The sequence below is a fragment of the Boleophthalmus pectinirostris genome, unplaced genomic scaffold (assembly GCF_026225935.1).
Source record: "Boleophthalmus pectinirostris isolate CB_2022bp ecotype Guang Dong unplaced genomic scaffold, ASM2622593v1 HiC_scaffold_3, whole genome shotgun sequence".
NCBI lineage: Eukaryota > Metazoa > Chordata > Actinopteri > Gobiiformes > Gobiidae > Boleophthalmus > Boleophthalmus pectinirostris.
The window spans coordinates 37,610,639-37,897,949 of record NW_026571299.1 but is presented as its reverse complement, the minus strand read 5'-3'; the positions used below and the strand labels follow the sequence as shown (position 1 = coordinate 37,897,949).

Genomic DNA, 287,311 nt, shown 5'->3' with positions numbered 1-287,311 from the left:
TGATGCCAGAAGTCAGATCTTAAGCTGAGTGAAGCCTCCCATCCAGAATCTCATTGCTGTCAGCCAGCGTTTCCTGACTGTTGGTGGTTTTCCATGGCACCAGCAGGAGCTTTTATCATCTGGTAATTAAATTTCCTCTACACTGAAGCCTATCAACACTGTGTGATATGCCCCACTGTGGACCTGATTGTGTACAGCATGTGTGAATGAGGTTGTAGAAAACTACATAAAAATACTGAACAAAATACTACTAAATTAAGGTAATGCTAATACGCTACAGAAAAAAAAACAGCAATGGATTTTTGGGAAGGGAAATTAAATTGCAACAACAGTCAAGGGTGCATGTCCTTTTACTGTGTGTATGACGGGCCTTTTACCCAAACTGATTCATCATCTGTCATCCCTGCTGCTTCTACAGCTGTCAACAGACCTTCACAGTGTAATTTAGTTTGAGAGTTATTGAGGGGTAATGGGTTTGGATTCATCATCCCTACCATGTCACTGGAGAAATAGCCATGTTAATTAAATCTTAATTAAATGCATATGACAACCAACAACAGGAGCATCATAAATAGAACAGATGAGACTAAAGGTAAGCAAAATATAGAAAATGATGTAAAACTGAAATTGTTCATCTGAACATAGGCAAAATATTGAGTATTTTTCTATAACTGAAAAAAAGCTGCAAAGAGCACAGATTAATAATAATAATACTACAATTACTACTATGGAACTCTATGAAGACCCAGACATTGAGCACCACACAAATACAGTCCTGTCATATATTAAATTTTGTACAGACAATGTAACAACTAAAAAACACATTAAAGTGTTCCCCAATCAGAAACCCTGGTTCACCAGCAGGGTGCGTGAACTGTATAGAGCTCGGGATGCAGCACTACAGTCAGGAAATGGGGAGGAGTATCGAAGGGCGAGGGCCAACCTGCGCAGGGGCATTACAGTTGCTAAAAGACAACATGCAAGGCAAATTGAGGATAACTTCAGTGATAATAACCCCCGTGCAATGTGGAGAGGTGTGAGGAATATGACAAATTACAAGCAGGGCAATCCCACCTCAGCTCCCATCAATCCATCTCTTCCTGATCAGCTGAATTCCTTTTTTGCCCGCTTTGAGGACAGCCCTAACACCATAGGAGAATTCCATCCATCTGCTGTGACCTGCCCTCTGGACAGTGAACACCCACTCACTTTCCAAAATTACCAAGTTAAAAAAGAGCTGCTTCACATCAACTGCAACAAAACTGCAGGACCCGATGGAGTGACAGGTAGGGTACTGAAAGCATGTGCTGATCAGCTTGCCCCAGTATTCACAAACATATTTAACATGTCACTAAAGAAGGCCACTGTTCCCAGCTCTTTTAAATCAGCCACCATTATACCAGTGCCCAAAACCTCAGCTGTCACCTGCATGAATGATTACCGGCCAATTGCTCTCACTCCGGTAATCATGAAATGCTTTGAGAGGCTAGTCTTATTTCACATCAAATCATGCATTTCCCCAAATTTGGACAGGCATCAATATGCATATAGAACCAATAGATCCACTGACGATGCCATCTGCGCTGCACTGCACGCTGCTCTGACGCTGCTCTGACGCACCTGGAAACTCCCAACAGTTATGTCAGGATGCTATTTGTGGATTACAGCTCTGCATTCAACTCTATCAGCCCAACCAAACTGTTTAATAAACTGCTCACTCTTGGCCTCTCACCCCTCTTGTGTCTCTGGATAAAGAACTTCCTGACCAACAGACGCCAGCACGTCAGAATTGACCAGCATTTGTCCTCCACCATCACTGTGAGTACAGGTCTGCCTCAGGGCTGCGTCCTGAGCCCAGCTCTCTACTCCCTCTTCACATATGACTGCGTAGCACACCATAATTCCAACACTGTCATCAAATTTGCTGATGACACAAACATTGTGGGGCTCATAACAAACAGCTGCTTACAGGGAGGAGGTCCTGACACTGATCTCCTGGTGTAAAGACAATGACCTGCACTTAAATACAAAGAAAACTAAAGAAATGATAATTGATTTCAGGAAAAACAAATGCATTCCCCATCACATTGGCCTCTACATCAACGGAGAAGAGGTAGAGAGGGTCTCCAACTTTAAGTTCCTGGGTGTGGAGATCAGTGAGGATCTAACCTGGAGGTTAAACACCATCAGCGCTATAAAGCGTGCCCAGCGGAGACTGTTTTTTCTACGAACACTCCGCCAGAACGGGCTCTCCCAGAAGCTCCTAACCAACATTTACCGGTGCACCATCGAAAGCGTTCTAACGTACTGCTGTACATCATGGTATGGAGCCTGCACAGCTGCTGAAAAGAAGGACCTGCAGCGAGTGGTGAGAACAGCTGAAAAGGTGGTGGGCTCCTCACTCCCGAACCTGGACACCATCTACTCTTCACGTCTCCACACACGGGCCTCCAACATTTTGCAGGACCCCACACACCCCGGGAACTGCCTCTTCCACACTCTCCCCTCAGGAAGACTTCAAACTCCCCTCACACGCACAAACAGGCTGCGCAACAGCTTCTATCCACAAGCAGTGGACGTGCTAAAAGGGCACAGGCACAGATAAAAGACCTGAAGGGACTCGGTGCAATAATCTATTTATTTTATTTAATAAATGTTGTTGTTTTTTTTGTTTTTTTTATTGGTATGGATGTGAGGATGTGTGTATATTTGTAAAACTTTTTACTGCTACAGATCTGCTCTGCTGAAGTTTCGTTGTATTTCATACAATGACAATAAATAAATCTATCTATCTATCTATTATATTAACTATAACTTCTTGTTAGGGCTAGGAAAATGTTTTTTTTTTCTTTGTTTGTTTTTTTGTTTTTTGGAGAGGGGGTGTCCTTGAATGATTCTTGGTTTTTGAATATATAAACAGTATTTTTTGGTACCTATTTCAGTATTTAATAGTATAGAATGACAAAACAGAATCACAATGTTCATAGATTGCATTAAACCCTAGTACTTCAAATAAAAGCTATACCTTCATCATTCATTTGGTGACTGCACCAAGAAACAATCAATTGTGCTGTCTCTAATAACAAGGGTATAAAATATCATATAACTGTTATCAACATAATCCAAAAAACGGCAGAAATTGCCCGATCCATAATAATAATGCAAACATTATCTGTATTTCCTAATATACTTGTTAATTTGTTATGTCTGTTTGTTTTTGTTAATAAACAAATGGTTTACCTGTTTGACTACAGTTTTTCTCAAATACTCAAAACAACTGTTACAACTTTTATATTTACTTTAAGTGTATATTTTCTAAACATAGTCAATAATTGGAAAAAAAATCTCATCTTACCCTTGTCTGTCTCCATCCACTAGGATACGGACCAAGATGCCAGTAACAGCCACGAGGATGGGGTAATGGTCCACGCTTTCAAGACCTGCAGCAGAAACACTTATTAATATTGATGCTGGGGGGCATTTGTGGATCATATTGCATCAGCCAAATCACAGACTCCAATTTAGGCAAAAGGTTAGTCTGAAACTGCACAACCCCAAAAAGTTTCTATTCTATCGATAAAAAACACACATGGACAAGAACACAATGCATCATTTGTGAAAGCTCCTGCCCTTCAACATTTATCAACAACAAGCCATTTCAGAATACATTTCCTTGCTCTGTTATTGTAACTGAAATGTGCAATAACAGTCGCACTATGAAGCATAAATATTGCTAGAAGAAAAGTATAAAAAATGTGGAGAATTGTGAAAGGAAAAGTTTTTGAATGTCTACCTGGCAGTCTCAGATTGACAACACGATCAAATAGGTTCTTCTCAGCTGTTACTCTATTCAGTACTTGGTTTAACAACTAACAAGCAGAAAGAGAAAAATAATTAGAAAGAATTAATACACAGCATGGACATTTCAAACAGGGGTACAAATGACTAAGGAACATACCTGTGCCAATCGTCGAAGGAGGAGCTCCGCAGATGGACGCGACCAGTCCAAAAAGATTTCTGGTACAAGTGTAACTGTCATCTCCAGCACACGCAGTAAACTTACAGACAGGTCAAAGCATGTGGCACACACCTGCAGTAACAATATTGCAAGTTACACTACTATCACATTCGTGGTATGAACTAAGTATGTGACTCGAAATAATAAAACTAATGGACAGACATGCCCTTGGGTACCTTTAGTTGACGAGTATCCACAAAATTTCTCTCTGGGCGCTCTGCAGCCTGCTGAATCTAGGAGAGAAAACAAGGCAGAGAAAAATATCTTAAACTTTTTTTTTCTGCACAGTAGACTTTCCAAATCCAATGACAACAAGTAATTAATTGGGCTAAAGTTGTTACGGTTTCTCTATATCTTACAACAGGTGTAACTTGTAGATTGTTTTGTTAAAACCAGGGATTGTAAAATATTACACAAATAGTATAATACAATAATACATAGAACAGTAAAAGATGTTTGTCTGAATATTGCCATTGGGATAATCCCTGAAAAAGTGAGATATTATTTTTTGTCAATACTGCAAAGGTCTAGGACTCATCAGTGTAGTTGATAAAATGTGTTCCCTAGTGTCTGTATTTAGGATATTCATTTTTCAGGTTCAAGAATGTGATGATATCATACTCCCAGATGGTGGCAAGAGACAGTATTTCTTATTAATTAGATTGTACTTTACCATAAAATATCCAAAAAGTATATGCACAAACGTTGAACCTGATCGTGTCTATTAATGACTAGACTCACTGTATTACAACAAAAATCTAAATCTAAATCTAAAAAAAATTTTATCTGCCTCCCATCTGTATTAAATAAGATTGACCTATAGAATGATGTGATGCCATCTGAAATTCAGCAATACAGTTTCTCACAGTTTCTCAAAGATTAGGTCACATGAAAAGAAAACAGCAGATTATATTGTTGTAAAGTAAGCCTTGGTGTGGGTTTATCAGACAAATTGATAAGACAGTCAATGACTTCTGGTTCAACACTTCAGTAAGTGGATGAATTAGTTTCCAATCTATCCTGTATGTGCATCATGGGTCTCAGCATATCTAATCAGTGTGATATTGGATTATGCACCTTATTTAACCGGCAGATAGCTTCTACATCAGGCATGCATAATGAAAAAAACATCTTTATATTCCACAATGACACTGAGAGATCAGTTGATAAGAAAACTTCACTCAAAATATTAAAACTGGAGTACCTGATTTTCACACTGAAAAATTACTTTAGTATTTAAATCTAACTAGTCCCTAACTCTCACAAACCTCTTGGCACATTAACAAGCATGTGCTGAGCATGCGCAGCAGTTGAGAACACAGCGAGCACGCCAAGCTCTGAGAACTTGGTAGAATTGAGGCTCTTAATCAATAAAAAGTGCCTTAAAAGTTCTTTGAATAAAAAGTAAAAGACCTTTACTCAGCATCATGCCGACCAAAAAGACAAAAATCCACTCTAAACCAGACGAAGAAGAGGGAGAAGTCGGGACGCAACAAGACGAGCGCATGACGCAGCGACAGGTGTGCAAAACAGTTCCAATGAACTGGCGCATTTAATACGCACTATAATAAGAGAAGACATAAGGGTGGTGGTATCTCAACTTAATACCATCAAGGACATTTCTGGTTTCCCGGATCTGACCACAGAGATGGCAAAGAAAAGGGCCAGCTTTCAGGAGATCAGGGCCAAACTACGAGACACCGGAGTGAGGCATGGGATTCTGCATCCAGCCAGGCTGATAATAACATTCAAAGGTAAGACTAAAAAATTCACAGAGCGCAGTGTGGCTGACACGTATGTCAAAACGGTAATCGAGCCAGGGTTAAAGAACATTGGATTGAATGTAAGTATCATTGTCAGTGGCTATATGTTATGAAAGCTCAATGTAAGATTAAAAGTAAAATCATGATGGCAAGAATATTTCATGATAGTTATGTTGGATAAAAAAGGGGTTTGAAATTGCTCATTTAAATGTGTGCAGTTTAAGGAATAAAGTTAATGAAGTTATGAATTTAATAGAAGATTATAATTTTAGGTATTAGCATTATCAGAAACACATTTAGATTCAACAATAAATAGCTCTGCTTTAGGTATAGATGGATATAATATTTACAGATTAGATAGAAATCTACAAGGAGGAAGGTTAGCTTGCTATGTCCAAAGCCATATTCCAGTCAAAGTCAGAAATGATCTTAATACCCCAGGAGTGGAAGTGATGTGGTTACAGCTACAGCTCCCTCATTTAAAGCCTGTCCTTCTTGGGTGTTGTTACAGATCACCAAATGTTGCAGTCGTGTATCTTGACCAAATATGTAACATGTTGGATAAGGCATGTGATAGTGAAAATGAAATTTATTTTTTAGGGGATTTAAATATTGATTTTATGCCTGAAAGTTGTGCCTTAAAAAGGTAAATTATCTTCATTTGCCAATACTTGTAATCTATCACAACTGGTCAGTAAATACACTGGAGTAAATGTAAAAGTGGATGGGATGCACTCAGGAAGTCTAATTGATTTATTTTTTTCAAATGTGCCAGAGTTATGCACTGAGGCTATTTCTGTTCCAGTTGGTTGCAGTGACCACAATTTAACTGCAGTTATAAGAAAACAAAGGTACCCAAACCTGGTCAAAAATTTATTTGCAAAAGAACATTTTAAAAATTTTTAAAGAGGATGATTTTGTTACAGATGTAAGAAGAATAGATTGGTCAGATGTAACACAAGCTCATGATCCATGCAGAGCAGTGGACATTTTTAACACCTTGATGACCAGGGTCATGGATAAACATGCTCCTATGAGGAAGCAAGCTGTGAGAAATGTTTCTGCCCCATGGTTAGATCAAAAACTCAAGGAATACATGAAACAAAGAGATAAAGCCAAAATGGAAGCATATGATACTAATAATGTGGAACTGTGGAAAAATTACCGTAAATTAAGGAATTATGTGACCAAATTGAACAAAAGTAAAAAACTTTTATATTAACAAACGAAGATTAGAGATGCAAAAGGTGATAATTTAAAAGTTTGGGGAACATTAAATGAAATTTTGGGAAGAAAGAAAAAATCAACAACCACATTTGTAGAATCAAATGGGGTTTATTTAACTAAACCAAGAGAGATTGCAAATTATTTGAAACAATCTTTTAAAAATAAAATTAAGAAATTGAGAAATGCCATGCAGCCAGGACACAAAAGGAAACCAAATTTTTGTAAATTCAAATTTAATACTGTAACACAAAATAGTGTGAAAGAATTATTACAGGCAAGTAAGGATAAACCAGCTGGAATGGATAATATTGAAGCTAAATTAATAAAGCTGGTGGCAGACATAATTTCTTACCGGTTTCTCATATAATTAATTTAAGTTTAACTAAAGGTATTTTTCCTACAAAATGGAAGACAGCAAAAGTAATTCCTTTGATAAAAAATGATAAAGAACCATTATCAGATAAAAACAGTAGACCAATTATTTTATTGCCCGTATTGAGTAAAATCATGGATAAAGTGGCATCTGATCAAATTCAAAAGTATTTTTTAGTTAACGGGTTAAATACCATTCATCAACATGCAAAATGGGTCACTCCATGACAACAGCGCTCACTCAAATCACAGATTACTGGCTACAGGAAATTGATAAGAAAAATCTTATAGGCACTGTATTCTTAGACTTGAGTGTGGCATTTGATGTTTTAGATCACAGTATTTTATTAAATGTGTTATATAACAATTTGTATGTAATGAATTTGAGGAGACCCCAGGAAGAATAGCTACTGATGTTTCAGTAGCTAATGGGGATCTTAATAAACTAAACTAAACTAAACTAAACTAAACAAGCATAGGCCACTAGCACAGCTTTTCCAGACAAATAGGTGAAGCAGCTTCTACAACACAGTTTCTGGGAAGGTGGGCTGAATTTACTAATGGTATGAGCAAAAGTTGGTTACTTCAGCATCAGCTCCAAGGGGGAAAGCTTTGTCAAAAATTGTCTTCAAACAATACACACAAGTAAGTATATGTTTTGAGCATACCTCTTGGATCATGCCTATGAACTCTGAGAAGGCCCAGTTGAGCTGGTTCAGGACACTGTTAAGGAAGGAGGCAGCCATGTCCTTATCCAGGCTCAGCAGTTCTGCCATGTGTCTCTGCAGCAATAGCGATGGGCACGGCTCTAATTAGGGAGACCGGAGAAAAGCATTCTAAGATATTTTTCACAAATGCATTCAACAGTATAACATACAATATAACATAAATACTTCAGATCATCCACACATCAATCAGAATGTTTGTTGAACTTGTGTTGAACTTGTATCATTGATGAAATTGCTTGTCATTATACTTTGAGTACATTGAACCAGACATGTTCTTTTGTAGAAAAGGGATGTCAAGCAGTTGCAGAGTCAAAGTGTACATCTTAATTTCTAAAAGAATATGCTTTTATAAAATATATAAAATTTTTACAATTATGAAGTACTTATTTTTTGTTTGTTAGCAACTATACTGCTCCTGGTTTGGTGGTGATCCTCATTGCTGGACTTTGTAGGTGTGCATTATATGCACCAAGCACTGAAACATGAGTCACTCAGATGAAAGATTTGGAGAAGGAAAAGCACCACGGAGGAGAAATACTGCTGCAGATAACAGGGAAAAGGAAAGAAATTGTCTACACTGGGAAAATATAATGTGCACAAACATGACAAATGAGAGTAAAAAGGGAAATGAGACCGGTAGAGACTATGTGCTGCTATATAATACTTTGGGCTCCTCTGGGGGAAGTGATAGGAACACAGAGGAGCTAAGAATTCATTAAGTCTAATAATCTTGCTCCCTCTTGTCCTCCTCCCTTCTCCTCTCTGCCCTATGTCTCCTCTGGGTTCCCAGAAGGATAACGCCACTTCATCTGCCAGGGAGTATTGAAGCTACTACTGAGGGTTCATTATCCCAAAAAATGCAATCACCGAGGTCAAGCCAAAGTCAGCAAGAGTGAAAATTATACCAATTAACAGCATAGGCAAATTTGTGAAACAGCCCTAAATGCTGACCTAAGAGGCCATATTGATGGCACAGCATGCTGTTCATAAATCATTATTATGGCTTAATTTAAAAATAAGCATACACAGAAGCAGATAAGGACAGTGCCAGATTCAACATCAAAACATGCTCTAAATGTGTAAATAATGCATGAGCACTGGGAATGCACTCTATTCCCATCTAGAGTATATTGCTGACAATGTTTTTTTTAATCCTAAAAACTACTTAGTAGTTAGTACTTAGTAAGTTTAATAAGTTTCATAGCCTTGTCACTAAAAATAGAGGAACTATGAGGGATAAATGAAACTTACTTTGAAAACTAGCAACTGATAGATCCCCTGAAATGCATGCAAGTAAAAAGTCACACAAATTAAGTTGTTTCATGCAGGAGAGAATAAATGAAAGGGGGATCACAGCTCAATAAGCAAAATCTAAAGATGCACACAAAAGAATAATACAGCTTAGGGCATGGCATCCAAAATTGCAGACAGATAAAAGCAAGGCTGCTCATCTGTGCCATCGCCCCCTCCTACCACCATCACTTACACACCACATTCACAGACAAGCTGGGTGAAGCATACTGCCTAAGGACACTTACATAATTTTAAGAGACAATATATTTAAACTTAATATGAAGACCATCTAAAGATCAGTATCAGTGTTTTAGTTTGATTGGGTGCAATAAAAAGTATGTTTTTTTCAGATGCTGTGTTAAATAAGATTATAGAGTAGAAATAGTTTTCTTCTTTTTATAATATTACTGTAACAGTGGCTGTACTATCTCACAGTCTCACAATACACTGCTGCCCAAACACATAGTGCTGAGAAACAATAATGAGAATGGTCCGAAGCACACACAGTGAGTAAACATATGCACAAAAAGCACAGGGTTTGAAAAGTATGGGAGCACCTACTCTGCAGACTGGGAAGATTGGCATCTTCAGGTTTGGTTTTGAGGAGATGAGGCAGTCGAGTGTACCTGTAGCCAAAACCACAACCCTGAAAAACAACATGCTCAGTAAATAATACAGCAATATTTTACTCAGCATCTGACCCCGTTTCAAAGGATTTAGTCAGTCATTTAATTTAATTGTTTCATGTATTTATTCTATTTTATAATCTTTTTAGTAAAGTGCTAAAAGAAGACCTTACCCTCCAGAGTCTGACCAGTATCCAGTTAGTCTGAGCCCATGGCCTTTGTTCATAGGGAGCCAACAGGTTCCTCATCATGGCAACTCGTCTACAATGTTCAAAAATGGTTAAGGGTCACAGCAGTTCATACATAACCCAACTCCTTCAGCAAACATGATATTTTTACATGAAAAAAAGTATTTTTAAACAAGTTTTACTGAGAGAATATTAAAATCAGATCCAAAATTAGATCAAATATGTGGCAACAAAGATAATTTCTATTTTTGTTTTCTTTGACTGGTCTACACAGAAAAACATGTAACTTAAGCTGTGACAACATATTGCACTCACTGTTCCTCTGGAATCCTCTCGACAGCCCTGAGGGATTGTGGGTAACAGACATAGCTGGCCAGGGCTTGCATCAGAGAATCTTTAATGTCTACAAGGAGAATATTGGAAGATATTTTTAAATGGGTACAGATTAGCACTTGATGAAGGTGCTAATAAGTGCCTCCTATTCCTCACGTCTTCATCAGTTTATTAACACAACAAAGGCACATCACACCAGAGACAAAGAAATCCTTGTACAGTACGGCAACATAAGAAAAGCACATTTTTAATAAAAGTGGCTTCATTAATATTGAAACAAGTAAAACATCACATTAAAAGCACAGTCTAAAACAAATAGCTATACAAGTAACTCCAAACAACACATGTATTATATATTGGTTTATATCTCTTAACGTAAGTACTGTATTTGTGAATTTAGATCAAAGTTTACCATCAAAAGCAACCAAAGTGAAAGAAAAAGGCACCAGATGACATTAATTAAGAAAAGAAAATCTCTGATGTTACAATTAGACCACCTACAGTCTACTGAGAATTGGAAGACAAACATGAAAGTGAGTCTTACCTGTTCCAACTATACGTGGATCTGCAAAGTGCTTAGCAAGGATAGCAGCAAGTTGAGTCAGGGTTTCCTCGTAGCCTGGGGGAAATAAAAGTAGAATTAGGTGACAATGACAGAGGTTTTGCTTAAATGTGCAGAAAAGATACTTGGCAAGCCAATTAAAACCTGACAGTGGCATGTTAGCTTGGGATGGTCACAAATGGTTTCAATTAGATAAAATGGTTAATAATAATGTCTTATTATGTCATTATTGTATTATTTTTAATGCATTATTGACACATTAAAAATAAACAGGAAACCATTTCAGACTTCTGAGTTAAAAATAGTTTTATATAAATGGTATAACCGAATAGCTACACTATACTACATTTTATCTTTAACTACCTGGTAGTTCATCCATGCTGTTGGCTGGGCTGAAGTAGTTCTTCAGAGCACTGTATGCATTCATAGCTACATTGAGGTAGAACTCTGGTGCAAAAGCAAACAAAGACCCAGTGTTGTCGGCGTGTTCAATGGTCCGGATGCATACACACAGTAGCCAGTATATGTCCAACATCTTCTCCTGAGGAATTCCAAACATGACAGGGATAAATAATATATAATATGTGGTCACTTACAGTTCAGACAATGAATGTATGCACATATTTGGATCACCTTTGAGTAGACGGTGGCATTAATCCAGGCTAGTCTTCTGCTTAGGTGGTTCAACTTTTCTGCAAAAACCTTCTGGCTTTTCTGGAGCTCCTCCAAAATATCTGGTCTCTAAGAGTCAGACAATGGACAATTTTATATAAAACATTTGCTGTCCTAAATGTATCTTGTTAATTTGTGAGGTTTGTATAATAATTTTAATTTACGGTTTTAAATCTTTTTTTTGTTCATGCCAGGTGCTAGTGAGACAATGGTCCTTTCACATTTGTATATTTATTTACACCAGATTGTTATCCTACTATTAAGTTTACTAGTGACACCCCAAGGTGCTACAGTAATGAGACAACATCACAGTACGGCTGACAGTGTTGCTGACTGGTGCATGGCCAATTACCATCAACACAGCACCAAGAAAACAAATGATTATATTCAGCTCTTGCAAACCCTAAAGTAAACTTTGTCACAAAATGTTATGTCATTCTGCTAGTACAAAGTGGTGATAAAAACAGCATCTCCGTTAATACCTTGGGTGAGACTAGCCATGAAAAATTATGTTTTTTCAGCAAAAGAAAACAGTACAAGATAAACTCATTATTCAAAAGTATTGTCTTGTCCTTTTATGCATACAACTGTTGAGAAAGCAATTGCCTGCATTTACCATTTAGCAAGCAATAAAAAGTAGAAAATCCGGCACAGCTAAGACCAGTAATGAGGAGGATGATAATTAAAAATAACAAATGACTCCAAATGATTTTAAACAAGAGCCATCTCTATTACCAACTTACTCTCACGGGACACCGTGCTATTTTCTCATCTGTGTCCTTCAGGGCTACAGCATACTCGTGAACATCATCTGAGACCACCACCATCTGAAAAGGGAAGAAAAAGGTGTTAACCTTCTGTAGTACACGCTAGCCGTGGCATTCCAAATAGGAAGTTCGCATGCAGGCACTTCCGGCTCCTTCTGACCCTGGGTCCCTTTGACTTACATTGGAATATTGTCATCCCTCTCTCTGTAACTGCTGCAGAGAGCCTCATCATTTTAGTTTTAAAATGTTTGTATTAACTCACTCTACATGATCCTTGTTTTTTTTCCCACACTATTTTATCAGTTCAAAAAATTCCTATTCATAACAGAGTCTGGCTCCAAATTCACTCCTGTAACTGTTAGCATCACAAGCTTCATTTTAGTGCCACTTTTTTATGTGTGTGAAATATGTACAAGTAGTGACCCAGTTAATAATGGGGTTGTCCCACAGCTTTCCTTTATTATATTGTTTTGGACTCTTTGGACAGTTGTTTGTTTATAACAAACATAAAAGGACTTTGTTAATGCTCAATCTATGATGTTCAGTTCCAATATAGTAACATACTAACACAATCATGCAAATTCTGGTGATATAATTTTTTTCCTTGTGTCCTAAATTCTCACTATTTTGGCTTGATTTTTTACCAATAAGCCTCAAAAAAGATTCTGGTCTTTAAGTTATTTTTAGAGTTAAATGATTGGGTTCCTGTATCAAGACTTCCACCTGCAGAGAGACATGAGACAGACAGAGATAGTACGTCTATTGTTGAACTTGTGAAGTTCGGGTACCCTACTTATTCATTCAAAATATTAGACACTGCACAACTCTCCTATAAAAATAATAATAAGTAAAGTAGTAGTAGTAGTAGTAGTAGTAGTAGTAGTAGTAGTAGTAGTAGTAGTAGTAGTAGTAGTAGTAGTAGTAGTAGTAGTAGTAGTAGTAGTAGTAGTAGTAGTAGTAGTAGTAGTAGTAGTAGTAGTAGTAGTAGTAGTAGTAGTAGTAGTAGTAGTAGTAGTAGTAGTAGTAGTAGTAGTAGTAGTAGTAGTAGTAGTAGTAGTAGTAGTAGTAGTAGTAGTAGTAGTAGTAGTAGTAGTAGTAGTAGTAGTAGTAGTAGTAGTAGTAGTAGTAGTAGTAGTAGTAGTAGTAGTAGTAGTAGTAGTAGTAGTAGTAGTAGTAGTAGTAGTAGTAGTAGTAGTAGTAGTAGTAGTAGTAGTAGTAGTAGTAGTAGTAGTAGTAGTAGTAGTAGTAGTAGTAGTAGTAGTAGTATTTGTAGTAGTAGTAGTAGTAGTAGTAGTAGTAGTAGTAGTAGTAGTAGTAGTAGAATTACAACAATAATAAATACATATATTTACCATAATATATAAATACCCACTACAGTGGTGCTGTCGTGCGAGGACACAATACATACAGACATACTACAAAAGGCAATACAGTCAGCAAACTAACAGCTACAAAGGCTGTTAAACTAAGGACACTAGTGGTCATATCTTTGAATTTTTAAAAAATGGGACAAAATAATATCTGATAGGTCAAAGGGCTTTGTCGACTTAAAGGCCAATCTTTGTTTTAACACTGCAGGGGTTTATATCAAAATGAGAAAGATAAAGCAGTTGTGGTGTGAGAACTAAATTGGTACAAAAACATAGAATAGCACTCTAGATCAAATGTACCACTTAAACTACTACTACTTTGTATAAAAGAAAGAAGAGATCCTATTTTGTACTTGTAATTAAAGTGTCAACCATACATACATGCTGACCTTATATAATAATTACACTAAGCAGTTAAAATTTACTTGATAAGACTGTAAGATGAGTGAAGAAGAATGCTTTCAAAGCTGAAAATGAAAACAGTAGAACTATATTTGCACTATAAAGGCTTATAAAACAGTATAGGTAGCATTTGACAGATCAGATTTTATTATTTATAGTGGCTTTAGCTGACAGAGCCCTCTGTGAAGGTCAGAATATACCTCATGCATACAAATGGAGCAATTTGTGGATTGAGACTCGTAGGGAGTTTCCTAGATTGAGTACGCATGGTATCTAAACCAATATCTTTTTAAACAGCCCTTATGTATAAAGCCAAGCCCACCTTGCCAAGTTGCTGATGAACACTGAGGTTGTACATCATCACAATTCCATCAACAATTTCCAGCAGGGACTTGTCTGCGATTGGCTGCTCGGGTTCTTCCATCGGTCGCCCCAGCAACAGGCCATCGTTACCATGGCTTCCCTCGACTAGAAAGTTAAAAGGAGCAGAAAAAAAGTTCACATAATGCAAGCCCAGGTGTATTTTGTTTAGTCTGTAAATTGTAAGGCATCATAAATGTAAACCCTGGCACTGCATAACCTAAAGCCATAAAAAAGGTAATGAATCTAAATAATACAATTGTTCAGATTCACATCTGATGCATTAATGGAAAAAATATATAAATTGTTACCACAAGGATCAAAACACAAAAAGTAAAATAGGCAAAAGATTGTTTAAAAAAAGTTAGATAACTCATTTTTCCCCCAATTAGGTCATATTCAGATGATTCCTTTTTAGTAAGATAATACTTACTATCCTCTTCAGTTCTCTGTTCCACAGCAAGAGTTCGAACCTTAACTTTTTCAGGTTGTGTAAAAGGTCGTCTTGGGGTCATGAGACTAACAGCAGCTGTGCTGAGAAACCTGTTTGCTCGTCCCAGTGTTGGAGAACTTAGCCAGCTAGGACGTGCCAGAGCTCCACCCATTGCTGCAGCACCAAAGGGTCTCTGATGTGAGGTGAAAAATAAGCTTCATGTTAATTGATATGCTATTTAATTGTGCAGTTGTGTAATTTTATAGAATTAAGAACTGAGCCTGAACCTGAGCAGCTCCATTTTCCTCATCCTCATCAAGATCATCCATGGAAGTGGCCTGAATCTCTGCAGGGTCGATGATGACATTAGCTTTACTGGCCAAGTCGTCTGATGAAACAGCAAAGAAAATATATGATTTACACTATAAAAGCTTGTGCGTTTTACCTGTTGTATTATGCAATGTTAGGCACTGGTATGAAAAGATTGCATCATTTCTTAAATAATAAAATGTTACAATATGAATTTAAAACAGTGTTGTAATGCTCCAAATCATTCTACATTGCCAAGACAACAGAGACTGTGTAAGGTAATCAAATATTTACATCAGCTATGCATATGAAGAAAGAATAAAAACTTCATTGCAACATTTGCAACAACTAATTTGGTTATTTGTGATAATAATGTGGGATAATACAAGTGATGGGAAAAGTGGTCCAAAGCATTTGCGGATAAAGAAATCTGAGCTGGGCACTGTTGTTCTACTGTTACCATGTGCCACGGCAAAGGTCCCTGTAACAGCCTCTGTTTCGATACTTAAAAGAGCAGAAGATATTATGCTTTTATGTCCTGAGTGAATAGGAAACACTATAAATACCCAGAATGTCTGTTTCCCTGCAAACACAAACACCTGTGTAATGAACACCTCAGGAGTGTTTGCCACTTACAAATCAGAATGCATTAAGTTTCCTCCTCTTGCTTCTGACTTCATCCCTATATGCAGATGGAAAAGCTCTGCCCAGCATTCAATCAAATTGATAAGCTAATCAATAAATGAGGTCACACCCAGTTAACAACGGATGACACAGGATCATGCAAGTAGGTAGAGTAATGAACGGCCTGAGGATTTATGGGGCTACGTGAGAGGTTGTGTTAATCAAGTTGTGAATGTATGCATAGGCAGGATGAGGCACATAAAGACTAGCTAGCATAGCCAGTGTTGGGAAGGTTACTTTTAAAATGTATTCCCCTACAGATTACAGATTACATACCCCAAAATGTAGTTTGTAACATAATCCATTAAATTACTTAAAGTGAGTAACGTAATCTGAATATTTTGGATTACTTGATTTGCTGTAGAGAAGCAAAGACTCAGAAATCTTCACATAAGATGTTTTGTCTGATAAAAGAAAATGAAAAGGCCGAGTCTTTACTTAACCAAATTAAAAATATTATTGATAGAAGAAGAGGAGGAGACACAGTCCACAGAGCATGATTTAGTCCTGTTAAATCCTGTTTTAGACTTGGTTTAGACCTGGTTTAGCCGTGGTTTATTTCTGGTTTAATCCTGGTTCAGTCCTGGTTCAGTCCTGGTTCAGTCCTGGTTCAGTCCTGGTTCAGTCCTGGTTCAGTCTTGGTTTAGTCCTGGTTTAGTCCTGGTTTAGTTCTGGTTTAGTCCTGGTTTAGACCTAGTTTAGTCCTGGTTTAGTCTTGTTAAATCCTGTTTTAGACATGGTTTAGAACTTGCTTAGTCCTGGTTTAGTCCTTGTTTAGACCTGGTTTAGACCTAGTTTTAGTCCTGCTTTAGTCCTGGTTTAGTCCTTGTTTAGTCCCGGTTTAGTCCCGGTTTAGACCTAGTTTAGACCTGGGTTTAGACCTGGGTTTAGACCTGGGTTTAGACCTGGTTTAGTGTCCGGCAATGAGTGGAATTACTGAGGAAAAAAAAAAAAAAAAAAAAGGGATATAGTCCCAAATGTGAAAACAGGAAAATACTGCTGTGTAATCCATTTATTTCAACAAAGTAACTGTAATCCAATTACCACTCACTGAAACAGTAACTGTAACTGAATACAGTTACTCATAATTTGTACTCTGATTACGTAACTCTGGTACATGTAATCTGTTACTCCCCAACACTGAGCATAGCACACAGCTAACATGCACCTGAAACAACATGTTCAGAAAAGGTTTAAAGATCCAGTTCAAGATGTAAAATAATATAATAAAGAATGGTTGCAACTGTGCTCCTAGATGCAGAAAACAGAAGGGCTACAGAAACCGAATTTTTGGCATTGTAGAAGACTATATCATGAAAAGGTGAACAGTTGCAAATTTGCAATATAAAGCTAGAAGTATAGCAGAATTCACATAAAGCTTAAAGATGATCAATATTCATATTCATGTTGTATGTCATAAGATTAGGCCTGGCACGATAACAAATTTTGAAGCAGGATATACTGTTACAGAGATATACTGTGATAAACGATAATACTGAAACTACTTTATGCCACGTTGATCAATAATTCGCTCAAATGTAACTGTATTACAACAAAAATGCCCAAAATCTCCACACTTTCACAAAGAAACTGTACACACGATAAATATTCTTCCACAGAATATATAGTTCTAACTTTCATATATAATAAGTTGATATTGTATTTATCGTGACAGGCCTAAGTAAGGATATATATTTTTAATGAAAACTGATCAGTATTCATTTCGCAGAAAATATTCACTGATCCAATTAGTTAAATAAAAGTATCTGTATGAAATTCGAAATGTCCCTTGAGCCCTTGTACTGCAGCAGAGTGACTTTGAAAGGTTATGTTACACACCGGTCACTAACCACCCACAGACCTTTTCTAAATAAAACTCTGGACCTGTTTTAGCACTAAAGATCCAAACAAATTACCCATTGTGTCACGTAATTGATGGCAGCAGAGCTGTTCAGTTTTCCCTGGCACTGAATGAAGAACATATTGCCTGCACAGTGAATTTGTAAAGGCATTATCAGTCTACATTACACACCTGTCTGATGCATCTGCTGACAACGACGAGCAAACATATTGCTTTAGTTGTTGAATTTCACAACAGCACGACTCATGAAAACAAAGCAGCCCATCAATGACCATGTTTAGACTAAATACTGGCATACCACCTGTTCTTCAAAATAGAATGATGTAGAGTGCAAATAAAATTGACCTGCAGTGCATACAGGAGTTTATGAATTTTAAGTACAATTATACATTAAAGACATAATATACCATTTATAATCAAATTATAGGGAAAAAATCTATTAAAATTCTGTGTGATTAACTACAACTGACTCAGCACTTCAGTGCCCAATGTTAAGTGCATATTCTAAATGCCTGTAAAAGTGAAGCAATACCTCCCTCTAGTGGATTCAAGGAGCAGCAAACACAGCAAATCACATGTAAATAAATGTACTGGGTCTGGGTTATCTTGAAAAACTCATTATGAATATCAATGTATCTCATTATTTCACTTTTTTCTTTAATGAAAAGAAAAAGGTGTACTATATAACTTGTATTTATTTACTTACAGATATTATTATTATTATTATTTCACTTGAAAAACATACAATCTGACTATGAGCAGCGAAACTCTCTACATGTCTGACCTGTGACGAATTTCAGTAAACCTGGTACTTATTTGTTTAAACAAATAAAGTATACATTTTTTTGGGAAAATGTTGAATTAACAAACCTTTAAGAGTCTTCTTCAAGTGGGAGAGGAGTCCCCCAAGTCTCTGCAAGTCAAAGTAGTCTACCTTCCCATTGTAGAAGAGCTGAGGAGGGACATAGGCCTCTGGAAACAAACGGCAAAGATGTGAGAGAACAACAGAGGTAAAATATGTTGTGTATCTTTTTTAAAACCATAAAAAAAATATCAAGCAGTTAAACGCAGTCCTATTCAGTAGAGACTCACCTTCACTGTTAATGGTGCCTGGAGTTTTTCTTTTGCCGTCATCCCAGCAGGCTCGTACAGCTGTAATAAGCCGATGGAGGAAACAAACCATGTACTCAGGCGGACACAGAGCAGTAGGATGCTGCAAGGAGCACAACAATTTCAAACAGAAGACACATGGTTTGGCCCCGAAAAATAAGCAATCAACCTTTGTCTATACAATAAGTACGTGTTTGGTGTTTTGTAATTTTACCCCTCTGTTGCTGGCATTTTCCTGAAGGAATTTCCTGAACTTGTTTAGAAAAATGTATCGTGATGCTTCCCCCTGAGCAAAATAAAAGTAATAAAATGCAGGCGTTATTGAAACAGCATATATTTTACTGCATGTGCAGTCCAGACCTGACACTAGTAAAAATTTCAATTCTATTCATCCAACTTTTCACTTCTGTATGGAGTTTGAAAGCTTGAGGGCAAATGTTTATTGTAAATCTTTGTTGTTTTAGCACCAATTAAATTCAAGAGGCATTTCAGTTACAAACAGGAATTTAATAAACTATACATACCAAATTTATACTCTGGGTTAGCCATAGTTTTAACATCTCACCGTTAATATTCCATAGTTTATTAAATAATATAAATGATAAAATCAAATCTAAATGACTTAACTGAACAACCGATGGCATGTCTCTCTATCACCAGAACTTACTGTAGTTTTATCTTTGTTATTTAAAAGCAGCTTCAATATCTGCACTTGTAACTCCTCAACCACTATAAAAGGGAAATATTGACGTTAGATTAGATAGAGGTTAGAAGTGTAAAGACCGTATATAATTAAAATGTAGATAATAACTTACCTTCAATCCTCTTTTTGAGCCTCTGGCAGCCTCTCTCATATGCCCGACGTCTTAGGCGCTCATCTGCACTTTCATCTTTGGGTTCTCGCTCATCTTTTCCCTGCATGTAAATACCCATGCGTATGATGGAAATATCCTACTAAACTATAACTGAACAGGAACAGGCTGTTGACAGTGTTACCTCTTTGTCAAAGTGAGTTGGCCACCAGGTTGTTGGTATAAGCTCTTCTAGACCAGCTTCCTTCACTCTCAGAGGAGTCTTGATGTAGAAAAACACCACTGAACGCATCACATCAAATGTAAATATCTGTCAAGGCCACAACTGTCTTCAGGCCAAAGCTTTAATTCATCAATTTTTTTTTTTAACTACTACTCCAAAGGATATAATACATTGCTCAGCAGATATTTTCTTGATTTTTCATGGCGCAGTATGGCAGTAGTCAGACGCAAGTAATGAATCTGAAACAAAACAAGGCAAGCAGTCTTTATTGTTAGTACAGCTGATTAATTTCAATTGTGAATATGAGTAAGTGAAGGCGCAACATGTGGCGTCTTACCTGGAAACCAAGATCAGGTATTATGGGGGAAAAACGATAGGCCCGCAGTAATGACATCATCAGCTGCTTCAAACACTCATTGACTTCATAATCCTTTTAATTCAACCCATAAATGTTAATGCTTTTATATGCATCTCTAAACAGCTGACTATAACATTCAAATTAGTGTTACCTCCATAAGTAGCCAAAAGAGGTCAAGCAGCTGTTGAATGAGTGGATGCTCATCAACTGAACCTCCACCCTCCAGGATACCCAACAGAAAGTTCATCAACACATCTTCCACCAAATAAACTTTACACTACCAAGGCAAACAAAATTGTTAATAAATGTACACACATTTAGAAGTGTGAGAGTCAATGATGTGCTTTTTACCATTAATGGAGCAAAGTGGTTGAATATGTGAGCCAGGGTTATCAGGACTGTAGGATCTCCATTAAGTCTCCACACTGAAATTTCTTTCTCTACCAATCGCTCTTCCTACACACAAATGTTCTTTTTTTTAATTCAATTACCAGTGACATTAAAATTGCAATGATGGCTTGTTAACACTCAATAAGCAAATACAACAGGCAGAGCATAATGAAAATGCAGTTATGATTCATAAGGGGAGTACCTAAGAGGAGCGAGTCATTTAAAAGTACAATTCAACAGAAAATATAATTTGCATTTAAACAGGTTGTTACCTGTAAATCCAGAGCTGTAGACAGAACATTTTTGACATAGCCCAGAAGTTTTTGTGCTTTCAACAGATCTACTGTAGGTGGATTTTGAAGTGGCATGTATCCATCCACAGGGTATGTGAATCAAAAATTGGTTAAGGTAGAACATACAAAAAAAACATCTCATCAATAATTTCAAAAGACAGATTTCAAATTAATTAATAATATCAATAGTACTACAATAACATTAAGCCAGGTAATTGCCAAAATAAAATGGAGTAAGACTACATTAGATTATATAGTATAAAGGATATCGGAGTGGTCTGCTACCAAAGTTGAAAGCCACTGACTCTTTAAAGGAGAGACTAATGGCAGGAAAATATGCTATTCCTGGGCCCATTTTAATATCAGTAAAAGCAGTTCCCAAAGATTGTCCATTCCTGAATAAAAAAACAGTTTAGTGATTGATACTTAGTAAGAAAAATTGCATCAATTCTTACAAGCAAAACGTAATGGTTCCTTCATCCAAATCTATTAAACAGCTGACGATGTCTCCAGCCGCCCATGACTGTGAAAAGAATAATTATAATAATTAAGTTAATATAATAGTTAAGAACAGATAATGAATTCAACACGTACTTTTGCGAGTACTCCACACTCTATCGCACACTATCATTTTTTTTTACCTTTCCATAGTTTGTCGTTGTAACATTCCATTTGCGCACTCTGTTTCCATCATATGCATAAGAGTCAGGAGTATCACCCACTCCCTCCTACAAGAAAACAATTTAAAAAAAGATGTGACCTTTTATAAAATGTCTACATTGCTAAATATAATCCTGTATTTACCTCCTGGTTAAAGCGACAATTGAGTGTACACCACCCAATTTGCATGAGACCCTGGGAGGAGATTAGCACTTCATATGCCCATTTCCCTATAAAGTACCAGAAGAAATCAACTAAATGATATATTAATAACTAGTGCAATTTAACTAACTGAGGCAAGTAAAGTTATGAGCTTTACATATGAGCCCTATAAACATTTACTTACCTTTGTAAACACATGTTGTGGCTCGAATGGAGCTGAAGTTGCTATGGCCAATGACCTATGAATTTAAAAACATAATTTAAATGGAAACAAATTATTTAAATGTTATACTTAATAACTACAATACTTACACCTAGAAGGTCGTCATCAACAAACAACAGGCCCTCAAACCCACTGGTGTGATCTAGGACAACAGGCTGGGGACCCAAGCGCCCTTCAACAGTCTGATCTGATGTAAGAATGGAAGCACACTCATATAACATGGAAATATAATAAGATAACATAAATGTCTAAAAGCAACCATACATTTATCTTCCAATTCAGTGTATCTCATATGTACCTTTATTGTCATCTGTTGGTTCTCCCTCACAGAGCAATTTTTCTAGATGGGGGCCAAGATCCTGAAATCCAAGGGGTTTCCTGAGCATTGACAGAGAAAGACACACTGCATTTTAGTTACTTTTGACTTTAAAAAGTGTGACTTAAAAGATACAGAATCAAACTGGCATGGTTATGGACACAAATAACACAGTAGAAGTGATGACACCTAATTTTGTAATTTTATCAACTTGCCAAGACCATTAATTTTTCACCCTCATAGAATTTAGGATTAGGACGCTATTAATGTTTATGGGAAAGGGGAAATTCATACAGCAGGTCTACCCTTAGGATATTGGTGAAAGAGCTAGATGTGTGTTTGTATGCAGGGGACTATGTATAGACTCCAGAGGGTAACATGAATCTGCCTGGCTTAAGTAAATAGGCCAGTGACTTGAGGTCAGAGAAACACTAGTCTGGGTCATCATGACGTAAACACACACAAAATGAATAATGCATATAAACACTTCTATATTCTGCAAGTTATTCTCCAGGCTGCAATCTAAATTGAGTGCCTATCACATTAGACATTACAAAAAAAAACTGAAAGACTTCCAAATTGGTAATCAATGTTTGCACTGATGTGAAATGTATTTTATAAATGTTGCTATAAAAAGTGTAATACATTATTTAAATAATTATCAAAAATACTACATAAAACCGATACCTGAGAGAAGCCACAGTCGGCCCCATAGTGGAAGGAAATACATGATGAAGATAATCACTCAGGAGCTTCTCACTTACAATGCCTGAAAAACAAAATTATATTTTATTACATTTCAAATAACAAAAGATGGTGGGCATCACAATCAATCATAAGACTGGCATATTAAAATGTGATGGTTTACAATACTCCTTGTGCTTGTTTTTTATATATATTTTAATGGACAGTTATTTAAAGCCACAGTATGTAACTTTTTAGCCAAAAAATAATAATAAAAATAGCTTGAACTCAAAGCATTTATTTTTTTTTTCATTTTGATTGTTTTTGTTGAGGTCAAACAGCTCCACTCCATCCTGAATCTCCACAAACCTGACTCTTATTTGGCCTGGAAGAGGCCCTCCTCCTGCTAGTTTCCATAGAAATCTTCTTTTTACAATAATCACAGAATGGAATAAAAGTCATATGCAGTATCTCAATAGAGAATATTCCAAAGTATGGTGTTAACTTTCTATTTCTATGGAATCATGCAGGTGACATGCCACCGCCAGAAAGTTGCATACTGTACCTTTAAGAATGTATAAAGAATGAGAACTTATTAAAAGACAACCTGTGGCTTTTGGTTTGTCTGTGTCTGAAGCTAATCTATAGTTACGACGTGTCAGCGTAGTTCCACCTCCTCTAGATGTCATGGTGCTTGTATAGATGTTCCTCGCCCATATACACTGCCAAAAGAAAGAAACATTAATTATGACTTATGATAGTGATGAATTGCTTTTTATTATTATAGCTCAAGTTTTAGGGCACTCATCCACCATCTGAAGGGCGCTCAAGGGATTTGATGGCACAGATCGGCAGTCTCTACCCTAGGGCAGCTGTGGCATCTTAAGTGTTTACAGAGTTGCAGTAGAGCTTGTAAAGCCCAATACAAATGTAAAACATTATCACCATTATTATTATCAGTATTATTATTATTAGTAGTAGTAGTAGTCATTTTAGTATTAGCTGTAGTAATAGTAGTAGCCTAGTAAAAAGATTAACATAAATAATGTTTCCTTTTAAATTAATGGTGTAAGTCTGGTGTACTAAAAGGTAGTACCGAGGGATTTTAAATAGCAAGTGTCTCTGCTAGCCAGCATCTTACATCGAGCAATCAACATTATAAGAGTAAGATTAAAAACATTCCTTACTGGCATTGTGTGACTGAATAATGCAAAAAGAAGTTTAACAGCCAACGTTAACATAATTTGCGAAGGTAAAGCATGTAAAAGTCATTGCCGCTAAATGCTAATACCTCAGTGACAGGACGGGGGAACAGAAACAGCAACCCGACAGAATAAATGGATAAGGCAAATATACACTTACCAGCTTGTACGAGTTTAACGACAGGTACTTTTTAAACACTGATCTCTGTTGGTTTTTATTACTAAAGCTGAATATTAAAAGATGAGCTACAAATACTGCTATCGTGGGTGATGCAAAGACTATTTTCTACCACAACACTCTATTTCGTCAACGCCTCTTTGCTACGGAGCGCTGCTTGGTTCAAAACAGTGTCCCGGAATCTGCAATTGGAAAAAGAGTACAGACTCCTCACTGTGCAATATATTGCACAGTGAGAAGTATACAGCTCATGTGAGTACATTTAATGCATTGCAAATCTCAGTTGTTGTTGTTTTTGTTTTTTTTGTTGTTTTGTTTTTTGTTTGTTTGTTTGTTTGTCTGTTTGTTTGTAGCTAAAATGTACTACAGTGAATGTGGAATTTAGACATCAAGAGCAAAAGATTTATCAGATAAGTTGAATTTGCATTATAGACATTTTTTTCATACACATACATACATATTTCATTTTTTACACATCCATTTTGCCATGCATCGCATTATGAACATATAACTATAATAAAATCTTAATAAAACTATAATAAAATCTTACTTTTGATCCACGATTATGAACTTAACATCATGTATCAGGTAGCTACAGAAACACGTTACCTAACAAACTAGACACATGTATATGCTTGTTTTTAATTACATTTTAGCCTAGTCTAACTCATTGGTTCAATGTTGCAATGTATTTGTCTAAGAAGGCCTGATTATTAAAAAAAAGATAATTAAAAAATAAATAAATAAAAAGTTTAATAAAAGGTAGGTATCGAAGTCAATATAAATTAAAACAATGATTGTATAAGTGAAAGCAAGCACACACATGTGTCTTGCCCATTGACTGAATAAAGGGGCATTGCTAAAAATACCCCTCCATATGATTTGCTAAGAAAATCTCCGTTCACCGATTGGTTGATGGAAGATCCGCCTCTGAGATGTTCCATTAATAGGAAAATACGATTTTAACCAGTTTTGTATAACACACTGATATATTTAAACTTTGTCTCATACAATCAAAGCACAATTTATGATGTAGAAATATGCAAATTATATGTTGATAATGAAAGCAAAATTAACAAAATAAAGTTAAACTGCCACTATTATCGTTTCCTCCTCTCTACAGATGGTTCAGTCCAATTTGTAGTCACCCAGTGAACAACCTTCTAAACAAGCCTACTCTTTGGTCAACTCTTTTTAATTTACGTTATTTAATACTGTCATTTCTTTTGATTACTGAAGTTGTTGGTCAATTCAGCAGTACATTTGTTTTTATCTCTGAACGTCTGAATATGCTACGCTTGAGAGGAGCAGTCTGCCAGTCTTGGAGAGGGTAGGTGCTGTTTCACATGAGCATACACGAGACTTGTTCACCTTAGGCTATTACTTGTGAAACAATTTAAGGTATTAGCTACGATGTACACGATCGTGTTCATTAGGTTAATCAATACAAAAGTGAGTATATACTATTTGTTTATTTATTTTGCTCACCGAAGTCAAAGTGCTCAATACAGGAATTAATTTATTTTGTGTTAAATTCGAGTTAGCTTCCTTCTCGCACACAGATGCTAAGACGCCTTTACTTTGCTCGTCTTCATGTTACTTCATAGTTTATTTTCCAGATAGAATATAAAATAGTCTGATTTCGTGAGAGCCTTAACAGCAGGGCACCACATGTGAAACTGCACCTGTAATAACATGGGTTGCTCAAGCATGGAGCATAGCGGCTCTTTGTGCACTCTCAGTTGGACTGATGTTAACTTAAGAGCTATCATGGTTACTTGCATGCTTCCTGCAGGTCAGCTGAGCTTCAGGTTTAGTTTGGTCAACCAGAATTTCCAGAGAAAAAAAAAACATGACGTTGTTACGTTATGGTAAGGGTTGCTGTGCTTTGTGGTTATTTAGCAGCAGTAACCATACAAAATGAAATAATACCAGTATATGTTGTGGTTAGGTCTTTGATCTTATTGCAATGCTTTATAGCGGTGTAATATGGTGGTTCCCAACCTTTTTTTGTCTAGACCCCATCAAGCGTTGTCTCACACTGTTGAGTACCCCCAATTAGCTGTACCTGTGTTTCTTTAGTAATTATAAATCCGTTTACTAATACAATGGCAATTATAACTATTATAATTTCATATTTTAATATATTGTATGCCAAACGTATCCAACAGAAATATTAGTAGTGAAGTATTGAAAATGTACGATATACTTTTTTTTTACATTCAAATACCATTCAGTGACATCTTTCTTTTAAATCTGAGATTAATTTGCTCATTTCAGGGACAGTGCATAATCATTTCTGTATATATGACAGAAAATAAAGAAATTAAATAAAAAATGATAAAATGTAACTGTATTCAAACAGTAAATATTTACAATATTTACAATACAAGACACAGACACATCAGTCAACCAACAGACCAACAGAGACACACATCATAGAGCAATTACACCTGCACAACACACAGACACACACACAGGTACAGGACCTGAAGCCTGGCAAGTGCCCCAGGGGTCCACGTACCTCTGGTCTGGAAACATTGGTGTAATATCAGACAAAGTTACATATTAGCTCAGTCAGTGTGTCATTCTGCCGGCTTTGCAAACAAATATTATGAAATGTCAAAGTTGACAGAGTACACCTGTCTATTTATTAAAAGACAGACTAGTTCAAACCAGTTTTTCTGCCTTTTTAATGCATTATGTATCTTTTGCAGGTTTAAAACCTTCTCTTGTTCTGCTGTAGAGGTAAAGAATGAGCCCATTTTAGGATTTAATAATGGAAGCCAAGAAAGAAAAGATCTCTTGCAGGTCAGGTGAAACATAAAAAAAAAATATATATTCTTCTTCTACAATTCACAGACAAGTGTTTTTCTTAGGCTTTAGAAAATTTGAAAGGTAAGACAGAGGAGATCCCGTGTGTTGTTGGAGATGAACATGTCTGGACCAAAGACATCAGATATCAGCTATCAGTGAGTAGAAACATTTAGAGTGGCAATTGTTTACCTTGGTAAAAAGTAAAATAACATAAAATTAATGGTTCTGTCTCACTGTGTATGCATCTTCTTAGCCTTTTAATCACTCACACAAAGTTGCCAAGTTTTGTTATGCTGACAAGGTGAGTTGCTATACTAAGCTTTTTATCTATACCATTTCCTTATTATCTCTCAAGTGTCATTTGAATTTATTAACACTTTTAAATGCAGGAGCTGATAAATAAAGCTATTCTGGCATCTGTGGCTGCAAGGAGAGAATGGGATTTAAAGCCCGTCCAGGACAGAGCACAGATTCTCTTCAAGGCAGCAGATGTCATCAGTGGGCCCAAGAGAGCAGAGGTCCTTGCTAAGACGATGATTGGACAGGTATAAAATATCATGTAAATAGTGTTGTGTAGCGTGTTACAATAGATTTGTAAATAGTGTTGTGTTTTTTAGTTTGTTTATATTGTGCAGAGTTTATTTTCTGATGTGTTTGTTACAGGGTAAGACGATCATTCAAGCTGAAATTGATGCTGCAGCTGAACTGATAGACTTTTTTAGATTCAATGCCAAACATGCCATTGAGTTAGAATCACAGCAGCCTATTGATGCTCCAGGAAGCACAAATACAATGATCTACCGTGGACTTGAGGTAAGTGTCTGGAAATCTTATTTAACCCATAATAATTGTAAAGGAGTGCTCAATATATAACCTATCTTTATTTTTTAAGGGCTTTGTGGCTGCTGTTGCCCCATTTAACTTTACTGCTATTGGTGGGAATCTCGCAGGCACGCCAGCTCTGATGGTAAGTATCAAAGCATCAAAATATAGCCCAAAAATTGGTAGCTACAATATACAAATATGTATAATTTGCTTTTTTAATTTTCTTGAATGACATGCATGTCTCCCTAAACTTTGGTTCTGTCAAAATAGGACTTAAATGCATTTTTCTAATGAAAGATACTATGTAAAAGCTTTCTTGCATGAAAACCAGCTGTCTCACACTAAAATATTTGCTACTGAGGTATCTATCTAACTTTTCTGATGCGGGGGTCAAATACCAGCTTGTCTCCATGGAAATGTCATTGCTCTAACTGGAAATTCCACAATTTGATACTAGATGCCAATCTCAAGCATAAAATAAAATATCAGTTTTAGTCTGTTAATGGTGAAAGATGAAGATAAACAGATATTTTTTGAGTTGTAGTAAGTATTTGCATTGACAGATGGCACTCAGTTATATAATATATATATATTTGGGTTGTTCACATTGTCATAAAAATCTGATCCAGATAACGTGTAAAAAAAAAAAAAAAGTCATGAGCCAATTTGTCTTGTCTTGGTGGCCTAATTAACTATGTATTTAAACTGTGCTTTTAATGCAGGGTAATGTAGTATTGTGGAAGCCCAGTGACACTGCCATGTCTGCAAGCTATGCTGTCTACAAAATCCTGAGGGAATGCGGCATGCCCCCAAACATCATCCAGTTCTTACCCGCTGATGGACCTGTATTCGGAGACTCCATTACTGCATCAGAACACCTCGCAGGCATCAATTTCACAGGCAGCGTACCGTAAGAACACATTTTCAGAAATATCACAGTTTCACTCCATTTGAGAGGCACATGGTGGGGTGGGAGTGGCTTAGTGATTAGAGCCATTCATGCTATTGTTGTGTCTCTGGGCAAGGCACTGAATGTGACATGTGAATTTGTATAGTATTAGTATAGTAGTGGTAGGTCCCTGAACAGCCAATTGCGCAAACTGGCTGCCTTCCTTTAAGCAGTCTACCTCAGGGTAAGCTAATTTTGTAGCCACAGCTGACATCAGCGATTAGGTAATGGCAATGCTTTGAGAAATAATTTCTAATTATAATAAGGACCTGTGTTTTTGCAGGACATTCAAACGTCTTTGGAAACAGGTTGGTGAGAATTTGGACAGATACAAGAACTTTCCTCGGATAGCAGGAGGTTTGTTTTCTGATACTTGCATTGAACTACCTTTATCATTTTCAGTAAAATAAATGTCTTATAGGTGACATAACAAATTAACAGTTTAAGTAAATGAGTGAATGTTTTATTGTCAGAGTGATAAACAGTAATGTTGTATTTCTACATTTTTAGAGTGTGGCGGAAAGAACTTTCACTTTGTCCATAAGTCTGCAGATGTTCAAAGTGTAGTGATGGGGACAATCCGCTCGGCTTTTGAATACGGAGGCCAGAAGTGCTCTGCTTGCTCGCGGATGTATGTTCCTGATACACTGTGGCCACAGATCAAACAGGAGCTTCTCTCTGTGCACAAACAAATCAAAGTAGGAGATGTAAGTTGAGGTTGTCAAAACAACTGTTATACATGTACTAAAACTAGTAATGAAACTCGATACTCTTTTGATTGATACTGAAAATAAATACAAAACAAATGTATCGTTTAAACATCCATTATTAACATTATTTTATTTTTTCAGCCTGTTGAAGACCTCAGTACATTTTTCTCTGCTGTTATTGATGACAAGGTATTAATTTAGTTCTAAATAATGTTTTTTTTAAATATGTTATTTACAAAAAGAGGGAAAATAAGTACTTTTTATCTCACCAGTCATTTGGTCGCATAAAGAAATGGCTTGACTATGCAAAATCCTCCCCAAATCTAAAAATTGTTGCTGGTGGAAACTGTGATGACCAAAAGGGCTATTTTGTGGAACCAACAATCATTGAGACCAAGGACCCACAAGATGATATCATGAAAGAGGTACAAACATTTGATTGCTTAAAATGCATTTGCTTAACTTCTCTGGAGTCTTGGGACATGGTAATTTAGTCTACTTGTGTGCCTGAAATCCTAGATCAGGGGTGTCAAACTCATTTTGGTCCGAGGGCCGTATCCAACCTACTTTGATCCCAAAGGGGCCGGATCAGAAAACTCATGACATATATATCCCAAAAACAGCAATAATTTCAAATATTTGTGCAGAGATCATCTATTACAGAAATCTTTTTTAATTGATGAACTCTTTCTTTTACAAAATATTAAAATATTATGAAAAAAATGCTATTTCAACACAATGTTTTAACATGAACTTGTATGTAAATAGGAATAAGTCAATTTTTCTTGGAAAATCCTGCACTCGGCTCCACTTTTCTCATTTTGGACATTTTTCTGATGACGGTGTCACGGTCAACAGTCAAAACGATCGTCCTTTAAGAGCGTTTGGAAAGAGACAAGTCTTCATTTGTGCTGCTCCGGTGGGAGGGGCCACGTACAGAGACGCTGGAGAGGCTGCTGTGATAAACACCACAGAAAATTACCAATATTTTAATAGAAAATATAATTAAAATATTTTTGTAGAAAATCAGCCGAGGGCCAGATTAAAGGCCCCCGGGCCTTATGTTTGACACCTGTGTCCTAGATGAATGCTTTGTCTTTGGCATTGCTGTCATTAAATGTGGCTAACTGACTGCTAATTTTTTGATCCAACTTTTAGGAAATCTTTGGACCAGTTCTAACAGTTTATGTATATCCAGAGGACACATATAAGACAGTGCTGAATCTAATAGACAGCACATCTCCATATGCCCTCACTGGGGCAGTGTTTGCACAAGACAAGTAAGACGTCACAAGAACTTTTGCATGTTGAAGATTAAGACATGCAGACATACTCACATAAATGTTTTGTTTTTTTTGTTTTTTTACAGGAATGTTATCGACGAGGCTGCAAAAGTACTGAGAAATGCTGCGGGGAACTACTATGTCAATGACAAATCCACAGGTTCCATTGTTGCCCAGCAACCATTTGGGGGCGCCAGAGCTTCAGGTTAGAGAAAATCTACCACTCTAACCCAATCATACAGAAGTCACACTTGGTTACATAAAATTTCTAATGATTTTTTTTTTTTTTTTCTTAAAAAAGGAACAAATGACAAACCAGGAGGACCACACTATGTACTAAGATGGACATCACCACAAGTTGTAAAGGAGACACACGTCCCACTAACAGATTGGAAGTACCTCTACATGGGTTAAAGAACAGCACATCCATAATACATCCAAGCCAACATCTTATCATGGCTTATCCTCTGTCCTGATTGACTGACTAATACACATTTTTAAAAGGATATCATAATATATAGCTTATTGCTGACTTTCTGTAGATTCAGGTAATTTACTCTGAACAGATTTGCACTGATCATGGATTGATTGTAGTTCCAGACAAATGTGATTCAAGCAGTCATTTGTGCTTGTGCATACAGTATGAATGGTTTACAGAGTCTTCCTTGAAAGATAAAATATAAACATAACGAATGTAATGGCTAACTTTTTATCTGGCTACTAGCCCTATCTTTTTAATACTTGCTGTACCATAGAGGTAAGGTCACACGTATCATGTTGTTAACTGTACTGTAAAGGTGTATTTTAATTATTTAAGTGTAGGTCAATAGGTTTTTCTTTTTAAATCTCACCTTTAATCTCAACATATGAATATGAGGATTGAATCCCAGGCCATGGATCCCTGTTCACTATTTTTTTACAAAACCATAAGGCAAGAATAAATGAATGGTTGTATTTGAAGGGTACATTTTAAATTGTTTCAATACAGAATGTATTTGGGTTTATGTTTGTGCGTGTATGGATTGGTAGCCTAATCCAAAAAATTCAAGAAGAACATGTTTTGAGAAATTAGGCTATTGTGTACGATTCTTAAATCTAATAAGAGTTCTAGTTTTCTACTCTTAACTCTGTTTTAGCTGAATATAGGCTTTATGTCATTGCCTAACAATATGACACACCTTGTGCCTGTATTAATAAATCATACATGCATATTATTTTTGTCAGTGGCGGCTGGTCTATAGAGGGTGCAAGTGCGCCGCACTCCCTAACTTGACCTAGTAAAAAAAATAAAATTTAAAAATTATATAAAGTCGTTATTTTGTATTAAGTTATATGTTTAATATTTAGTTTGAAATTGAACGTGTATTCGTTCTCCCGCGTAGCCCCAGCTCTCTACTAGCAGCATGTTACTGCTACAGGCTAATGAATGGATAACAACAAAGCTGTTAGTCCGGTTCCTTGTATAATTTGTGGGAATTTTTGGGGGATTTGCTAAACTATATATTTCTGGAAAGGTTATAGTATATGGAGTCAGAAAATCAATGTTTGCATTTGCCCAGATGTCTACATGGTGGCCATATTGAATTTTTTTTAAATGGTCACGAAACAACTCTTATTGAAATACCTCTGAATAAGTTGAAATGTTGATTTTGACTGCTAAACCCACATTTTCAGGGTCAGGGAATCAAATGGTGCTAGTTACAAAGCTATAAGACCTACCCATATTAACCCTTAGATGCATAAGTGGGTCAAAAATGACCCGGTTTGGTTGTTTTCTTGCAATTTCATTGTAATATTTGCATGTAATACTCCATGTTCCTCCAAAAACATGTTTTTTTTTTATTATCCTGTTGAAATACATCAACAATATGGGTAAAACAAACTATAAACATCACATGCAGTTGGTCAGATAACTCAAAGAGTTTAAAAGTAGCTAACATAAATTTTGGATGTTGAATGTCAACATACGCATTTAGACACAATATGATTATGCAACTTTTTTATTAGACATTTTCTATACATCATCATCATCACTTTCATACAACCATAAACTGTATATATGAGTGAACAGATCTAACGCTGTAGCCGCCATGTGCTAAACAGGAAGTTCTCCAGGAGACTCTTCTGGCTCCTTCTGACTCTGGCTCCAATGGACTTACATTAGGATCTTGTGGCTCCTCTCTCTGTAACTGCTGCTGTGAGCCTCGACATTTTGGTCTTAAAATGTTCGTATTAACTTTACATGATCCAGAATTTTTTATTTAAATTTTTTGTTATTTTGTCCGTCAAAAAATTGAGCCAGACTCTATTCATAATATACAGTCTGGCTCCAGATTTGCTGCTGTAACCATGAGCATCATGAGCCTCATTTGAGCGACGCTGAACTCTGTGGGTCAAATTCGCTTAGTCCACTTCTTTTATACAGTCTATGCAAAAGCACGGCTTGGGAATCATCATCATTCTGGCACTGGCAGCTGCACTGACATATGTCGGTACAGGCTAAATCTGAAGTTTCTGGTGTGCAGTTCTGCAGTTGCCTTTGTACTTGGGAGTGGTGAACTGTTAATCTGGATCCTGAGCCTTCACTAGGACCAACTGCTGCTATCATGACATCATTTATTTAAAGAAAACTAAATGAAGCAAATCGCACATGCACTTATTTCATATATTTGTTTAATAAACATTAGCTACTGTTCAACAAGATGGATAGATCCACGGCCAGCCGGGCTCCGAGCTCCATGGGCTCCAAGCTCTGCCGGCTCCGAGCTCTGGTTCTTGAGTCGTCCAAATAGGGTTGTCCTGCTTGTTTTTCGGTCTCACTTATATTTGCTATCACAGGATATTCACAAAGGCCCTGAAGATGTTGTGATATGATCCGCCCATATATATACACCCATAGCGTTCAGCACTGCTCAAATGAGGCTCGTGATGTTCACAGTTAAAGGAGTGAATATGGGGCCAGGCTTTATATTATTCCATTCCATTTTCTTCTGCTTATCCAGGGCCGGGTCGCGGGGGCAGCAGTCTGACAAGGGCCTCCCAGACTTCCCTCTCCACACACACTTCCTCCAACTCCTCCTTGGGGATCCCGAGGTGTTCCCAGTCCAGCTGAGAGACATAGTCCCTCCAGCGTGTCCTGGGTCTTCCCCGGGGCCTCCTCCCGGTGGGACATGCCCAGAACACCTCTCCAGGGAGGCGTCCAGGAGGCATCCGGAACAGATGCCCGAGCCACCTCAGCTGGCTCCTCTCAACGTGGAGGAGCAGTGGCTCTACTCCGAGCTCCTCCCGTGTGACTGAGCTCTTCACCCTATCTCTAAGGGAGCGCCCAGCCACTCTGCGGAGGAAACTAATTTCGAGCACTTGTATCCACAATCTCGTCCTTTTGGTCATTACCCAGAGCTCATGACCATAGGTGAAAGCAGACTGACCGGTAAATCGAGAGCTTTGCCTTTTGGCTCAGCTCGCTCTTCACCACAACGGTCCGATACAGCGACCGCATCACTACCGACGCTGCACCAATCCGCCTGTCAATCTCACGCTCCATTCTCCCCTCACTCGTGAACAAGACCCCGAGATACTTGAACTCCTGCACTTGAGGCAGGGACTCTCCACCTGCCCGGAGACGACAAGACGCCTTTTTCTGGTTGAGAACCATGGCCTCAGATTTGGAGGAGCTGATCCTCATCCCAGCCGCTTCACACTCGGGTGAAACCACCCCTGTGCTGCAGGTCCTGATTTGATGAAGCCAACAGGACGACATCATCACAACATCATCTACAAACATCAGAGATGATCCTGGTGTCCCCAAACCGGACCCCCTCAAGAACCGGTGACAGGGGCAGCCCTGGGGAGTCCAACTTGCACTGGGAACAGGTCTGACTTACTGCCAGCAATGCGAACACAGCTCCTGCTCCAGTCATACAGGGACCGGACAGCCCTTAGCAAATGGCCCCAGACCCCATACTCCCAGAGTGCCCCCCACAGGACACCACGAGGGACACGGTCGAATGCCTTCTCCAGATCCACAAAGCACATGTGGACTGGTTGGGCAAACTCCCATGAGCCCTCGAGCACCCGATGGAGAGTGTAGAGCTGGTCCAATGTTCTACGACCGGGACGAAAACCATGGTCAGATTATCCTCTCCAGTCCCTGGCATAGACCTTACCAAGGAGGCTGAGGAGTGTGATTCCCCTGTAGTTGAGGGATATACAGATACAGAATAGAGGGACCACCACCTCGGTCTGCCAATCCAGAGGAACTGTCCCCGACCGCCACGCGATGTCGAAGAGATGTGTCAACCAAGACCCACAACATCCAGAGACTTACGATCCTCAGGACGGATCTGATCCACCCACAGGCTTTATATTATGAATAGGATTTTTTTGATGGACAAAATAGCAAGCTCACTGCAGCAGGTACAGAGAGAGGAGCCACAAGATCCTAATGTAAGTCTGTTGGAGCCAGAGTCAGAAGGAGCCGGAAGAGCCTCCTGGAGAACTTCCTATTTGGCACGTGGCGGCTACAGCGTTAGATCTGTTCACTCATATATACGGTCTATGGTTGTATGAAAGTGATGATGATGTATAGAAAATGTCTAATAAAAAAGGCTGAGTAATCATATTGTGTCTAAATGCGTATGTTGACATCCAACATCCAAAATTTATGTTAGCTACTTTTAAACTCTTTGAGTTATCTGACCAACTGCATGTGATGTTTATAGTTTGTTTTACCCATATTGTTGATGTATTTCAACAGGATAATAAAAAATAAGGAACATGGAGTATTACATGCGAATATTACAATGAAATTGCAAGGAAACAACGAAACTGGGTCATTTTTGACCCACTTATGCATCTAAGGGTTAATATGGGTAGGTCTTATAGCTTTGTAACTAGCACCATTTGAGTCCCCTGACCCTGAAAATGTAGGTTTAGCAGTCAAAATCAACATTTCAACTTATTCAGAGGCTGATATATTTCAAAGAGTTTTTTGGTGGCCTTTTTTTTTTTATTCAATATGGCCACCATATAGACATGTGGGCAAATGCAAACATTGATTTTCTGACTCCATATACTATAACCTTTCCAGAAATATACAGTTTAGCTAATCCCCAAAAAATTCCCACTAAGGTTAAAAAATGAATATAAGGAACCGGACTATGTGTGCTATAGGAGTTATCGCGAGTTCAACTTCAACTCAAAGTGCGTCCGAGGAACAGTTTTTAGGGCGTAATATGTCTTCTCTTCAGCGGGAGCCTTCTGCCAAGCAAGAAGGAAGCATTAAGCTGAAATGAGTGCATCTGCTGCGTGAAATCCTGCGGCTCTTGTGTTGATTCACACACTGGCTAATGAAGGCTAGCTACTTTCGCCTAAACCTCCACACAGGAAAGCGGGAGGAGAGTCCTAAAGACACCGGAGGCACTCACTGGCTGCTCTATCCTCCGCCCGCTTGTTTCTGGGCGTAAAAGTTTCAGGTCTTAAATCTACCTGGTGCCCTAGTGCAAATATGGAGTGGCTGTGACTTTAGATTTAAGTGGGAAGAGAGATTAAGTCTAGTTTTACAACCAGCTCGTGCATTCAGATCCTGGACATTGTGTCGGACCTGACTGGACTGGGACTTTGACCAGTTTGATCGCTTAATATTGGAGACAGAACCAACAGGACAGTGGACAGAGGATAAGCTCTGCATCATTCCCATGGAGAAGGTAAGAGGCTTGTTTTCGTTAGTTATGGGTGAATCTGCGGGTGGAGCCTCACAGGTAAATAGTGTTAATAGTTAAATAGTGATAAATGAGCTCGGAGCCGACGGAGCTGCTCCGGTTGTTCTGCCTTGTAGTGATGAGCAAATGAAGTTTGATCACGCATTGAAGCCTTTCATCCATTTGGTTCACTCTAGCGCAAAGCTTCTTGAAGCTTCATTTCACAGGACATCTACTGGACACAAAAATATCAGTTGACATGAATTTGAATTGTGTGACATTTTGCAGAAAGCCTGTGACTAATACTGTCAGCAAAATAAAGAAGTATAGAAAACATGTATATTGTAGTGATGGCAGTGTACTGTGTATCTATATACTGGCAGTATGGAAAATGATTATTTGAAAATGATGAAAATGGAAATCGCAGCAAAATCGATCTATTAAAATAACAGCAAAATCCGAACCACTTCCTGAATCAGTCACGTGGTACAGCCGGGCAGCGAGGCTTCGGACGTCATCATTTTTAGCTCCTCCCCTAAATGGAGCAAGCCTCGATAGGCGCATCGAGGAAACGCCCCCTCCCTACTCGACACACGCTTCGAAGCCTCGATACGGAACGTCACATCACTACTGCCGTGTGCTGTAGGAGTGGAGCTGATGCCGTGTGTTTGAGTTGTGACCGTAGCCTCTTACTGCACTTTTGCTGATGTTGTTGGAGCTGGTTGTGAGCGGTGGATCAGATTGTGCGTTGTGCTCTGATGGATATAGTTCAGGCAGTAGTGGCCAAAATCTCTGTCTGTTTCTGCCATTCGTTATAATACTATATAGCCTATATATAATATTATATTTATAATATATATTATAACCCCCCAAAACACAAATATACCACCAGCCGCCACTGATTTTTGCTAATAAATAACCCTACATTATTCATGTAGTGTGTGTGAATATCTCATATTTATTTTAATTTTTTTATTATTATTGTTTAGGCCTACTTGTTGTCACTTTCTCTGTCTGGAATACATGGAGGAAGTTAGTTTTTAAGGCTTTTTGTGGGTACTTAAAAGTTTTGGGGAGAGTATTTATTTGTTGTTTTAACATTAAAGAGGATCATGCTTGTACTATTATTTTATTGATGAATGAAGATGAATTAATGGCCTACCCACCTTCATCCATGCAGTCTCCTGGGACTGTCGTGCGGTAGACAGCCCGGCCGTGACTAATTTGCTATTGAATGCGGCACACGTCTATTGTGTGGCTACTCAAAGTGTGCTGTGGGAAAGTTTGGGCAACAAGGCTGAAGAGATTAAAGCCTTTGAAGAGAGAAGCAGCAGCTGGGACCATGTAAAAGGCGGGAAACCTCTGATCGTCATCATGCAGACAAACCATAGTAAGAGAATTGTAGCTTAGAAATGTTGCGTCCATCGAGACTCTACACCTGCGCACTTTACGTTGGATTAAAGCCCCGTGTGCGTCCATCAGTCCAAACACTCATTTATTGATTTCTAGCCTACATAAACTGTAGCCTAACCACATTGGGTCTACAATCTATCAGCCCTTTACTTACCACAGTTTACAGGCTCGCGCATGTGGCAAGTTTGACAGTATTATGGGTCAGTTTGTTGTTAGGCTAAAACACGGCAGCATCCGTATCACACGCTGTATATACTTTATACAATATAAACTAAAGAAAAGGGGGAAAAAGTCTGTAACACTTAATCTGCCTTTTTGCTGTTATGTGTTTACTGTGTCTCTCACTGTTTCTGTAACTGTATTTTTTATTGTTTTCTGTGTCACCTGCCTTTGAACCACAACCTTTTAGTCATATTTACACCGTTACAGATGTTCAGATATACACTGTCCTTATTAAATCAATAAATTGCTCAGCCATATGTGATAGGCCTTATTGGGGCCTAGGCAGCCAAAAAGCAGCAAAGTAAAGTAATCTAAATACAAATTTCAGATATCTTTTGGCTTTTTTACATTTACAAGTATATTTTATTTGGATACTTTTTACTTAACTTCATTTGCAGGCCTATGGTTTTGTTTTGGGCCTTTGTTTGGGCTAATCTGACCACTAGTTTTCATAGTTAATTATTAGTTATTAGTTATTTCTGTTGCAGGTCACTGTTTCCCGCCACAACTAGGCACAAAGCATTCCTGAGGCTGTTGTCTTGAACCAGACTTTGACTGTTGGTGCTTGGGGGCATGGCCCTAACCACAAAGACAGGGGCAGGTGTGTGCCTTCAGAAGTCTCCTTGTGACTCCAACATCCTCTCAGAGAACCTGGGAAAAGGCTGACCTCTTTTCAGAGACCAGAGAGCCCTCAGTCCTTCATGTGAGTGCCCAGTGTTAAGCATTAAAGTGTCATGTGATGAGTCTTACATAGTGGAAGCACTGCTCAGATCAGACAGGGTAACTGGTGAAAGTTTTTCACTTATTCATTATAATTTAATGAGGAGCATATGTACATTTACAGTAAAACACTGCTGTCATATAAAATTAGGTTATATACAATATTTTGCTAGCCTAATTATAATTTTTGTGAACATACTACTTAAATTTGGCTGTCCATATTTGTAATGATGTCTACCTACCTGTGTGACTTAGGTGCACAGCGGATGTGAGAGTAGTGCTTGGTCCCCCGGTAGAGGTCCAGATGGCCTATTGAGCACAGAGTATAATGAGGGCCTGCAGGATCAGTGGCGGCTGCAGTCGGGTGGGGCACTGGCCTGAATGGAGGCTTAAGTGTGGGAAAGAGGAGCAGTTCGGGGCTCTCACACATTCCTCAGTGCACAGAGGTCCTGTGGCTGCACACAGACAGTAGGCGCATCTGGGCTCAAAGCCATGGAGACTTGTTGTGCGACGTGTGCACGTGGGAGCAGTGTGGCAGTGTGTGTGGCAGCGGGCCCCAGCATGAGGCCCTGCTTTATCAATAGAAAAGAAAGTCCACACTGGAATGCGTTTAAGGGCCAAGCAGTGCATTTTCATCTGAATTTTGTGTCATGACTCACTTCTGAGAAATGCGTCCTGAGGAACAGAAGAAAAGACATTTCTCTCTGCCATCTGGCACTTGTGCATATTTAGGTGTTATTAATGCTCATTAGGACAGTACAATGCCACATTCATTATAAAAACCTAGATTTAAAAAATACATATATATAATAAAATATATTTCAGTAGGTAGGAAACTATGTTAAATTTAATCACAAAGAAAGTGAGATTTACTAAGCAGATAGCAAACACAAATCAGTGATATTACACATCTGAATATGGCAGAATTCTACCATATTCAGATGTGTAATACCACTGTAATACCACCTATTTAAAGCCTATATAATGTGCAGATTTAAAATACTGATTATCTTACTTACAATATTTCATAATTGTTGCAATTATTAGTGCAGGTAATAATAACATTGGTGGGGGGGACAAGATTCATAGAGATGACAGGAGTAAGCAGTATATGAGAATACACACACAGAGCCTGGGCAGAGAGCGGGAAGAGATTGAAGGAGGCCACACGCGTGCCCTGATGGCGGTGCCTGTGATCTGGCCCACAGGTTGAAAGGTTCTCTGTGGGTGGGAGGTGTTGCGGGGGGGGCAGTCTGTGAGCTATTGACTAAAGGGTGTGTGTGAGTTGGATCCCAGCCTCCTTTCCCACACTCTGCCTCCCATTTATTACATATTCCCCTAAATGACCGAGCAAAGCAGGGCTAAGGGGGGCTAAGGGGGGCACAGGGGTGCAGGCGTTGCACAATAGAAGTGTGCCTTCCCACAGGACACTGGATAATTGTGTTTAATTGACAGTTGCTTTTGGAATGTGTCTTCAATCCCGCGTCCCATTTTTCCCTGGACTTTCTGGCGCTGTCAGAGTTTAAGAAAATGTTCTGAATAGATGCAAATTCCAGTAGGCTATAATTTTCCAGAAATCATTTCAAAGAATTTCCATGTATTATTATTACTGGGTCTATCATACACTACTCACTGAATAATTTCATTTGTTGTAAAAGTATTACTGATATACATTATTTTGTTATTGCATCTTAATGATTAATGAAATAGGTTAGTCACAGTTCACAGGTGCGAGTCCAGCATGTGCCTGTGTCTTATCTTTATGTCTTTAGTAGCGCTTATCAGTCGCTGTCTGCCCCTGCACATCTGCAGCCAACTGATCAGATGAGACGGCGGGAAGGTTCCCAGGTAATAAAAGTGTAACGACCTGCTTGTGTTGGTCTGTACCTTCACATATCTGCCGCAGAACTCCCTCCACTCAGGCCATGGGGCCAGTTAACCATGAGATAATTGATGCCTCTCTCCTATTGTTGTGTCGGCCTCGCCCACTGGCCTCAGAGTGTGGGAAAGCTAATCCTGCCTGGGACTCATGGCTTTGTAATGCTAATGTCCGCCTATAAATAGGGCAGAGGGATCCTCAGCCAGATCACAACTCACTCTGCTCTCCAAGAGAAACATCTCAGCTCTGCTAAAATGGCACCAACCTGCACCAGAGACTCAGCTATTTCAATGCTCTCAGCCAAAGACAAACACAAAGTAAGTCAGTTACAATCATTCCAGACTCTCTTCTGATTGTCATACTTTATCTCATTGTGCATTCAATCAACAAGTTTCTAATTGAATGTCTTTTTTTCTATAGCTGAGGAAACCAGTTGTGGAGAAGATGCGTAGGGACCGTATCAACAGCTGCATTGAGCAGCTCAAAGTCCTGCTAGAGAAGGAGTTCCACAAACAAGATCCTAATGCTAAGCTGGAGAAGGCCGACGTCCTGGAGATGACTGTAGTGTTCCTGAAGCAGCAGCTACAGAGCCCAGCCTCTCAAATTGCCCACATGGAGGGCTATTCTCAGTGTTGGAAGGAGACCATGCACTTCCTGTCCTCATCCTCCATCAAGGACATGTCCCTGTCTCACCTGCAGCGCCTCCGCTCTCCTCAGCCTGTGTCCCAGGATATGTGCGCCACTCTTCCTGTCTGCTCTCAGCTCCACAGCCAGTCCAGTCCAGTCAAGCAGCCGCCTGCTCCTGTCAAGTCCATGTGGAGGCCCTGGTAGAGGCCCCAATGCAGATTCTCAAACACAACAGATGGGTGTCTCCATCATTCTTACTGTAGGAGAAGAATTTCCGATGATATGGATCTTTTAAAAAAAGACTTTCTTCATATTGAAGAATATTACAGAGATGCTGTTTTAGCAGTACAATTTAGTTTGTGTTGTTGAAGCACTGTTTTAATTGGTCATTAATTCTTACAGTGAGGATTATCTATAAAGATATTAGTTGCTATGCCAACATGTATTTTCTTGAAGCTCTTCTATCATAGCCCTTGTAATCATGTTGTATTGAATGCCTTCTGTGAAGGCTTCTTGTTGTGTTAAATTGTTGACACTGTTTGAAAGACACTTTTCTATGGAAAGACATCACCTCTTACATGTGTACTCTCTAAAGAGAAACCATACAATATGCTCTTTTGAAAAATACATTTGAAAAAACATTATTCTGTCTTTGTCTTTATCTTTATTGTTTCATTTGGATAGAAAGTTGAAATTCACTATTTAAGGTTAAGGTGTACATTATTGTCTCTCCTAACGAAATGTGTCATCTGCATTTCATTGCCTTTGGAGCAACCTGTACAGAGACCTATCTCCAGATGTTTAAGACGACATAGATGCAGGATTTATGTAGAACTGCATGAGTTTTAGTTGCCAGAGGGCTAATACTGACAGTTTGCATTAGCTAATACCCTCAATACAAAGCAATTATATTGCAGTACATTGATTAAAATTCCCTCCATGAAACTAGATGTGTGTAACTTAAAAATGTATCAGTTTGGTTTAGATCTACCCACTTTGAGAGTTTAGACATGTTTTAATGAAAAAATCATTGTCTGGTGAGTCACTGAAAGCATTGTGCATATCACAGGTAGGACCTTAGTTTGCTTGCTCCAAGTGAAGTCCCAAGTCTTTGTCATTTGACATCTGTAACCCAAATTACAGATTACAGTTTTTGCAGTTGATATGAATATATATGTAGACCTGTTACCAAATAGAGAAGAGGGGACATATGCCATTATCATTCAGTCAGGTTATTCTTTATTTTGTTAAGTCACAGGTACATATTGTGTATAAAGAATAGTGATCGAGAGACTGTTCTGCCGGCTGTGGGGGGGAAAAAGCTAAATGTTTTGTCCTGACCACTGTCTAGTGTTATTTATATTAGATATATGTATGTTTACTCAGTGATATGTGTTTAGCCATCTGTTCTCACCTGGGACACACCTGCCCCTTGGCCCAACTTACACCTGCTTCCATCAGACGCAGGGCAGAGATTTCCCACGCTTCACACAGGTCCAGTTACAAGTGCAGGTCTGTGTTGTCAACACACATCAACTACTGATCTTCAGAGAGAAATCCACACCATGGCTAAACCTACACTTTAAACAGGCTATAAACATGTAAACTCTATTTCATTGTATCTACAAATTATTCTAACTGGCATAGCTCATTATATTTTATTTTGTTATAGATAATAGATTGTAGTTATATAATAGTAAATTATAGTAATTTGAGATAAATACCACTCTATCAATTGCTACAGCTGCTTGTGTAAAGGAAAGTTGAGTTTCCCTCCTAAACTTGATGGAGATTTGTCAGAGAAGAAGGGGGTATCAGCAGGGTCAGGAGGGTTCTTGCCATAGTTGTTGGGAGGAGGGTTTTCCACGGCACACTTCTTTTGTCCTGGGATGAAGGGGGAGAAAGGCTCAGTAGTGTGGGAAAGCTGTGCAGAGGCAGGCTCCACACAGGGGAGGTGCGCCCTGCGGCCCTGCACCAGCTCAGCTCACCAGCTGTTTGATGAAACCCGAGTTGACAGAGCACTGCTCAAAAGTAGCCTAAGGCTTAACACACAAAGCATGAGACATAGCATAGACACACTCACACAGAAGTGGCTCTTTGAGGCCCTGCAGCACGAGGACCAGCAAGCTCTGTGATCAAACCTCATTAGCCCCAAAAGATGAGGACACGTGTAGGTGTCTAATCTTTGTTGTAATGTAAATTTGTTATCACTAATATGAAATTGCTCACAAGTTTTCTTCATTACTTAAAATGATTTCTCCTTTGTTCATGTCTATAACCTAAAGAACTCACAAATTTTTGTATGAAAATTGAAAATATTTATTTATATAAATAATGTATCAATCTTCATCTTATTAGAAAATAAACATTTGTCAAATACATATATATTTATAGTTATCCTTTGCAAAAGGTAACAGTAACACCATCCTCCACATAGAGGATTAACAATACAACATGTATTACATCTGTTTGATACACAAAATTTACCAACTCCATAGGAGTCAAACACCTGGTACAGGTCACAGGCTTTGGCCTTTACAAATAGACTTAAAGCAAAGCTTTTACAAATAAGAAACTGAACAACAGAACTGTTTGTTTATGAATAAAAATTTGTATGATGGAGACACCCATCTGTTGTGTTTGAGAATCTGCATTTGGGGCCTCTACCAGGGCCTCCACATGGACTTGACAGGAGCAGGCGGCTGCTTGACTGGACTGGACTGGCTGTGGAGCTGAGAGCAGACAGGAAGAGTGGCGCACATATCCTGGGACACAGGCTGAGGAGAGCGGAGGCGCTGCAGGTGAGACAGGGACATGTCCTTGATGGAGGATGAGGACAGGAAGTGCATGGTCTCCTTCCAACACTGAGAATAGCCCTCCATGTGGGCAATTTGAGAGGCTGGGCTCTGTAGCTGCTGCTTCAGGAACACCACAGTCATCTCCAGGACGTCGGCCTTCTCCAGCTTAGCATTAGGATCTTGTTTGTGGAACTCCTTCTCTAGCAGGACTTTGAGCTGCTCAATGCAGCTGTTGATACGGTCCCTACGCATCTTCTCCACAACTGGTTTCCTCAGCTATAGAAAAAAAGACATTCAATTAGAAACTTGTTGATTGAATGCACAATGAGATAAAGTATGACAATCAGAAGAGAGTCTGGAATGATTGTAACTGACTTACTTTGTGTTTGTCTTTGGCTGAGAGCATTGAAATAGCTGAGTCTCTGGTGCAGGTTGGTGCCATTTTAGCAGAGCTGAGATGTTTCTCTTGGAGAGCAGAGTGAGTTGTGATCTGGCTGAGGATCCCTCTGCCCTATTTATAGGCGGACATTAGCATTACAAAGCCATGAGTCCCAGGCAGGATTAGCTTTCCCACACTCTGAGGCCAGTGGGCTAGGCCGACACAACAATAGGAGAGAGGCATCAATTATCTCATGGTTAACTGGCCCCATGGCCTGAGTGGAGGGAGTTCTGCGGCAGATATGTGAAGGTACAGACCAACACAAGCAGGTCAATACACTTTTATTACCTGGGAACCTTCCCGCCGTCTCATCTGATCAGTTGGCTGCAGATGTGCAGGGGCAGACAGCGACTGATAAGCGCTACTAAAAACAAAGATAAGACACATGCTGCATTCACACACACGGACACAATTGCAAAAAAAAATGTTTTTTTTTTAATTGTCTGTCATTTTAATCTCTCATATGTGCAGACTGCAATATCACCAGCAAAAACAAGTACTTCTTTTAACAACTTGTGGAAAGTTGACCCTGTGTCATTTTAGTCTCATCAACAGAGCTGATCTTTTTCTCTGGGGAGAAGGCACACTTCCACTTAACCATAAACCCTCTGTTACTGCAGACAACCCAGCAGCACCCCCACTTATATTATATCCCATTAAAATTAGAAATCCAGAAAATAGGTCAAATAATGTAGCTGCATATGACGGTTGTGATATATATATATATATATATATATATATATATATATATATATATATATATATATATATATATATATATATATATATATATATATATATATATATACATATATATATATATTAGAGTGGTGTGGTTTGTAGCACTTTGGGAACTTTGTTTTTGTTTATAAATGTATTTTATGTGCTCTATACATGCACTACAGTGTGCTCTATACATAAAGTTGATTTTAATTAAAATTTTATTCAAAATTGTATTTAGTTTTATTTTATTTTTGAAATTATTATTATTATTATTATTATTTATACATGTTGTTGTTATTGTTGTTGTTATTACTTACGTCTTTGGACCAAACCGACAAAGCACATTCCAAGGGGATTTGTGATTTTTTTTGTTCACTGGCGGTAATTTTGATTTATCTGCCCTGAATTTATTTTTTTTTTTTTTTTTTTTAAACAGGATACTTGGAAATTTATTTTCTTTTTCAGAAAATCTTGCCACGTATTCTGCTTCATTGGTTCATTTTGAAAAGTAAGGAACAACATGTTGTCAGTGCTTGGCTGTATTGTGTAGGCTGTCATGGATATTAAACCTGTAACACATCCAGTGGGTTCACTTTCAGCACGTGGCACTCTCACCAGGTCACTTTATTGTAAAAACACAACTTGTTGACCTTAAATGCTTAGTTTTTTGCATGCATTAGGACATGATGTCGATTCCTTCATTAACATTTGCCGTAAGGATTTTACGCACATCTAGTTAGACTCCCGCTGAGTGGCGCGTGGTGTCCACGCTGGTCTGTTGCTTGTGCCCGTGATGCTGGAAGGCTTTTTTTTTTTTTTTTTTTTTTTTTTTTTAATAAGAAGGTGCAAACTTGGCCAACTTGGCACCTCTGCACACACTCCGCACCCCTGCTTCCCCTCTTCTCACTTTGGTTAAAGATCAAAAACACCACAAGACGGGAGGGAATACATTAGATAGAAAGTTTTAGAAAGCCTTCCTTTTCCACAACACATTTATCTGTAATCTTGTAATGTCAGTGGGTTTGTAAATGTAGTTTTATGTCAATCTGATCGTTGGATTATCCTATTCACGAATGCGTATCGACTGCAACACATGCGTACTGTCGCATGTCGATGAATGAAAACAATTTTCATTTTCATCCATTTGCTTTGCTTTATTCTGTGTGATCAAAGACCACGCGACAGCCGCGCGACACACTTCTAGTGTGGGCTCATGTCACACTTGGAGAAGATAGAGGAAGTGGAGGTGATTCCTCAAACCAGACGGGGAGTGGATGTGTTTGTAGTCGGGACTTTATGACAGGTCTGGACTGTGGGAAAGTCTAAGGTGTGAGGAGTCCACGAACAAGGCGCCAAAATGCAGATCCTCTGGGTCTTATAAAAAGCGCCTTTGCGTCTGCACGGCACACTACATGCTCATCTGCGCTCAGGAGGACGAAAGACTCGAGATCAACAATGGCTCCTATTACCCAGAGAAGATCCAAGGATACAACTTTGGACATACCAAACAAGGTAAATAAACTAGGACGCAGATTAGATCCAAAATGCCTAAACTAAACGAATAGACTGGTCCATTTATTTATGAGCAATAATTTAACGTTTGTTTTGTTTTTGGTGTTTTAGCTAAGAAAGTTGGTTGTGGAGAAAGTCAGAAGAGAGCGGATTAATAACAGCATCGAGCAGCTCAAAGCTCTGTTGAATCTAGACGAATACGAGCCCACGGGTGGGGCCCAGTCCAAACTGGAGAAGGCAGACGTCCTTGAGATGGCTGTTTGCTTCCTGCGTCAGAGAGCCATTGCGTCTGTGGTGCCCAGTTATTCACAGGGTTTCTCTCAGTGCCTCCAGGAAACACTCCGGCATTTGTACCTACACGCGCCCCTGCAGCACGAGGAGAGAGAAGAAATCAAGCGCTTCTATGTGGTCCAGAGAGCTGCGCTCCACAGGCACATTGCAGATGAGCACAGCACCAGTAAACAGTCCCTTTGGAGACCGTGGTAAAACTGACATACTGTGTTATATTTCAGTATATAAGGACATTAGATGCTTTTCTCCCTTTGTGTTGATAAGCTGTGTTTCTATGTGCGCAAATGCTGTCAGCTTGTAGTGGCTGAGCAGCATTTGCACTTTCCTGTGTTCCTAAATCCTGTCTACAGTGTAGCCAACAGAACACAGTGCAAGGCCTCACTGCTGTTATTTTTGCCTTTTATAAAGGTGTTCAGGCCTCATTTACGTGCATTGTATTTGTTGTCATTCCTTTATAATATCGCTTGCTCCCATAGTTTTAGTTTTGTAACTTGTTGTCAAATAAATATTAAACATTCCCAAATCTTAATGTCTTTCTTGCATGTACAGCACAGCCCTAGATTATCTTATATTTTGTATTTGTCCCAAGCCAAACAAGGTCTTGAACTTTGCCGTAACTCTTTCTAACGTGTGTAATAGGACCATGGACAGCGCCTAAAGGCGCGGAGAACTGAATTGACCGTTACATTATTACTTTTTAACTAGACTAAGACTAGAGAGGTCAAACTCTTTCTTTAGGTCAAAATTATATCATAGCAGAAAATGAGATCAAATCGTAAGTTTTGAAATGCATTATTTTATATAGCTCTCAGTGATGACACATTCCAAACGAGCACACGCGTAGATTCACACACTTTGCCTTCTCAGAAGACATAGACCTTAACTTTCCACACCAAATATGTAAAATGCTGTAAATATCACACAGTGAAAAGCAAAAACTTCTTAGAAGTAAAGCCTAACTTGATAACTTAAACAGCTCAATAACATGGAATGATTTTTTAAAGAAAATACAATTTCCAAACAAAATAAAACAATCCAGTCATTAGTCTGCAAAAACAGCCAATATGGCTTGTCTTTCAGTTCTTTGACAGGTCCTTCATTTCCATAGGAAATATACAGAGGCTTCAAATTAGTAAACTGCTATTTTATATAATTTCAATAAAAATATTTTCAATAGAAAAATTAACGGTTACACATGAATGTCTAAAAACATGGGTACTGAAAAATTTAAAAGCAATGTTTGAATATCAAACATTTTAACATAGTCAATGCTTATTTAAGTAAATGTTTCTTCTGACAGAAAGAAGTCCTTTTTTCAAATAACCAAACACTTCTGATCAATTCAGTTCTACCAAGGCCTCCAGGGAGCACTGTTTTCTTGCCTCTTGTTGATGGTGCTGCTTTGTAGACAGAAGAGCGCCTCCTTGTGGTTGTGCAGCTCAGTGCAGTGGCTCTGCTGAGAGCTCTTCATGAGGCTCTGGGACAGGAAGTGTGTCTTGTTCTGCTGCTGCAGACGTGTGAGCACAGTGACGGTCATCTCCAGGACGTCTGCTTTCTCCAGCTTGGAGTCCGGCTGCTGTTGGAAGAACTCTGCACACAGGAGAGACTTGAGCTGCTCAATGCTGCTGTTGATCCTCTCTCTGCGCAGCTTCTCCACCACAGGCTTTCTCAGCTGCAACAACAAGACACACATGAGTTCATTTGTTCTACAGAAATGACTGACTCAAACTGTACAGGCTTCATAAAAGGCTGAGTAGAAGAATGAAACTGTGTTTACCTTGTGAGAGAGGCTGAGGTGGTCCTGAGAGAGGCCTGTTGCTGCAGTGATTGTAGGAGCCATGTGTGGATGTGAGCTGTAGAGCTCTGTGGAGAGAGTCTGCTGTGTGCTCCTTCAGCTTCATATTTATAGAGCCACATCTCCATATGAATGTGTGAGTCTAGGACTGGGACTAGTTTCTCACACTCTCAGCCAATCACAGAGCTCTTCTGGCAGCAGCCCTCTGAATTGCTCTGGGGAGGGGGGTGTCCCAGAGGAGCAGGTGGAAGACTTGGGCCTGATGGAGTGTGCTGTTAGTGAATGTGGGAAGAGTGTGACCTAATCAATAACAGGGCACTGACCGTCCCTCCACACTTAGGCAATGACATTGATCTTTCTTAAATACATTTGCTCTGGTCAATTCAATTATGACTAACTGCACTGAGATTTCATTACCATTAGAATTATAAAAACTTTACCTAGTATTTGGTAAATGTTTCTATCTTTCTGACTTTTAATATAGCATGTATTTTGTTTTTAAAGAATTCCCCCCCAGATCTCATCTTCCAAGACTCAAGCTTTTATTGTCATTATCATAGTGCTTTTTACTTTGAAAGTCATTTTGCTAAGTCCTCTAAACTTTCATTTGTTTGTGTGTGTTTTGTGTGGTTTTGGGTGTGTTTCATGTGCAGCAAGCACGGGGCAGTTCTGGATGTGTTGCCAGCTGCAGCAGATGTGGCTCTTGTCTGGACTGTGAGTAGACGTGCTGCCTGACTTTCCCACACGGCTCAGTGAATGTGCCCTCCACAAAGGCTGCTCAGAATGGGGCTTTAGTGACAGATGCCGCCCGGGTGCTGTAACTGAGAGGGACCATGACATCACGTGCCATCTGGAGGGAAAGCATCTGATTAGCTGGCTTTATATATTCACTTTGTACAGGTCTTTTTTGTGTATAGAGCACCAGGCTGCATGCATACTGTAGTGCAGTTAAAGCAATATTGTTTTAATAATAGGTAATTAGGTAATAAAAATCTGTGCAGGAGTACATAAAAATAACAATGTGAGCAGTTTTGTTATGCAACTCATAGAACTATGTAACTCAAACTAAACTAAAATAAACTGTATTTTGTATTCCACAAAATATGGAATTGCCCACCAGCCTCAACCACTTTTTTTTTGTTTGTTTGTTTTGTTTTGGTTTGGTTTTTTTTTTGTTTGTTTGTTTGTTTGTTTGTTTTTTAAATTGCACAGTTGTTAATTCTGTCCCTCAGTAAAATTTTTTGAGAACAGAAAAAAAAGAGCATTGCTAATCCAAAAAATTGTATAAACATTTTGGTCTAGACTTTCACAATTTTTGGAACTTGCTTGAATTAGTTTGCTGTGACCTTATCCCAAAGAAATAATGACATTTTAGGATAATGCATTGTATATTTCAGTGGCTAGTTCTTCTAATTTGGCCTCCGTAAAGCCATTTTCCCTCTTGACATGTGTACATGTGTGTTTGTACATGCACATGGACTCATTATCTTTATCCTTACACTGTTTTCAGTTTGTCTTCTATCTGTTTTTAAACATGTGGCATGGATCTCACTGAGTCTGAAACAAGCTTGGTCATTTACACTTATAACAGATAATTTATCTACCTTTATGCTTCTGTTAAACTCCCTATTAGTTTGCTTCCCACTTGAATTAATTTATGGCATTTATGTGAAGTGTGCCATGTCACCCAAGGGAGCAGGCGGCTGGTGAAGGGTGCTGATCACGCTGCACTGTGACTGTGTTCTCCCCTGCTTTCCCACACTTGGCCTTTTGACCACTCAACAATAGACACGTGCCCTGTCAAATGCAAATGTGTCCCGTAAAACCAACTCCTCCTGCTGCTGTCACATAGAATGACTTATTAGAATGCTGTTTACCAACAAACTAACATTACAGAATTAAGAGGTGAAGACAGTGTTGATGGTTGTTCAACTGTTTAAATGTTCTGTTTATTATGTAAGTACAACAAAGTTTATTGACTAAAACTGTCATTGACCATAAAATAAGGAGTTGACCAATTAGGAAGCACAAATAGGACATGAAGGTATAACTCGAATCTGCACATTAAGACTGATCATTTTGAAATCCACACCATAAACGCAACACTTGCTGCAACAACACACATATCACTACTAAATCGTGAACTATTCATAATGAATAAAGGAATATTTTTGATACAAGTAATATGACACTGGATCTTTAGTATAAGCAGTGATCCCCCCACCTTCTTCTGCTCTGGGGCAGATGCCAGCACTTTTGTCCTCTGTGAGGGAGTGTTTTCTGGTTTCCCACACTTGGGCCTTTCATGACAGGAACAATAGAAGTGTGTCTTATTGCACATGGCATCAGTAACAGTGTGTGAGCTTGTCATTTATGAGGAAACAGCAGCAGTAAAACTACTGACCAATCTCTGAACACTTAGTGTCAAAGTTTGATTCATGTTTCAGTGCTGTATGTCCCTGTCATTATCTGTGGTGTTTTGTGGTGTGCCAGTGCATGACAGGTCATAATCATTAAGTTACTAGGGTGCTACGTGTCAGCTCCAGATTTCATTACAATATGTAACTATAAACCAACCAAGACATTGTTAATGAAACATTAAAGATAAAGCTTACAGATATTTAGATCCAGTTCAATTTTCATTTATTTGCCTCCACAGGAGGCAGCAGTGACACTCAGAAAAAGCAGAAGGAATATATATTGGATTATTATGTTTTAAAGACCTTTCAGAACAGGTCTGAAGACGGATAACACACCTTGTGTGATTTAAGTGACAATTTTCAATTAGAAAACAATTGTATGTATTCATTATGAACAATTCAACAAAACACTGATTATTGACAAAATAATCAATAAGTTCACAATGTGAGAAAAGAAACATGTCTGGTCAGGTTGACCATTTCACAACATTTCATTGTACTACTAGAAAATGCAGTGTTTGAATGTCAAACATTTGCTTATTATTCAGCACTCATACTGATACTCATACATATCTCTTCTAAAGAAGAAAAAAGCCCTCCTTTGAAATGATCAAAAACATTTGATCAATACAGTTCTACCATGGCCTCCAGGGAGCACTGTTATCTGGCCTCTTGTCTTTGCTGCTCTGTAGACAGAAGAGCGCCTCCTTGTGGTTGTGCAGCTCAGTGCAGTGGCTCTGCTGAGAGTTCTTCATGAGGCTGTGGGACAGGAAGTGTGTCTTGTTCTGCTGCTGCAGACGTGTGAGCACAGTGACGGTCATCTCCAGGACGTCTGCTTTCTCCAGCTTGGAGTCCGGCTGCTGTTGGAAGGAACTCTGCACACAGGAGAGACTTGAGCTGCTCAATGCTGCTGTTGATCCTCTCTCTGCGCAGCTTCTCCACCACAGGTTTTCTCAGCTGCAACAACAAGACACACATGAGTTTATTTATTCTACAGAAATGACTGACTCAAACTGTACAGGCCTCATAAAAGGCTGAGTAGAAGAATGAAACTGTGTTTACCTTGTGAGAGAGGCTGAGGTGGTCCTGAGAGAGGCCTGTTGCTGCAGTGATTGTAGGAGCCATGTGTGGATGTGAGCTGTAGAGCTCTGTGGAGAGAGTCTGCTGTGTGCTCCTTCAGCTTCATATTTATAGAGCCACATCTCCATATGAATGTGTGAGTCTAGGACTGGGACTAGTTTCTCACACTCTCAGCCAATCACAGAGCTTATAAAAACAATGAGCCATGTGGACATGAAAGCACTCAATTCTATAGCTTAAGGGACAATGATTACATCTCAGGGGAACAGGTGGACAGCAGGGCAGTAGTGGAGGGAAAGTATTTCACTAACTCCCAATGACATTAACCTCAAAATGCTGGTGATAAATTTAAAGAAACAAAAAGAAACAATTTGGTATAATAATTTGGCATATAGAGTTCAAACACCCATACTCCCTCTTTGGTCCCAGTAATGACTACAAAACAAAAATCAATCATTTGTGGTAAAAGACTAATGTTATGTTGTTTTAGGTTGCATCCTGAATGGTGCCCACGCCTATAGAAGTGATAGCAGATGTTTGGACGGCCTGCAGCTGGATCCTGGTGAGTAGAGCGCTCACACTAGGTTCCCAGAGTTTTGGGATCAGTGTTGTACTAAAAAGGATGAATAGACCTTTTGTGTTGAGGCCATTAGCTCCTCAAACAGCTCTGAAGCTCAGATAAACACCATGCAGAGGGAAGGAACACCATTGGTTGTGCTTTCCCTCCACTTTGTCTCTGACATCAGGTTTGTCCTTGGTTAAATCTGGTACCTATTCTGTAGATACATATAGAATGGCATGTGAAGTCACTTTGCTTATCCACAGCCCTTGTATCCTTTCTCTTGCTTACTTGACCATGCAATATAAACCACAAAATATAGTGTGGGCACAGAATTAAAAAGAATCTAATCCCAGTAACACATTAATACCATTAAATTAAATGAGAACACCTGAATGTTGTCACACACAACTCTGAATTGAAAGGCTAACTGCTATTTGATATTTTAGTCAAAATAATTTAATAATTTTAAAGTATAATTTACAACCTAAACAGCAACATTCTTGCACAGAATAAATGAGATGGCGAAAATAGGTTTTGTTGTGAATTGTTTATTGGAACAATATCATTTGGTCCGTGGTACATACTCTGCACCATAAAAACATAATAAAGCACAAATCAACTTAAACAATATGCTTAGATAAACAAAATCAGAATTCCCTTTCAATTAAAGGGTTCACAAACTTAAAAAAATAACTGATACAGTCTGAAAATATAAACTAAATTATAATGAGCTCAATGAAAGTTTGTGAAGGAAACTTGCTCTGAGGAGAGTGGCCCGCACTTCATTCGCTTCAAGAGTCAAGTTCTCTCCTTTTAAGAACCATGGTACTCATGACTAATAAATTCTAAGGAAGGCCACGCGTGTTTGAGTCAATGCTACTGCATTACAACTGCTCATATAAGTGCGTATAATGCACTCTACATCATAATACATCAATGAAAGACTGCAGTGCATCATCTTCATAAAAATAATGTGCAATCAGTGTTCTCTGTTTTAGCTTTTAGAAAGCAGCTTTAAGGCATTTCCAAAGGAATGGTCAGTCCTGGGTGTTTTTTAAAAGCAGAGTGGAGCCACGTCATCCTCCATGTCAGGGAAGAGGCGCAGGACATCCCGGGAGTATTTGGAGTAACCATTATGAGAGAGAAGGGCTCTCCTGAGAGACATGAAGGACAGAGTCTTGTCCAGCAGCTCGGAGAGTGGAATCCCATTGTGTAAGTGCTCCAGCAGCAGAGCCTTCAGCTTCTCCACACCCACAGTGCACTTCCTCTCCAGCATGTGTAGCTTACACCTGAGGAGCACAGCCCAGTCAGTGCACTGACACAAACACTAAACATTGTCACGTATGATCACAAATACACTTGAGTTTGGTTTGGGCAAATGGTGCCTACCTGAAGAGCTGCTCCTTCACGCTGTCCTGGATGGCGAGGTCCAAATACTGAGACATGTTCAGTTGCAGGAGGTAATCCTTCTTGAGGAGTTTGCTTCAGTTAGGGGAGGTTCAGCTGATGCTTTACCAGTGCATTTCCACCCTGTATTTATGCTCCTCATCTTCTTCCCTCACTGCAGCTCAGCCAATCAGAACCCTCTGAGCACGCCACAATAGACTGAATTTAATGGCTGTCACCCAGAACAGGTGGGATGTTGTTCATAATGCCATATGTCAATGAGATTTACCAAAATATATCCTGGGAATAGTTCTAAAGATGCATGAGGACCACTGACCATGTCGGTTCTCATGGAATACATTAGGAACCTGGCATGAGAAAAAATATACACATACCTAATGTTTTGTTTTTTTAAGGATAATTATATCATCTCATTCATGCTATGTAATATATTAAAATAATAAATTATTCAATTATAATCATTACTAAATTTAAGTATTGAATTGTGTATTAACTGTTATAAGCCAGTTACTCATACACATGAAAAACATATAATGGTGATAAATAAAACAACAATATAATACAATAACAATACAAAAAACAACACAGACCTATAAAGGAAATTATTAGAGAAATGCAAGAATCATATGATGAAATTGACTGAATTAATTCCTGTTTATTTTTCATTCTATCTTATTCTATTCTATTCAAGTCCAGTCAAAAGTAGGTTATTCCAATATATAAAATATTGTATACATTTTTTGAGATATCTTACTTAAAAGAGTCCCCTCCATAACAGTACATAGTAGCCTGTGTAGTGTTTACTGTGAGCAGGCGTTGACGATTAAACTCCATTAGCCAAGGCAGTAAAGTGCCAGAGCAGAGTCCTGGGAACGAGCCCAGGCTTTGTGGCAGCAGACACACTTCTATTGTGTGGAGTGTGGGAAGCCCTGTGCCTCTAACACTCCCAGCAGCACAGGCCTGGAGGGGGCGTGTGACCTGGAGACGCTCCGACCTGTGCACAAGGGGAAAGAGAGAGGGAGGGGGACACTACAGACAGATGGAGGCAAGAGAGTGGATAACTACCAACTTAGATGCAAAAGGATAAAGCCAATGTGAACACACATATTTACTACTGATGAAAGTGGCAAAAAGTCACATACATACAAAAAATTATATCAGATCAAGAATTCACCGGCTAGGCTGTTTACTTAGAGATATATAATATAGTTTACTGTATATTTTCCAACTGTTATTTACATAAAGTGTTCTTCATAAAATAGCAAACACATTATAGTTCTTGCCTTTGTATTGTGTACACGAGTATAAATACATACTGTGTGATTTAAGTATATTTGGTTAATCTGTGATGTTGTTTTTGCAGAACTAAGGGGTTTGCATAAATATACCAGATAAGCCTCTATTAGTGGCTGCTTGAGAAAATACCTAATCCACTGTTTACTTTAGTGTTTACAAAACGAGAGCCACAACAGATAAAAGCAATCTCATAGCCCCACATTATGCAAATGCAGTGTTTACAGTCACAAGCAACTGAAGGAGTACAAACGAGTGTGATACAACATTTAAGTAAATGTTTGTAAAATGTTTGTAACAGGTGTAATTGCATAGAATGCATGTCAATATGCATATACTAGTAGTATGGTTTAGAATGACTGTATAGCGCACTGTCTTGATTTTCAGTAGGTCATAGTTGATGTAATTTAGGGTCACCATGTTCCCAGATACTCTGCTCCTGTCTCGAGTGCTCCACCTGCTCCTAAAGACCCCTTCCACATACACACTCCCATTGTGTGGCATGTGGCAGCTCAACACACTCTATTATGTGACCATGTGCTCTGATTGGCTGAGAGTGTGAGAAACTAGTCCCAGTCCTAGACTCACACATTCATATGGAGATGTGGCTCTATAAATATGAAGCTGAAGGAGCACACAGCAGACTCTCTCCACAGAGCTCTACAGCTCACATCCACACATGGCTCCTACAATCACTGCAGCAGCAGGCCTCTCTCAGGACCACCTCAGCCTCTCTCACAAGGTAAACACAGTTTCATTCTTCTACTCAGCCTTTTATGAGGCCTGTACAGTTTGAGTCAGTCATTTCTGTAGAACAAATGAACTCATGTGTGTCTTGTTGTTGCAGCTGAGAAAGCCTGTGGTGGAGAAGCTGCGCAGAGAGAGGATCAACAGCAGCATTGAGCAGCTCAAGTCTCTCCTGTGTGCAGAGTTCCTCCAACAGCAGCCGGACTCCAAGCTGGAGAAAGCAGACGTCCTGGAGATGACCATCACTGTGCTCACACGTCTGCAGCAGCAGCACAAGAGACACTTCTTGTCCCAGAGCCTCATGAAGAACTCTCAGCAGAGCCACTGCACTGAGCTGCACAACCACAGGGAGGCGCTCTTCTGTCTACAGAGCAGCACCAGCAAAGACAAGAGCAGCAGTGTCTGGAGGCCCTGGTAGAATCCACATTACCTCAGACAAAGGTCACAGTGATGCGCTGCTATTGTGTATGAACAGAAACATGAGTGGATGCTAAAAAGGCTTCATGCCTTACCGCAGACACCTGTTTGTATCCATGTACAAAAGAATCTCCTTGTCAAGTCTCTTCATAATCAGTTAACTCAATGGAGTTGGCATTCCATTTGATTGACCCTCTCATCAAGTGGTTTATGAATCTGTTATAAGATTTATCCCATTATTGTAACTGAATATCTATGTTATGCTATTGAACTTTTTGAAAATATTTCTTTAGCAAAAGATTTAAAACAGTGTTTGTTTGTTTTTATGAAACATTATTGGTATGTTGTGGGGACCCACAGGAGAGTTTTTATGTGTGATTCCTTTTGCTTTTATTTGAATGTCTGATCTTATCAAAGATCCCTGTTTATTGTCACCTCTGTGACTGTAACTGTATAAGCACTAAGTGCTATGGATGTTCCTCTGTGAGGTTCCAACTAATCATGAAATGGTCTGTTTAAAGATCAGTAATTTCATCTAAATCTATTATGAGATTTGTAATTATGACTGTGCATTACCTTAATGCAGATATTAGTTTATTTTAAACTGTTACATTTGCCATGTAATGTTTCCTCCTTAACTCTTTGAGTCCCATGTAATTTAGACACATGTCTAAACTGTGTTGTGATGTATCATCACATATTGTATGACCTCAGGTTGATCTCTGGATCCTGAATAGTAATCATAATAAATGATTTGGCTTCTCAGTTTCTATGTGCAGTGTCTTTATCATGATTTTACCAGTATAGATAGTTGTCTCTAGAGGTTTATATTTAGCAGCTTTTTATCATATTTGGAAATATCAGACATTTAAGTCATAACAAGACAGCGGTTCTTTCAGGATCATAATTACACAGTGAATCTTTGGAATATGTTCAGTTCTCTTTAAATTATCTTTCCACTAATAAGGACATTTTGATTCAAGTACATTTAAACATATGAACCCAAATATAATTTACTTTATAATAGGGTATCAGACAACTGTGTGCACCTGACCTCACGTTCTTTCTTTTGAATTGAACAGTATCCATGTGGTGTGTGGTGTGTGTGGCTCTATCAGGGGTCTGTGCTTCCTGTTCTTTATGATGCTGCTCACAGGCTGTAACTAATGTGATGTGTAAAGGTCCACACACCCCTCATAAGCAGCCCCCGAGCAGAGTGTGGGAAACAGCACAAAGCACACTCACACAGGCTCACAGGGACAATATCAGATCACCCTCATTAATTACATATGTAGGAGGGAGGGTCCCGTCCCAGTCATCTCCTAATATGCACACTCTAGGTTTCTCTACAAAATGTACAATTTATTGTATTTTTGTTTGTTTGTTTGTTTGTTTTTGTTTGTTTGTTTGTTTGTTTTTTTGTAAATTTTAGTTTTTCTTATGTATAATTAAAAAAAAATGTTTTAAGTACACTTTAATTGAATTGCTTTGAGAATTAAATCTATTCTATATTACTATTTGACCACCAAACACACATATCTAATTTCTGATTGCACTTTCACTTTCACTTAAGGGGGACATTTGAATTACATTTTCACTTCTGGACAAGCTCAGGCCAAATCCTGAGAAAAGCAAAGAGATGAATGAGTGAAACTGAGGTGCCCACAGGCTTCTGCAGTGTGTGCATATGTGCACATGTGTGTGTGTGTTTGTTAGGGAGGGGGTTTACCATTAAACAAGGCACGTGGCTATTGTGAAGTGTGTGCTCTGTCAATAAGCCGAGTGTGGGAAAGCAGTGGAGCACTCAGTCACATTGGTGTGTGATTAGCACCTACCACCCACCGCTCGTTCCCTGGGGACAACGGCACACTTCTGGAGAGGCCTGAAAGGTCTGATGTCACCACCAAGTATGCTCCACTGCTTTAGAAGGAAAACTGAGCTATATGGAATGTGAAATCATCTGAATAAATATTATACATCAGTTAGTGAATGTTTAGTCCTACTTTACTGGGCAACTGAGATAAAATATCAAATGCACAAAAAAATTACATAACAATCTAATTTCTTCAGCATTTTTTATAGTTACATTTATTAACATACAATATAGCACTGCAAATATGTGATGTTTTTATACTTCATAAACCCTTACATTAAGATTAACCAAAAGCTTCTTATTTGTGCTTTTAAAGCGTGCTTTGAGGTTAATCTTGATCACTTGATCCTGTGGTGGTACAGCAGCAGTTCTGATTTTTAGGGTCACCACTTTCCCAGAGCTGCACTCAGTCTCAGTGTCTATCTCTCCATCAGAGGCCAGTCTCCACCTGTTCCCCCTGACATCTCACTATTGTCCCCAGAGGCAACAAGAGCATTCACCACGCTCCACATACCTTTTTGTCCCTGTCTGTGCTCTGATTGGCTGAGAGTGTGAGAAACTAGTCCCAGTCCTAGACCCACACATTCATATGGAGATGTGGCTCTATAAATATGAAGCTGAAGGAGCACACAGCAGACTCTCTCCACAGAGCTCTACAGCTCACATCCACACATGGCTCCTACAATCACTGCAGCAACAGGCCTCTCTCAGGACCACCTCAGCCTCTCTCACAAGGTAAACACAGTTTCATTCTTCTACTCAGCCTTTTATGAGGCCTGTACAGTTTGAGTCAGTCATTTCTGTAGAACAAATAAACTCATGTGTGTCTTGTTGTTGCAGATGAGAAAACCTGTGGTGGAGAAGCTGCGCAGAGAGAGGATCAACAGCAGCATTGAGCAGCTCAAGTCTCTCCTGTGTGCAGAGTTCCTCCAACAGCAGCCGGACTCCAAGCTGGAGAAAGCAGACGTCCTGGAGATGACCGTCACTGTGCTCACACGTCTGCAGCAGCAGAACAAGACACACTTCCTGTCCCAGAGCCTCATGAAGAGCTCTCAGCAGAGCCACTGCACTGAGCTGCACAACCACAGGGAGGCGCTCTTCTGTCTACAAAGCAGCACCAGCAAAGACATGAGGCCAGATAACAGTGCTCCCTTGGAGGCCATGGTAGAATTTGCTATTGATTTGAAACCACTGCCACAGAAGTCCAATTCAAGTGACCACATTGGTCAAAAACTGGACTCCAATTCCAAAGAATTTCAAACACCAGGTTCTGGTGAAATTGGACTTTCTCTATCTGAGAAGTAAGATGTTGAATGCATGTTGATTCTGAATAAGAAGAGTACATTTTGTGTGCACAGATGTTGTGTATTATTTAATGCTGTAAGCTCATTGTATCTGATCATTTTTGATCATTTTCTTTCTTTTTTTTTTTTTACCTCTGTGAGGATAATGTGTCTAATAGGCATGTTTACGATCAGTTCAATGGTCATGTATATTATATATGATGCTTTTGGACCCGTGTCACCATGTGACCACATTCATTGATTTGTTTAAAATAATATTTTTAAATTACATTGTCTTTTGTAAAGACAGTTATTCCTTCACTCATTTTGAGAACAATGTCTTGGGCTCAGGTCCTGAGTTTCTTGTGATGTGCCATCACAATGTTTGCTCCAGTGGGAGCTTTATTCAAATGACTTGTGTCATTTCAATAAAAAAAACAATTAACAAAACACTTTTTTGTCTGTATGAGCTTAACATGTCAGGAAATTCAAAAGTTTAAATTTCATATTTTATATTAATAATGCATTAGAGTTATGTAGCACTTTTCCAGACACTCAAAATCAATTTACAATATCTGTTATTATGCGCTCAGTCCATACCCCATGATGATAAGCTACTGTAGCCGTAGCTGCCTCAGGCAGAATGATTCTTGTGTCCTATAAATGGCTGTTGCAAGCTGTAACTATGTAAAAGTTGAAGTGTGCTAGGCAATACAAGATAAAAAAGATGCAAAGAACTTTTGACATCTGTGTATTTATAAGTCAATACACCCCAAATCCTGTAATTTTAACAGACAACTTCAAATAAAATGTCTCTAATATCCAGCTTAATAAATGCTTTATCAATTTAGTTGGTTGCACACTCGGATTAGAAACTGAAACATTATTAGTATGATTGGCCAAGAATCAAGTAATGAATTACTTTTTAAAAATTATTATTCTTGTATAAAATTCTAATTTGAATACTTCCTAGATATGAACCAAAATGTTACAATTACATGTCTCAAATGAGATGCTATTGTCTAAAAAGTACCCTAGCATTACAGAATCTTTACATTCACCATTCATATGACATGAAGATCTCATGGGAGCATCCTCTTTGCCTTTCTCTCATGTGATACATGAGGAGAACATTCAATCTCTATATATGAGGGCTTTCTGTGGGCTAGGGGCACAAAGTGTGCCATTAACTAATACCACTTGTATTTGATTTGCATTAATGATGAGTCAGGGGATTTGGCAAGCACCAAAATTCAGTGGCCACAAACTAAGTCATCAAATCCAATACAGTAAGTTCAAAAATGTACATTACTCTCACATTGCACTTTGTTTTGCCTTTACTTTTGTATATAGATTAGAAAAAAGACTTGTGTCTTGACTTGTATCTTATCTGTAATCACTGGCAGTAAAGACATGTATACTTGTGTGTCCAGATGGTTAGTGACTGGGCCTGTGGTTCTTTTGTGAGCTCCATTCAGAGTAAGTGTGGGAAAGAGAGAGATGAGTGCTCCTCAGCCCAGCACACATCTGCCTCACTGACATTGGATACATGTACAATAACTATTAAAAATACATTTTTTAAATTCCAAACAATTTATTGAATCTATAATACTTACTGAAACTGGAATGTACTTTATAATATAATATAGTATATAAACAAATTTAATCCAATTAAAAACAACTTAAATATTGAAATCATCATCATGTTCTCACATCCATAATAGAAGCAAGGACCATGAGTAATGAGGAATTTAAAAACTCATCATGTAGATCCAATGAAAGTTAAGTTAAGTTATTAAGATTGCACAGTATCATCCAGACATGATGAAGCTTCAAATGTACCATAAGTGTGTGGGCAGAAGTGTGGAGATAGAGCAGCGTGTGTACACTCATTGATCACTGATCGTGCTCAGGAGCAGAGTTTCAATGGGTCACCACTTTCCCAGATCCACACAGAGCTCCGTGTGCTCCTCCTCGTCCCTTGGGACAAAGACATTGTCCTCCTCTTTAATGACCACTGAGCATGTGGCCCAGGCTAACTATTGCTTTCTCTGCTGTCTGTGCTCTGATTGGCTGAGAGTGTGAGAAACTAGTCCCAGTCCTAGACTCACACATTCATATGGAGATGTGGCTCTATAAATATGAAGCTGAAGGAGCACACAGCAGACTCTCTCCACAGAGCTCTACAGCTCACATCCACACATGGCTCCTACAATCACTGCAGCAACAGGCCTCTCTCAGGACCACCTCAGCCTCTCTCACAAGGTAAACACAGTTTCATTCTTCTACTCAGCCTTTTATGAGGCCTGTACAGTTTGAGTCAGTCATTTCTGTAGAACAAATTAACTCATTTTGTGTCTTGTTGTTGCAGCTGAGAAAGCCTGTGGTGGAGAAGCTGCGCAGAGAGAGGATCAACAGCAGCATTGAGCAGCTCAAGTCTCTCCTGTGTGCAGAGTTCTTCCAACAGCAGCCGGACTCCAAGCTGGAGAAAGCAGACGTCCTGGAGATGACCGTCACTGTGCTCACACGTCTGCAGCAGCAGAACAAGACACACTTCCTGTCCCAGAGCCTCATGAAGAACTCTCAGCAGAGCCACTGCACTGAGCTTCACAACCACAGGGAGGCGCTCTTCTGTCTACAAAGCAGCACCAGCAAAGACAAGAGACCAGAGAACAGTGCTCCCTGGAGGCCATGGTAGAATCTCCAGACAGCGTGCTATTCTGTTTTCTGCATTTTATCCATCCATTTTCTTCCATTTTCTTCTGCAGTTTAACAGAAGATATTATTTTCAGTCCTCTTGGACTAACTTTTGAGGTGTCTTTAAGAATGTTTTCTAATAGAAAAATGTTTAGTGTTTGGACTGTTGTGTTTCTAATGGAAATAAGTAGTCTACAGACTGACTGAGCAGACCATGTTGGTCATTGTTATTGAACACCCCTTTTTGGCCCTTTTAATGGCTACTTTTGTATTTCATGTTTTTTGTAAAAATGTGTTATAGTGTTATTTTCATCTCCTGTCCTTCTCATTCAGAGAAGCTCTATTCCAGATCATGTTGATCTGACTTGGGCTCATCCTTTTTGTGGATATTTCATTATTTTCATCTCCTGAGGAACTGGAGAATCTATGGAACAGTGTGTTCTGTGACATTTACCTGAAACTTTATTGATCCTGTTTGTGGATTATTCTTTCTCATGTTGAGTTACACTGTCCTCATGTGATGGACATGGATCAGTTTGATGATCCGTTGTTATTCGTATTCATATATGATTCTATTACTATGTGTATGATCATAATGTCATGATCATATTATTATTTACATGAGCCTGTTTGTGTTGAACTGCTCAGTGTGATGTCTTTTGTAAAGACTAATGTTCCTCCACTCGTTCTGTGTGCTACTCTGTGTCTTGGACTCACGTCTGAGATTTTTATTGTTTCCTGTATCTCATGTTGAGGCTTTATTCATAGCGGAATAAATAAATATTTAAGATTAACACACTGTAAGAGTGCATAATTTTTCACATACAAGGAAAAGATGAAGCAACTTTGGATCTAGGTTCCCTCTCCTCTGGATTTATTCATATTATGTGACACTCACTCAGACTGATGTGGTTGTTGAGTCTAAGTGTAAGGACAGAAAAAAACTCACTCATTGAGCCTAACAGGACTATACACAGCAATATCAGTACAAGACCAGAAAATTTAAAGTTGAAATTAAGTATCCACAGTTTAAATGTTAAAAATAAATAATTAAAATAAATTTGTTGTAAATTCCCTAGTATAACTGATAGTTCAGTAACTTTATTTGTTCAGGGGTCCTTAGGAGCACCATGGTAATGGTGTTACTGCTGTACTGTTTGCTGTATCTTCAGATCATTACCTTTAACAAATCTAGGTCTGCATGAGGGACAGAGGTGGGGTTGTAAATATTGATCTAATTGTTTTTTCAATTGTTATTTAATGTTTTGACGCTAATTAACTTGATTAACTTGATTTAATTACTTATTCTGTGTGATTGTTGATGTAACTCTTTTAACAGTTATTCATAGACTGATTTATATGTGTGTGTAATTTCAGGAGGTAATACAATTTAAATGTTCTTATAGATAACCAGTTGAAAGGATAGATTACCAGACAGAAAGATACAAGAAAGAGCATTAAAGCTCCTCAAATCCATTCAAGTGTCCTTATTCACATTCTGATCAGTGTAGTGCTTGGATGAAATGTCCCAGCATACATTGCATATAGTCTACATACCTAGTTATCTCCAATAAAACTACTTTACAGAAATGTATATTATTTGTTCATTTGGTCAGGACAGTGGATGTTAATGAAGAGAAGATGCCAGACTGTAACAGTGAGCTAATTTCCTCTCATAAACACTCTCTCATTCATACACCGTTGTACACCAACTCTGGAGGTAGGGTGGGTGAAGTTTCTTGCCTAAGGACACAAAAACAGTACACACTAAATCCACTGCTGCTCCACTACAGCTCCTGGTATTTGTAGCAGTCACCCATTCCAGTACAAACCAAGTCCATTATTGCTGGTATGGTTATTAACAGTACACCCAGTAGCCTATATTATGTTTTTTATGACCTAAACTAATTAAATGTTAACAAATTATAAGCACACAGCAAGAAGCAGCCTCAACACCCACATGTCTGTATCCAGCCTTCTGAATGGCAAGAAACCAAACATGGAAATTAGAGGAATTTTGAACAGACATCAACAATAGATACGTTTATTTTGTTGTAGAACTTTATTAAGTAATGGAAGATGCTCTTGACTGCTCCTCTTGCTGGTCAGCAGAACTTTGAACAGTACTTTAGGACGAAGCCAACTGTACCATTCAAAAACATCAGTGATAAGGATGTCATGATATAACCATTACTATGAAAAAAAAAAAAATCACAATTTTACAAGTATTCATAATTACTTACACAAAACAATAGTGCAATCCTTAATTCTCTTTTATTCACATTCTAGTGAAGATGTATGTAGTTTAAAAACACAGTGGAGCCCTTCCTGTGTTTCCCATTTGAGAGAAGAACTCAGTCTAAATATGCAGGGATTGTGTGTTAAACAAAACACAATTCCAAGTATGTTTGTGATGAAGCAACATTATAACATAGATAAGATAATAGCATAATGTGGGCCCTTTAACGTAGACTTAAAGACTCACTATGTATGTAACTTTTTGAGGAATGGGCCACTACCTGCTTGTGTAAATAGTTAGAACCTCATTTGTGAAAGATTCAGACATCCTCAGATTTCCATGCTGGCATGTGTCCAGATGGTTAGTGACTGAGGCCTGTGGTTCTTTTGTGAGCTCCATTAACAGAGTAAGTGTGGGAAAGAGAGAGATGAGTGCTCCTCAGCCCAGCACACATCTGCCTCACTGACACTGGATACATGCAGAAAAATTCTGTAATTATAATAATGGAAACATAATGCTGTATTTAAAACACAGTATTTAAGTCCATTTTCAATAGAAAAAGGCTTGCAACTTCAAAGTAACATTCTCAAAAACTATGCCTTTAATTGTGAGAGTGTAACATCTGATTCATCTAGGAGTTTATTTTTTCTTTTATTATTCCATTTTTTAAAAAAAAAAGTTCTTTGTTATTTTATCATATTGTGATCAGTCTGCTACTGTACACAAATAATTTTCTTTGTAGATCAGTAAAGTTTGTCTAAGTCTAAGAGTCGTCCAAGGTAGAAAAGGTTTCAGAAGTAGTCATATGAATTCTGTTTTTGAACTTTTGGATATGAGCCAAAACATGTTGACTTCAAAAACACTGTCTAGATGACGACCTGTGAAACTTTGGATTTTTCTTATTCCTATTTATGTGTAAACAACCTTTGCAGGCCAACTTGCAGCACCTTGAGCCACCCTAGTAGGCCCAGACTCACATCAAGGAAACAAATATATTTAAGTAAATCTGTACATAGTGCTGCTACTATATTCAGGCATTTCTTGTGTGTTATAATGAGGAGTAGTAAAGATCTGTACAGTAGCCCACGTGCAGGCAGAAGTGTGGAGATAGAGCAGCGTGTGTACACTCATTGATCACTGATCGTGCTCAGGAGCAGAGTTTCAATGGGTCACCACTTTCCCAGATCCACACAGAGCTCCGTGTGCTCCTCCTCGTCCCTTGGGACAAAGACATTGTCCTCCTCTTTAATGACCACTGAGCATATGGCCCTGGCTAACTATTGCTTTCTCTGCTGTCTGTGCTCTGATTGGCTGAGAGTGTGAGAAACTAGTCCCAGTCCTAGACTCACACATTCATATGGAGATGTGGCTCTATAAATATGAAGCTGAAGGAGCACACAGCAGACTCTCTCCACAGAGCTCTACAGCTCACATCCACACATGGCTCCTACAATCACTGCAGCAACAGGCCTCTCTCAGGACCACCTCAGCCTCTCTCACAAGGTAAACACAGTTTCATTCTTCTACTCAGCCTTTTATGAGGCCTGTACAGTTTGAGTCAGTCATTTCTGAGGAACAAATGAACTCATTTTGTGTCTTGTTGTTGCAGCTGAGAAAGCCTGTGGTGGAGAAGCTGCGCAGAGAGAGGATCAACAGCAGCATTGAGCAGCTCAAGTCTCTCCTGTGTGCAGAGTTCCTCCAACAGCAGCCAGACTCCAAGCTGGAGAAAGCAGACGTCCTGGAGATGACCGTCACTGTGCTCACACGTCTGCAGCAGCAGAACAAAACACACTTCCTGTCCCAGAGCCTCATGAAGAACTCTCAGCAGAGCCACTGCACTGAGCTTCACAACCACAGGGAGGCGCTCTTCTGTCTACAAAGCAGCACCAGCAAAGACAAGAGACCAGAGAACAGTGCTCCCTGGAGGCCATGGTAGAATCTCCAGACAGCGTGCTATTCTGTTTTCTGCATTTTATCCATCCATTTTCTTCCATTTTCTTCTGCAGTTTAACAGAAGATATTATTTTCAGTCCTCTTGGACTTACTTTTGAGGTGTCTTTAAGAATGTTTTCTAATAGAAAAATGTTTAGTGTTTGGACTGTTGTGTTTCTAATGGAAATAAGTAGTCTACAGACTGACTGAGCAGACCATGTTGGTCATTGTTATTGAACACCCCTTTTTGGCCCTTTTAATGGCTACTTTTGTATTTCATGTTTTTTGTAAAAATGTGTTATAGTGTTATTTTCATCTCCTGTCCTTCTCATTCAGAGAAGCTCTATTCCAGATCATGTTGATCTGACTTGGGCTCATCCTTTTTGTGGATATTTCATTATTTTCATCTCCTGAGGAACTGGAGAATCTATGGAACAGTGTGTTCTGTGACATTTACCTGAAACTTTATTGATCCTGTTTGTGGATTATTCTTTCTCATGTTGAGTTACACTGTCCTCATGTGATGGACATGGATCAGTTTGATGATCCGTTGTTATTCGTATTCATATATGATTCTATTACTATGTGTATGATCATAATGTCATGATCATATTATTATTTACATGAGCCTGTTTGTGTTGAACTGCTCAGTGTGATGTCTTTTGTAAAGACTAATGTTCCTCCACTCGTTCTGTGTGCTACTCTGTGTCTTGGACTCACGTCTGAGATTTTTATTGTTTCCCGTATCTCATGTTGAGGCTTTTCCTGTTTTAGTTATTTAATAAAAAAAAAAATAATAATAAAAAAAAGAAAAACATTACAACCAATACAACCTGGATTTTATAATAGACCACAAGGGGGAAGTGTTGGACAGATAAAAAATTAGTAGTGAAGTATTATACATATCTGCAATGGAAAGTGATTTGTAGTGTCTTATTTGTTGTGTTTTTATTCTAAAAGAAAAAAAAGATTGCATTTTAATTCAAAATCATTTCATATAGACAGGACAGTGGGAATGCTTTAGGATACTTATATTCATAATGCTTTAAAGTAACTTCAGAAAGTTTGCATTTGCAGTAGAGAGGACCTTATTCTAATGTGTTTAATACAGTAAAATCAGCTTTTGGAGATATATGTACATATGCAATGACTAAGCTGTTGTTTCTCAGCTATATAAGTCACTGTTTAATTACCTTTTACAGTCTAGTTGTAAACCTTTTAATCCCCTTAATACCAGAATGGTAATTCTCATTCTTGGAATGAAACCATCACAGAATATAGTTAATACATTTATTCATGCTGTAAATCATTTGAATAAAATAGCTTCTATGTAAAACAATGTACTATAATACAGAGTACCATGTATATACACACAGTGAAAAATAAACTACAATATATACAGTACACTCAACAATGGTTATTTATGTACATATTAGTGAGGTGATGTGTTTACATAAGATTTGGGGAAAGCTGCCTAGGTGCAACATTCACTTTTTGGTCAGCCATAACAAATCATAGAATGTAGTCTACAAAGTAGTCTTAAATAGGACTGAGGTATCTGTGGTAAAAACTAAAATCATTTGTGTGTGTTTTTTTTTTTTGTTTGTTTGTTTGTTTGTTTTGTTGTTTTGTTTTTTCTATTTACAGAGCAGCAAAGTGAGGAGTCACATGACCATCAGCAACAGTGATGTTGTCTTCATGTCAGCAAGATTCAGCCTGGTGGAACAGACAATGTGTAAGTAATAGTTTTACTTTCTGGTTGCAGGATTTACATCTTACTTCTAAATATACAGTTCACAATACCTCATCTCCTGATAAAGGCAACAGGCAGCTCTCTGTTGGGAACTAAAAGTCCAGAGTGGATCACATCCAGGGGCTCATTATCAGTTGCCACAATCTCGAAGTCTCGTACCAGCTATAGAAAGAAAGCAGTGGGTATGTGAGTCCACTCAACCACATCAAGTGACCACACTTTAGAATATATATATATAGCTTTGAGTTATGCAAGGCTAATAGTAGCTATTTTTATTCCAAGTTAAATTCAATTTGCTTAATCTGAAAGTAATTTTGTTTGTACTTGTACAAGACTTTCAAATTGACACATGACATTAACCTTGTTTCAGTTATGATGAACTAGAAGAGCATTTTTACAGGCTAATATTTGTAATTCTTATTCATGTGTTTTGTACTGTTTTGTGGGTTTTGTTTTGTAACCAAATAAGGAAAGACTAATAAAGCTAGGTGTGAGCAAGGTGTGTTTTCTTCCAAACACATATTTGTGAATATTGACAGTTCATCAAGTATATGTTGTATTTTGCACATTCGTAAAAATATCTAGTTTGATTAAAGGCACTGCCATTCTAACCAATGTGGTCTGCTATTTCTTACCCAACACATTGCTAGCTGCAGCTGTAGTTCGGCTAGTCTTCGTCCAATACACATCCTCTTTCCAATGCCAAAGGGCACATAGGCAAAAGGGTTGATGGTGCTAGTCTCCCGCAGCCATCGCTCAGGCTTGAACTGTTTGGTATCATCAAAGTACGCTTCATTGGAGCCCAGTGCATGACTGTTAATCATTAAAACTGTCTGTGAATGGACAAAGGGATAATTAAAAAGTAGCACAAATGGTAAATTAAAATGTACACTTTAAATCGTATTACAAGTTGAAAGTCCACTGTTGTTAGTGATTTATTTTGTAATGCATGCAATAGTTTTGTAATTCCCATCCCTTAGTCAAATGAATAATTATAAGTATGTATAAAACTAAGCCACAAGCCACTTACTCCTTTGGGAATGGCATAATCTCCCAACACAGTGTCTTTGTCCAGAGTCCTGCTTGTGAATGGGACTGATGGCGACAACCTGTAAGAATTCACAAAAGCACATGGATATATGGCCTCTGTAGAGCAATAGTGTAGCATGCCACATACATGTATAAGTAGTTAAGCAGAAGGGGAGCTAAACATGTTTTTCACAAGGCCATATGAGGTGATATAATCTCCAGTCACAGGTCATATACATTCCCTTGGTGATATGGTTAAAGTATTAGCTTTAAATAACATGTCAGGCAACTTGTGACTGCACAAGATCAAAAAGCAAATGAGGACAAGAACGTGAACGTGACCAGGTGGGGCCATTTTAAGCCATAAGTGGTCATGCTACTTTTACTCTGAAAGAGCACATTTTTGGAGATAGTCATATGTCGATGAGATAGTGGATAAACCACAGTCTGAGATTGATGTAAAACTGCTGACCATTTACAGTAATCAGATTTTACTGTACTCTGTGTGGATATTTTTATAGATACATATAGTCACTTACATTTTACTAGGATGTAGCTTAATTGTTCTTTTATGCATTCTGAGACCTGCACCTTTATCATGTAATTACTATCAGTAAACAGAAACACTTTGCTCTCAGTGATTGTGAGAAAATATATGCCTTTAGTTTAATCTGATCAAATAAACCAATGTGAAAATGTCACCAAACATGAAACATGAATGATCAAAAGGGGTCCTATTTTTTTGGAGTTCCTCAAGCTGCAGATGTTTGAGAGTAATGCCTTTTATGTGTCTTTTCAGGAACAGTCTTTAATTCAGACCCATGAGAGCAAAATTATTAGAACAGATTAGAAATATGGCTGCCTCTAACCTTTTGTTTGCCTTTTTTTTTTTCGGGGGTTGAAAATGATTCACTTCTTAGCAGGCCTTGGCTTGCCTAATTCGTTTGACTAAGCTATTGCCCCCTGTGACTGGATAATAAAATGTTTTCCCCTGTGTGACATCACCCTTTCAGCTTCCTGATTTCTGGAATGTGGAAGTGTGAGTGCTCTACTGTACCTCATGGACTCCTTGAGACAGGCCTTGAGGTAGGGCATGCTTTTGATGTGCTCTCCACATGGGTCTTGGTCTGGGGGCACCACAGCTCGGATCTCCTCCAGCAGCTTTCTCTGGGCGCCAGGGTTACGTGACAGGTTGAAAATAGCCCACAGCATACTGTTGGCGGTCTGAGAAACGTAAACACGACGAGTTCAAGAACGGTGCCGTGGAAGCCAACGGGGAAGCCAAGGAGGAAATGAAGCAGAGAGAGATGTCACTTAGTAAAGCAGTTACTCAGAGTGCATTCCACTGAGGGGTCCTAAAAGGAGCTCAGTTACACTTGCACCACATTCATTTTCAAGGGACTGTAACAACAGCACCTGTTTATATACATACACCTTTTTGACCTAAAAGGAAATAGACTTAAGTTTTGGTGCACTGGCTGATAACTACATGAGAAATACTTGATTCATAATGAACAAACCATTAGAATGTTTCCAGTTAAGTAACTAGTTTACTTAATTAAGATTAGGAGTTAGTGTTAATTAATTAAGTAAGTCTGAATCATTTTAATAAAACAAGTCTTTCTTCATGCCTTATTATGGCTAAGTAAGGTGAATAAGGTTAATTATTAAGTGTGAAAATGTGTTATATGCAGTAGTTTATGAATGCTACTAACCGTCTCTACTCCTCCGATCTGGAGCTCAGTGATGGCAGCATACAGCTCCTTTTTGGAAAGACAGCTGTGATGTAAGATGTCACCAATTAAGTCATCAGGTGCTCGGTTTGTGTTCCTCTTCATTTTCTTGTCGATGTAGACTTTGGCTGAGGAGAAAAGCAATAAAGTCAAGACACAGTTTAAGGTCGGTTATGGAAGGCATCAAGTATTTAATACATATCACAATGTTCTGATTAACATAAAAGTGTTATCCTTAATGAGGAATCCACAGCAAATCATTAGCAAGTGTATAAGGCAGGTGTTTTTACTACAGATGCCCTTCCTGATTCTACCGGTCCAATATTCTGTGAGAGCAACCTTGAAAAAGCCTACTTTATCATTTTCAACCAGTAGGAGGAGCTTTGGTCAATTTTAAATGATTTTACCTCTATGTGCCAAGATTTGTTTTCTATGTAAAATGTTGTATACATTCCATAGCTTAATGTAGGCCTATGTGTGTTTGAGGAAACTGTGAAGAAGCATATGGTTTCTTATGGCTCCAGATAGTCCAAATATTTGGCACACATCTCCCACATCTGTTTTACTACAGAACTTTATGTTCACCCGACTGATGACTAACAAGGATGAACAACTTCTACCTCTTACTGGAAATAAGTGGAAAAAACTGTATCCATGCTTACCGGTGCTGAAAATGCGGTCCCAAGCTGCTGTGTGATCCTGCCATGTTTTAGTGTTGAGACTCCTGTGAAGCTCCACTGGTGTCACCATCATCATGCCAAAAGTGCTCATCATCTACAGAGAAGAAACAATATAAGAAACAAGATTCAATCACTAGACCCCTTTTGTTCCTTGCACCCATTACCCCTGTCACCCCTTATCTCTTCTCTGTGTGTTATTGGTTTGCCCCAGTAAATCCAAGTAAATACAATCAGAAAGCTTGATGGGTAGCTCAGTTCACCTGACCTCGGCCCTGCGTGAACCTGCTGAACTAGCCTCTGTAGTCAGTGCAAAGGAAAGTGTTTGCACTCACTGTCTTCACTGCTGTGATGAAGTTCATAGCTTCCTCGTTGACTTTCTCTTGCAAAAGACCAAACCTCTTGTCATACAGAACCAGGCAAATCGCTACAAACAAAACAAACTGAGTTAGTACAATTAACAAAAAAATGTATTCGAGAGCAGGATTTATTAAATAAACATGATATGATAAGTAAATGAATCAGAGTGCTTAAAGCACTGCTAAAAAAAACATGTAGCATATTTAAGACATAAGTCCAACCTGTTGAGGTTGGACCAGTTAGTAACCTCTTCTTAACTTATAATTAGGCTACAAAATAAAATATGACTTACTTTCAAATGACCATTTATTCAGCTCGAAGTACAAATCCTCAATTTTTCCATTCTTGTTAATATTTTTAATTCTTCCAACAAAATCCACCAACACCTTTAACAAGAACAAAACAGATCGTTAGCCAACATTTTAGCTTAACCGAAACGAAGAGACTAAAATTGCAATAGTTATCTTAGCTTGAAAATGTAGCCCACCTGGTTGATTTTGTTGTCAAGTTTCACCACCTCTGTGGGCTTCATGAGCTTGTGCTGGAACGCGCTCCTCACTCTTTGCCAGTCTTTCCCCTCTCTGTCAAACGGGTTGTTATTACAATTCAGTCCAAACTCTTCCTAATTTTACGTGCTCTTCAAATGTTGCTCGCACTTACAGAATGAGGAGTCCGTATGCCTCGTTTCTTAGGTCTCTGTAAGCTTTCCACGGCTTGATCTCCAGTCTCTGAGGGTAATTGCCCTCCTTCCGATAGAGCGCCTCCAGCAAACAAGGCGCACCAATGTGCACTGACTCAAAGGAGCCCAGTTTCAATCGGAAAATCTTACCAAATTTCTTGTGGTAATCAACCTTAAAAGGAAAAAAAAAGAAGAAGAAAAAAAAAAGAATAAAGAAATAAGGAACATTAAACAGTGTTACGATGCTGGTAATTAAAGAAAAAGCACATGTGTATTTTCTCTAAAATAAATATGCATCCAGAGTAGTCAAACCGTACCAGAGCCTCGTGTTGCCTAGTGAGCCCTCCTTTACGCAGAAGTTCTACCAGACTGCCAACTAGGGGCCAATTGGTAGGACCAGGAATGGCATCCAGGCTGTGCGCAGCATGCGCTCTGGAGGCTGCATGAGGGCAGAGCGGCGCTGTCTCCACAGCATCCTTCTCCTCCAGCACACACACTGAGGACGTGGGCTTAAAATGCTGCAGTCCCACTGACTTCTTTTTCAGCAGCTCCACTATCTGGGGAACCTTCTGTATTTGCGCTCGCATCGTTGATAGGTTTGTGATGTTCTTTGTTGTGTTAGCGGTTGTCGTTTCTTGGAAGTGTCACACCTTGCCACAATATATATAGCCAGAGAGAGCCAATCAGGGCTCTGTGCGCCATGGTGTGGCCGTCGAGCCCACCATTCATTTATGGATCCACGTTGAAAGGATCGTATGACCCCAGATAGACCGAGAGGAAGTGGCCAGCATTATAAATAAACACACAAGCCACCGCTGAGGTGACGCGGTTCGCTTGAACCGTGTTTCAGCGCGACCCGCAACGAAAAAAAGCGAAACTTTGGCAATGCAAATACTACTGCCACCGTGGGCAAATATTTGAGTGAGTGCAGTGTAGTCAGTGGACGATCTGTTTGTGTGTTTTGCGCTGTGTCCTTTGAGTTGGATGACTCAAATCTCTCACATCATTTTAAACTGTTTTGTTAAGACAGTGATGTAGTAAGGAGAGCATCTTCTCATACTCAAGTCATACATTCACATTCTTTAAAAACTGCAAAAAAATCTATCAGGAATTAAATTATTTCATTATTTTAAAAATCTACGTTTTCGTCCTTAGTATCGGCATTTCCAAATGTGCCATTGTAAAACTGTCAAAGAATGATAAATGCTCAATTAATATTGTTGATGAATACATCTGTGACAGAGGACTTCAAACCCCTGCTACATGCCATACTGAAGACACGGCTGGCAAAGTCAACTGGCACAGTGCATTGTATGAAAACATGTTTCCTCTCAATGCTCTATATGCGCAAAGAAAACCATGCCTCCTCTTTCTTTTTGATTTCCTGCAGAAAACTGACAAAATGCACAATGTAAGCTATTTGTCATCATAGAAGGGTCAAGAAATGTTATTTTATTAAAATACATTATTAAAGTACAATCTGCAGTATATCAAATTTTGTTTTGTGTGTTTTAAAGTGGTCCTTTGGGGACGTTGCAGAGACAGATATGTGATTAGGTGCACTGAGAGAAGCTGACCTGCAAAGACCGCAGGATGGGCCACACAAACCTCATGACTGCTGCCTGCTGTCCAGATTGACTGACAGGTCAGTGAGTTCGGCTCTGAGCGCAGCTATTCTGTACATCAGCCAGGCACATGCGAAGAAACACAGTCATGCATGCACCCTGAGTTCAAGCCCACATTCATGTGTGCTCACAGACCACCGTGCTGGAAAAATAATGTGGAGGCCTGAGAAGAGGAGATTAGTTCGCTTTAGACTTACACTCACAGTGGGGATGTAAGCAGCACATACAGTCACATCAGTAAGTGGTCACATAACGGCACTGACCTAGAATGTGTGGTGCCCCTTCCCCAAAGCCCACCCTTACACCAAAAATGAAAATATTTACAGCATAGACAGAGTGAAGTAATGCACTGAGAGCACTGCCACTGCATTGCACTGGGTTCACTGAGCAAAGCCTGGTCCATAGGAGATTCTCACCATGTCCTAACCTTACTGTACATGACAGTCCGCCTGTCAGCTGCAACACGATTGACTGCACATTCTGTGTGCCTTCATTAAGCATTAACATTCTTGACCACAAGCCAGTTTTGATATCATTCAGCATAAAGTTTGACACACAGATGAACAATAGTGTATAGATTATTGAAACTGGTCCAAAAGTGGGTTGTGATTAAAATGATGGGGAAGGTCCCTGTGAAGCTACAGCTTGTTAGAAGAAGACCTCTATGAACCTAATGACCTCCTGTTTTACACACTCTCTGCACAGAGGCTGTATGGATATGGATTCTCCTAGTTTCTAGACTTAAGAGCAAAAGTTGCTGGGGCCATGAGTGAGGTTCTCATGTCATCTGGTAACTCCAATGTTGTGTGAGGGGTCATAACTTGCCACAACTGCTCCTTTACAAGCACCCAGGTGTGAGCTGATGTGTGTCACAAGTTTTAAAGCTGTTAGTGTCTGAAGTAGGAGCAACCGGTGCAAATCACTGTTTACACGTCCGGGTCATGGGGGTCACTCAGAGTACAGTTAACAAAGGACAGGAGAACTCAGGGATAGGTGCACTGCAAAGTAAAAACACATTTAAAGGACCCCACTGTGAATGTTATAAGCAGTTTTTTTTGTCTGTTCGTTTTTTTTTTTACTCTCTGCACCACTCATAGATGACTATTATAGAGACTTCTTTTATTGGTCTAGGTTTGCTCAGAATAGAATGAGGTATTTATATTTGAATAGTCTTGAAGTATTATTAAAGTAGCAACCAATTTGGAGCACTGCATTGCAAGCAGCACAATAAAATACTTTCATTGTAAACTTTCATTGTATAGAACAGTGGATGCAATTGTTGGATAGATGAGGACAGGAACTAGGTCATGCACACAACTTGAGGAGCCCTCATTTCTTTTTTCCGTTCTATGTGTTTGCTCTGACGTCTTTGGAAGAACCATGTGACCACACAGTTTGGGAGCAGGTCTGATACGTGATTACTGCTCAAGAAGACCCTACAATATGTGTTTAGCCTGCTTTTTCTCTGGCCTACTGATGACATGGAGCCAATAGGTTAATAGGGATGAGCGTCTGCTCATTTTAAGAGTGCAACAAGGGCAGTAGTATTGGATGAGGTCAACGGTTACAAGGGAAATTCTGTAAACTGGACATTATTGGACATTCTTAGAGATTGTCAGCTTCACTTAGCAGGCTCAATCAGCATTTCTCTAGTGTGAACATGTCTTACTGTGTTGTTGTTCCACCAACACAGAATCTTCCCAAAAATGTATGATATATTTTTAATGCGTCGATTATATAAAACTTATTGCCAAGTCCCTGCCACAGTATTTATGGCGATTTACTTAAAGGAAAGTGAGAAACATTTATGTTGACTACGCTGTATTGGAGTGTTGCCATTTTAAGCCATTGGAGTATGTTTCAAGTGTATGGGTTCTTTTATCTTGTCATTTTATGTTTATGTTCTTTTATATAAAGATGATTTATGATCATAAAGAAATATTGTATTGTGATATATAAATTCTGTTGTATCACCAGTCCTAGGTTGATGGTTATGTCACGGTGGCTGCTATGGCCCCAGTCAACTTGTTGTTGGCACAAAGCGGTACACTTTAACCCCTCCAGCGACCTGAGCTTAAGAAGTAAATTTGTTAGATTTGACCCGCAGATACACTGTATGCATATGGCCCCATCAACCCAGCGGCCCACTGCTGTTATCTTATCATTATAAACAGAGCTCCAATGGATGTCATCATGCAGTGGTGTACTGTCTGCATGATGAGGGAGAGTGGGTATTTTACCACACTCCAGTCTTCTGAATCATTCAGTAAAATAAGTTCAAGATATTCTAGATATTCTTACGTTATATTTGAAACAACTTGTTGCAAAAGTCATTTGAATTATGTGGAACAAGACCTAATTTTGTTCCAAGCTTGAATAAACACAATTTTGTCAGGGATGGCATCTAGGTTGAAATCACTGACATGACATGCCATTCATCTCCCATCTAACCAAGGACAAAAGTCTTCATTACTAGACTTTACCTAACATCAGGCTACTCTGATTCCCCAGAAGGATTTCTAAACTGGCCTATGACTGTATCATAGCCCATTACAACCCAATCCCATTTAGTCTCTGGACCCCAAAATAATAATAATAAAAAATAATTGGTCACTCACCTTCTAATTGAAGGTTTCTTCTTTCATTTTATCCCGTGCCTAGTTATGGATGCAGCAGTCTAAGCAGGGAAGCCCAGACTTCCCTTTCCATGCACACAGATTATCTGAGAGATAGTCTCTTCAGCATGTCCTGGGTTTTTTCCAGAGCCTCCCCCCAGTGGGACATGCCCGCAACACTTCCCCAAGGAGGCATCCACAAAGCATCTGGAACAGATGCCCAAGGCACCTCAGCTGGCTCCTCTTGATATGGAGGATCAGCAGCTCAACTCCAAGTTCCTCTGAGCTTCTCACCTTAACCCTGTAGGCACCAACACCCTGCAGAGAAAACTCATTTTGACCATGTTCATCCACAATTCTTTCTGTCATTATCCAAAGCTCATAGGTGAGATTGGGAATGTGAGTCTTCCTTTTACTTTAGATTCACCACAAAAGTCCAATACAAGAAGCAAATCACTTCAAAGGCTGCACACTTCATACCACCTCATTACATGTTGAAGGTCCTGGCTTGATAAATACAGGGACTGGACAACCTTTAGCAAAGGGTTTGGATCGCATGCTCCTAGAGCATCCCCCAAAGGCCACCACCAGGGACACAGTCGAACACCTTCTCCAGAAGCACAAAGCACATATGTACCGATTGGGCAAACTCAAGCCAAGAGCCAGCCAGGACATGGTGCCTTGCAACCAAGGAGCTTGTCAACCACCTGTCAACCAACTTAACCCAGATGGTAAATGAGTAAATAATAAGTGGTTCTTCTAATTACAAAGCAAATGTAAGGGAATACAAGTAAAGGTCAGTGTTACATCTGATAATAAATTTAGAAGCAGATAGACATTAAATGACAACAAAAGGAGTTTCAACAAGTACAAAACTAAACCAGAATAAATTACAAATGCTGAGCCAATTAGGCAGTCACAAAAGGGTATTCCGTTAGTGACCTCTGGGTCAGTTACAACCAGGTTTAATTTTAACAAGGAGAGACATCAACTGAAGGTGAATCGGTCACTGTGATCCAGCCATGCTGGCAGGTGGAGATTAGTAGAACGGCAGAGCGATGCACCAACCACCGGATGGGAAACCAAAGCCAACTCCAGGTAAGCATGGAAATGGTCCACCAGTCAGTAGACAGGATAATTGCCAGCATTTTTGCATACATGAAAAGAAGGCACATGGATAAGTAGACACCAGAGGAGTGCAGGGCATGGCAAGCCCAGGCCAAGTGCTTTAAAACTCTCCCCCTTAAGATACAACTCCATTTTATATCACACTAATCAATTATTTAAACACTATTAATAAACACTAACGAAATGAATGTGCCAAAGAATTACCTATAGTCTGGACAGGACATGAGCAAACACTTTCTCTAATCCCTTTTTATGGCAAATTTTCTAAATGGAAATCCTGTACCATTAGGGCCCATTGCATCAAGGTTATGACTTACATGACAAAAGATTAGGGAGTCAGTAAATAAAGTCACAGGCTGAGAACAGGACCTAAGATACACCTCAAAATGCTGGACAGAAAGCAACAAGAACAATATTTTCTTCTCTATGGTGGAATACCAGAGCTGATCCTGGCTGTGTCAGGAAGTGGCACAGCTCATGGCAAGTGGTAGGAGAAGGATATGCAGTTACAGCAATGACTTTTGCCTTTATGGGACACACCACTGAACCAGCATTTTTGGTTCTGCTGATTTTGGGTTATTGGAACGATACAATTTTAACACACTTATGGGGCAAATGCATGTCTTGTGTTTATGATCTTGGGTACTAATAATGTTGTCTTGTCAGTAAGTCTTTTTTTAATCACATAAGGGCTGGAAAGCGCATGGCCTTGGATTAGGAGGAGGATGAACATTTTGTCACCAACACAAAAGTCACATTTTACAGCTTTTCTGTAAAAGCAACGCTTAATTTTTGTTGGAGCAGGTCAACATTTTGTTGAAGTGCCCTCACTAATCCCAGTGCTCACAATTACTCCAAGCCCATCAATCTTCAGAAATCAAAAACTTTGCACAAGCTGCGGTACGCTTGGCCTGCTGATTTTTGTCAGCTGCCTCAGGAATCCCACCAGCCAACTAGGCTATAAGACTCCTTCTTCAGCTTGATGGCATCCCATACTTCTGACATCCAGCATGAGTTTGAGGGGTTGCCACTGCAACAGGCATCAGAGACCTGACAACCACACCTACTAGCAGCTGCATCTACAATGGAGGTTGAGAACATGATCCACTTGGAGTCAATACCATCCTCATCTCCTGGGATCTGGAGGTGGTGAGCCTATCATCTGTTTGGGTCTGGCTTCGAGGTTGGGTACTGGCTGGGCCATATCAAGCAACGTCACGGTCTTTGGGGTACTCTAACGCTACAATAAGGTTGTAGTACAAAGGGGAGCCAAAATTACCTCTTTAACTTAACAGGATTAACACACTAGAAGAACATATGAGGTTTACACCTCAAATATGAAAAGAATTTGCAGAATTGAAGTATGTGCATTATTTATGTTTTTGTTCAAATAGCCCTGCATTGTTGTCTGTTGACTAGTGACTCATGTTTTTGTGCTATGCTTTCTTGTTGTTGTGAAATAAAGGCCTACAAGTGAGGTGGTACTGGTATAATGTTTTGTCTGGCAAAAGGCCTACTTACATAAATATCTCCATAAATATGGCTTTGATAGACTTTTATTGGCTTGTTACATGTGATGACTGGATTTACACCTTCAGTTTTATGTATTGCACCATGGGGCTCTCAAACAGGGGTGTGCCTATAAGGGGAGAGGATGTGTCATGGCATTTCAATTATAATATTAAAAGCAGAACTAAGTAACTTTTTAATGTTATTAAACATCCTTTTATGTCCCTGTGATTGTTAAATATGTATTTTCGGGGTGTTTTTGTAACATCTATCATCTCCACCGTCTGTGCGGAAAATCTGCCATGCAACATGGCCAACACGTGACCTTGGCTTGTTTGAAAAAAAAAAAAAAAAAAAAGGTATATGTTACACTTGTTTTGAGTCAGTTTCTTGACAACGTATTCTCATAAGGGATTTCTATTGCTGAAAATTAGTTCTACTTATAGTGTGGGTATCACTATGACATGCATCAGACCTTTCAATTTGTGAACTTACTTATGTTTTCCTTGGTAAGCCTAATGGACACTTTTTTATACTAAAAAGAAAAAATCTAATTTACCAAATGTCTCTGCTTGTACTGAAGAAATGTATTAAAGTTATTATTGTAAGTTATTATTTAGAATTTATTATTATCATTTACATTTTTTACTCTTTGTCATTATAATATGATGTGACGTGTGAGCTACTGTGTCCAAATTTCCTTTGAGGATCAATAAAGTCTAAAATTGCGCGTGTTAGTTCTGGCCTATTTTTACATTCAAACAAAGCAGAAACTATTCAAATTCTGAAGAATACCATGAGAACATCCAGGCTACAGGTGATCTATTGTTTCATAATATGTTTTTCACTTTAGTGATAGACAGTTTAACTACTGTTAGAACAACATCCAGAGCACTCTTGAGGGAAAAGTTCATTTTTCCGGACATGTGGCATGTGTTACCTTACTACTCATTCATAAAGAGAAAGAGGGTAAATAGTGGAGCCTCAAACAAGGCTTTTAACGTGCCGACGAAAAAATGGCAACACACCCCAGTACACACAAGGTGAAAAACATTCCTGACCGTACAGTAACGGTATCAGGTTCCTTTTTGGAAAGAGGTACATTGCTCACAGTGACGTAGTAAACCTTAGGGAGATGGATTTGGGATAAAAACACCCAAACATGCATGTGGAGACAGTGCTGTCCCTCCATTCAACAGCCAGGGAAATTTATGGGAGACCAGGGCAAGAACTTAAAGTACTTTCCGACTTCCTCTGAAGTTCCATAATGTTTTGATCACCACTGGCCGTCTACCTCTGCTCACTCACTCTCGGCAGATGGTGTTTTCAATCAGAATACTTCACATAAGCGTCCCAAAAGGCTTTGTGGAGGCCTGCAGGGAGTGATAACACCAGCAACTAGAAGCACACTGACATCACTGTTAAAACCATAATTCCTCATATGTTGACTTGTAGTGAAAAGGAAGTTTAAATTGAAGAAACGCAATTAGATCATGCTACACCAATAATGTAAAGTAAATACAGTATATAGGAAAATAATAAGTAAAATAGTAAATTTACTTATTTAGTAATAGATTTCTAATTTTTAAATATTATTATTATTATGTAAGTAAGGGGTATTATGCTAAATCAACTTTTTTGAGCTTTCTATCATGTTATCACATATCCTCATCAAAAACATGCCTGAAGCGGATTTCTGAAATATTTGTGCATGTTTTTTGTAAACTTGCAGTCCCTAACAGACACTATTTGAATTCTCCTGAAGATTAAGCGTATGATACCATGTCTCTTGTCCTAAAATGAACACCGTACTCTTGTCTAAGACGCAGCCCATGTAGCCAGGAAGCTTTCTGCAGCGCCCCCCATGCTCCCAACACACGGGCCCTTCCTACTCAGCCCTCCCCTTGCAGAACACCCAGCATCAGAGCGTCAAAAACGAAACTGAAAGGACGTCAACTTTTTAATACATTGTTTTTGGCGAACAGGCTATAGCATTTTCAAACCAACAAAGGTAACTGGGTTATCTAAATATTATGTTTTAGCAATTAACCCCACTGAAGTTTAATTCACTAATTCAAATAATTTATCCATAACAGTTATCATAATTGCTATACATGTATTTGTACACATATACTGCCCCGTGCTCAGACTGCACGCGAAGCAGCTCCAGTCCGGTGGCCGCAAGTCTTCTGTAGCGAGGGAAGGTATGACTAGAACTCAGACCGCACGCTGCGCAGTGCGGAGGGGGCGTCGTGCTCCGGAATAAATCTGTTGAGAGTTTATTTTCGCCTGGTGCAAATAAATAAATGCTTTTACACGTTAATGCATACAAAAATAAAAAGCAAAAATATGCTTGTTTGTAATTATTTTGTAATAATGTATTATTATTTTTTTGGTTCCACTTTTTTTTGAAGATTTATGCTAATGAGTGGGCGGGTCCGCTTGTGATTGACAGACCTTTGGGCTCTCCTTCCTCCTGTTTATGTGCAGGCAGATGTTTCTACTTGGGACACTACTGCTACAACCACTGCTACTACTACTACTACTACTACTACTACTACTACAAACACTACTAAAACCACTGCTACTACTACAACCACTACTACAACCACTACTACTACTGCTACTACTTCAACTACTGCTACAACCACTACCACTACTGCTACTACTTCAACTACTGCTACAACCACTACTACTACTACTACTACTACTACTACTACTGCTACTACTTCAACTACTGCTACAACCACTGCTACTACTACTACTACTACTACTACTACAAACACTACTAAAACCACTGCTACTACTACAACCACTACTACAACCACTGCCACTACTGCTACTAGTTCAACCACTACTACAACCACTACTACAACCACTACTACTACTACTACTACTACTACTACTACTACTACTACTACTACTACTACTACTACTACAACCACTAATACTACTGCTACTACTTCAACTACTGCTACAACCACTACTACTACTGCTTCTACTTCAACCACTACTACTACTGCTATTACTTCAACCACTACTACAACCACTACCACTATTGCTACTACTTCAACCACTACTACAACCACTACTACAACCACTACTACTACTACTACTACTACTACTACTACTACTACTACTACTACTACTACTACTACTACAACCACTACCACTACTACTACTACCACTGCTACTACTATTATTGCTACTTCAACCACTACTACTACTACTACTACTGCTACTACTACTACAAATACTACTACTACTTCAAGTAGTAGTTGTAGTAGTAATAGTTGTAGTAGTAGCATTTCTAGTAGTAATTGCAGTGGTAGTAGTAGTAGTAGTCGTCGTCGTCGTAGTAGTAGTGGTTGAAGTAGCAATAGTAGCAGTAGTAGTAATAGTGGTTGAAGTAGTAGTAGTGTTTGTAGCAGTAGTAGTAGTAGTAGTAGTAGTGGTTGAAGTAGTAGCAGTAGTAGTAAAGGTTGTAGTAGTGGTTGAAGTAGAAGCAATAGTAGTAGTGGTGGTTGTAGTATTTGTTGAAGTAGAAGCAGTAGTAGTAGTGGTTGTAGTAGTGGTTGAAGTAGTAGCTGTAGTTGTAGTGGTTGTAGCAGTAGTTGAAGTAGTAGCAGTAGTAGTAGTGGTTGTAGTAGTAGCAGTAGTAGTAGTGGTTGTAGTAGTAGCAGTAGTAGCAGTGGTTGTAGCAGTAGTTGAAGTAGTAGTAGTAGTAGTGGTTGTAGTAGTGGTTGTAGTAGTCGTGGTTGTAGTAGTGGTTGTAGTAGTAGCAGTAGTAGTAGTGGTTGTAGTAGTAGCAGTAGTAGCAGTGGTTGTAGCAGTAGTTGAAGTAGTAGTAGTAGTAGTGGTTGTAGTAGTGGTTGTAGTAGTAGCAGTAGTAGTAGTGGTTGTAGTAGTAGCAGCAGTAGTAGCAGTGGTTGTAGCAGTAGTTGAAGTAGTAGTAGTAGTAGTGGTTGTAGTAGTCGTGGTTGTAGTAGTGGTTGTAGTAGTAGCAGTAGTAGTAAATAGAATAGAAATAGAAACATCTGCCTGCACATAAACAGGAGGAAGGAGAGCCCAAAGGTCTGTCAATTACAGGCGGACTCACCCGCTCATTTGCATAAACTGACAAAGAAAAGTGGAAAAGAATAAATGTTGAAACACACAAATGTAAAAATAAAAGTGGAAATAAATAATTGTAGCTTCTTTTTTTTTTAAGTGGGGGGGAGAGTAGCCAGAGTATTTGTATTTGAAGTCTTTTTGTTTTTCATCATGCAAATAAACGGACTTTTGAGCTCCAAGTGTAACTGGTCACCTTTTACACATCTAAACAGAGTTTTACTCTTCACATCTTCTCCCTCTCTCCTTTTTTTTTTTTTTTTTTTTTTTTTTTGGTGTGTTACGACATCTGTCCTGTGTCGATGCCAGGGTGCAGCTTGTACTTGTGTGTTATTGTGCCAAAGTTAGAATAGAACCTCAGGGTCATCCTGCCTGATCAAAGTGGTTGAAATACCAGTGCACTTGCCGGGAATGGATTATCCAACTTGTTTTGTACAGCCATGGTAGTATCCTTTGTACAAGCTGTGTTTCGCAGCTCTTTGTGGGAACATTTATGGTTTAAGGTAAGGAGGACACGGCAACGACTTGTTTGAGATATTTCCCTGGATCACAGCCAGCATTAGGGTTCAGAGGGGTCCTTCTGTACCCTGTGTTAAACTCATGCAATCTCTGTACACATGTGTGTGGGAGAGATGAAAGGGGTGGCACTGGTATGTAAATGTGTGAGCAAGTTAAAAAACATGCACTGGACGACCTTGCCTGTGCCATCAGTGGGGAGAGTGGTGCCCCCTCCCTCACACACACTCACACAGTGCCCATAGTGGCCTCAGAGTTGTGTTACGTTGATCAAACATTGATAGCACACACTCACACTATACCTCCCAGATTGAAGTTATGAGGGTTGAGACATCTCTTATCATATTTCTGTCTGTATGTTTTATGGTCATAGTGCATACAGTATATAACACACATAAAGCTGTCAGCCCGCCACAATATTCAGTCATTTTTGCATATAGTCCTTATTGGAAAGGTATGTTGTTTTGACATAAGACTACGCAGATCGTGGGATGTGAACTGGAATGTGGCAGGAGCAGCAGCACAGTAGAGAAAGGAACAAAAACCTAACAGATGCGTACTCCCTCTTTAATTTTACTGCACAAATTGTCTTTTAAGCACAGAGCTGGATTGTTACCTATGTTTGTGAGGCACTTTGAATTACATCCTAGTATGAAATGTTCTGTTTAAAAAAAGAAGTGAAAATGATACCTGATATTTTCATGAAAGGAACAATAAAATCTGCTCCATTATATATTGTTGATTATGTTGTAAAAGCAGCTCTTAAGGTCAAAATAAGACTGAGCCGTTGAACTGTGCTGTTCTCATCTAATTATAAAGCATTTTTAATCCTCAGTGAGTTTGTGTGCTGTTATGGCAAAACCTTACTTCTGAAAGCTGGGATACACATGTATAAACTCATCACTGTGAATAATTAGGATGCTTGAAATGTGTCAGGAAAGTAAGTAAACAAAGGAACAACATGAGCAGTTTCCATTTATTCTGTTGTATTTCTTTCCCTGATGTCTCCCGGAAAAATAAATAATGAAATTGAACGCATCATAGGTCTATTCCCTGGTTCCAGTTTAGAATTTTAAATACTTGTGAATTTCCACCTGGGAAGTTTTGAAATTTTGCTATTATTTAATTTTAATATTTTATCATTTAGCTTTTATTTTCATGAAAACTCAATGTGTCTGCCTGAAGGGGTTGGAAGAAGGCAGTTTTGATGTTTGAAAATAGACGGACATTTGAGAGTTTTGACTTTTACACATAATAATTTGCCCACTAAAAGAGAACAGAGAATAGAAAGATTATGAATCAGATAATGCAGAATATAGTCTTTTAAATCCAGTACCTGTTTGAACGTGTGTGTTTGTTTATGTGTGTGTGCGCATGTCTTCCCAAGGGTCTGTGAGGCCACCAAGTTACTGACCTCTGCCGGGATGTTATTACACAGGGGATGAGGCCAGCCATCTGATCGTTAACCCCTCAGCACAGTGCGTAATTACCCCCTCCACCCGCCCCTTTCTCACTGTGCCTTCACCTCGTTCCAACGGTTGTTTTCGCCCAGTTTATTTTTCAGATCAGAGCATCGATTTCTCCATGAACTGGCTCCTCAAGGTCTCCCACTGGAGGACTCTGATCCCTTTTTGCTGTAAACTTGTTATTCTCTTCTGCCAAAGGGATGAAAAAAGAAAAGTGTTTGTCAAAGGTATCCCGGTGCTTCTGTGTATAATCACTGAAGACTTTAACTGCTGGGAGAATCAGTGGCACTGTAAAACTCCCTTGTAAAAGTTGTGAGGTGTAGTAAGTCTTAATAATGCAACATTGACATTTACTGGGTGATAAATATTATTTCACGGGAGCGGAAGTCATATTGTGCAGAGGAGCACTGTAAAACGTCTCTGTGGGGCTGCTCTTAACTGGCCTCATTTGTGTTCACTTAGTACTAAACCTAACTGTGGCTGTGTTATAGCAAAAATAATCTCAAAACACTTAACTATTCACATGTTTGAACTTGTAAGCCAGGTATTTAGTTCACTTCTTAGATTATATTTAAAACAATATCCCCCTAATAAACTAAAAGTAACAGAATGGCCTACTTTTCATGTTCCAACTAGTGGTCAATGCTACTTAAAAAAAAAAAAAAAAAAAAATCCCTTATGCACAGTAGTCAGCAGTAGTAATAGTTACATTAGCTAAACTTTTACCCTACTGGTCCTAACTCAGTGAACGTTGTAAACACATTGTCTAGAATAGTACAAAGTGCATGTTTGAGAATCGCTGAACAATAGCAAGTGAGTCACCATATTTCTTTTTCTCATCGTCCTTATCGATAGAATTAATAAAGTAGACTTCCATATACATTGACTGGTGCAGATAGGTACGGGAGTAGGTACTGACCAATCTAGAATCCAATCTATAGAATAAACCCATATTTTAAGGGTGATATGTAGGCTGGATTCTTCAGGGGAAAAAAAAAAATTTAACACACAGCATGTTATGGACATGTTTTATCAGGGCTTGTTCTGTCAACGTGACCTGATCAATAACTTTTACACATGCTGGCAGCGGAGTGGCGATTAAATTGGTCAGGATTGTGAAAAGGCCTGTCTTGTGAAATTTCACCTGTTGCTCCTTTGGTTGAACACAAATATTTGCTTATTTACTCATTGTGTAAAGAACTGTAGTAATCTTTGATGTGTTGGAAAGATGCTTGTTTTTTAACCTTTTGTAAAGGTTTGACTGAACTTTTAGCCCTTATATTAAAAACACTGGGGGATTATATTTGAGTGATAGGTCATGTCCCTCCAGTGGTAATACATAAAGTGTGCTTTCATGTTTTTAAATTCCAAACACCATCACCACATTCATGCAGAGTGTAGTTCAATTTGATATTAAGTATTTAGCACAGGGATCAGAGCTGATATTTTCTAAAAAATAAAAATAAAAATAAAAAATAAAACATATTTCAACATATTTAGAATTTATATCAGCCAGCATATTTAGGCTCCTATAGTAGTAAATTAACTTTGCTGATTCATTTTCATCATGTAATTATATATTTTTTGTTTTGTTTTGTTTTTTCAAGGGTTTATTCACAAAGCCATTCTGTAACAATGTTACACAAGAGATCTTCATCATTTTTCATCATCAAGTTTTTCTCCTTAGAACCCCACCCTCAACTTGTAAACATAAGCCACCAGACTAGCCTGTCCCTCTGCCAAATGTAAACTAGTAGTCATGGAAATCTGTGTTTGAAAATCATTTCCTATAACAGCCTTCTGAACTTCTAGTAGATTTGTTTTAAACTTTTAAATGTTAGGGCAAAATTGTATGTATGTACCAACAATTACACAAAAAGAAAATCATCTTCAGTTATCTCTTGTTTAAAGGTGCATTGTGTAACTTTTCGGGTGGAGGGCCTGTCAGATGTTTTTCTCCATGGAGATGTTATTGCTTTGTCTGGAATATTTCACTGTATGGTATTAATCTTTTCTATCATCATGGACCAAAGCAGGCCAAGTTACAGGTCTGTGGAGTGCCAATCCGACTATCAATCAGAATACCTGTTTTTCTGAATATTTTAAGCAATGAAACCACCTGTAATTGAATAAATGTATGGTAGATCCATTTAATGTCACACTGTGGAACATTCCAAGCAGGGCAATTACATTTCCATAGAAACAAGACGATGATGGACCCACTACCAAAAAGTTACACAGTGTACCTTTACTGTTTGTCCTTACCTCATTGTGCCTTTTCTACAGATATGTATAGTCTAAAAACATATTAACCCCCCCATAGTTCATGATACCAGCAGCTGACTCTTGGCATGTTGTTGGGCTTTTTGTCACAAGCATTGAACCCACAGCCTCTGATGGACACATAAAGCACACAAACATTCTGCCAAGTGTTATAACATGGGCTTTCTCAATCCCACTCTTTACTCTGGAGCGCTGCCAAGTGTCATTCACCTGAGAAGTGAGTAGAGATGAACTCAAAACAAGAGTGCTGCTGCCGCCGCTTATGTGGTACAGGAATGTTCGGGAGGGGGACCACACCGAGACAGTAGAGCAAAAATACTTGAATACTAGAGTCAATTGTAACTTTGTAAGCCAGATGATTTACCAAGATACTTGCCTGAGATACACAATACACACTTTTTCAATACTGAACAAAGGTGAGATTCTGGTCATTATTGAATTTCCCAGTGTTCAAACCGGCTTGACTGACAAGTGTAATAGCCAGTTTTTAAGTTAAACCCTGGTCCGCCTGTATCAAAACAAATACGGCTGCCTATGAGGAAAAAATATATTAAGGGACAAATGTGTATTTCCTTCGGAATCAATGAACAAAGCACTAAACTAAACCCAGCACAAAACTGACTGATATACTTCTGTATTAAAAGAGAGAGAGCGATAGCAACCAGGCTACAGCTGTGTGGTCGATTAATACAAAACTTATTAGCAGTTCATAATAAACCATAAATTAAAGTATCACTTGAGATAAAATTTAAATAAATATACAAACTTGATGAAATTCAAGTACATCACTACGTAATTTTTAGGAGTTACTCAGGTCACAGAATAATTTAATAAAGCAAAAGGCTGCAGGTGTATAAAATGTAAGAAAATGTATTCAAAGTTTTTCCATCCATAACATTTTCATACTTAAGGTATTGTATGTGTAAAATTAACAAATTAATGTTAAAAGTTGAAAGAGACATCTTTAATTTTCTTTCTTAATTCTGTTGACATAATAGTTAATAGAATCTACAGAGGGGATTTGTCTTATTTCAAATATTTACTTTTCAAGTTAAAACTTCAATAAATTAAGTTTACAATTAGATGTCAACAAATACTTGCACAATCTGTCAAAATCCTGTTTAGTACAAGGCTGGAAAGTTTGGTTTATCTAGGTTCTACTTTGAAGGTGATATTAAGAAAAATTATAAAAATGGATCATTTTGTTGTTCCACTTGAAACCTTATGCTGTCTGATACTTCTTCAAAACGCTGTTGTATTTTGTTTTCCACTTTCATAGCTCAGATATATCATAACCAATTAACGCCCACTCCAGTGATATGTTATTGCTCTTGTTGTTGATCTCGTGGACCTCCTCATGGCCTGCACCACATGTGTCATTCAGGAGGTATGTGGATGTGAGTGTTTTCCTCCAAAGATGTGAGGCTCAGAGAGGGAAGTCACTTGTTTTTGCCAGATGTAAAGACCAGAGCAGACCACGGTTTGTGCAAGTGAAAACAGCCCCACCACCACAAGAGGCCTCCCATGACAAATGAAGTGGAATGAGAGCTATGTTGCTTTTACTGCAGTGTGGGTCATTCCAAATCATTGCATGCAGCGAACAAAAGCAAAAACATGTTCAGTTATATATAATATATAATAAATAAACTACAGAATGAAGAATGACAAAACCTTATATGAAGGTATATATATATATATATATATATATATATATATATATATATATATATATATATATATATATATATATATATATATATATATATATATATATATATATATATATATATATATAAAAGTGGTAATTTGCCAGTTTAAATATGCCAACGTTATTGAACCATGAAAATGCCTGTTAACTTTGAGCCCTCAAACGTTGTGAAATGGCGCTCTCTGCTGCTATTGTTGTTGTATAGCTGCATGGTTAACAAAATGTTTTTTCAATACATTTTATTATGTGTTGGGAAATGATTTATTCTTTATTCCTCTACTATGGCAACAATGCAATGTAAAACATTGTAATACAAATGTAATAATGATTTTTGCCTTAATGGAGCTGTCTTTTTCAGTTATCCCTCTACCACCTATAAGTTTAAAAATATGTTTGCATGATTTGTTGTAATAATGTATGGAATTGCATATGCACAGTTTCAGTTATCAATAAACAACAGTTTGTCTTTTATTCAAATGTAACTTTTAACTTTTGTAATTACTAACATTCTCATTATAACACTACAGAAGAAATGACCACAAGGAGTACAGATCAAAAGCGAAGCTCTACATGTTTTTCCATTCTTAGCACTGATACTCTGGCCAAGAAAGGCAACAATAACGGGGCCTCCGCTCTTCTCTTTGTGGTAACCAGGTCAAAGCCCACCATCTTATACAGAGCCACAGCTGCTGCCTGAGTAGAGCTGGTCTCCAGCACTACTTTAGAGAAGCCTCTCTCTTTACAAAAGTCCACAACAGTCTGTGTAAGTCTCCGACCCAAGCCCATGCGCCTGCATTTAGGAGCGATGATCATCCTGAAGAGTTCACCAAACCTCTCTCCACCGTCCTCTCTCTCCACCACAGCCACAGTGCCCAGGATCTGAGCATGACCCTCCATCTCAGCTTCAGCCACCCAGAAGCAGTCTCCAGGCCTGCTCATGAAGCACCCAGGAATGTCCCGCATGTCTGTTCGGAGTCTGTTCCTCACATAGCCTGCATAGATCTCATAGCAGCAATAGTAAACAACACTTATCCATAGTCCTGGTAAGAGAACAGCCCCTAACCATGATCCAAGGCAGTATCCAGCAGCACAGAGGGAGGTGGTGATGGTGATGTAGAGACGGCTGCTCATGGCATTATAGAAACATGGGCCAATGTGCTCCTTAATCCCAACGCTAAACAGCTCACATACAGGGGCTTCATCTGATGGATGGTACGCACGAATCACAAGCTTCATGACTATAAAAGCTGTAAGGAAATACCATATCAATTAAACCTAATGCACTATTACCCAGAATTTACATCGTGAGGACTGATAAATAACTGATGATAATATTGAGGAGAAAGATCTTACTCACAATATACCCAGTTGAAAGCCCAACAGCTGACAGCAGTGCTTGAAAAATAATGACCACAGTAAAGCTAATTTTCCACCTAAGTCAGAAGCATTTTACTAGGCTACATAACAGTTAACAGATAAGTTATGTTGGGGCGAAGTACCATAAAGTTAAGATAAAGCCCAGCATGGACATAGACTATATTACATAATTTTGAAGTGCGCAACTGACACTAACCCATATCTTTACAGATTAGTTGAACATTATTGAAAAAGATTTAGTTTACTCCATACTTGCTGTATATTGCTATATTGTTAGTGACATTATTTTGATCATCACTTTTTGTAAAACCTAATTCATTCAGTATAAAGCTTTTTCAATGTCACATAAAAAAAAAGGTATAGGCCTAATGCTTTAAACTGGCACCTATTGCCAATGTTAATGAAAAACAATACAAAAATATTGTAAATGTTTCCTGTTTTATATTAATAAAGAAAACACAAATAAAAACATCAGTGGTCCTGTTTTTATGGCATTTTTCTTATAACTATATATACATAAAACAACCTAATCAAAATATATCAACAATCATCAGTTCAGATTTTGATCTGAGAGCTCCCCCAAGTGTTCATTTTTTTGAAATACAACATTGACGCCTGATTATGTGCATATAATAATCACATCAACACATTATCACAGTATTAGAATAATGCTTATTCTTCTATTAGAACTTCAGAACTGTTTGGTCATCATGTCTAACTTTGTGATCAGAATTGTAATTAAAGTTTATACTATACATTTCTCCATCCTTATGACTGTAATTTGAGAGAGAAGTGTGATCCAGAATGCTGCCTCTGTTTTTTTATGTACAAGGACTACTTTAAAGCCCATTTTTTCATACAGAGCCACAGCTGCTGCCTGAGTAGAGCTGGTCTCCAGCACTACTTTAGAGAAGCCTCCCTCTTTACAAAAGTCCACAACAGTCTGTGTAAGTCTCCGGCCCAAGCCCATGCGCCTGCATGTAGGAGCGATGATCATCCTGAAGAGTTCACCAAACCTCTCTCCACCGTCCTCTCTCTCCACCACAGCCACAGTGCCCAGGATCTGAGCATGACCCTCCATCTCAGCTTCAGCCACCCAGAAGCAGTCTCCAGGCCTGCTCATGAAGCACCCAGGAATGTCCCGCATGTCTGTTCGGAGTCTGTTCCTCACATAGCCTGCATAGATCTCATAGCAGCAATAGTAAACAACACTTATCCATAGTCCTGGTAAGAGAACAGCCCCTAACCATGATCCAAGGCAGTATCCAGCAGCACAGAGGGAGGTGGTGATGGTGATGTAGAGACGGCTGCTCATGGCATTATAGAAACATGGGCCAATGTGCTCCTTAATCCCAACGCTAAACAGCTCACATACACTGTCTCTGTCTGAGGGATGAAACCGGCGAATGATCAAATGCATGACGACAAGGAACTAGAAAGAGGTAAAGACAGGTGCATAAAACAAGACTAAACTGCATCATCAGCACATGCAATAATTCAGTGTAGCCGTCGCTAGGCTATTGACACTATAAAAAGATAAATAAATAGCCTACAAATTATAGAGGTATTTAGTTAGTTTATTTTCTTTTAATCAGGCAACTTTTAAATGAAATGTATACATCCATCATAATTGAAGACAAGATGAACGTTACAAAAGTACAGGCTATTTTGGTCTAGTATCGGCTTATGGCTCATAGTATCGTAACAGTGAGTAGAGGAAGGGAACTTTGGCCAGTTGGTCCATACAGCCAAAACCAAACTGTGCAGGACTATCGAAGCCTATTAGCTTTAAACGCTAGCTTAGGGTATGCTATAACATGTAGGTCTGCTTTTATTATACCTTATGTTTATGTTTACCGCAGCAAAACTGAGCACCAGGCGCTCGGCTCTTGGCGCTAACTGCACTCACAGTGCAAAGATAAAAGCGCTAATCTGAGATGAATTCAGCGGCGATACTATCGCTTTGATAACTTTATAAATAGCAAAGAAAAACTATAGGCGATATAACGCGTAGACTTGCAGCGGGGATATGGTATGGCAGCACTCAAATGTCACATTACAGGCAGATTCAGAAACAAAGCAAAGGATATTGACACGTAGAAAACTAGAAGAACTCACAAGTACAAAGAATATAGGCCTACTTCCTACTTCCCCGTTCCCTGTTTTCTCTTGGCAGAGTGGCGCACTGAAGGAGCGCGCTCCACGAGGACTGGAGGCGGAGCTTTGGGGTTAAACTGGGAACACGGTCGCAGACTGTAAAAGCTACTTGAGTTATGATCACACTACTCTAATAGCACAGGCTACTGGATATTCTGTCTTCTGATATTGTGTCTGACCACCACATGCTATTTAAATGTGTTCTTGTCCAGCGTACCCCTATGATTACTACACTGTCGTGTGTGTATGTGTTACACTCACACTAGGCACATTTTTTAACTTGATCACCTGGATGCAGGTGTGTATATAAACCCCTAAACCCCTAAACCCCTGACAGATTGCTCCATCAGAAGCAGAAGTCAATGTTATGAAATGTTATCAATCTGGGTGTTACGGTTAAGCAGAGGAGGGACCCAAAAATGGACAACAGACCAGGTAAAAATAAAAGGTGAATTTATTTTACAAAATGGAGGCAGGGCTGGTGCAGGGCTGGAGGCAGGGACTGGAGGCAGGGCTTGGAGCAGGACTGGAGACGGCAGGGAACACTGGTGAGCAGAGAACGCGGGTAAGTGAAAACGTCGAAGCGAAAAGGTAGAATTACAAAAACTCGGAATGAGGAGCCAGGAGGTTCACCGTGTGTAGGTAGCTAACAATCTGGCAGAGTCTCACAGGTGAGCAGGTCTGAAGTAGATGGCTCTTGATTGCTTGCAGGTGCGACGAATCAGGACCAGGAGACTCCGCCCACTCACACACACACACAGGGAGGGGAGCACCAGCCATGACAGTACCCCCCCCCTAACGGACGTCTCCAGACGTCTTACCAGGCTTGTCTGGGAAAGCCCTGTAGAAGTCCCGGAGGAGGGACTTATCCAGGATGTTGCTGCGGGGAATCCAGGAGCGCTCCTCTGGACCGTATCCCTCCCAGTCAACCAGGTATTGAAAACCCCTCCCACGACGCCGAACATCCAGAATCCGACTCACTGTGAAGGCCGGGTAACCATCAATGACCCGGGTGGGAGGAGGGGGATCGGCCGGAGGGCTGAGAGGGCAGGACGACACCGGCTTGAGGAGAGACACGTGAAACGATGGATGGATCTTCAGAGAGGAAGGCAACTTGAGACGCACAACAGCAGGATTTATCACCCTTTCAATGACATACGGACCAATAAACTTGGGTGCCAGTTTCTTAGACTCTACTTGTAGAGGGAGGTCACGGGTAGACAGCCAAACCTTTTGTCCAGGCTGGTAGGGAGGGGATTGCTTGCGATGTCTATCTGCAAATCTCTGATTGCGAGTAGCTGTGCGCTGCAGTGCAACTCGAGCAGCTCTCCAGACATGTTGACAGCGTCTCAAGTGAGCCTGGACTGATGGAACCGCCACATCCTCCTCTTGATCTGGGAACAGAGGTGGTTGAAAACCCAAGGAAACCATGAATGGGGTCATACCTGTGGCAGAGGATACTAGAGAATTGTGAGCGTATTCGATCCACGGCAAATATGTGCTCCATGTGGCTGGGTTACGGGCAGTGATGCAGCGCAGGGCAGTTTCAAGGTCTTGATTGGCCCGCTCAGTCTGACCATTAGACTGAGGGTGGTACCCTGACGAGAGACTGGAGGAAGTTCCCAGGGCTTGACAAAATGCCCTCCATACCTGAGACGTAAATTGTGGTCCTCTGTCGGAAACAATATCAGTAGGGATGCCGTGGAGCCTGTACACATGAAGGACCAAAAGATTAGCGGTTTCAGTGGAAGATGGCAATTTGGGGAGGGGCACAAAATGTACAGCTTTAGAGAAACGGTCCACTATAGTGAGAATAACTGAATTACCATCAGAGTTTGGGAGTCCAGTGACAAAGTCAATAGCAATGTGGGACCAAGGCCTGCGGGGAATAGGTAAGGGGTTGAGGAGACCAGAGGGAGCTTGATGATTTGATTTGTTACGGGCACAAGTAGTACAGGCAGCGATAAAAGACTGCGTGTCCTTCCTCATAGATGGCCACCAGAATCTTTGCTTCAGAAAGGCTAAGGTCCGGTGGAAACCAGGGTGACAAGTAAGTTTGGAACTATGCCCCCACTGGAGGACCTGAGCTCGCACAGACTCTGGCACAAAAAGTGAGTTAGGGGGGCAGTTACCTGGGGTAGGTTGGGTTTGTAGAGCCTCCTGGACCACTCTTTCGATCTCCCAATGAATAGACGCGACCAGGTAAGTAGATTGAGCAATCTCAGGAGAGTCATCTGGATCAACAATCTTGCATGTCTCAGGCAGGATGGGGACAGGCTGGGACTCAGGGACGTCAGGAGAGTACTGACGAGACAAGGCATCCGGTTTTATATTCCGAGAGCCAGGGCGGTAGGTTAGGATGAAGTTGAACCTTCCCAGAAACAGAGCCCACCTCGCCTGTCGAGAGTTGAGTCTCTTGGCAGAACGGAGATATGCAAGATTTTTGTGGTCAGTCCAAACAATGAAGGGATGTTCCGCACCCTCCAACCAGTGCCTCCACTCCTGCAAGGCCAAAACCACAGCCAAAAGCTCTCTATTTCCAATGTCATAGTTCACCTCAGCAGGGGACAGACGGCGTGAGAAGAAAGCACAAGGATGAATCTTTATCTCTAGGGGAACGCTGGGAAAGGACAGCTCCCACCCCAGAGTCAGAGGCATCAACCTCCACGATAAATTGCTTGGAGGGGTCAGGATGAGACAGGACAGGAGCAGAGGTGAACAGAGACTTAAGATTAGCAAATGCATCTTGCGCCTCACTGGACCACTTAAAGGGGGTGAGGGTAGAGGTGAGACGGGTCAGCGGGGCTGCCTTTCTGCTGTAGTCCTTAATGAATCGCCTGTAAAAATTGGCAAACTCCAGAAAATGCTGCAGTTGTTTCCTGGTTTCAGGTTGGGGCCACTCTGCCACGGCTTTCACCTTTTCTGGATCAGCCTTTATCTGCCCCTGTTGGATAACAAAGCCCAGGAAGTTAACTGTTGCTGCATGAAAATCACACTTCTCCGCTTTCACAAAAAGCTTATTCTCTAGGAGGCGTTGCAGCACGAGCCTGACATGCTGCACATGTTCCTTGAGATCCCTGGAAAAAATGAGAATATCATCCAAATAAACGAAAACAAACTTATTCAACATATCCCGAAGAACATCATTAACGAGGGCTTGGAAAACTGCTGGAGCGTTAATAAGACCAAAAGGCATCACAAGGTATTCAAAATGTCCAAGAGGGGTATTAAATGCGGTCTTCCATTCATCACCCTGTCGGATGCGTACAAGGTGATAGGCATTTCTTAAGTCCAGTTTCGTAAAAATAGTGGCTTGATGAAGGGGTTCGAAGGCTGAATAAATGAGTGGAAGTGGGTATTTATTTTTAATAGTAATGTCATTTAACCCTCTATAGTCTATACAGGGCCTCAAAGTCTTGTCCTTCTTGCCCACAAAGAAAAACCCAGCACCTACTGGTGACGAAGAGGGACGCATCAACCCTGCAGCTAAAGAGTCTTTAATATAAACCTCCATAGCCTCCCTCTCAGGACCGGAAAGTTTATATAAGCGACTGGATGGTAAAGGGGCACCAGGAAGGAGATCAATAGCACAATCATAGGGACGGTGTGGAGGTAGGGAAAGTGCTCTCTGTTTATTGAACACCTCACCCAGATTGTGATATTCAGGGGGCACAGCAGACAGATCAGGAGGACTGGGGGGAGGAGAAGAGACTAGTCTGCTGGGGGTGATGGCTGATTGGAGACAGTTATAATGGCAGAAAGTGCTCCAGCCGGCAATGTTGTTCTTAGCCCAGTCAATATGAGGATTGTGTAGTTTTAGCCAGGGGAGTCCCAAAACTATAGGGGCGTGAGGTGAAGAAATAACCAAAAACTGAATAACTTCCCTGTGGTTACCAGACAAAACCAGTGTTAAATTAACAGTCTTGTGAGTGATCCTTGCCAGCCTCTCACCGTTCAAAGCATTAACATCCCTGGGGGGTTCTATGGGATCCAAAGGAATATTAGCTTGAGATACAAAGTTAGAGTCAATGAAATTGCAGTCTGCTCCTGAGTCAACGAGTGCAAGGAGGGGGATAGACTCGTTTGACCAGCACAGAGTAGATTGGAGCTGCAGTCTATGTGGAGAGGCAACCGGGAGAGTAGTAGTTTGGCTCACCAGAACCTCTCCATTTACTGGTGCCATCTCTTTTGGTCGCTGAGGGCAGGAACTGATGTAGTGACCAGCCCCTCCGCAGTAAATACACAGTCCAGACTGCTGACAGCGCTGGCGTTCTGCAGATGTTAACTGAGCCCGGCCCAGCTGCATAGGCTCCTCTCCCGTAGAGAACTCAGGGGAACTGGAATGCACAGGGAAACTGTTAGATGGGGCATCTGAGACAGAGGAAGTAACCCGAGATAGTGAGGGTACGAGGTGAGGATTGTCGTGATTTCTCCTTTTGTCTCTCTCTAAGTCTATTGTCAAGACGGGTGGCAAGGGAAATGAGTTCTTCGAGAGTGTTAGTCTCATCACGTGCAGCCAGTTCATCCTTTACTCGATCACTCAACCCCCTCATAAAAACACCTTGTAATGCCGTATCGTCCCAACCACTCTCAACTGCTAGAATGCGAAAATCTATGGCGTATTGGGCAACAGATGATGAGCCTTGATTGAGTGAGAGGAGGCGTCTTGCTGTCTCCTTGCCTTTAAGTGGGTGGTCAAATATTTTCCTGAAATAGTGAAATTAACGTATGACTGGCATAAGGTGGAGTCTGATTCCCAAACAGCAGTGGCCCATTGTGCAGCTCTACCAGTGAGTAGACTTATTAGAAATGAGATACGAGACTTATCTGTATGGTAGGTGTGGGGTTGCTGATCGAACACTAGGGAGCACTGGAGGAGGAATTGACCACAGGACCCAAGATCACCGGAGTAGCGCTCTGGAGTTGGAATATGTGGCTCACGAGCGGAAGAGACGGGAGGCTGGACTGGAGAAGGTGGTTGAGGTTGACCAACAGGTGGTGATGGTAGCACAGGTGAGAACTGAGCAGCGAGCTGATTAAGTTGCATGGAAAGTTGAGTTACATTCACGGACAATTCACAGAGTCTTTCAGTCACTTGATTAAGGATCCGTTCATGTTGGCCCACTCTGACCCCCTGTGTGGCCAGAGCCTGAAGAACAGGGTCTTGGTCCTGGTCCGATGGGTCCATTTGGCCAGATTGTTCTGTTACGGTTAAGCAGAGGAGGGACCCAAAAATGGACAACAGACCAGGTAAAAATAAAAGGTGAATTTATTTTACAAAATGGAGGCAGGGCTTGTGCAGGGCTGGAGGCAGGACTGGAGCAGGGCAGGAGCAGGGCTGGAGCAGGGCTGGAGCAGGGCTTGGAGCAGGGCTTGGAGCAGGACTGGAGACGGCAGGGAACACTGGTGAGCAGAGAACGCGGGTAAGTGAAAACGTCGAAGCGAAAAGGTAGAATTACAAAAACTCGGAATGAGGAGCCAGGAGGTTCACCGTGTGTAGGTAGCTAACAATCTGGCAGAGTCTCACAGGTGAGCAGGTCTGAAGTAGATGGCTCTTGATTGCTTGCAGGTGCGACGAATCAGGACCAGGAGACTCCGCCCACACACACACACTCACACACACACAGGGAGGGGAGCACCAGCCATGACACTGGGAAGTGAACAAGGAATTGTCCAGCTCTGAGACTATTTATTCTATTAAGGTATTCTCACATTTGTCAGGCTTTTAAACTCCAAACACCATATGTTCAAAATTGCAACTTGCATGCGTAGGGGAGTAGCACTACAGCATTTGTAGTACAAACGTCTGGGCCCTGAGTACAAATCATCTTGGTGGGCCTGTACTACATGTTCTATGTATGTGGAGATTTCTAGTAAATGATGGCAAACAAAGACTTCAGGACCATGAGGTCATATACATCTCTGTCCAGTAAATCCAGCCCTAGTGTTTACTTTAATGTTGCTAAACTAATAGAAATGATCATATTATCCATGTACGATAGCCAGTGCTGGGAAGCGAGTATTTGTACTCATAGATCCATAGCCCTTTGGAAGAGGGGGCGTTGCTGACAGAAGCACTCTAACTGGTCAGTGAGCTGTGATAAAGCGGATGTGCTGCACTGTGGTGGCAGTGCAGAGATGAAGGCCCTGTGTGCAGTGCTGTGTTTGGGTTTGCTCTCAGTCTGCAGAGCCGCACCTCTCACCTGTGACCAGCTGCTCATGGTCACTCAACACCATGACCTGAATGTAAGAACCTCTCAATACATACTTATTTCATATTTCTCAGATGATTTATTTATGCTATGTACTGATTTTTATTTGTGCATTTATTTTTTGCAGTTCGCTGGGAAATGGTATGTGCATGCAGTGTCCACAGATTCTTGTGCAATTTCAAGTTTTTTAAACACTTTCATGAAGCCAAGTGTGGTGCTGGATGCTGTTTATAAGGAAGCCCCCAACAGCTATGAAGTGACTACAACACTTAAAACGTACATACTTAAATGTCGTTTTTAAATGCAGTGTGATATTAGGTAACTGAAAGTTGACAATCCTTTCTCATGGTTTTTCTTTCCAGACTGTCATATTGTATGAATGAAACTGAATCCGTTTCATTTGACAAGACCTCAGTGACCACTCAGAATGGCAATAAATGTAAGTTTGTGTACATTTGTTGTATGAAATGTTAAATTTTGCACTATAAATGCAATATTGTGTCTGTGTGTTTATAGCAGATGAGACATATCACTTACTGCACAGTAGCTGCTCTGACTGCACTGTTTGGAAGATGGATGGACTAGTAAAAGTCCTTCTCCTATACAGTAAGAAAGCATGTATATTACTATGTGCTGTATCATATTTTACCTAAAGATTACACCATTCTGATTGTAAAAAAATCTCAATACATTAAAAAGTACTCTTTATAATAGGTCGGAAGACTACTATTGATGCTGCTGACCTCAAGGAGTTTGAGACACAAGCTGCATGTCTGAATCTACCACAACCTCTGCAATTTAACAATGATTATGGTAAAATATTCTGTGTTTACTTTTTAAAGAAATCTTGTCAACACATTATTTCACATGTCATTTATCCACAGATGTGTCAAATTGCAAGGACATTGAAGAGAGCCCCACAGATGAAGAAACCACAATTTTAGCTCAAAGACTGGAAAAGTTTTTGTCTGAGCTGGTTGAATGTCTTGTGCAGTACATTAGATCTTGGGTGATGTCAAGGTATTAATATTTTTTCAGTGTGTGTATCATTTTAAAATTAAGATGTCTTTAAATTTAACTATACGCATATCCTATAACATTGGTTAAATATTTTTTTAATCTACTGAATACTGTCAGATTGAATGAATCTAGTCTCCATTCATTCATTTATGGTTAGTTTTTATTACTGAAGAAAAAGATGACAACAAAAACAGCCCGCGTAATAGCTGTAATTAGTAAATAATTTAACATTTGGATTTTTATGTCTATTTAATAGTGTAACTGTCATAGTCATAGTAACATTCTTGTTTATAACAGTCCTTTCTGCATTTTTTTTTTTTAACATGCTTTGTAGTCTTGTAATTATTTACATTTTTGTCTTTGTCAGTTTTAGCTGAGCGGGCAGCAAGATTGGTCTCAATGGACTGGATCAGAGGCAAATAGATGGAGAAGTTTCACCATTGTCATTTGACCTGTCACGAGACGTTCCACAATAAAGGATTATCTTACCTTGTATTTTGTTTTCCACTTAAGTCTAATATTTCTTAAAAATTAAGGGGCTAATAAATCATGTAAAATCACTTATATCACAATCATTTTACATGTTGTAGCCTTGAATGCAGAACCGTGCAAGATTACTCAAAAATACATGAATCAAAAACAAACAAAAAAACATATTCCCTGGCATAAGCATTTCTTATAAGATATCATCCATTCTATATTTCAAACCACCTGCTTTTTACTGTGGCTCCAAACTAAACTTACAATTCAAGGATGAATCCTTTGAGAAAAAAGTCACAGTAATGACAAAAGGTTGAAAGATATTATTGCTGAATCGGTTTATTTTTCAATACATTTCGTTTTGGATTTAATCAAGGTAGCTCTAATAATTCCATTGGTAAAACATTGGTTAAAACAATTTAGTTATTAGGGGTGGGATCAAACACAATTTCCACAAGACAAGAAAAGAGACTGGGTCCACGAAAATGAGACAAGATTTTTAAATGGTTTATTTAAATACTCAATACTAAATCAATACATCTTTTCTACATTCATAACAGCAAAAAAGTCCAAGCACACAAAACTATAACTATTCTGCAGCATCAATCAAGAGCAATAGCGAATTTCCTTACATAGCACAAAACAAGACGTCAAAGATGTCAAAAGGCCTACACATGGCATCCAACTTATCTTCAGAAGGGAGCAAATAGTCTTTTAGTCAATAGTCAATCTTGAAAGATTATTTTATATTGTTATCTGTACTCTGGCTATTCTGAATGCCTGTGATCTGAATTCCCTCTTTACATGAAATACACTTGATCCAAAGATTCTTGCATGCTTTCCGTATTTTGGGTATTTTCAATGCATAGACTATTGGGTTTGCTGCAGAGTTAACATGTGTCAGCACAATGCCCACATAAACAGCTTCAATCGGCATAGCTATTGGAGCAAAGTACTCAATGGTGTTCATTATATGCAGTGGTAACCAAGACACAGAAAACAGAACCAGAACTAAGAGGAGAGAAGAAGCAAGCCTTTTCTCTTTATGCATGTATTTCTGAGACTGCTTTAGAACATCTCCCGGTTTTAAACTCAGTTTGCTTCTAATGGTGTAAAAAATGGCACAGTACAAGATGGCCATCAGTGACAGAGGAATGATATTGCAAAGGAAGAAATTGAAGTATACTAGGAAGGACATTGGGATGACAGCAATGAACTGGCAGAGAATTGTGGAGTTGTTTGACGCTGCCAAAGTTTTCTCGTCGTACCATCCGAACATGGGAGCGAAGCTGAGAGGGACCGCAACAAGCCAGCATCCAGCAACCACCAACCAAAAGTGTCTCTGAGTCACAGTCGTCTTGTACCTAAAGAAATAATATATGTTGAAAGTATGAACCAAATTTTGTAAATGGGGTAGGTGTATTTTTAGGTTAAGCATTTCAATTCATGTCCAAATTATAGTATTGGGGGGGTAGTAGACATTGTAATAATGTTTTCAGAATGGGAATGAAAGAATATGTGTTAGATTTGATTGATAGATTTTTTCAGATGACCTCTGGACACATTTATTTGTTTCTTTATAACGTTAAGAAAATATATATTTTGGGTGGACATTCTAGCCAAGATGAACATCAGACCATAACAAAAGGCCCAAGAGAATACAACAAAAAATAACATTATAAAATTGAAGTTGGTTTGAAGGCAAATCAATTGCACATTCTTTTCATTATTGTAGTAAAAAAACATAAATACCATAGTACCATTAAAAGGAATATTGGCTTACGAATCCCATTGTCATCAAATTCCATAAACTGAAAAAACTAAAAACTATATTCTCAAAACATGTAAGAGTAACAATGTGGTCACCAGCAAAATAATTCTATTTCTTATGTGCTCCACCACCTACGGGCTTCGCTGTTGGTTAACTCTCTCTGGTGCCAAACTAGCCACTGGGAAAGATCAAAGCAAGATTCATCGCAAGAGAAGATTGAAGATGGATTCTGTCTGAGATTCGTCACCTCCCGGTGTTGGGCACTTCGGAAGCCACTCGTGTAGCACTACGCTCCACAGCAAAGACAAGCATGACCGATGTTTCGTCTGTCTGGGATGGCTCCATCAGACCCAACTCAGACCCAACTTTACTTAACTGGACCAACTGGCCCAGTGAGGGGAGACTACACTCCGCGCGAGGGGAACGCCAATTTCCCATGCTCTTCACATGCTCCCAAATATGTTAATAAAGGCCGTCCGGCCTGTTACTTCTCCCAAAAGAGCAAAACCTCTTCCCATTACACATAAGTACTTTGCCCAGCACTAGCACTTTTTACAGGAATATATGATTTAATGTGTTGTTTTGGTTTGATAAACTTTTTGTTGTTTTTTTTTTTCATTACTAACTTTGGTTTGGTTGTCATTTACTTAAATTAAGGTTAGAACACCCTATATTTTAGTCCCAGTTTATGGTGTTATTGAGTTGTTTGTCAAAACTGTATTCTAAAAATACTATTAAATAAACACTTTTTAATATGATCGTTTTTAAATGCCTTTTGTCCTGTGTTTTTGCCATACTTTCCTGTATTTATATATAGACTGTTAGTTGGGAATCCTTAGCCTCAGATTCAGGTGCATTAGATGCATTAGTGCACTTGTTTCTTTTAAGAAGTGCAACAGGGACAGGATTGTACATATCACATTTTGGATCTAAGGCGGTGTTCACACCTACATGTAAATCACTCATTTCAGACCTAATCCTGGAATAGATCAGGTTTAAACTAGGATTACAACCAAACCAGGTCTACCATCTGGACTACACTGTGGTCAAGACCCAACAGTGCAAGAGTGAATGCACCCTAGGTGCTACCTAGGGTGCATTCACTCTTGGTAGCAGAGAAGGGGTCATAACAAAGAAAGGCATATCTGTGATGATCTGGTAAACACAGAACATACTTTTGTCAGTTCAATACTTTTTCCACAAACATATTTAAAAAAAGTTAAAATCTTTGCTTTTAAAGAATACTTTAGCAAAAGATATTACCTGATGGGGATGTAAACCCTGAGGTATCTGTCCACTGCTATAGCTGTGAGGCAGAGCACAGAGCCCAGTGTGAGGAGCACAGTCACACAGCTGATAAACTGACACAGGCTGAAGGAGGTGGTGAAGTTCCCGTCGATCACCACAGCCAAAGGGACGGCTACAGCCCCCACCAGAGCATCCGCCACACACAGGGACAGCAGCAGGCAGTAGGTGGGCTCCTGCTGCAGGCTCCCGCTGGACCAAAGAGCCAAGATCACCAGCAGGTTCCCCACACAACAGATCAGACCAATCAAAGTCTCCATCACAGTGTACACCATCTTACCTGACTCCATTCTCTCTCACTGAGACTGGCATCAACTGAAGCTCAACAGAACAGAAAACCACTTCCTAATAAAATGCAACCCCTTTCAGCAGTGTGGGTTTCCTGTGTTCATACTGTTGTGTTTTTGTTCAACTACAGTCCATCACAAATACTTAGAACATCATGAAAAAGTTGAATATTTTTTGTCAGTCATTTCTGGAAGTCAAACTCATATATTATATGGACTTATGATACTGAAATATTTCAAGAGTTTATTTCTTGATGATTGTGGCTTACAGATAGATTTCAACTAAAATAATAAAAAAAAACTAAATCTGAAAATTAGAATATTACATAGAATACATAAGAAAAATTATATTTTAAACAGAAATGTCAGGCTTCTGAAAGTATGTTCAATTCTATGAATTCATTACTTGGTGGAGCCTCCTTTGGCATAAATTTTTGCATTAATGCATGATGACATCGAGGTACTTCGAGATACTTCCAAGTAAAAAAGTGCTGTCTTTGAGCTGCAATGTTAACTCACAAGGCCTGTGTTCAGAAGATCAGTCAAAGGCAGACCTCTATAAGAGCTGTGGTATATCTAAAGGTTTAACTATAACTTATAACTCACTTTCCTTTCACCATAAGAAGTGAAAGCACTTCCTTTATCATTTGTGATTGAGGGTTAATTTGAGAATTTTTACATTTTCTTCATTTTGAAATCTGATTTTCCTTTGTGCAGAGCTTGTTACCACTAATTAAAGGAGTTCAGACAGAAGAGGCCAGAACTACAGAGCCTCAGCTTCACTAAGAGACCAGCCATTTGTTTGTACTCCAAACAAGAAACAGATTCAGTTTGAATTGGGGGTCATTTTAGTCAGGAGTTTTAAAAATATGTGTATGTAAATAAATATTGTGTTACATCAGTTAATCTTAAAAATTATATGAACATATGTTCAGAGTTGATAAGCTGTGGCAATTGTAGCCTTAAAATGATCAGAATAAGACATATGGGTTTTGATAGGTTCACCTTTACCTATACTCAATATTCAATAACAAGAGAGAAGACAAGAGATTAATATCTTTTACACGCGTGGAGGGAGTACCGAGAGAAGGACTTTAGTTACATGTAACTCGCCGTTCACCCAATACTCTCCTAAAGCCTCCTCTCGTTTCTCCACGCCTTTTATTCAGTATTAGGACCCCTAGTTACAATGGGAACTACTCATCTCAGAACGGGAGGGGGAACATGCAAAACATTAAACATTAAAGGAGTAGTTCCTTTTTTGCTTACAGGAAACACAAATATAACACTTCAGTACAGTGAGTTAAGGTCAGTCTGCCCTTCCTCATTTCATCCTCCTTAGTTTATCCTCCTTAAGCAATGGTCGCCCAAGATGTTTCCTGTTATTGAATAGATAGGACTTCGTGACCTTCTGCAAACTCATGAAATCTGCAATACTCAGAAACAGAATTGTTTAAGTACACATATTGATACATTGATTATAATAAGATTAAGTAACCAAAAGTGAATATTACATTACCATTACATACACAGTGAGATTAATATAAATGTTGAATCCATCAGGTTTAAACAACAACATGCTCACTTGTAACTGAATAGGGGGCAAAAGTGCTCAGCTCTAAAGAGATTGATGAACTGTGGCCTAATAAACAAAGTACAACTCCACGTTTGTTTTTCGTCAATTTACGGTATTATGACATGGTTAATAGTTCAAGTGTCAATCAGTCAAATCAAAATACGTTGCGGGATTAATTGGCAAAAATCCTTTAAATAAGAATTTGATATTACATACCGAGGCTCTGAAGTATTGTTCAATTGTCTAACCACACATATAGAGCAAGCACTGCAAGAATCAATAGACTTAACAGAGGAGAGCGCTCTCTTAGGTTGATATGTGTCTTGACTATGGGGATTTGCTGATAAAATGATGGCAAACAAATGGCACAAGACTATAGGGTAAAAGTCATCTCTGTCCAGGAAATCCAGCCCTAGTGTTTACTTTAATATTACTAAGAACAGACAAACAAATAGGTATCAGTAAGTGAGACCTATTCATTATTTAGAAGTGGGAGGAGACTGCAAGACCCTCGACGGACCACAACTTCATCCTTGGGACTGAAGTCTCTGGTCTGATGATTTAAGTTATGTAATTATTTGTAGAAGGTAAGTAGGATTTTAAATTCATTTGTTTGTTTGACTGCTGATCAATGGAGAGATGACAGATATTTCAAGACTCAGGTTTGCCACAACAACAACATGATATACAGATGCCAAATAGGCTAGAATGACTAGCCTATTTGGCATCTGCTCCCCTCCCCCTGTTGAGTCAGGGGCTCAACATAATGGTTTAATTTACTCATTATATATATTACAGGCCCATTATTTATTTATTTATTTGTTTATTTATTTGCAGGCAAACTTTAGTAACTTGTTTCAGCCTTAAGTTCAGACAAACGCACAACTGAAGTTACATTACAGCTGCTCACAACACAAGAATATGGTCAGAATATAAGAACCTCTTCACATATTATTATTTTGTCTGACTCAGATGTGATTTTCTTCTTTCTGGAAGATGGTATTTACATGCACTGTCCTTTGATTCATGTGTATACACAAATTTTCTCCTAACTTTAAAACCAAGTGTTGCGCTGGACATTACTTACAAGGAAACTCCGGAAAGTAATGAATTTAATCATGCATTTTAAATCGTAGGTGCTTCAATACTTCTAAATGAAATATTAGATAACTGAATGTTTAATGAATATATCCTTCTTCATAATGTTTTAATTTCAGATTTTCATCTTGTATGAATGACACTGAATCCTTTACCTTTGACCAAACCTCGCTGATTAACAGTTATCAAAGTAATATAGTGTACAAGGTATGCTTAAAATGTTCTGTTTTCCACTTTAAACATGATGGTGTGTGAATATGTTTTTAACAGGTAAGTCATATCACCAACTTAATCCTGCAGCTGCTCGGATTGCATGGTTTTGAAGACTGAATCAACTGTATCCCTTTCCCTATACAGTAAGGACAACTTAATATAAAGCATGGATTAAGGCTACAGGCAAAATATATTATGTAATTTAATAAACTTGCATCTACAGATCCATAATGGGAATTGTAAAGTCAACTGCATTTTCCTCACATGAAGACATAAACATCTAACCCTTTAAAATAGCACCTCACTACACCAGATTTTCAAATCACTTAAAATAACGGGATTTAACAGAAGGATTTATTGATATCTAATTGTAAGGCTGATTTATTAAAGTTTAAACTGAAGAATAAATGATGCAATTTTTTTTATTTAGTTGCCATTTTAAGTAAGATCTTGTTTACTCAAACAGTAAGTAATATATCCAGAATTCACTCAAAACTAACTTAAATTGCAACAGAATGAAGCAAGAAATCTGTGACGACTTCTCAGATTTATATGTGCCACAGATGTGCAATTTTTGCACATTTACACATAAAAGACTTGATTTATATATACAAATATTTGGCTGCACATTAGAAAACACAGAAGTTTAAAATTTATACCTCTAAATTTATGATTTCTTACTATTCACTTCACTTCCTCAAAAAAGAATACCACAACTCTTTATAATAAGTTGGAAAACTACCATTGATGCTGCTGACCTCAAGGAGTTTGAGATACAAGCTGCATGTCTGAATCTACCAAAACCTTAGAGGTTTAATACTGATTATGGTAAAGTATTCTGGTTTTACTTTTTACAGCTTACATCTTTACAACAACATTATTTGCTATATTGTTCATCCACACATTTTGTAAATTGCAAGGACTTCAAAGAAAAAGACCCAATATCAATGCTAAGCTTTGACTTTCTTAAGATTAAGCTGCTTGATGCCTTGGAATTGGTAAAATATGTTTTTCTGTAGAATATAGTCAAATTGGGTGTAACAAATAATTGTGATAAAAGCAGTATGCTCTAAAATAAAATAAAATATTCTTGACTGTATTAACATATGTACCTTGATATACTAACAGTATATTTCTGTCTTCTTAATTACATTTTAAACTTTGGACAGGAGGCAACATGGTGGTAAAATTATGTGAATCATTGTTATTTCACTAGCATAATTTGGACAGAATATTGGAAAATGTGAAAAAATCTGATTTTGGTGTATGAACACCACAAGCCCCTAAAGTACCTTATTCGCACAAGATAATTTGCTTTATAACTTGTGATTACCAGGTTTTTAATTGTTACCAGGTTTTAATTAAAACTTGCGTTGCAGTCACGTAACTATAAATTGCCCAAGTTCTTTGCCTCTTGGGTAACTAATTTAAGTCCCTAAGATAAGACTCCCTTTCCTGATCAACAGCAAACCAGTCTTCGTTAGCTGAACATTTTCCAAGAGACTCTGTGTATGTGTCTCTCACTTTAAACAGTTATTTGCAGGTGTCTGACTTACCCAGACAGTCCAATCTCTCTCTTCCAGATCGGCACTTGTGTGAATAAGTCAAAGGTAACTTCTTAGGATAACTTTTGAACTCACCACACCTTCCAATTCACCTAGTTCTGAGACACTAGTCTCAGTGAGATGAGCACATTAAAGTCACGTCCCTAAATCTGGGCTCATTGATTATTGTACTAGGGAGAGACAGGGCAGTGTACACAAAATCTCTTTTAAAGATTTATTGCATACAAAGAAAAAAATCTATAGTTTACAGAGTTTATAGTTTACAGAGTTAGTAAGCAATCACTGCATGTTGTAAGGTCTATACCCGCAACCTGCATTACTGCGAAGTTAAGGCAAAATGTACTCCATCTATATCTATATACTATACTTTAAAATCACATCCATGCCAGGTTAGGGTCAGTAATATAAAAAATAATAATCTAATTAGTTTTAAGATCAATCATTGTCTGCACAGTGACTTGGTCCCATTCACTACCACTAATTCAACACTGCCAACACGGTGTTCCTGTCACATTTAGTCACGTGGCTGCAGGAGCTCTATATCCTGTTGTAGGTTGCAGACGTGGTGATCAGGAGACATACTGTCTCTTCTTCTTTCCACCGGACAAACCATATTAACCCTCTCCAGGCAGGCGTTGCAGATTTGCAACAGCAAAATGCCAATTACCTACTTACTCCACATCCATATTTTATGAGCTTTTTTAAACTCAGGAGCCTTTTCTCCCATCCATGCTGATAAACGTGGGTGATGCAGACTGTGCAAGAACACTGAAAAAATGGTCCGAGAGGGGTTGCTGAAATTGCAAAAAAAAAAAAAATTACAACAATAACATGACTTTTTTATGATTCTCTGTAAAGCATAATTAAATCTTACAAAGGTCGCCTGATTGTGGTCGATGTGAGACCTGCATGTTTTAATCAGGTTGAGGAAACATGATTTTATTATAATCTGTGGTGAGGCTCCTCCCTCTGGAATTCTCCTCCCCAAAACTTTTGGAGGGAAAATTCAAATGTAACAGGACACAGGACAGAGACAGGAGCAGAGGACACACAGTGTGGAGCAGGAGGATTATGAGAGCTGATCTGGAGGTGAGACTTTTCAAAGATTTTATATGTTTCTCAGGCCTAGAATGTCGTCATTGTTAAAACATGTTTGTGGTGTTTTATTTGAAATTAGACTTAATGTAAGGACTGTTTCCATGAAACAAATTGTATTTGACTGTCCATCTACAACAGTGTGACACTTGTACTCAGATTTGAATGTGTTTGTTCCAGAGTCGTCTACAAACAAAGAGTGATATTTAGGGCACAGCTGTAGCTGTGGGGAAGTTCATGAATGTGATAGTTGATGTTTCAGAAAAAAGGAAGATGTTTGAGAACCAACAAACCACAGACCACAGATGAACAAAGTAAGTAAACCAACTAAAATTTTTTTAAACAAATTTTTCAAAATGTACTTCTATTGAAACTGTTTTCGTGCTTCTACAGGGTGATGTGGCACTAGGAGGATTTTATACCAGATGCCCTACATATTACTGCATTTAGAGGAAGAAAAGCAGCACATGGTGAGTTTTGTTTCTGCAGAAACAGTTCTAATGTTCTTGTGATTCTGTTCTGGTCCATTATTGTAGTAATAATTACTTTAAATGTATTTAAACATGTACAACAGAGTAGATCATCAGAATGTGATCATCATGTGTTACTCCTGTGTCCACAGGCAGAGACCAGAGCTTCTTCACTGGAATAAATCTTCACACTGTCCAGCTCCAAACTGTGTGTCTCTGTACTTATGCTCTGTGTGTTTGATTCAATACAGACAATACAGAACTGTGGAAAACTAAAGACTGTTTTTGTATTATTGTACAGAATTAGATCAATTAAATTAAATTATACATACTTATACATTTCACGAGATTAATATGCATGTTCATCAACATGAAAAAGTGATGTTCATGTTCTGAGAAAAATATGCATAGAGGGGATCAAAATAAGTTTCAAAGCCTAAACATAATTTTATTGCATGCAACCGCTTTCCATAACTTTTTTACGCAAATCCAGCGACCTTTTTTTTTCAGTGAATGGCTACACGCAAACGACCTGCCAGAAGTGCAAAATACTTTTTTTTTTTTTTTTTTTACAAAGGATAAAAAAGTCAGGATTGTATATTACTACCCAATATTATAATTTTCCCCAAATATCAGATTTTTCCTGATACAAAAAATTAATTTGAGCCTGAGAGGGTTAAGGCAATCACACATCGTGTCTGTTCTTTCCAGGTTAGGTAAATAGTGAAACTACAACATCCAAATCAGAATACTGTGCATGAGTTGAATGTACATGTCCTGTTAAAACCACATGTTAGAGCTAATTTGGGCTTGTGGTGTTACTGCCTGTAAACATCAAGCTGCTTCACAAGCAATATACAAACATGAAGTCATTTCCAACTTTTGCAAAGACATAAGGTTTGCAATTTTGAGTTTACACATGAAACATAGTACATTATTGATATATAAGCACTATGAAATACAAAAACATGTTGTATGATTGAAATGGAAAGTACAGTACCAAATATGAAAATTATTTAGAAATCAAAAACTGACAGCAAATATTCCACCAATTTGCAGCCATTGTGAACAAAGCAAAGGATCTGTTGAGGTTCTGGAGCCTAGTAACAAGGGAAACTGAGATTATGAATGTAATAAGATTATTATAAAACATATTAATAGATAATATAGGACACAAGTCATTTATTGAGCTCAAAGAGCCATTTGTTGGCCATGGCTTTACGCATATGATATGATCCACAAATGAACCTAAGGCAGCTTGTTCAACCTTCAGTTTCACCACTCACCACAAGATGGCGGACAGAACCAATGCAATGGCCCAAAAAGGGTTTTTACTGATAACAATGGCCTAACACTAAACGTGCACTATGCGACGTTTCTAGTGAAGGGGATACTCCAGCTGCGCTTCTCCATGGAGATGGTATCGATCCTGCATTAAATTAAATTACAGGTGTCCTTATTGATCAAAATGACATTGTCATTTACTGGAGGCTTGTATCTTCACAGATCTGACCTGTAAATTTGTCAATGGTAGGAGTTACCTGGGAGTTACCTGCTTGTCACTATGGAGATAAATATGCTTAATATACTATGGAACATTCCAGGCAAAGCAGTAACACCTCCATGGAGACAAGTAGGTGGCGGGCCGCCATATTTTTTGTTCAAATAGGAGCATTTGGAGCCATATTGTTTCTGTGTGCCCTCTTGTGGTGATTTGTGAGACTAAAGGCTGAGTAAGCTCCCTTGGGTTCATTTGTGAAACATATCATAACATTTTTGTGATTTTTGTGATAAAAAAAGATTTCTTTTCAAAGACCACCTAGTTTTCCAACTCCCTTTGCATCTATAAATGTAGCCTGCACTCTTAGAGTAAAAAAAGATGTGTTCCCTGCACATAAAGGGCACATAGGATACAAGTCTGCCATACCTCGTGAAAGCTCAGAACCAGAATTTGCTCACTGAGCTGCAGAGGCTGTACTTGCACTGATTAATGATTGACTGTAGATGCTGGGGTTAGGTAGTTAGGTAGTAGGTTTAGTCATCTTTGTTTAAACCAACTGGATTTCAGCATTGAAAATGACAACCCAAATGAGAAATTCATGAAAGACTCAGGGCCAGGTATGCAGGGGTGCACTGCAACCTCGTTTACATTTTTTTGCACTCTCATTTGAGGCAGGTAAAATAATGACACTAATGGAAAAGTAGCTTATTGTCTTTCTAATTGGATAATCATCTTGAGAAACAAAATACCAAATATGTTAAATGTTATAGCCCATAGTTTCTCAAAGACTGGGCCGCGACCCTCAGGTGGGTCACTCACAAGAGATATTTTTTGGGTCGCCTTGTCACGATCTGCATGTAGGTCTACAATATACATATACATATTCATACTTCCCCCCTCCGGCCCGCACCAAAAACAAGCCTATATTTGATTTGAACATGCCAGCAGGTCATGTTTATGGAATTTAAAATTCAAATCTTACGGTTCTTTAAAATGTCCTCTTTCACTTCGGAGGACTTGACTCAAAAAAAAAAAAAAAAAAAAAAAAAAGGCAATGAGGAAAATGGTATTGTCACATTGTTAACGCATCAGTAGTAAAAATGCATGTGTAATGTAGCTTATCAAAGTTTTGTAGGTCTACTGTTTGCAAGTTCAAAGCGTTTTTCTGCTGTTGTGCTGCCTATACAGCAACTTGATAGGCACATGAGCCTGCACCATCGACCGCATGGCCTACACATGTGCGCATCCGGCGCTAGGACCCAGGTGCCCAGATGCGCCAGACACCGGTTGATGAGACGCTCCACTCTGGCATCGCGCACAATTGACGGGCGAAGATCGCGCGTCCTGCCACGAGACTGTAGCCTTGCAAACTTACCACAAGGCTGACGGTAGACTGGACTGGCAGTGGGACCACTGCAGACACTGCAGAGGCCACGTTAGGTGCCTACATTGAACGTGACAAAAAAAAGGACCATCCGCGCCTTGTCTCACCATGAGCAGCCAGAGGTTCACTGTCTCCAAGAGCGACGGGGAGCAGCTCGCCTCCGACAGCCAGGGGGAGGTGAACCAGCTGTTTGAAGGAGATGACCCGCCCGGTACTAGCGCCACAGACGGGGGAGAGCCAGCTGCAGCGGGGGCCGAGGTGGTCGTGGTTCTCAAAGGTACAATCATATCACTCTCTCTCACCGGTAAATGCGCTGTTTGTTAGCAATGGGCTATAAGCTAGCACTGAGAACACTGTTAATAGACAGATGTGTGTGACTGGAATTCTGAATAGGCGCAAAGGGCATGGTCTGGCCACATCTGTCGTGGAACAAAATGCACTCATTTCGTCTGTACAGGTGGTTGAAACGTAAGACAAATATTCGTGTAGTACTCTCCTGTGTTTTCAATGGAGCCTGAGCTTTCCTTAGGATTAAGCATGCTGCTGCGACTGCTACTACTCATTTATTTTTTATTCTGCATTAGCCTACATACGAGTTTGCTTCTTAAAGGCATCACACACAGATGCTGGCTACTATGACCGTATGAACTGTACGAACAGTTATTCAGTTCTTATTACTATACAAGAAGGCTACCATTGCATAATATTGTTTCGTTGTATTGTTGCTATTTGTTCAGTATCTATAAGTGAAATAAGGCAGTAAGCCTTAAAGCCCACATGCACACGTTTCCACAATACATTGATCTCCTGTTAATGTCTGTGACTCATACTTGCTCCTTTTCAGATAGTCTATTTCCGGCTTTTTCACTAATCAAGTTTGAGACAGTCATTGAAAAAAAAATATAAACCAGAACAAATGGTGCCTGATATAGGGCCAGGCAAGGATTGTGGGTGGGCCTTTACCTGTACCAGTGATCATTTAAAAAGTGCCGTCAAGTGCAAAAGATGCCAGTTTATCCTCTGACTGTTCTAAAGAGCCCTTCCACTCCAGTGCTTTCTATCAGGTGCTTTTAATTGCTTTGCCGTTTCAATTGAAAGAGCCTAATTATTACGGCTTTATAAGGAAAAAGCCTAATAGTTTCTCTCACGCTTCTGTGTTCAATTGTTAATGCTCTTATGTGCCTGGATTCATTATTCGGTTTGTTTTCTTTGCCAGCTAGGCATATACTTTTCAAGTTTATCCGTCATTCGGCTGTGATGTCTTTGAATTAGCAGTATCTGCACCATGCATGGCAAACCATTCTTCCTCTAAGGGTGTTCACCCTTTGCACATATGCACTTCAAAATAAGGATGAAATTGAGACTGAACACATACACACAGGACTACAACCAGGTCTTCATCAGAACTAAACTGAGCTAAGACCAGGACCAAATCAGAACAAGTGGGAATGCACCCAAAGAAGCACTTCTCCTGATGTATTTTCTGCCTTCTTGTTGAACTGCAGTGTTGTGGACACTCGTCACTACATCTAGTGTAATGGTTGTCATGGTGATGTTGAGCAGGTACCAATCTTCTGACAGCATGGTGTGCTCCTCTTCAGGTTTGTGTGTTCTGGGTGGAAAATTCAGAGTGAGTGAACAGTCTATTTGGTCTTAGTCAGTTGTCAACCATACATAGAGATAAATGAAATGATGCTTGTGTTGCACAACAAGAGGCCTACAGGTATTTGCCCTTTAGCATTGTTAATTTGTCAATATTAATCTATGAGAGCATCTGAATGCCACTTTTGATTAACTGCCTTATTTCTGTTCAATAACCATCATTCCTCATGTCACATTGTGATTGTATCTGTGCAGGTTTGACCTTTTTAATCCATATTCTCCAGTCAGTGTTGTCTAACTCTTATTGGTCTATTTGGTAGCTTGCAGCATTGCATGTTTACAGTGTGGTGCCTGTAGGTTGGGGCGATGATGCTGCTGTTATTGATCCAGGACTGTTCTGTGATGGAGCTGCAGCACAAGGAAACCCTGTCTGACAGCCAAGTGTCCTCTGGCCTTGACCTCTTTGTACAAATCTGCCCCATATCAGCTGAACTCAGTTCCATCATCCTCCAAAGGAAAATGCAACTTTTTTGAACAGGTGATATTGTGGAGAGAAGAAACCTGTCAGAAAAGATTTGCTATGCAGGCACTAAAATCAGCTTTGTGAGCCTTTACTTTAGGTCTTTGTGGGTGTGTGGGTGGGTGGGTGTTTTGGTGGAGGGGGGTTTGAGTGAATGACTTCACACACTGCCCACAAGACCCATATTTTAAACAAAAGCATAAAAATACTAATGTTTTATGCTTTATGAAAATTTATTCTATGTTATTATTTTCACCTTTCATTCTTGTCACTCCTCCCTTGCTGTAATACCATTAGTCGCTGCATTTTTCTTTCAGAAGAGCTATTGATTTGTGATTGCCCAAGTCATTAAATGCCATTGCTTCTCTGCCATCATTCAACCTGCTGTTCCCCTTTCTGTCAAAGGGGAATCATCAATACAGTTTAAATCGATACAACTCACACAGCATTCAGCATTACCTTGCACAAAGCACGCTGTTCTGTATGTTCAATTTCTGTGCGGTTTCAACAAGCGCCTCAATCAGATAAATGGACATGTGTGTGCAGACTGCAGTGGTGCAATGCAGTGGAGAGGACTCAAGAGGGCAGTCATTGCTTTTCAACTTGAAACCATATTTCCAAACCGCATTCCTAGTTTGTATGGCTGCAAGATATAATGCAGTCAAAAGAAAATCAAGATTTGCAAATCACAAATAGATACATCATTTAATTTGCAAACAACAAATATTCTTATTTTGTATTCTGTTTCACCTGCAAACTCTTTAGTTAAAACACCACCAAAAAGCAAACCAGTTATGAGAGTGTCCTCCCAATACAAACAGAAAATCTTCAAAGTTTTGAATTTTATCTAACCGCACTTATGCAGCACTGAAATCAGCTGTCCTGATCCTAACCCATGGTCTGCATCACCTGTCCTGTACTGCTGCTTCATCTGTTTGAAGATACTTCACATAATCAACAGGCTTATTATCTGCAAATATGCCCTCCTAAATCAGTCCCTTTAATACACTAATACTTTTATGTTTAAAGCCTCTGCCTTATTTGTTGGTGAATATATCAGCACATGCGGGAAGTGAGAAAGAAATATCTCCAAAGCGCAGACATGTTCTCGTCAACAGGGGGCACTTGAGATCTTTAACCTGGGCATGTCAGAATCTACTACATCACTTTTTGATTCTCTGCCATGAGGGGGATCCGGGACTTACGCAACAGTCTGCAAACTGTGTTTGCATTTGCATTTTCAGAATATTTCCAGTGAGCATACAATTTGAGAGGCTGGGGGTATGGATTGTGTAAGGAGAAAAGTGGAGATAAAAGTGTGCTGGAGAAGGCAGAGTTCCCTCAGCCCAGTAATGCCTTTGTGGTTATATAACAGTCTGCAAATGCATAGAACTGGAATTGTGCAAGGGGGAGGAGTGCAAATATATAGAGTATGTAATACAGTATGAAGGGTGGTCAGGATGAAAATTTATACAAAGTGACAAAATCTTTCTCACACGCAGGCAGGCTGCAGGGCAGACCTCTTTAACTCAAACAGCAAAGAGGAGCATAGAAAACCAAAGCAGTGACAGCAGTTGGCATCAAACTCTATCAGAAACAAACTGAAACAAAAATCAACCTCTTCTTCAAATGCACAATATCGTCTGTGGGATCATGGTACCAGTGCAGTTTTTCCGTAGAAGTGAACATATTATGGATTATTCTGGCCTTTTTTGGCCTTTAAACATGTTTTTGGTCAAGTTGTCATTCATGCTTACATAATAATATTATGACAAAGATGAATTTGTAAAAAGGATAAAAGAAAAAAATAAGCGACTAGCATGAGTAAAGTGAAATGCAACTCCAGGAAGGGCAATATTTTTGATGAGGAAAAGTTATAACATGGCTACAAGTTTAAAAAGCATTGTATGAACTTGAATACAAACCTAACCTAAAATACAATTATGTATTTTTGTTCTTTGTTCATCTTGTGTTGCTTTTTATTTATTTGCTTTGTTAGAGTATCTTCATTTTTACACATGTCACTCATAACAATGTTTGTTGTTGCAGTAGAACAATGCTTGCCAGTGCATTTCTGAGATAACAAGAGCACTGGTGGACCCAAATATATGATTAGGTCACTATGATAATCTGCAAGACATGGTGTGCTAGAATGCATAACCCCCGCCTTAATGCAAGTTCATACATAGCAGTGAAGAGTGGAGCGTGTTATTTTAGTGTGGTTTGGAGCAGTCTATCCACTGAGGCGACAGAAGCAGAGAGCAGCGGGCCAAACACACAGGTCATGTATCCCCATGGGGCTGGGCTGGTATTCAGGAACTACAGCAGGCCTCCTGTCCCCTGGGACCGCCTCTCCTGTTTTCATCCTCACTAGGTACAACCCAATTTAGACCAGGCCTCTGACAGCCATACTTTATCATTTGAAAAGGTGAGATGTACCAAGTAATTAAGTTTGAGTTGTGGTACGAGCCTATGAGGTACACTATTTCACATTTGGATTACATTTGTTCAAGAGACTGACTACTGCAGAGTAAACCAGACTTGTTCCTCAGCAGAATGGAGATTATTTGTGCTGGACCATAGTGGTTCAGTGAGTGCACAGTGCACAGGTTGTATGTGCTCGCTGCAGCTGAGTGCTCAACACACTCCATCAAAATTACCATACGCCACAGCTCTGCTGGAATGGCAACAGGGTCACCACAGACACTATCAGGTCTCTGTTTAAATGTTTCAGATCAAAAAATGTCTTTTACTGCATCAAACTGAGACAAGTATTCTTAAGTATATTGTCGCCAGCTTCTGGCTCTTGGGCCTATTAGTATCACAAAGCGATGCAATGCTAAGAGTAGCCAGGAAGTGAACTGACGTGAGGTGACTCGCCTGTAGTGACCAGGGACCCTCGCCATGGCGTAGGCATGTGCCAGAGCTTTCTGAAAATATATAGTTTAATATATAGAAAAAAGCAGAGCATTGTTGTCATATCAGAAAGTTTTTCTCCTAACCAACCCACCTGGTATAGCAGTGGCAAAAACTCACGTTTAACTCTAATACTTAACTTACTCTAACTCTAATGTCTTAACTCTAACTTTTGGCTATTTCCAGTTTCCAAAAACCAATAAAGCGACGCATCAGCATCCACACACAAGAAAAAAATCCATCAGAGTATAGGAACAACGCCAACGCCGTCCGCTCCACCAGTGGAAAGCCATATTGTATTCAACTTTGCAAAGCATTTCCTGTAAACATCGTACTTTTATGAACTCCTCCTAGGCCATTCACATGAATGGGTTCAAATTTGGTACATATTATCTTGAAGGGTGGGGCATCAGAAGTTACCAAAAATTTTGACACATATCTTACAGTCTGCACAGCGAAGCTGCAAAAATTGCAGAAAAAATTTATGATATTTTGCAACTATACAAATGGCTCTGATTTCAGTGAAAATGTAATCAGTTGTTAAACTGCCTGCCCTAAAGCTATTTAATGTGAAAGAATTGAATTTGGTGCATTAGCACTGCCTACAGATTGACATTAAATTTAATATGGGGAGTTAGTTAAGTTTTTCACATATTTCTAAAATTGTGCACAAAAGTAAATTTTGGCATCTTTATCCCAAAAGTCAATGACACCCATGCCTCTCTTATGTTGTTCTAAAGGTAAAATCTTTATGTGGTTCTAAAGGTAAAATCTTTTTTTAAAGATAATATTTCATTTTATTTTATTTTATTAATGGCGCATCAGCAACCCCACACAAAAAAAAAATTGCATTATGGCCTGGCCACACTGCACACATTTACATGCATAACCATGCAAAGCCACAGTCGCACGTCAACGGAAGGACAGCATCACCAGGACGTATGCGTGCAGCACGGGCTCTGTGTTTCTCAATGGGAAAGCCAATCAAACTTGACTGGGCATGTTTAGCCACTTGTAACAGGTGTACAGTGAAACTAACCAATTGAACATGCTTGTAATTTACTCTACACTGTAGATCAGCCCGTAGAGTCTGCAAGCTGATCACGGCAAACGTGAGGATTTCAAAAGTAAATTTCAGTTGCTCCAGGAACACACTTTGCTGATGGTAAAAACACAAATATGGTCTCTGCACAGCGAAGCCACTCAAATTGCACAAAATTTATGGCATTTTGCATCCATACAAATGGCTCCTATTTGCACTTATGAACTTGGAATTGAGTGAAATTTTGTAGGGTGGGTAGCGTTTGCGGGGCGCAGCGTTTGCGGGGCGCAGCGTTTGCGGGGCGCAGCGTTTGCGGGGCGCAGCGTTTGCGGGGCGCAGCGTTTGCGGGGCGCAGCGTTTGCGGGGCGCAGCGTTTGCGGGGCGCAGCGTTTGCGGGGCGCAGCGTTTGTTGGACACAGATTGCCACTTGCGACTATATTTATTATTTTCATTATTCATTTATAACTATTACAGTTGTAAAAAAAAAAAAAAAAGATCAGTTTAAATTTTTTTTTTTTGTCAGAATAGTATTTGTGCACAGGCTAGCTCTCAATATTAAATAATAAATGATAATGCATTGCATTGTTCATTCACCCCATACTCTGTCTGATAAGATTCTTCTTTGTCCACAGTTGGCTGCCAATCTGCCCCATCGGCACCTTCAACCACCAGCAACACTCAAGCACACACCACATAGGCAAGATGGGCGAAGCATCTTGCCTATGAAAGTGGCATTGTGTAATGCAGTCACTGTTTGATGAAATACTGAAGAAAAAAAAAACACTTTGCAATTTAGTCCATTGTTTTGATCTTTTCTTCTACTTCTACCTTATCTACAAAAAAATCACTTGAGCAAGTTTCAAGTATTGTTATGGGTGAATCTTCCACTGAAATGTCTATCAGAGCTGAACACCCAGTTTACAAGTGCTGATGATTTGGTAAAATGAAGCTTGTAATTATAAGAAGTCTGCTTTTGAGGAGAGGCATTGTTGTGCTTTTGCAGAATGTTCAAAACATATCTTTTATCTATCTGCTTCTGGAGTGAGTCAGAAAACAGATACCAGATGCTGAGCTGTCAAATGCTATACCACTTCATTTTTAAAGTATGCTGAAAGTAAGATTATGTGCTATAAAGAATATTATGGTTTTAGAATATAATCATGTTCTGTGGTCAGTGTAGACTTACTCAAAAATGTAACCTAATATTGCAAAACAAATTTTAAGTGGCTGAAGTTGTTCTATATTTATTGGTTGGAAACATACAGAAAAGTGTAACTGGATCAATTCATAATATGGAGCGTTTTTTGCCAAATGTGTTCCCAAGTTGTGAAGTTCACATAACACTGAATTACATTGCATTTCCCTCAATGGCATTTGCACTTCCGTGTGTGTGACCTCCTGCTCAGTGGCTATAGGGGCTTCTGTGCGAGCCATGGTGATCCTGTGCTCTCCTTTAACTCATTTGTTTTCCCTGCACGTGCTGGTGTGGGCCAGGTAAGCTGCACATATTACAGCTCTGCTCCAAGCTCCATCTATCTCCATCGTATGTCAGCCTGATTTGTTGGTAATGCCTGCTCTCCATCATCTCTAAGTGTGATTTTCACACACAGCACCTTTTCGGATCCTCTCCATTTTTAACACATCTTTTTTTCTGTTTTTGTCCTACGTTTCTGCAGCCCCGGGCGTCTTGCATGTCTAGTACATTTAATAGATGGCCAAATTCAGCTGTGTGTGAATGGCTGTTTGGTTGGCTGGCATTGCTAATGGTGTGTGCAGGAGCAGATTTTGCATTCTGTTTGTGCTGTCAAAGAGGCGTGCTTTGGTTGAAAGTGTGAGGATCTGGAATGCCTATGTAAATAACAAGTGAAAGAGGTATGGAATACTGACAGACTGGATCCTATCTATTAGCTGCTAAGATAAACATATTGTTTCTGTCTTGTAATTGCATTCAGTAAAAAGGAGTCCCTCCTGTAATGTCACATACTTTCTTCATCAAATGATCAACCTGGCTGTTAATCCCCAATTGTATAAATATATATAATTGCATACTTATGCATATTTTACATGCATCATTTTTGTGGTATTCTTTTAACAAACTCTGCTTTAGTTGGACAAGCATGAATTGTATTTGAAGACCTCAGCTGGTTTATTTGCCTCAGTATTGTTATCATTTGATGAAAACATAGACCATTTATAACTCTCTACTTCTCCAAATGTGAACACCATGAATCCTGGTCTCCAGTATGAGTTTAGACTAACTATATATTTTAAATTTGATAACTGTCCTTTGCTCTTGTGCTGTGTATTATTCTTTACCATAGGCTCATTTGTGAACACCTACAAGCAAAAAAAGTGCAATCCTACTTTTTGTTTTAGCTGCTGTACTATATAATCCTGTATTTAGGTCATGATTAACATCCACATATTGAAGACATGTGAAGACATAATCCACAGTTTCCACCGCTACGCATCTCAGTTGCGGGCTAAAGCTGGAAAGATGGTGCATGGTGTTGCTTCTTTTCATGTCCAGACTCTTTCATGTCTTCATCCTCTAATATGTTGGTGCCATTGCTGTTGCCCCCCTGTATTTTGGACTGGGCTCTCCCCTCTCCCCTCTCTGTCTTCTCTCCGTGTGCTTAAACAGCCTCTCTCCCCTTGGTTTTGGTGCATTGCAGAGGCTCCACTACCACATCGGAGGCATCAGAGGCACAACAGCCTTGGCAATCAAGGTCTCCCTCGCCTGCGCTCTTTTACGTGCCTCTATAGTATTTCCTCTGTACTGTTACTTTATTTAAATTACTTGTTATTATATTAATTCATCAAATTCTATGATTCCAACAAAGTGGGAAACCAGGGGTCAAAGTTCCAAATCAAAAAGAGCTGTATGATTTCCTGGACTTAATGTTGTTTCATTAGGCATGTGGACTATTCTGTTCACATGTGATATGCAAAAAAAAAAGTGTACTTACTGTGTGTCTAGTTGTGCCTGATTTTTTTGCAAGGGCAAAGGTGACTGCATTAAACTTTGGACCTGAGCCTGGATTATGTTTATGTTACGTAATCCCACTATGTTTTACAATACAAATGCATGCCAAAGAAATGTAGTTACACTAAATTTGCACTGGCCAATGGCCATGTTAACCATATGAATATCAGTTAATTAAAAAGATTAGCTGTATTTTTTTAGCTGAATCTAGAGGAAAGATATAATATTAACATTTCTCGCAGTCCTGAAGAGATGTTATAGAAATCTCAGGAAAAATGTTTATAAGCAATTAATAGCAATGTTTTAGTTATAAAACTTCATTCACATTCTCTGCTTCAGCCCCAAGTTGCTGGTTGCGTCAAGATTGCCTGGTATATGACATATTCAGACTGAAATCCTTTGTTCAGTCTCAGAGTTTGGTCACATTCTAGTTATTCACTCACTGGTCAGTCAGCATTTAAAACAAACTTAAGTGACCGTTCACACTCATCGCTAAGGTAGTTCAATGGCCTTAACAAAGATGCCCCTTAGGATGGTATCCAAGTGTCAAGTCAGTATAAGCAGTGTATCTTGTCAGTGTGCCATAGAAATAAAAAAGTGGGATGTGCTCCTCACAGACTTAAACACATCCAAAACTTAAAACCACTTTATGATAAATTGTTCATCTTTGTAAGAAAAAAACACATTCATAGATCTTTGAAGTACAAATGTTTTTTTATGCCATCTATCACGCCTAAATAGAGTAGAGAAGCACTGCAGGTGGCCACTGACAGAGTTTCAGCATCAATTCACCACATGGCTCTGTCCTATACTGGAGCTGACAGCCCTGATTAAACATATATTTGATGAGGGATTTTTCACCAGCATTATAAAGCCCAGCTGGGTACACCAACAGATCGGCGTTGTGGTAATGGTGTCTCATCTTTCAACAGCTTTGTCCTGTATTATTCAAGACCATTGTATAACATATTCACATGCTTGGCTCAGGGCTTCCTTGCTCAGTCAAAGCTGCATGAGGGACACTGGGTAATTGGGGATTCTAAAGTGCCAGCAGCAGTTAGAAGGTGCCTCATGACCTGTTCCCATGTCAGTTCCAGGACTGTGTGCAAAGCATTAGGGCTTCTCATGCTTCTGTTATGTTTTTAATATATAAAACTCTATTTGGATTTGAAGTTTCTTATCAAGGCTGCTATGTTAATATATATATTTGTTATAGTCAACCTATGACCAAAACAGTTTAAGTGTTATTGCTTCTCATGGTCCAACCAAACTTCTGATCTCCTGAAAAGACTTGCCAGTTTATTCAAGGGCTTGATCATCCTTTTGGCATTATTGGAACAAAAACTATTAGCAATTCTGATTAGATTTGCAATATATGTTTAAAAAGTAGGATGAAGGAGCAGGAAGATTGAAATATGAACTCATAAACTATTGCAAGAATCCCAGGCTTGTAGAAGTCTAAACTATAGTTAGATATTTTGTTCTATGCAGGAAAACCTCTATTATCACTGCCTTTACGATTTGATAATTGCACCAACTCAAACTGCGATTTCTATTTGGATATATTGTTCAACCTTAATTTATTCTAAAAAGTATTACATCCTTTTAACAAATGTTCCATCTTTAATAAGGGAGCTGTTTCTTCTTTCTTCTGTTAAGCTTGTTCACAGCGCACCAGCCCCCTCTCCAGCTCAGAGGGATACAGGATTGGTGGAGATGAAGCCAGTGTGAAGCTACCCTCCTTATAATCCAAGCTATTTGAGGAGAACACACCCACTAGAAAAGCCCAAAGCCCAGCCAGTGATTTAGAATTCTATGTATATGTTACGTAACTCCTTTGTCTTTCATGCTTGAACTCCACCCAGGCGCAGGCATAGTTTATTAATGAAAGGGAATTCATGATTGGGATGTGGCAGTCTCTCTCTCTCTCTCTCTTTTTCTCTCTCTTTCTCCCATTGAACGAAGCTGGTGTATATAGTGTGAAGTCCTCCTCACGTGTGCCTGTGTGTGATGTGCGAGTAGGAGGAGATAGTGGGCTTCCCTCTGCATTTGACGTGAGGTGCATGACAACATGGCCACCCACCACTATGAAAGGTCATGGTCTGTATCCCCTGAAGAACACATAAATGCCGGTCACAGTTTGCACGATTATTCACGTATGCTGCGTGACATATATGACATGTTACACGCAGAGCCTGATCGACAGCTAAGGGCGCACAAGTATGTATGCAGGGGGTGAACTTGGACACCTTACAACTGGAAGAAAGGTTTTAGTCATCATTGCTGTAGTTGACAATTATGTGAAATGTGAAATACATTTGAAATACTGCTGCAGTGTAATGTTTATATATCGGTACAGTATAAAATTATTATGCTTGTTCCTATAATATCGAATGCTGTTTTTGCGATTACATTTAATTAGTATTACTACTATTATTGATTGTCTCCAGGATTATTATTCATCAGCAACTTGTAATAGACTTATAATACCTCTGTTTTGTTGTATTTTATTTTTTGTTGGTACTTGGCTGACTTTCATCAACAGAGATGTAGTATTTATTATGAAGCGCCAATCTTCACCAAATTACATAAGGCTGCCAGAAAGTGGCTATTACATTTTGAAATGCAAATAAATGAGCCGTGGAAACCCCAACAAACTAATGGCTAGTGTCATTAGTGAAAACCATTACTTAAGGTAACTTGTTCAGTTACTGCTAGTGATTCAAATTTAATTAAACTACATTTATTTTTGTAAAGCCCCAAAATCACAAGAGCTGTTGCCTCTTAGGGCTTAACAAGATCAATGATTTAACCAACAAAACCCTTTTTTAAGGGTTAAAAAATGTGGGCAATATTGACAAAAATGTATGAGCATTTTTTCTTAATAATCCCAATGATGACATTCAGACATTAAAGCAATCCATCCAGCACAAAAATTGAATGGAATGTAAAATTCAACACAAAATTGCCTAAACATCACCTTATAGCCAGGATACTCTTGTGTGGAAGGTTATATTTCAAGTTTCTGTTCATTTTATTTTTCTTTATATTTAAGAGCATATATGTACTACATGATGCCATGAAACAATTGCATTTCTTATTCCATTACCAACACTTGAACAACAACACTTTAACCCCACTAACCACTTGCTACACTTCTCTCCATGATAAAGCAGATCTTTTACACTAGACCATATTCTCTTGTATTACTCAAATGTCAAGTCAAGCTTTGTACTACAGTCAACTGTATCAACTTGACTAAAACCTTACCAAGCATGGCCAGTGTAAACAGACCTTTATGTCAGAGCGATGTTAGGTGCTTGTCAGTGCCTGTCAGTGTTATCTACCCGGTTGAAACTCAGATATGGTGAGTTGTCTTTTCCAGCATTGGATTTAATTGAAATTGATTTTCTTTCCAATATTGCTGTGGTAATGTAAGCAATGTTGTGTATAACTATCTGTAAATCTTCCTTTACATGCTAATATCCTCTGAAGCCTTACCACTAAAAACTCACTGCTAGGTGAACACAGTTTTTTTCACCATTTATCCACATTCATAGACTGCATTCTTATTATCATTTTGTCAAAAACATTTGTGATTAGAGGTGTCAAAATATTCATACCCAAATACTTACTGAAAAGTAGATACAAGTTAAAGTAGATATTTAACTATCGATATGAAAAAAATATCACAAGTAAAGTTAAAATTGCACTTCCACACAGTAAGAGAATTGCATTCAAAAGAATTCAAATAGCATTATATAAAAAAATTGAAGTTTAAATGAAGTTTAAATGTCTTAATTTGTAGTATCCACAATCTGTCTCTTCACACTTTGCATTACATATTGTGCCCAACTACTCTGCCTTTTTCGTGTTTATTCTCCCTTTATGTAGGTGGATAAGAGTGGGAAATTGTCTCTGTAGTGCCAATGTGACGAGGCACTGGAGTGAAGCGTGTGGAGGCTTGTCCTTCATTATTAGGCTCTGTACATGGGCTCATGTCCAAGCTGCTTGTATATACACCTCTAATTAAATTAAAAGAGACCAATTAGCCTCATACTCCTTTCAACCAAGCATGATTCAATGATTAGTACATTTTACAGACTCCTCTATCTCTTGCACCTCTGAAAACAGGTCGAAACTCTACATCTCAAAGTTGTGTGCTGCCACTGAAGTTGTGTGTTCTCCCTGATGGATCAGTGAGCTTCATACAGAAGCACTCTTTATTGTTAAAGATGTCATCAACTCTAAACTCCATCAGAGCACCAAACTATAGATTTGTCCATTCAATCCGAGTAGCCTCGATAGTGCTCCAGCATTTTATATTCTTGTTCTTTTGAGAGCCTGTGGGGAGAGGAAAAGTCTATATATGAGATGCGCATTTCCATCTCTCTGTTTTAGGGCCAGGGAATACAGCAGCATCAACGTCACTGTGGGCTATTATTAGAAGTAGCTAGGATGCCATGAAGTAAATGGTTATAAAAGCTTAGTTTCCACCATCAATAAAGGACATTTTACTAATATATTAGCAGTCATTTAATGTGTTATGTTATAATCATTTGTATATTTAGAATCACCTTGGTTAAAGCAGTTATAATCTTTCAGTCAGCCTGCAGTCTACACAATGGATTGCATTACAGATGACATTTGTATGCCTTTAATGTTAAATTACAATATTGATTTGAACTATTTAATAAAAAAAACTAATCCTCTGCCTTCCATGTTAGAAACCTGCGGAGCTGAGCTCACCGTAAACATCATCACATGGTTAAAAGTAAAAAGAGGATTTTGCATAATATAGGTTAACTTTAAAAATCATTCAGGTCAAGTCAGTCAAGACATTGGCACTATACTGACTATATTTTAAAGGATGCTGCTGTCTCACCTCAGACCTCCTCCTTATATGTGACATAACAGCCATTTATTATCCCTTGACAAAGTTAATTATTGGCAGACTAATTAGCCATACTAAATACCGTGCTGTTAAAATCCTCACAGCAGTTGATTTGTATGCATACCAAACTGACTTGGACACCAGTACTTACAACTCAAAATAATTTCGTTCACTTTTCCCATGTGCCGCCATAAGAGGCTTATGTGTTCACCAAACATTGATTGTATATTCCCCTCTGACATGTGCATGCTGTGATGGTCATGCTTGTAATCCTGTTGGCTAAATATGCTTAGCTGTGAAAGCAGATTAAGACGTGGTTTGTGTTTTCTTGGCCAGATATTCCCATTGGCCTGCTGGTGTGAGAGCTTCAAAACATCTGTCCAGATATGATGACCTGACGCTGTACTTACATTGTGATATTCCTCTCCTCCAAAATTTGTAATCATGACTGTAGCCAATCTTTGCTGAATCCATTATTAACCTTTTAAAATCCATAGCAAAGCCACACATTTATCTTTAAAGAGTAAAGAGTACAAATTACATAACCCTTTTGTAATAACTCATACCGTCAGTTCAAGACAAATTTGAAGCACTGATGCAATCTAGGAATGACACAGTATTTGATTTCCACCATGTCACCCAGACCTAATGTATGCATAATAATAGCATGTATAATAATGTAATGTTTATTTGCCATACAGCTTGGTGTTTATTTAAGTAAGCATTTCATTAAAGGCCCTATATTATGCAAAACTGACTCTTGTGGGCTTTAAGACATGTTATAATGTTGTTTGAGTAAACCTTTGTTGGTTGTCTGTCTATATCTCCAAAGCTCAAAATGCTCTGATCCACCTTGTGATGTCATGTAGTGGTAGTATTCCAAGGCCAAAATTATCCACATTATTCTAGTGAAGGCGTATGAAGTTTAAAAACACAATGAAGCATTTCCTATATTACCTCATGACACCCCAAGGTGGAACAGACTGTTTTTCGGTTTGAGAGAAGAACTCACCCTAAATATGCAGTGTTTGTGTGAATGAAACCCAACTCCAGGTATGTTTCTGATAACAGAACAGACTACAGGCCCTTTAAGCCATTGTGTTATTTTCACACCTTTCAGATTTATTCTTAGATTGTGTTGAACAAGCAGTATTGGGAGTAATGCATTATAAAAGTAATGTATTACAGTAATGCATTGATTATTGCTGTAACGCAGTAATGTAAGGCATTACAGGGGAAACAATTGTAATATTTTACTCAGTACAAATGTGAGTAACACGCGTTACAATGCTTTTTTAACCTGGATTGAAGTAGTGGGTTTTTCTTCATAGAAATTCGCTAAAATCACCGTGAAATCAGCAGCGGTGAAACGCTGGAGACGCGGCCGAATAGACCTTCAGTTAACCGCGGTCAAAAGGACCGACCCAGAACTCCACACTGTTTAGACCTGGTTTAGACCTGGGTCACTTCTGGTTTAGACCTGGTTTACAGTCGTCCCTTGCTCTAACGCAATTCACTTTTCGCGGTCTCGCTGTTTCGTTGATTTTTTTTTGTGCAATTTTGCATGCCTTTTGTTTTTAGTGTATGAACACGTATTGCGTTCCTCCCGCTGTGTCCTGATCGGCTAAGGGACTCCTGTCTCCTGTACAGTACAGAATGTGTTCAGCTGCCAAATTTAAATAAATGTTCAATCTGTAGCAGTGTGATTCTGAAGTGCTGTATGTCTGCAAGTTTTCTCTCCAACAAAATCCACAACGTCGACGAAACGTTCTGCACTGACAAAGGCTCCTGCGCTCACACCCAAAAGACAGAGGACGATGCAAACCATTACACAAAAAGTTGGACTTCTGGACACGCTGAAGGAAGGTAGAAGTTATGCGCTGTAGCAGAGTTTTGCACCGGGTCTTGTACCCGCAAATAGTTGCTGAAATCAGGGCCGCGAGCCCCCGCAGCAGGGCGTCCATAAAGAGCGATCGGGCGACAGCCGCTTTTACCTCCGTGAGGTGCGGAGCAAAGCCGGTCCTTTCTCCTGCGGTCACCTTCGAGCCCGTCCTGACAGTGAGTCCTGTTTTAGTCCTAGTTCAGTTCTGGTTTAGTCCTCCTCTTCAGTTCTGGAATCAAACTGAGGTTAGTCCTGTTATAGTCCTGGTTTAGTCCTGGTTCAGCTCTTGTTTAGTACTGGTTTAGACCTTGTTTAGTCCTGGTTCAGTCCATATATGGCTCAGAAGTTCAGCTTTTTCGCAGTTATTTTGGTGAGAGTAACTTAAAGTAATGCAATAGTAATGTAATGTCTTACATTTTAAATGCGGTAATATTGTAATGTAACAAATTACTTTGAAATGACAGTAATAAGTAATAAATAACACATTACAGTTTTAAAGTAACTTGCCCAACAGTGTGAACAAGTACACATTTTTACTTAAAGGTGCACTGTGTAAGTTTTTCTAGGGGTGCTTCATGACTTTTCTCTATGGTTGCATGCCCATAGTATGACATTAAACATATCTAACTCCATAAGAGAGAGGATAAGTAAGTGATGCCCTCAGGCCAAGTAGTAATAGGTCAGATCTGTGGAGATGCAACCATCCCCACATCCCCATTCATGTATTTGAAAAATACATTTCAACTAAAAACACATGAAATTTACAAAATGTAATATAGGTAGTACTTTTATTGCCTGTCTGTGGAGCAATTCAGATGAGGCAATTACGTTACCATGGAGATGTGCAAGTGACTGACCTACTAGAAAATGTACATAGTGCACCTTTAAAATGTGACCATCCAGTACTAACTATAGCTTTGATGTATCCCTTAAATGTCCTTCGCATGGTCTGAAAGAGAACATTGTTTCTTTTCATGAATAAGGTATAAGGTGCCTCCTCTATTGTGTTGATTCACACATCACAGCTCTGCAGCAGTGGGATAATAAGGTGATGTACCACTGGTCTGTGAATAGCCTTTACACCAGTGTAAGTCCACGTAAATCCTAATACAGAGAAAGACATAAAACCCCTTAATTATTACAGCAGTGGAGCCCTTCAAGATGCCGTATGTAAATACTCTTTATATTGCTGTACATATGTGCATGCGAGTCAGACGTGCCCAGACTTGTAATTATGAAGTTAGTGTTTAGCCTGTCGCTGTAAACAATAATCAAGTAGAAGGAAATTGCCAAGTCCCTACTGCTTGGATTATTATCATTTACAGGAGGAGCTACATGCTAAAAAACGGCCTAGAAAATTGTTTATTCACAGTAATGAATAATGCATAGCAACAATAGAGCTGCTCAATATTACGAAAACAAGCGTATGGTAACTGGAAAATTGCTTGTAGACTGCACAGCTACAAGTCACAGGCAAAATTGGCCTGTGATAAGACATTTAGCATCATGCCTAAAAACTTAAAATCCTTTATAAAGCAACAAAGCTAAATCTGTTTTTTTTTTTTTTTTTTTTTTTAAATAGGAGAATAGAAGCAGTGGACTGAAAGAGGCCAAAACCCCAGCACTGGGCATCATAGCCGGGTGTGTAACAAACAAGCAGCCAAGTGGAAGATGCCAGCCTGGTGAAGGCACCACACAATCAAGTGCAGTGGATTGTTTAGAGAATATAGAATTCTTCCACCTCTGGCAAACAAGATGTTAAATGTTGTGATAGTAATTTAGTATGAATATGAATTTTTTTTTAAGTCATGTAATACACCATAGCATCAAGTTCTCCATTATGAGGGATGACTTATGACATTAATATAAATAATTAATGTATACGCATATAATATAATATGCCAACTTCAGTAATATTCATTCATCACCTCGTGTTATTCTTGTTAGGGGGTCAGGCCTATTGAAGTAACTATACAACACAGACAGGGCCGAGTTACTCACAGGGCTAACACTCTCACTATGTGTAACTCAAGGGTTTTGCTGTCAAAGTATGCTCCTACATTAACATTGTATGAAGAAATCAATCTGAATATCTGTTAAATTAATGCAAAAAATGTAGTCTTATTCTGATTGGACCAAAATGTTAAATGCCATTGAACTTCTGTTGCACCCCAGGATAAAGGCAGATCCCGTCAATACATATCTGATTATCCCCAAATCTTTGTGGCAAATTTAGAGGTAGTCAAATGCTAATGGTTCATTTTGATCTGATCACATCAAGCTCACTACATGCCCAGATTCGGAGGCTTCTGTAAAATCCCTCAGCCCTCCTCTTTCACTACAGATGAACTATATCAGCGCTCACTCACAAGGACAGAGCAAACAATTCATTTACTGTGCCCTGTTTACACTTGCAAAGCTAAGATACAAGCCGGAGGAAGGAACATGAGAAAAAAGGAAGCATAGAGAAAACAAGACTGGCAGACGCACCGCTCTCTATATTGGACAGAAGTGCTGTTGCCATAGTAACCGGCAGCCCTCAAACGGTATTTGGAGCACTGAGCGGAATTACTGCCGAGGATTTGATGTTCGGTACACATCTGGGGTCAGCTAATATGGCGCTGCAGCCAGTCACTATGAGCCCGTCCCGTCGGTGCATGGCGAAAATCCCATGTACTCTAAATGGGATGCAGGGCTGGCCCCAGGTTAGACCAACCACACGCACACAGCGGCGACACAAGGCTGCAGCTCTGAATACACCTTTTATTGGCTCTTCTCCGCTGGATGTGGAGTTCAAGGGCACAAGCTTTCAGTAGAAACAAAGCGCATACAGTTGTTTAGTGTTTGCCCTGATCAAAGTCCACAGAGGCCAATTCACCCACTTAACAACATACAGACTGCATTGATTTACACCAGAAAAAGAGACCGCTCTAAAAAGGCCTTTAGTGTGCTCTGGGATTATCTGTGACTCAAAGAACATGGAAATGATGGGGTTGTTTTCCTCCAAGCGTTCAGGTTCATTACAGTCTTAGTGATACAACAGCCTTTTGTTTCAAACCTGTATGCTGTACCAAATACATTCATGTAAAAGAAACGTACCTTAAACAACAAGGTTAAGGGATATTTGTCCTCTGCATTTGACCCTTCCTTCAATGCAGTTGGAGAGTAGTGAGCACTGCAGTGTAGTGCTCAGGGACCTATCTCTGTGATCTTGTTGCTACCTTAACTGGAGGATTTGACCTGTTGTGCATGATTTGGGTTGAAGGGGGAAACTGAAGTGCTTGGAGGAAACCCACCCACTTTTAATACGTCAAGAACAGCAATAGTCATACTTGATGGAGGCAAGCTACAGACACGCTTTCTTGGAGGGGTCTTTCCCATGAGCACAATGGCAATATGCGATGCGGAGAGGGATTGAACTGCCAACCTACTAGTACTTTACCATGTCAATAAAAACTATAAACAGCTGATCACAAGACTTTAGACGTTTTTTTGGAAAAAATGGAAAATATTAGCCTTATTAGAACTACTGCAATGTAGTAATGTAATCAATACTAAAAACTAGTACAGCAAGATACTCATTGGAACTAAAAACTCAAAACAGAAAATAAAGCATATGGGACAAAATTGGACCTTTCCTGAACAGTACTGCACCGCTATGTATTTGACCTCTGCAGTTTGGTTGTGCCTTGTGGATGATACACAGTTGCCTATTGTGCAGTTTTGTTATTTAATTGTATTTATTTATTTATTTATTTTACACCTCTGGTGGCAGACAAGATCAATACACTGACAAAATAAAAATTTAAAAGGCTGGAAAATGTGTGAACTGCATTTATTGTCACTGCTCATTCTGACTTACAATCTGCAACCAAAGCACAAACCAAATAATGAATGATAAATAACTAATCAAGTTTAGATATATCTACAATAATACATTTTTTCTAACTTTTGTTTCTTTTTGTCACTCTTAGAAAATCTGTTCATTTGCCTATTTTTTCTGTGTCTTCTTCCTCTTCATGGGCTTAAACCTTTGACTTCTTTCATTCTTTCCCCTTGAGTTGATAAATGTGTTAAAAGGGTTCAGTGTCACAGGCACATTGTCATTTAAATATTTGAATGTTGGCTTTAGCTCCAGTGGGATGGAGAGCACTTTGAATACATTTTTAGCCTCCAGTTTTTCCCACAACCCTTTTCACACTTGTGTTCATAGTCATATACTCTTTACTGTATACAGTAGATATAGAGATAGAAAGGAGATAATAGGGTGATTTATTGTGTAAGGTTAATTGTTATTGTGTCTGTTTCACCTGTTGTCATTGGGCCACTCTCCACTAACAACAGCAATGAATTTTACATAATGGAGCTTTAAAGATTGGTTAGACTGTCAGTCCGTCATTGAATGTTGAAATTGTATATATTTTTAAAGAGTGACTATCAAAATCTTGGTTGGAGAATAATATCATATAGAGTTCTTTCTTTTTGGAAAACTGTATCTTCCAGTTGCAGGGTTCACCACAAATTAAACTACCAGTCACTATTTTTATTCCCTATCAGAAACAATCAAGCAATTTTCACATTAAATAACAATAACAATTTATTATTCTGTTGATCTTAAAAGAAGTAAATTTATTTTGGCCGTCGAGTGTCTCCAGTGCTCTGTTATACAATGGCTCTCTCTTGTCTGTGAATATTTGATAGAGCATATCCCAGCGGCTCAGTGCATACAGTGGGGATAAAAGCCCTACATTTCTACACTTAGATCCGGGTGGTTTTGTAGAGCAACACCCTCTCTGGTCTCACATGGATGCCCCAGACTTCCCTGCAATGCTCAAATATTGTTGTGCATAGAAATAAACAAGTGCTTGCAGTCATTTGTCACTGTCAGTACAGAACACGGGCTGGCATTTAATGAAAACTCATAATTGTGTTAATAAATGAGATTATTATCTATTCCCTCTGTAGCCCAGTCCTTGTCCCGTGTATTATTCATCATGGAGGACTCTTGCCCTGGCTTCCTGGGGCTATTTTTATTCAGCATACCGTCACTTTAACTGAGAGCCCATGTCCCCTGCTGTGCTCCTGGATCATGGATTACTCATGGCCCCCTCCCCACTGTTCTGCACCTCCACAGCGAGACCCCTGTGTTTTAAACCCACTTCTCCTTCTCTAACACTCCACTTAGCCCTTTCACTCCTGTCCTCTTTCTCCTGTCTTTCAATCATTCATACAAGTCTGCTGGGAGTGCACCCTACACAACTTCAAACTGCCCTCGCCTGCTGAGTGAACACGCCTAACCTAAGTCTGCATCCCATGTCCATATGGTCCAGCAGAATAAAGGTTTCATTTCAGTTTTTTTAGTACAATTCTTTAAAATGAACAAAAGTACAAATATGACTAGTTTCTATATAGTCTCTTATTTATTTAATATTTGTCACATTTAATACATTGTGCAATATTTTATTTACATTCATTTGCAGTCATCGTCTTTCACATACATTGTAATAACAACATTCTCAATTCTTTTTCATAACTTAAAGGTGCTCTATGCAACTTTTTGGTTGGGGGTCCATCATCTGCTTGTCTCGATGGATACGTCATTGCTTTGCCTGGAAGGTTCCACAGTATAACATATAACAGCTCTACCTTACATTTATTCAATTACAGGCATTTATATATCTTAAAAATACATACAAAAACAGGCATTCTGATTGTGAGTGGGGTTGTCTCTCCACAGATCTGACCTGTAACTTGGTCTGGTTTGGTCTCTATGAAGATGGAAAGGTTTAATGACATGCTGTGAAATATCCCAGAAGTAATAACATCTCCATGGAGAAAAGTATGTGATGTACCCTGTAACAGAAAAGTTACACAATGCACCTTTAATACAATTTGAGAAAAAAACTTAGTTTTGCAGTGGTCACACTACACTCAAAGGGAGTAGGAAACAACAGTTTCTATCATTAAATATGCAAATGTATAGGCCAAAACACATTGATTGTGCATACTGTGTATCTTGGGATCAGGTTCAATGCAATGCGATGGAAAGATGGCATATATTGCTGATTGATTATTGGTGTTCTATAAAGCAGGGGGGTTGGATACAGGTGTAAATATCCACAAATGAACTCTTTCTGACATTGCCACCTTGAAATCTCAGGTTTATTATGTTTGGATTGATTGTCCTCGACCTCTAGGTTAACAATGTGCCAAAAATCATTCTTAACATTTTATGAGCCAGATTGCAATGGGAAGTCAAAAGTTTTCTCTTTGTAAATTTTGCGATCCCTCACCCGGATGTTCTGCCTCAGGGCCTTCTCATCCATCAAAGTGACAGTACAAAGTGGTAAAGGCAGGAGAGGTGTTGGCATGCTTCTCAAGATGTTGAAGTTAATTCCTGATCTGATTCATTGGCCTGACTTTTACCCCACACGCCACCATCGAAAGACTCTTCAGGGCTGTGCTATTGACCAATCTCAAACCGCAACAAATCCCTCAAAAATGTTGGTCTCTTGCAGACATTCTTGTAAGTCTGTAGACCTGAGCCCAAGTGTGCTGTAATGTCCCTCAACCAAAAATCAGGCTTTGGCTGGGGATAAACACAGATGAGTGGCCTCAGGGTGTTCAAAAATTATACATTTTCCAACATATGTGGGCTTTAAAAATAGTCTTAAAAACACTGTGTGTGTCAACTAGTTCCTTAATAATGACTGCTCTCTGCATTCTCTGATGCACAATGAGCTCAAGGCAAGGGAACATGTTTTATAGGACAGATTACATCATCTTCCTTCATTAAACTTTTACTTTTAGGGGGTAGAAAAAGTGATTAGTGAACTGCCCTTAAAACTAGGGCTGCAAGATTGAATCACAGTCGAACCGAAATCGCAGTTTGAATGAACTAATTAGCAAATGGCAAAGGTAAAGTTTGTGAAGTAAAATAATATTCTCTACAAACAACAAAATATCCTGTCTTATTCTGCATAATAAGCCATAACCCTGAAGTTTAGATCTGTGAAAACATGTTCTGAAATTTATGATTCTTGTTAGGGATGCACCAATACAACATACATACTGATATAGGATATCGGTGCCAATAAGGATCAGATATCAGCTCGAAGATATTGGTTCAGTCGATATCTCATTTTGCTCTATAATCTGATGTAATAAGATGATTTACTGGCCAGTGTTGGCCGAAAACACACCATAATATTAAACTTGCATTCTAATGACTGTAAATGATAAATAACAGTTAAAAACACATAGGTTTTTACCATTCACTGTTTGTGTTTAAAGGAAATAAATCATAATTTCAGTCTCTGCTCTAGTATCAGTTAATATCAAATATCACATACTTAAAGCCAAAGTATTGATATCGGAACAGAAACCGCAGTATCGGTGCATCGCAAATTCTTGTATTAGTTTGTTAGTTCATATTTACATTTTTTTGTCTGGACCGCAAGTTAGACATTTTCCCCAAATTTCTCTGCTTTAATGAACACCCTTACTTGTCAACTTTTTCCTAATATTCAACATCCTTCACTACCCTTGTCTTACCCCCCACCTCCGCTTTCACGTTAGCCTGGCCTTTGTGCATTTAGCTGTGTCTTGGCTGCCCAGCGTTCCTGGGGTCTCGGCAGCTGCTTCGGGGAGCTGTGTGGAACAGGTGATGCTGGAGGCGTGTGCGCGCTGACCTCACTGTGTCACTTTCACTCCGGCTCACATCAAGTTTGTGTGAGACACCCTCCATGTCCTCGAGGCTCCTTTCAAGCTTGTGTGAGCAGCACAGCCCAAACTTCAGAGGAAAAAGAAGGGGGCTGTTGTGAATGGCATGATGGCCAAATACACAGCGAGTGGTGGATGTGGTATGAATGTGCAATGCGTGTTGGACTACTCATTTTACTGAAACAAAGTTAAGATCCATTTAAGACATTTAAGATTTTTGCAAAAACGTATTATTTAGAACTTTTTGAATTTTTTTTCCAATGTTTTTTTTTCAACTTATCACTTATCAGTTGCTTCTTGATTTGTGAAAATCATTTATATTTACAACAGTTATAATCCCACCAAATTAAGTCAAAATTAGAGAATCATAAAAATCATACACACTTTTAGGTTTTCTAAAGAGCATACTACCTTTAAATATCTTTTAAGAGGTAATTAAATCTGTCTGCTGCATTAACCCAAAAAGCATGATATATAGATTGGCAAATATCACTATTCGATTATTATTTTATGTGTATTGCAATTTTACATTTTATTATAGTTCATTACAAGTGTTTAGAGGTAGGGTCTAGAGGTAGAGTTGGGCTATGAAATCTGCCGGGAGCATTTGCAATGCAGTGGCCCATTGCCACTGTGCCAGTCCCCTATTTCAGCTGGGTTTTATAAAAAGTCTGACATAGAAAAATGTGACCAAAGTGTGTATAAATTATAAATTCCTCTATTCTGCTGCATTTTAGATATTATGTTTGGCATTAATAATTTTTCTTTTACAATAAGCTTGTGGTATTAAAGACTGATTAACATTACATTTAAAATAATAATTATATAATAATAAGAATTATTTCATGCAACATGTTTCCATTCAAAGCATATTTTACGCCTATCAGCTGATTCCACTGTCTCTCTGGTCCAGCTTTTTTCAGCTTTTTCAGCTTATCAGTACAGATTGTTTTATTTTGAAAGGGCTTGTTATTTTTATTTTGTAATGGCCAGTTGTTTTGTTGGTGGTGCTACATTTTCCAAGGTTTTGGTCTACCTGTGAAGACACAGATGTGCTATGTTGCCCTCAGTGAAACAAGGCCAAAAGAAACGATGCATGAGAAGGGTCAGCCACTGGCAGCTCCTCAAAGAGGCCAGTTTGTGTCCCCACCACTCCACTCTATCAGTCGTGCGTCCTTCCTGTATCTCTCTCTCTCATCAAACATCAAACAAGCTCAACATTACCCCACAAAAACCTAGAAATCATACAGAAGTGTCCAGTGTTTATGGCAGGCTTGCAAACACTAGTATCCTGAATTATAAGCCTGGGTTAGCTCCTTGTGTTCGTGTGCTGATCTTTGTGCATCTGTGAGTCGTGGTGAAGGTGCTGGAGCCCATCTCTATCACTATGTCTCTGCTCTATGCTCCAATAGACAGATAAGATTACAGCATTTAGATTCAGAAAGCCACATTCTCTCAGTTCCCCATAACTCCATCTACCTCAGCCGCTCTATCTGCTAAGCCTGCTATCTCTCTGCCTGTGTTTGTTTGGAAAAGAAGTCAACATTATTCAGGTATGATTGTTTTGTACAACACTTTTTTTTTTTTTTTTATCTGACTCAGGTGCTTCTGTTTCAAAGATGTGGTTTTCTTTAGGCTTTTCCAGTTGTGCTGTAGTTTTCTTCACTTTTTTCCTCAATCACCAACACTATTTTTCTGGTACAAGGTCAGCCCAGATGTTTCCAGACCCTTTCTACTAAATCAAAACAACATGAGGGAATTGTACATTTTGTTCTGTTTTAATGTTTGAATTAGTTTGCTTTTATTTGTCACACTACAATATTAAAATTAGTGCTGTCATGCGATTAAAACAATTGAGAGATGAATTAATTATGATCTGTAATTAATTAATCTAATTAATCTCTTTTTAATCTCACCTAAAAATTGCTGAGAAAAGCCTTCAATTTGAGGCATTTTCTTTTAAATTCATTATTACATTATTGTGACAGATCAAAAGACTGATATAGAACAAAAAAAGTGAGTAACGTAATTTGAATACTTTGGATTACTTGATATTGTCATGCTTTTTAAAACTACATGAATGTAGCAACCGCATCCTGCAAATGTTGTTCTTGTTTGTTCTCTTCAAATTGTCTGTTGAGCCCAAGTCTCCATGAATAAGAAACTGTTTGCTGTAAAGTAGCAAAGACGAGGAAATCTGAACATAATAACTTTTGTCTACTTAAAGACAATAAAAAGTCCAGTCTTTCCTTAACCATATTAAAAATATTATTGATAGAGAAATGCTTTAGATATGAGATCACTGGTTTTAGTCCTGGTTTAGACCTGCTTTAGTCCTACTTTAGTCCTAGTTTAGTCCTGGAATAGGTTAGTCCTCGTTTTAGTTCTGGTGTTAGTTCTGGTTTAGTCCTGGTTTAGTCCTGGTTTAATCCTGGTTTAGACCTGGTTTTAGTTCTGGTTTAGTCCTGGTTTAGACCTGGTTTAGTCCTGGTTTAGACCTGGTTTACTACTGGTTTAGTCCTGGACTGGGTTAGTCCCAGTTTTAGTCTTGGTGTTAGTTCTGGTTTAGAGGCGCACAGGAGGAGGCGCGGTTTACGCAGCGTACGCGGCGCACGGGAGGACAGCGATGTCCGCGCAGTAACTACAAAAGGAAAAAGAAAGAAAGTTCTCAGGTTAATGACGATGATGAAGGTGTGTGTTTGTGTTTGTGTGTGTTTGTGTTTGTGTTTGTGTGTGTGTGTGTTTGTGTGTGTTTGTGTGTGTTTGTGTGCGTGTCCCCTCATGTGGCAGGTCACTATAGGACAGTAGTGTAGACATTATGAGCCTATGCAGGTTGTTTTCACCAGTGACATTCAAGTTGTAGGCGATTTTATATTCGTTATTTTCATTTATATTTCATGTCGGGAGAATAATTTCCAAGACACAAATGCGTTTTTCCCTGTGCACTGCTGCCTCTGTTCTACTGGCTCTTCGACCTCGTCCACTGTGCGACTGACCCTAACCCTAACCCAACGTTAACATGACGTTTACATCGCTCTTACTGCGCGCGTTCTGTTTGGGTTTCTGGCAATGGGTGGAATTACCGAAATAAAAAAAACATTATAAATGTGTTTTTTTTTGTGTGTGTATAAAAACAGATTTTATAATAAAGCAACTCGCATACAGAAACAGTAAAGTTAGAGATTAAAAATGAGATTAACGTGATTAAAAAACATAACGCGCTAAATATGACTGTAATAAATTAATCGCAATTAACGTGATAATTTGACACCCCTAATTAAAATACAATAACTTTTTTTAATTTGAGTTTTATTTAGTTATCTACAGAATAAAAACAACAGCCACTTTTAGGGATGTCAAAGTTGTTTGTTTGTTTTGGCAAATCAATCAGGCCACAATATAATCCATACAGCAGAACCAAAACTAATCTTCGTGATAGCTTCAAAATGATTAATATCATAGCTTCAAATTAGTCATTCAAAGACCATTCAGGTCAGTCTGTCTAGTTCTTCTTTTTGGCAGCCATATTTGTTGTTTTTAATTGTAATAAAAACAATTAATTGTCAATTGTCATTCAGGTTCCATTGCGCCTCAGTGTGATTGTGGCTCGTGGTGGCATCTCTAACCTGGTATGATTCACCTCCATGATATAGCTGTAATTGTATCAGCCATGGGCCAACAGTAATCTTATTATCTGCTGTTAACAGAGTAGGTGGGGCTGGACAGTGATGGGGATCTCCGGGGGGCAGATTACCTCGGCATTATCCACTCAAAATACAACATTATCACCTATCACAAGCCAGAGGTGTCAATTGATCCAATCACATTGTTCCTCTAGTGATGTGGGCCTATCCCATTGCCAGTTAATTAAAGCTCACAGAACAGGAGAAGTGCCTGCTGGTCTGTTACTGTACTGCATTCTCAGTTCAACTTCAGCTGAGATTACAGTAAATAAAAATCACTACAGTCATAAATCAGTATGGCCAAGCACAGATAAAAAGTCATCTAAATAATGTATTAATTACAGCAAAATAACAACTGACAAATGCTAGAAAAACATTTGATTTCTTCATTTTTGAAGACTAAGTCTCAAGACCAAAGATAATTTATTCCATAAACACCCTCACATATGGAAACAATTATCCATTACACTTAAGATACAAGATTTTGTTAGAGGCTTATGAGTGTGGTACATTTGTACAGACTTGCTGAAAAAAAGTCTGAACATTAAAAAGGACACTTTTTCCTTTTCTTATATGTACTCCAGCATTTGTCGCCTGTGACTAAAGTATGATGTACAAGTAAAGTGTGGCACCGCGCTGCTCTGGTGAAAGGTTACAGAAATAGCAGTTTGTTGAATGTCTTGTAATGGCAGACGTTTCTAACTAGCCTCGCTTGAGCCTAAGCTAAGTGGCTCCCGTGAACAGAGTTGGCTGTTTTTGTTGAAAATGTCATCTTTGTTGTGACTAGCCTATAGGTGCGCCGTTGCATGACAGAAATAGAAACAAAGGTCAATGTGGCATAAAATTGACATCGCTTAATGTGGCAATGGTAATGAGCTGACCTTTCATGTGGAGTATGTCTTAGCAGCACTGATGGAAGATGATGTTTTAAGTACACAAATAAACAACTTTGGAGAACTGCTAAATTATAAATTGTATTTTTTCTTTTTATTTAGTGTTTTTCATCATGCCATTTCTCCAGTTCTTAGTTCTCTCAGCAACATTTTTTCACGCAATCGCTGACCCGTTTGTGCATGGTCCATAAATTAGTACAGCTGCACAGGATCGGAGCAGATAAGTGATGGTCGTTTGAAGCTCAGTGGATTGGGTCTCACATCGTGCAGCAATGTGTGAGAAATAGTGCATTAAACAGGCAGAGAGCACACCTGACTGCTGTAGGTATAGATGTAGTACATGGTTCAATACTTGGGCACGGTGTGTCTTATGGAATCCTGTTTGAAGCTGTGCTGTTTTTTTTATTTATTTATCTAATAATACTGTGCATATGTCTGTGTTTGTATGATCAAAGTAAGGTGAAAGGGTCATCTGGTTGTGTAGGTAGTACCGGTATATTCTTGTCCCAATTGACGCTATAGTCTGTAGGGTTCATTTTCACTGATTTATTATTCATGTTTTTCCCATTCAGAATTATAAGACTGTAAATGATAACATTTTTACTTGCCGCTTTTCCACCATCAAGGCACTCAAAGCTCTTTATGTCAAGGAACCATTCACCCATCTACAGAGACATTCATACACCAGCGTACTCAGACACTGGGGGTGAGATGGGTTAAGTGTTTTGCTCAAGGACAAAACAACAGTATTCATCAGTGAAAGCTGGAATCTAGTTTATTTTACAGGGACCATGTACAGCATTAATCATTCATACAAACAAAGAAAAACAAAATGTCAATGCAAATACTGCTAAAAGAAACTTTGCCTCACGCTGAACTACAAAAGTGCTTTTTCAGCTCAAGTGTCTTGACCAAGTAAAAAAAAAAAAAACAACATAGCAGAGACTTGGATGGATTCAAAATGAGTATAGGACGCAGACACGTTACGTCTTAAACCACAGTTGTACTGGGGTCCAAAAACATGATTAAAATGTCAAGAAATATTGGTTAATGATAAATGATGAATTTGATATTGAAATAAGAGTAAACCCATAACACTATTGCCCACTTTTAGTTTTGATGTCATATAGGAAATAACCCTTCTTTCCCATTTTATTTTACATATCTTTGCTTTGATAAGACAAAAGGTTACATGACCCGGCTTTAGCTTTCACAAATTCCCCCAGAATGCCTGCCAAGTTCTTACATAACAGAATCCCATGATAAAAGTGAACATTGATTTATATTACACTGGATGAATCAGATTTTTTTACTCTGTGATACATGGAGATGCTCATTTTTTTAATTTGTTTGAGCAAGGTACAACAAAATCAACAACAATAACAAAAAAAGAAGGATATGTACATCAGAGTCCTGCACAGATCTGTTTTTGGAGACCCGCACCTGTTCAGTACAACACCACACATGCCCGTAAACCCATGATTTTATCAAAGTTAAACCCGCATCCGCCCGGACCCGTTAACATTCCACTCGTTACCTGCCCGTTCCCATGATAAATCACAGACAAATTAAAAGTATTCTAACTGAAGAATCCATCAGACAAAATCATCATACAAATTGAAAAGTTACGATTTCAAAAATTAGGCTTACAATCATGAAATGAAATGAAATGAAAGGGTTATGCTTTCTTCAGTACGAATACGAATTCACAGACGCGACTCGACTGTCATCAATTCACAGGCATTATTTACTGAGCAGAAGAAACATTGATCAAGATGCCGGACTTTTGCGCCGCACACACCACGGACTGAACCAGGACTAAACCAGGACTGAACCAGGACTAAACCAGGACTGAACTAGGACAGAACCAGGAGGACTAAACCAGGACTGAACTAGGACTAAAACAGCACTAAACCAGGACTAAACTAGAACTGAACTAGGACAAAACCAGGACTCACTGTCTCGAGTGGTCCGGAGGTATGCCCACGTAGTCCATTGAGTGACTGCAAGCAAAAGACCGGTGCAGAGCTCTGCACCGCATGGAGGTAAGTCTAGCCATCGCCCGATCGCACTTTGCGGACACTCTGCTCCACAGGCTTGGGGTTCTCTCTCTCTTAAATCCAAGATTAGTTCTGGTGTAGTCTTGGTTTAGTCCTGATTTAGTCCTGACCTGCCCGTGTGTAATTACTACCCGCCCGCAAAATTCCAGAACGTTAAGCCCGCCCATTTCAGCAACTATTTGCCCGTACCCGTCAGATACACGCAGGTACCCAACCTGGTGTAGGACTCTGATGTACATGTGCAATTTTGGTACCTGGTTAGGCTCAAAAAGAGTAGGATGAAGTTTAAAAAACTTATAGTGTCCTACCCCAGTCCATAATCAAATTAAATCATACTTTTGCTTAGATGAATTCAGTATTCTAGATTTGAAGTGATGCTGATAACCTATTGCATTTCTCCTTGCACTACTGTCACCATAACAATAGTTCAAACTCAGTTTCGATACTTAGGAAAAGTCCCAATACCATAATGATGAAAAAGAAAACAAAAACATGTTCATAAGACTTTTTCAGTATCGATGACAACCCCAACTTGTACAAGTACGACTGATCACGTGCATGTGCAGGGTCTGTGGAGAAAAGACAAGCTGCCAAATGTGTATCTGGCTGCAGAATAGACCATTTTAGCCTGTTCTTGTTAAACACTATGAATGTTGAAGCTAAACACTTTCCTTGGGAGAGATTGCTTTCTGGTGGGGTGGACTGGACTGCTTATCAGAGTGAGTATGTAGGACCATGCATAGAAATGAGCTCTCATTATGTCCTGCTCTGCGCTTTTGTCTTTTCTTTCATTCACTGCGCTTTTCCCGTTTTTGTTGCAGCCATGTCTTGTCTTCAGAGGGAATAAAACTGGGTCATATCTCCTCTCCACTGCGGTTTAAATAGAAAAAATGGAAGGAGATGGAAAAGCGGATGCATGGGAAGAAAGTGCTATAGGAGCGTGGTCATTCACTCACTTTCTGGAGCGCTCTGACACTGCAGCGCTTAAGCCAGAAGCACTTGAAACATATCTCTAGCTCTCTTTGAGTCTGATCCACTATTGTGTTTTTTTTTTTTTTTTTTCGTCCAACAAGGTGCACCTCAGAGAAGCTTTTCCCCAGCTGCTATGTCTTTATCTAACATTTCAGGGCTTTGAGCTTGAACTACCCGCTGCCATGGCTCAACAGCTCTGTTACATTCACTCAAAAAGGTACACATGCACAAAATATCCACATAGTGCAGGGTTTAAGATGACATCACAACCTTCTATTTGGCAATATTATATTATGCTATATATATATATATATATATATATATATATATATATATATATATATATATATATATTTTTTTTTTTTTATACAGTCGGGGGCTTTTAAAATTCCTATAGTTACAATGCTGAGTTTTGATGTTATATAACAAGATCTGAGGTCTAGTCAATAGGGATGTAACAATAATCAAAATATCGTGATATCATATCGTCAGAGTTCTCACAGTAATATCATGGGCCATGTAGACTACATTCAGTGTAGACTACAAGAAGAAATAACAGTTCTAAGCTCTTTTAAATCTTAGTTTTTTGCATTAAGTCTTTTCAAGGCGTTTTAAGAGGAAAAAGTACCATATTAGCCTCCACAAAATATCGCAATAAATATCGTACTGAGAGATGTATATTGTGAAAATATTGTACCGAGAGACTTGGATATTGTTACATCCCTAATCGTGAGCTTTTCCTCGATATCGTAATAAATATCGCACCATGACGATATCGTATCTTGAGACTTGGATATCATTACACCCCTACTAGTCAAGAAATCACCAGGTTCAACTTAACTTTTGCATATTTCATGGAAAAATACAATGGTATTTTGGATCACATTTTCTTGTTGTTGCAGGACCAGCAATTCTGTAGAAATCCATATTTAAAGTCTGAAATGTGCCTGTACAATATAAGCCTAATTGCAAATGTACTTTACCTTAGAAACACATGCATGGCTGTGTGCTAAAATAGACCTTAAGTTTCACTCTTAAACGGTGAGAATATAGTTGTTTACTTTCCGTGACTAACATTATAATACAAAGCATGGGAGAGACAGAGGGTAAAGTACCCTTGGATCTGGATGTAAAACAAAATCGTGGTGCTTTTCGAGGGCCTGGTGTTGTTGATATGCGAGTTTCATGATTTCCCCTTGCAGGATTCTGTGCGTTAAGTGTTGTGATTGATAGTCAGACTCATGAACAGATGGTGTTATGTCAAAGTAAACATATGTGTTTTAGCATCGTCCATGAAGAAGTGTACGTAGACATATCTGACAGCTGTATTTGTCAGGTGTGGGCTTGTGCTGCTGGAGGATTAGACGATTAGAAAGACAACATGGTGAGAAGGGAGGATGGGCCAGATCAGATAAAGCATGTTTAGAGCAAACAAAAGCCCGCCGCTGCCGTGTCAGAACATCTCCAGACCACTTTGATCCGTTCACACTTCCTCTGTGCCAACAAGGATCTCACTCACTCTGGAGACAGAAATCAGTCTCTCCAGTCCTGACAGATGTGCATGTGTGTGCTTGGGTGTTTATGGGACAGCCAAGGCTATTCTCACTTTAATTATCTGACAAGCTCTCTCGCTCTATCTCTCTGTCTTTCTCTCTCTCTCTCTCTCTCTCTCTCTGTCTCTCTCTCTGTCTCTCTCTCTCTCTCTCTCTCTCTCTCTCTCTCTTTTCCCTCCCTCTATCTTTCCAGAGAGGTTGTGCTTGTCCAGCAGATTGTTAACAGTTTGCTGTTCAGAGGATGCTCTGTTTGAAAACGGACTGCTTACTGTTTACTTACACTTAATATCTAGTTGACCAATTACAGGAAGAACAAATTATTATAATACATTTTAGACTGCCTTTAGCTTTAGGTAGACTGTTGTTTGATGTTATCCACTGTCTCATCATCCCTATCTGCCAATCAACTCATCACATTTTGTTTTTTTATTATTTTTATTATTTTTGCACGACTGGCTGATCGAAGTTCATTCCTTTCTCTTTCCAAAATTAGTCTGACTCCAGGGACTGAGGAATGATTAAATTTGTTTGTGAAGGACACTTACGAAAAACAACAACACAGTTTCGCTCAATAAGTAATTTTCACAGTAGGTGTAAAGACTTAATTTAATTTGAAGAGCTAGGCGGACCCAGCTTCAACATCATCCTACAGAAAATCACTCCTGAGATGAAAACATTAAGCATGCAATTAGGGCTGGCGATATGGCGATAAAATATAATTGTGTTCTGAGTCTCTTGACAATATGCTATGTTGATGAAAACGTCAGATTTCTGTCTGTTGGTTACAACTAGGTCGATGAAAGGTGATAAAACTGACAATGTGATCTATGCTCTAATTAGACCAGTCACAATAATTACTATTGAGTTATTGTTTTTGTAGTAATCCTGCTATTTATTTATTGCAATTTTTCAATTGCTTTGACACTAAAGTCCAAATTTATGCACAAATTTTCAAAATTTCCTACTGAAGGAGCAAATATTCCTGTCATGTTGGCACAACATTCTCAAGCATAAACTCTCTGATCAAAACTACTGACACTTTCTGTACTACCTAAAACAACTGTATCACTCTGCCCGTGCTATAATTTGCGTACCTAAATACTGCACAGTGCATACTTTTACCAAAGTCCATAGACCAAAAACACAAAGGACAAAACTGAAGGCACAGGAATCATAATGTGAAGAGATTTCATTCCCCTCCCTCTCAAACCATCAGAAACAGTGTGATATTGGTCCTACAGGTCTGTGACTCCCTCACATTACACATCTAAAAGTGTGGAAGCATTCTCTGGCCAGTGTCTGGATGATGGTTATTTTAACCACAATGTGTCCTTTTTACGAGAGTGTTTTATGTTTTGTTCACACAGTTTAATTTTTTAAACATTCTGATTTTTTGTGTGTCTTGTATGAATAGTTTTGCCAAAGTGTGAAAAAGATTTGCCAGATTTATAAAAAGTTTCAGAAAATGTGCCAAAGCAATTGCAAAAAAAAAAAAAAAAAGTAATGATATTGTAGTGATGCATGAATGTGTAGAAAATGGTTTACTGGAATATTCTGCTATAGAGCTACTGTGTCAGTAGTCAATTACATAATTTATTTTAATATTTATATTTATATAGAACTTGCTCTAATTGTGATTGTGTGTAATTTTTTCCGCCACCCATTTTTCACATTAAATACAAATGTCTCTATGTGCACTGGTCATGTGGGTTACTCTAGGAGGAATCCATTGGAGTATTGGGCTGTTGTTCTTTGTATCCCCCACGATCAGATTTACTGTCAAAAGTGGATAGCTCCCTTGGGTAATCTCAGGTAGATCATCATTGTTGTATTTAGCTAACAAAGTTCCTCCTCAGTCTGTTTACCCATCATGCATCGCTCCATCAGCCATACAATATTTTCATGGATGTCATGTAAATATTTGAATAGTATCAGTGCTATAATGGCTCAACTGTAAAACCAAAATGCATTATTTATCAGAATGCGGCTTCAATCGGATTTATTATGAGGCTTGTCCAATAAAAGTGTGGATATGTGCAAGGCTCATAAACTTGACTATGTGACATGATTGTGAAAAATATAACAGGACAGGAGTAAGCATCAAACGACGCTTTATAGTAGAATGTAATGACTGTGGATGTGTCTGTGTGAATTATTTTCTCTGGGCCATTTTGAAAGGCTCTGCTGCATTATTTAACTACAAGTACAGTCTTGCAGTCTATTTTGGATTTGAGAATAAGACATAGGTTATTATACATTCTTTTTAAAATATTTTCAAACTTTTTATTGCTTTCATGTACTGCAGAGCACATTTTACAGTATTGTTTCAGTTTTGGGCCATGTGAAACTACTCTGGGTATGTTCTTTTACTATAACTATTACTGAATACTACTATTGTAAAGCTGGATGTTTCAGAGGTAGTCATTTAGACACTGTTTTTGCAATCAAGACATTCAGAATCCATTTTCAATTTGACGGTACTGGTTTGAGACACTAAAATTTATACTACTCTGAATTGAATAAGTCCTGCCTCGGGAGGACAGTGTCACTCTAAAACTCTTCCCTTTGAGGGCAGGACTTATTCAGCTTAAAGTAATATAAATTTTAGTGTCTCAAACCAGCAACATGAAATAGAAAATGGCTTCTGGATAGCAGCTGAAACAGTGTCCAGAAACCTTCTCTACGTTGAACTACATGAGGGATTACATTGTCTCTACACTACTGTTAAACTAACGCCAAAACTGACTCACTGGTTGACATGAACAGAAATACAGAAGAACATGATGCCCATGAAAACAATGACTTCTTGACTGAAGACCGAAGTGCCTGAACAAGTAGTATCAGGTTAAATTATCACACTCTGTTCTTGCATTTAACTTGTATGTCATCATCTGCTTCTGAAGATCACCCTATCCATAAAACCCCCACTGTCGCCAGTAGAGAGCGACTTGCTGAGTGATTCAAACCCAAGACCTTCTATCTGAGAGTCACTGTGGCACGAATGATAACCACCATTTCACTGCACCAAAAACACATCTTAAATCCTGTGTGATTATGTAGACTTGTGTGTGACTTCTTTGTATCCAGGGCTGCATTGATGCTGTTGGCTTGACATTGTTGCACACTCTCCATGCCCTTGTCAGTGTATGGGCTGGTTGCTCAGACAGGCCATAATGATCTGGCTGCTGTCCAAGTCTTTCCTCTACACCAGGAGGCAGGTGCAGCTGCTGGTGCCAAAAGTAAAAAGTGGTTGTCCTCTCGCCTTTACTGCGTCTTTTATCAACCAAATTGCAGGACTTTTACCACATTGGTTACACAGAGTTTAGAGAAGTGCACACAAGCTCTTCCAGCTAAACAGACTGAGATTTATAAGACAACCTGCGGCACTAATAGAGACGTAATATAATCACTGTGGAAATACCTTTTGTTAGCAAAAATGCATCAGTCTTTTCAGTGTAGGAAAATAAAGGTCACTTACCCTCACTTACAAAGACACAATTTTTTACTTATTAAAAAGTGAAACCAAAATAAGTTGCCTCAACAATATACTAAATCTATATATCAAAGTGAAATACTCTCCCCCACCTACTATTCTGTGCTAAGCATTAAATTGAATGGAGTAATTCCACCACAAGATGCGCCTTGAGGTTTTAAGGAATGTCGTTAAAAAAGTAATATTTTCTCTTTACTGACTAATGTGGTTTTGTTGGTCCTTTACTCAAGTTATATAACTGTTTATGTTCTCCTGTGCCAAACACAGACAATTTCAAATAACAAAACCTCATTAAATCAATCAATATTGTAATTATTATGCCAACAGAATGGCAAAAAAAACACAAGTACTAACCAATGCACTTTCTGATTATTGAATCATAAAACACTTTAAAATTAGATAAGCAGAACACAGTGGACAGTCATCTATCTATACTGGGGGAAGACACATTTTGGTCTGATATGTGGAAAAAGAAATGAGGTATGGGCCCTTTAAACAATCAACATAGAGTGAACTGGGGTCATCATAGTAATTTGATTTATTTTAAAATGAATGAAATCATTTTGGTTATAATGTTTTAATATCCAATTCATATAGAATGTTTTAGCGTAACCTCAATTTAACTGCTTAGCATAAACTTGCAGTACGATGCGAGAACACAATAACCCTCATCCATCATAAAGGTAAAATGTAAATCCATATCGATTTGAGCGTAGATGACCATTTCTGTAGACTGTCTCCACTGTGCATAATGTAGGAGGGCGTAATGACTGTGGTCAGTGATGTGCAGCTGGGGTTTTATCACTTGACTTTGGGCCAAGTTTGAATCCTTAAGTTCCCTCGTCATGGCTTCATATAGGCTACAGTTCACATCCATCTCTGTTCAGGGAGCTCACAGGGCCACCACCCGTCATTACCCCCTACGTCTGTTGCGTCCCTGCCCACCCCCTCCCACACAGTCACTGGAGGTCAGCGATGCCCGTGTACTAACGTAATTGAATTTTCTTTGACCATGGCGTGTCATCATAAGTATTTGGACTCTGGCAGTTTCTCTGTACCATTTAGTGAACCTGGTCATTTTGTCCCTATGAGCCTGTGCTTAATTAAAATAACTTAACCTCAAAGGAACTCCTGAATCGCTCTGATGCTTTTTGGTATTAGAAAATACTATGATTGAATTATTGCCTTTGAGACATACCTAAAATGTCACAATTTAATAACATCCTGGAAAGATGTCCACTGCAGATATCCTAAAATGTTTGTTATGGTGAGTCATAGTTGGCTGTCAGCAGCACATAATTGAAATACACATTAAGAAAGTATTGGGTATGCACTTAAGTATACAATACTCATTTTGTTTTATATCAATTACAACTTCTTATCAGTGCCTATGTAGAATGTTTTTTTTGCCCATATACAATACTGTAAGGACAGATTGCAATAGCAGAGATTTTTATTTTTTCTGTTGCCAATCTGGCTGAATCACAACAATGATCATTCACACCATTATGGTGTGGACCCAAATAATATTGTTGAAAGTTCACAAGATAGATTTTTGTTAAATTGTTAGCATTGTTTGCAGCTTGCTAAATACTCAAATCTCAATCCAGTTTGTAGTGCCAATTAATAAATCACTGTTGTCAAGCAGAACTGTACACGCACTCACTCCACTTACTGTATGTAGAGGAAAATCTGCCCATTATTGTTTATACCAATTTCTTTGAATTATGTTGATATCTTTTAACTTCACACATTGTGCTCTAGGTATTTAAATCAAGTTGTTTTGATTTTAAGGCAAGATCTGTGTTTACAGGTTGACCTCACAGAAGTGAACTGTAAGGAGAAGAAATAGTGTAACTTGATGTTAAGATATTCTAGAAAGCTGTTATTGGAAAAGACAACTATTTGCATCTGTAATTTGTGGTTGTATGTGAAACCTGAGGCTCCTGGCCGACGCCGAACAAATTGATGTCCTTGGCATAAATTGAACGCTACCTTTACTGTACTTAATTAAGTGAATCATTTACTAGTCTCTTATCCATCCAAGTGACAGCAGTTACAACAAATCAATGTGTGCAAATGACCACCCCACTGTTTGTGTGAGCTGGGTGCTTCTGTGTATAACCATGGTGTAAGCTCATATGCTGTGGTCACTGTGTACATGTATCTTGAAACCCAGATGTCCCTATTATTGCACCAGCTCTGCTTTGTGAATAATGAATGTGTCCTGTTTTCTTCAAAGCTGTTTACCTCATCGTCATTAAAAACAAAATGAGACTTTGGAGTTGTAGTAACAGCTACAGTGGGGAGGGTTATAAAGTATTCATGTTCGGCCAAATTTAAGCCTGCTGTGTGGATGCACTTTTTTGCACTTCATGTGTATTTAGTAATTCAAGACACAGCAGCGTCTTTTAATGCAAGGACTTATCTCAGTAGGAACTGTGCCTTTTTGTTGTTCCAAACAAAGGGTTGGCTAATGGTTATGTAGTGACTAATCTTGCAGATAAATATGTTTTTGAATTCTGGAAAGATCAATGGATTTCCCATGACACAAAATCTTTCAAACTGAAAAAAAAAGTTTTGCATTTAATTTTCACTATTGTGACATTGTGAATTCTTGGCTCTTCAGTGAGATTTTGTACATTGACAAGCTACTATTTATTCTTTTTTGTTCATATCTTTTTCTACATTTACGATAGATCTTCAATGTAGCTGGACCTTATTCTCGAAAGCACATGTAATAATCCAGTGGGGGTCAAATATTATTTAATCTCCAAGTCATTTTGTTATTCCGTGCTTCACCATGACTAAAACCAAGATTAATTGCTTTCATATCTGTGATGCAGAATAGTGATCACGGCACGCGCACGCGCTCGCACACACACTCACACACACAGTAGCAGACCCCGTTTTGCACACGGCACGCTCCGATCCAAATCGAAGTGAATCTGCACAGATCAAGACGAGATCTAATTGACAGTGAGGCACCAATGCGGTACAGTGCACAAGTTCACACACCCTGAATCAAAAGTGAATTTTACCATGAAAGGTGTTTTAATGAGAAAATGCACAAGGATCCAGCGGAGACAGCGTTACTTAGAACCTGCACTATTTGAACATGTGACTAGTAGTGTGCTTATTATACCTGTTACAGTGGCACAGCTTGTTGATTTGAGGAGCCATTTGCATGTGATATTAAAATAAGGTGTTACTGCCATTTTAAAACCGCATCAATTCACCTTCCCCATTGCAGGGAAGGAGGGATGGGGAGAGGTGGGGGGGTAATTGAATTTGCCAAGGCGTCCTACTGTTTGAATATGCAATTTGGTCAGCCACTGAATTGCTGGTCAACATCCTCTCAGCAGTGCATTATTTCAGCGAGATAGAAAATAAAATACACAACACTGATGTATGAAACTGTGTAGCTTTTGAGGCGTTCCATCATCTCCCAAAGTCCTGCAGCTTCCTCCTCCTCCTCCTGCTTAAGCGAGGCAGCAACAGAGAGAGAGGGAGAGAGAGAGAGAGTCACGCTTACAAGCCAGCGAAAGAAGAGACGTCAAGAGGAGGATCTACATACACCGGGGAGGGAAAAAAAAATCCCTTCTCCTCTCCTCTTTTTCTCCCGCCTGGCTTCGCACATCCTACCAGCAGCGGAGGAGAGAGAAGAGGAGCAAGGAGGTTCTAGGCTGGCGTTGTAGTCCTACGCTCCAGCCCAGCCTTGCCTTGCCTGCCGTTCGGTTGGCGGATCTCACAGTGCGCGCATCCAAAAAAAAAAAAAAACAGAGCCCGCACAGTGACATCTCTCCGCAGCAGCAACCAGAAGAGGAAGGAAGACGAGCAAAACGCGGCAGGGGGAGAGAGGAGAGGCAGGATGCTTAACAACCTGACCGATACAGAGGAGGGGGACGGGGGAGCGCAAAGCCAGGGTAAGTGATGGGATGTGTCAGGCGAACGCACACACACAAGCGCACACACGCGCACATATGGAGATTCACATGGTTATGCAAGACAAGCTGGTCATCTAAATCTGCTCAGCCAGACATACAAAGGTGGAATGAGTATTTTCCGAGCATGGTATTATAATGTCTGTGTATTAGTGGAGTAGGTTCGGTTGTTATAGAGGTGTACGGCACTCGGCCTGCTTCTTCCGTTACTGCTGCTGCTGCTCTTACTGCAAGGCTGTTGTGACAGGAATAGTAATGGGTTCACCAGCCTCTCACCCATTGCATATGATAGGCAGGAGAGGGTATGGCCAGATTGGTTTCTAGGGCTGGCATGTTTGGTATGGCGTGCGTTAAGGCTGGGAAAAAAGTGCCTTCCATTTTGCAGTCACTTGCATCGCATTCTTTCATTGATGGAATCCAGTTCAATCCATCGCACCATCTATTCTTTTATTCTTCATAAACAGTCTCTCCATATTTGCAATCCTGTAAACAGAAGGAATAGCCATACATATACACATGTAACCACAATGACAATTACAGATACTAGCTCAACCACCGCTGCTAATCCGTTCACCCCCAGCTGTCAAAATATGCCCTCCGCTCAATCCCCGGAGTTGAGCCCATGCACGAACCAGTCCCAACAGACTGTACTTCTGGGAGGGGAAAAAGTATGGTTCTAGCTTTGTATGCAGCTTGCAAAAAAGTGTAATATAAATGGCCCAGTTGCCATAGGAAGAAATGGAAACTCAACAATTCATCAAGTGGCACTGATATGTTGTGCATGTATAGCTTTACAGAAAGATGTGATTAAAGGTGTATTTAATTTGGTTATATTCCCATGATGTTAGAAAATACAGTGGGACATAACAGTCTCTCCATAGGTGGCTGTTCTGTATATTTAAACTATCTTTTCTTGACTACAATCCCCAGTGGTGAAAGACAGGATGCGGATGAGAGAACAGTCACTATGCTTCCTGTTCTACCTATGATGGGCTTAATGATAAAAATAGACCAGTGCTAGGAACATGAATATTTAACTTAATGCGGGCATCCTCTTTTTTTTTTTGTTCAGAGGGGATTACAATAGTCTGCTTGATGCCTAGACACTTGCATGAGGTTGGCAGTGGGGCTAAAGCACGACCCATTTGTAAGTGGTGTGATTTGAAACTCGCCAAGACAGGTTAGCAGGCATGACATAAAGCCAGGAAACAGGAGTGAACACATAAGTGTGTGTGTGTGTGTCTATTTTTCAGAGTTAGTCAGATTTATCCTGTAAATTACATAGACAATGGTGGTGTGTATTCCATGCTGTCAAGGAGGTTGCCACGTGTGCTCTATTTTGGAAGTGTGGGTTTATTTTGGGTGTATAAAGTGGAAGTCATTTGTAGGGCTTGCCATATTGGATCCCATTGGTTGAATGTAACTCAAATATAGCATGTAATGTGCAGAGCTGTAGTGGGACTCTCTGAGAGGCAGAAAGGGGAATAAGTGCCCTCTTTCTATATATCATCATTTCCACTCAGTCACTGATATGTGGAACAGCAATGTATTATGGATGACCATTATTGAGACTGTATAAGTGTACAGTACATCCTTTCCTAACTTTTACTCACTATAGCCAGCCATAATAGTGGCTACTCTGAATTCAGTCATGGCAAAAGAAGAGTAAGATGTCATTGCAGTATACTGTTTCTGATCATCTTTGTTAATAGTTGATATTATTTAATGAGAGCTTGCTTTATCCAAGTTTAGCTGCAGTGTGTTGAATGTACAAAAGTATTAAAGAGGTAATTGTTTTGTGTTTTATATAACATGCATTTCTAAAACAACTGCTTTTTTGATCCCTACATTCATGGTATCCCAAACTTAGAGGGTAGCTTTTGGCTGGCACATCTTCCCCTGTCTCTCTTGGTGTCATCCTGTCACTCGGATTGGACCTTATACTTACACAGTCACACACACACACACACACACACACAACCCTTTCATCTGAATCACAGCTCTGCTAGCTAGCGGTGCAACAACCTGAATAACTCTGTTTAGTCATCAGTCCAAGGCCGTTCTAGAAAGGGAGGGCTATCCGCCTCGTTCAAGCAGGAATGTCAGAGGCTGTCGCTGTCCACTCTCCCCTGGTGCTGAAAGAGGCATCCCCTCCCTCCTCCTCCAGCTAAACTCCAGTGGTTTGTGTGGATATCCGGGGGCTTGAGGCGTTGTCCAAGGTGCTGATTTATAGCCTTCATTACACGGCTGGGTTAAGGCCAGGAGGAGAGTAGCATTGGACACGGGCTTGAGCTGTGTCACTGTGGAGGCATCATTCTTACTGTGGCCAATTTAAATGCATTCTCTGCATGCAAGATAGGGAAAATACAAGTTAAAAGAGGACTAGATGCAGTCCCAGTTACATTTGCATATTCATAAGTTGTCATGTTGCCCTCGCACCATATTGTTAATTATCTCCAGATCTTCTCTTTGAAGTGTCAGTTAGGAGAATGAGGAGGTGGGAGCAGTCAAGACATAGTGAAGAGTTATTGCTGGTTCTGTATGATTCAGTATAGGGCTTTGTGGCAGGCTACGAGGTTTGGTAAAAGGTTATTTCTAAGAATGAAGCTGAAGGATGGCATGCCCTGCTTGTTTCACCTAGAATGTTCTATTCTATGTCTGTGCTAACGCCAGTGCAATTTTTCTTAATGCTTTGTTAGGAAATATTGTTTTATTCTCATAAAGTTCTTGCTATGGGTGGGCCAACCCTGTCATGGTTTCTTATTAGCAACTAGTCATTTTCTGCTTCTCCAAATGTTTGAGCATGTCATCAATTCTTTGTTTTTTATGTATATCTTCTCATTAACATGTCACTCCAGTTTATTGGCTGTGATTTATTTAGTCCATGCTTTTTGTGAAGTGTGCATAATTGAGTCTCACTCTGTTCTGCTTAGAAGTCATTGGCTCAGCTGGTCAGCTGGCAGCTGATAGCCAGCTTATTCTTTGTTGCTCTTAATGTTATCAAAGACATGCATTATAGACAAGGCAGTTTCACCTCTATTGGATGTAGATCAATTACTGATCCTTTACCTTTTTATTGAGGTGATCACACAGCTTCTGTAGATCCTAATGTTGTTGGTAGAATTAAATACATGCATATATACACATATTTAACAGTGAAAAGAAATTAAATATTTTCCTCATGGTGGTTTAATCTCTTACCTGCAGCTAACATTGCATTTTATATAATTTCAAATGGAGACTGTAGGGGACACTGCATTTCTTGTTTTCTAAAGTCAAAAATCAAAAGACTTATTATGGGCCTACTCTGCCAATCTCTTGGCTCGTGTTGGTCAAAGCTGTGAACAATATTGTAATGATCCTTTAGTTATGGCTGACTGCATAATACTGCAAACTGCTCCTGAGGGCCCTCTCCAAGGGAGGAAGTTGTTGTGCATGCTCAACGTCATTATTCTCTGTCTACCCACTCTGCAGCTCATCTACTGTGAATGGAGCACAGGGCATTGCAAATGCAGTAAGTGAAACAGATTGCTGACCAAACAGGCAGGGGCACTTGTTACCTTCAACAAGCTCTCTGCTTGCATCACAAATATCCATCGCAGTGCCCTATCAACCACAGGAGATTTTATTAATGACATAGTATGTTTTATACCAGTAGAAAAAGGTACCATGCATGTTATTCTTAAAACTAAGCTAAGCTAACTACTAAATTTTGTAGAAATGTCCATTGCTAAGCAAATATGTGGTAATTATACAAGCTTTAATTAGATTTTATAAAGATAGGTATTAACAGAATCTGGGTACAGATTACAATGGCTTCCATGCTGATTCCATGGTCAGTGACAGATGAATAGATTTCTTTCTAATTAGACTTTGCTTAGCGTCATAGTGGGTGTCTATGTTTAATAGATGGATATTCGTTCAGGCTTTGGTCAATTAGCGAGCAGGATAGTACAGTGTGTGGTGAAGGGTGTTGACTCATACAGATAAAAATACCCAGACAATGGTGTGCCACAGACACATGTGCACATAGAAGAACCAGCCGTGCTCCTTATCTCTTACCTGTCCAATTTCCTCATGTGGATCAGTCATTATTATATGTGTTCCCTGTTCTGATAAATTACATTAACATGCTGTCAGGGCATATGCATAGCAAAGATTTTTTTCTGGGGTAAGCAGTTTAAAATGGATGGATGGCACTGCAAAACTTGTTTTACAGAGGGGAAAGGTCAAGAAAGGAATGATTGATGGCAGAATCTCATGGACTTATATGCAAATGAGAGATCATAAAAGAAATTGTACAAATAATGTCACAACTCCCTCACAATTACTTGTTTATTGCCATGAATTAACAAATCCACCATAAATAATAAGCATATTCCTAATAGAGCTTTGAATGATCTGCTTTTACAGTAGTTTACCTGGTTCAAACGTACTTTTAGTATTCACTGAGCAATACCTATAATTGACTCAAGAGGAGGTTTTGCTTCCCTATTTTTAGTGTAGAGGGTTCACATCTTGAAGGCAGATATACTAAACATTTCTCACTGCACAGACTGTAACCATGGCAATCCACCTTACCTACTAGGTTATTTTCATCCACTGAATCAGAAATAGTTGAACAATTGGACGTTTGTTAAGGCTCTCATTTTCTACTTATTGCTTTTCTAAAAACAAAAACAATTTCTCGCTCGAGTGGCTGCTGGTGAATGATGCTTACAGTGGTGGTACGTTTAAGGTCAGGTATTTAATCGTCAGTGTAAAGTGTATGGGAAGGATGGCTGCTCTGGCTGTGATAGGTGGGGGTGGCAGTGGCCGGGCTAAGACTGGGCAATTAAATAAATTTTAATCGAGATCAAGATTCAGTTATGTCTAATAGTAAATGATATGGGTCTTTTTTAATGGAGTAAAAGTAAGTGGTTTCAATTCATTTTTATTTAGTTTTTGAAAAGGAAAAAAAAAAAATTAATTGAAAATCAAGCCAGCTCAATATGAATAAACAACTTGTCACCCATTTTCTGTCATGCTGCCCATTCTTAGAAGCACAAAGCCAAACTCCGATACCATGACTAAAGCAGAAGGAGTGGGATTCCCCAGTGTATCCCCCTCTGGTCCTTTTACTAAAGATACTACAGTCCATGATCAGTCTCTCAATTTCCACCTATCTGACATTACTGTGAACCGACTTGTGCCAGGAGATAGGCCTGTAATGAAAAGCCACGTATTGATTTGCTCTCACTCATATACCTATTTGTGGTGATTTAGCTGGAGGTGGAGGCGGGAGCTGGGCTAGCCTTTCAGAAAGACAGTAACCACGTTCTGCCTGGTTACAGCAAATGCATTTCTCACATAAAAGATTTGCAAGGCCTTTGTGAATGTGAGCGTGTGTTTTAGCCTATGTCAGAGCCTGGCTTCAGCCCATTTCATCAAGCTGTTTTTCTTTGGCTCCAAAGAGAGGAGTAACCAAGTAGGTATTGAGGATTGTCATGGTTACAGTCTGGGCAGTTGGAAATGTTCCATATAGCAGCTTAGTATGAACTCTTGGGTTAAACGTGACAAATAATGAGCATAAAGCTTTTCCTTTTGTGCTTATTCTTACTCTTTTTTTTTAATGAGTGATTGAATTTGGGCTGTGCAATTAATCACATTTTAATAGGGATAGTCATTTCTAATCATCAATGATATGCTTGGGTTTTTAAAAAGAGAAGTGTAGAGCCAATCCTCCAAGCCAATTTGCATTTCATTTCAAACGGGAAGAAGTCACGATTTTCAGTTTCAGAAGATGCGCCACAGAACATGCACCTTACCACGCACTCAGCAGACGGAAAGAAAAACACTGAGCCTAGTTGTTTGTTGGTAATCGTCTAGGTAACCACAAGGCAAATGGGGAAAAGGGGTTTCTCTTTCATCTTAAAAGGGGTTGTTACACAGAATGCACTCTCCATTATGTTGGCCTTGGGTGCTGTATGTTAACCATGACACTGACTTTCAAGTGACTATGTATCTCGTAGCATACAGAGGGAGTTCCTTATGGCTGCATTTGAAGAAGAGAAGAAAACATAATGAGATCTGCTCATAAAAAGTGAAAACCTATTAAACCATATCTGCTGTGATGATGTTGAGAGGAGGGGCAAAGGAAATTACAGTTGAAGCTGCAGTAGCCCTGGTTTGTGTATGTGCGAAAGAGTTAGGAGACATTGCTAAACTGTAAAGCCACTTATGTAATTGGTGGGGATGAGTGGGCAGGGAGACTTTGCCACCGCATTGGACGGACATTTCTATATTACTAAGAAACAGAGCACAGGAGTGACTTGGATCAGAATAATGAAAAATAACAAACATAAATCAAACGTATAGTCGTGTAATTGGCAGTAGAAGCCGGGAGGGGAGTGACGAATGAGAGATCAATGCATTTGCAGCCTGCTTTACTGCAAGTGCTCTGGCAATCATGCTCTGTACACACACATTAGGTTTGGTATAGAGGCTGTGATTGCTAATGGGGCAGATGGCAAATCATCGTTCAGAACAAGATGTGTGCAGGGGAAGTTAGGGATTTACTAATTGTTGGATTAATTAGTAAAAACTTTTGAAATCTGGTAACACTTTTTAATAACTACACTATTGATAGTATTAATAAAACATGAACAAAGACTTTGTTCATAATAAACAAATAGTTTGAATGATACTGGAGGGTTGGGGTTAAGAGTTAGGGTATTAAGTAACTAAGCCTGAATCATTCTTAAGGGTATACTGTACTGTGTAACTTTTCCATTTTAAGGTCCGTCACCTGCTTGTTTCTGTGGAGATTTGTGTAGAATGTTCCACAGTATAGCCATAAACTTAAGAATCTCCATGGAGGCCAAATGACAGATATTTTTGAGCAATAAACAAAACCTGTAGTTGAATAAATACAAGACTATACAAACCAAAACATAAACCAAACCAAAACATTAACATCCAGAAATGTTACACAGTGCACCTTTTAATATGTGTTCATTACTTTCTTTTTATATGCTTTTCTTTTAATAGATAATTATGGTGGAGTTCTTATAAAGTATTACCAGAAATGTTGTAGAGAATAAAATGACAATAAAACTGTCACCCAAAAGAATGTATATTACATAAAAAGCTAATCAAAATTGTTAATTATACCATTGTTTGGTTAATTGCAAAGCAGTGTTGTATTTTATTAGATGTTCTGAAGTGCTGGTTGTGCAGTTTGAACACTTTTTTCCAGTGTGACTATTGCCCAGTAAATATGAGAGTAAGGGGTTAATGTGCACCATAATATGTTTTAGCCATAGACTGTAAAAGGACATAGCTAACCCACTAGGTGCTATGCTCTAAAGCAGGGGTGTCAAACTCAAATTTACAGAGGGGCAAAATTTAAAACTGGGACTAATTTGTGGGTCAGACTTAATATTTATTGAAAAATTTCAACAACATCTGCATGTTTTCTCTTCTTTTGAGATATGTAATGTTAAACCTTTTCTTATTAAAATAAATGTTTCATAAGAGTTTTGCTTAAACACTAAATCCAGAACAAGCATGATATAAAATAATAACAAAATTGTAAATAAATAATATCTCTATAGCCTATCTGTAGCCGGCGGGCCAGCTCTAATACATATTTGATATGATATCGCGGGCCAAATATAGTTATATCGCAGGCCAAATTTGACATGTCTGCTCTAAATAGTAAGTGAGCATGGGCACGCTTCCACCTCCATCAACTTTGGCTCCAATTGACTTTACATTGAAAAACTGTCACCCCTCTCTCTGTTACTGCTGCAGTGAGCCTCATCATTTTGGTCTTAAAATGTTTGCATTAACTCTCTACATGATCCTGGTGTTTTTATTTCGCTATTTTGTTCGCTCGCTATTTTGTCCATAAATAAACTCCTGTTCTTAATCTGGAACTTGACTCCAAATTCACTCCTATAACTGCTAGCCTTGTTGAGTTGAGTTTCATTTGACTGGAGCTGAACGATATGAGTGACACTCCCTTCGCCCACTTCTTTATACAGTCTGTTGTTTTAGCTGATCTGTGCATTCCTACATGTATACATTCATACATACACAAGCTTGCAATGACTTGGCATGCATTCTGTGAAAATAAACTCATAATTTAATTGTATTTAGTCTAATAAATCATTTGTCTGGATAAATGAGACCACTGTGTCCAAGTTGCTTTGAGCTGTAAACCTGCAGGGAAGGGGTACATTGTGCAGAGGAATCGATAAAAGAGTCTGTCAGTACAGCCAAGTCTTATGGTAATATAAACAATGTTCTCAGTCTCACTTAGAGCTAAATCAATACAAGAGATGTAATGAGATTTTAGGCATAAACTGGTAGACTCATGATAAATATGATTACTGTAATGCATCACTGTTAATACTCCAAATATGGTGTTAAAGTTTAAGCTCAGTGACAAAACAAATGTGTTGTTTTTTCTTTTTATATATTCATTTGTCACAGTTTGCAATAGGAATGTGTGATTATTATCTATCATCTTTCTATCTATGGCAGGTGTTTCTTATACAGTGCAAATGCCATCAGACACTGAGACATTTTTTATAAGAGAGATTGACCATAGTTATGCTCAGTGGTCCATTAGCAATTTTAGCTTTAGCTGTAACACACACAGAACTGGTGATGGGAGTCTCTGCAGTTAGTTCCCATCCATTAGAGCTCAAAGCTTCATTAGAGAGCATTAGGTTTGCATTTGTGAAGCACTTTGCGATTTCTATCTGTGGAAGGTGCAATACAAACTTGAGATCTTGCTTCTTCTTTAATAGTGTGCACAAGTTCAAAGGATCGGAAAGCAATGACACGACCCCCAAATGCTTGCAGCACTCAGCTCATTGTATTTAAAGTGAGTATGACAGATTTTTGACTATTGACTACTGACTATTATTTTTAAGTATTGTAAATATAAGTTATGGTTTTACACAAATCAAGAGCAATTTGTGAAGACATGTTGAAAGTTGCAGGAAGTATTGAGTTCGAACACTTATGACTTCATACTAGGTAGAATTCTGTCCAAAAGATAAGCTCAATTTACATGTAAGAAACACATTTTTTCTGATACTTTCTTATATCTATATTTGTCAGATAATAAGTTCTGTGATGTGATGCCACAATTTCTAACCAGGTAATTCTAAATCTAAAAAAAAAGAGCCAAATTGGGAAAAAAAATGTGAATATTTTTGCAAAAATCTTAAATGCCATGATCTTAACTGTGTTTTGTGTTTTATGGACGTATTTTTAATGTCCATATAAATTGAACAAATATAGCATACATTTCTAAACAGATATTAATCAATATTTTCTCTAATATAGATCTAATATTCTCCTGTATTAGCTAATAGTACACTCTTTTGTCCTCTCCCCTCTGTGTAATTCTTGACGTGACAGACAAACACTTTAGTGAATAGGGGTCCATTATGACTACACAATGACCAACACTATAATTTGAACATTTTCAATGGCAGGGCTATCAGTGGGTTGTTTGGGAAAATGGTCATTCATTTTAAGGAGACGGCACGTTTTCTAATTCTTTCGGAACAAATTGCAGTTTTGTGATTTAGAGAGTACCTCCTATAGTGCAGTTGTCAAGCTGTTTGATGTCTATCTATGAATGGCATTCATCTTTTATCCTGTGGTGTCATTTACGGAGATTGTCTGTGCAGGAGATCAGACGTGGTAAATGAAAAGAAATACTGCATGATAGTGGGGTTATTAACTAATAGCCACTTTGATTGATTGATGAATAAGCATGCATACTGGCACATGCATTTGTCTCATTGTGTATTCAAATCAGGGACTGATACACTCTCTTCAATCTACTTTAAAACACATGCTGTACCCTTAGCAAGTGAACCTTGCAGTAACATACTGTATCTGGTGAAGAATATGCCTCTTCTTCATGGACAATGTTTAATATTCTAAAGTTAAATGGCTCTGTCTCCATGTGGACAACCAGGTGGTGCCCCTAAATCAAGTTACAAGTCAGATCTGCAAAAAGGCCACTTAACAGTAAGAATGAAGTTTTCAGCATCTCTTTTAGCACCTATAGTTGAATAAATGCAAGATAGATACGTTTGATGCAATACTGTAGAATGAATAAGCAAAGCTATAACATCACCAAGGAGATTAGCAGGTGGTGAATCCCCCACAAGAAAAGTGATGTCAGAAACTTTTAAGTTCTACTTGACTGGTGCAACTGCTGCTGTACCTAGTCAATCATGTTCTTCTCAGTCATGATTTACTCACTCATTCACTAAGCCCTCATTCAGATTCATATATCAGGTGTTTCTTATTTGACATCATTTCATTTCCACATTTCTTTTCATTTAATTATCTGCATTCATCCATCTATAGAGAGACCTGTGCGAAGTGTACGTATAGATCTTTGAAGTGTGATTTCACCATCAAATATTTATGTCACTTGGTATGAATTTCATGCACTACTCCCCTGAGTGAAGTACCGCCTTTGGCTACGCTGACCATTTAGCCTGGTTCCCCCTCCTCAGTGTCTCCCCATCGTGCACATTTCTTTTGACAACAGCTTAGTTGACATGTTCTGCCTGAGTCTCGCGCAAGCAAATGTCTACGGCTGATATGAGGAGTGTTCCCGTCCGCGGAGTCTATCAGGCTGCCTCGGCAAAATGGAAATAAAGCGTCTGTCAATTGGCCCTTCCGTCACCACTTGCCCCGCGCCCCATCTAGGCCCTCAATAGGAGCCCATTCAGCTATTGTCGCACAGAAAATGGAGCAACTTAACTGGAGAGCCCTGGAAATGCTGGAGAGTGTGGGGATTTAATGTCGTCCTCCATATGTTTGATAATTCCAAAACCTTTTTCAATTACAGTGTATGGAATTTGTATGAATTTATACATTTGCAGATTTAAATATTGAAATGTAATCATCTATTCACAGTAATTCTTTCATTTTCTCATTTGCCAGTATGCATATATACATTTGGAAAACTTAACTTCTCCATGATATTTTAATTCACTGAAAATGCATCTATAGCTGTGGTCCCCATAGTGCTTTACTGCCATGTGAACTATTAAATGTGCTTTTTCTGTTCTTGCAATCTTCATTATTCAATAACATGTTTCAAGCCTTTTGCCAAGGGACATAAAAGCTTGGTTTCCTAAAATAGAAGGCCTATAATTCATCATTTATCAGATGAAGGTTTCCTCCCTTCATACACTATATTCTGTAGGAAATGTAATCGTTCTTAAAAGAACTGTCAAGTTTTTGCCCTGGGACCTGAGTCCATTTGCGCTCTGCCAACTCTGTCTGTAAGAAGCAGATTTGTGCCCATAGACTGCACAGTGTGAGAGCAGGGCTTGGGCTGACCTCCATCACATAATCCCTGGACCTCTACTTACAACTGCTGATCCTTCCTCATTTGCTATCTATGGTCTTCTCCCTTTCCTGCCCTGTCATCTTCCTCCAGTGTGTCTAGATTATTAAACCCAACACTTTCTAATCCCTCCTATCCCACTGCTGTCTCTGTCCCACACTGGTCTTTAGGACTCTTTTGGAGTGGAGAGTAGCCCCTTTACAGCTGTGACTAGCCTCCACCTTTTTGTGTTGCTCACCAAATAAAAAGAATACTGGAGTAGCTCATGACTGCACTTTGTTTATGGATTTGTTTGTGCAGTTAAATTTTACCATGTCTTTGTCATGTCCTCCCAAATCTGAATAAAATCAAATTTCCCACTATATGTTTTATATGTGCAAGTCATTCATATTCATAGTTTAGGTTACTCTGTATGCCAGTTTATTCAGTGGTACAGTATAGAAGTCTTTGATATGAAGATTCTGTCACATAAGCAGGAAGAAATAGGCTTGTGACATAGAGGGGGTTTCACACTCTACAGACACTCCAAAGGATTCCTTAGCAGATGTTTCCCAACAAGATGGCTGCCAGGAAAGCTTCATCAAGTGGGCTGTTTATGTATTAAGCACTTATTAAACAGTTATTTATCTTTTCTTGGTTGAACGTGTGTGTCCACAGACAGACAGAAGGAAAAAGCTTAGCATGAGGAAGCATGCCTGTGGCCTTGTTAAGTTTCCTCCATGGCAGCTGTCGCCATGTGTTTTGGGAGAGAGGACACCAGGGAATAATCGTGTGTGTTTGGTATGTTGTGGGCCTGAAGGCCTGACAGACTTAATGGTACATGGGTGGCCAAAGCACATCTGACGGAATGGGGCCATCACATTCATATTTGGGATTCTAAAGCAGCGGGGTATACATTATCCAATCAGGCTGAGGTGATGGTCAGTTAAGTGTGGAATTCTTCATTAACAGCACATAGCCATAGTGCTTCTGCTCTGCTGTACACTCATGAATATGGACACATATGGCATCAAACTATGCAGTTCTGCAGCCTCCAGGCTTGCTAACTCTAAATGTTAGCCCTCTGGATAGACACCCAAAAAATTCAAGATCTATTTTGTTAAACAGGGTCACTGAACAGGTGCCCTGTAAATCTGTTGTGTCTATAGCAGGAGCCTGTCTTATTACCAGGTTATATTTTATTGCTACGAATATTATTAGGTACACATTGTTTCAGTACATTTGGTGCAACAGCCACAGCCTCTTCAGTCTTCTAGCTTCCATTATCCAACAGTGCAGAGAGCACACGGTTGCCTGTAGAAATGACACAGGCAGCAGTCTTGTCTCATGCATACCAATGAGAAGGTTAGCATGTGATCCATCCTCAGATGGATTGCACACTGTGGGTTTGGCCAAAGGAAAGATCAGTGTGGCAGAATTAAAGTGGTCCTGGCCTGTGAGAAAATGCCGGATGACATGGTCAGACAGACAGTGTACTTGACATGTTGTTTGTTCGACCAGAGCATAAGGAAGCTGCTCACATGGTCAATGCCGCTCTGCATATTTGTGGAATGAAAGAGTGAGATAGAGAAAAGACTGCATTCAACTCCGGTCCTGATCTACGGCTACATGGCTAGTTGCTATAGCAACATGACTTCGCATTCCTTTTCACCTGCCGTTTTTGATCAATTTTCACTCTTGCTTCTCTTCGCCAACCTTCTTTTGTCCTAAAATGCCTCGCCACTGCGGCTGGATTCCCTTTGGTGCCTGACACAGGACAGATGCCTCTGGACTCATTTAATATAAGCTTGACCTGTGACAATTAATAAAGTCTGTTTCACAATGTGGTCTTCATACTGTATCTATCAGGGCTATCAGATGCTGAATTTCCATGGTGTAATATGGGCCAAAATCACCCTCTTCCTCATTATCTGCATAGGCATAGTGTAAACTCAGAGAGCCCTAAGAAGCAACCCCAGTCGCACTGACAGAATGATTCATCTGGACTTTGTGAACCATCTCAGCCCATCAGTATCATCACAGTACAGAGGTATATGACAGCACTCATCTCACCTTAATTTGTTTCAGTATGGTACATGGGACTAAGCACGTACCACTGTACAAAACTGGGTATTAGAGCTATGGTTTGTGTTATGGCTTTCATCATGTCAATCATGTTTTTTTTTTTTAAATAGTATACTTGTTAGTGTGTTTTAATCAAACAAAGGAGAGGACGAGCAGTGTACGAGCTTCTACATAATTGCTATGTAGATGGATAGTGACAGTTGGGCGTGCATGGGGAAACCAGGCATGAACTGAGTAAATCCCATACTGGAGGCAGTGAGCCATGAGAACTTCCCTCTCACGTACAAATGAATCTCCTATTGAATTCTACTTGTCTATATTTATTCATAAATATAGGAAATACCCAAGCAGTGTAACTAATGTCATTCACATACATTTGAGGCATGTGCTCCATATAGCAGTGTGTCCCCAAAGATTTGTGTGATTACTCATGGTGATAATGCTGTTTATTTAGTTCCTATAGAATTCAGATATGTGCATTGAAATGCATGCTTTCCATGCATACAGTGCATTCGTGCATTTATGTCATGCTTTTGCCAGTCTCGCCATTATAATGACCAATATGTAGATGTTTTTTTTTATCATTATTATTATTATTTAGTGGTCACTAATTACAGCACTGCTGATGAGTAATTAAACACTTGCTGATTCTAGTAGCTGTGAATTTATATGAAAGTGTGTAGCCTGAATGAGAGAGTGCAGTTGCACAAATGAAACAAAATAAAGAAGGAGCAGCGGAGCTTTGTCTCTGTTAAATGAATGTACATGGTATGACGAGGTGGCACTAATGTCCTAGCTAATTAGCACAACATCTGGAGTAGGTCACACAATGCTGCCAGAAAGCAAACAGAGGAAAACTCAGGCAAATGCAGTGCACTTTATCACAGTGGACCTGGCTTTGTCACATTAAGAACTACAATAACCTTTACCACTTTTGTTTATTTTTCTTTGGATTTGTAAAATAGAAAAGTTTTATGCAAAAGCGTATTATTTTTCCCATGGGCGTTCCATGATTGATAGCTCCAGATGATTTTTAACTGACACTGGACCATGTATTACCAGTTCATTTTGTAGTGACCTTAGGAAGCGGTGTATGACGATAATTGCTACACTCATTTAAATGTAGAAGGACGAATGGGTTGTATTAACAATTTTTTATTTTTATTTTTTCCAGTAGTAATGATGTTCAGACTGTATAGTGTCAGTCCAACTAGAATGTGGTAAATGTAGGTTTTAGTTGAGGTTTAACTACTAAACAAAGAATTATAAAACTAGCCACAAATTTGCTGAAAAAATATTTTCTTTTCTGAAAGCAACACAAATTTGGCAAATTTTTATTTTATTTGTTTGTTGTTACCAACATACCTGATTTTCATTAAAACAACATTATCAGTACCCACCCAACTACATTTAATTGCAATTCTTGTTTGACCTGGATGGAGCATACTTTCTATTTAGATGTTTTTTCTAACCAACTCAATTTGAATAGTTGTTCCACTTCTCCATACAAAATAATAGGGCTATGGGGGGATATATATATATATATATATATATATATATATATATATATATATATATATATATATATATATATATATATATATATATATATATATATATATATTTATATATATATATATATATTTATATATATTTATGCGAATTATTTTTCTCTCACATTGACTCAATTTTCAATTCAATCTTCCATCTTATTGGAAACACAGAGAGGCATAGCGAGCACTGTACTGTGTTGGGATCACTTTTATGCTGAAATAATTCTGGCAATAATTCTGGAGATATGCGTACGTTACCGTTAGCAGCAGAAACACATGCACTTGAGCTTGCGATATCAACAAACACGTGCAATGTCCTTGCTTTAAATCAGGACTTAAATTTCACTCATAAATGGTGAAAAAACAGACATCAACTTTCTGTAGCTTGGATTATAATGATCATAAGCAGGAAGGTGAGGAGCTGGATCAAAGAGCTAGGCGGAGCGTGAGAAGCAGTTGGGGGAGACAGAGGTAAGGAGACACTGGTCTTCTAGTCAAACTGTGCAGATTTAAGTCAAAACATGTGAAGCGTGACGACTCGTGAGGAAACAGAGACCCACTGTGGCCCTGACTGCTTTTTCCTAAACAAGACAGTGTTAAGTCCTCGTCTGCACTATGCACTCTTACTGCAACACAATTGGCTGTAGACCTGTTGATTAAAATGCACATGCCTTATCATCGAGATCAACCAAAGTTGAGATCGCAATCTGTTGATCTTACAATTTCTGGCACGTCTTACAATATAAGTAATATTTATTTTAGCATAAACCTGATTACATGTACACTAGACCAATCAGCCTGTACTCCCGAAAGTGAGTGATTGTAGCAGGTCGAAGCAGATCCCATAGAAGAGTGCACTCCACAGCATCTCCTGTGTCATTACGGCTACACCTGGCCTCTCCTCTGGGCCTGAAGTAGAGCACAAATATAAGAACCCATAGCCCTCATCTGTTAGGCTGTGAGCCAAAAATAATCCAGGAAAAGGGGTTAGGTCTGCTACTGTTGTGGTGGGAGTTGGTGAGCGAAGTGGGAGAGCTAAAACAAGCCAACAGTGCTGGGTCACCGAGTGGTCATATACTTTTGGTTTTAAATTATTTGGTGCTTACAGGGAATCAAAAAATAAAACTATGGGAATTAGAAAGTTATTACAGGGATAAAATTTGCATTTGCTATCTGCAGAGGTAAAATACTGTATCTTATTTCCCAGAGTGTTTTAAAGTAAGTTAAGTATATTTGATCTTAAACATCAGAGGAGATTTGAAAATTGGCTTAGGCGAGATGATGTCTCCATAAATGTCATCACAAAAAAGATGACACTAGCTAGCAACAGGTTTCTACCAAAATGACTATGTGACACTGCCAAATAGTATGCGTATCGCCAGTTCAGAAAATCAAATTGGAGAGCGAACTCAGTACAGGGCAGTCGGCATATACCAATGGAAGTGAAAATGAGGATTGATCGGTAATATGGCGTCTTGAAAATAAGTGATTGAAAGATTGTTCAAACATGCACAAATCCAATTTTGGGTGGGTAAATTTAGTGAGTAAATTTTGAAGGGAAACAACTACAACTAAAAGATGTGTGTGTTGTGTGTGTGTGTGTGTGTTGATTTTATTTCATCCATAATCATGCAAATACATTCACAATAGTGCTGCATAACATATGTTTAACAATAAATGTGCCATTGGAGTGGACAGTAATTGTACCACTGTTAGTTACAATTAGTTTTTTTTTCAACTAATATAATGAAGGCTATGGACTGTTAATAGCAGCTAGCAGTTATGGCCACTGAGTGATTGAGCGGACAATGGCGGCCTACAGATGGTTGTACAAATGGTCTTAGCACATTGTCATTTCCAGGCCAAGGCATCAATATGCAAGCCCCAATGAAACAGGGTCATTCTCCTTGATGCTTTGACTTACAACTGGGAGCCTGAATTAGATTCTCAAAAAGAACAAGATGTGACTCCAGGAGGAGAAATAGAGCAGATTCACCTTTAGGCACAATGTACTCATGAAAATTGAAAACATGCACATTCACCGAACAAAATGGAGACTATTCTGAGGTTCGCGTGATCACATATAATCGCTTTTTTTTTATGCCAGGCTTAAGAATGTGTTGGCGCCTGCTCCAAAGTCGGCCTATTTGGTTACCACACCACTCTGCCAACCTTCAGCTGTGCCAGTCAGCAGCGAGCAGCAGCTAAGTAGGTCACACTGCAGTCACACCGGCATAGAGGAGAGGAGGAGCGGGGAGCCAGTGAAATCAGAAAGAAGATACGTGTTTAAAAGATGCGATAAAAAGCTGGAATGAGAGGAGAAGGGAGGAGGGAGAAGTGTCACGGAAGAGGAGATTTATAGATTGTGATTAAATAAAAGAATTTTCCAAGGCTGAAGAATGCGGCATTGAGGAAGGAAGATGAGCACGTTGTACAAGCCGAGCGATAAAAGAATGATGTCAAGCTGTGTCATTATGCGGATTCTATTTAAACAACAAACACTCTGCTGCCTGCATTTCTGTCAGCCAGGACGCACATCTGAGGAGACACTTTTTGATGCAGTCCGTCATTGTAATAATGCATTCATTTTCCTGCCTTAATTGTTGAAGTTTTGTTCATATCTTTGCAGTTTGGTTTTACTTGCAAATAAGATGCAGATCAGATATTAGGTCCTGGATTAGAGTGAATTCCCATGTCAGCTCAGATTGCGTCAAAATCTCACAGCAGTGTGTCATCTGCACTAATTCAGTGTCTCTAATGAGGAATACATAGCCTGGATTGATCCATCATCTGTTACCGCGGTACAAATCATGAATATAAATTGGTGTTTAGGCCGGTAAGGAGGGTAAGTACCTTAAGTAGTATTATTGTACATTACATGTTTTAAAGTGGTTTAAAGGTGTATTGTGCAACTTTCTGTACCATTTGTAAGTCTCTATGGATAATGTATGTTATTGCTTTACTTGAAATGTTCCACAGTATAACATTCAACTGTTATCTTCATGAGACAAGCAACCAGGCCAAGGTCAGCTCTGTGGAGATGCTACTCTGCTTATAAAACACCTGTAATGAAATGCAAGACACATTTGTTCAATGCAATGCTCTGGAACATTCCAAGTAAAGCAATAACGTCTCAAGACAATCAGGAATCAGACCCTCTGCCAGAAAAGTTGCATACCGCACCTTTATTTTTTATTTAAAATGCCAAATCCTGTAAGTGGTTCCAGTATCATAGACGACCAAATTAAATGAGATATGTAATTAGTTGACTGTCGGTCTAAACGGCTTAGCTATTCACAAACAAATCTTTTAACACACCGGATACGTTACTGTCATTTAATAACACAAACACAAAAGGATTAGCATTAACGCTGTGTTTTAATAAAGGCTGAATGAATTATATACGAGGCTCCCCTGAACCCAGCACTGCACGGACAGAGAGGGCCCCTCCAGTTAAATGGCTTAATGGAACTGTGAGCATAAGCTGTCCGTGTCAACAAAGGCAGTGTTAGAAGTTTGACTTTCAAGTAAAGTGGCAGGCCCAGACAGATGGCCTAGTGCCCCTTGTGACCACAAAAGGCATGCAGTGGGCAGGCTGAGAGGCTGCTACCACTATTTACTGTAGGCAGTGTCCTCAAAACAAGACATGCAAAACAGTATAGTGTAGTATACTTGTAATAGTAATATTTTATTTATTATGATAGTTTTTTTTAATCTATGTTATAATGTTCTTTCCTCACCACAAACATACCTGGACTTGTGTTTTGTTTCATTCACACATGTTTAACACACAAACTCTGAGTATTTAGGGTTAGAGTTCTTCTCTCAAACAGACAACACTCTCTTCCACCTTGTGATGTCATGTAGTAATACAGGAAGTGCGCCACTGGGTTTTTAAACTCCATACACTAGAATCATTAGGATAATTTCAGCCATGGAATTGCCAATCTCTACTGAACAAAAGGTAAAATGTGGCTCTTAACTTGAAAACTACTGCTTCATGACATCACAAGGTGGAAGCTTTGGAGATGTAGACATGTAGACTAATTAGGTTATACATGTGTGAAGAAAAAAACTGCAGGTATGTTTTTGGTGACGTAACAATGTTCTAAAATATAATATAAGACCTTTAAGTAGTGTATATTTTCACGTTAACCTTGCACATTTGTGTGATGGAAATTGCAATGCTGATTTGGCATGGGTATTATTTGAGTTTAGAAATGGTAGAGTAAAGATCTGGTTCCATTTGATAATCCAGTTTTGGTCATAAAACAGCATATTAACTTTGAAATATTTTCTGGTCAGCTTTTTACTTGCAAAGGCTGTGATCTGTCCTGTGTCAAGATAATCAATGCGAAAAAACATCACTAAGGAACTCATGAAGTCGCCGAAAGCTGTTTTATCTATATTGTGTGGCTGTTGTGAGTGCTTTTGGTGAAGTCAAGGGCACTCGAGGCAGAGACACAGAGCGGTGTTAAGATGAATTGACACTGTGGCTCTCAGACAGTGAAGCCATGCAGACACACATCGCCACTCACACTGACCTTTCCTCCGCTGCACTGCAACAACTGCGCGGTGAGATAAGACATTTCTCCTTTAGCTCAAGAACAATTGCTTCCTACCTGCTGCATTTAAAACGATAGATTAACAATAGATCAACTCCCTTCTCGACATTGAATTTTTTTTAAACCTTGCGCGGCTCTATCCTGCTCTGAACTTTTCCACGCTTTGAGCTGAACCCACGTACGCATCACGCTTCATCACACCATGACTGTTTAACATTCTCATTACAGTATTAATACCTGTGGCCGTGTCAATAGCCCCTTAATGCCAGAGTCAACGCTCTCTAATAGAATCGCTTACATCATCGTGGAATCTCGCCTGTTTGCCATGCAGGGGCCATCCTCCTCTCCGATAACGGCGGGGGGAGGAGCATGGTGAGGAAGAGGTTGGTGTTTTGAAGGAGGAAGGGGTAGGTGCGACTAGAAGGCTATAAATCATTCTAGAGGTAGATTTATGTAACACAGCCACACGCAGGTTTGAAGGTGCATTGTGGAACTTTTCTGGTTGAGGATCCATCAAATGCTTTTCCCCATGGACATGTTATTTCTTTGTCTGTAATGTTTCACAGTATGGTATCAAACCTTTCTATCGTCATGGAGACCAAATCGGATCAAGTTACAGGTCAGATCTTTGGAGAGGCAACCCCGTTCACAGTCAGAATGCCTGTTTTTCAAGGTATTTTTGAGTTATAAAACCACCTGTAATTTAGTAAATGTAAGATAGAGCTCAGCTGTTTAATGTCATGATGTGGAATATTCTAGGCAGAGCAATGACATATCCAGGCAATGGACCCCCAACCGAAAAGTTACATAGTGTACCTTTTAACAAATAATCTAAAAAGCAATCGAAGTTATTGCTTGAATAATGAGACTTGTGTTTGAGAAATATGGTACTTTGGAGATTTGAATGAAGAACAAATTAGTCTTTCCCATGTAACTTTTAAAATATAATCATTTTTTTCTCAGTTAGAGCAATCAACACTACGCTTCTGCAAGTGTTCCTGGCTTAGTGGTTAATAAGTAGGGCACTTTTACCACTGCTTTGTGAATTTCAATCAGAAATGTGTGTGATTGAAGAAAACTAGATAATGAAAAGACCTGATACTGAGAAAAAAAAAAAAAACTTAAGTAGTGTGACCTAAGAAAAAAAATGTAACTGTTAATCATAAGTTTATGTATTTAAGCCTGGCTCTTTCACATTGCCTACTCAGAAGTTTTACCTTTTTAGCATAATCCTGGTCCAACCTATCTATTATCTCTGGCACCTAAAGTCTGTAGATCAATTTTCATTTACGTGTTATCATTTTTTAAACTGGCTATGCTTCACTTTGGTGTATGACCTGGAGTGTAAATGACTACAGAATCTCTAGAAAGTACAAGGCTGTGGGCTGGATTAGGAGGTAGGTGAAAATAGAAATCTTCTGAGCACTCAAATCTCAAATGGCAGCCCAGGGCAATACACGATTACTCAAACATGCACGAATCACTCAAATTACATCTGTAGGTTAATGGTGAGGGAAAACCATTAAAAATTCATACCAGTGCCGTTAACCTCTAAACAAAATTAACTTCTAAGGAATGACAGGACACTCCACTGCACCATTTGCTTGACCAGCCAGTCCCGTCTACATTCTGTATGAATCCAGAAGGAACTGGAACCGGACAACAAAGCATGAAAATCCTCCGTCCAGTACTTGAGACCAGCCACAGCTACATGTCTCTCAAATGTGGAAGACACCTCATCTCTAAAATTCTTGTAACATTTAGAGCAAAATATATAACGTCTTATACCTGAAATAAGTAATAGTTCTTCGATTGTTGATTCTGTAAAAATCCATGCTGTTTCTCAGTCTTTTATGTTGTTTTTCCCCTTTTTTAGATGCAAACCACCGTGTGTATTTTTGATGCATCTCTCTGATTGGTTAATCCTCCTGTCAATCACGCCCTCTGTAATTAGTGAGACAGGATACGGTTCCAGCTCCACTCATCTTTTTAAAGTTTCGTCCAAGTGCCTGGTTCTGGCTGGTCAGGTAACCACACCATAGCCGCTTTGTCCTGTATCTGCCATGTCATCTACAAGTGTTGCATAAGATCTCCGTTACTATGTGAGACGTCATGGCAACTGCCTCTCCTCCATCCTCCTCACCCCCCCTGCCCCTTTATCTGGAATGTATCAGATTAAAGCCTGGCCCTGTGCCATGTTGAATCAGGGCCAATGATGAAGGTGACAAACGAAGAGCTGCTGCACTGATTGTAAAGCGAAGAAATGCAGCGCCACCTTTTGTTTTTTACAGGCTTAATTATCAGAGAACAAACGGGTGTGGTGAGTTGTTTTGGGTCTTGGTAACTATGGTCAGATGAGAATAAAGGAGAAAGAAAGGGTAAAAACAACTCAGAATCCATAAGGACACTGTCAGATCTTGGCGTGTGTTTCCACTTTATTGTACAATGCAGTGCTTTTGTTATTCAGTTTCAGAAGAATGTGTATAGAAAGGTCACAAAAAGGTAATCCCCCTGCTCTTCTTTCTTTTACAGAAACTGACCACTGCATTGCAACAAGTTTAAAGGTCCTATATCACGCAAAATTGACTATAGAACTTTGATTAAGCCATATTATAATGTTCTTACCTCATCCAAAACATACCTGGAGTTGTGTCTTGTTTCATTCATGCTAGTTTGATTAACCCTTTATAATGAGTCTATCTACATCTCTAAAGCTCAAAATGCTCTGTTTCACTTTGTGATGTCACAGAGAGGTAGCTTTCAAGTTATCTCCCTTTTATCTTTTCAGTAGAGAGCAATTCCAGGTCTGAAATTATCCAAATGATTTAGTGAAGGTATATGATGTTTTAAAACACAGTGGTGCACTTGCATTACCACTTGACATCATAAGGTGGAACAGAGTGTTTTCTGTTTGAGAGAAGAACTGCAGTTGCTTATTCACTTGTTTATAAAGGTATAAGACTAGAAATAACTTTTCTATATAGGTACTAGTATATGTGCTATTCCCTCTCTAAAAGTTTGGGAATATTTAACTCAAGTTTGCATTGCTCTACATTGTTCTTTTTCTATTGCACAGGTGTATAGAAAAGGCACATTTTGAAGGTGAAGTTTTCTGTGCGAGTACTTTGTCAAATTCACTCCTCCACATGTTTTTATGCTGAGGGGCAGACAGGACTAATTTGCTTGTCTTGAACTGCGTGACTCTGACTTGCTCCAAGCCAGCCGACTGTGAAGGAGAAGCCGATCTTGTGATGAGCGCTGTTCGAAGTAGATGCAGCGTCTCCAGATCTTTAACACTGCTGTTGCTAAGTCCTTCGCCCACTTTTCATACACACTGTACCCCGGGTTCACAGTGTACCGCAACTGTCAGTGCATCAGATTTTAATTAGACGCTGACACTTACACAGGTATCTGAAATATGCGAAACAATGAAAGATTCATTTGGAGCAGTGAACAGAGACTGACAGTCTCTTCATCCCAGCGTCACTTATTGCTTTAGTCAGAGACACTGAACAGTAACAGAACTATGCCAAAAATAGTTCAGAGTAGACACATCTTTGTTCTTAAAATATGTGTAATTATCTTCAGTTATGGTCATGCACATGTAGTTATTTGCTATCCAGTTTTCATTGCATTCAATTAACAAGTTATGTGTTTTAGACTAAAAATGTGAATGTGGATAGTAGTGAGTGCCCTTTTGACTTTAGCTGTATGCACCAAAGTGTGTGTGTGCACCCATGGTAGAGTGACTTTGCTAAACGGGTAGAGACACTCAACTGTCAGTAGCAGCAAACTGGTGTAATTATTCTCTGGCTCTGATTGATGACACTGTGAGGCTGATCTAATGTTGAGTGTCCGCCCGTACCAGATGCCCTTATGTTACGCCATAAACACGGCGTGTCAAGTGCACAGAAAACCCACCCAGCACAAACTTGTTGGAACTGAGCATTCCAGAGCGATATATCAAAATCCAGCTCAAATGCAAACACTTGCAAAGCAGACACGTTTCATAAATCACCAGGGGCAGCACTTTGTGTAGAGTGTGTAGTGTGTGTATGTGTGTGGTGTGTGTATGTGTGTGTGTTGAGTGTGTGTGCCAGTGAATCCTTCTGTGTCACCCTCCTTCAGGAAGTGACCTCTATTTACCTGTCATACATCGTTACCCCGACAACACACACACACACACACACACGCATTGAGAGGAGAGCACCGCACTGCAGCAGCATCAGGTCATGGCTGTTCATTCCACTGGTGTCTGCAGCACACACCTAATAACCAGCGTGTTTCAAATGCTGTTGGAAGATAGGACTTGTTTAGTGTGACATACAATATTTCTCCATTATCCAGTTTTACATGGCTGGATTTGAAAATAGTGTTGCATGCAGCACCCTGAATAATCAGTGGTTGCAGACCAAACATTTCCTAACAGAAGAAAACCATAGAGAAATTTATGGTTTTTCAAATCAGTAAATGAATTGTCTCCTCTCTTTTTGCTATTGAAAGGATCTTGTAGATATAATTGTGTCTAACTCCACTTAGGGTTTTTGCAGCCTCCAAAAGAAGTAAAATAAAGAGACATTGTGGAGATCCAATTTCAGTTACTAAAATAAAAGCTAAGCAAATGCATCTTCACTATCTTTAAACTATAGAATCTTTTCACTCAAGCCACAATCATATTATTACATTTGCAGAAAACACATTAGAGTGTGCTGCTCCTAACATGCACACAAGAGGAGGATTTGTAACGCTTGTAAGGAGTGACGGCAGAAGTAGTTTGTGTCCTTTGGTAGTTGTGGAGCCTTGGAGCAGAACAGATTTGGCCTGGTGCTTTGAGGCTGCTGCTGGAGCCGTCTCAGCCTTTGAACTGAGCACGCGTCCAGCCTCGTGGCCCAGGATAATTAGCATTTCACCGGCATCCATCTTCAAAGGCAGCAGCAGGAGGGGGCAAAAGCAAGCTGCACGCACACGGGAACATTCATATCAAACGCACCTCTGTCCTGGGCGGCACGGGGGCTTGTGTCACCGTTTAAAAAGTGATGGGGTTTAAGTGTGTGCTGCGCCCTTTCTCTGTTGTCTGCGCGGTGGACAGAGCTCATGGTACAGCCTCAAGGACGATGTATGTCAGTGGAAGAAAAGCTATATAAAGGCAATGCAACATTAAGCAGGGAATTATGAGTGGAGTTAGTGAGTGCAATGTTAGTGGTGGATAAAATGAGCTAGTGATCATGGTAGACATATATAGATCACATTAGTATGCTGTAAAACTGCTCTGTTGAAATGTTATGCATATTGTTAAGGAGGGCAGTCCTTAAGCTTTTTGAATTACATAATTTCTAGGGACGCACCAATACGATACTGGTATTGGATATAGGTGCTGATATAGAACATTTTAGTGGATGAACTATCGATTTCCAGGATATCAATTCAGTCGTTTTCCCATTTTGTTCTATAAAGTGGTGTAATAAGGCGATTTGCTAGACTATGCTGGCCCAAAACATCTCATAATATTAAACTCATTTTGAAGAGCTGTTCTGTAATTACTTTAAATGATAATAATGCACATTTGAATAGCATTTTGATTATTTTAAAATTATATCAGTTTATATCGAGTATTGGATACTTGGAAATTAGATCAGTGCATCCCAAATCATTTCTCTATTGCATCTCTTATTACTCATGTTGGAATATCTTTATCATTTTGAAAATATAACAAATGTCTGCATTTTATACTATCAATGTAACTGACAAAAAAGTATGAGTATTTAATATTGTTCAGCTGTTTCTACATTAGATTATAGGTGCCCTAAAAGAAATCAGTATTTTTATGCCTGCTGTCTGACGTGTATAGACTATATAAAAAGACTTGCTTAGATTTTTTTAAGGAGTGGTTCAAGTAATCTGTATGGGAAGTATACTCAAGACAAGGGTACTCCACAGTGGAAATAAAGCAATAGGGTCAATCAGCATCCTCTCCTAAGCCGTATAAGAACTATACAAAGAATATGGACATATGGAGGCAGCCAGAACACTGTGTACCATTCATTAGTCAGGACTTACTCATTTCGGCCTGATGTTCTCCGTCATGAAGGGGACTGTCAATATCTATTAACACTTCTCCTGGTATTTGTCAATGTAAATACAATATAGTTTACTTACTCACTTGCTTGATAGCTTGAGTAACCATTTACAAGCCGCATAAAAGTAGCACTGCCACGATAATTACTATATCGACTTAAAATATGTTTTAGAGCTCAGTATTTATATTATCAAATATTAAATATTATCAATATTTAATTTCTATGTAATAATTTAAGATTTGAGCTGTACTGAGTAGAATAAATAACTTCTATGGCTAATTGTAATTTATTAGTTGCAGCTCAGGCTTTATAATGATAGTCTATTTAAAAATTGGTTTACTGGCATTAGCTTGCTTTGTGTATTTTCAATATTATTGTTTAGACTTAGCCAAACTTTATTGATCCAGAAGGAAATGAATTGGACACAGTGGCTCATACATCACAATAGATTATAATAACAAAGAGCAAAAATATAAATGGTAATAATAAATTCAAAATAAGTAGCAAAAATAAAAGAGACTGGTGTCAAATTAAGCATAATTATATACAAATTTTTTTTAAATAGCAATATTTCTCTGTAGTAATATATCGCGCTTCAAACTTTGTTATCGTGACAGGTTTACATATAAGTCTGTAAGGAAAATGCATTCAAGTGACACCAGTATCTTGCAGGTAGACATGGAAAACTATGCTCATTCATATTTAATTTCGAGTCTCTCTGTGTATAATTGCAAACAGCTTGAACACACATGTATAGATTAGAAGTGACATTGCTTGTACTGTACTGCTTTGATTATTCATGGTGCCCTTGTTAGTATGTGCAGAAGAACTGGGTGGTCAATAACTAAGATAAAATTTAGCAGCATCATGTACAGTGCAGCTACTTTACAATATGAAGCACACAGATGGCAGCTATTAAATTGGTAGTTACTGACAGAAGCCCCATAAACCAGTTACATTTCCTATTTTATAACCGCAAGAGTGTCTGATCCTCGTGCGCATTTCTAATAGATTACCATTACGATGTTTTTGGAAGACAGATTTAATTGAAATGATTTGTGCTTCTAAAATTGTCCCGCTATAATTTTTTGTTTCATTTCTTATAATTATACTGTGATTGAGGATAAGGACTATCAGTTGAAGTAGCTGAACCTGATTTTGACTGTCTTAAAAACGTGAAAAACAAAAGTAGTTCAGTTTAAATGGTTTGCAGTGGTCCAATTGTTCTGACCTTATGCATCCAAGGATCCTTACTATTCATTGTGATGAATTTAATCGCTTTTCGCAGCATTCAGAGGCTAGGGGCCAGCACACTTCCTGGTTCTTTGACAATAAAACTTACTTTATAAAAAGATACAGGCAGTGTTGGGAAGGTTACTTTTAAAATGTATTCCCCTACAGATTACAGATTACATAACCCAGAATGTACTTTGTAATGTAATCCATTAAATTACTTAAAGTGAGTAACATAATCTGAATACTTTGGATTACTTGATTTGCTGTAGAGAAGCAAAAACGAGGATATCGTAATGAAATTTTGTCTGATAAAAGAAAATAAAAAGCCCAGACTTTACTGAACTGTATTAAAAATATTCTTGATAGAAGAAGAGGAGACACGTCCACGCAGCATGATTTTGTCCTGTTTTAGACCTGGGGTTTAGACCTGTTTTAGACCTGTTTTAAACCTGTTTTAGTCCTGGATTAGATCTAGTTTAGACCTGGTTTTAGTCCTGGTTTAGTCTTGGTTTAGACCTGGTTTAGTCCTGGTTTAGCCCTAGTTTAGCTCTGGTTTAGTTTCTGGCCATAAGTGGAATTACTGAAAAAAAAAAAAAAAGGTTATAGCCCAAAATGTGAAAACAGGAAAATACCTCTGTGTAATCCATTTATTTCAACAAAGTAACTGTAATCCAATTACCACTCACTGAAACAGTAACTGTAACTGAATACAGTTACTCATAATTTGTATTCTGATTACGTCACTCCGGTACATGTAATCTGTTAATCCCCAACACTGGATACAGGTTAGGTGAGGTTGCTTTATTTGTACATTTGTTTTGCAGATTTGAGAGGCAGGTCCCACATTTCACATTTCATTCATCCACATCACATACAAAAATAAAGTGTTACAGATAGAGCCAGGGCACAGCATTTTTACCGCTTTTTACAATATATCTGTGCTCGAACAACACAAACTTCAGTCAGACACATTGAAAAAGAAATCGGGTACTGCCACTTTCAAGGTGCATTGCGTAACTTTTCTAGTGGAGGGTCCATCACCGTGGAGATGATATTGTTTTGCCTGGAATGTTTCACAGTATTAATGCTATTAAACATTTCTGTCTTCATGGAGACCAAACCAGACCAGGTCAGATATGTGGAGAGGCAACCCCACTTACAGTTAGAATGCCTGTTTTTCTAAGTATTTTTGAGTGTAATAATAATAGTTTTTGAATGTGTAGTTGTAATTTAATGTCACTGTGTGGAACGTTCCAAGCAGAGCAACGACTTATCCATACAAACAAGCAGGTGACAGACACCCAACCAAAAAGTTACATAGTGTACCTTTAACTTAATAATCCCAGCATCCATAGATTAGTTACTTTTCTTTGCAAACATTTATCTTTAAACTTTCTCTCGGTAGATGCGCTAATCCTCATTAATGCAAATGTAAAGATGACTCTGGTACTGTATTGACTCACTGGCGCTCATATCTGTCACATCACTGGTGTGTGCTGACAGTGTGTCTGGATTCATGTTTTATTCAGCAGCTCCATGTCTACCTCCCGTCCGTCAGAGGAGCCCAGAGGATGTGCCAGGGATACCAAAGTACGTCGTCCGTCAACCGCTAACTTAATCTGCACCGAATTACACTGAAGAACCTACCGCTTGGCTCCCTCATCGTGCATAACAGCCCACAGTTTGGCTTAGTACAGTCAGAGGAAGCACATCACGGTAATCTTAAATCATGACTACTGTCTCGGGCACAGGTAGCCAAAAGCCCAGTGATACAGCATCCGTAACGCGGGTACAAATGAAGGCAGACAAGCGTGTTCATCAGACAAGCTGCCCCTTTGTGGTGGAGAGAACGGAGTCTGAAAGAAAGATGTGCAGAGTGGGATGCAAGAGTTTTAAGATGAGTTACCACGGCGATCATTGTTAACAGATGTGTTGAGAGAGACAGGGTTGAGCAAACAAAAACTGTAACTGTGTCAAAACAGCAAGTAGAAGTATAATTTGTCTTAAAGGCTGTTTAATGTTTGATTATGAAAAAAGGACTCATGATGCATTGGGTCATTATTTGCAGTTTTAATACAGTTGAGATGCTGAGTTTTGCTTTTAAATGTGCCCTTATTATGCCGGTATCTGTTAGTTTTACATTGTTTTGCAGTTATTTGTGTTCTAATAAAGATGGATTGGAATAGAAATGCCTGTAGGCTCTAACTGATAAGACTGTAATAGAATCCAGATCCAATATTTTCAAATCATCAGTGAATAGAATGTTTTTTTGTTTATTAATAAAGAGGTCTATAGCCTCAATTTGGAGGAATACTTTTTACTATTTTAGATGGCATTGGTTTAAAGTCTGTAGTATTTATGTTAATAACATAAGTATGGAATAATACAGTATAAAGACAGAACTTTTAATAAGACAAAAACAAATTTAACCAAAAAATTGTGATTGATCCATAAAGAGAGAAAAACACATTTTAGTAACTGTTTTGCAATATCTCCCAGCTATTGAGCTTACTGTGTTTTTAATATTTCAGAGCTTTGTTGTTGAAGTCACTGACCTAGATAATCCCTCCAAAAACATAGTCCTAAAATGGTGGTGGGGTGAAGTGTCTCTGGCAGTAGGAGGGGGGGGGGGGCTCAGGGCAGCAGGCTGGACACTGCAGATTGGCAAAGAAACATGGCGCACAGGCACAGATAAGCAGCTGCTGCATGCTCCAGCCAACTACAAAGTATACGTGGGAATGACTCTTTATATGGTTACATCACAGCTAACAATAACAGATCAGGGCTTGTTTATTAAAGGGCCCATATTACACTATTTTCTGATCTTTATAATGTTGTTTCCTTATCACAAATATATATTGTATTTTGATTCATTCACACATGTTTAACACACAAACACTGCACATTTATGTTCCTCTCTCAAACTGAAAACACGTCAAGTAAGATAATACAGGAAGCGCTCCACTGTGTTTTTAAACTGCATGCACCTTCACTAGAATAGTTTCAGATGGAATTGCCAATCTCTACTAAACAAAAGATAAAAGGTAAAGGATTATTCCAATTAAACAAAGTAATATCATTATAACATAGATTAAAGCTCACAAGAGTCAATTAGTGTAATATAGGACCTTTAAAGCTGGGGTACCTGATTTTCAAACTACAGCAGGAGGAAGTAGTTCTAAATCTAACAGAAGTGAAACTGGGGAGGACCACCCAAACACAGAGCACTGCTTCCAGGATGGCGAGAAATAAAAATTAGATACACCAGCAATCTTAGTTCTCAAATATAAAAAAGACTGTTCCCCGAGTTGTTATTGTATTTTCTCATTCTTAACCAATACTTTGTGCGTACTACTTCAAATCAAAGTGCTGTACTCCCTGTAGTCTTTGTGTACAGATATACTTAAAACACCTGCAGGCTCAGACAGGCTCTATCCCCACGGACAATCTATAAGAGCAGGTTCCCAGTCAGAATCTAAAGGTCACCGTGATGAGTAAGACACTAAGTGAAAATAAGATGACACACTGGATACTACACAGAGGCTCACTCAAATGCTCTGCACGTAGAGAACGCAGGCCAGAACTTTGATATTTCTATTTCAACAGAACAGGTTTCAAGCTTCATAGTCTTACTAGTGAGAACCATACTGACAGTGATTTCATATGAGTATAGATGGTGAGTAAGTGAGTCTAATTGAAGTGAGTTGCATGTGTTTGGTTGCAGATGAGACATGGGCTCTGTGGAGCGGGGCACGTCTTTTGCCTCAGTGCTGATGAAAAGCACACATGCGGCCCCTTTCCCGCTCCATCCTGCAGCCTCACTGTGAATACTGCTCGATATTTTTGGAAGGTTTGTTTTTTATTACCTCTGCCATATGGGGTGTGGAGCTAAAATAGCAATTTAAAATGGAGAATTTCATTTGGTTTAATTTATATTACAGAAACTTATGCATAATGAAAAGCAATATTTTGGAAAGGTCAACTTATTTTGGAGTAAAAAGTAAAGTTCTCCAGTGTGCGCTATTGATACTTTGCAGTGACATCCCGCTGGGGGTGTTCTACTAGTCTGTGTCTTGGCAGAATGTTCACCAGTTACTATGGAGACACAATGTGCACATAAGCAAACACAAGCCAAATAAGTTTTAAGAAAACTCAAGAAAAAATACAAAATGAATGTTTCTGTTTAGGTGTTTGATTTTAAACAAAAATTTAGTGACAAACTGAAAAACTGTTGACTGTAATGTTACTTGAGAGATATTTATTTAACAGCACTTATTAGCTCACCTCTTGTAGTTCCAACTGAGTCCATTTTTTCTGGTTAGATTGTGTTAAAATAAAGATCAGATTAATGTCTCACAAAGCCTCAAACAGAGCAGTGCCTAAAGTTAGCGTCACCCAAAGTATCAATTGTAGCTTTTGGCAGGGGTTGTATGCATTTAATTAGCATGGTTTGTTTTTCCCCCTTCTTTTTTTATCAGATGCTCCTTCCTGGTATGTTCCCCTTACATTTTTCTTGGCTTTTTGAACAGTGTTGAACATCTTTATTGAAGATCTTTTAACTTTAAATTGAGGTCATAATATCTTAATTGAACTTTTTGGTATGGTGTGCTATAGGGTTTGGTATTATTTTATTTGTACAGGAGCAATGCACAACAATGCACTAACCAAAACAAGTGTCAGGAAAGATGCTGTTGCCAGGTCATAACATGGATATTTTTACACCTATATCCCCTGACCAGACTGGTGTAAATACTGGAAATGCAGATTAAGTAGATTAATTAATGGTAAATAAATTAAACTAATATTATGTAAGGTCACATTGTGGGGAAGCTGGCCAAAGTGGTCAAAGTAGGAGGCAGATGCAACAAAAAAAACTGTCTTTACCCAGACAAAAATTATTTTAAAACAGACTTGCGGTGCAGGTGCAAATAAAGTACAAAAAACAGAAAATAAGTGACTCAAATCAACAAACACCAAACAAGCTGCACAGAAGTCTCTCCCTAATTGATGACACCTGCTTTGCTTTTATACCCCGCTTAGCAGGAAGTACCTCCCCCCAGGTGAGTATCCTAGTAACTCCCAAAGCAAAGCAAGTCCCCTTTGAAAATAAAATTGTTTTTAACATAAACTAACGTGAATTTAAAATGAGACAAAGGCCCACTTTGTCACACACATCATTCAGATGCTGTTCTAAAAACAACATAATCACACATACATACATTCTTACCACACCCCTCAACCCCTCTGACCATCCATCAAGGCTCAAAATATGCACATAGCCAAGTACTACTTAATATTGATTATTCAGAATCACGCTCATTCATAATGTGTACAGACTTGTTTAGATATCATCCACGTCATTGTTAGACATGCATACATTTAAACATTTTTAGTTGTTAATGCAATGATGATGATGATGATGATGATGCAAGAAAAAACTTATAAAACATAATGTTCATGGTAACAAACTTTTTAAAATTGTATGTATATTTAAATTTGAAATATTAAAAAATATTTATGTTCAGATAGACACATGAATTGAACTGGACCAATTTAAATTCTCTTCCATAGGACCATCCTGTGTCTTGCTGTATGTCTGTAGCAGTAGGAGGCAGCAGGACAAAGGGGAGCTGTGTATTGTGCGTCTTTCCCTATAGCACACACAGCACTGGTCTCATTTACTGTCAGTGAAGGCTGCATTGTGTTTAGGGTGGGCAGATCTCGATAGCGCAACGTCACTGTGAAAGGCACTCAATGGGTCCCTTTTGTTATAGTCTATATCTGTCTGCCTGTTTTCTTATGGCTGAATCATGGACTCTATCTCTCCACTACAGTCTTTTATTCATGCTAGAGTAGTCAACCTTTGTCTCTGTGAAATTTACATGAATTAACTGAAATCTGACCATTTGTTTTGATTTCCTTATTTCTTGTTTTTCAAAGTTTAACCCTAGCACATACAGGGTTAAATGTAGCATGAATACATGGGGGTCAGCATCCTTTGACTATATGAGTCAACAGGCTACTGCTGACTCATATAGTATATATAGGTCGCATATAGGTCCTTGGTTTGGTAATGGAAGAAAACTTAAGCTAATTGCTAAAAACATATTGTCACTTACGTTTATACTGCTTGGAAGTTAATTTGTTGTTTCTATCCACAATTAAACCCTGATTGATTCACATAGAGAGAGATATTTTTGCACGCCTTGTATTCAGTCCTAATTAAGAACTGTGATCCGCTCATAAATCAGCTGCATTGAAGAAAGATTAACCCAACGCAAACATTCAGGAGTTTTTAATGGTTTGCTGAAGCTGCTAAACCTTTGCTGTACAAAAACATTGATAGATGAAGTGTTTGCTCACAAAAGAAAGGAACCCCAAGCTTAATGTGTATCCTTGTACGATACAGCGCACTCAAGAAAATCAAAGTGATCCATTTCTGGAAGTGGTCCATGTAAACCTGGCCTCCTTCCGACACACTGCAAGGTTAGTTTTAAGGAAGTAACAACATAGTGTAACTTTCTAGAGATGGCGATTCATGGAAATAGAAAGTTGGAACTGTAGTTTGGCGCCTTGGATAAGCTTTATGCCATACTGCAGGAGATTATAACCAAAGGAACAATATTTCTATGGAAACAAACAGGATGAGGCCCTGCTCCAGACCAAATTATAGTCATGTTTGTAGAGATGCAAGCCTCTTCAAAGTAAGCATGCATATTTTTCAATGCAATAAAATAATCAAAATGAAACAAACAAACTTGATGTTATTTGAGTCTGTTTTTGGCTAAACGATTACAGTGTGTGCCTTTAAATGCGGTGCTCAATCTTTTTAAGGGTGGTTTTGCAGGGCTGGCTTTTGTCAGACTCCACAATTCATTTCTGCCTCTGGAGCTGGCAGGGATTAGTTCTGAATTCACAAGTTAACTGCCAAACTGTGAACGCTCAAACATAAGTCAGATGAAATTAAAAACCATCTCAAGAGAAATTACATATTAACATAAATCCATCCAGAGTGGGTGACAAGTCTATGTAGCGGAAGGTCCCAAACTTGGAGGAATATTGGATGGTTTAGCAGGATTCATGAGAAAAAGCATATTAAATAAATAGATTTAATGTCATTAGTGCTAGGAATGGAATGATTTGAATAACATGGATTAGACAAAAGAGCAATAATATTTTAATCATGTTGCTCTCTGTGTATACATGAAGAGCCTTAACCTATTCTTAAATTGTAATTTTGTCAGATTACAACACTGTCTTGTAGTACTTTCTTCAGTTTAATGTCTTTGTCAATTCTGCATGACCTTTAAAGGGCTCAGAGAGTGTGATATTATGCTGGTAGGAGGACGGTTCCATGAATGAAACCATAAAATGTTATTGAGTATAGCTAGCCTTATACTACCTGGATTGGGTGTAACTGCAGTATTTTGGTGGAGGCTTGCTTTTTTCAGGTGTTATTCCATTTCCCCAGCCATGCAAGACTGCCCCTTTACTTTCACATGGCCTATTCTTAATTAAAACACCCTAAATACTGTTGAAGGCAGAGTTTGACCTTGGCGACAAGATGATGTGTTGCTATGGAAGGGAGAGGCGCGCAAGGACTTGTATCTGTCTTTGTGACTGAGCTGTACATGTGTGCGTATTTTAGAGGGCGTGTGACTTAAACTGTGTGTGTATGCGTGTGTGAGAGAGAGAGAGAGCGACAGCCTGAGAAGGACACAGCAGCATCAGTCACTGTCAGTAAAACCGCAGTCCCTGGCTCCTTCCCACCAACCTGTAAATGCATACCCTCCTCCTAACAGACACAAACAAAAGAGCTGCAGGATGCATCATTCATAATACTAATCAGGGGACACACACCAGAGTCTCGAAAATGGAAAAGGTGCTTTTTTTATATATCACAAGGGCCTAAAAAGCAAAAGAAAAAACAAAAAAGAAAAGAAGATAATTTTTCAAAAATAGGTCCTCATCTTCCATTCTGTGCCGTGAGCCTTTCCATTACATCTTCCACTGCCTTTTCTGTTTCTAGGAGAGGCAGTGGGGTGCAGAAAAACCTCAGTGCAACTATTGTTTCATGAATGTTTTCTTCAGAGAATGGACAAAAGGATTTTGTGGGTTAAGTGTTTATTTTTAGATGATACATTGAGATAGCACATCGATCTGACACAATTCTTACTATAGGTGCACAATATAATTTTTCTGGTGGAGGATCTGCCACCTGCACGTCTCTATAGATAAGGTATTGCTTTGCCTTCGGTGTTCCACAGTATGGCATTAAATGTTTCTATATCCATGGGAAAAGGAGATTATCACACTAAGCGATGTTACAGGTCAGATCTGTGGAAATTCAACCCTGCTCACAGTAAGAATGCACAACTATTATTGAACATATGCCAGAAGTTTAATGTCATACTGTGGAACATTCTAGACAAAGCAACGCTTGGCAACAAGCAAGAGGTGGAGCAGAATCATCCAATCAAAAATCTTTTGCCCATTTCCTATTCCAAAGAAAGCAGTAGCTACTAGGTAGAGAATTGCAAAATAAATACATCTACATCTTAAATAAATCTACAATCTTACTTGACAAAGACCAAGGTCATGGAAACAGCATTGAGAACAATGGTTATATCTCCACTGGCAATATGAAACTTCAGTTGAATGTGGTCTTACAAACTGTTCCTCCTTGTCAAAGTTAAAGCAACATTTGCTTGTCAAGATTATGATACACATAACTAAAGCTGAAAGTTCCATATTTAGATCAAAATCTATGTCACTACACACACGCACATCTTGAGGGCTGTACAGAAATAGGACGGCAACATTGTACTAATTTTGCTCCATCTGCTATTGGTAAATATAAAGTAGACCGGAATGTTAGTGCAAGTTTACTGTTCTAATTTCTTTATAATACATACTTAGTGGGCAGGTCAGCACAATATATGAAACTGAAACCTCAATTTGAGTTGACGCAATGATCAACACATAAAAGTTGCTCTTATTTACGCAATAGAATGTCCTCATCAAAGAACAAAATAATAGTCATAAAAAAAATAAATAAATAAAACAATTTTGTGTACTTTTTGTTTAGACCATATTTCAGTCTGTTAAATTTAAACGCTCCTGGAATTGTTCACAATGTCCTCTTTGAACAGAATCCTACTATTTTTATATACAGTATATTGCCATGCCGATCATCCATCCCATCCATCCATTTTCTCGTCTTATCCGTGGCCTGGTCGCGGGGGCAGCAGTCTGTCTGTCTTGGGTCCCAATGGGACAGGCCTGGAACACCTCCCGAGGGAGGCTCCCAGAAGGCATCAGGAACAGATGCCTGAGCCATATCAGCTGGCTCCTCTCGATGTGGAGCAGCAGCTCTACTCCAAGCTGCTCCCGTGTGACACTGATCCTCACCCTATCTTTAAGGGAGCACCCAGCCACTCTGTGGAGGAAACGCAAATCGGCCACTTGTATCCGTGATCTTATGCTTTCGGTCATTACCCAGAGCTCATGACCATAGGTGAGGGGAGGAACGTAGATTGACCGATAAATCGAGAGCTTCACCTTTCGACTGCCCCGATCCGCATGTCAATCTCACGCTCCCTCCTCCCCTCACTCGTGAACAAGACCCCGAGATATTTGAATTTCTCCACTTACGATAGGGACTCTCCACCCACCTGGAGAGGGCAGGCTACCTTTTTCCCGTCCGTGCTGAACACAATCAAAAAAATCCCTTAATCACGCAGACCCTATCACTGGGTTCAAATGAGTTCCTGCACTGGCCTTAGTTACACATTTGAACCTGTTTAAGGGCCATTGTAATGCAGTAGAGAAGTGCCTATAATAATTTAATAAGCCCTTTTTAGCGTTGACATTACACCATACATTAATCTGAAGTGCAGGTTAAATCATGTGTATCTTTCTCAAGTTGGTGAAGTGCATCTTTGAATCACCCCTCGCTCTCTCTCTCCCAGGGCACGGCCGTAAAAAGCTGTCCTCTTAAAGCGAGCAACGTGGTCTGAATCTGTCTCATTATTTATTTATTGGACAGAAGCTCGAAATATCCTTTAGATGAGCTTTACTCTTGTGGCAGATCTTAAAACTGAGCCACGAATGGAGCACAGTTATTACCCAGAATGCACCTGTACTGAGTCACCTGATATTTCCCAGAATGCCACAGCGTTATCAGCGAGACCCAGACTCCATAGCAAGACTCTGTGCTCGTCTGTCTGGCTGTGTCTCTCTTCTTATTCGGCTGGTCTAGCTATAAACAGCCCTTATTATGGATGGTACTGTATTTTAACACCTTTTGCATTTCTGTTTTATTTGGCAGGTCAGTGCTGAGTCAGGATTGCAAGCCCTATCAGAATGCAAGTGGTTTAAATTCTGTGGTGTAAAGAAGGATCAAGGTTAATCATATTCAAGCTATTACTGTAATACTGTGCAATACTGCATAGTAAGTGGGGAGACCGAAACTTTTAAAACTGTGAATTAAAGGGCCTATATTGTGCCATTTTCTGATCTCTGTTATAATGTTGTTTCCTTATCAAAAACATAACTGGAAATGTGTTTTGTTCACACATGTTTAACACACAAACAGAAAACACTCTGTTCCAGCTTGTGATATAATTGTAATACAGGAAGTGCTTTACTGTGTTTTTAAACTCCATACACCTTCACCTAGAATTATGTGCATGATTTCAGCCCTGGAATTGCTCATCTACTGAACAAAAGGTAAAAGATAAGTATTAATTTGAAAACCACCACCACATGACATCACAAGGTGGAACTGTGCATTCTGGGCTTTGGTGGACAGCCTAATAATGCAGGGTTTCTAAAATATGTGTGAATGAAACCAAACTCAACTCCAGATATGCTTTTGATGAGGTAACAACATTATACCAGGGCTAAAAGCTTGCAAGACAGAAGATAAAAAGAAGAAGATAATAGGACCAAAAAAAAAAAAAAAAGCAGAAATACACTGCTTGAATAGAATGACTTCACTTCTTAAATTATTGCTAATGTACGTATCTTGCAACAATAGCAATTTAGCTCAGGGTCTTTTGTGGGTCTTTTTAAGTTGTTTACAATTAAGAGCTGATTTTATGTTGTCAATTGCATTTTATGCCTACTTTAAACTGTTGTAGAAGTAAAAAAAGGCTCATCAAAAGTTTTCCTTTTGACACTCAAACAACCCAAAACTGCCACTTGGGCCCTTTTAAATCCCCCCTTTCACAATATTATTATTCTCTTGTATTTCGTATCTGCATAAACAAACCATGGTGCCGATTACAATGACACAAAACCTCAGCATAAAGACCTCCAATCCCCTACAGTTCCTTAGTCCAGGTCTCTTTCGTTCTGCTTAGTACAAGTAAAAATGCTGCTAAATCAAACTTAATATCAATATGAAGGTGGTACATCCATTCTCACCTCGTCGTGGGGCTGTGATTTAGGCAAGTGCATTAATCTAATGACCCTCTCCTCGTGTACAAGGAGGTGCATTGCAAATCATTACAATTTATGCGGCTGGTTCGCAGAAATCAAGTGTGATTTTGATTTATGCACCTTACATCTCTCTATGGCACTGTGCCTTGACTTTCAAAGAGGAATATTAGAAGGATTCAAGGAAGTTATTTTATGTCTGGGAAGACTTGGGAATGGGAATTTACAAGCCAAATGTAAATGTTATTGAAGGTTATTGTAATGTTCAGTATTTTTCACAGTTAAAAGGCTGCATATTATGTGAATAAATCAGCAATGTATTTGTTAAAATCAATATTCAGTGCTTAGTACATAAATATTTAAATGGCACAATTCACCTGTGATTTGCTAACAGGTTGCATTCATGGGATATCACAACATTTTAGAGTGCCTTTATTTTCAAACTGAGTTTGTGGATAGGTCAGAATTCTATAATCAGATGTGCTGTTTATTTGTCATAGTGCAGACATGTTGATCTGGTTTATGGTTGATTAAAGAAAAAACTGGCATATTTTTCACACAAATATTCAGAAAGTAGTGCCAGCATTCAACCAAACTTTAACCCATAAGATTAATATGTCACATTTGTGGAACCAATCCTTCATAAATAATACAGTTCAACATTTGTGAATCATAAATTTGGATATTTCTTTTAAAAAAAAACCAAAAAAAACTGCCCTTCCCTTGTTTTGATTGCAGTTAATTCACCGCCCTACATACGCAATTACTTCTAAACTACAAAATTATCTTTTTGCCTCGTATCATTCTGCACTGATAGCCACATCAGCAGCACGCCCAAGGCTTGAGTTTGCACATTGCAGCTATGAAGAAAGAGACTGAGGGGTGACAGAAAGGGCAAAAAGGAGAGGGAAGGAGAGGGGGGTATGTGGGGAAGGAGAAGAGGCCTGAGGGGGGAGGATCACACCTGAGAGCTGAAAACCCAACGTGAGGGAGGTGAGGCGTTCAGGCTCTCCTCCAGGCTCAGCTTTGATTGCTTTGGCCCAGGCCTGTGCTGATGAGGAGGAAGGAGGGAAACTAACCACCCAGGGAAGGGTCGGTTAAGATGGGTCTATTTTTAATAATATACATGAAATATTTAGTGACATATTTAATCAAAACATTGATTATATTATCAGATGTTAGTTAAGTCTCATTTAGACTTAAATGCTAAAAGAAAATTGTTATATTATTTGGAACATTGGATCCAAATCACAACTTCAATTTAATTACGATTCGTGTGCCGTTAGTATACTTTATTGCCTTTAAGAGGTAACCTAGAGGTAAATCTAGAGATAGATTAGCCAACCAATATATATATCGAGCCAACATTTTGACTTTTTAGCATATTGGCTATCAGCCTTAAATCTCCAGCAAAAGCCGATATTCTGTTTTGGCTAACCTTCTACTGAGTACACCCAAAGCTTCATTTGAACAGTTTAGGGTGAAGAATAAACTGCCCAAATGTGACTACACTGCTCTCTTAAGATTTGTGGTAAAGGAAGGGCTGTGGGTAAGTTTTTAGTATTTTTTTATTACAGACTTCAGGGAAAATAATTAAAATCAGTCCAAACATGTCAGCAGAGTTTATCAATCATTAGTTTCTCTGGATTCAAAACTATGGATATGGGCATCTGCCATGAAAAAAACTCATATCTCATCTCTAACCAAGTCATCTGCTTCTTCTGAAAGTTCGTACTTCATTTCAATTGGTTAAATCCACCTGACTCTGGGCGATTCCATTTGTCTCACCATATTGCCCAGCTGTAGTTTTGTATATCATTTTCCAATGGTGTGAAGGTTGATTCACTTAATTTTTAAGATAAACTACTTCTGGGACATAAAGCTAGGAGTAGCCCACTTTCAGGTGTTAATTTTCAACTCCAGTTCCACCTGCAGCATCCATCAGACAGCCCCAGAGACGCAGTGCTGCCCAAATCAGGGCCCTGTCACTTTCGATCAAGACCGCATATCCCATAAAGCATTGCTGCCATCTGGAAGATTTGCTGCAGGCGATTGGATCCTCTGTCCCTCCCCAGAATATTGTGACTCAGACGAGATTCACCACTCTCTCCCTCTTTCTCTCCCCTCTCTTCCCTCTCTCTCGTCCCGTCACAGGCCGCTAACTCCTCTTAGTGAAACACCGTGTCCCATAATATGTCTATATAAGCTTAATAACGAACATCTTTGGACAAGCTACATGTGAATTTATTAAATGGATATGAGCCAAACAAAAGATCAAAAATTACTCCTGTGCAACCCTACCATATGAAGGAGCAGTTTGAAAATAGGGAAATTTTCTTCAAAACTCCAAATAATTGGACCTGAGATACAGTGTGTGGATGTTGTCACACTCTCCGCCTCTCCTGTGCTCGTGGCTGGACTATTTTTTTTTATAAAGCCGTAGATAGCAGGTGTAGGGCACCTTTGCACCTCGACCAATTACCTCAGCAGTGTGTAATCCTACCAAACTCGCCTCTCTTCCCACTCGATTCTGTAGCCTTCTCTCCCTCACCTCCGCCTACTGATTTTTACATTTTTTCTTTCTTTTTTCTCATCTCTCGCCTTCATCCCTGTAGCCCTGTTAGGCTTCGTGGCTCACCAATTACAGCCCAGCCAAAGTCCCTCCCACGGGCTCGTATACAGCGCACTGGACGCATGTACCTCGAGATACGGGGTGGTCTTCCAGTGCCAATCACCACCTTAGGGAGTCTGCTCGCAATGGTCCACATGCTAGGTTTCAAACTAGGGATTTTCTTTTTACTCAGTGCTTTGAAGTGATAAAATGGTACGCTATTGCTTTTAGTTTACTACAGATATGGTTCACAATAAATGCTTTTACTTTAATTTTGAAAGTAATTTGAAGAACATAAGTTAAAGTTTTAGCGTCATATTGCCATGAAGTTTACCTCAAGATCATATAGTGTTGTCCCTCATATTTTCAAATTATTCTATTGAACATATTCCTGGTGGGGCTCGTGGGAGATTAACAATTAAACAAACATTCATTCACCTTATATGGCCATTTAATATATAATAAGTAAAAGCCAATTGGAGTATTCATTCAAGATACATCAACAGTGATTTGGTAAATGCTGTGATGTCCTGATAGCATGCTATGTCCCAATATACATTATGTTTTCTATATGTGATGTGTTCATGGTCAATTGGCAGATTTTACACCAGATGCCCTTCATGTATTGCTCTTTATGTTGATGACTTACCTAGGAACATTCTGTGCTTTGGGCTAGAGTTGAACCATTATCTTAGTTCATGGCTCTGGTGTAAAATCATTGCAATTTATTCCAAAAGCTTTGTGTTTGTGCCCTTTAATGCATTGGGCAGCCACGTACTAGGAATCAGTCAGGATCTTGCCCAGAGACATGAGGGAGACACGCGCTCTTGGTCCACCCTGCTAAACCACATTAAAATTCCTGCTACACTCCACCTGCAGTACCTTGAATACTGATGTGTTCTTTGCTTCTCTTCACACACTTTGGCCGTATGTTTTGGTCATAAATATAACTCCAGTGTGTAATAGAAGCGGCAGTAAAATAAAGCGAGTTTAAATTGGATGAGTGGGAGACGGGGAAGAAAACCCGGAGCATGAGATCCTGTTATACAAGACTGTTGTGTCTCTGATGTGGTGTGCAGCCATGATAGGAGCAGGAAGGAGGGAGAGCCTCTATTTCTGACAGCGCGTGTGGGAGGACGTGGGCACCCAACAATATGCTGCTGCTATTTTTTCACCTTTCGTACATTGTGTTTGTGCTTTTAAAAACAAACTTGTTGTAAATTGACAATTCAAATAAATGGATGAGGGATAACATTATGGTCACTAACAGATGGAGGGTAATACAGAGATGATTATGTCATTATAGCACCTTTGGGAGAGAGATATTTTAGGCACTATAAGTGTGTTTTAGCACTCAAAGTTGATGTGTTTGAAACTGGTAGGTACTGCAGGAAGTGTTGTCATTCACTCAGCTGCCATAATAAGGAATTTACTCAATACTCAATAGTGATTACCATACCACAATGAAGATAAAAATGCTCCTATTTTAGTAATATAATGTAAGTTTCATATACAAAATAGTATTGTAATAGTATTGTTTATGTTACTATGAGATCTTATATTAGTTTTTATAAAAGCTCAAAATTATCCTAAATCAGTTCAAAGAAGCTAAAATTTTGTCCTGTTAATGTTTTTATTTATTTATTTTTTGCATTATGGTATGATGCTACATGGAAGAAACTGCAGTATATAAGGCTAGCCCTATCCTAGTGTGCATATTGATCAGGAAAATCACCGCTATAATAGTTGCATTTATCTACACATTTAATAGATCATATTTAACATTTAATAGAGTCTGAATTTGCAAACATATGGGTAAATGAAATATAGATGAATACATTGCTATAGTAAGAGAGATATGATTGGTTATGATTGGCTGTTAACTTTAATGCTTCTCATGCCTTTTATTTTTTCCCAAGTTATTAGTAGTTTTGGTCAAATGCAGAGGGCAAATTTTCCTAAGGGGACAATAAAGTGTACCTTAACCTTAACCTTTACAACTGACCTGTGTACACAAAGTCAATATATCAATAACCAGATAACACCACCACATTCTATGTATTAATACAACTAAAATGAATATTGTTAAAATGCTGATTTCTGTTGTCATACAGTATCTAGTACTAGGGTTTAGTCAGTAATGGAAATAATCAGGTTCAGCATTTGTGTATTTATCTTTGAGTCATTTCAAAGTACAGCGTAATCAATAGAGAAATCTGGCTGTTGCATCCCATCTGGGAGAATGACATCATCACATTTACTAATAGACATTCTGCTATCTTTTCACACTTCCATTCACACAATTGTGCAAATATGTGTATTTAAGTTCATAGCCAAAATTTGATGACCATGATTTGGACACAGTATCTATATAAGTGCTGCTAAATAAACCAATTTTAAAACTGATATGCATTCAATTAAAAATAGCAAATACATTTCTACCATTTTACTGTAATGGCTGTTTACTGCTGCCGTAAGCTGGGACTCTCTTATTTACACTTGTACATGAGGGAGCTCTGAGGCAAGCCCATATTTTCGGAGCACACTGTTAGTTACCAGAAAGTATGTGTCCCTGTTTTCTCCTAAAATGGCCGAATTCCAGCCATCTCTGCCCAGACTGAGATTAATTGGCCACAGGCGTTGTGCTCCCGCTGTACAACACTTTTCTGGGTCCTTTGCCAAGAACGTGCCTGACATATGCATATGTATTTTTCCTCTAATTTGTCACCCATCTGTATGTACACACGCATCAACCAGTGTGTCCCCAGGCCGGTTGTTGAGTCAGCTTCTCTGTGGCGTTTCCCCTTGAAGCCGCTCCGTAGAGACAGATCACAATGGCAGCGTGACACCGAACAGGGAGGAGGACAGAGGAGAGGGAGAGAAGAGGGAGAGGAAAGAGAGAGAGAGAACGATGCAACAAACACTCCAGTCACCAGCTCAACGCTGCAATCAATAAGTCAAATAGTCCTGGACGTGTAATCTTGGCCCAGCTATGTTTAAAGATCTGTTAGAATACTGAGAATTAGGGCATTTGATCAAGGCTCTTTAGAGAGACGCTTTTGTGACACCGGATGTTGTTACTTCGTGGTTTTATTATTCATGAGACTTCATATAACTGTAGAGATGCATGCAGAAAAGATGTTCACCTTCTACAAATTGTGAAAAATTAAAGAGCGCTTAATGACTTTGAATGAGATGTAAAAGCTGTGCAAACATGAGGATTTGTGTACAAATTGGAAAACATCATTGGATATGTATGCCATTATGGGCAAGTTAAGCTGCCGCTGGAGGGGAGCACACATTGAAGTCAAAGCATGGCTTTGGAATGCGTCTCCCCCAGTCATACAAAGTATTACTGTTATTTCTGTTTAATGTAATGTTTAATTCATTTTGTTTATAAATAGTGGCATTATTATTATAGATATAGGACACTGTTTGGTTCCAAGAATGTTTTGGGTTTCTGTGCCAGAAAGTCAGGCCAAGTTATAGAGAGCCAAGGGTTCATTAAAGACCATTTACCAAATGTTTCGCCTTCTAGGAGTTCCCTGCTCCATCACAAGTACAAAATGTTGTTTTGAATTACAGTTTTGAATTACAATCACAGTTAGACAAAAGCATGTCCCCATAGAGCCACTGTAGTTGTTCTCTTGCTTGGGGAAAATAGATGTATGAAATACTGTTCCTTCATTAAAAACTGGTTATTGTTCCCAAAAAGTATCCTCTTTGATTTATATCCATTATGGGATAATATCAGTTTGTACAGTTAAAAAATACTCTGAATGAATGTGGTTCAAATCTGTTTTTATTATGATTTTATTATAATAAAATCATACAATAAGTGATTTTTATTATAAAATCACTTATTGTGTTTAAAATGTAACATCATTGCTTGAAATCTAATATCTGAATTGTCTGCTTGTGCAGTTTCGGGTGAGTGTGCTGGACATGATCACAGGCGCAGACAGCAGCAGAGCTATGGATTTGACCAGAGATTGGGAGAGGCTTTGATAGCCAGAGCTATTGATGGACGGATTGCATCAGATTGGAGGAGGATAAGCTGCTTGGGGGGACGTGCTGGAGCAAAACTCTTTGGGCCACTGTCAGTTGTCTCCAATGGGACGATCCATCATGCGTTTGAAGATGGCGTTTTAATTATTCGACAGGGAGGAGAAATGAGCCATGGCGGGATAAGTGATAGGCGAGCAGAGTGGCCTTTGGGGTATTTGCCATGTGTGTTGTGTACTCCAGATCACTTTGATCATGAGAAGTGTGTGTCTGTGTGTCCCACTTAAAGCACTTATTTATTATTACCACACAATACACTAGCTAGGGTAATCTTTGGCACACAGTGAAAATGAGATTTCAGACAGTTGTGTAGGTGTGCAGTTACATAACTCTCATTTATTTGGCCAAGGCAAGGTATTACACAGGATTTTACACAAAATAGAGCACTTTGTTATTTGAAGCACACTATGGATTTGGACATGCATTAGTAGATTAGTCACACCCTTTGTCAGCTGCCTGCTCAGGTTGTATGCATAGCTGTCGTTACATCATGACAAATTACAGTATTGTGTTCATACAGTGTATACTGCTCAGACCAGGACTACATATTTACTGGTGATTGAACCTGGCCTTTTCTGTGTGAAATTTGCATATTCTCCCTTTGTGTGGTTTCTAAACTGGTTTCTTCAATCTCCCTTGTCATCCTAAATCATACATAGTTGTTCCAAGTATGGGTACGGCCAAGGTTTTGTCTTGGATTAGGAGAATGGTCTCTGAGCTCTGTGGTTAAAGGATGTAGAGAATAAATATCCCTACAAGGACAATACAGTTTGTTTCATTATCTCATAGCAGGAAAGAAAGTACCATTTGATCTTTTTCAAACAGATAGTACTTTATGTCTTAAACTCCTTGAAGTACTGATTTTAAGAATTATCTGGATTTAAAGCTCTATAACTGACCTTTCTGTGATTTTCATATCAGTCATAAATAATACATTATGATTTAGGGAATCCTTTGTTACCACTCTTACACACTGGTAATTTTATAGTTAGATAGAAAATTGTTTCAGATTTGGTTCATATTTTGCCCTGAAGGCAAACTTCTCCCACATGAAACATGACTTTGCTGTGACATCCAAGCCAACATTGTCTACCTTAACAATCTTTTTTTTTTACAAACAGAATTTTAATTTGTAGCAATGAAAAGACATGCAGCATATTTGAATTCAATATGATTTAATTTCAGTTTCAGAGCAAGCTGTAATGAAAGCTGTGCTGTCTCCACTGTAAAGTCTGAATTGCTTCCCTATGGTGTTATTTGCCTTAATGGTCTCAAACCATTTCCACCAAAATGCTCGCTATTTTCCATTTGAGAATACCACACAAGCATGCACTAACCTCCTTTACTCTATATTAACGCTAATCAAACGGTTCAATAGAATGTTTCAAAGCTGCAAATTACAAAGAAATTTGACAAAACAAGGTAGGATCTCTTCCACGTCTTAGGCACTGCATTCAGACCCAGCCTTTATATTAGTCTGACCCTAAAAACCTCTATTGAACACCACCTAAACAGGGCTCTTGTACTGGTCTGTTTGGCTCTTTGAAGTGTGCCCCAGCCCACTTAAGTAGTGAGTGGTCTTTTTTATCATGCAGGTGTATTGTACTGAAGAAAATAGAGTGAAACAAACATCTATATAATCCACGTGTTGTGAAATCCCTCAGTGGACTGCCCTGCCTTTTAGCCACGGTGTAGGTTTTAACCTCTGGGTCGGAGCTGCTTGAACCGTGAGTGCGGCGCAAGCTTTTACGTTTGGCTGTGTTCCCCTTTGTCCAGATCCATCTGTTCTACCTGTGCGTCTCTAAGCTCTCATTCCTCTCCTGTCAACATCCACTCTCCTGCTAGATATTAATGACTGTCTCAAATAGTCTACTCCACTGCATTCATGCTCACACTCCTTTGATCAAGTGGCATGCATCCTTTGCTGCCCATTGCATTATAGTTGTATAGTGTAATGTTGTCATGGTACTAAAATATCAAACTCCATTTCAGTAGTAAAGACTAGGGTTCAGACTGATAACAAATTTGACATTGCAATCATAATAAAAAAAAACATATATTTTTTAGAGAACAGACTGTCATCTTCAACAATGAATTATGTATAAACACTCCACTTTATACATGTTACACAAGAGATATAACTATAGTTTTATACTTAAGATTTTGGGATAAAACCAGTTTTGATTTTGTTGTTTAGGACTCCTCAACCGTGATCCATTTCAGTTGCCCCATTTCGGGTAGCCCTATTGCGGCATGTGTGTGGCGCCGCCTGTCCCGACGTCATGGCACGTGTCTAAAAATACCACAGTCTCGCAGAGCTCGGTCCAAGGCAGGCCCGAGAGCCAGAGGGAGAGCAATCTGCCGTCTCCCCAAAGAGACACTTGAAGGAGAAGGCGCAAATCAGACAAATTTACACTGAGCCTGTGCCTTTGCCACCAAGACCTCTGTTGTACTCACTGATGGGTGGGTGGTAAAGTGATTCTAAATTCAATTATATTTCCAGACAAGAGCACACGTCTGGCCAGGCAGCTCTGTAAGCACCAAGGCTAATCGCTGGGTGAGGACTGAGGCAGGAGAGCACAGACCCCGGACACTGGATCTGGAGCAGGTCAACTGGGCACAGCATGTTCCACTGGACCACACACATCCGAAAACACGTAGTGCAAAGTAAAAATAAACACACTCAAGGAAATTATGCCAGCTGTTTCTTCATATATCTTGTTGTCACTGATTCTCCCTCATTCTATGGTTAAAACATATTCATATTTGCTGAAAAATAGATTAAAAAAAAATATATTTTTATGCTGTTGTTGATTATGGTGTTGGTTATTAATCCCAATGATTGATGGCATTTCAGTCAGCCTAAATTGTTGATGCTTACAAATTTTTGCTTGCACATGACCTGCTTGGAAGCAAACCATTTCCAGTAAACTCAATAATATTGGTAATAGTTGTCCATGGGTTAGGCTTAGACAGACAAAATGTCATTGATCCACAAGGGAAATTTGCTTTGGTCTTTGTTATTGAGCCTGACTGAGTGTATGGACTATATAGTATTGCACATCTTGTGAATATACACTCCATTAACTGCTGTTCTGTTCCTCCTTATATTCTTGACTGCAGGCACTTTCAGAAGTGTCTTTCTTTGACTCTGTGTTTGTGCAAGTTTCTTTATGATAGAACAATTATCTGAGGAACAACTGTTCAGGCAAGCATAGTTTTAATAGAAAAAAGGCTAAAGTTTTATATTTTTTCTTGCAGGTGAAAGTAATCCCAAGGAGAGCAGCCCCTTCATCAACAGCAGCGATGCAACTGCAGAGAAGAGCCAGCAGTACGACGGCAAGAACATGGCCCTGTTTGAGGTACAAAGGCACACACACATGTACACACACATACAAAAGACACTATCAGGTGTGGTTGCAAGAAACTATGTAGTCCTCAACAATGTGTGATTGAAAAAGAGCCTGACATTGATCAATGGGGCTAATTACTGTGTGAAGGGCATCAGATTAATGTAAATCAAACTTGCACTACTTTGCACCTGTGTTTTATATTATCTCTACAGGTATAACATGCAGAAATTGACACTTATTGTGATCAAATAACAATATTTCAGTGACATAATAAAGATTTTAAATCTCAGCTTTTCCTAATATTGTGAGGCCAGAAAGTAGAGTATGTCTGTTGGAATATCTGTGTGTAAAACACTCCCAGTACCTGCAGTCTGGTTACATAAACTCATATGGTGGTTTGGGGCTTTTCAAAATGAATTATTGATTGGCTCTACTTGGTTTTTTTTTTGGAGCAGATATCTTTTTAAACCCTTTTATGTTAACAATGTGTTTTTGGTGCTTCTTTTTGTAGGAAGAGATGGACACCAGCCCTATGGTGTCATCTCTGCTCAGCAGTCTGGCCAACTACTCCAACCTGCCCCAAGGAAGCAAGGAGCACGAGGAGGCAGAGAACAACGAGGCAACAGAGACACGCAAGAAGCCTGTCAAGGTACTACAAAGATGAGTCGTTTACTCTGAACAAGCCAATGCACTGTTTTGGTTCTCTTTCCATATCACCATGAGTTTCCTTCTTATAAAACTGTGTTTCTACTGTAGTATGAGAGCCTTAAAGTACCACCACTGAAATACATGATTTAACTACAGTATACACTGTCAAATGACTTGGTCTATTACTGTGCAGGACCAACGAGGGTCTTATCCAAGACAACACCTGGTAGCAGTGGCTTAGTGACAATCCAAAGTTTGGAGAAACAATTCCCGTTCTGAGTTCTGTCATTGTGTCTTTAAGCAAGACACCTAGTATGAATGTGGTGTGTGAATGACTGATGGTTGTGGTCAAAGGGGCTGATGGTGCAGCTAATGACTACAGTAGTAGTTTACCACCACTGAGTATGGAGTGAATGAGTAATGACTACAGAGGCTTCTGAGAGGCTTCAACAAGTCTGTAAAGGTCATTACAACACATTATTATTATTATTATTATTATTATTATTATTATTAACACAAAAACTAATAACCAAGTGTAATAATACTAATAAGATGAACACAAATCAGAATTGGTTTAGACTGACTAAATCAGAATTAAACCAGATTAAACCAGGATTAAGTAGCAGTCTGTACTTTTAAATTATGCCCCATAGAGATCAGGACTAAAACAAAATTAAAACGCTTTTTAAATTAGAACTTGCAATTCATATAACTACTCCTACAGTCACAAAACAAAGCTTGTGTACCATCTGTTACAGAGCCATTGCTTCAGTTGACTAAACCAGACTAATGCGGTCTTGTTGGTCATACATTGTTAATTACTGATTTCAGTCCAAATCATGTGTTAATTTTAGCTGTAAAAATAAAACCTGTCACAGAAGCATGGTTATTATGTCTTGGTGCGTGTCTGGAGAAAGATTGCTGTCAAGGAAAATTACCTATTACCTTATATAGTTTGGTCTGCAAGGTGACATCAACTCCAATAATAGTGCACTTCTTCACTTACGCAGTCACTTGAGAGCTCTGAAACGCTGTGCAGGTTTTTGTCTGTCAATCATTTTCTGTTGGTTTTGCAAATCCCTTGTTCATACCACCGGATTGGGTTTTAAATGCCAGTCACTAATGAGCTCCTTCTGCATCCTGTTCCTATTTCTCTCCTGGAAGCTGTTGAAACGATACAGCAAGATGCAGTTTACTTGTGAGGCCTTAATTCCACAGATAGACAGTCAGGTGGTTTAAATCCTATGGGGAGTTGTTAGCAGCACTGCAAGATGTGACATAGCAAAGAAGCACTAATATTAGCGATAATGTCTGAAAAGTCTGGCATGTCAAATTAATGTCAAGATCTCGTGGCACGACAGCGAACATTTGAGGTAAAAGTGAGCGGCCATGACAGTGATATGATGACAGCTTGTCTATGAACTTTGACCCTGGGTGTCTCCGGAGTTGTCCAATCAGGTCTGGTCTTTCACCTTGAGGAGAAGCAGGTAGAGCATCACATGCACAGTGCAGCCTTCCACTGTGAATCCAGATGAGTTATACGGGACGCACGTATGCCCTCTGCCAAGGTCAATCAGAGACAGAGGAGTTCACTGCTGTATTATGGTGGAGCTATGTCTCATTATCTTAGTGCGCAGAGGATTCAGAGAGCGTGTAACCTTCAGAAGCAGGGGAGCTTTATCTGCTATACTGAAAATGCATTAAGTAACTATAACCATATTTAGGCAGAGCTTTTGACATTTAGTAGAGCTAATCATTGCACAAGCTGTTGCTGTCTTGGTTTCATTTTTGTATTTGTTGCATTTTTAGCCTGGTTGGTTCATTCTGTGGACCCCATCACAAATATTACAAGGCTTTTTACTGAATACTGTAAATGGGAGAGGACTTCTTCTAGTAGTATGTTTTGTGTGTACTATTTTTATTCTCTTTGACCTGGACAAATTCAGATCATGATTATGTAGTAGTAAAGAGATCAAGACTAAAATCAGTTTGAATTGAATTAAAATCCAATCAGGAATTAAATGACCACTGAATACAAGTGACGATCCTACACAGATGCCAAAAATTAGTCATTCATAAGACCAACTGTACTTTACTTTCATTCCTTCATCTGGTATCAGCTTATGCTTCTAACACCAGCAATTCTGGACAACCAAATGGTGCAGTGAAATGGCTTAAAACTGCATTGAGCCCGGGGAAATGATCATCTTTCGCTGAACTGTAAGGCGCATTGTTAAGTTCCTCTCAGATGGCGTAACCTCGGGAGCAGCTCTAATCTTCGCCCTGTCACCTTGATGCCTTCAATACTTTAATTAGTCTGTGCGCTACACCAAGCCACCACTCGTCCAATCAGCAGTCCCTTCCATGGGCAATCTCTCCATCGCCATGAGAGGCTTTTCATTAGGCTAGCCTGTGGCGCTCTATCACTCACACCACCACCTTTCCCTCTCTCTCCTCCCTCTCTTTCCTCCCTCTCTCTCTCCACCTCTTCCTCTCCCTATCACCTTGCCTCTCAGTTTCGCGCTGCTCTCCCTTCCCTCCATCGCCTTCATCAAGGGTCCCTCGAGTGAGTAGCTGAGTGAGTTGTTAGTGAGGGTTCGGGGCCTTTTCTTCGCCGTTGTGTGAAAGCCAAGATTAGAGATCGGGTTGATGTGCAACACAAGGGAGCAGTCCGGATAGGAACAAGTCACAGCTAATCTCCAGCTATTCTCTGCTCTCTCCATTATGTATTTGTGAGGAGCTGAGATGTTGGGAAAAACAGGATACATTTGGTATAAAACCTGATTTTATGTAAATTGTATATTTGTTTATTCAAATCTGGTTTGCCAGATATCAATACTGAGAGATTTGATTCAGCTCTACTGGAATCTGTTCTTGCACTGACCTGCCTTTGTCCACACCATAACTTTTTTCTACCTTATCTCATTTACTATTTCCCTGTAACATCTGTGTACATTTTGACATACGGGGTGTGTATGAGGAGCACTGTTATCCGCACACGTATTGACCATATGGTATAGACCTCAGGCAAATGAGCACAGTAGCGATTTAAACTTCAGCTTACTCCACAGAATACAGTATTAACTATGCAACCAATATGGAAGCCATAGGTCAAATTGTAATGTTAATTACAATTATATGACACATGATAAAGAATATGAATAAATCCAATATTTGATAGATTTCCTATACTGTGATATGGCACCAACTATGAAATCAAACCTCTGACCATTTACCAGTGGTTTTCAACACAGGGACCCCATAATGATTTCTAGGAGTCCCTAGATGACAGGGGAAAAAAGAATCTATTCAATAATCGTAAAGAAATCTTGACCCCATTCAAATGCAGTAGAAAATGCAGATTCCTGTTTGTTGGTCTACTAAATATATAATTATATAATTTATCCTGATAATAAAACCAATATTTGGCCATTCTGGTAGCCAACCTTTTGTGTTTGGGGCTTGCAAATGACTGATTGTTTTTATAGGAGTCATGATTGAAAAAGGTTGAGTACCACTGGTCTAAATGACAGAATCAGGAGAACCTATGTCCCTGTGTGCAAAAGGCTGCACACTGTTCTAATCTTACCCCATATACTGGTATTTCTCTTAAAGATTAACTCCAGTGTTACAAAATATTAAGTAACATGAGCACTGGAAGGTTGCATGTTTTAAAACACATTCATAATTCCAATACCAAAAATTTCTGCTATCTTGGCCGGAACTTCCTTTATTAATAACGTATAAAAAGTATAATGACCAATGACCAGCGAAATGGATTTATGAAATCTAAAGACTCAGAGTTGCACAATAGGTGCTCTTTTCTTTGTTGAAGTACAAAGCAATCTATTCACTGGCCAGTACTATTCAAGGTACCTTACAGTTAGGTAATGCAGTTATGTCATTGTAGGCATCAAACAATATATAAAAATAGCAGTTAAGTTATGCTTGTCTGTCCCAGCATAGGCAGCACACCTCTGGATAAAAAGATAAGAGCTTTGTGTGAGTGAGTGTTCAGTGGGACATGTGCATTATGGACAACACTTAACATCTGAGCAAAATGTGACATTAAAGAGAGAAAGTGACACATCGGGCTCTGTGCCTCTGTCTCTCAACCTAGAATATTCTATTAACACATGTAGACGCTTTTTGAAGTGGTGCAGCTAGGGAACCCCAGAGGAACTGCAACTGTGCTTGTTCCCACATACAACTGCTTTCAGACACATACACTGCACATGCATGAAGACACAGACAAAGTGACCACAGAGAGACTAGTGGGAGTGTGAGCCACTAACCATATGTTCACAGGCCTCTCCTCTCTCTCGTCTCGTCAATATTTCAACATACCTGAGCAGAATCACATTTGCCATATCAGCCTGCGTTTGGTCAGCAGAGCGTAGAGATGGTGCTACAAGCGTCACAATCAACCTCCTGTGCTGTATGTTTCGTTCACAAGTTTGAATATAGACCTTTAACCCTATCGAGATTGGATCTTTTAGGGAAATAATAAATGGCATGCATTCAGTATTTCTTTGGAAAATGTCGTTCCATTGTGAGATAGGAGCAAAATAACAAACTCTAGTGTTAGAACTAGAGCCCGACCGATATATCGGTTGGCCGATATTATCGGCTGATATGGGCAACTTTAGGCATATCGGCTATCGGCCAATATGCTTGCTGATAGGGGCCGATATTTCACGTGGGCATGTTATACCTCGTTATAAAGCTTAGACTCTCTACATTCTGTTCATTTAATCCAATTTACAGACAGATAAATGTCCTAATATGTGGCTCCACATCAGTATTTATCTACGGAGTCATTTGTCTGTGTGTGTCCGTACTGTCCCTGAACACACCACAGAGTCGCGTCACTCACGTGTGTTTGTTTACACCTGCAGACACAGATCCAAACACTGAGATTATTTTCTTTTTACGGACAATCGGTTTGAGTCTGGATTAAAAGGACATTTATTAGTGCAGATTTGTGATGTGAGGAGGAGCCTGTATGAGCGGTGAGTGTTGGAAATATGTCGACTCTGAAGCTAGTTTTTGTCATTTGTTATGGGTTAGCTGCTGTAGCTCCCACACATAAACAGACTGTTTTCTATTGGTCTGTTCTAAAGTGACTATATTGGCCGTATATTTGCTACTGGACCTGCACTGATATGTAAATGAGCTGTGAATAGACGTGTGAATTATGACATTTGCGCATATAATTAATTACCGCGGCGCGCACGTATTTACGGCTAAAGGCTAATAGCGCTACTTTCTTTACTAGTTATGGGTCCGTCGCGAACGAAATGACTCTTAGAACCGGCTCTTTGAAGGGAACGACGGGAGCCTGATCCTTATTGGGAGCCGTGTTTTCTCTTTCTCTCACTTTTTTTCTCTTCACGCCGCGTGCAGATTCGTGGTTTGACAGCGGCAGCGGCTAAAAACGAAACTTTGAGAAATTTGCGTGTACGTAGGATTAAAAAAAATTAAAATAAAAAAAACGAGCATATTTGACTGTAGTTTAGCATAAAATAAATAAGTCCCGGTTTAGTCCTTTTTCAGTCCTGGTTTAGACCTGGTTCAGTCCTGATTCAGTCCTGCTTTAGACGTGCTTTAGTCCTGCTTGCAACAAAACAATCTGAAGAGCCACTTGGGAGCCAAAAGAACCAGCAGCTTTTAGTGAGCCGAGCCAAAAGAGCCGGTTCTCTAAAAAGAACTGGAATACCCATCACTAGTGTCTAGAATGTGATGCAAAAATGCCATTAAGTCAACCTACTGTCTGTAAATATGATGTAAAGAGGCAGAATAACAATAAATGTTGCCTAAATAAACCCAATTTAAAATCCACCAGAGCCAAACCTAAGTTTTTTAAACAATTCAACATTTACATTGAATTTTTACATCACTAAATATATCGGTGATTATATCGGCTATCGGCAGCTCCAACTTCCATTATATTGGTTTCATATCGGCCACAGCAAAATCCATATCGGTCGGGCTCTAGTTAGAACTAATGTCAAGTGGCAGGTTGCCATTTTGGAGTCTTCTATTTGCAATATTGACAGCTGTGGTTAGTTGCCCAAGTAGTCATATTTTGGCTTTGAAAATCGGATCCCATCTGGTGTTAATTCATAACTCTCGAATGTGGATGACCCATACTTTGTGAGTGAGGAAATCGTAACCAAAAATAATGTTTTTGATCCAACCTCAACTTTCTCAGTGTGATTTAAATAAATGTTTTCTTCAAAGTTGCCACCAAATTGTATATACTATATTATTTCCTCATTTAATTAAACAAAATCATCCTGATGCTCTATATACTTGTACATGCACTCTCCCCTTTTCTCCCTCCTTGTTAGCCACGGTTTTACTTGCACCTTTATTTGCTAAGTAACTCTCGCTATTCTCACCATATCAACAAAATGACCCTAAGAAAAACACCGTGTTAATTCATTAGTTTCTAAATTGAAGTCACAGTCCATTGCACTGCTCATTAACCAACCCTTAATTCCTTCAGCATGTTATTCTTATCAGCATCTTAAAGAAGAAACCCGATTTGTCCTAGACCCAACTTCATCTAAAATACTTTAACACAACGCCCTTTTTCTTTCATGGATAAAATGAACACATTTTCACTGCCAGTGTTGTGTTTGCAAATAGCTTAAGTGCTTGGCATATCTAAAGTGGCTCGGACAGAAGGAGCACCCATGGGACACCAGTAAAGTTGGTTCTTTCTGGTAAGAGGTGCCCTAACCTGAAGTGGGTGCAGCTGTGTATGTGTAGTTGTTGTTGTCTGTCTGAACACACCTGAGCCATAGCTTCAAAGTGCGCATGGGCTCCACTTCCCAGGGGGCGCTGTGGGCAGCTGTTCCCCTTTCCATTTCGGTGCTGGCCTGTATACCTGTTGGCTGTGAGCAGATCTCCAGGGAAATCTTCAGAGCTGCTGGCGATGGTCCCATTAAACAAACAGCAATGAGAGAAATAACAAATGTGCATCTATTAGGGCAGGAGGGTAGCGAAATCCCTGTCCACAAATGAACAAATGTAACAGCAATTGGGTGAAAATAGAAAGAGATAGATATTTCCACTAAGACTGTTCCCAGTACAGACACAAATTTAGTGCATACATTAGTGTTCCATCTGCTTAGGCATTGTTCACACAAACAACTATTAGTTTGTGGGCTTTCATATAGGGTGGGCAAAATTGAAACAAAAAATATAAAAATTTCTTAGAGCCAGATCACAATTTTGTCATGATTCATGTACACATTATATTTTTCTATTGTCTTAAAGATCAAAGTGGTAAACAAAGTCATCTGCTTCTTCTGAAAGTTCACTGTCACTGGGATCAGTTAAATCCAGCCATCACTCACTGAAGCCTTACAGAGGCTAGACAATTGGAGACGTTGCTGGGAAAAGGTGTCTGTGTTTGTGCACAGAGTCCACAGTCAAAACACGCCATAGCAACAGAGATAGCTGCAAAACACAAGCACTTAAAAAACTCTAAAAAGGTTCTCTGAATATGTGCTCATGAAAACTGTATAAGGATGTGATTTGGTAGATAGCATCAGTAGCTCAACAGCCGTAAACCTCCAATAAACTCTTATGTAATACAAAGGATTTTATTGTTGCATCTGGATTATAACTCATCACTGTCGGCTGCTGCACACTCTCATACAGTATACAAGGCCTGTTGATTATACTTCCATTGTGTGGGAGTACGGAGGAAAATGTCATTTTTCACACTGGAGAAGGTTACTTTGCTTATGTTCCTCTGCTGTGAGTGGTGGAGGCATAAGCACTGTTTTGTTGTTACACTCAATAGCGTTACACGTCTTTTTGGGGTAGATTAGTATAATCTCTAATCATTATTTTCAGTCATGGAGTGCTTTTCAGACCCTGCCTCTTTTCCGCTTGTCTGATTGCTGAGTTCAAGGTTACTCTAAGCGAAGATGAATGTTACCTGCTGCAATAGATCAGGCGTCCTGCACAGGTTATAGCTTAACTCTTTCCCATAAAACAATAATTATAATACCTTTCATTTATATAAAAGTCATACATAAAAACAACCATACCTACAGCCAATCACCAAAAATCTCTCAATTTAAATGGTTTTAAACAAAAGCAACAAGCACACTGGGAGGCTTGAGTCCAGAGTATAAAGGGCACTATAGAAGTTTGGGATGTATTTTAACTATGGTCCATTCTGATAAACGTAACATTATTATGTAAATGCTCAGGGTTTCCTCTGTTATTCCTCACTGACCTCTTTCTGCAGCCTCAGCACTATTATGGCCCACTACAAAGTGCTGATGGCAGGTGGACCTTATTGGCTGTAACACCTGACTGTTAGTCCACAGTGTACTACTCACCAAGTCCCTGAAGGAGCCGCCACAGACACCTGTCCACATTTAATTACAGCACTACTGTTAGGCCACAGTTAGAAGGGTAGCAAAAGGGGATCAATAGGTTAGATAAAGTAGTATGTTCATTTAAGACTAAAATAATGATGATTGTCTTTAGAGAAGGAGTTTGGGAGCAATGCAAAGAATATACATGCAAAGAAAAGACAAATGTCTCAGCTACACTGGTTACAAGAGAAATGCTTTAACTTTTGCTTACTGTTGCTTTCGGTGTTTTCTTTTTAACTCAATTGTTGGTAGCCATTTTAGGATTTCTGCTAAATAGAATTAAATCTGTATTAAGTCAGCTGACAGCACATGATGAAAAACCGTCTATGCCACACACTGAAGGGCACAGCCATAGCGAGTCCCACTGTCCCAGTGTGATTTGCATGACTGAGATGACACACTGTGAGAATGCTTCCCAAACTGAACTGTGTATGTGTGCATTTCTTTGTATGATGTGGGTTTATGTGTGTGTATTTGTGCATGATTTGTGTGTATCTGTGTGTGTGTGGGGGGTGATCCGACAGAGATGGACGAGGCGCGCTCTCCCGGGTCCCTGCAGCCGCTCCCTCGGCAGCCTGTGGAGGCCCTGACGTGATCTTTGATTAAAGCACAGTACGGCTTCAGCTTGAGACGCCCCCCGCAGACATGACGGAGCGGTAAAGAGGCAAGGCTGCACATTATATTGTAGCCCTATGGAGCACAGGCTGTACAGAACACCTGTCCAAATGACATGACAAGCCTGGCGGGACCACATGAATGCATCAAAGACATGTTAATCTGTGAGTCTGTTGCTTTGATCCTAAAGTGGGACGGGGTCTATCCTATATGTTTTAAACTGACACTACTCATCCTATATTGTTATCGCTGAACTATTAAACTGAAAAGCCAAAAACAACTTCATTTTTTATTAAATTCAAAGTATTTGATAGATAACACAGTATATCAAATTGTCCAATCATGTAGGTTCTTTTGGCTCTAGTTCCATAATGGCTTCGAACCAGCAAGCAAGTTGGCAAGAGTGGAGAGAATTATTATTTATTTTTTTACTAATCAAAAGCAAGGCATCCAAGACAGTTTACAGTGCACCAGACTAAATATATTTTGTCATGTTAAATGATTTATGTGTTTATTATTGATTTGGTGAATCAACATCCAGCAAACTGTATCTGATGCATAGCTGAGTAAGCTGCAGCCAATATGAATGATATGCGCCTGATGTATTTTCTGCTGCTCTTCCATCAGCCCTTCCACTGATTGTAATAACTTTGGGCTTGAGCGTAATTGCTTTCTGGCCATGCATTTGAAAGTTCTAGAACATGATGTTCAACTCTGCGTGGATCATGTTTGAGGTGTGGGTCCTGGCACAGAACTGAAGTCAAGGAGCTAGCTATGCTGAGTGATGGCACTGGTATTAAACTTCCTTTTTTTTTTTTTTTTTTTTTAACACATACCAATTTAATTAGTTGAGCTGAGTAAACATGTTTTTAATTGTAAGTGGTGCAAAATATTAAATTCATGAATTGTTTAAGAATATAGATCCAGATTGAGAAAATCAGCAAATGAAATGATAGGCAAACTCAGGACTAAAACAAACCTATGGTAGTAAAAGTATTTACCTCTTTATTTGTCCCACAATGGGGAAATTACAATGATTCAACCATAGACTATATATAAATTGACATAGCTAACTTGTTACTTAGTCCACTATGCAGTCTATGGTTGCAATGTAAAGTTCAAGAACCACAGGAGAATAATAATAAACATGCTAACAAAATCAAGATAAATAACTATTAAAAGATTTTAAATTTCCAAATAGATATCCAGGACATCCCAACTCCTTTCTTTGTTTTTTATTTGTTATATAAGAAATAGGAAAAATCATGTTTTTGACATGATGCAGTATTGAGTAAATGTCCCTCAGGCAGCAATAATTTCAAATAAAACATAACTGCATTTACAATTCCCTCACAGAAGAAGACATTTCCCTGGGATATGTGTGGACTAAAGATGAGTATGAGTAAGTGAATATAGCGCTACTCGATGTGCTACTTAGTTTACACCAACACTGGAAAGGCGTGAGAAGAAGAGGTATAATTTATTGTTAGTTGGAAGCAAACAAAAGAGTGTGGGCCTTATGTAAGTGTGCTATATAAAGATATGGTGTGACCGCTCATGTTGTAAAGCCTTTGCTGCTTTTTCCAGAAGCAGCCCCCACGTGATAATCATGCTAATTGCAGTTTGGCGAGTGCAGCTTCTTTGTTTATCTGCTGGAAATTAGAATATAATTATATTTGTGAGGCCTGCTCGGGCTCGCTCCCCCTCTCATGCACACAGACAGTTTATTATTAATGCTTTACCGAGCCTCTTCAAACAAATCACATATTGTGGCATTACGCACACAGTATTCTTCATTTGATGTCACCCACTTGTCAGGCAGATTTGATTATGGAATTGGAATAGGATGATGCTTCACAGTGCACAGTTTTGTTTATAAATCCTCTATTTTGTTGTAATTTCATCTAGTGCAAAATATTTCAACATTTGATAGTTGTCAAAATATTAATGAGCATTACATATGTGAGCCATCCTGCTACATGTTAAATGGGCAACAGCCACTGTCAAGTTCAACCAGGTCTAAGTAAGTGTATATTATGTGTGTTTAGGCAATAAGAAAGTGTATGATGTATAATATTGAAATACACACTGAAATACAATGTAATTTGCTCTACTACTGGTACTACTTCTGGTATTACTATTACTGCTATTACCACAGGAGCAGATGTGTTTTTCCTTTGAAACAGTAGCTTTAGGCATGACTCACCTGCAGGCCATGTAGGGCTGGTAGAGGGAGAGCCATTTTGATGACCATTCACCCTTGTTACCTACTTTGATTTTCAAACAGTGTGTCGAAGAACACTGTCATGCCTCTAGGTATTGCCAGGTGTCTTAAAATAATGTCCAATTTGATCCAATTGAGTTAACACATAGTAAATAAATAATTAAATTAAATTCAGTTTGAAGCAAACCTCTGATTCAAAAAAGAAAGAAAAATAGTCATAACTGCCACAGGTCCCATATTATTTATAATGTTGTTTCCTCATCAAAAATATAGCTGGAGTTTAGTTTTGTTTCATGTTCATGTTTAACACACAGACTTTTAGACTGAGGCACATGTGCTCCACTGTGATTTTAAACACCATACCTTCAGTAGCACCATTTGGATCAGCCCTGGAATTGCCTATCTCTACTGAACTCAAGATAAAAGGTAGCTGTTATTTTTATATTTTAGTAAATGTGTGTGTTTCAACAAAAAAGTGTGCTGACTGAAAATCTTCACAAAAACGTGTGTGTGATGCAATGACATGTCAGCTGAAGTGCGCTCTCTTTTCTTTGTAAAGTGGACCACAGCTGGATATCATTCATAATGGGTCATAATTATCCTACACTGACCCATGTGTCCTTGTGTGGGGTGTGAATACAGCATAGCTCTTTTACACTGGGTCATCCTATGCCATGTGTCCTTCAGATTTAATACAGCCATAACTGACCACACATACATCTCCTGTAAAGAAATACTGGAGATAAGGTAAATACAAACTTGAGCGATTCCCATGAATTAACCTGGAAATCTTGAGGGAATCGTATTCTTCAGTGGGGAGGGTTTTGAATATGACACAGATATCCCCATTCACCCACCACTCAACCGGAGCGCTGCATCAAATGAGCTCAAAAAGGAGAAAATGGCACATTACTCCAGTGGCTGCCTCACCATGTCCAGCTCTTCAATTATTTACAGAATTTCCTCTGTGAGAAGTCAAAATACAACTGGAAGCAGAACTGTAACTTGTCTAAATCTTAACAACTTTAGTTTAATTTTGTTTATCACAACATCTCAGCAGTGTATTACAGGACAATGTAGCTTGCATGTGGATATCCTCATTGTGGATTCCCTATTATAGTAAAATATAATGTCGGTAAACCTAATCTGATACAATTCATTTTTTATTAACTGATGGTGATGATATGGAGTGACACAAAATGTGTTGGCCAAATTGTGTATTACTGATGTGAAAATCTACTTAATGCTTCCATGTGATAATTTTCAATAATATTTTTATAGCCTCCAGCGAAATTAGCAATAAAAGGTTGTAATAAAGTACCACCAGACTACAGCATCCAACAATGCTAGTACACTTGTTCCTTATAGTGAGTTATGACCATCTGCAGTGCATTGTGTGCTGTTGTTTGAACTGAATAATTTACACAGGTATACCACAAAAACTGCATCAGATCACTGGCCTCCCTCCATGCACAACGGGGGATCTGTGTTTGTTGTTTTTATTGAAACTCAAAGTAGCTGGCTCAGAGTAAATTGTGCACATCTGCTCTCAGCCTCAGAGCAAACAGGCACATGACACTTAGCTGAGCATCTCCCTATTCTGAAATGTGAACATCAAACATTTGAGATCACAAGGAGTTCAAAAACAAGCAGCTCATGTCTTGACCAAATACAGTCTAATTTAATTACATTTTATTTGTTTCAATCTGTGTATTATACTCACACCTAATCTAATCTGTTTGCTTGCCTCTTGTTAGCACTCAACAAGGCCTACCTTGTAAATGTTTGTTTAATAAATTAATATAATTTCTTTTCTTCTGTAGGCTCCACAACTTGGCACTCTGATGGGGGTGTACCTGCCATGTATCCAGAATATCTTTGGAGTCATCCTCTTCCTCAGGATGACCTGGCTGGTGGGCATTGGAGGAGTCATTGGGACCTTCATCATCGTCTTCATGTGCTGTGCCACAGTAAGTGTTCTTGACAAACAAAAAAAAGTGTCAAAAAACTCGGAAGTAACATTTTTAAAGTTGCATGATCTGACCAGTTTTCAGTGTTTCTGTACAAATCCAGTTGTATACTATGTGATGAAAAGAACAAAATGGAGGCAACGCACACTGTGATATCCCTGGTTCTCATTAATGTCCCTGAGCTGTGGCGTGTGAGGAGTGGACCCTCTGTCCTGCATTTGTCCTCTGTCTTATCTTCCGATGACCCCACAATATGCGTGACTGGTCAGATCCTCTCATTATCAGATTCTGAGTCTCCATACCCTTAGTGAATGTTACATACAGTACTTTGCACAGACAGAATTGGCTGCGTTCCGCCTGTTACTGCTCTTGTGACAGTAGCCTATATGAACAAGCTTCAATCTGTAGACAGTGAACATGGTGGCGTATTAAAGCTGAATAGAGCATTTCAATAAAAGGTACAAGAATGTCCTATTGAATTCTCCGAGTGTATGTCATGTCCACACTGCACTATATGTCGGTGTATGTGTGAGTTTATGTGTGTGTTTGTGCAGCCTAGATTCTCCTTCAGCACACAGTGTATTTATAGAACAGCCTTCTCCAAATCCAAGCTATAACACGCTATAAGGCAGTGAGCTTCAGGATCCAAAAAGCACTAGAAAAGCAAATTAATACAGTATCCAAAGCTGTAAATTAATACCATCGTACAGAAACATAAGAAGCTGTTATGTTTTAGATAATGAAGTTAAAGAAAATCATATTCAGTGGTCTAAAGATTTTTCTAAATTGTAAAGATTTTTCCTAAAGATTTTTTACCCAGACAGTAAAGGTGCTCTATGTTTAACTTTTATGGTTTAGGGTTCACCACTTGCTTGTCTCCATGCTTTGCCTGAAATGTTCCAAATGGGATTACATTTTTCTGTTTTTTTATTTGCTTTTTTGTTTGTTTGTTTTTAATTACATGTGTTTTACCCTGAAAATGACCTTGAAGAACATTCACTGTAATTATTAGGAGACTCGTCTCTTCACAGATCTGACGTGTAACTTAGCCTGGTGGCATAACGTCCTTGGTGCCATTGAGATAAATCAGCTTAATGACGTACTGTGGAACATTACAGGCAAAGTGCACACATCTCCATGGAGAAAAGCAAGGAGTACACTCTCCACCTGAAAAGTTACATAGTGCACCTTTAATTTAATCAACCAACCAATTCACTCTTGATGATAGTTTTCTCAGTAAGCTTATATAAGGAAAATCATGTAATTTCCTGAAACACAATTTGGTTTTTAGCTCTCTGTAGAAATAGCAGAGAAAGGCGCAGTGCGGTATATGCAGGAGCTCAGAAGTCGGTGACATCTGAACAGGTTGATGTGGGTTTGGCAGCCGCTCAAACCCACACAGACACTGACACTGCTACACATGTTCAAACATATACTCTCCCTCCCCACTCCACACGCTTCATTTTGTCACTCTATTTCGGTCTGGCTGGCACACACACACACACACACACACACACACACACACACACACACATACACTCTTATCAGTCACAGAGAGCTCATAGCAGGGCCCCGGGGCGATAAGCCTGAGCGTGAAACCCCCACCTCCCCCCTCTCCTCTCCTCCTGAGCTCCTTACATAACACATACACCTAAGGGCCCAAAGGGGACTCAGGGTGCACCCCCACTCACACTCGCACTCATGTCTGACTGCATACATGTACACAGAAATGCTTCCTCAGTCACATCATCAGGGAGCCACAAGTGAGGGAATCACTGCAATAAGCATGTTTGAGCTCCTCTGGCCTGAAGCAGGTATTAGGCAGTGTTATAAATAAGAGAGGAGATATGGGCAGATTGAAGATGCAGATGCAAATATGAAAAGTTTACCAATTAAGAAAAGTATAACTTTGTAGATGCTGTTTTATCAACAATGAAATATCTGGAAGAAATTATGTCTATTGCATAGTGCATTTCTTGCAACACAGCCATGACACATGCACAGATTTTATGTGTTCTCATTGTATAACTTCTGTGCCTTCCAGCCCTTACCTAGAGTTTCACCTCCAGCTATAGGTGCCTCTAACAAGGGTCCTGGAAGGATCGTGAGCAGAGTCCAATTAGATAGTCCTGGTTGGATCTCGTTTCACCTTCTGGAGAAGGTCTCCCCAGAAATCAAGTCACTGTCCCCCACTGCCCCTTACTGGTTGCCCCAGCAACAGGGGTTAGTTAAACACATTACAGTGGTTGCCCAGTGTTTCAGCCCAGTTCCAGTTGGCTTATCTGCAGTGGAGTGAAAATTTCCCATTCTTTAACTATGCACGTAACATCCAACGTCATGTATTCATTCTATACTTTTAGAGGCAAATCTCTCTTGAGGAGAAAAACTGGAAGAAGGCTGGCTGTTTTATTCTTTTACCCATGAGTCAGTTTTTCTTGAGATGCTCAATCACAGCTGCTTGTCTGTAGCAGTCAACCACTTAACACTGTTATTACTCCGTCATGCAGCATTTTGACAGAACATTACCGAGACTCCTAGCTCTCTTCTGGAGACATTATGATATGAATAATGTTCCTGTGTATGTTTCAGCTCTGACACATTACCGCATTAAGCATGAAGCGATACACAGTGAGCGGCCACCCATCTGAGGAGTGTATTTTATCCAACATGCCTCTGAATGTATTTTTAGAACAGATAACAAATGCAGCCTTGTCACAGAGATAAAATGGGCTTTAATATTCGGGATGGGGCGTCTGCTGTTTGCTCTTCCTTATTACTTCCAGTTGTTGGATCCTGGTGCTGAGAAAAGCAAAGGGTGGTCTGCCCTCTGTCGTGACTCATTTAAATGCTGTGAATGACTTTCTCTCATTCATTTCTGCTTTTCTCACTCCCATCTCATCACTTCCTCATTTTTGATTTGCTGGACTCATTATTTTCTCTTTCAACCTCCTCTGCCTTTCATTCTTTGGACCTACATTTGTATTTTTGTTCTGTTCTATGCCACCTCTGACATCTCTTTCAGCTGCTTAGTCCTTTTTGATCTGTTTTGTGACTTTTTACCCTCATTGTTATTTAAAAAAAATAATAAAATTCGCCATGCTCTCCTTCACCTGACACTGTCGCTTGCATCATATGCCCTTTGGGATTTCTTAGTGATAAACAGAGTACTGAAAATAGGCTTGTGGTGTACTATATTGTGCGTGAATTGATGAAGTTGTACGACAAAAGTATTCTGCGTTTGTGTAATGAAGCATGCTAATGAAACATGTTCTCGGAGATTCTACAGATCTCAGTGTCTGTCAAAAAATTTCCACTCAGCACCAAGGTCAAACAGAGGCCAAGTGAGACTTTGTGGATTTGAGGGAAGAGAAAGTAGAATTATTGCATTGTGGTCCAACAGTAATTTGATGATTAATACATGACATGGCAAGTTGTGAATGATGTGTTTTAAAGGGTAATTATGTTACTTTTCTAGGAGGGTCTGCCACCTTTCTAATCACTCCTAGAATCTTCCACAATATAACATTAAACTTATCTATCTTCCTGGAGACATGCTACCATGTTACAGGTCAGATCTGTGGAGAGGTGACCCAGTAAGAGTGCTTGTTTTTCAGGATGTAATTGACTAAAGGCAGAATAGATCGCCATAGTGTGTGGAACCACCATCACGTGGTGTACCATCTGAAAAGTTACATAGTATATCTTTATAAGACCTTGCTAAAAATCATATTGCCATGTCTTACACTATCACCAAATAAATAGAATAATAGTCACCTGTTTATCTTTAAAAAAAAAAACAGTCTCTCAAGGTCACATTCAGCTTTGTTCAAGATATTGGAACCGGTCTGGTGCCCCCTGTTGTTTGACTTGAGTAGGTGGGCGACAGCGTGCACAGTCTCTTGTCCCAGTTCGTCCTCGAGTTTAATGTCTGCTCATCTGCATTGTCCTACCTGCAGCAATAGAGCAACCAGGTTCAGTATTCATCTGCAGCATCATACAACCCCTCGAACAAGGTCGCTTTCCCAAAATACAGGTCCATTTTTAGAGGTTTTATGGTGCAATTAACAAAAGAAGTGTGCCGAAAGCTCATGCACCTGTAGCACTGGAATAACACATGTTTATTTCAACAGCAATAAACAACAATAGGAGTGTCTCTAATGTGAGAGCTGACTGAAAGCAAAACTCAATTCATAAAAACATTTCATTTAAAGGTCCTCTATGGAACTTTTCTAGACTCCACCACCTGCTGTCTCCATGAAAATGTTATTGGTTTATCACACATATTTCACAGTTTGGCATTAAAGTTTTCTATTTCAATTCAGACAAGGTGACACTATGAAGCCAAGTTACAAGTTAGATCTGTGGATAGGCAACTTCATTCACTGTAAGAATGTCTGCTTTAAATATCTTTAGAGATAAAAACATTTCTCTCATAAAGTGGAATTGCTAGGCAGAATAGTGCAACTTTAAAGATCATATAAAAGCTATTTATTTGCGTAATCCTAATCAAAATGTGCAATACAATTATCCAACTGAATGAATAAAAACATCTCTGAATTGACAGTAATTTGGTGTATAATGTTCATGTTAGATAATGAAAGACCTTGAGTTGTTTGGCAGTTATTTGATTTAAAAATGTATGACTATGTTTTTTTATGCACTGAGGCTGTGCCTCACTTAGAATAAAGCCATGTTTGACTTGCTTACACAAGCTTTTATTCGAGCCACTGTGTCAACATAAACCCATTTTATCCTCCATCATAAACCCTGAAAGCCTCCATTACTTTACCTGAACAGTCTCAAAGTGGGACAGTAAAACAGGCCACAGGCTGTGGGTCAGTGGGAAGAATACACTGCTCCCTACTGTGCCATAACCATACCAGGTGTCTGCATTCTTACACACAAATAGACCACCACTCAGCCACCATAATGTCATGCACCTCTTCATTAACCCATCCCTAATTTGGTCCAAAGTGAGTTGAAACTTATTCAGAGGGCAACATACTATGTGCCCTCTCCTGTGTTTGTGGCACCCAGTGATTGATGATGATGGCCAATACCCCTGTCTGTGCTGACGGCTAGAGGTTGATGAAAGAAATAAAACTAGGACAACATGAACCCAAGTGTAAAGAATAAAACATTGTAAGACAGTTTTAGGGCTACTGGATTGTTACTAGAATCTTAACGCCATCTGACCATGGGCTGGCAGTGTATGCGTGGCTCTCATCAGATAAAACACTTAAATAATTACAGTCTTATCTGCTGTGGGGTGGATCTCATTATGAGCACATTAGAGAGGGGGAGTTGTTGTTCACACACATCAGTGTCTATGGTTTGTCCACTGTGCCCAAAGGTGACACTGAACATGTTTGTCCAATTAGATGATCAAAATTACTGCTATAGACTCAAATTCTCTGTTGCCAGAGTTTGATATTATATGGTTCTTTGTGTTTCAATGTGACTCCAAAGTAACTACATCTGAACAAAGAACTACAAGGTTTTACTGTAGTACTACTGCACAATACAGAAAGTTGTTGATACTCCATCATACAACACCCGGGTTTGTGTGAGGGGGGTTCACAACATTCTATTCATGAGCTTCAGCTTGTTTACAGGTGCCATATTAACATTCACCATTCAAGATGATTATCAAACCGGGCACCTGCAGCCAAGCATTCATCACACTGAGCACTCATGAGGCATGGCCTGTCCATATATTGAGTGAGAAAATGTGTATGTGTCCTCTATATGCAGGATAAAGCACTAGCAACCCAGGTTTAATTGTGATTGTAGCTCATTTTTAAACCACTAGGTGCATGCACATATACCTTCCCTTTAACTGTATTAACATTATAACACAAAGGTTTGCATTCAGGGCAGCACCTCTCTGGGCCTTCTCTTCTGTCTGTCTGTTCGTCACTGTGTATTTTTCTGCCTCTTTCTGCTGTTGTGAGCCTTGCTTCAGTTCTCTGTCTCCTCTGTTCTGCTCTGGGGCTCTGAGGCTACAGTGTGTCAGCTCCACTCAGGCATACCCTTATATTTCTCAGGATTTCTGTGTGTGTGAGTGTGTATTATTCTCTCCAGTCAATATTAGAGATAGCATTCAAGCCGGCCCAGTGGCATTACTGTTTATCTAATCAACAACCAAGCACATTGAACTGGTGTCCCTATGAGAAGTCCTTGTCTGACATACAAATCAATGGTAACAGTTGAGTTACACAATTACATAACTAAAATAACAATATAGCCAAGAAATATAAACAAAAATATAATGTCTGAAGCAAAAAACCCCAAAGCATATCAATCTCTACTCGTGAGTAGAGTATTACACTGTGTTACTGTTTGTGTTACAGTTCAATAGGCTAATCTTCTATTGTTTTCTTTGCCTCTCCAGACCATGCTGACTGCCATCTCCATGAGTGCCATTGCAACCAATGGAGTTGTGCCAGGTGGGTGAGCAGACGCTGGCACCACACAGTCTTCTTCTCTGTTTGAGCTTCAGATTCCTTCGTTACACTGTCTGTATTTGGCATCATATACTTAACCCAGCCCAGATTTAGCTTGGGATTGTTCACACGACATAAGATTTACATAAAGTAGGAATGTCAAACATTTATTTCTGTTCTACAGAATACATTTTAAACCATTAAAAACTATGGTGACAGAAGGCTTCTAGAATATTTACAAATAGTTTGTATTGTAAGTCTGTTTTGCTATTTTGTCCTAATGCACCCCCTATGATATGATAAAGCATGTTTTGCATGTGTTGTCCAGATAAGTATTACAATTATCAAAATTATTTTAATAGTCGATTAGTCACAGTTATGCTAATTAATCATTGCTGCCCTAACACAAAGTTACACCTCCTTGTGTTGTGTAACATACTATATGGTTAATTTTGGTGGTTTATGTATTATGGGTTACTGAACATCCTACTGAGTAGAAATTATAGGCTTGTGCAAAAGGGTGGTATTGTATGCCCATTAAAAAGATTGTGCACAGCCACTGACTGTACTATTTCTCCATACAGTGTTTCCCAAATAGGAATAGGTGGACCTTATCTACTTGGAATGATTTGGGATTTTAAAGAAGAGATTAAACTGACAACAATGTCATAAAACAAGTATATAATGGCAATAACTCATCAGATATTTCTTAACAAAACAGGGGTACCTAGAGTGTGAGACAAAGCTTAGGGGGTACTCAAGACAAAAAAGAGAGAATCATCTACTGTTAAAAGTTAATTCCCAATTAGAAGAATAGTTATCAATTCAAAATGATATATGATGAAAAACTATGATAGCCACAGTGGAGTGTTATAAGTCTCATCGTAAGACCCAGTTTTATTTTTTAGCTTTTTACACCGCATGAATTCTGTGGTCTTCTGTGTCTTATATTTATAATATATTTTTTTTCATTTTATAGCTTTTTATCTATTTAATTCTTTTTAGTAATGCTTTTATTAATTGATTTTTATTATTTTTTAAATACATTTTATTATAATTTTTGTATGTATTGTTTCTATTAATTCCTTTTGTCTGGATCTTATTTTATTTAATTTTTTTTTACTTTTTAGAGTTAAATGTTTTACATTGCTGTGTGAAGCCCTTTGGAAACTATCTTGTTTATAAAATGTGTTATACAAATAAATCTGGATTGGATTGGAACTCCCTGATTAAGACATTGATTAAAGGTTGTATAGAGGATTTTCCAAGGAACGAGAAATCCAGCGACTGTTTGTCCTTTTTCAAATGTTGCGCATGCTCCCTAACCCTAACGCCTCCTCCCTCCTCCACCTTACGCCAGAAACAGGTTTGATTACAGCCGGTGCGCTGCACATGACTTGTAAACAACTAACTACAGTGTTGGTTAGGCAAGACGGAGAAGTGAGGAGCGGGGGGAGGGGGTGCACGGATATTTTGTGCGCGGAGAAGAAGTGAGGAGCAGGGAGAAGAACGGAACGGGGAGAGGAGAGGGGAGCGGTGCGCGGAGATTCCGTGCACCGAGAAGAAGTGAGGAGCAGGGAGAAGAGCAGATCGGGCAGCGGGGAGAGGAGCAGGAAGGGGTGCAGAGAGGGGTGCACGGAGATTCCGTGCGAATGAACTAGCTACAACACGCAGCAGCAAGCGGACTCTTTCTTTGCCTTGAAAATTACGTTTTCAGACATAGGATATCGCATCCGTGTCTTGAAAAACGTTTGTCTAGCTCTTGGAAATAAAGTACATTTTCATAATAAGCAGAAGTTTCCTGTCCAGAAGTCATTTGTGGACCAGTGCGTCAGTCTTTAGACCCTTCGTCTGCTTCAGTTGCGCCATCACTGGAATGAATCTCCAAGAATCACTTTAGTTTGGCTTTGCTGCTTTTCCCCTTGTCTTCTTCTTTCAGCGACCTCAAAAATGGACTTTCTTTTGCTGCTAACTGTTCCTGGATTCTTGTCTGCCATTGCAACAAACTTTGTGCTAACTGCGAGGAATATATATATATTGACATAGGTCAAAAAAGCCGCTAAGAACTGTTGCGTTGGTGGAGTAAACAGCGTTTGTGCGTCTGTGGACTGCGTGAAAGGCGTACTTAAACCACATAATGGCAGCACGCAGGCAAGTCAGTTACGCTAGAAACGTAGGGAGTTTGATTGACAGCCTGTCAGCTAACAGATAACGAGGCAGTGTCGTTATCTATTGGCAAATGTTTAGCCCCACCACGTCCAGAGTTGATGAATTTTTATTCTCTTTTTTTTAATCATAATTACAAGGCTACTGCATCTCTATAATCTATCATTGACAATTTGAAACAAACTAAAAAATCCTCCATACAACCTTTAATTAATACATATGGGACAGATTATTTCCAAAACCACAAGTTTTTTACCATGCCAGACCAGAAACACAGCACACTTTTGGAAATACAATGCTTTACTTTGCTTTCGATCACCATCACAGTTTAACCAACTCTAGAGTACTACACTGTGCTGACATCCTGTTTGTTGTGTTTGTGTAGCGGGAGGCTCGTACTACATGATCTCGCGCTCGCTGGGCCCAGAGTTCGGAGGAGCAGTGGGGATCTGTTTCTATCTGGGGACCACATATGCTGGTGCCATGTACATCCTGGGAGCCATCGAGCTGCTCTTGGTGAGAGACACTCTGATCTTCACAGGAAAAAGCCCACCTGGATTCAGATCAATGGAGTAGCCCCATGGTCCCAAGTCCTACTCTCCAAAGTAGCCAACGTATAGCCACTGAACATTTTACAGTAATTTTATAATCCCAAAATGCTGCACTTATCTTATGTAAAGATATTGGGTTGGCATTATTAACACACAAAATCGCTTCATGGTACGTGGTCATTGGGTATTAGCTACAGACAAAATGTCTTTATAAAGCTTTAAGGCAACTAAGTATTTGATTGGTTAATGTAACGATTATTCTCTTGATTGATTGATCAGTTGTTTAGATTGCGAAAGGCCTGTAAAAACGTTACATTTACATATTACCTTTGTTATTCTTGATCTGTCTGAGTCATAAAACCTCTTATCTCAGCTTATGGCATGTTTTGGAACCAGATGATTACTGAAATAATTGACAACTACTTTAATAATTGATTAATTGCTATTAATCAGCAGCCCTACAAGGCTTTTATGCATAGTAGTCTTGAGGGACACTATTCTACTTAAAATAAAAGAGTACCTTTTAGTACAAACCAGATATATACAAAGCTGAATAGGAAATATCTAATTTAAGATAAATAAAACTGTTAAAAATCAATATTGATGTTTAAGGTTTAGTGAACCTTGAACATAACATGTTCAAGGGACACTATTCTACTTAAAATAAAAGAGTACCTTTTAGTACAAACTAAATATATGCAAAGCTGAATAGGAAATATCAAATTTAAGATAAATAAAACTGTTAAAAATCAATATTGATGTGTAAGGTTTAGTGAACCTTGAACATAACATGTTCTAATGAGGAAAAAATTATGTTTTAAGACTAAAAATGAGGCTTTTTTAGATAAATGATGCTAAATAAGCATGGCAGATTTTGTCAGCTTTGATTTTACTATTGGCCGTGTTAGAGATGGTTCAATGAAAGTGATAAAATCAGGAGAGAGGTATCCACACAACAAAGCCAGATGTCTGCTGAGAATAGATCAGTGCAGAGTCTAAGTACAAAGAAGCTATTTTTCTGCTGTCCCTTCCCATCCATTAACTTTATTTCATAAAGTGTAACTCAGCCCAAGCCATCCCACTGTAATAGCCTGTTCTATGTTTAGCCATTATCTCTAATCATTAATGGCTTAAGTGAAGCTTGTTCTGTTTTGTACCATACACATAATGTTCTTTCATCTTATTTTTATCATTACCTCTTATTGAGACCAATTATATTTATCACTCCCATGCTCTTAATTGTACAACCCTTTTGCTTCTCCCTCACAAAACATGAATGCTGGATAATTACACTGGTACTGCATTAGTGGATGATCAAGACTTGGTCAGCAAAAACCAAGCATCGTTTGAGTTCAGTGTTGTCAAGATACACACCGTCCTCTGCTATATATCCTCTTCTGGATTCCTCTAATGGCTACCCAGAGTTTAATTCTGTCTTCTGGGTCAACGCTGGCTTAGTTTTCCATTGTAAAGAAACAATCCCAGAAGAATAGTGAGGAGCAGATCTGGTGAAGGCTCATTTGAATATGTTTCATCTTTCCACCCAAGAACACAAGCCCAAGCTGCTATTTTAGGAAGCGAGAATTGTTTGCGGTGATTTGTTTGCCTAGTGATATGCCTCTTTTTAGCATCCCATTAGCCTGCCCAGCCACAACATAGACACCACTGTCCACTGGTGCTTGTCAATAATTGTTGCTACGTAGTCATTATCATGCTGATCATTAAAAGGCAGAAACTCCCATGGTTATGTAACAGGCCGTGAATCATCTGAAACGATGACAGATTCTGATGGGCTAATTAGGGCTTTCCCGTTTTATATGTGGTAGGAATATTCTTAGCGTTAGCCATAGTAGAAGTGAGAGATTGGCACCTCATTAAAAATATTATTACCATGCTTGAGTTCTTTAATTAACATGAATTTAAATAGCATTCAGTAGGCTGTATGCTGCTCCGCTGGAGAACTGCTAATGTCATATTCTCGTATTGTACATGAAAATACCTTTTGGCAAAGTTTTCCAAGCAGGATAAATCCAGCAGGTAACAAAATCAAACAGTTATCACAGAAATATTTAAGTTTACAAATTACAAGACCAATCGGGAAAGTATTCTGTGAACAAAATGTTAATCAAGTAATTTGATAATCCCATAAATTTTACATACATACTTCCATTTGTACAAGTGTTTTTCCATTAACATGAAAGTCTGATATAGGATATGGCAAATAAAATATACAGTAAAAATACAGATACTTTCAGTACCAAATAGTGCAGTGAGACTGAGGTCAGTTGTTGCATCCGTTTTGATCCTGCTGATGTTCTCTTGTCCCTCTCAGAACAGAATCTATTAAAAAAACTATGCGCTAGAGAAACAGCTTTGTGGCCCAAAGCTGCCAGTTCTTATCCCTAGGTACAATCCAACATGTGACAAGGAATGGGCAATCTTCAACTCCCAAAACAACCTCAAGTCGCCCTTGAGCAACGATAAAACTATACCAAACTTTTATGAGAACAATGTAAAAAGTAGTTCCCCACCAGGGTGACTAGAGTGGATAAAGTTAATCTTATAATTTACCTAAGTAGATTTACTGTAAATTTACAATTTTTAATATCAATCATAACATGTACACTAATTGGAATAGCAGGTCACTACATATCAAAAGCCAGAACGCTGTGAAAAAGCTGTTCATAGCAACCAAAAGAGGACATCTCACCTCCCTCCACCTAACTCCATGATCCATTTGACCATTACAGATCTACATAGTGCCAAAAGCTGCCATCTTCCCCTTGGAGGGTCTGGAGGGGCCAGAGGCGGAAGCGGCCTTGCTCAACAACATGCGAGTGTATGGGACCATCCTTTTGACCTCCATGGCCACTGTAGTGTTTGTTGGGGTGAAGTACGTCAACAAGCTGGCCTTGGTGTTCTTGGCTTGCGTCATTCTCTCCATCCTGGCTGTGTACGCTGGAGTCATCAAGACAGCCATTGAACCACCAGTATTCCCGTAAGTGCACTCACAAAATGTCGATGAAATGTTACAAACAAGACAACAGGCAAGATGTCTGTGACCTGGTCGCTGTGAAGGTTATGTGTAACTTTGCAATAGAGCTCAGGATTGCGTTGTGTAGCCTAATTTTAAACCAATGGAGATTTTAAGATGTTAAGTAGTAAGCTTGGCATTCATTCAAAAGTATTCTGACTATACTATGAGATAAATGTATTTACAAGCACTGACTTACCGTGTGGTTCTATTGATATTTGTTTTAAATAGTTTATGTTTATGGGCATTTCAAACATGACGCATTTAGCTAGTACTTTTTTTTTTTTTTTTTTTTTCAATTTAGTCAAAATTGTGCATCTAATTTCTGATCTGCTGTTGGTATGTGTGAGGACCAAATGCTGTAGCTGTCATTTAATTAAATCTCAAATTTAGAAATAAAAGTATTTCTCAAAGTAATGAATTGTTACTCCAAAGTTATTAACATAATAAAACATCATGTGACTGCTTAATGCAGAGTGTGTCTGCTGGGGAACCGCACCCTGATGTGGAAAAGCTTCGACGTGTGTGCTAAGACTGTAGAGACGGCCAATGGGACGGTGACCACGCAGCTCTGGCAGATGTTCTGTGACTCTCCCTTACTGAACGCCACCTGCGACAAGTACTTCGCCGCCAACAACATCACTCAGATCCAAGGCATCCCTGGGGTCACCAGCGGCATTCTGTCAGGTCAGTTTACTTTCAAATCTATGGTAAAACTTGTTATTTTTTTACCAGGAGGTGAGGGAAGTGCTGAAATCTGTACATAATGCCTAGCACTTCAAATAACTTTAGACAATGGTATGTCTTATTTTATAACTCGAAAAAGTGTATAGGAAAAGTCTGACAATTTTTGCACTCTTTTTCTAACATCAAAGTTTGATAGTAGCTAGAGGTCTGGGCAAATTGTATTCATGGATTCCAACTTCCTGTTGTATACTTTGTCTCATTTAGAGAACATTTTTACATTCAAAAGATAAAGTATTTTGTTTAGAATGTTCAAACCCATGCACTGAATTTAAAAACTTGAAGGAGTCCCTCCTAGAGATGGTGAGGGAGATGGTCACATGTAAAATTGCATAACGTAATTAAAGAATAGATGCACTTGGATACAAAATTATTCAGGTGAAAGTTGACATTTGTTGAATTTAAAAGCAAAGATTATTAATTTATTTAATATTAGTGACCATTATAATGTTAAAAATATTATTCTAAAAACTTTACTCTGCTGGCCCCAAAACATTTAATGACCGACATTTATGCATTAGAATCCAAATTTTAAATGTAATGTTATTCTATTACCTATTTTCTATTCTATTGACATAGATGTATGCAACTGGTCATTTATATTCCTTCTGTATATAATTAATTTCAGAGAACCTGTTGCCCATCTACTATGAGAAGGGGGACCTGATTGCTCGGGATAACATGGAGTCAGTGGAAGATGCGGATGACCCCCTGACTAGCTCAAACCGCTACGTGCTGGCAGACATCACAAGCTTCTTCACACTGTTGGTGGGCATCTACTTCCCCTCTGTGACAGGTACAACTCTAATTCTCCTCACATATGCACAGCAGTGTCTTTGATTTTGCCCATTGATTCAGGCTGATTTGCTCTGTTGATATAACCTGACCTGTCACTGTGCAGGCATCATGGCCGGCTCTAACCGCTCCGGAGACCTGCGTGACGCCCAGAAGTCCATTCCCATTGGGACCATTGCCGCCATTACCACCACCTCTACTGTCTGTATCCTCTCACTACTGCCCCCTGCAGGAATATAGGACACAAAGTAATTATTGTCAACCCAACAGAAGTGTGCTGAAGCCTGTATAAGTTGAGGTTTAAGAATGAGATAAATGTGAAAAGACGGTACAGTTTTATTTAGTTATTTTGCAGCTATTTTTGAGTTTTATTTTTCTTATAAACATTGTACTCGATATTCAGTTTTGCATATCTTCAAACTAGCATTCTTGATACATTACTTAAGAGTCATTGTTGCAATGTCACATCCCCAATTTTTGCTTAAAGGTGCATTTCACAACTTTTCTGGTGGATGGTCCGCCACCTGCTTGTCTCCAAGGAAGTGTTATTGCTTTGCCTGGAATGTTCCATGTTATGACTTAAAACATTTCCATTGAGCATTTGTTCATTATTGGTGTTTATTGCTCAAAAATACTTTAACTGCTCCTGTGAATAGGGTCAACTCTCCACAGATCTGAATTGTAATTGTTTGTCTCCCTTGTGATAGGTTTAATCTATACTTTGAAACATTGTAGACAAACAATAAAATTTCCATGGTGACATCAGGCGGTGGAACTTCCACTAGAAATGTTACACATTACCCTTTTAATTAAACCTCAGCTATGATACTTTAAACATACAATTTTATTTGTTTTTAGTACATTCATGTACAAGTTAGAAAAAAATCAGATAGTCTTTGTAGAATCTTGAGTGCAGTTGCAGATGAACATTGCAGTAATTTGCTTGTCTATAAAAAAGACACTCTGATTGGGTTGCTAGGAATATCATAATTAAAGGTTAGCATGTTGTGAAATGTGAAAATCCATACCATAATACTAGTCTGAATATGATCAGGATAAATTATGTGAGAAATGAAATCTTAGGTAGGTTAAGTCTCAATCATGGCCTAAATACGTACATCTTTTTAGTCCAAGGGTATTCTGTTCTCCTGGTGGTTTACGTTCTGAAAATACAAAGATAAACAGCCACAAACCTTATCCTAATTCATCATCTCAAATATAATATGATACATTTTCTTTAAGTGTATGTGACTACATGTGTCTCTTACACTAGCAACCATTTTAGATGTCATCAATGTTTCTCACTGTAATCAGATTGAAGACAGTTCCAATTTGATTAAGACTTCTAATCGCATCAATGGGCTGCCTATGCGACGGCAAGTTAATAAAGCATTGCCATATTTGTCGCAGTGTCATTGAACTCTGCTGTATTATTCTAAATACAATTTACTGAGCTGTTTCTCCATCACTATAAATAATTATGTTTTGCTGGTTCATTTTCAAAAGGGGAAGTCTACACTTACAATCATCTATATGTTTAGTTTACAAGCATATATTTTTTGTGTATTCCTCCCTCAAACTAGGATAAATGAGGATGGTTGGGCATTGAAGGACATTCAGAGTAAAACATATGGCAAATAAATATTGACCTAAATATATTTCACATAGTTTAAATTCATATGTTTCTTAACTAACACTTCCCAGACATGTCCAGTGTGGTCCTCTTCGGTGCTTGCATCGAGGGTGTGGTCCTTAGGGACAAGTAAGTAGCTGTCTTTTATTTATTTTTATAATCTTGAATCTGATGATTTTTCTTGAACATGTTGTTGTTGCCTGTGCTTTAGGTTTGGTGAGGGGGTGCATGGGAACTTGGTGATTGGTACGTTGGCTTGGCCCTCTCCATGGGTCATTGTGATTGGCTCGTTTTTCTCGACATGTGGGGCGGGGCTTCAGAGTTTGACAGGAGCTCCGCGTCTGCTTCAGGCCATCGCAAAGGACGGGATTGTGCCTGCTCTGAGGGTTTGTCTAATAATTGACTAATTGTATTATGTAAGACATTATATTATATATAAGTTATATAAGGCATGTTTTCAATCAAACCACTTTTGCCAGTAATCTGAATGCTGTCTTATTTCTCATTATTGAAGTTTCGCTGATATACAAATAGTGAGGCTTTTCATAAAACATGCCAAACTACAAGATTTTTTGCATGGAGCACTTCTCTCACATTCTGCTAATACTTAATACTCATATGATACTATTATACATAAACACAACTAGTAGAATGTAGTCACCAGAAGATAAACATGAAAGAAATGCTAGATAAAATGGTCCAAACACTGAATGAACTGAAAATAATTGCATATAATCCCAATCTTAGTCCAGTAGTCTCAAACCAAAGGAAGCATAAGTAATTGTTAATGCCTTGTTTGAAGTATTGTTTGTATGGTTATTGCAGATCTTTGGGCACGGGAAGGCCAATGGTGAGCCCACATGGTCGCTGCTGCTGACAGCTTGTATTTGTGAGAGTGGCATCCTCATCGCCTCCCTGGACTCGGTGGCTCCCATTCTCTCCATGTGAGCACCCAAACATGCTCATTATTTCTCCTCCATCTTTCCCTCCCCGCAGTGGCAGATATCAGAGCAGCCAGCCCCCTGCCACTTCTGAAACAATGCAAATGCCAAGTTTTAAAGACTCAAGATTTAACTCGTCATAGGAAAGGCCAGTGGGCTGATTTGCTCTGCCAATACTTATAAATATCAGCAGCTATGACAAACTCTATTGAGACAAAAGATCAGATTTGAATTTGCAGTGATTCAAAAGGCATTTATTTCCAAATTGAAAAAATAACTAAATTATACAACATACCAAAAAATATGATCAACTCCCAATAAAATAAACCGTTACAAATAACAAAGTAAACATGGAAAGCAGATACATTTGTGCTTATGGAGATAGAAGTAACAGCAAGATCTAATTTTTGATACCATGCCTGTTCCCTTTAGGTTCTTCCTGATGTGCTACATGTTTGTGAACCTGGCCTGTGCCCTCCAGACCCTGCTGAGGACACCCAACTGGAGACCTCGCTTCAAATTCTACCACTGGTCAGTGCCGTGACCCTACAGTTGTAGAGATATCATGATATTAAATGTCAATGTTACAGTTATCAGAATAAAAGAAAAAGTTTTATGATGATTATCTTATATTGACATCATGACCAAAGTACAGTGAAATCCTTAATGCACTTTCAACTGATTAACATTACTTTAGTATGTGACTAACTTTATGAAATTTTATGCCAGGTTTTAAAAAAAGCACACACACACTTTTCATTCAGGTTCATTCTTGGTGTATTCATGAGTTTCAGTTTTTTCTTCATAAGTGACATTTTGAGGAGTTATGACCATACAAAAGACATAATATAAACTGATCATTTCTGTGACAACATTCCTACATTTTCATCATTCTAAAACCCATAGGTAGATGTAATCAACTTATTTATACTTTCTTAATTACATCTATTGAATAACCAATGAATTATTATATCCCTTGATAGTACTTGTAGTTAAGTTAAACTGTCCGGTCTGGTCTTACACAGGGCTCTGTCCTTTTTGGGAATGAGTTTGTGCCTCACTTTGATGTTCCTCTGTTCCTGGTACTACGCCATCGTCGCCATGGTGATTGCCGGCTCTATCTACAAGTATATCGAGTTTGCAGGGTGAGTGGAGCGCAACCCCTGAAGAGATTGGATTCGCTCAGTGCCTTTAGTATTAGCTGGCTCCTGTGTGTGCGTCCGTGAGTGTGTCCAGGTGCTCTAAAAGTTTTTCACTTTCAATTTTGTTGGAGGAAATGTAACATTTTAGGCTTATAGATCAACATGAACCAGCATTAGGTATCACAGAAGGGTTAATCATTTTACTAAAGGCTCAAATGAGTGGCATTTTTAACTTATTGACATAAAGTAAATAAATAAATAAATTGATAATTTGGTAATTTGATGGGAGGTTAAATGTCTATCCTCATCCTCAAAGCCCATGTTTTAACTTGGGCAGGATTTTTCTTTATAGTCTGTGTTAACTATTGGAAATTATTTGCTTCTCAGTGTGAACAAGTCATTGTTCTGTAATAACATTTATATATATATATATATATATATATATATATATATATATATATATATATATATATATATATGTGTGTTATTTTTTTTACAGGGCAGAGAAAGAGTGGGGTGATGGAATCCGTGGTCTCTCTCTGAGCGCTGCACGTTATGCTCTGATGCGGCTGGAAGAAGGCCCACCACACACAAAGAACTGGAGGTATCATAATGTCAAATTCACATGCCTGTATGTTTTGTTAATGCTTTTCCATTTCTGTAATTGCCACCATCAATGATCAGATTCATATTAACACATCAACATTTTTGTTATTTTGTTCTGTCTCTCTTTCCCAACTAGTACTTTTACTTGGGCCGCTCAGCCATTTCTTTTCTGGCGCCTTAATTTGACTCTTCATTCTGCCTCATTTACTCCCTTTCCAATCTCCTGCCCTCTATTTTCACTCTCCCCTCCCCGTTCTCCTCTCTTCTCATCAGGCCTCAGCTGCTGGTCCTGGTCAGTACAGATGCTGAGCAGAACATTGAGCAGCCGCGCCTGCTCTCGCTCACTAACCAGCTGAAGGCGGGCAAAGGCCTGACTATCGTGGGCACAGCTCTGGAGGGCACTTACCTGGAAAACCATGACCGAGCGCAGCGCGCAGAGCAGGTACTCGACTGGTCTTCTCAATACTAGGAAATAGTAGTGTGATTAGGGAGTTACATTATTAGGACATAAAATAAGAGCAATAAACACATTATGCATCAACCAAGGCTCTGCAAACTTTGGTCGTCTGACTTTTTCTGAGTCAGGGTGGTAAATCTATTTCATTCAATCATTTTTTTTTTTTTTTCTGTTTTTCTGAGGTATTGAGTGGTCATTCATTCAGGCTTATAAAGGTGAATGTATGAATACATTCTGGAAAAACAAGGACAAATGGCTTGTGTATTGACTAATCTTGAGGGAATCCAGGTTGTCTATCATTCTGTCTGACATATTTCCTTCCTTGTCTTTTGTAAGGCACTGCGTAAACTGATGGAGACAGAGAAGGTGAAGGGCTTCAGTCAGGTGACTGTCTCATCAAACCTGCGTGATGCAACGTCCCACCTGCTCCAGGCCAGTGGGCTGGGAGGGCTCAAACACAATGCTGTGCTGGTGTCCTGGCCACGCAACTGGAAACAGGGAGACGAGCACCAGCACTGGAGGAACTTTATTGGTTAGTTACTACAGGGTTAGACCAGTAAAATAAAATAAAAAATACTTTTGTTTTTATATGATATAGATATATTTTTGGTTAATTTGTAAACCTTAACTCTACAGAGCTTGTCAGAGAAACCACAGCTGCTCACTTGGCTCTGCTCGTGCCTAAGAACATCTCGGCCTTCCCATCCAATGGAGAGCGCTTCACTGAGGGTCACATCGACGTGTGGTGGATCGTCCATGATGGAGGCATGCTCATGCTGCTGCCTTTCCTCCTGCGCCAGCACAAGGTACAATTATGACAAGACTGTAAAACTAAAAGTATTAGAGCAAATCACACATAGTCATTTTCTATACATTAAATGCAGGGCATATGCATATATCCAACCATATGATCTGTGAATACATGATGTTTGTGTCTTAGGTTTGGAGGAAGTGCAAGATGCGCATCTTCACTGTGGCTCAGATGGATGACAACAGCATACAGATGAAGAAGGACCTAACCACATTCCTCTATCACCTTCGTATTGACGCCATGGTGGAAGTGGTGGAAATGGTAAGCTTTTGAATAGGTTTAATGCTGCACTAATGCACACTGCACATTGTAGATTTAGATTTCATAATGATTACATCAGAGATTCTCAAGATCAAGTGGGTTGAACTTGTACAAGGGAGGACTTTTCTAGGGCATGATGCATTTTGCAGTTTTCCCTCAATTATTCAAAATGTTATTTTTATGTTGGTGTGAATTCAGTTTTCTTAGCCTGTAACACTGTGTTTGTCGATGCAGCAAGACAGTGACATCTCAGCCTACACTTATGAGAAGACCTTGGTGATGGAGCAGCGATCACAGATGCTAAAACAGATCAACCTGACTAAGAATGAGCGTGAAAGAGAGGTACTACTACTGCTACTCCTACAGCTGCTGCTGTGTTTTCATTTCATTTGTTATGTTTATGCAGTGAACATGGCTCAGAGATGCACAAACAAACTTGACAGGACTTGAAGGCCTCACTTGGCATGCCTTAGCTGCTTTGATAGAAGATGGCATTTTAGCCCTCTGGAGATGAAGCTTTAATACAGTGCAGGGCCTGCTTTCTCATATTTACAAAACTTGTATATGGCTGCAATAAAATAAATCTTTTTCATTAAGAATTATTATTTAAAGAAGACAAAGAATGCTACATATTTCTTATTTCGTTGTGACTCATAAACCTTTTTACTCTGCCACTTGCTTTCCTCACAGATCCAGAGCATCACTGACTCATCCCGTGGGTCGATCCGTCGTAAGAACCCAGCTGCAGTCACCACTCAGCTCAGTGTGACCGAGGAACCCCCAGCTGCCAGCAAAGAGGAGAAGCCTGAGGAGGAGGTATGGGCAGGTTAAAACCCAGTGGCACATTCATGGTTTGTTGCTAAAATATTTTCACTGGAAATCAGCCAATGGGAAGGTTAATAGTGTGATAAAGTTATATGCTCAAACATGCTATCCAGTTTCAGAAGAAGCTGTTTTATGACTTGCTGCAACTTTATTCACTTGGTATAATTCCAAATTACCCATCTATCTTTGTAGAAAAATTGAGTATTATACTAAACATAACTTGTACATCCTTACTTAGTTGCCTACAAGTCATGACCTGTTACCTACCTTATGTACCCTTTATATTCTCACTTATATTTTTGACATGGATCCCTGGTGCCTTAGCTTGAAACCCAGGAATAGTGATTCTCTATGTGTGATGTCATTATATGGGTTAAAGAAGTCTGTTCATCGCTGAAGGCATCTTGGAAACCACACAAAAGAACTCTACATAAACAATACTTGTGTTTCCTCTCCTCTCTCAAACATATCCTACGTTCCCACCTCAAACCTTTACTCTAACTTGTTCCCATGTAATGTACATGTAAAACCACATCCGTCCTCCTCTCCTCCCATAGTCAAAGTCGACTTCTCCCCCTGTGTCCTCCCCTGCACAGGTGCAGCTCATCCATGACAACACCACCCCCGCCAGCCCCGCCACCCCGGCCACCCCACTCACCCCTGAGGAGGTGCAGAGTCCTGGGACGCAGGTCCAGATGACCTGGACTGAGAAGTGTGATGGAGAAGCAGCTAAACCCCCTGGCGCAGCTACACCAGAGGGCCTCAAAGACATCTTCAACATGAAGCCGTGAGTGCTTTCACATGACCAGTTAACCTTTAGCTATAATGGCTATGGGCTTTTGTTAGTGTCATATTAATGGAACATGAATACTATAGAGATGTTCAGACTGGAATATGAATACTAATTTTAATTTCAATTATTTCTAGGACTGGTAACTGTTCTGTTTACTCATTATTGTTGAATGAAACAACATGCATGCAACATGCAACTCTTTAGTCTGTAAAGTTTTATGCAAAAAAATTTACCTTTTAAATAGGGAAAAACTTAAGAAGCAAATTTCAGTTGATTGTTTTTCTTTTTTTTTTAACGTGATGAATAAATGACTCATTCTATGGACTATTAGTATCAAGACTGGGGATACAAGAGGTCAGATGTTCTTTTTTACATTGTTAACAGTCAGTTGATTTATGACCCACATGATTTGTCTATTAGCTTTATTTGCATGTGTGCAAATAAAGCTAATAGACCAGGGCGTAAGGAGTATTTATCATAAATGGGCCTATTAAAAAAGTGTTGTTACATTTCTTGTGTATAATCTTGTGTTTCTCTTCTTACCATGCTGCAGCGAATGGGAAAACCTGTAAGTACTGAAGTCCATATAAAACCCATTCTGTCCATGCACATCTCATTGAGGCCATGTGCAGAGGACAGAGTAGTTGTGTGAATGGGCATCCGAAACCACTATAAGCTCCTGATTCACAAAATGCATCAAACCATCTCACATAGTGTTGGCCTTTAATTAGCGTTAATCGATTCCACCTCCACTTTTTGTTGTCTTGCCAGGAACCAGTCCAATGTTCGACGTATGCATACAGCACTGAGGCTCAATGAAGTCATCATGAAGAAGTCAGCTGAGGCCAAGCTAGTCCTCCTCAACATGCCCGGGCCGCCCAGGAACCGGACAGGAGACGAAAACTGTATCCTTAACAGGGAAGAAATAACCAAAGCAACCAATATTCACCAGTCAGTTAGTTTACTTAATCTGGGAAACAATGCTATACTAAAAATTATAATATCTGACATTGTCTGACACAATATTTGAGATCACAAAAAGTACTATTCTTTCAACAGAAAAGTATAAAGATAAGTAGCCTAATATATAAAACGTCTCACTCACATAATTATTATAATTGACACAGACATTGGTGCTAGGTCTAAGTGTTTGAATGAAGATGCTCCTGTGTTTCTCTTCTCATGCAAGTTATATAGTAAAATATGTGTAAATATTAAAGGTACTATATTGCATAAAATCCATTAATCCATGTTATAATGTTGTTACCTTTCTAAAAACATACCTGGAGTTGTGTTTTGTTCCATTAATACATGCTTGAGTAACCCTAGTTTATTATTATTAATCACATCTTCAAGGCTCAAAATGCTCTGTTCCACCTTGTGATGTCATGTGCTGGTAGTTTTCAAAGTAACAGCTTTTGTTTTGTAGAGATTTGGAAATCAAGGGCTGAAATTATCAAAATGATTCTAGTGAAGGTGTATGAAGTTTAAAAACACAGTGGAGCACTTCCTGCATTACCACATGACATCACAAGGTGGAACAGAGTATTTTCATTTTGAGAGAACCCAGTCTAAATATGCAGGATATTGTTAAACATGTGTGAATGAAACAAAGCAAAAACCCAGGTATTTTTTGATGAGGAAACAAGAGAAAATAAGATAATACAGCCCTTTAAGTTTTTGAAGTTTGTGCTACTTTCAATCACACTCCAACTATACATTTGTCTCACTTCTGTCATTTGCTTTCAGAAAAATTGCACCACAGCCAGGCAACTAATCAAGGAAATTTTTAACCAAAACTTTTATTGTACCCTATTGTAATTAGTTACATTAATTATTAAGTATCTTTTCTATTATCAAAAATTAAACATTACTCTTATTAATATACCGGCTTGTCAAAGCCTGATCCCGTCAGATCTCAGAGGCTAAGCAAGGCCAGACCTGGTCAGTACTTGGATGGGAGGTCACTGGGAAAATCACGTGCCGCACTTCACCCACGTTGCCTAGTATGAAAGTGGTGTGAGTGATGGTGATGGTCGAAGGGGCCCATGGCACAGATTGACAGCCTCGCTTCCGTCAGTCTGCTCCAGGGCAGCTGTGGCTATAAAAGTAGCTTACCACTACCAGGTTTGGAGTGAATAATGCTCTGTAAAGCGTCTTTGAGTGTCCACAAAAGTGCTATATAAAACTGATGCATTATTATTATTATTATTTATTATTATTAAAACACAATCTGCATCTTTTAGTTACTTGCATTGCTGATAGTGATTGGTTGACATTAATGTCTACTTAACCTGCTCTTATCAGACATGGAATTCCTTGAGGTCCTCACTGAGGGTCTGAACAGGGTGCTCCTGGTCCGTGGAGGTGGCCGGGAGGTCATCACCATCTACTCCTGAAAAACCAGCCCTCCAGGACCCAGTCCCCACCCACACGTTAAGCCCCTTCTTCTCTCATCCTCTCCCTCCTTATCAGCTCCCATACTCTGCCTCTCAACATATCTTTCTATGCGCCAACCATCTCACACCTGACCCATCACCCCGCTCAGCTTTTGCACCCAACCGCATCACACTGTAGTCCATTCAGCTCCTATAACCAATGTAGGCTCTAGATCAACTTATAGATGCTACCTATATTTGTTTGTGAAGAGACTTTTTTTTTTCTTTTCGTCTATATATCTTTCTTTTTGTAACTCACACCAAGACAGCGATGGGCGGTCGTGAGATGAAGGTGTGAGCACTTACAGTATGCATGGGCACTGGTTGTTGTTATCGTTTCTGACCTCTCCAGCGCTTATCTTATTTTCTCAAAAAAATTGGATGGCATCTGCTTGGAAGATAAGGATTGGTTCCCCTGTGTAAATGGACACCTCCAATAGTCTTTAATGTGGTTATGTTTCAAGGCTAAAGACTATCCCTCATCACAACCACCAGCTTGAGAGAACAGAAGAAAGAGAACTTTGAATTCCCTGAGAATGAATGAAAAAATGAGCAGCAGCGCTAATGTCCCCACTGACCACCCCTTCAGCATGATGTCCTATTAATTGTGTGTGATCCATGTGTTCTGTTGAATGCTGTGTTTTCTTACTACTAATTTCTTAGTGGCTGTTTATTCCTGTAGCCACTGTTAGTGCCAAAAAACAACGCCGAGGCTAGCTTAGTTCATAGAGATTGACACGTACTTATACTGTGAATAGTGTGTTTTACTAGCAGAAGGCTGGTGTGACCGCAAAGTGGGGAGACAGTCGTAGGACAGCTCCCTCGAGGAAACATGACCCTCGTGTGGACCACTGTAAATAATGTACAAGCTCTGACGCGGTGTTCGGTATGAGTGTATTTTTGTGACATTATAAAAAAAATTACTTTCAGTGGAAAGAAGACACAAAATGCTGTTTTTAAAGTTAATCTATTTATTTATTTATTTGGATAGCTTCTGTCACTGACAACACACTGCACCTGCACTGTTCCTCCACTGTGCAACATGTGAAATATTGATGGTTATCATCAAGTTTAAAAACACAAAATTTTTCATTTAAAGAACAATTATGTATTCATAGTAATAACACATAGTTATATATATTATAGGAAATATATAATTTTGATTGTGACTCAAAGATGTGAAGTGGTTTTGCCAAATTTAAATGTGCCATAACTTAAAATATTTTTTGAGCCAGGCTATAAATCGAGTTCTAAAACTCTTTGGCAGGGACCTAAAATGTTAGAGTTGATCAAAATGGTCCAAGTAATGGACGATGGCGATGGTATGTAGAAAGGACAATGGCTTCTGTAGCTCAGAAACACATTCTGTCCACATGAGTGACCTCTATGCAGTAGACTCTCCAGTGAGATTTTCTATCCTCTTGACTGGTTTCAGAATTGAGTCACACTTTGCGGACAAACGACCATGGATTTCACAGAGGCATTAAGAGTGCATCTGAAATGTGCAATAGTGGAAAATCCGGACTCATGTGATCATGTTATTTATTTTTTTACACATAGCCTATATTGTATTTTGTATATGTACATTATATAAATTTTGAATCATCTCACTCTGACCAAGGACAGCTGTCACTTTAATCATTTAATTCTTGGTTTCTTTATCAGAGAAACTGTTTCTGGTCATTTGCACTTGTAGTATATAGAGATATATAAATATAATAAATACGTATATATACACAGTATATACTATATAAAAAAGCAAAACAGAATAGTTTCTAGATCTATTTAAAACAATATTCAATGTTTTAGTGTTGCTTGAATGTTGGACCATATGTTGTGAATGCTGCTAGTCTCAATATATTTCTTTGTACTGTAAATAGAGAATAAAACAACATAAAAGCTCAAGTGAAAAGGGTATAGACATACATATCAGTGGTGGTGGTTGAATAAGATAAGGCTGTACCTGTACACTGTAGGCCTAAGACTTCTGGACAGGGTTCTGTTTCAAAATACCATAACAAGTCCTCGTTGCAATATTCCTTCTGAGGGCCCACCCACTTTGTGTTTATTCCTCCTACTGAAGATCTCTTAATTACTATCTCAAATCACATAAATTATTCATACTCAAAATATTAAAAAATAATAATAATTTTACAGTATCCATCCATCTGCTGTTGACGAATTTTTTAATATTGCTACCTATGACACTTATCAGAAGCCACTCCTAGAGTTCTGAGTGCCAAGTTATGAAGACCTTTCAATGCTTTTTGTCAAGTTGAACTATTTTAGAGCTATTTTGAGATTGTCTCCACTACATTGCCTGCATCAACTGAGCCTTTTAAATTTATTAAAAGATATCTGATGTTTTATTGGAAAAGTTTATTGAAAATGATATTATTTATGGAATTATAAATGTTTTATAAACGCTGTTTGCATGGCACTATGTGGCAATATTTGTTTCAGTGGTTTCTATAGTGATGACGTAAGTGTTCAAGGTTCAAAGTGGGAAAAGATAGTCCGGGTTACATATATGGATAACTCAGGAGTGAGTGCCATACACATACATGGCTAGACCTTGAAAACAAATCTCATGCAAATAAAAAAGAAGAGTGGTTCACTATATTGTTACTTGTTCTACTTCAGTCTTGCTCATATAGTCTCATTTACCATTGTAGGATATTTTAAGTTTGTGAATGGATGGATCTTAAATATGGTCATCTCACTGTTGTAAATATATATTCACAGTCACTGTAATCTACTATTGTTGTCTTTTGTTGTGCACTGTTTTATCACTGTGGATGAAAGTCTTAGTTATGTACAATTATGTGCAATATTGTACTCACTTTTTGTTTGCTCAGTGACTGGAGGTGTCACCAGTTGAGTCTTTTATCATGCGGTCTTTTGGACCATAAACACCAGTATTTGTCCCAAAAGTGGCTGGAGTCATTCTATTGATAAATTCGTGGGCTGTGAAGCGTTTTACACCATTGGTTTGTCTGGAAAAATGAGTAGACTCAGTCCAAGACTGACCTCTGGTGGCGTTTGAGTGTTTTACATCTTAGAACTAAGAAAAAGCCCTGTTAATTTGCTGCAGTTATTAACTGCAATAATCCAGACCTACAAACTGATTCATTCTGTTCGCACCCGTGTTTATTTACCTGAAGCATGCATCACTTTTAGATTTGCCAAATTTTCCAAAAAAGAAAAAAGCGTTACATTTCTAATGTTTGTTATTCAATTTGTGAGGTGAGCCTACCCTGACCCTCCACCCCTCCCGAGCCCATCACTCCTAAAACCCTGACATCCCCCATCCCTGCCACAACACCCACCCAGCTGTGTATTTTACATTTGATTGCTGTGTTGTTTTGGAAAATGATCAAAGAATATAAACTTGCGCTTCCAATTCTGGCTCTGGCTCTGCTTGGACACCATGAGACAAAGGCCAGCACGTCCCCTCTCCCACACTGATCCACAATTTGATCAGATTGTTCGCCTGCACAACTGTAGCATGAGACAAACTCGCCGGTGATCATTACCAAGTCTCCATCCTTACATGGACACTAAAGGGCTCTGAAACACAAGTGTTACCTGGCAGAGGTGGATGTCTGTCAAAAACAACTCAAATGATCAAGAACAAATTGGAAAAAAGACAAGTCCCAGATAGTAGTGGTAGAACAAGCACTATTTACTTACTCTGTCTGGGAACATGTGAAAATAATTGGGTGACTGTCCATGCTGTTCATACAGAGCCATGTTCCAGTTATGTAACTCAGTGCATGCATGCAATTACCCTGAACATGGCGTATTGAAAAAAATATTGAGTGTCTGTGGTTACTAAAGGTATTTTGCTTGAGTTAGACTACATTTATTTATCGTAGTATGATTTGTACTCACCATAGAACTGGCCACTCACTGTATTAAGACAATATAGTATAGTACCAAAATACGTTCATGATAAACTTGTTGTATATTTTAGTTAACATAAATGCATACATTTATAGACTCCAGTGAATTACATTTCTAATATTCTGTATGTTGATTTGAAAAAGTAGGTAAGAAATCATTGATTTAACATGACCAAAAATTTACCTGGTGGAATTCACTGGAGTAGTTGGATTCAATTGAGTTTGGTAAATAGCTCTGACTTATTAAAAACCTTGTTTTTATTTTCCTTTTACGGCACCTAGTTTTATGGTAAAGCTCTAGTGATATATATATATATATATATATTTTATTTTTTTTTATTTTGTGGGAGTGTATGTCGTACTTTGTGACTGCTGGTGGGCGGGGTGGTGGGCAGGGAGGGGGGATCTATATGTAAATAATTACAATTAGTGTGGAGGTGTTTATTTTGTCAGTGTAAGTTAAATATTACAAATAAAAACATGTATTCTCTATTGTGTTTCATGGTACATTAAAAGAGGAAAAAGTAGTTTTATCTTAACATTTCAAATGCTTATACAGTATCTATGGCTTCTGGCGATACCGTTCCATTTTATAGATTTGTCAGCACAAAATGCAATAAACCAATACCATTTTAATACAGCAGTCGAGTATATGTTTTTTTTAATCGTGTCTTGTTTCTTTTAACAATGTTCAAAAATTAAAAACATCCAACAATTAAACTACAAACGCTGGTAAGTATCCATTATTAAACAAAAGTCATGCAGCACTTACACTTAAACTTGTTATGGACAAGAGTCTTTGATGATCTTTGCAAGATTCAGCTTATGCACTTTTAAAACTAAATAAAACACTAAATAGACTTTATTTAGATGGCCAAACACAACTAATAGTACACAGATTCCAGAAGAATACTGAAGAAACTGCAGAGCAAATCTGTGCGGTCTCATGGGAGAAGTTGAACACAGCACAGTCTAATCCTAAATACATTTGCATGGGTTCAGTAAGGTCGAGGGTACATGGACATGGGGGGAGGTGCCTGTCCCATGCCAAGGCCTGGTCTGGGTGGGGGATGTTGTGGAGCTCCTGGAGCCACCAGATGGTTAAGAGATGGTCCACTCTGAATGAGGGTATCCAGCGCTTTCTGCACACTGGGGCTGTCAAAGTTAATGGGTGCAGAAGGATTGGGGGGTCTATGACCAGGTGGGGGCAAACGGCCCTGTGGAGGTCCATAGCTCTGGGCCACAGCTGAATGAGACATCGCAGAGTGTGGGCCAGGAGGGGCCTGAGAGGGGCCTGAATGAGAAGAAGGGGCCATAGCACCATATCCCTGTGATGGTACTGCACCTACAGGGGGAGCACTTGCAGAGGCTGCTGCTCCACTGTTGGTAAACAGGCTGAGGATTTTAGCCTGGAGCTCCTGTTGGTTGCTTGAAGTGGGCGGAGCACCTGGTGCAGAGGACAAAGGGCGACTTGGAGGGGGCTGTCCTGCAGCAGAAGGAGGGGGAGCTCCCAGTGAGGCTGTAGGAGGATACTTTGATTAAAAAAAAAATTCCCTGGGTTGTATGTGCTGTTTTACCATTTAAAACATGAAAAGTCGTACCTGGAAGGGCATCTACAGCAGGCCGTACAAGTCGGGCCCTTTTGTCTTTCAGATATGCAATTAAAATATCTAGTTCCTCTGGGGTTACAAATCTAAGGACAAAGATGAACACACAACAGCACTGTTGTCAGAAAGGAAGCAAATAGATGTACAATTTATGATAATTACCTGTTTTCATAGAGAAGTGTGATAGGAGTGAGAGCAGACACTGGGTGACTCTCTCTGTCTGGTTCCCTTAACAGCACATCATCTGCCATTTTAGCAGCTTTTCGGGCTATTTCTTCACGTTCCTTATCACGGCTTTCAACTTTGTATGTGCCAAAGTTGTGGGCTATCAACATCATAGCATCCTGCATAGGCATGTTACGATGCTCTGTAACAGTGAACCATTTTAAAAAGGTTAAAAATGCTTCTCACAAAAACAACATAGTTAGGTTTTTAAATATGTACCTTGAGGGGTCCCAAATAAGATGTTGACTGTGCAGGAGCGATGGACTTGGTGCTGCTGAGTAATAATAATGGCAAAGGGAGTGCGTGATCGTTCAACATCCTCCAGAGCCTGAGTGAGAGACACTTCTGTGTTCAGGAAGATCAGGTCCACCACCATGCCCAGATCACGCACCTTCCGCCCAACTGTCTCAGCATACTCCCGACTACGGTTAAATCACAAAAACAAGCCACACTTAAGTATTAACGCCATTCTCTACGGAGCTTAAAACTGCATATAGTAACTTTTGTGGTGGAGAGTTCTCTTTTTTTCATAAAAGATGTTACTGGAGCACACAATTTGCAGTTACAATGTGGTAAAACGTTAAGACTATACCCTTGAATTGAGATACAGTGCCTTGTGTCTGCCTCTTGCTTGTTTCATTTTGCACTTTTGATTTAAAGATGAATCAATGAGAGATGAACACTCCCTCTGAGTGCTGCAAAAATATGCAAATGCAAAAGTATTTTGCCCAGGTTTGTTAAATATGGATCAAATCATACTTTAAGTGAGGTTTATTGTGCCTTGCAGTACAGTGCTGTGAAGAAGTATTTGCCCCCTTTCCAATTTCTTCTTTTTTTTCACCTCCATCACTCTTTGCCATTTCAGATCAATCAAACTTAAATATTAGACAAAAATAATCCAGAAGTAAATACAGAATGCAGTTGTAAGTGCTGATTTATTTTATTAAGGAAAAAAAGCCATGTGAATCTACACGGCCCATGTGAAAAAGTAACTGCCCCTAACAGGTTGAACCACCCTTAGCAGCAACAAGTGCAGTCAAGCATTTGCAATAACTGGCAATGAGTCTTTCACATCGCTGTGGAGGAATTTTGGCCCACTCTTTGCAACTTTTTCTTTTTAAATGAGCCACACATCACCCTTTTTAAGGTCATGCCACATCAACTCAACTGGGTTCAACTCTGGGCTTTGACTAGGCCACTCCAAAACCATCATTTTGGGTTTTCAGAAGTGGACTTGCTGGTGTGCTTTGGATCATCAGAACCCAAGTGCGCTTCTGATTGAGGTCACAAACCAATGGTTGGACATTCCCCTTCAGGATTTGTTGGAAAAAGTAGAAAGTAGAGTTCATGGTTCCTTCAATCACAGCAAATCATCCAGCTTCTGAAGCAGCAAAGCAGCCCCAAACCATGACACTACCACCTCCATGTTTCACTGTTGGCATGATGTTTTGTTTTTTTTAAATACTGTATTAATTTTATGTCAGATGTTAACGGGATGCACTCCTTCCAAAAAGTTCAACTTTTGTTTCATCAGTCCACAAAATATTTTCCCAAAAGCTTTGGGGATCATAAAGATGTTTTCAGGCAAAAGTGAGATGAGTCTTTTTGTTCTTTTTTGTCAGCAGTGGCTTTCCTTAGAACTCTTCCATGCATACCACTTTTGCCTAGTCTCCTTCTTATGGTTAAGTCGTGAACACTGACCTTTACTGAGGCAAGTGAGGCCTGCAGTTGTTTAGATGTTCTTCTGGGTTCTTTTGTGACCTCTTGGATCAGTCGTTGCTGTGTTCTCTGTGAAGGTTCACCACTGTACCATGGTTTCTAATGGCTCTCACCGTGGTTCGCGGGAGTCCCAAAGATTTAGAAATGGCTTTGTAACATTTTTCTGACAGACACGTCAGTTACTTTTCTTCTTATCCGCTCCTGAATTTCTTTGGATCGTGGCATGATTTCTTGGGTTCAATATGCCCTATTACACCTTGTCAGACAGGTTCTATTTGTAAGAGATCTCTTGATTTGAAAGGTCTGGCAGCAATTAGACCTGGGTGTGGTTATGAAATTGATCGTATTATTGTGGAAAGTTGAGTTCACAGTTACCTCATCATTTATCAAGGGGAGCAATTACTTTTTCACACAGGATCTTGTAGATTTGGATAGTATTTTTCTCTTAAATAAAATCATCACAGAAAAACTGCATTTTATGTTTACTTGGGTTCTCTTTGTTTGATGATCTGAAACAGTTAAGTGTGACACACAAGCAAAAAAGTAAGAAATCAGGAAGGCGGCAAATACTTTTTCATAGCACTGTACATTATATCAACAGAGGAGCAACTGGACCAACGACACATGCTGCATTTGTCACTGAGCCACCTGACCAGCTGCTTGAGCGTGCGTTATGGCTTAGCTTGCTCATCACGACTGCTCACAGTAAGAATGCATGGCTCAAGCTATTGGTAATTGGAAAATAGACATTAAAACATACGTGGAACATTTCAGACAAGCAAATATCACCATGGAGACAAGCAGATGGCAATTTAGGATGCTTTTCAATAAAGCCTTTTTGTTCATAGTACTTACTTCTGTGCCTTATTGACCACAATGACCGAGCAGTCGACTGGACGCTCTGAGTCCTGGCGTCGCTGCAGTTCTTCATAATATTGTCGGTACAGTTCATTGCGCCGCCGTTCCTCTGGTCGCATGTGTTCATCTGTCACAGCAGCACATACTGTGTTAAATTGCTGTACCAATACCAATACTGCAAACAACCAAAAGAGAAATATATTCTACACATTACTAAAGATATAATTAACAGACATACCTTCTAGCTCACGCCGTCCATTCCTAGGATCTCTGAAGTCCCTGAAAGCCTCTTCTTTTCTGCGAAAGTAGTCATCACCAGGTCCGGTCCGATAGTGCCTGTCATACTCATCCCTACATGTGACATAGATGTACTTGCGTCTTTGTTGTCCTGGATTTCCCTGACATTAAGAACCGATGAGAAACTCACCTGTCTCTGCTCTCAGAGCCACGGTAACTGTCCCGGCTAGAGCGGCTGTCTCTAGCATCGCGGCCGTCCCGTGGCTCACGTACCTCTCGACTGTAATTAGGTGAACGAGACCGAGGGCGAGGCTCTCTCGCTCCATAAGAACTGGGTGGAGGCCTGGGAAGGAGAAGAAAACATTTAGAGGAAGACAGTTGTAGATGGAATCTTCTCTATTCTAATCGGTGTTTCTTTAGAGACTAATAAATGCGATGGCTTGACAGCATTTTAAACAACTCCCAAAATTATATTGCACTTCATAAAAATCACATGATCCATACTGTTCTTCTGAAAAATACAGATCCAGTAAGGTGTTTTAAAACCAAACCAATGACACCAATATTTTATCCTTGACTCACTAAATATTAGCCACTGTGTGAATTAGAACAGTACATTGCAAATGAATTCAACAGCAAGAATGAAATTTTATTATATCATGTGAGGGCATCAAATGATTAGTACGCAATACGGATGCAGTTGATTTAAATTACACAATCAACAAACTAGATTAAAAGTTTAACACAAACCTATGCATGTTTAAAATTTTACTTGAAAATGTCATAAATGTCAAACGTTTTCAAAGGTGCAATAGCTTCAAAAAGAGAAATAAATGCAGCCTCCATGGTTTCAACCAGTTTCACAGTCCGACACTGGTCCCCCGATCCAGGGATGAACTGCAGTTTGTAAATTTTTCAGCACGTTTAGACACGCTTTCGCACACGAGAGGAACTGGAGCTTGGAAATGTTTGAGAAGAAGCCGTTTGGTCAGCCCAGAAAAGTGATGTCACGGGTTGCCATTGATCATTTCTTCTCTACTCCTGTCCAGCACACTTGTTGGAAAGGAGTCAGTTCTGCAAGTCGGTGGACGCAAAGTTGTGTGAACAAAGATCTCAAATAATTTTAAAACAAAGATCCCAAATCATTTTATTATGAACAAAGATCTCAAATCAGCTTTGCTTGATGACGCTTCATCAATGATGAGTCTATTTAATCTAATCATTTTAAGGCATAAACCTTCAGACTTCGTACTGGTAATGCTGATGTTAAATCACTAGCAAAAACATTGAATACAAAACAATTAAATGTACCTTGTAATGGTTGTTTTATTTCAACACAGTTAACTTGTTTAAATGTAGATGGTTCAGTAAAAAACAATACTAAATCCGTCATGTCGCATTATATTATGAGTAGCTTGTATAGTGGATATCGGTGCTCGAAGGACAGGCCAAGTTAAAAGTGCATCTACGGGCATGGAAGTCCATCAGACCCATTTTGCGTGACTTTACCTTCGTGGGGGGCTCTGCTGTGCTTGTGCTTTTTGGTTTCGTCGCTCCACTGCCATATTTACATCTGAAAATAAATCAATCCAAACGATGAAAACAGTGACATACAAATTATTTCTGTACACGTAGCAGAATTGAGGAGTTGCGTCAATACTCCCAGCATCCAATGGGCGCCATAACTCCAGGCTTGGCAGTCAAAGATGTCTGACGGTTCAAAATGCAGCAAAGGTGTCAATTTTTTTTTTAAATCCACAATTCACAAAATATGAAAATAAAATTGAAGAGGCAAATAGTCTTCATTCATTTATTTTTCTGAACATAGCAGTTGCCCGTTTATCCCAAATCAAAATATTATTAGGGCTGCATAAAATCTAATTGAAATTACAATTTCAGAATTCAGAATTTCCCATTGCAGTAATTACCTCCAGAAAATAGATCTCCTCTTATTCAGTGTTCAAACAGCTAACCCGGTAATTCTAAAATGTGACTGTATTAGTTTAGTTCAGTTCAGTTCATTTCAATCTTTGACAAATCCTCTGGATTAATTTAAAATGTGAAATTTGAACAGAATACCATTATTAAAACATAAATTGTAAAACTAAAACGCAGTCACAATGCTTGTCAGAAAATTTGCCATGAAATACTTTTCATTCATACTTTTTATCATGCAGCCCTTAATTTTATAGTCATACTGTATGCCAAATATTAAAGTTACAAAAGATTAGGTAGATTTTGATTCAGAACTGACGTAAAAGAGTAAAACGAATAAATCTTCTGTCCATGGCAGAGAACAATTTCTGAATCCACTGTTGAGGCTTACCTATCTTATAACCTTTAAATATTCGACCCTTATGGCCTGCCTTTGCTGCTTCGGCATCCTCAACACGATCAAATTGTACAAATCCAAACCCACGCAACAGGGAAACGCCTGAAACCATAAACATTTCAGAAAAATTGATTGAAATTCGATTCCTGTGAGAACTCTGGTAAATTTTGCTTTATGATGATGAATTTTAAGGTTGGAAAATCGAAGTGTTTACATTACTGACCAAGAACCTTTCCATATGGGCGGAACATCTCTTCTAAATCCTTCTTGTCCATTTCAGAGGTTGGCAAATTCCCGACAAAAATGCGCCTCTCGAGATCTCTTGGATCGCTACTGTTGCACGGGTGGTAGGCCACAGGTGGTGATGTGCTGCGACTTCGTCTTCGAGACATGACTCAACCCCAATGCTAAAGATCTTCAGTCTTCGACTCAAAAACAGGAAAATAGGTTTCACGCAAAAAACTTCTTTAAATTTCTGTCCGGTCCTGAAACATGGCAGTAATTAAATGAAAGATCTTGAAGAACAAATATAGAAAATTATGGACACAATGCTATTCAAAATTCAGCCCGCAAATTTAGGCTCAGCGCAAATTTAAAGATGGCGAACAGCAAATGGCTGTTGAAATTCAAAGTCAAAATGAAATGAAATTACTGATCAGTCAATATGACTTAACCAGTGCTTCATGGTAATAAAACAGGAAAAGAGGAAAGCCCATTTGAAACCCCAAATTTGTAAGCTTTAAGTAAAAACTAAAAGCCTACAGTCTCCCTTTGTATACTGCCATCAACAGTGTTGAATGCATGTGGATCAGCCCTCACAAATAAAACAGCTCACACTTCAACTTTTTTTTTTGGACTTGGAACTTAGGAGAGGGCAACATGGCCTAAAGAAAAATTGAGGGTTAAATATGTCAAATGTGGCCTTATGATTTTCAAAGTTGGTTAATGCTAGATACTGAAAGGTGCAATATTCAGACTTCAGAACCTTGAATATCAATTCTATCTTTAAAACCTGGTTGAGAACATAAAACTGCCCATTTGCTATGACAACATTTTCTAAAATTTTATACAACTAAACCTAGTTTCCAACCGTGTGTTTTTCATCAGTATTTGGTTATCATCCAGGCAACAAAATTAATTTTGGTTTGACCTCTACCATAACTGACTGAATCTTCAATGTTATTGCCTTCTTCAATGCTATGCTAAGAAAAAAAGAAAATTACGGATATTGTGAGTTGTTTTTTTTTTTTTTTAAATAAACACAATAATAGGCCAAAAGCCGGTCAGAACAGAAATTTTATGCAGTCAAAATTTTAAGTGAGGTAAAATAATAAAATAAAAACAAACAAAAAAATAGAGGGAAATAAACAAATCTAACCTTAGAATTTTGCTAAAGCTGTAAAAAGTAGGTAACCCATAAAAATTACGTTAACCATTTGGAAAACAAATTTTATAGTTACTTTGCATAAAAGTATACATTTTCAGAGTTTCCAGTTTTGAGCAGTCACACCCAGGAATTTGAGAGAAAAATTACACCTCGAGACTGAATGTGAAATACTTTATATTTGTGGACAGATGGACAAAATGTCCAGATTCATTAGTAAAAGCAATTTCAAACTGGCACAAAAGAGTCAAAGAAGAAACCGATAAGCTGCTACTACTTGTCAAAACATTTATCACATTATAGTGTCAGAATACTTTTGAATGAACGGCACGGGTAGTGTATTTAACAACTTAAAATCTCAATCTAACCATGGAGTTGACTTAGTTGGAACTACAACAGGTGAGATGATTTGTGCATTAGTCACAAGCTAAAACCGCGAAAAGATGGTCAAACTTAATTTGCTCACAGGCTCCTGAAAAAGTTTGGTATTTTTTTTAATAAACTTATCATGCTTTATTTCTTAATGCATAGAGTCAGCATAGTAAATGTGAAACTGTACTCCATATAGAACATAATGTAAAATGTCTACAGATATTAAACTGTACTTACTACTTTGAGTGTGTACATGTTTTCCCACATTGTAGTACAATACAATTGTGTATGAATACAAAATATAATGGGAATTTTTTTGTGATGTGTGCATACCTCAGTATTTTGTAGAATTCCCCCTTCGAAGCCTCTGCCGACTATCTCAATCTTTTATCGGTGTCTGGAGAGAGAAGAACAATCACACAATTTGCTTAATGACTCAATAGACACCCCTACAAGCTGGAATCAACCAGCACTCAGCTTTGTCCTTGGTCCATAAGTTGTAGCAAGCCCTGTAGTTGGAAATACACTAAAAGTGTTGCAGCCTTGTTTGGTAAAACTTGATTTCCAGGGCTGTAGGCCTTTAGTGGTTTAGTCAGTTAATCAGTTGATAGTGTCTTAGTCAACCAAAACTTGTACTCGACTACTCATTTCATTTAGATTTACTCCAGGACAGCTGTGTCTTGCAGTTTATGTCATACACATAGAGATGAGATACAGCTTTGAAAGCTTTTACCACGACCTCTTCTTAGACGACTGCAGGCCTGTAAATGATCTCAAATCACATTCAGACTAGTTTTTGGACACCATGCTTTTTCTCCTAACTATATGATTCTTAAAAAATTATTTACTTTTTTGGTTTCTTTTTTATTTAGTAACATGTAACTAAGCTCCGTGAGAACATTTATAGCTTATGGCTCTACCTGGTAAACAAATGAGCTGGGACATTTCCGATATGGCGTACCGGTTAAGTGCTTCTTTGGACAACAGTGGGTGCATTCGGAGCCAATACCAATCTTAAAACTAATTAGGACTGAATGCGAGAAGTTAAAACTACAGGACAAATCGTACTGCGTATGTAATGTTAGCGTTACCTAAACCGGCTAGTTAGCACTTAGCATGGAACGTCGTTCTGATAGTTACTCAAGTGGTATACAGATGATCCAAGTCAGCAACAATTGTAATTCTAATGGTTCAATTGAAATAATTATTCAATCATTTTAAGTGCAAAATATTTTTGTTAATTTTCGAGCCGAATAATGCCATTACTCACCCGCATTTACGTGTTTTCTTTCTGTAAATCCTCGAAAGGCCCGGCTAAGCGCTGTTTCCTTTATGTTGAATGAACGCAGAACGCAGAAGCACACGGATGCAACTTCCGCCTGAGTGTCAGCTGCTCGGGCTGGTCTACAGCGCCCTCTACTGTATGGTATATGCGATGTAAACATACACTGTATCTTTGAATGGTCAAAGCTGCGCTGTCTATATATAAATTCACAATTTGTGTCAGTTTTAGTTTACGATATCTGCTCTTCTAAAATAACATTTTAATACCCTACTGAAGAATTTATTCTGTGTATTTTTTTTCGACGTCTTTGTTCTCGTGAAATTATGCCAGGGACAATAATCAAAAGTTGATCCGTGAAAGCGCGAAACATAGACTGTATGGAGTGAAGTGAATTCAAGTTGTGCTGCAGCTGCAGTCATCCGAGTCAATGACTACTACTGTTCCGTACATCTGAAAATATCTACAGAAAAAAGCAGACGATCCCTGGTATTAGCCCGTTTCACAGTTTTGAGCTTGATTTTTTTATTTATTTATTTTTTTTTTGCTTGTGGTTTTACTGCGTATTATGCTCTAATGCATTTTTATTAAACATAATAAATAAAGATCTACGTGCGTGGTCTGTGAGACATAACCACAGGTGATCTTAACTCCGCACAGAGGTTTTCACTGCAAGAGAAAGCTACAGACGCAAGCACGCACAACCGGAAATTATGTTGCGTAGTCCCGTTGATAAACTTCCGTATTTCGTTTTCGCGGAAAAAGTAGTCTGTATGTCCTGCTCACATCATGCCGTCGGTTTTAATTGAGTCCCTTGAATGTGGACTGGACTTCATAGAGTTTCTTGGAAACAGAATATCTATTACAGACAAAAAGGAGCTTCGAGACATCTACAACTCTGAGTTTAAGGGCAGGTATGAAGAACTGGGTCTGATTGTACAAACTTTTTGGAGTGATTTTAATTCTCTTGTCGCGTTTTCGTAGGGAAGGAATAAAAGACTCCTCTTTTTCTAGAGTTATTTTTGCTCTTCTCAAATTCAACAAAGTGAATATAAGGCAGGGTAAAATTTACATAAATGCAAGACCTCAGGTAAGATGTGACATGTGTGTGGGATTGTGTCTTTAATATCAAGAGATGTGATTTTTGTGTCAGGTTCGTGTGTACTGTGACCAATGGAGAAGTCCCCGCCGGACCAAAGAACCCCAAAGTCCAAGCTCTGGCCAACAGGTCTCTGCAGAAACGCCCCCTCGTGCCTCTGCAGGGACCTCTCCCATCGCGCCTGTGTTGACGCCAAAGAAAAAAATAGTGACTGAAATCCTTAAAAAATTAAAGTCAAACAGGTATGGCGTGACTGGGCACTATTATAAATAAGAAACATTTGCTTATCTGTTTGTTACCGGATTCTTAATCTCTTCTCTCAGCACACTAAAACTCAATTACTTATTTATCTGATAAGGTGTGTCTGTTTCAGCCCTAGTTCAAGTTATAATGACACCTGTAATATTGTCCCCACATAGAAAGGAGTTGACGGCTGATAAGGGTGGCATTGAGATTACTTCCGATCCAGCTGAAAGTGAAGGAAAGATTCACTTTACAGTGGAACATCTGAGAGAGTTGTTCACTGTCAGATTCTGCATCTTCAACAAAGGCACAGACTGTATCCACTTCACCTACTACACTGCCCTTCACCGCATACGCTGTTTCACACTGGAGGATGAGAGGAGAGTGACCAGAGCCTGCCCACTCTTTCTTTGTCCTGGTGAGACAAAAAAAGTTAACAGCCATAGACTATACATTGATCTGCTAATCATCTTTACTGCTGATTTTTCCTGCAGGAGAAGTCTATGAAGTGAAAGTCTTGTACAGACTAAGCCACTATGGGTATTTTCCTGCCACTATGTACTTTGAATTCTGCCCTGAATTGCCAGGATCAGTGCCTTTCTGTATTGTACGGGAGATTGAAGGCGCAGCCAGAACACCCTTGGCTGTGGAGCTGGGCCCAGTGGCTCCTTACAAACCATTTCAAGCGGTAACCTACAGGCCTGTAGACACTGTCATAGTGGATGGAGTTCCACCAGTAAGGTGAAGACATCTCTGGACTCACAATGTCGCATTATAGGGGGCAATATTTAAAGACCAGAGGGTAAATTTGTATTTTTTTATTTTAAAGAGGGTGTATTTCTTTCACTTCTATGAGGTTTTACGCATTAACAGATAACATATTTTGACTGCCATGTTACCTTTTATTGTTTTGAGAATGCTGAAAATATCCTATTAAAGTTGATGCTCTGAGTCCACCCTCACCTAGTTCCCCATACTAAGTCACTTCCTCTTCAATATATTTATGAAAAATGGCCTCTTGGTTATGTCTGCTTATGGGCTAAATCTTGAACAAGAGGTGTGGGCTTGTAATGCCTTCCCCTAAGGAACCCAGAAGAGGGCCTGGGACAGAATGCAAGTTTACACATATATGCATGGAAGATATATAAAACCACATCAGGCATTTTTTTGGTGAGGGAACCATATTATAATGTGGTATAGCATGGTAAGCTCCCCAAAAAAGTTGATTTTGCATAATGGCCCCTCTTTAGATCTCACTCCATAATTATGAATAATAAACAATGCTATTGTGTAATGCAGAGAAACCTTACAGTCGAGATGGTCAGTTTCATCATTTGTAAGTTTATTTAAATTAACAAAGTATAGGTATAGTATAAGTATTGTGTTTTACAAGTACTTTATTGTTAATTGTTTCATGTTTTTTTGGTGTTGCACATAAAATTCACATACTTATCAACTATATAAAAGGCCTGTCTATATGTGGAGGATAAATCTGAATCGTCTTTGCTGTATTATTGCATTTGTATGTTGCATTATAACAAACTCTCTCTGTTGTTTTTTGGCAGCACTGTGACCCAGCCTGCAGTAACAGCCAAGTTAAGAGACTACAAATACCCTCTGTACTTAAAGGAGTTAGCAAGACGAGGGTTGGAGGACTCTGAACACTTCTCGGCAACTACTAGACAAAAACTGGAAGCTGTGCAGTAATGTCACAATAATACTATACATGATGTGTCTTTTGACCATTGAGTCTAAAACATCTGTTTTATGTAAAGTAATCTTTTAGACTGCCCTTTAAAAATGAAGAACTATGATCATCGCTTTCATCTCCTGCTGTACCTTGAGGAGATCCAAATGGAGGTGGATATCCGGAAGTATGACATGCGCAATGAAACAATGACCCTGGACCAAAGTAACAAGAAGCTGCTTGTACTCAAAGTAAGGAAAATCCCCTTTGTTAACTTATTCTGAAATTAATGAATGTAATATTCTCAGTGTGTTCTATGTTGTATGAGATGCAATGTAGCAAAATGTATTTACTTTTACACACATAGCATAAAATATGACAACAACAGTATTATTCTCTTAAAGGTTCCAGGGGTCGCTGAGAACCGACCCTCCGTGCTAAGAGGAGACTGTCTGAAGGTGTCCAAATCTGAAGACACAATCTCCCCAATCACCTTATACACTGGATATGTTCACAGAGTAGAGTTGGATAGAGTCAAACTTGGCTTCTCCAAGAGGTAAGACCTCCAGAAGACAGGAACGGTGAACTTGTATCCAGGCCTAATCCTGTTAACATGTTGTTTTAGATTGTTGCAGATGTTTATCAACAACATGAAATTTAATGTGGAGTTTACTATCAACCGGTTTCCTCTCAAGATGCAACATCGCGCTGTGGAACTGGCAGTAAAGAATAAACTTGGAGATATGTTATTTCCCACTAAGGCAGCTAATAGCACTGTTCCTGTGCCCAAGCTCAGGTGATTAATACTGAATTTAGAGATTGTTTTTATAAGTTTAAAGGAACACTATGTAGCCTGTGATCTTATAGTTTTAATTTTTGTTTTATTGATTATCACTGCTGAACCTGGGTTCCCAGAGCCTTAACCTGCATATAGACCATACATACACATTTTTCTCAGTATATGGAGCTCAGCTGCAGATATGAGCTGCAGAGGCTGCTCTAGCAATGGTTCATTATTGGCTGCACGTATTTGGGTTTAGGTAGTGACCATTCAGATTGTCACTTCAAAGAGAGGTTTAGGTTTAAACCAATTGGATTTCAGCAATCAAACTGGCAATGAGAATGAGCCTCGTGTGAGGTTTATTTGATTTAAACGTCTATCTGCCAGTATCTGAGGACAGTTAGGTCAAGTTTGTGAGAAATGAAATGAAAATCCAAATCTTACACACATCTTACACATTTGTTCTTAAATAAAGCATAAGTAGACATACTTTGACTGACTTGGCACAACTAAAACGAGAAATTAAATTAATTAAACAATTTTTACAATGTTAATTAATGCTGCTGTATCTTTTTACTTTTTCTGTTCAGTATGTTTAATCGTCAGCTGGAAAACAACCCAGAGCAATACGCCGCTGTGCAGCGCATTGTAGCTGGCTCTTCAAAGCCTGCTCCACACCTTGTCTTTGGGCCTCCTGGAACTGGAAAGACCATTACTTTGGTAGAGGCCATGAATCAGGTAGCTACTTATCACAGTGGTGTGCTATGCAATCCAGCCAATAAATATTGTATATGGTGCAATTCATACATGTTTAGATTGATATATAGAAGATGTTTGTGTGAATTAAATATTGTAATATAACTTTGATGTGGTCAAAGTTAATGATTGCCATTGAAACTGAGTGCCTGGCTTGTGTTCAAAGCAAACTGACTTATGTTTTCACTTCAGCTCGTAATTGCACAGAACTAATTCTATAATGGCTCAGTTTGCTTTTATCAAGCACAATTAAAGCAGCCAATGAGTAATTTAAAACATTCATAAACAGAAGCATTGATCAGGAAGTCCAGTACAAGCATGTGACTGAAAACATCAATCTTTTTAAGACAATTTGAATGCTTTGTCTTGTTAGGTCAGCAGAGCTCACCCCGGGGCCCACATTCTGGCCTGTGCCCCTTCAAACAGTGCCTGTGACCTGCTCTGTGAAAGACTGTTTGTGCACATGGATCAGCATCAGGTGTACCGCCTGTATGCCAGCAGCAGGGACCCCAATACTGTTCCCAAGCAGCTTCTGGTGAGCCACAGCTGGAACTGCAACAGTAATCTGGTTACATGTTGTCAGTTGTCAAACTATGTTACCCTGTTTGCACACATCCTGTAATTTTAGATTTAGAGTTTAGATGAAACATCTATGATCTTAGTCGAGGTTGTTTTGTTTTGCAAGGTAAGTTCTAAATGTCAATGGTTAAATGCTGTATGAAACTGCAGTTTTGTCATTTAGTATAGCTTCAGTGGCTTTGCAGTGAAGAGTAACAGCGTGCATATGTATTATTACACTACGAAACCTTATTTCTTGCAACTGAATTCATGTTTTTTCTGTTTTTTTATCCATAGAAACATTGCAATTGGGATGAAAGTCAAGATGCATTTGTGTTTCCTGAGAAAGAGATTTTGATGAAATACACAATTATTGTTACCACAATGATCACAGCTGGCAGGTTGGCACCGTTTTAGTTAAACTTATATTTTTAAATATGTTACTTCTTACTATTTTCCTGCCTTATACACATGAAAGACTGGTGTCTGTTGGTGTACCTGTTGGACATTTCACCTATGTTTTTGTGGATGAAGGGGGCCAGGCAGTGGAGCCTGAGAGTGTCATTCCTATTGCAGGTAATTAAAAAGCACATATATTTGCACATAAGTTTGTTTGTTTTGTTTTTAAATACATTAACAATTCCAAAAATAAAATCTTGGTAAGGTCTGCTTAGTCCAGGGGATGGTCAGCTTGTGCTTGCAGGGGACCCCAAACAGCTAGGGCCAATACTCCGCTCTCCACTGGCTTTAAAGTATGGACTTGGTAAGTTAACAGTAAATGCTTTGCTTATAAAAATAATTGGCCATTTAATAGTGTGATAATTTTGTTTTCAGGCATTTCTCTCCTTGAAAGACTTATGACTCAGAATGATTTATACAAAAAAACGACTGACTCTGGCCACTTTGACACTCGCTTTGTAACCAAACTTCTCCGAAACTACAGGTATTTATTACAGATTCATAAAACATACTAGTACATCTCAAAAAAACTGAATATCATGAAAAAGTTATTTATATAGTCTATAAAATATATGGGTTTGACGTTCTGAAATGAGTGACAAGACATATTGAACTTTTTCATGATATTCTCATTTTTAAAGATTTACTAGTATATGTATACTGTGATTTAAAATGGTGATTGTATTTTACTCCCTTTTTTTGTTTAGGTCTCATGCTGCTATCCTGAAAGTCCCAAATGAGATGTTTTATGAAAATGAACTTCAGGTGTTTGCCGACCAGTGGGAACGTGAGACATACTGCAATTGGAAACACCTGCCAAAAAAGGTACTGTATTGCTTCTACCATTTTGCTTTGAAATGTAATTTGAAAACAGATTTTTGTATATGCCACGATAGGGCTTCCCTATAATCTTCCATGGGGTCATGGGGAAGGATCAGAGAGAGGCAAACAGCCCGTCTTTCTTCAATGTTTCAGAGATTGAAGTTCTGATGGACTACCTTGTCAAGCTAATTGAAACACAAGGGAAAAAGGGTCTACCAAAACTGTCTGCCAAAGATATTGGGATTATTGCTCCATACAGGAAACAGGTATGACTCTTTGTTGTCATGTTCAGAGTAAATTATGATTATGATGATATGATTTTCTTATAAGGCATGTGTTTGACAGGTTGAAAAAATCCTAAAAGCCCTGAAGTCTGTCGAAGCAGTGAAAAAGTGGAGTGATATCAAAGAACTCAAGGTTGGCAAACTACAGTTTCCCTTTGAATAGATTTATGTTTTGCAGCTAATATAAGCTTGAATCCTGGACATTGCTGTTGTTTTGCTTCAGCTTATTAAAAAATCCCCTGTTGTCAGGTTGGCTCTGTGGAAGAGTTTCAAGGACAGGAGAGAAAGATCATCATGGTGTCTACGGTTCGTAGCAGCATCAATTATGTCAAGATGGACAAAGATTTTAACATTGGGTTTCTTTCCAATGAAAAGGTGTGTGTAAATACTTACTATAAGTAAGTATTGTATGATCTTACCACTTTATTTATTTATTTTTATTTTTTTTAACTCTAGAGATTTAATGTAGCTGTGACCAGAGCACGGTCTCTGTTGATAGTTGTGGGCAACCCTGTGATTTTAAACAAAGACCCCACCTGGAATAAGTAAGAAATCACTTATGTCAAATATGTGCTTTTTGAGTTGTGTGCAAATTATGAACTTTATGGCTCATTTTGTATAGGTTCATAAGCTACTGTGTGAACGAGAAGGGGTACACTGGCTTTGACTTCAATGATGCAGAAGGAGAAGAGGATGTTGTGTCTCGACTGGCAAGCCTGAAAATCTGTGATGGTATGCACTCAATAAATATTGTGCAGTTGCAGTAATCCCATCTACAATGTTGGTATGAACATTTAACACTGGGAATGATGATTTAGCTCCAAAGAAGGCTACAGAATTATTTGGCTCTTACTGACTTTGAAACAATTAGCATAACTAAAATATATAATTAAAATCAATTTCATTACCTTAAGCTTTTTTTCTTGCCACAGGTATTATCGGGGAGGAGAGTGCCCTTCAGCAGTTTGTAGATCTTGAATGGAAAAATGAGCAATAGTCTGCTCAACTTTAAATACTGAATAATGCAAGTTTGGATCTCTTATGGTAATTATGGTAATTGCATAAAGACATTTAAAAAGAAACTCCACATTGGTTGGTGGGTCAAACTGTTGTTGTATTAATATTTGATATCTGAAAACAGAGCACTATCATGTCTTAAACCTTTTCTCGCATAGTGTTTTTCTTTTTGCAAATGGATTCATGTGCTTTTAAAAGGACTCATCAGAAAGTCACTTGTCTCAAAAATATTTTATTAACAATGTGCCTGTCAGATCAAACATCCACCACTACAACATATTCAGTTTACAAAGCATTATTAGAATAAGCTTCTTTTTTTTTATATATAAATCTGGACTCTTACATTTCTATCAATACTTCCGGAGGATAAAGTTGTACAACACTGAGAAGATGATCCCATTTAGATGTAATGGTTTGGTGCTTGTGTGAGCACAGCACAAACCTGCTTTCTGACGCCACTATCAGCATCAGGTCAAGTTTAATTGTGGCACATTGTATTTTCCACACCACAGGAGTAAACACATGCATGCTCATTATGTATCAATATGTTGTTCTGCTCCACATAATGTTCCTTTACAATGGCCTGTTTTCTCCTGGCCTCCAATTTCTATGAATTTGTCAAACTTGTTTTGATGAGTAAAAAAACACAACTAAGTGCCAAAGGTAAATGGTAAATCCAAAATCCCTTCATTGCTCTCTGATAGTACTTAATTTATATCACACTAGTAAATCAATGTAGCAGGTACAATAAACCAAAATACATTGTCATATAAGTATGTTAATGCAGTTTCTTTAATACTGTCTGAACTAAAAAGACCATTAAATAAACTGATGTGCATAGGGCTGTTGTGTTTACAAAACATATCACCCAGTCAATATATGAATCTGGTATGAGTGAATAATGGATTGTAGAGGCCTATGGCAGCTTATTTTTTGTAGTTGTATCTTACCAGAACATGAATGGATAATGGCCTACTGTTGCCCTTTGTGAAGCCGATAAAGCGCAGTAGTAATCCAATTATTATAAATGCTAAGGTTTACTATCTTTTTATGTGGGATGAAGTTTTTATTCCTATCCTAGCACCTTTAAAATAAGCTTGTGTATATGAGCCCATCACTAATGTATAGCTTGAAAAAAAAAAAAAAAAAAAGTCATCTCCAATTTCCAAAGTGAGCACCTGGCCTATCTGTCCACCAAGGCACAACAGGACAGAGAAGGCACTGGGAAAAACACACTCCAGTACCACTAGACTTCTCAGGTATTTCAAGAATGCTGTCTGACAAGAAATATCCACATAGCGATGGGTAACAACTTTATTTCCATGACTGACCGTTCCCGTGCAAAACAGATTCCAACTGGGGGTGTGACACTCGACTCATTGTGGCAAAAGAAGAGCTGAACTCAGTCACTCGCAATAAATAAACAAGGAATATTTTGCCAGGCCTCAACTCTGTAACCACCATTGTGCATAGTTGAGTCATTCTGGCTATGTCTCTCAACTGGACAACTCTTATCCTTCCATCTGGGTCCACTACACACAATTTATGAAGTGGAGCTGGGACTTGTTACAAGATACGGTTGTACTCAAAAGAACAAGTTTTATCAGGAGCAGACTAAACATGGCAAATGTCAAGGAAACACTGATGCTGGAGGAACAAAGATGAACTCACAGGACTATTGTCAACAGTATCATAAGCCTAACATATGGCTTTGCTCAGGTTTCAAGGTGACAAAACAGTAATCAGTGGAGCTACAGTACAATGTGGCTTGAAATGTTAGCTCGCTGGCAGTTATGAAAACACACAAGGATGTATAAACTTAGGAGAAGGCACCTGAAAAGACTGTTTTTTCCATTAACTTGTACACAAACAAACATTGTTCAAAAGACAAAATGCATGAATATGTGAAAGCTAGCGTGACCTCTAGTGTGAAGCTAGCCTGTGAAGAACAAATATGTGCATCTATCACTGCCTTGTTACAAGTATAAAGAAAATGTTTGCAAAGACAGTTAAAAAAAAAAAAATCAACATAAACTAAGCACATTTGGAGACAATGTCCATTTCCTGTATAATGGCTTCCTGCATGAGTCTGTGTAGATACAGAGCAAATATGTCATTTGGTAAAAAGGACAGTCCTTTTCTTATTGGTTAGTTGACTTGATGTATGGAATGGCCAAGGCTCTTCACAGTACCACACAGCCCTTTCTCTTCTTGCGCTTGCGGACTTCAAGGGCTGCTCTTGTGGCCATCTCAAAGACTTCTCTCACTCCTTCCTTAGTTTTAGCTGAGCACTCCAAGCAGTTCACCGCTCCAATCCGGGTAGCCATCTCTCTGCCTTCTTCTGGCTTCACTGGTTCCTGTGGAAAGAAAGGAAGAGGTCTTTATAAGTTTATTTTCTGGTAAAACTAAATATTTGAGATAGGTTTCAAAGTTCACCCCTCCAACATTCTCTGCATGGTTGTGAATATGTGTGCAATGAAATGATGACTTTGTGCTACTCTTTGTTCCTGATTTGAGCTAATAGAAAAAGCTGACAGTGGTGTCTGAAAGCCAGAGAGCTTTGTCAACATTTTCCCATTATTGGGCAGAGCTGAGACAGAATAGGTCCTTCTCATTGACACAGTGGAGCTGTTGTGACAGTAGCAGTCTTTTCAGATCAGTGGTACTTTTGGCTCCCAACTCATTTCCATGAAAAGACAAACAATTTTATGAATAAATTGTTCATTAACAAAATTTCTGACACAATATGCCATCAAGCCCAGGCAAATGTATCACAGAGAGTCTACAAGCCAATTGGGCTCATGACATTTTAGCACATTAACATTATGGAAGACTGAATTTGAGAACTGTTGATGGAGTGCTTTATTACTACATTATTACTATATATCTTATAGTACTTTATTATTTACTAAGGCACAAAATAATGTAAATATAAACATGAATAAAAACAGACATGTAGATATATTACACCAATTAATTTATTGTCTCTCTGGAGAGAAGTTGTTTTGGTTCGAGCAATGATAAGAAGGCACACTGTGCTAGGTTTTACAACTTGAAATACTGCACCCCCCTCTGGTATCCAAATGGTTGTTTCCAAAAGAATGTTAGCTGTAAATGTGCCTTCATCATAACTTTATGTAACATTGATCAAACATGTCTCTTGATAAAATATCCCTGTGTGGTCCTGTACCTGCTTCATTTTGGCCAGTTCCCTCCGTGTGTGCTCGTCATTCCTCAAGTCTTTCTTGTTCCCAACGAGGATGATAGGGACATTCGGACAGAAGTGTTTCACCTCTGGTGTCCATTTTTCTGGAATATTTTCTGTTCCAGGAGAAACAAGAAGAGAGTTAAAATCCTACAGGAGATGTGATGTTCTGAAAAGGGAACAGTACAGTCACTGAGAACTTTCTAGTGATGGCTCACCCAGTGCTACACTCCAGGACTGTTTTTTTTTAGCCATATTAAAACACACTTACCCATCAAGTGTATTGGTATTACCTGTAACCTAAAGTATTAAAAATATCAATTTAAGTATTTACCTAAACTGTCAGGGCTATCGATGGAGAAGCACATTAAGATGACGTCAGTATCAGGGTACGACAGTGGTCTGAGTCTGTCATAGTCCTCTTGGCCCGCTGTGTCCCACAGTGCCAACTCCACCTGAAATAAAATAAGAGAGATTACAATTATAATGCTATATATTATACACTCAGCTTTCAACAGAATTGCAGTTTGTTCTTGTAACTAGTAGATGATTTTGAATTCATAAATAAGGGAAGATGTCAAAGCACTAGAAGTAATCAAAGACATGATTTATCTGATCTACCAGGATAGAAAAGGGCAAAAACTGAAAGGTTGTTTTTTTCAGTGCCTGTTTGTTCAGAGCCTATTGTTAGGGCAATTAAAACTGGAAAAAGAAAAAACCGATTACAATGACTTGTTATTCTCTTGTATGATTAAAGTATTCAAAATCATCGACCCGGGTGTATGACTGTAGAAATGACTTTGACTAACAAGAGTGACTACATTCCAAGTTTCTTATTCAGAAGATTTTTTGTTCATTGGCTGGCAAAATAGAATAAAAACAATATTTAAATTTAATTTGTGCTTCGCTGACCTGAACTAAAATGGTTAACAAATCTAAAATTACTGTCACGTCTTTAACTCCATGGTGAACACATGACTCAAAATGTTTATGATATTAACTTTTTCCACTTATGATCCTATGCAGTCCATCATTACTGCTGTAGTCCTGACCTAACCAGCCTCCTAAGCTTGTTATGTTGTCAGTGTGGTGGGAATGAACTGCAGGACGAGCCTTATCCTATCACACCACCCATTAATTCAATTAGGCAAAGTAGCAGATTAGCCTGCATCAAAACAGATACCTTCTCCTCCTGCACAACCAATAACATATGTGGTATTGCCATAGATTTTTTGCTGACTCACAAAAGACTAAAGATGACAACATGCGTGGTATATTGTTGCTAAGCCCACAGAGCACAACCATCAGTCAAAAATCCCAAAATAGCAGTTTGCAGAGGCAGAAGATGGGAGGTGGCTCTACACTCGAGAGCAGCCACAGTGCTAATGTTCCCACTGGTCTTAGCATAAGCTACAGTCTTTGGGGAGGAAATGAGAAGAGAAAAAAACAGCTATTTTAGGCACTGTCCAATTCACTGAAGGAGCAACAAAGAGGAGTTATTTAGCCACAAGGGAAAGACTAAATGAGGAACACAGAACTTAACTAATGTGTTCCTATTAGGTATCTTTCTTCAGAGAAATCTTGGGCTGATAATTATATCTTTGCCATTTCTAGTATTATACAATGACAGTATTGTGGAAAAAGTCTATAGGAGGATAAAGGTATGTGCCCTCTTTCAGTTGAGGCGCACTGGGAAAGTGCAATTCATCATGGTAAATAAGTCAAGTCTGTAAATCTGTGGCTGAACTTTTCCATAGCAACTATTAAACTTTTGCACAGTTCTGTGGCTTAGCTAGTATGTCTTCACAAGACTGAAGCTATCTTTACAGTTCCTCCATTAAGTGTGGACCAGGAAATGGGTCTTGTTTATCAGTCAGAGGAGTGAGAGGGTCGTGAGGGAAGGGCCAAGGTTTTGCCAAGAGACACTCCTGTTCCCCGTCTGAACAGGAAGCAGGAAAGTAGAGTCATTTCCTGTTTTGCGAAGTGGTGATCCAGCAGTGGTGGTCAGTACCAGAGAACAAAGCCTGTTGAATATTAAGCTGTCCACTTCTATTTCACCAAGTATATAAGTTTTACTTAAAGTATTATAAATCCACCTGCAATACTGTATAATCTCTTTTCAATAAACTATGAGGAAATCTCGAGGTATATTTACTTAAAATTTTCAGTGGTTGCATTATGCCAATTTGGCATTCTGGCATTAACTTTATAAAAATTAATCAGGCCTATGGAACACTAATACCACATTACACATTTTTTGTGGTATGTCCTTTGCATCATCTCTCCTCAGAGCACTCGATATTTGATCAAATTCTATTTGTAAAACAAAATTGCACAGTTGGCAATTTTACTGCTGAACACAATTTGTGTATTAATTTTGGAGCATCTCCAAATCAATGCATATTGTTTAGGGGTGGCATGTTAATGTTCATCTGTTTACAGACCTGCTTTCCATCCACCTCAATATCAGCAATGTAGTTCTCAAAGACAGTGGGGACATAGACTTCAGGAAACTGGTCTTTACTGAACACAATGAGTAGACAGGTTTTCCCACACGCTCCATCGCCCACGATCACCAGCTTCTTTCGAATGGCAGCCATGTCTGTCAAAAACAAAAAGATGCTCTTGAGTAGTGAGACAATAACAGATGTGCAAGACAACTGATTTATTGATTTTGACCATTTATGTAATCTTCATATAACCAGAAAATTCAGAAACTTATTTGCTTAGAGTCCTGGCCCTGTCTCATGGGCAACATTGATAAAAATTTATGATTTTATATATATATATATATATATTATATATATATATATATATATATATATATATATATATATATATATATATATATATATATATATATATATATATATATATATTATATATATATTATATATATATGTTTTGCAGCTCATCCAAGCTGCTTCTTCAGTTCTGAACTGAAGAAGCGCAACATCCAAACAATTTATTTTTATAATCTGCCCACTGCCAATATTTAACCATTACTATTTACTACTATAATGCACTTTAACTATTCACTGAGACATTATGAGACCCCAAACAATGCCGCAAAAGCATCAAGAAGAAAAAAGAAAAAGAAAAAGGCGCATGGAGCAAGCTGGAACTTGAAGGAATGTGCTATCAGGACATTTACTGCTGCTATGTTGTGCAAGGTATTCTGGGAAGTAGCAGCTGGTGATGGTGTCCTAAAGCAGAAAATACACACAAGAAACACCTTCAGGGGTCCAGGTGCTTTGTGTTCCAGTTTTTAGCAAATGGATAAAAACAAAACAATGTCAGAGGAAGGACTTAATTATGTAGAGTAAATATATTACAGTTGGTGTAATTACTTCGATAGGGCGTGCAAAATTGCGAGCATATGTCTCGTGCTATAAAGCCATTTCAGTGTTTGTCATGAAAATTGATGCATCTGTGTTGTTTGACTTTAACAACTGACCTAAAAGCCCGAACAAATAAAGCTTATCTGTTTGCTTATGCGTGCACCACAAGCGCACTGGTTTTGCTGGTGTCTCCTGTGTGGATGTGATGGATGGGCCTCAGTGCTCCCAGCAGCTGTGCGTAAACTCATTTGGCTCCTCACCTCATCCACTTTCTGCCAGACGCTCCTGACAGCACTCCTCCTCACCAGGGCAGCCACTTATCAGGCAAATTCATCTGTGAATGCTGCAGGCCAAAGTGGGCTCATCTGCCCCACTGCCACTGCCTTTCATCTGTGCACACTCTGCAGTTATTCAGTCATGTCACCAGGAGTCGAGACCGGCCAAATTGTGACCAAAGGCAAGACTGCAGCGGGCTAGATCCAGAGGGAAACTGACACTACCAAAGACAGGTATTCTGTTATCTCTGCCATCTATGTCAAAAACATTCCTAGGCTTCATTTATCCTGCACGTACAGGAGATGGATTGGATATATATTCATTTGTCTTCTTCTACTATTCCAGCTTGCAGCCAATAGCTCTATTACAGCATTTACGTAGGGTTCATAATATTAAAAGGTCCTATATTACACAAAATTTACTTGTGGGAGCTTTAAGCCATGCTAAAATGTTGTTACCCCCTAAAAAACATCTGGGGATGTGTTTTGGTTCATTCACACATATTTGAGGAAACATTTATTATTAGTCTGTTTACATATCCAAAGCAAAACACTCTGTTCCACTTTGTGATGTCATGAAGTGGTAGTTTTCGAGTTAACAGCTACCTTTTAACTTTAGTTCAGTAGAGACTGGCAATTCCACGGCTGAAATCATCCACAAGATTCTAAAGAAGGAGGGTATTTCACTTCATTTGAGAGAAGAACTCAGACCTTCTGTGAATGAAATAAAACACAAACTCCAGGTATGTTTGTGCTGAGGAAACAACATTATAATATAGATCAGAAAATAGTGTAATATCGGTCCTTTAAGGTTCAAGGAATGTAGAGAATACAAACGTTTCAGTGATATGCAACATGCAAAAAATATTCAATGTATTCTTCCAAAAGCTGAACTCCTCTCTAAACCACATATGGCAACAAACATATTAAATGAAAAACAGTAATTATTACATCAGTAACTCTGCAATAGCACGATATGAAGTATGAACATAATGAGACTGTCACAGTCAACACTGGTAAATTCTAAAAGCATATTTTGTGTTCCCAATTCTAGTTAGAGGAGAGCACAGTGTATCTGGAGATCTTGTAATGATTTTATGAGACAGGGGCACACTCCTCCATGCCCCAAAAACAGTATGCAACATAAAACATCATAACATAAGCCTAAGGATTTAGTCTCACATTGATTTCAATACAAACACTGAAAAGAATAAAATATATAGCAAAGAAAGCTATCACAGATTGAATAGACTCATACCCATGAGATGAGCGTAAGGGGACTCATTTCCATGAGTATTGCTTGGCGTAACCTTCAGCCTTCCAGGAAACGCTGGGTGTGTGTGTGAGGGACAGACAGTTTATGGAAATCTTGGTTATATTTTTTCTTTTATGGAAAACTCTGGTTATGGTTTGTGACACCTTCATATTCCTTAGCTACAGGGCCCCTTCAAACTAGAGGGGTCTAAGCCAAAAAACTGTCAAAAGACATCAACAATGCTATAAGACAGAATTACACTGCTTTACAGTTAGGATTAGTTGACTGAAGCCCCCACTGCGCACTCTCCCCCTGGAAAACTAAACATCTCACTTCCTATTGGGTGGGCGGGACATCTGGCAGCTACTCTGTTTTGATAAACCTTGGAAACAGAGGTAATGGCTCAAAAGTAAAAAAAAAATTTAAAAAAATGAAATAAGTTACATTCACTCGCATTTTTTGTATAAATTAGTGAAGTTTAACACAGGATTTCCTTTAAGGCACTAACTTATCCGTAGTATACACTCAGCAAAGCTAAAATGTGAAAATTATACTGAAATTGCTATATCATTTTGTATTGATTATACTGCGTCAAACTAATCAGAGTAATGGCAATATTCGGTACTTTAGTTTAAGCAATATTAAAATCCAGTCAATTATACAAAGTTACTAATATAACAACAACCACTTTCTTCACTTAAATTCACTTCTTCTAGAGTTCTAAATGTAACAACATGTTGCCATCATGTATGAACAAATTCGAACATCTTGACATATTGTAAAAGAAACTGATGTTTGACAAAGCCTCATCAGGTCACAAGATGCCTCCTATTTGTGACAACCAATTGCTCCGGTTAAGGCACTAATGGAAACTAATGACACAGACAACAGAAGAGGGCGTCAAGATGGCTGCCACTAATACGCCTAATGTCCCTCATCAACTTTAGGTGTTAGTCATGAATCATTGTTCTCTACAAAGTTAAGACTAATAATTATCATCTGCTTTGTCCAAATGACTAATTCCATTGTTGAAAAGAAAAAAAAAAAAAACAGAAGTAAAACTGGCTACAGCGCCTTGATTTTGAACAGTGTTGATGCATAATAGTCTGCTATGAGATTATGTACCTCGTGAAAGAAAGGATTAAAAATAACTTTGTGTATTGTGCTATTGTACAACAGATATTGTCCCAAAGAAAGTCGGTATCAGTTCCTAATGCAAAACATTTCTGATCTTCCTTCAAACTTCATTTACAATGGGTTCTGTCATTTAGCAAAATGACTTAGGCGCTTTCAACTCCTACCTCCCAACCGCATTACATTCAGGATACTTATCATTATCTTAAACACTTCTGACACATGTTAAAACCGAACTGGGATCCTGTTACAACTCAAGCAGCTATTAAAACCAATAAGGTGAGAGGGAAAGAGCTACAACGTTGTACAACTATTTGAGTAATGCTGGGTTAATGAACAACACCACCTCTTTTCTTCCTTCTCAGAGGTTTCCCGAGGCTTTAGGGGCCAGCCGTTATGCAACAAGCTGAGTGGAGTTAGCATAGCCAGAGTGTGACCGCAGCCATGAGGTGGAGCTGCCCTTTAGTACAAGTTAATATCAACAACACACAAAAACACAGCCTGAAAGGGGGTCTGTGCTGTTGCTCCAGTGGTGTTTTTCAATATTCTGAAAATGAGTGCTTATTTGTCCTGTCTCTATAGCTCCTGAACCATGGTAGTTATCAAACATTTGAAAGATCAGCTGATATACTGGGACTAGTGGTTGATGAAATAAAGTCAGTTTTTCAAATATAGGTACAATTTTGGCATTTGGCAATTAGGGCAAATTAAAATGCCAACACAGAACTGCAGCAAATACCACAGCATTATTAATCTAAAAGTTTTTGACATAAAAAGTACCATTAAGTTCGCAGTGATGAGAGCATTACTAATAGTAATAGTCTGAGTAGATTTTGTTATGCAGTTGAAAAGTAACATGCAGAATAAGTGATTAGAGGTTCAACAAAGTAATTATTTTGTTTAGTACAAAAATATAAAGAAGTCACATACTTTTACTCACAAACTGAGACCTTTTTATCCTATAACGTTGACAAATTCACTGTAGTTTAAAAGTAGATTTTCATTCCACTTCTGTATGTCTGTGAGAAATGGGCTAAAGTTCATCAGATGTCCATGCAGTGCTAAGAAGGCGAAGTGAGCAGACATCGTGGTGCAGTGGACACAAGCTGACACAAGCTGTCCACTCAGCCTAAACCCGCACAGCAAACCCTAATCTGACTAACCCTGACAGCTCTAACTCCAGCACATATCATAGAGCTACTAGTCAAAGCGACCTTACTGGAACACAACTGACAACATCAAGTCGAACTGCCATGTAATATAATGGAGAACTTTATAGCAGCACAATCTAAATATTGCAAAAACAACCAATATATTAGAACATTTCAAATTTCAAACTGGATACTGTTAATGAAATATTTTTTACCATTCAAGTTTTGTCAATGTCTATGGAAATATATTAACAATTTTACATTGTATTTGGATAGTGTGGTTGTCCTTACAAACCTATGACGCCATTTTTCTTCAGCTTTAACTGTAGCATAAGCTAAGCTAACCAACCAGGTCTCACTCAAAGCAGATTAGACCCATCCCCTATAACATAATAGTTGCCTCATACTAGCTTGTTGCGAGATTAAAAGTACATTGCCATCAATTCTCTAATGACACTTTATTTGTTATTGTTTACAAGTTGTGTCCCTCTCTCTCTTCTGGGTTAGGAGAAGAGGGAAGCAGAATATCGTGTCTTGATCAGTGGACTCTCTCTAACCCCTGCGTGACCCCTCAATGCCCCCATATCCTTTCTACTGCACTGCATATTTTGCAATGTTAAGTGTAAGTGGTTTACAGTCTGCAAGAAGGGGAGGGCATCTGGCACAAATAAAAAGTTTAAGCCAAATAAGTCACCAACAACATTGAAAATTTGACAGGTTACAACTGTCCTGGACATATGGAATAATGAACTGAAGTTCATGAACTTGGAGTTTTCTTTATTCTAATTGTCTGGTTCTTAAGCACTTTAAGGAAACAGCTTTTGTGTTGTTACAGTTCTTAGAAGTGACGTGACTACCAACACAACGAATTATTCCACAACGCTACACAGCTATGTTAGGACAGTTCAGTGACAGTTTAAGAACTTGGCTTCTGACAATAAATACCAGATCTGAACTACAGTTACTTACATCGCATGCTGCTATGAGTTTTAATTTGACTCAGACTCAAGAGTCCTCAATGTAAAAGTATTAGGTCAGGCACCATGGGTGAACAGATATTTCATTATAGCAGCCTGGAGACCGAGGATGCGCTGCTTGGCTTTAAAACACGAGGCGGCCATGATTCACGTTTGTTTAATGAGTCAGGTCATGAGCTGCCTGACAGAAGGAGCTCACAGAGAAGAACCACCACCCTGTCCCTGCACTTACTCTTAGTACAACCATCTCTAGAGGAATACAAGCATTTTCACTGCTGTGGTCACAGTTACACCCAGCTTTGGAATGATAGATGTTATATTTCTATGTAATTGTTTAAATAAGAATAGTAATGATTAATGCCACTTGGGTGAATAAAGCAAGATTTCCCTCCCTTTATTATAATATATTGTATCATATGTGTGATTTTTCAGTGGCTTTCTAATACTATCCAGGATCAATTCTATAAAAAAAAAAAAAAGTTGACAGAATTTAAGTTTCTTTTGCAATGCAACCTACCTGGACCACAAAGGCATAAAACATAGGCATAAAATACATAAACACAGACATATTGAAATGGCATCCATGTCTATTTCTGCACATACAAAACACTACAGCATGAGATGTAGACAGTTAGCATGCATAAGTTTGCTCTGATATATAGCCTAACAGATGCTCGCTGGCATCTATGCTACATGTTCAACAGTGGAAGGGAAAACTGGGTTAGGTTACAAACAAAAAATCCAACAAACTGGTTAAAACAAAAGCCTACTATAAAAAATAATTAATTTTGAATCACGCAACAATGCCTAAGTTTTAAAATCCCTGTGCTAAACAACTCAGGCTAGGGTACTTTATTGTTGCATAAATGTATAGCAGGCACAAAAACAAAACCACAAAGCCAGGAAAATCCCGTGTTCCTATGCTCAGAAATTCCTCTTTACCAGATTTGTCATCCGGAGTTGCTCATGGGGTCGCTGCTACAGATGGACAGACTGTTCAGGAGCCGATCTCTCGTTCTCCTTCAAACTATGTAGCGATCAACAGTTGTACAAACCCCCAAACTCACACCGCATCGGACAGAATGACTGGAGGCGCACCATCACGGATTAAACTATTACCTAAACTGGAAAAAGCCCAAATCCTGAATGAGGACGAGCCACCACCTTCTTCTCCTCCCGACGAAGTAATGCAACTATGCTATAATTAGGCTGACAACTTATGCAGGATAGTCCAAGTAACTCGTGTGTTCTATAGTTACCTGTCGCTAGCCGGATCGATCTTTAAAATGTGATAGTATCCCCTCTATTTCTCTCGTTTTCTTCGCGGCATACACAAACACAGTCACTTCTTACTGCAGTATTCGCTAATTTTACAGACACTGCTGCTGAGGAGCGGGGCAGGCGAGCAGGACACTCCTACTGACAGCAAATGACCAGGCTAAAGTGCGATAAAGAGGCGCTACTTCCGTTTGAGCCTTTCAAACTAAAAGAGAGGAGTTGTTATTTTAGTCAAAATCATAGGTCAGAAAAATGATATGTCATTAATCTATACTGTAGCCTCCACGTACTGCATTTCAGTGATTTTGAGATATGGTCTTGGCATGTTACCAGGGGTAAACAATTACATATACAAGCAATTGCATTAGGTAGGCTAATCATGTATTGGACCAATATGGTCAAACAGGCATTTTAGTAGTAAAGCCACAGAAAGACAAATTTTACTCAAGCATTTGAACTGAATACTGGAATTAATACAAAAACTATATAGCTCATAAACTATAAGACAAACAGCATCTTAAATTGAAATCAAAGAAACAAATCTGTTTTATTTCTCTGTGCCCTACTGTGTTTCCGGTGATGCTGTCCATCACTGCGGTGGCTTGACGCCTTTGCTGCAGGCGCTGGAGTCGCCCGTGTCTCCTCCTCCTCCTCTCGGTCAAAGATGACATCATCCGTAGTACCGAGGCTCATGCAACAGGAGGCTGGGTGCGGATGTCAGCAATGTGCTGCTGTCCTACAAAACCATTAGCCTGGGCTCATAATCACATATTTCTACAAGCATAATCAGGTGTACATGCAAATTATAGCTGACATGATTAATGGGGTAAAGTAAGACTTTCTGTCAAATTTGCTGCCTAACCGAGAGTGCGTGCCATTGTTATTCACGGGTAAAGGTCAGTAGTACCCCTTTAATGCTTCATGGGTATTGTTATTTGATTTTTTGCAGGTGGCAGGTAGACGAAGGCACTGATTAGATCAAATAGGCTAAAGATTATAATCTTTATGAGACGGTTTCATATTAACCACATTTTTTAATATACATTCTTTCTTTAGCCCTATAAAGTAAAAAATATTTTTATATACTCTCCACCACTCTATTTACATAAGCAAAAACTTGGTTAGGTCTTAATTTGAAATACTGCACAAAACTACAGCCCACACTTCAACTTAAAGAATCATTCCATTTAATTTTTGTTTTTTAAAATATCAAAGCCCAAGCCTAGAATGAAAACAAGAAAAATCAGATTTATTTCTAAACCTGTACACATTTTCTCTCTTTACCACAACAGTAACTCTGTACTGTATGAGACACAGCATTTCTAATTCAGTTATGGACAGAAACATAAAAATAAAACATCTTCTTGAAAAATATATGGGTAATCTAAACAAAACAAAATGGTACAAGAGGTAAAATGTTAAATTTAAGGTCATACTTTGTTAACTGCCACTAGGTTAAAAAAAAAAGTGCAACTGATATTAAAAAACAAAACAAAAAAAAACTAACTTGAATAAGGCATATGTGTGAAATTTATCACAACTTACTATACCTAAACGTTTACTGAAACCAAACATTATGTTAAAACAGACAGTGCTGTTAAATTAAATTATGCCAAAAAAGTGCAGCAAATCTCTCTGGAGATAAATAATATTTATCACATTCAATAAAAGAAGTACCAAAATGTGCACTTCCACATGTCAAGCATGTGCAAGTCTTCAAGTGCCTCAAGTGCCATCATTCGACTATCATTAGGAAAGGAAATAGCCTACGGCACTCCCTCTCAGTTCAGTGCTTCGAAACTTGTTTTCTCTCTCCAACTTTCTCTATGCTTCTTTAATGTACAGTCATTAAGCTAATGGTCTTGTGTCATTTCTATTTTGTGGTTTTATTACTTTACACTTTTCTTTCCTCATGCTTGTGACAGCATCTTTGGTTTCCCCTTTTTCTTCAACATATGATTGTGGAAATTGCAGGCATTTTTACAAGTTGTTCTGTCCAATTGACCTTGATCAGGAACAAAATATTACAAAGATATAATTCTCACTGGCACAAAGAGCAGATTGGGAAGAAAATGAAATCAATGTCACTAAAGATACTTTGTCAGAGACCAACTGAGCATGACGTGAGAGCATTCTGGGGTGACAGGGTGGTGTTGGGTCAGGCTGAAGGTGCTCAGATCTGTACGATGAGATGGTCTTATCTTCCATCGCTCCAGGAGATTGGTCCAGGATCCAGGAAAGATGGAGGAGGGGGCCATGTGGCGAACCTTACAGAACTATAGGCCTTTCACAGTGGTCTCTACAGCAACAGCTCGTCATGTCTCCAGCTCACTTCCTGCCAGTGGTACCACAAACACTGTGATGTCATCTCCAGACCCCAGTCTCTCATTGGGTAACCTCCATCCACGCTCCTTCAGCACGCCCCGTGACCTCATGAGCACATCTTGAGCAGCCAGAGAGTACCTTCAAAGCACAAAGAGCATTACAACACTCTTGGACATATTAAAACGGCTCTCATACAATGTGGACAACTGAAGCCAAATAATGAATTCATAACATTATCATACATACAATATTTCATGTCTGAATGATACATAGTATACATAGCACAACTTCCAAAATGTTATTTATACCCTCATTTAGTACTATTTCCTTCAACATTTTATTTACACGATAAGGTTCATTTTCATTTTGGACAGGTCAGCTATTCTGAATTCAACTCTAAACCTACACTGCCATCTAGTGGATTAACACACTTTAAAAACAAACAGCACTCACAAATTCCCCCTCAACATGTTCACACACAAGTTCATAACAAGGACTTAGAGGGGGAACAAAAGCCCAGTGTAAAGGATTATTTGACCAAGCGCATACCTCATGGGATCAGAGGGGTCACAGCAGGATAAGTACGCTGACACAGCATCTGCCACTTCCCTGTCTGTGGTCACATCCCACAATCCATCTGTGCCCATGACTAGGACATCGTTGGGACCATGCTTGTTTTCATCCAGGTTATACACCATCACCTGTTGTCACATGAAAACACAGTTAGCACTGTGTCACTAAAATGTTGTAATATTTTCAGTTCTAACATTAGTTTTTTACCCAGGACATATTTGAGACTATTTACATTTCAATATTGGTTCAATGAAATATATACTTTGACCATATGCAACTTCTCAGGGTAGCTACAATGTTACTCAACCCCCCAAAACTCGTGTATTCCATTATTCATATTGGTGGACATGGCAATGCTAATTATTCTGATCTAGATCAAACTGCAGGTACAGGCTTGTAAGCACACCACCTGACCCTCATTTGACTCATCTCAGCTTGTCTATCCTTGACCCAGATGAGCTTTCTTTATACAATACAACAGAGTAACATCGCTTTGTGCATCAACGTTGTACAGCTAATAGTGGAAAATAGTTTGTTTTTGTCTAGTAACTAGAGCATTTATTTACTAAAATCCTAGGATTCATATTTTAGCTCAGCCTTAAAGTGCCATTTTTTGACTAGGTAGGTAGGCTACTAATAGTTGGACTATATCTGGAAGTGAAATACAAAACTCTCTCACCTCTGGAACACAAGAGAGGAAAGGCTTGATGTAAATGTTTGAGTTGTACACTTTTAGGTCGTGGTCGCCCAGACCCCTGGTCACTCCAATAGTGGCCATCACACGTGCCTGCAGCCCACACACAGCACACAGTAAAGTGGATTACTGATTTGGGATGTGCTTTGTTTTCACAAAAGCCACTTAAGGGGGGATTACCAGGTGACTATGTACATCCAGACACAGTTAAATGATTGGCCAGACACTCTATTTATAAACCGCCATCTTACCTTTTTACCCTCTCCGTATATTAAAGGGAATTTTAGGTCATCTTCAACGATTGTTTTGTAAGCCCTATGAGAAATTATATAAATTATACCTTTTACACATGTACACAATTCTAATTATGTTAATTTAAATCCTTAATCTCACCAGCCTGTCATTGTGTGATCTCGGTAGAGCATCTTTTTGCCTAATTCATTGTGCTGAATCCTTCGAGGAAACTCAATATGAGTGAACTCATTTCCCAGGAGCTCTGGTCTCAGGAAACCCTACGGGGAAAACAAGGCGTTAATCAAAAGTAACAACAGTCTTGGTTACATCATGAGTCATTTTCTTTCTAAAGTGTGAAATCTCTGAACTATTGAGCTTTAACAGGATGAGCAACATGCTTTATAGAGCACTTCCTCTTTTAGCTGCGTCACTATCAATGTCCACCCACGGAGTGAGTCAGAAAGCACTTGGCGAATGCTGTTTATTTCAGAATGTTAGAGGATTTTCTGCAGTCAGATTATTCTTAAATCCCTCTTGTTTTGACATCATACATTTTCCTTTCCCAACTATAACCCACAGTATAAGAAGAGCCACAGCCAATTCAGCTTTAAATAAATACATATATAAAATACATTCATTTTGGTCATATACTTCAGTCAAGAAGGTAAGTGTCTGTCAAATGTAATTACCAGATATTGTAGACGCTGTCTCTCAGATTCAGGAGTGAATTCATTAGTCATGGGAATTATTTCATTATTTCTGATGATTATGGCCCTGCAGAAGATGACATGCACATACAAATGGATCTAAATATAAAGTTTCTTTTCACGCAATACAGGAATCATATAATATAATATTTCTTACCTGCTATCTCCAGCATTAGCCACATACAGTTTACCCATTAAATTAATAGCTGCTAAGGCACAACAGCCACCAGAGATGGCATAAGATGCTTTTTCCTTTTCAATGAGATCATCCTGAAATTAAGAGGGAACATTAGTAACACTTTTCAACACTGTGCAGAATCATTTGACAAGTTGTATGAGGATTCATTCATTCATTTTATAATTGAACAACTACAGTGCTCTCGGTCAATTAAAAATTTTAATAAACCTCAAATCTGAATATTAAGTGAAGTTTTGGCTTTCTTAGGAGAAATCTATGTGTGGACAATTATTGGGGAACTGTTAATGTGCAGAATTATAACAACAACAGCTAAATGAAAAATGAACATCGTCCATTCTCACCTGTTTATTTTTGTCAGAATAGTAAACTCAAAATTTACAAATAAACATTTCTGACATAAAAAAAAATAAATCTGTGACCAATATAGCCACCCTTCTTCTCAATAATGGTTATAAGACTGTTGATGATCAGCTTTTTGTGCAGCAGCAACCAAAGCCTCCCAGACACTGTTCAGAGGGGTGTACCATTTAAGAAGGGGCCACAAGTTCTCAAGCACTGCTTGAAGAAAGTGTTTTCTAAAAACTGGCAGTGGGATTTGGAGTTCATTTTGAATCCATTTTCAACTGAAAAATGTCCAACAAGCTCATCTTTAATAATACCAGCCCATTCCAGTACCCCCACTTCAACCTTGCTGGCGTCTGGGTCGAAGTGGAGCTCTCTCAAATATTAGGCAAAATACCCACTTGCCTAATAATTGTGCACACATAGATTTTCTCCTAAGAAAGCCAAATCTTAACTTTTACTTTCTTCGGTATTCAGGTTGAGGTTTATTAACATTTTAAATTGACCGAGAGCACTGTAGTTGTTATTATAAGATGAATCCTGCAACAAATGCAACTTGCCTAATAATTATGCACACAGTGTAGTGCATCCACTTTAGATCTCATCACCTCAGAGGCTTTATTATTCACACAATAATGTATACATCTCGACAAAAAGCTGATCTGCTACTCAAAAATAGAGGGTTTCAAGGACTCCACGACCTCAGTGATGCTGTATTATCATTGTTAATTACTAAATATTCAAGCTTGCAAAGCTATTCATTTTAAAGTGTCAGCAAAGAAGCCTAGAAGCCTGTTACACAATGATGATTGCATTTAAATAGAAGTTTCCATTTATCTTGCAGTAAGAAACCTGTCATTCTGAGCAAGAAATACATGTAATTCTGTTATTAGTTCATAAGGCTATAGTCTTTTTGGAAATTCTCCTGTGTTTAAAATGTGAACACTGAACAGAATCCTGTTATTAAAACATAAATTGCAATTGCAATAGTTGTCAGAAAAATCACATTTACATATCGTTGAGGCCTAACAAGCTTGATTTTAGTTATGTTACACTCACCATCTGTTTAAAAGCCGTTTCTATGACTCCCATGACGAGACTTTCCAGACTCACAGTTTTCTCCATGTGGAAGCGAAGTGTGGAGTCGCAAACTGCGTCAGGATCCTCTGGTTCCTGGGGGGGCCCTTTCTTTGCATCTACCTGGTAGGCGTTTCCATTTTTGGCCAGGCAGATTGGAGGTGCACTATTAGGGTTTTCCAGCAGGTGGCAGATTTCTCCAAGGCGATCTCGGATGAGTCTATGTAACAACTTAGAGGCCATAATAGCAGCTCCAGAGCCAGCATGGCCATCAAATACTCCCCAGAAGTGCATAGGGATCCCTGTACCATCCTAAAAAATAAATTCTGAATTTTAATTGATCCAAGGTTCACATACAGGCACACATCCTTTGGCATTTTCATAAGGGGTGAATTTTTTTTTAAATGGCCAACTCAAATATGAACTCAAAACCATTTGTAGCACAACTTTGTTATTAACATTCTTTTGCATGAGTAATAAAACAGCCTTGCCACATTTGTGTTTGTGAGTTGGCATGACCAACCAACTAACAGATGAACAGAATGAGACATCTGCCTCCCCCTGACCAGCGTGGAGGAGGGGTATACAAAGGATGATGTCATTCATTTAAACCAAACAAACCAAATGACACAAGCTCTGTATTTTCCAGTACCTTGAACAATTCTACATCATATACCTAGTGCCTGAATCTGTATATTATCTGCAAATCTGCAATAAATTATTTGTGCAGCCCTGTGGTGCTCGTGACCCTAATATTGGCCTTGGCCCTGTGAGTAACGGTCCTATATTATTATTTTTTTCTGATGTATGTTATAATGTTTCCTCATTACAAACATACTTGAAAAACATACATTCTGTTTTGTTTCGTTCACACGTTTGACACACAAACTGTATAATCAGGCAGGCTTCCTCTCTCAAGCAGAAAACACTCTGTCGCACCTTGTGATGTCATGTGATAAGGAAGTGCTCCACTGTATTTTTAAACTCTATACACCCTCACTAGAATTGTTTGGATGTTTCAGCCCTGGAACTGCAAATCTCTGTTGAAGGAAGGTAAAAGGTAGCTATTAACATGAAAATTACAGCTTCATGACATCATAAGGTGGAACAGAGCATTTTGAGCTTTGGAGATGTAGACAGACTAATAATAAAGGGTTAGTCAAACGTGTGAATGAAACAAAACACAAATGCCGAAATGTTTTTGAAGACGTAAAAAACAGAAAAAAATAGAAACTCAAGGTTTCACAAGTAGTCAGAACTGAAGTGAAACAGACTTTTGTATGAGAGAAGTCAGTGCAATCCCTCATTTGTCCAGGAGTGGTCTCATAACTTTTACAAAAAATTAAAAGTCCAGAAAGGTTGCTATTTAACTTGCTTGTATGTCAATTTGTATGAAAATTTACACAAACTTGGTAGACCTTGTCCTTCAGACTTCTTAATGTTTGGGAGTTTGAACTTGGCTCACCCCATTATCCTCCATCAGTGTGGAGTTGCGGTGTTTTCCACTAGGCTTCTTCACAAAGAGTTTCTCACAAGAGGCCTGGTCCTCATTCAGCATGCTCTTCCCTGCATTGATCACTCTGGTGGAGTAAAGGAGAAGACAAAGAGAAGAGCTTAGATGATTTATGGTGTTTGCTCTCAAGCTTCTAACCGCATGAAATCATAATGGGAGTAGCTGTAATATTAAGGAACGTGAGAGGGGCTATGCTGAGCAGAAATGGGATGGGAGGCATTCATGTCCCAGTGGGAACTTTTAGAAGGGATTAAGTGTTTTTAATAGGAGCTGACACAAGGTACTGGGTTATATAGAGTACTTCTGCGTTTGAAACTCTGGCATCTATCTGGTTCAAAGTATATATGTTTTTTCTGTACACAATGAACACTTATGCCTGATAATTACAATTGCCACAGATGGTAAAGAGGGTCAATAACCATGGCACTGAGCCATGGCAAGAGACTTACTTTACCCACAGTATATACTAATTTTTCATGGCCCACAAGTCCCTCGCTTTGACCCATATGCTGAACTATTATGTAACATCTGTAGCTTTGATGGGAGATAAAGTCTTTACTTGGTTATCATGTATGCTGCTAACCAAGTGATTTCAGTAAAAAGTAGTTGAGATTCCCCAACAACATGTTAAACTTATTTTCTTCATTGTGTGTATAATGTTTCTGTTTCTGTTGTGTTCTGTGTGTAATAACTTCAGTATAATGATTATCAAAATAGATCAAAAATCATCATCATTATAACAGAAAGTAGCTCTGCCAAAGCAGCAAATATGAAAATGCAAAGTACAGGGCAGATTTGGATTATAAAGAGTCCTTTCAGTTTCTAAATAGCTGAAAGCAGAATACTGCTACCAACAAATTGTTGTGAACTTTGGGCTTAGCACAAATACTGGATACATAGTTTTGACCACTGGAGGCCTGTTAGCTAAAAGGGTAACAGGCTACATTCATTAATAGGTACTATCAGGCAATTTTAAAAGTGCTTACAGTATTTTGTGGAATGCACGATAAGTGTAGCCTGCTGCATGATGCACTAAATATGGTTTTCATGGTGCACTAAATATGTGCTGTGTCTATATCATAGACTGTATATATGGTCTATATGAGGAGCTGGAGCCTCTAAAATGACAGAGAGGTGCGTTTTTCAGTCATATGCTTCATCAACTTGTGACAGAAAAACCCAACATTGGTCATACTTGTGACAACACACTGTTAAATTCCTCCAGCCCTACTGTAATGTAAGAAAGAGTGAAAAGAGGAAGTTGTGAGTGTCAGTGAATTTGCACATTGCTATTGTTTGACCTTTTAAGGAAATGTATGGTGTATATTTCTAAGGTTCATCAAGCAAACTGAGGTATAGTTTTTTCTTTAATTTTAAATGCCCCAGAATGTAAAGTTAAACCAGCTCAAATGCACTCACAACTCAGTGTCAGTAGTTTCATTGTTTCAGTTAGTTCTGTCATGATAATTACTATATTTTGGGGTTCAAGTTTGTTGTGTGTACAATTTCTTTGTAAAAGCAGGGAGATATTAGCTATTTTATTGATAAGATTTTACCTGTAGAAGGTTGAAAAAGTAAATTCTGTGCCTAATTATTGGTTCATTCTGCTATTTATTTGTTGCAGCTCATGCCACTTAATGATACTATCTATTTAAAAATGTTTAATGAGATTATTTTGTGTCATTGTTATTGCGTCAGTGGCATAAAGTAGCTTCAATATTATTGCTTATATCTCTGTAGCAATATATTGTGCTTTAAAATGTGTTATTGTATCAGGCCTAGTTTCAGTCTTTTGAGTTTTATTCCATTGTACTATTTCTTGTGGCTCAAACACACCCTTAACAAACATGCATGCTCACACAAACTCCGGTCTGTTCACTCTGAGGTGATACTTCCAGGGCCCCAGTGCTGAGTCTGAGTGGGTCAGTGTACATAAAGCCCACGTCTTTCTGTACAATGGTGTTGCTGACTGAGTGCATCTTCCTCACACTGTGGTTCCGGAGTTAACGAATAAATGGATGCCTCCAGATTAAATTAAGTTGCCATTTTACAACAGCACTTAGCGTGTTCTGCAGACAGTACTTTCATGTGTTGAGTCTGACCTAATGCTGTACACTCAATTTTAGGAGCAGTCATCACCCATCTCAAAAGGCTGAACTGCACTGTCTTTATCACTTACATCACTAAACAAATTACATTGTTTAATTATTACTTTGTTTCATTTCATTTTATATCATCTTGCAACTGTTTGAACCTTGTTGAAGTATAAATACATGTTAAATTAAAAGCTAAATATTAAAAGATAATAGCTTTAATTTAATTAATAATATATTTTTAGTTTTACAAGAGTCAAGGAATTCCAAGAAAATAATATAAACAGGCTAAGTTTGGATTTGAATTGTCTGTGCACATTCTGCTGTAAAGAGAAATGATTCCAAGATTTTCATAACTTTAAAAGTGCTGTATACAGGAGTATGCCACTACTCTAGATCTTGTCATCGCAAATCACCACATGTGTCTTTGGAGACTTACTTTCTGCATGACTCATCTGTCTTTGTTTTCATTATGGTACCAGAAGAGGTGGTCACTGGTCAGCATACTTGCACTGTAATAGCCCACATGCTGTTATATTGAAGCATGTAATAACCCCCCTATGGGAGAGGGGATTGTCCAGAAGTGTTTTCCTCATTTGCTCCACCTGCAACCTGACAATAACCTGACCAATAGAGTTACCGCATTGGAGTTACCTGTAGAATTACTGCAGGTATGTAACCACAAGGACAATGGGACAACTTACTATCATCACTGGGAATTTGGAGACTTTACTTATAGGTTATAGGTTAAAGCCAGGCGAATCCAAATAGTTTAGTGTAAAAATAATAATTGAACAAACATAAAGTTAGCATTTTGTAAAGGCAGCACAACTGAAATCCTACTGGAGCAAAATCTCCATGGGTTCTTTTGGGATGGGAATCGTAGTTATTGCTGGTGGTGTCGGAGGATCTAGAATCTATTGCTTCCTGCTTTCACTTTTGAATGTAGGCTACAGCTTTTTAGGAGCACCTTTGTCTATTCATTTAAATACTCGCAACATCTAGCATAATACTTCTTTTGTTCAAATACAGCTTCTGGAAGCCCCTTCCCCAGACCTCAGCCTAAAGCTGGTAGGCTAAGTGCAGTAGAATCGCGCGTAAGGCCATTTTGGTCATCATTTGGCTGCTGCAGTGCAGAAGATGCTAAACTGCAGAGGGTTATTATCAGTAGCACAAGAGCCGTGGCGTCGTATTTCAGAGTTACATAATGATTTGGGTTTGATTGCTGATGACTTACTCAGCGTATCCAGTTTTCCATGGGAGCCTGCTGCCTCTTTTTAATGTTAGCACCGGCCGCGACGCGTGCTCAGTGGAGTACTGCAATAGCTCCGGGGTGAGCTCCAGAAAGTCCGGTCGGCCGTAGGGGAATCGTGGAGGCAGGCTGTCCCCAGCGCAGTGCTGCCCGCCACCTGGGTGATGGTTGTGGTGGTGTCCGTGAGGCATCATCCCTCCCACCAAGGTAGACATGGCGTTCTTAACTTTGCTGATCATCATCGGTTCGCAGTGGAGCCAAACACTCAAATCAGACGCAATGCGATTTAGAGGAAAAATGCGCAGCGCCAAATGTGACAAGGATCATTTCAGGGAGCCCTGTTTAATCCTTCTCATGTCCGTATGACAGCATTCACACAATCAACGTTTTCTTCATTGAGGCAGAATGAAGCGGAGGACAGCCACAGCCTGTAATCCCGCAGGAGGTAGAGCTCATCTGAGAAGGCAGGGCTACAGATGTGCACTCCGCTCTCACGTTTACATCACGATAACAACACTGACGCTGCCTCCAATTCACCACTCATTTAGACCAATACCAGCTACGCTGGAGGCGTAATGCGAACCATTTAGCCATGGCTGTAGACCTATAATCAGATATGATTGTGCCTGCCCTCTATTTTATTTGTGACTGGTTAGTGACTAAACACTATAGCCTATTGCAAGTCTAACCTTTTTTTCCTGCTATAGCCTTCAAAATGTGAACAGGAACAAGGATAATGAAGTTCATCCATGTCTTATAGTTTATGGACCTACGTATCTTTCACGTGTTGTATCCTTTAAAGTAAAAAAGGTAGACCTGTGGCTTATCAAAGCCTATACTAAATACTATCTAATTCATCTTGAATTTATGAATTTTGTCCATAGGTTAGTGTTAGTGTTAGTTTACACATGGACTTTCTCTCTACAATGCACAAAATCCTACTCTTAAAGCATCATCAAGATTATGCAGCAAGCATAATCTTCAAACATGTTTAGCCTTAAGAGCTGGAAACTGAACTTGCAAATAGCCCACTCCTGTTAGGCCTGCTGAAACAAGCTGTTGAATGAAAAGCACTGATTTGACCCACTTATAGACACTGCTTCAGGGTAAGTCTGCTTGTGTTACATAATCAAATAAAATGTTATCAGAGGACCCAGGCCATCTGCGGCTGATAGTTCAAGTTCACTGTTATTGGTCTTTAGAGAGCTGTCAACAAGTAAACATGCACCCATCGTTGGACAGGGCCCATGTTAAAACTGGAGTCTCTTTACAAGGCTGTGTGGGAACAGTATAGCTTAATGTAAGTGATAACTGTCACATATTAACATGTCCTTCCCCGTACCATGGGTATACTCAATAAAAGTATGTGTCTGAATCTAATGTAGCTTAATCATCTAGTCGTTTTATGCCAAAGAAATATAAAATAAACATGGATAGCCTACACCCTGCATACTATATAGCATATATATTGCATTTTGAGTAAAGCATGTTTATTTTAAAAAATACCAGAGATGTTTGAAAACAACTGGACAGTTAGTAGGCTATATTTTCTCTGTTTTACATAACACAGATGTTGCATTTTGAGGTACATTAGACAATAAACCTTTTTACTGAAACATGAGTGACTGCATTAACAGTTCATGTCCAGAAGATAGCGCCAGAGTATTATGTTCACAATGAAACAATTCAACGTAAAAAAGTGATTTTTGTTGAGACTAAAAAAGCTCCAATGAAATTTGCGATTGATTTTATGATTTTGTGAGATGACAATAAACAGCCATGTGCTCAAATTAAAGATACCTTTATCTCACCTGTTTTGGTATATAAGATGTCAAAACACAAGTTTGAAAACAAAGAACAAATGAAAACATTTCTTTATTTGATAAAACCATTATATAATTTTATATTAATTTAATTGTAAGGCTCATCATATCTCATTGTAATGTGATATTTAATTGGGAGTAATTTTAGTTTTAAGGAATGTGAATATAACATAAAAATTATTTTTCCTCCAAAGTTTGAACTTCAAACAAGTGTTTTTTTGCCACGTGATTTAGAAATGTCAAAGCTGTAGCCAATGAGATGTTCAAGATGACTGTAAGGCACGCTGCATTCA

At 38.9% G+C, this 287,311-nt stretch overlaps 19 protein-coding genes, 1 long non-coding RNA gene and 2 pseudogenes across 28 annotated transcripts in view; 11 read left to right on the top strand and 11 right to left on the bottom strand.

Moving 5' to 3' along the window:
• Window positions 1–24,719, bottom strand: part of LOC110171132 (E3 ubiquitin-protein ligase RNF123) — an 84,971-nt gene extending 60,252 nt beyond the window's left edge. The window contains exons 1-36 of the mRNA XM_020936822.2: window positions 24,562–24,719; window positions 23,807–23,921; window positions 23,203–23,284; window positions 22,498–22,577; window positions 22,289–22,386; window positions 22,161–22,215; window positions 21,959–22,044; window positions 21,796–21,882; window positions 21,610–21,677; window positions 21,424–21,549; window positions 21,134–21,248; window positions 20,823–20,927; window positions 20,623–20,748; window positions 20,451–20,543; window positions 20,279–20,352; window positions 20,075–20,192; window positions 19,894–19,993; window positions 19,746–19,807; window positions 19,293–19,364; window positions 19,061–19,181; window positions 18,839–18,940; window positions 15,402–15,502; window positions 15,115–15,307; window positions 14,644–14,789; window positions 12,526–12,609; window positions 11,744–11,851; window positions 11,474–11,651; window positions 11,093–11,167; window positions 10,531–10,618; window positions 10,201–10,288; window positions 9,963–10,047; window positions 8,049–8,188; window positions 4,195–4,251; window positions 3,959–4,090; window positions 3,794–3,869; window positions 3,356–3,440 (exon numbers count right to left, since the gene is read on the bottom strand). Coding sequence (XP_020792481.1) covers window positions 3,356–3,440; window positions 3,794–3,869; window positions 3,959–4,090; window positions 4,195–4,251; window positions 8,049–8,188; window positions 9,963–10,047; window positions 10,201–10,288; window positions 10,531–10,618; window positions 11,093–11,167; window positions 11,474–11,651; window positions 11,744–11,851; window positions 12,526–12,609; window positions 14,644–14,789; window positions 15,115–15,307; window positions 15,402–15,502; window positions 18,839–18,940; window positions 19,061–19,181; window positions 19,293–19,364; window positions 19,746–19,807; window positions 19,894–19,993; window positions 20,075–20,192; window positions 20,279–20,352; window positions 20,451–20,543; window positions 20,623–20,748; window positions 20,823–20,927; window positions 21,134–21,248; window positions 21,424–21,549; window positions 21,610–21,677; window positions 21,796–21,882; window positions 21,959–22,044; window positions 22,161–22,215; window positions 22,289–22,386; window positions 22,498–22,577; window positions 23,203–23,284; window positions 23,807–23,888 — 3,488 coding nt within the window. The 5' untranslated portion in view covers window positions 23,889–23,921; window positions 24,562–24,719. The remainder of the gene's footprint in view (window positions 1–3,355; window positions 3,441–3,793; window positions 3,870–3,958; window positions 4,091–4,194; window positions 4,252–8,048; window positions 8,189–9,962; window positions 10,048–10,200; window positions 10,289–10,530; window positions 10,619–11,092; window positions 11,168–11,473; window positions 11,652–11,743; window positions 11,852–12,525; window positions 12,610–14,643; window positions 14,790–15,114; window positions 15,308–15,401; window positions 15,503–18,838; window positions 18,941–19,060; window positions 19,182–19,292; window positions 19,365–19,745; window positions 19,808–19,893; window positions 19,994–20,074; window positions 20,193–20,278; window positions 20,353–20,450; window positions 20,544–20,622; window positions 20,749–20,822; window positions 20,928–21,133; window positions 21,249–21,423; window positions 21,550–21,609; window positions 21,678–21,795; window positions 21,883–21,958; window positions 22,045–22,160; window positions 22,216–22,288; window positions 22,387–22,497; window positions 22,578–23,202; window positions 23,285–23,806; window positions 23,922–24,561) is intronic.
• Window positions 24,720–25,724: 1,005 nt separating this feature from the next.
• Window positions 25,725–32,475, top strand: aldh4a1 (aldehyde dehydrogenase 4 family, member A1). The gene is made up of 15 exons (XM_020936804.2): window positions 25,725–25,909; window positions 27,297–27,390; window positions 27,459–27,551; window positions 27,650–27,697; window positions 27,786–27,941; window positions 28,060–28,209; window positions 28,289–28,363; window positions 28,944–29,131; window positions 29,454–29,527; window positions 29,681–29,877; window positions 30,022–30,069; window positions 30,153–30,305; window positions 31,039–31,160; window positions 31,250–31,368; window positions 31,465–32,475. The coding sequence occupies exons 1-15, from the start codon at window positions 25,869–25,871 to the stop codon at window positions 31,575–31,577; spliced, it is 1,671 nt and encodes a 556-aa protein (XP_020792463.1). The 5' UTR covers window positions 25,725–25,868; the 3' UTR covers window positions 31,578–32,475.
• Window positions 32,476–41,210: 8,735 nt separating this feature from the next.
• LOC110171150 (transcription factor HES-5-like) lies at window positions 41,211–41,927 on the top strand. The gene is made up of 2 exons (XM_020936838.2): window positions 41,211–41,413; window positions 41,517–41,927. Exons 1-2 carry the CDS (start codon window positions 41,351–41,353, stop codon window positions 41,925–41,927), a joined length of 474 nt encoding a protein of 157 aa, XP_020792497.1. The 5' UTR covers window positions 41,211–41,350.
• A 2,459-nt stretch (window positions 41,928–44,386) lies between these two features.
• On the bottom strand, window positions 44,387–45,009 carry LOC110171152 (transcription factor HES-5-like). The gene is made up of 2 exons (XM_020936839.2): window positions 44,901–45,009; window positions 44,387–44,797 (listed from the first exon to the last, which is right to left on the bottom strand). Exons 1-2 carry the CDS (start codon window positions 44,961–44,963, stop codon window positions 44,387–44,389), a joined length of 474 nt encoding a protein of 157 aa, XP_020792498.1. The 5' UTR covers window positions 44,964–45,009.
• A 2,129-nt stretch (window positions 45,010–47,138) lies between these two features.
• Window positions 47,139–47,681, top strand: LOC110171153 (transcription factor HES-5-like). The gene is made up of 2 exons (XM_020936840.2): window positions 47,139–47,195; window positions 47,307–47,681. Exons 1-2 carry the CDS (start codon window positions 47,139–47,141, stop codon window positions 47,679–47,681), a joined length of 432 nt encoding a protein of 143 aa, XP_020792499.2.
• A 1,153-nt stretch (window positions 47,682–48,834) lies between these two features.
• Window positions 48,835–49,332, bottom strand: LOC110171154 (transcription factor HES-5-like). The gene is made up of 2 exons (XM_020936841.2): window positions 49,264–49,332; window positions 48,835–49,158 (listed from the first exon to the last, which is right to left on the bottom strand). The coding sequence occupies exons 1-2, from the start codon at window positions 49,324–49,326 to the stop codon at window positions 48,835–48,837; spliced, it is 387 nt and encodes a 128-aa protein (XP_020792500.2). The 5' UTR covers window positions 49,327–49,332.
• Window positions 49,333–52,336: 3,004 nt separating this feature from the next.
• LOC110171155 (transcription factor HES-5-like) lies at window positions 52,337–52,832 on the bottom strand (annotated as a pseudogene).
• Window positions 52,833–56,716: 3,884 nt separating this feature from the next.
• LOC110171156 (transcription factor HES-5-like) lies at window positions 56,717–57,208 on the top strand. Its single transcript, XM_020936844.2, has 2 exons — window positions 56,717–56,785; window positions 56,891–57,208. The coding sequence occupies exons 1-2, from the start codon at window positions 56,723–56,725 to the stop codon at window positions 57,206–57,208; spliced, it is 381 nt and encodes a 126-aa protein (XP_020792503.2). The 5' UTR covers window positions 56,717–56,722.
• Window positions 57,209–59,737: 2,529 nt separating this feature from the next.
• LOC110171157 (transcription factor HES-5-like) lies at window positions 59,738–60,248 on the top strand (annotated as a pseudogene).
• Window positions 60,249–62,559: 2,311 nt separating this feature from the next.
• On the top strand, window positions 62,560–63,061 carry LOC110171158 (transcription factor HES-5-like). Its single transcript, XM_020936846.2, has 2 exons — window positions 62,560–62,628; window positions 62,735–63,061. The coding sequence occupies exons 1-2, from the start codon at window positions 62,566–62,568 to the stop codon at window positions 63,059–63,061; spliced, it is 390 nt and encodes a 129-aa protein (XP_020792505.2). The 5' UTR covers window positions 62,560–62,565.
• A 3,672-nt stretch (window positions 63,062–66,733) lies between these two features.
• Window positions 66,734–67,235, top strand: LOC110171159 (transcription factor HES-5-like). The gene is made up of 2 exons (XM_020936847.2): window positions 66,734–66,802; window positions 66,909–67,235. Exons 1-2 carry the CDS (start codon window positions 66,740–66,742, stop codon window positions 67,233–67,235), a joined length of 390 nt encoding a protein of 129 aa, XP_020792506.1. The 5' UTR covers window positions 66,734–66,739.
• A 1,272-nt stretch (window positions 67,236–68,507) lies between these two features.
• On the bottom strand, window positions 68,508–74,222 carry LOC110171174 (1,25-dihydroxyvitamin D(3) 24-hydroxylase, mitochondrial). The gene is made up of 12 exons (XM_020936863.2): window positions 73,780–74,222; window positions 73,444–73,634; window positions 73,271–73,364; window positions 73,076–73,169; window positions 72,759–72,850; window positions 72,409–72,520; window positions 71,729–71,874; window positions 71,071–71,237; window positions 70,015–70,093; window positions 69,620–69,817; window positions 69,035–69,146; window positions 68,508–68,947 (listed from the first exon to the last, which is right to left on the bottom strand). The coding sequence occupies exons 1-11, from the start codon at window positions 74,047–74,049 to the stop codon at window positions 69,036–69,038; spliced, it is 1,554 nt and encodes a 517-aa protein (XP_020792522.1). The 5' UTR covers window positions 74,050–74,222; the 3' UTR covers window positions 68,508–68,947; window position 69,035.
• A 16,752-nt stretch (window positions 74,223–90,974) lies between these two features.
• Window positions 90,975–91,759, bottom strand: LOC110171160 (probable N-acetyltransferase camello). Its single transcript, XM_020936848.2, has one exon. It carries the CDS (start codon window positions 91,656–91,658, stop codon window positions 90,975–90,977), a length of 684 nt encoding a protein of 227 aa, XP_020792507.1. The 5' UTR covers window positions 91,659–91,759.
• Window positions 91,760–92,277: 518 nt separating this feature from the next.
• On the bottom strand, window positions 92,278–94,021 carry LOC110171190 (probable N-acetyltransferase camello). The gene is made up of 2 exons (XM_020936882.2): window positions 93,918–94,021; window positions 92,278–93,231 (listed from the first exon to the last, which is right to left on the bottom strand). The coding sequence occupies exon 2, from the start codon at window positions 93,217–93,219 to the stop codon at window positions 92,545–92,547; it is 675 nt and encodes a 224-aa protein (XP_020792541.2). The 5' UTR covers window positions 93,220–93,231; window positions 93,918–94,021; the 3' UTR covers window positions 92,278–92,544.
• A 6,021-nt stretch (window positions 94,022–100,042) lies between these two features.
• On the top strand, window positions 100,043–101,683 carry LOC110171191 (uncharacterized). Of its 2 annotated transcripts, none has more exons than XM_020936884.2 (7): window positions 100,043–100,202; window positions 100,296–100,444; window positions 100,531–100,607; window positions 100,688–100,774; window positions 100,883–100,981; window positions 101,053–101,188; window positions 101,556–101,683. In XM_020936884.2, exons 1-7 carry the CDS (start codon window positions 100,095–100,097, stop codon window positions 101,563–101,565), a joined length of 666 nt encoding a protein of 221 aa, XP_020792543.1. In that variant the 5' UTR covers window positions 100,043–100,094; the 3' UTR covers window positions 101,566–101,683. The 2 variants fall into 2 exon arrangements, with proteins under 2 accessions (XP_020792543.1, XP_020792542.1); XM_020936883.2 differs by having other exon boundaries at window positions 100,685–100,774.
• A 361-nt stretch (window positions 101,684–102,044) lies between these two features.
• Window positions 102,045–105,034, bottom strand: LOC110171205 (adenosine receptor A1-like). Its single transcript, XM_020936902.2, has 2 exons — window positions 104,703–105,034; window positions 102,045–103,032 (listed from the first exon to the last, which is right to left on the bottom strand). Exons 1-2 carry the CDS (start codon window positions 105,032–105,034, stop codon window positions 102,408–102,410), a joined length of 957 nt encoding a protein of 318 aa, XP_020792561.2. The 3' UTR covers window positions 102,045–102,407.
• A 2,106-nt stretch (window positions 105,035–107,140) lies between these two features.
• LOC129411070 (uncharacterized) lies at window positions 107,141–111,048 on the top strand. The gene is made up of 3 exons (XR_008633135.1): window positions 107,141–107,194; window positions 110,759–110,892; window positions 110,972–111,048. It is a non-coding gene; the product is annotated as an uncharacterized LOC129411070 (long non-coding RNA).
• A 2,946-nt stretch (window positions 111,049–113,994) lies between these two features.
• On the top strand, window positions 113,995–240,648 carry slc12a5a (solute carrier family 12 member 5a). Of its 3 annotated transcripts, XM_055160463.1 has the most exons (27): window positions 113,995–114,139; window positions 147,195–147,233; window positions 202,327–202,447; window positions 202,950–203,087; window positions 216,154–216,300; window positions 222,695–222,749; window positions 225,298–225,428; window positions 228,214–228,461; window positions 228,973–229,184; window positions 229,870–230,037; window positions 230,143–230,241; window positions 231,741–231,798; window positions 231,881–232,055; window positions 232,495–232,613; window positions 233,043–233,141; window positions 233,636–233,755; window positions 234,252–234,356; window positions 234,632–234,800; window positions 235,152–235,347; window positions 235,452–235,621; window positions 235,756–235,887; window positions 236,122–236,229; window positions 236,578–236,703; window positions 237,276–237,499; window positions 238,059–238,073; window positions 238,277–238,410; window positions 239,813–240,648. In XM_055160463.1, exons 1-27 carry the CDS (start codon window positions 114,042–114,044, stop codon window positions 239,902–239,904), a joined length of 3,498 nt encoding a protein of 1,165 aa, XP_055016438.1. In that variant the 5' UTR covers window positions 113,995–114,041; the 3' UTR covers window positions 239,905–240,648. The 3 variants fall into 3 exon arrangements, with proteins under 3 accessions (XP_055016438.1, XP_055016437.1, XP_055016436.1); XM_055160462.1 differs by lacking the exon at window positions 147,195–147,233 and having other exon boundaries at window positions 113,995–114,210; window positions 202,347–202,447; window positions 237,309–237,499; XM_055160461.1 differs by lacking the exon at window positions 147,195–147,233 and having other exon boundaries at window positions 113,995–114,210; window positions 202,347–202,447; window positions 237,270–237,499.
• Window positions 240,649–244,478: 3,830 nt separating this feature from the next.
• Window positions 244,479–254,004, bottom strand: ncoa5 (nuclear receptor coactivator 5). Of its 2 annotated transcripts, XM_020940196.2 has the most exons (12): window positions 253,853–254,004; window positions 252,916–252,979; window positions 251,050–251,311; window positions 250,821–250,928; window positions 250,004–250,067; window positions 248,685–248,837; window positions 248,496–248,608; window positions 248,255–248,384; window positions 245,900–246,102; window positions 245,618–245,822; window positions 245,450–245,541; window positions 244,479–245,367 (listed from the first exon to the last, which is right to left on the bottom strand). In XM_020940196.2, exons 3-12 carry the CDS (start codon window positions 251,216–251,218, stop codon window positions 244,847–244,849), a joined length of 1,758 nt encoding a protein of 585 aa, XP_020795855.1. In that variant the 5' UTR covers window positions 251,219–251,311; window positions 252,916–252,979; window positions 253,853–254,004; the 3' UTR covers window positions 244,479–244,846. The 2 variants fall into 2 exon arrangements, with proteins under 2 accessions (XP_020795855.1, XP_020795863.1); XM_020940204.2 differs by lacking the exons at window positions 250,821–250,928; window positions 251,050–251,311 and having other exon boundaries at window positions 253,853–254,003.
• Window positions 254,005–254,599: 595 nt separating this feature from the next.
• mov10a (Mov10 RISC complex RNA helicase a) lies at window positions 254,600–261,713 on the top strand. Of its 2 annotated transcripts, XM_020940284.2 has the most exons (22): window positions 254,600–254,778; window positions 254,849–254,954; window positions 255,018–255,205; window positions 255,383–255,624; window positions 255,701–255,947; window positions 256,772–256,909; window positions 256,982–257,144; window positions 257,298–257,449; window positions 257,519–257,689; window positions 258,265–258,412; window positions 258,804–258,965; window positions 259,286–259,389; window positions 259,467–259,564; window positions 259,653–259,751; window positions 259,823–259,931; window positions 260,155–260,272; window positions 260,344–260,535; window positions 260,615–260,686; window positions 260,803–260,928; window positions 261,010–261,098; window positions 261,176–261,285; window positions 261,486–261,713. In XM_020940284.2, the coding sequence occupies exons 1-22, from the start codon at window positions 254,654–254,656 to the stop codon at window positions 261,548–261,550; spliced, it is 3,024 nt and encodes a 1,007-aa protein (XP_020795943.2). In that variant the 5' UTR covers window positions 254,600–254,653; the 3' UTR covers window positions 261,551–261,713. The 2 variants fall into 2 exon arrangements, 1 of the variants encoding a protein (XP_020795943.2); XR_008633097.1 differs by lacking the exons at window positions 260,803–260,928; window positions 261,010–261,098; window positions 261,176–261,285; window positions 261,486–261,713 and having other exon boundaries at window positions 260,322–260,535; window positions 260,615–260,651.
• Window positions 261,714–261,782: 69 nt separating this feature from the next.
• Window positions 261,783–275,205, bottom strand: rhoca (ras homolog family member Ca). Of its 4 annotated transcripts, none has more exons than XM_055160465.1 (5): window positions 274,753–275,205; window positions 267,220–267,377; window positions 265,110–265,230; window positions 264,761–264,891; window positions 261,783–263,927 (listed from the first exon to the last, which is right to left on the bottom strand). In XM_055160465.1, the coding sequence occupies exons 1-5, from the start codon at window positions 274,877–274,879 to the stop codon at window positions 263,754–263,756; spliced, it is 711 nt and encodes a 236-aa protein (XP_055016440.1). In that variant the 5' UTR covers window positions 274,880–275,205; the 3' UTR covers window positions 261,783–263,753. The 4 variants fall into 4 exon arrangements, with proteins under 4 accessions (XP_055016440.1, XP_020795953.1, XP_055016443.1 ...); XM_020940294.2 differs by lacking the exon at window positions 274,753–275,205 and adding an exon at window positions 274,168–274,328; XM_055160468.1 differs by lacking the exon at window positions 274,753–275,205 and adding an exon at window positions 274,028–274,051.
• Window positions 275,206–275,414: 209 nt separating this feature from the next.
• Window positions 275,415–285,697, bottom strand: ppm1j (protein phosphatase, Mg2+/Mn2+ dependent, 1J). Its single transcript, XM_020940657.2, has 10 exons — window positions 285,181–285,697; window positions 281,803–281,917; window positions 280,320–280,649; window positions 278,877–278,989; window positions 278,702–278,786; window positions 278,172–278,290; window positions 278,030–278,093; window positions 277,764–277,871; window positions 277,061–277,212; window positions 275,415–276,649 (listed from the first exon to the last, which is right to left on the bottom strand). The coding sequence occupies exons 1-10, from the start codon at window positions 285,435–285,437 to the stop codon at window positions 276,502–276,504; spliced, it is 1,491 nt and encodes a 496-aa protein (XP_020796316.1). The 5' UTR covers window positions 285,438–285,697; the 3' UTR covers window positions 275,415–276,501.
• Between the last annotated feature and the right edge of the window lie 1,614 nt (window positions 285,698–287,311).

What these genes read in the sequence shown, in the direction of transcription:
- LOC110171174 (XM_020936863.2), bottom strand. Translation starts at nt 74,049, where the DNA reads ATGCGAGCGCAAATACAGAAGGTTCCCCAGATAGTGGAGCTGCTGAAA. An exon ending in TCATCACAGCAGTGAAGACA is followed by an intron (nt 72,521 to 72,758) that starts GTGAGTGCAAAC and finishes TCTTCTCTGTAG; the next exon opens with ATGATGAGCACTTTTGGCAT. An exon ending in TGCAGCTAGCAATGTGTTGG is followed by an intron (nt 69,147 to 69,619) that starts GTAAGAAATAGC and finishes TTCTTTCTATAG; the next exon opens with CTGGTACGAGACTTCGAGAT.
- LOC110171150 (XM_020936838.2), top strand. Translation starts at nt 41,351, where the DNA reads ATGGCACCAACCTGCACCAGAGACTCAGCTATTTCAATGCTCTCAGCC. An exon ending in CAGCCAAAGACAAACACAAA is followed by an intron (nt 41,414 to 41,516) that starts GTAAGTCAGTTA and finishes TTTTTTCTATAG; the next exon opens with CTGAGGAAACCAGTTGTGGA.
- ncoa5 (XM_020940196.2), bottom strand. Translation starts at nt 251,218, where the DNA reads ATGTCTCGAAGACGAAGTCGCAGCACATCACCACCTGTGGCCTACCAC. An exon ending in CTTATTTGGGACCCCTCAAG is followed by an intron (nt 245,823 to 245,899) that starts GTACATATTTAA and finishes TCACTGTTACAG; the next exon opens with AGCATCGTAACATGCCTATG. An exon ending in ACACTTCTCTATGAAAACAG is followed by an intron (nt 245,542 to 245,617) that starts GTAATTATCATA and finishes CTTTGTCCTTAG; the next exon opens with ATTTGTAACCCCAGAGGAAC.
- LOC110171152 (XM_020936839.2), bottom strand. Translation starts at nt 44,963, where the DNA reads ATGGCACCAACCTGCACCAGAGACTCAGCTATTTCAATGCTCTCAGCC. An exon ending in CAGCCAAAGACAAACACAAA is followed by an intron (nt 44,798 to 44,900) that starts GTAAGTCAGTTA and finishes TTTTTTCTATAG; the next exon opens with CTGAGGAAACCAGTTGTGGA.
- mov10a (XM_020940284.2), top strand. Translation starts at nt 254,654, where the DNA reads ATGCCGTCGGTTTTAATTGAGTCCCTTGAATGTGGACTGGACTTCATA. An exon ending in AAACTTGGCTTCTCCAAGAG is followed by an intron (nt 257,450 to 257,518) that starts GTAAGACCTCCA and finishes ATGTTGTTTTAG; the next exon opens with ATTGTTGCAGATGTTTATCA. An exon ending in AAGCCTGAAAATCTGTGATG is followed by an intron (nt 261,286 to 261,485) that starts GTATGCACTCAA and finishes TTCTTGCCACAG; the next exon opens with GTATTATCGGGGAGGAGAGT.
- rhoca (XM_055160465.1), bottom strand. Translation starts at nt 274,879, where the DNA reads ATGAGCCTCGGTACTACGGATGATGTCATCTTTGACCGAGAGGAGGAG. An exon ending in ACAGCATCACCGGAAACACA is followed by an intron (nt 267,378 to 274,752) that starts GTAGGGCACAGA and finishes TGTTTTTGACAG; the next exon opens with ACATGGCTGCCATTCGAAAG. An exon ending in TTGAGGTGGATGGAAAGCAG is followed by an intron (nt 265,231 to 267,219) that starts GTCTGTAAACAG and finishes ATTTTATTTCAG; the next exon opens with GTGGAGTTGGCACTGTGGGA.
- LOC110171158 (XM_020936846.2), top strand. Translation starts at nt 62,566, where the DNA reads ATGGCTCCTACAATCACTGCAGCAACAGGCCTCTCTCAGGACCACCTC. An exon ending in ACCTCAGCCTCTCTCACAAG is followed by an intron (nt 62,629 to 62,734) that starts GTAAACACAGTT and finishes TTGTTGTTGCAG; the next exon opens with CTGAGAAAGCCTGTGGTGGA.
- aldh4a1 (XM_020936804.2), top strand. Translation starts at nt 25,869, where the DNA reads ATGCTACGCTTGAGAGGAGCAGTCTGCCAGTCTTGGAGAGG. An exon ending in AACAAATCAAAGTAGGAGAT is followed by an intron (nt 29,878 to 30,021) that starts GTAAGTTGAGGT and finishes TTATTTTTTCAG; the next exon opens with CCTGTTGAAGACCTCAGTAC. An exon ending in AAGATGATATCATGAAAGAG is followed by an intron (nt 30,306 to 31,038) that starts GTACAAACATTT and finishes TCCAACTTTTAG; the next exon opens with GAAATCTTTGGACCAGTTCT.
- LOC110171190 (XM_020936882.2), bottom strand. Translation starts at nt 93,219, where the DNA reads ATGCATTTGATCATTCGCCGGTTTCATCCCTCAGACAGAGACAGTGTA.
- slc12a5a (XM_055160461.1), top strand. Translation starts at nt 114,042, where the DNA reads ATGAGCAGCCAGAGGTTCACTGTCTCCAAGAGCGACGGGGAGCAGCTC. An exon ending in ATTGAACCACCAGTATTCCC is followed by an intron (nt 228,462 to 228,972) that starts GTAAGTGCACTC and finishes TGCTTAATGCAG; the next exon opens with AGTGTGTCTGCTGGGGAACC. An exon ending in TCCTCCTGCGCCAGCACAAG is followed by an intron (nt 235,622 to 235,755) that starts GTACAATTATGA and finishes TTTGTGTCTTAG; the next exon opens with GTTTGGAGGAAGTGCAAGAT.
- LOC110171159 (XM_020936847.2), top strand. Translation starts at nt 66,740, where the DNA reads ATGGCTCCTACAATCACTGCAGCAACAGGCCTCTCTCAGGACCACCTC. An exon ending in ACCTCAGCCTCTCTCACAAG is followed by an intron (nt 66,803 to 66,908) that starts GTAAACACAGTT and finishes TTGTTGTTGCAG; the next exon opens with CTGAGAAAGCCTGTGGTGGA.
- LOC110171156 (XM_020936844.2), top strand. Translation starts at nt 56,723, where the DNA reads ATGGCTCCTACAATCACTGCAGCAGCAGGCCTCTCTCAGGACCACCTC. An exon ending in ACCTCAGCCTCTCTCACAAG is followed by an intron (nt 56,786 to 56,890) that starts GTAAACACAGTT and finishes TTGTTGTTGCAG; the next exon opens with CTGAGAAAGCCTGTGGTGGA.
- LOC110171205 (XM_020936902.2), bottom strand. Translation starts at nt 105,034, where the DNA reads ATGGAGTCAGGTAAGATGGTGTACACTGTGATGGAGACTTTGATTGGT. An exon ending in AGGGTTTACATCCCCATCAG is followed by an intron (nt 103,033 to 104,702) that starts GTAATATCTTTT and finishes TTATTTCTTTAG; the next exon opens with GTACAAGACGACTGTGACTC.
- LOC110171160 (XM_020936848.2), bottom strand. Translation starts at nt 91,658, where the DNA reads ATGAAGCTTGTGATTCGTGCGTACCATCCATCAGATGAAGCCCCTGTA.
- LOC110171154 (XM_020936841.2), bottom strand. Translation starts at nt 49,326, where the DNA reads ATGGCTCCTACAATCACTGCAGCAACAGGCCTCTCTCAGGACCACCTC. An exon ending in ACCTCAGCCTCTCTCACAAG is followed by an intron (nt 49,159 to 49,263) that starts GTAAACACAGTT and finishes TTGTTGTTGCAG; the next exon opens with CTGAGAAAGCCTGTGGTGGA.
- LOC110171191 (XM_020936883.2), top strand. Translation starts at nt 100,095, where the DNA reads ATGAAGGCCCTGTGTGCAGTGCTGTGTTTGGGTTTGCTCTCAGTCTGC. An exon ending in CTCAACACCATGACCTGAAT is followed by an intron (nt 100,203 to 100,295) that starts GTAAGAACCTCT and finishes TATTTTTTGCAG; the next exon opens with TTCGCTGGGAAATGGTATGT. An exon ending in GTGACTACAACACTTAAAAC is followed by an intron (nt 100,445 to 100,530) that starts GTACATACTTAA and finishes TTTTCTTTCCAG; the next exon opens with ACTGTCATATTGTATGAATG.
- LOC110171153 (XM_020936840.2), top strand. Translation starts at nt 47,139, where the DNA reads ATGGCTCCTATTACCCAGAGAAGATCCAAGGATACAACTTTGGACATA. An exon ending in CTTTGGACATACCAAACAAG is followed by an intron (nt 47,196 to 47,306) that starts GTAAATAAACTA and finishes TTGGTGTTTTAG; the next exon opens with CTAAGAAAGTTGGTTGTGGA.
- ppm1j (XM_020940657.2), bottom strand. Translation starts at nt 285,437, where the DNA reads ATGATGATCAGCAAAGTTAAGAACGCCATGTCTACCTTGGTGGGAGGG. An exon ending in AAACGGCTTTTAAACAGATG is followed by an intron (nt 278,990 to 280,319) that starts GTGAGTGTAACA and finishes TCTTAATTTCAG; the next exon opens with GATGATCTCATTGAAAAGGA. An exon ending in GACAGCGTCTACAATATCTG is followed by an intron (nt 278,291 to 278,701) that starts GTAATTACATTT and finishes TTTTCCCCGTAG; the next exon opens with GGTTTCCTGAGACCAGAGCT.